The 288,358-nt window shown below is 43.4% G+C and overlaps 4 protein-coding genes and 1 long non-coding RNA gene across 19 annotated transcripts; 3 read left to right on the top strand and 2 right to left on the bottom strand.

Annotated features, from left to right (window-relative positions):
- Nucleotides 1-20,064: 20,064 nt before the first annotated feature.
- On the top strand, nucleotides 20,065-64,595 carry LOC115163498 (uncharacterized). Its single transcript, XR_003869755.1, has 3 exons — nucleotides 20,065-20,251; nucleotides 56,679-56,730; nucleotides 64,585-64,595. It is a non-coding gene; the product is annotated as an uncharacterized LOC115163498 (long non-coding RNA).
- Nucleotides 64,596-90,234: 25,639 nt separating this feature from the next.
- LOC115163496 (Down syndrome cell adhesion molecule homolog) lies at nucleotides 90,235-228,051 on the bottom strand. Of its 3 annotated transcripts, none has more exons than XM_029715425.1 (33): nucleotides 227,133-228,051; nucleotides 208,876-209,193; nucleotides 208,625-208,771; nucleotides 124,418-124,564; nucleotides 123,934-124,212; nucleotides 123,444-123,719; nucleotides 122,333-122,629; nucleotides 120,862-121,134; nucleotides 119,240-119,518; nucleotides 118,844-118,963; nucleotides 116,246-116,425; nucleotides 106,860-107,056; nucleotides 106,507-106,603; nucleotides 106,165-106,293; nucleotides 105,832-105,999; nucleotides 105,316-105,386; nucleotides 104,972-105,215; nucleotides 104,471-104,617; nucleotides 103,417-103,572; nucleotides 103,042-103,172; nucleotides 102,718-102,871; nucleotides 102,431-102,548; nucleotides 101,833-101,996; nucleotides 101,543-101,641; nucleotides 100,115-100,303; nucleotides 99,004-99,294; nucleotides 98,642-98,818; nucleotides 98,103-98,133; nucleotides 97,441-97,553; nucleotides 97,180-97,329; nucleotides 95,778-96,071; nucleotides 95,372-95,674; nucleotides 90,235-91,468 (listed from the first exon to the last, which is right to left on the bottom strand). In XM_029715425.1, the coding sequence occupies exons 1-33, from the start codon at nucleotides 227,173-227,175 to the stop codon at nucleotides 91,068-91,070; spliced, it is 6,183 nt and encodes a 2,060-aa protein (XP_029571285.1). In that variant the 5' UTR covers nucleotides 227,176-228,051; the 3' UTR covers nucleotides 90,235-91,067. The 3 variants fall into 3 exon arrangements, with proteins under 3 accessions (XP_029571285.1, XP_029571286.1, XP_029571287.1); XM_029715426.1 differs by having other exon boundaries at nucleotides 95,871-96,071; XM_029715427.1 differs by lacking the exons at nucleotides 208,625-208,771; nucleotides 208,876-209,193; nucleotides 227,133-228,051 and adding an exon at nucleotides 124,912-124,937.
- A 25,130-nt stretch (nucleotides 228,052-253,181) lies between these two features.
- Nucleotides 253,182-262,773, top strand: LOC115163493 (beta-secretase 2). Of its 2 annotated transcripts, none has more exons than XM_029715414.1 (9): nucleotides 253,182-253,735; nucleotides 257,886-257,974; nucleotides 258,229-258,442; nucleotides 259,026-259,157; nucleotides 259,699-259,833; nucleotides 260,226-260,327; nucleotides 260,607-260,756; nucleotides 260,895-261,063; nucleotides 261,263-262,773. In XM_029715414.1, exons 1-9 carry the CDS (start codon nucleotides 253,445-253,447, stop codon nucleotides 261,505-261,507), a joined length of 1,527 nt encoding a protein of 508 aa, XP_029571274.1. In that variant the 5' UTR covers nucleotides 253,182-253,444; the 3' UTR covers nucleotides 261,508-262,773. The 2 variants fall into 2 exon arrangements, with proteins under 2 accessions (XP_029571274.1, XP_029571275.1); XM_029715415.1 differs by lacking the exon at nucleotides 253,182-253,735 and adding an exon at nucleotides 257,721-257,744.
- Nucleotides 262,774-263,328: 555 nt separating this feature from the next.
- Nucleotides 263,329-275,494, bottom strand: LOC115163494 (serine-protein kinase ATM). Of its 9 annotated transcripts, XM_029715419.1 has the most exons (11): nucleotides 275,211-275,494; nucleotides 273,542-273,659; nucleotides 273,258-273,453; nucleotides 272,447-273,074; nucleotides 267,398-267,513; nucleotides 267,170-267,296; nucleotides 266,796-266,979; nucleotides 266,506-266,662; nucleotides 266,019-266,203; nucleotides 265,672-265,805; nucleotides 263,329-263,794 (listed from the first exon to the last, which is right to left on the bottom strand). In XM_029715419.1, exons 4-7 carry the CDS (start codon nucleotides 272,765-272,767, stop codon nucleotides 266,833-266,835), a joined length of 711 nt encoding a protein of 236 aa, XP_029571279.1. In that variant the 5' UTR covers nucleotides 272,768-273,074; nucleotides 273,258-273,453; nucleotides 273,542-273,659; nucleotides 275,211-275,494; the 3' UTR covers nucleotides 263,329-263,794; nucleotides 265,672-265,805; nucleotides 266,019-266,203; nucleotides 266,506-266,662; nucleotides 266,796-266,832. The 9 variants fall into 9 exon arrangements, with proteins under 9 accessions (XP_029571279.1, XP_029571277.1, XP_029571276.1 ...); XM_029715417.1 differs by having other exon boundaries at nucleotides 265,672-265,837; nucleotides 272,447-273,453; XM_029715416.1 differs by having other exon boundaries at nucleotides 272,447-273,453.
- Nucleotides 275,495-275,571: 77 nt separating this feature from the next.
- Nucleotides 275,572-286,979, top strand: LOC115163488 (protein NPAT). 4 transcript variants are annotated; one of them, XM_029715408.1, is made up of 18 exons: nucleotides 275,572-275,742; nucleotides 275,980-276,098; nucleotides 276,231-276,291; nucleotides 276,396-276,474; nucleotides 276,584-276,624; nucleotides 277,017-277,235; nucleotides 277,408-277,483; nucleotides 279,702-279,825; nucleotides 279,918-280,009; nucleotides 280,141-280,222; nucleotides 280,344-280,440; nucleotides 280,809-280,928; nucleotides 281,047-281,188; nucleotides 281,237-282,597; nucleotides 284,342-284,454; nucleotides 284,579-284,669; nucleotides 284,767-286,079; nucleotides 286,275-286,979. In XM_029715408.1, the coding sequence occupies exons 1-18, from the start codon at nucleotides 275,706-275,708 to the stop codon at nucleotides 286,353-286,355; spliced, it is 4,248 nt and encodes a 1,415-aa protein (XP_029571268.1). In that variant the 5' UTR covers nucleotides 275,572-275,705; the 3' UTR covers nucleotides 286,356-286,979. The 4 variants fall into 4 exon arrangements, with proteins under 4 accessions (XP_029571268.1, XP_029571267.1, XP_029571266.1 ...); XM_029715407.1 differs by having other exon boundaries at nucleotides 279,714-279,825; nucleotides 281,047-282,597; XM_029715406.1 differs by having other exon boundaries at nucleotides 281,047-282,597.
- Nucleotides 286,980-288,358: the final 1,379 nt, after the last annotated feature.

Below are 288,358 nucleotides of genomic sequence, written 5' to 3'. Positions count from 1 at the left end.
AGAAAGCACAAAGCCTAGGTACTGTGTGACATTAGTGTGTAAAGATTTTCTCTACACTGCCTATTCATCAATGTACCATGGCTCTCCGAAGTCTACGAAACTACACATCCCAGTGTGTATTTACTACTAGTGAATCCTCGAGACTATCAGTAAGCTATTGAGCAGTTCCTTCTGCTTAACTCAAACACACAAATCAATGACAGTGTAGTGACAAAAATATTCATGACTGGTGACAGGAAGGATTATTGCCATAGCACCTTCATTTGTTGTCACAACTTGTCAGTCTCCTACTATTTCATTTTTAAACCACTTGACAAGCAACATCCTGCAGCCCTTATTTGACAAACATTCTGAAAAAATTCCATAAGAACAGTATTTGCCTGAACTGGAAATACAATTGTTCGATTTGATATCTTTCAGTAATAAACAATATTAGTTTATATGTACAGTCGCATACTGTAGAAATTGTCTCCCTCTCTGTATGTAGAACATGCATTTACATTACGGATCTAGCTTACCTTCAGGGAGAACCAAACCAACTCCTCTAATCCATTTACAAAATATTAGTGACCAGCTGAACAATATTGGCAATCGATATGCACATGCAGCAGCTGCTTTCCTGGGTTGCACATAAAATGTACAAATACATTACAAAGTAAAGAACAGTTATAGACAAGGACATTAAATAAAACACATTTAAATAAAATAAAACATTACAAAAATTATAAGAAATAAAAATAAAATAAGAGTTGCACTAACCAGAGAGAGTTGATGGTCCCGGGATGGTATGTTGGTGGTTGGAGATATCCCTCCAGTGGTGTGGAGGCTGTGCTTTGGCAAAGTGGGTGGGGTTATATCCTACCTGTTTGGCCCTGTCCGGGGGTTTCATCGGATGAGGCCACAGTGTCTCCTGACCCCTCCTGTCTCAGCCTCCAGTATTTATGCTGCAGTAGTTTATGTGTCAGGGGGCTAGGGTCAGTCTGTCACATCTGGAGTATTTCTCTTGTCTTTTCCGGTGTCCTGTGTGAATTTAAATATGCTCTCTCTAATTCTCTCTTTCTCTTTCTTTCTCTCTCTCGGGAGCCCTAGGACCATGCCTCAGGACTACCTGGCTTGATGACTCCTTGCTGTCCCCAGTTCACCTGGCCGTGCTGCTGCTCCAGTTCCAACTGCTCTGCCTGCAGCTATGGAACCCTGACCTGTTCGCCGGATGTGCTACCTGTCCCAGACCTGCTGTCCCAGACCTGCTGGAACCCTGACCTATTCACCGGATGTGCTACCTGTCCCAGACCTGCTGTTTTCAACTCTCTAGAGACAGCAGGAGCGGTAGAGATACTCTCAAAGATCGGCTATGAAAAAGCCAACTGACACTTACTCTTGTGTTACTGACTTGTTGCACCCTCGACAACTACTATGATTATTATTATTTGACCATGCTGGTCATTTATGAACATTTGAACATCTAGGCCATGTGCTGTTATAATCTCCACCCGGCACAGCCAGAAGAGGACTGGCCACCCCTCATAGCCTGGTTCCTTTCTAGGTTTCTTCCTAGGTTTTGGCCTTTCTAGGGAGTTCTAGAGTTTCCTAGCCACTGTGCTTCTACACCTGCATTGCTTGCTGTTTGGGGTTTTAGGCTGGGTTTCTGTACAGCACTTTGAGATATCAGCTGATGTAAGAAGGGCTATATAAATACATTTTATTTTATTTGATCAATTGCTGTCAAAGTCAGTTTGACATTGTTGGTGTAGCTATTGGTTACAATACACCTCCCCTATGCTATGCAGACCATCATCAAGGATAAGCCTAAGTGTGAAGCTGCTGGGGAGGGGCTGGGGTCATCCCATCTCTAGCCATTAGCAGACAGAAAGAGAGCTAGAAAGCAGTATCCCTGGGTGAATCCCATTCCACAGTTAATCATCGGCCTCAATTATTCATACATAGTTAAATAGACAATTTGCATGCATTAGACATGATTCCAGGGATGAGTACCTTAGATTAGGCTTCTCCCTTTAGCATTACCTCTGGCTCCTATGCTAGGTCTCAGCCCTGGTTCTGAAGACATGCAACCCTATAGTCCTTCTTCCACAGATGAGCAAACAGAGCTATTGATGACAAGGCTGAGTAATGGGGCAAGGAAGACATGATTGACTCCCAAATTTGCCGTTCCTTTTACAGTACCCATTGGAGCCATCGATTACCACGGTCTCTGTGTTGCTCCTTTCACCGTCTGAGGTCTCATCTGGGCTAAGTAGACTAACCTTGTTGCTAGGATGTATATATTCTCTCTCCCCTTTCTTAGCGAAGACAATTGCCAGGGCAACAGGGAATGAGAAATGGCTAATGGCTATTGATAGACCGTCAGTAATGCAACCTCTGCTCGCCAAGGCTTTTTAACTCCTGGTCGGGGTCTTACCTCAGTATATTCACATCTCATAAAAAACAGCTTAAAGTCATCTTCAGAAACAGTTTTCAATAAAGTAATTTGTATAGTAGATCAATCCAAGGTATTCTGGTTGTGCAGTAATTAAGCATTGACCCATCTTTCCCTTTGATCTCACTATGCTGACTGGGAGATGGCAGTCATTGCTTCTCTCTTTCAGCACTGCATGGGCTTTGTGTTCAGCTGTACCAGAACTAGAGGTAGGAGGATGAGATAGGTAGATAGTCTGTGGTTTCTTCTGTCCATCTCTGTCCTTCTCTCTCTGGTCATAACTTGATAGCACACCTCCATAGTTCCTTTGCCTGGACTGTCCACTTCAATGTGTACATTTCACACCATGACCCTTTATGGAGGACATTAAAAGCAAACATTGGAGCCATTCCCTAGGAAACAGTGGAGGAGCAGACTTGCTCTAGTCTAATCTTTCCCTCTCTCTCCTGCTCCCTCTCTCCTGCTTGGTAACCTTAAAGGTGCCCTCCAGAGGAAGTTTCCACCCCCATTTCGAAGTAATTCCTGTCCTAGAACGGTTGCACCTCCGAAGAATGACACAGACTCATACATATTCACAAATTGGGGGTGTGAACGTTGTTGTGAATTCCATGTGTAGTGGAGAGACGCAACAACAAATAGGGCACTGACAGCTGTCAATGTAGCTAGCATGCTAACCTTATCTAGCTACAGTAGCTGTTGTCTGTTGTTGCTGTTTTACATATTATTCAAAAGATTAGTGAGCTGGCTATGGCTGCTTCTGGAGCTGGATTTGTCATAAGCATTTAGGGGAAACTTCGTCACAGATTAAATCAAAAGCCTATCTTTGACTTCGCCATCTATTGTTATTTCCAAAGTTTTGGCATCTTCCATAAATTGTGGCCGCGAATCCGCCATAGTAATAGTTCGAAATAATAAGATCAAGCTCTGGTAATATGGATAACTATTGAACGATTTGGCTTAGATGTGTTATTCTACATTGTAAGGGACAAGGTGCAACTTTTGGTAGGATGCTGGTAGGCTATTCGGCTGCGGTACAGCAAAGCCAAGTCAGCCGTGCTCATGGTTCCCACATGGAAAGTGAAATGATAGGCTACAATGACTTTGCTCATGATACACACCGCTCAAGTGATATGTAACAACACCCTAAGCGCATTGGACAAAACCCCAATACAAATGTAACAACAGCAGAGCAATATAGATAAACAAGTTCCTTGAATGTTCTTTCACAGGAGACTTCTCATTATAGGATAGACACTTTTGAAATAATGCTTTCTAGCTGCACCAATCAAAGCAGTGGCGCGTGTAGCGATCCAAAACGTTTGTGGTCAAAACCATTAATCTTGGGGTGACGGGGAGCAGGGATGCAAAATGGAATTATACAATTCATAAAATATAATTTTAATACAGACTAGCTAAAAAGTATGAACAAATTATCCAATGGATTATGATAATTACCTGGTAAAAAAGTGAAGGTGCAAAAACATGTTTGCATCCCCTATTTTAATCTGCCCCAGGGCTCAGACGCACAAGTGGACGTTGAAAGGCTGTTTGGCTCAGCTCAGTCGCGACTCGCGAAGATGAAGAACTTTGCAGGTGTTTCTGATTAATAAACAATTCCATGCTGGTGGGTGGAACATTCAAATAAAACCCAGCCCTGAAAAGAAACGTAGTGGGAAAAGTATTTGCACGTCATGTCATAAGGGGAACACACAACATTGACAGGGATTTCCACAAAGTTCCCACTTCGGATTTCCCACTACAAGCCCAAATATATACATACTAAAGCAATGACTTATTGACTTAAATCGTTGTGCAACATCATGGGTAAGCTCTGGGCATCGTCTTTCAGCTGGATTTTCGCCGTGTGATACTTTAAAGCTGCCTGGAGACAACAGTGGTGGGTGTTTGTTTACGTCTAAAGGGAACACTGTCTGTTTACAGTCAGAAAATAATGTTGGTGCTAGGGATGATTTATGCAGATGTTATCAGTGCTGTTGGAGTATGCATAATGCATTTCATTTAGAGGGAGAACTGTAGGGGAGAGTGTTTACTGGAAACCATATACAAAATGCATCATGTGACCAAATATTTAGGAAGATGCCATCATTTCATGGAGTCTGTGAAGGAAGAAAACACATGGAAAAAGTGATAAGCAAGTCAGGTCCAAAAAACAGATTTTCCCAAAGTCAAATAAATGTATTGTGTTCTAGGTTTCATGATACTTGTATCTAAACCAAAGTAGATCATTTTAAGATTGTTTTATACATCCCTTGGGGTCTCTGTAAGCTACAATATGAGGTCCGAAACGTAGCGTTAAAGTGCATCCTTGTAGCTGTGTGGACTAATATAGTTAAAATGTTTGCCTTGAGGTAAGTTGAGCCAATGGCCACAATACCCCACACAAATGATGATGACATTTTGTCAGTTTTATGCATAGTATTTTTGCAATGTGTCATGCATATGAACTCAAGATAGTGCATTTTTATTGTTACAAAGCACACACAATCATGTCCTATGTATACAGTGTCTTTGGAAAGTATTCAGACTCCTTGACTTTTTCCACATTTTGTTACGTTACAGCCTTATTCTAAAATGTATTAAATATATATTTTTTCAGCAATCTACACACAATACCCCATAATGGCAAAGTGAAAACAGGTTGAAGTTTTTACCTTATGTACATAAGTATTCAGACCCTTTGCTATGAGACTCGAAATTGAGCTCAGGTGCATCCTGTTTCCATTGATCACATTTGAGATGTTTCTACAACTTGATTGGAGTCCATTTGTGGTAAATTCAATTGATTGGACATGATTTGGAAAAGCACACACCTGTCTATATAAGGTCCCACAGTTGACAGTAGAAGTCAGAGCAAAAACCAAGCAGGATTGTGTCGAGGCACAGATCTAGGGAAGGGTACCAATAAATGTCTGCAGCATTGAAGGTCCCCAAGAACACAGTGGCCTCCATCATTCTTAAATGGAAGAAGTCTGGAACCACCATGACACTTCCTAGAGCTGGACGCCCGGCCAAACTGAGCAATCGGGGGAGAAGGGTCTTAATCAGGGAGGTGACCAAGAACCCAATGGTCACTCTGACAGAGCTCTAGTGTTCCTCTGTGGAGTTGGGAGATCTCTGCAGCACTCCACCAATCAGGCCTTTATAGCAGAGTGACCAGACGGAAGCCACTCCTCAGTAAAGGTCTGATCTCTGGTCTGATGAAACCAAGATTGAACTCTTTGGCCTAAATACCAAACGTCACGTTTGGAGAAAGAAACAATGTAATCAATTTTAGAATAAATGTGGAAAAAGTCAAGGGGTCTGAATCTTTCCGAATGCACTGTACAAACATAAAACAAGCAGGGGTCTAGCCCCCCTTAAGCCTCTTGAGAGAGCAGCCAAGGAAGTCAGAGAAAAGAAGAAATCCATTCAAGCAGCAGGAAGGGATGAAAAAATAAGACTGAATGACACTGAAGTGGTACATTGTCAAAAAAGAAAACAAATATCTACCAGTGCGAAAGAGAGGCTATGATAGAGTTGCAGAGGCACATAATATCTTATATGATCATGATTATATGATGATGATGAATCTGAGCATGCTAAATACATCAAGAATTTCATAGACTACTTTCATGGGCATAGTAGCCTCAAATGCAGAGAACTTGCCTACAAATTGGCACATCGAAACAACATCCCTGTCACAGACAACTGGTCAAGAAATAGAAGGGTAAGTGATATTGAACAGAGATACAGTATCTATAGCTGAATGTAGGCATACATTTAAAATATACAAAATACCAAACCCCCATCCCATGAATTCAACTTTGACCTAGCAGCACCATCACCCACTGTCACAGGACACCATCACCCATTTACCCTGTCCCTATGCTCAATTTACCCCATACCCGGGGTAAGTTGTGCAATGAGACCACTTTTTGGGACAAGCTATGTTTTCAAAACTGCTATGTTTAGATCCATTCTGATTATTTCTAGGGATACACAACAACCTGAAATATATGTAGATATCTTTGTTGTAAAGAATACTAAATTTCCCTTGACGTAGTGATGCTGAATGTAAAAAAAAATCTCTATTTACCTACATGTTTTCTGCTTTGCCTTTCACAATATTAAACAGCATTCTTCTACTGGCTTTCTTTGACACATTTTGTTGAATGATAGATGCGCATCAATAAAAAAAAGTGTATATATTTTGTATTAAAATAAAGAAAATGATATGTGCCTAATTTGCATAAACACACCAGGTGTATTTTAATATATGAATACATTAAAATAAAGGAGTGGAACAGAGCTGCAAACACCAAACACTTACTCTGTCTACCCTACCTGCACTCACCTGCTCTGTCTAGACCCCATCCTTGTCACGTTCTCTTGCGTAATTCAACAAGTGTGTCAATAGCAGGACACCCTCGGATTAAAAATCAACAGCTTGGCTCTAGATTACACCTATGTTAACATACTTTACATTGTTTGCGAGATCAAACATAAAATCACTATCATCCGAGCGATCATTTTTGGAAATTGCTTTCATTTCAGAGCAACTAATTTGTGAACATTTCAACTGTATTAAATTATTACTTTTTTTAATTCCCCAAAAAATTAACACTCATCAAAATAAAGTTATCTTTCTTCTCTTTCTTGTGATGTAAGTGTTGAGATGATGCGTTAAATACCCAACGAAGCTTTAGCGTTCTTATAGATTCAACGGAAAGACAATGTATTTCATTGAGTCTGATTAATCAAGCTGTAGTACACAATTAATTGGTACGGTGCATTCGGAAAGTATTCAGACCCCTTGACTTTTTCCACATTTAGTTACGTTACAGCCTTATTCTAAAATTGATTAAATCATTTTTTCCCCTCATCAATCTACACACAATACCCCATAATGACAAAGCAAAAACAGGTTTTTAGACATTTTTGCCAAAGAGTTCAATCTTGGTTTCATCCGAGCAAAGAATACTGTTTCTCATGGTCTGAGAGTCTATAGGTGCCTTTTGGCAAACTCCAAGCGGGCTGTCATGTGCCTTTTACTGAGGAGTGGCTTCGTCTGGCTACCATAAAGACCTGATTGGTAGAGTGCTGCTTGTTCTTCTGGGAGGTTCTCCCATCTCCACAGAGGAACTCTAGAGCTCTGTCAGAGTGACCACTGGGTACTTGGTCACCTCCCTGATCAAGGCCCTTCTCCCCCGATTGCTCAGTTTGGCCGGGCGTCCAGCTCTGGGAAGAGTCTTGATGGTTCCAAACTTCTTCCATTTAAGAATGATGGAGGCCACTGTGTTCTTGGGGACCTTCAATGCTGCAGAAATGTTTTGGTACCCTTCTGCAGATCTGTGCCTCGACACAATCCTGTCTCGGAGTTCTACGGACAATTCCTTCAACCTCATGGCTTGGCTTTTGCTCTGACATGCACTATCAACTGTGGGACCTTATATAGACAGGTGTGTGCCTTTCCAAATCATGTCCAATCAATTGAATTAACCATAGGTGGACTCCAATCAAGTTGTAGCAACATCTCAAGGATGATCAATGGAAACAGGATGCACCTGAGCTCAATTTCGAGTCTCATAGCAAAGGGTCTGAATACTTATGTAAATAAGGTAAAAACTTAAACCTGTTTTCACTTTGCCATTATGGGGTATTGTGTGTAGATTGCTGAAAAAAAATATTTAATACATTTTAGAATAAGGCTGTAACGTAACAAAATGTGGAAAAAGTCAATACTTTCTGAAGGCACTGTACTTGTGTAAATGTTCCTTACAAGCCAGAATGTTGAATACGATTACATTTAAACTTTCTCTACCGGTTGTCTTTGCGATTTGTCCTTCTGCTGCTCGAACATTTTCACAACATTTCCACAGATTAGTGTTATTAACCCAACTTTCAGTACGCTGGTCTGTATATTGGTTTGTACTTCCAGTTTTTATTTTCAATACTGATCCAATTTGCATGTGACAAATAGTTGCACAATATGGCCTAACCAAACCACAGACCGAATGGTAAACACTTCCAGCTTCTTGCAAGGTCGATGTGCTTCTGTCGACTATGTTTGGTTACATTAGGCAATTTTTTGCATATTGTGCACCACGTGCAATGAGTCAAGAGATTAAAAATACAAGGGAATATTTCTGGACACATCAGTCTATATGCAACTGCTGACAGTGCAGACAGGCTTGGCACGGCTCCACTTCAATACAACTGGAATTGATCAAGAACACAGGAGGGAAGACAAATTGAATTACATTAAAGCCACCCTACATTTCCTTCAATGAGCTTTGAGGTAATGGGAGCGGATGCACCCTTCCACTCAGAGCGCCAAGGAACAGTTGTTTAGCCAATCATTGTGCAGATTCTGATGAAGAGGATTCTCCAGAGAAGGGACTTGGCTAAAAAATGCTTGGGCTTCACTAAACAACCGGGGTCTATCTGAGTGAACAACAGTGAGGAACATGACTAGCAATTAGGAGACACAACAGGCGAGGATGAAGGGAGGCAGAGGAAAAGCGTGCAGCAGAGACAGCAGAGACAGCCCACAGAGCCTTAAAATAGCTCTGGACCCAGCAGGGCCCAGGGATGGCTGTCGGGCTTTCCCTGTGTGAGATTTCATTATGCGGCTGTCTAGGGCTCACTGGCAGTGGCCATGCTCACAGGATTAAATTAAGATTCCTGTCATAGTCATGAAAACACAAAAAATGTCCCAAGGCTCTTTTGACACATTGTTTATTTGGAAAGTAAACAGAGAGGCACACCATTGTTGGATGCCGGGTCTCTGTATGCAGGGCTGTACACAGAGAGGAGAGAGGTGATGTAGGGAGGGTAAAGATTAAGAAGGAAGGAAGGAAAATTATGTGGATATATTGAAGCAACATCAGTCATGAAGTTAAAGCTTGGTCACAAATGGGTCTTCAAAATGAACAATGACCCCAAGCATACTTCCAAAGTTGTGGCAAAATGGCTTAAGGGCAACAAAGTCAAGGTATTGGAGTGGCCATCACAAAGCCCTGACCTCAATCCTATAGAACATTTGTGGGCAGAACTGAAAAAGTGTGTGCGAGCAAGGAGGCGCAGGACACAGGGATGAGTGCAAACAAAAACGTGTTTACTCAAAATCATAATAAAACTTCTTCCATAGCAAAAATACAGGGTTTGGAGAAACACCTCCAACAACCACAAAACAGGAAACAATCACGGACAAGACAAACAGGGAAGCCAGAGGGTTAAATAATGAACATAATCAGGGAATCATAAACCGGTGTGTATAATTAAGACAAAAGCAAACGAACAGGGAAACATAGATCGGTGGTAACTAGTAAGCCGGTGACGTCGACCACCGAACGCTGCCCGAACAAGGAGAGGGGCCGACTTCGGCGGAAGTCGTGACAAGGAAATACAGTCAAGATGTTGACAAGGTTATAAATAATCATTTTTAATTGAAATAATAATGGCGTCCTTCAAACTTTGCTTTCGTCAAAGAATCCTCCATTTGCAGCAATTACAGCCTTGCAGACCTTTGGCATTCTAGTTGCCAATTTGTTGAGGTAATCTGAAGAGATTTCAGCCCATGCTTCCTGAAGCACCTCCCACAAGTTGGATTGGCTTGATGGGCACTTCTTACGTACCATACGGTCAAGCTGCTCCCACAACAGCTCAATAGGGTTGAGATCCGGTGACTGTGCTGGCCACTCCATTATCGACAGAATACCAGCTGACTGCTTCTTCCCTAAATAGCTATTGCATAGTTTGGAGCTGTGCTTTGGGTCATTGTCCTGTTGTAGGAGGAAATTGGCTCCAATTAAGTGTCATCCACAGGGTATGGCATGGCTTTGCAAAATGGAGTGATAGCCTTCCTTCTTCAAGATCCCTTTTACCCTGTACAAATCTCCCACTTTACCACCACCAAAGCACCCCCAGACCATCACATTGCCTCCACCATGCTTGACAGATGGCGTCAAGCACTCCTCCAGGATCTTTAATTTTTTATGCGTCTCACGATTGTTCTTCTTTGTGATCCGAACACCTCAAACTTAGATTAGTCTGTCCATAACACCTTTTTACCAATCTTCCTCTGTCCAGTGTCCGTGTTTTTTTCCCCATCTTAGTCTTTTCTTTGTATTGGCCAGTCTGAGATATGGCTTTGTATTTGCAACTCTGCCTAGAAGGCCAGCATCTCAGAGTCGCCTCTTCACTGTTGACATTGAGACTGGTGTTTTTTGCGGTTACTATTGAATGAATCTGCCAGTTGAGGACTTGTGAGGCGTCTGTTTCTCAAATTAGACACTCTAATGTACTTGTCCTCTTGCTCAGTTGTGCACCGGGGCCTCCCAGTCCTCTTTCTATTCTGGTTAGAGACAGTTTGCGCTGTTCTGTGAAGGGAGTAGTACACAGCATTGTACGAGATCTGCCTAGTGTTTCATTTCCTTAAAGTGGCCAGAGATTCCTAATCTATGTCTATAGGCAGCAGCCTCTGATGTGCTGGAGATGGCTGTTTAACAGTCAGTGGTGTAGTCTAGAATACAATACAGTATATACATATAAAATGGGTGATGCAATATGTAAACACAATTTAAAAGTGACTAAGATACTGTAGAATAGTGTGGAGTGCAGTTTATACATATGAGATGAGTAATGCTAGATATGGAACACTATTAAAGTGGCCAGTGATCCATTTCTAAAAGTGGCCAGTGATTCCTAATCTATGTCTATAGGCAGCCGCCCCTGATGTGCTAGTGATGGCTGTTTAGCAGTCTGACGGCCTTGAGATAGAAGCTGTTTTTCAGTCTCTCGGTCCCAGCTTTGATTCACCTGTACTGACCTCGCCTTCTGGATGATAACGAGGTGAACAGGCAGTGGAACGGGTGGTTGATGTCCTTGATGATCTGTTTTGCCTTCCTAAGGCATCGGGTGCTGTAGGTGTCCAGGAGGGTGAGAGGTTTGCCCCCGGTAATGTGTTGGGCAGACTGCACGACCCTCTGGAGAGCTTTGTGGTTTTGGGCGTTGCAGTTGCCGTACCAGGTGGTGATACAGCCCGACAGGATGCGCTCAATTGTGCATCTGTAAAAGTTTGGGAGGGTTTTAGGTGTTAAGCCACATTTCTTTAGCCTCCTGAGGTTGAAGAGGCGCTGTTGCGCCTTCTTCACCACACTGTCTGTGTGGGTGGACCATTTCAGTTTGTCAGTGATGTGTATGCCAAGGAACTTGAAGCTTTCCACCTTCTCCACTGCGGTCCCATCGATATGGATGGGGGCTGCTCCCTCTGCTGTTTCCTGAAGTCCATGATCATCCCCTTAGTTTTGTTGACGTTGAGTGAGAGGTTATTTTCCTGGCTCCACACTCCCAGAGCCCTAACCTCCTTCCTGTAGGCTGAATAACTACACTGTTCGTATTCTTCCATATTCCCAGTCTTCTTGCCCTTGTTAAATGTGGTGGTTCGCTCTTTCAGTTTTGCGAGAATACTCCCATCTATCCACGGTTTCTGGTCGGGTGGGTTTTAATAGTCACAGTGGTTACAACATTTCCTATGCACTTTCTGATAACCTTATTCACCGTATCGTTATATGTGTCAATATTATTTTCTGAAGCTACTCTAAACATATCCCAGTCCGCGTGATCAAAACAATCTTGAAGCGTGGATTCAGATTGGTCAGACCAGCGTTGAATAGTCCTCACCACGGATGCAACCTGTTTCAGTTTCTGCCTATAGGAGGGGAGGAGCAAGATGGAATCGTGGTTCGATTTGCCGAATGGAGGGCGGGGGGGTGCCTTATATGCATTCTGGAAAGTAGTTTAGCTATGGTCGAGGGTTTTAGCAGTGTGAGTACAGCAAGGGGGCTAAGCTGCCTGCCATCCAGGACCTCTACACCAGGCGGTGTCAGAGGAAGGCCCTAAAAATTGTCAAAGACCCCAGCCACCCCAGTCATAGACTGTTCTCTCTACTACCGCATGGCAAGCGGTACCGGAGTGCCAAGTCTAGGACAAAAAGGCTTCGCAACAGTTCTTACCCCCAAGCCATAAGACTCCTGAACAGGTAATCAAATGGCTACCCGGACTATTTGCATTGTGTGCCCCCCCAACCCCTCTTTTTACACTGCTGCTACTCTGTTTATCATATATGAACAGTCACTTTAACTATACATGCATGTACATATGTACATACTACCTCAATTGGCCTGACCAACCAGTGCCCCCGCTCATTGGCTAACCGGGCTGTCTGCATTGTGTCCCACCACCCACCAACCCCTCTTTACGCTACTGCTACTCTCTGTTCATCATATATGCATAGTCACTTTAACCATATCTACATGTACATACTACCTCAATCAGCCTGACTAACCGGTGTCTGTATGTAGCCTCGCTACTTTTATAGCCTCACTACTGTTTTTCACTGTCTTTTTACTGTTGTTTTTATTTCTTTACTTACCTATTGTTCACCTAATACCTTTTTTGCACTATTGGTTAGAGCCTGTAAGTAAGCATTTCACTGTAAGGTCTACACATGTTGTATTCGGCGCACGTGACAAATAAACTTTGACTTGATTGGATTTTATTTGAATCAATATGTTGATAGAATTTCAGGAGCCTTTTCCTCAAATTTGCTTTGTTAAAATCCACAGCTATAATAAATGCAGCCTCAGGATATGTGGTTTCCAGTTTGCATAAAGTCCAGTGAAGTTCTTTGAGGGCTGTCGTGAAATCCGCTTGGGGGGGATACAGACTGCTATATCCCTCCAAGCGGATTGCTATCCACAAATGCAATTCCCTATCCACAAACAAACACCTTTTGATTTGTATTTGTAAATCGGTATAATGCATTAGAATTTTTTTATAACTGCAGGTATACAGGTAATTTCCAAGGGCCTTAAGTAAAAGGACTGCCATGAAGACAAAAAGTCATCACGCGTTGAAAACGATTTGGAGTCGTAGATAAAACGTGTCATGCGTAGAAAAAAAGTTGTTATGCGTTGAAAGCGATTTGTAGTCGTAGAAAAAAAGCTGATCCCAAAAAGTTGATCCCATTGATTCTGTTGACCCGGATCACTGGTTGCTGCGGAAAAGGAGGCCCTGGCCCCCGTGCAAAGGGGGTGAGTGTAACCGGTGTGAAATGGCTAGCTAGTTAGCGATGCGCGCTAATAGCGTTTCAATCGGTGACGTCACTCGCTGTGAGACCTTGAAGTAGTTGTTTCCCTTGCTCTGCAAGGGGCGTGGATTTTGTGGAGCGATGGGTAACAATGCTTTGAGGGTGACTGTTGTCCATGTGTGCAGAGGGTCCCAGGTTGGGGCAAGGGGAGGGACGGAAGAAATACTGTTACAAACTCTGATCCCATATCCTACACCTCCTCTCTACCTTTTGCATGCCTTTCCTGGGGAAATGGTTAAAGGCCTCAGGAATATTTATGTCTCTTTAATGCTCATCGTCTGTGCAACATGAGACAGTGGATGGATTATAATCATTTACAATGTATGACATATCCTTCACATTTAGTGGTGCTATCACACTGGCCAGCTAATCCAACTATTTGGGTGATGAACGGGTGTAGACTGCAATAGTGTTGCAAATATAGAGTAATCTAGGGCTAGGGTTTTGATTATTTATATTGGACATACTATGGTTACACATATGGTTAACATACTATAATTTCTGCAGCCTTGAAAGTCAGGCATCAACATGGCCGAACGAGAGGCTGCCAGCGATTTATAGAAATCGTTTACTATGAGTTCAAATCTTTTTTCTACCCGTGAGAACGTCTTGTCTTTTTCTTGTCGTCAAATCCCTGCCAAATGTCCGGTGACCTAAGCACTTCCAAATATGGAGTTGCAGGTTTGCCATATCTGTCGTGTTTGCACATATCTCTCCTATGTGCAAATCTTTATGGCACTCATTTTACCTCTACGGGATCGGTGTCCTCACTGCGGGACGGTTGAGCTAACATAGGCTAATGTGATTAGCATGAGGTTGTAAGTAACAAAACAAAAAATCCCAGGACATAGACATATCTGATATGGGCAGAAAGCTTAGATGATTGTTAATCTAATGGCACTGTCCAATTTACAGTAGCTATTACAGTAAAATAATACCATGCTATTGTTTGAGGAGAGTGTACAATTATGAACTTGAAAATGTATTAATAAACCAATTAGGCACATTTTGGCAGTCTTGATACAACATTTTGAACAGCTATGCATTGGTTCATTGGATCAGTCTAAAACTTTGCATATACACTGCTGCCATCTACTGGCCAAAATCTAAATTGTGCCTGTGCTGTAATAATACATGATGGCCTTTTTCTTGCATTTCAAAGATGATGGTACAAAAAAAAGGTTTTTGTATTATCTTTTACCAGATCTAATGTGTTATATTCTCCTACATTAATATCACATTTCCACAAACGTCAAAGTGTTCCCTTTCAAATGGTATCAAGAATATGCATGTCCTTGCTTCAGGTCCTAAGCTACAGGCAGTTAGATTTGAGTATGTCATTTTAGGTGAAAATTTAAAAAAGGGTTGGATCCTTAAGAGGTTTTAAGGCCCTTGGAAATGACCTACGTCTGCAGTTAAAAAAATTCTAATGCAATATCGATTTACAAATACAAATCAAAAAGTGTTTGTTTGTGGATAGTGAATTGCATTTGTGGATAGCGGTTTACATTTGTGGAAAGTGATTTACATTTGTGGAAAATGATTTACATTTGTGGAATAGTGATTTACATGTAGAAAGGGATTTATATTTGTGAATTGTTTATTTACATTTGTGGAAAGGGATTTACATTTGTGGAAAGTGACTTACTTTTGTGGATTGGGGATTTACATTTGTGAATACATTTGGCATGATATTGATCCCATAGTGGAGATACATTTTCATGATAAACTAATCTAAATGAATTAATTACAAGAAGATAACCTTAGTGGTTATTTTTGGTTAGTCAAAGCCAAGTATTTGTCTGTAAGAAAATCCAAGAGCATTCCCCTAATGATGCCACTGATTAAACAATATTCTTTGTCAATAACTACATATGTAGGATCTTAATTTGATCACCCTGTTGCAGGAGACATTTTCTGCAATCCAGGAGATGTAAAACGTGTAGTGTATTTGAATTGTAAAAAGGTTTCTGAAGTTTGTCATTTCTACTTGAAATTTCAGACTTGATATTTGCTTATGAAAAATGTATCAGCCCTTACAAAAATGTACATTGAATATAATCCATGTAATAATTCACATTTCCTGTTGCTGCAGGATTATTTACCTGCTGTAGCAAACTGGCTAAAATTCTAATAAAATCAAATTGTATTTGTTACATGCTTAGTAAACAACAGGTGTAGACTAACAGTGAAATGTTAACTTACGAGCCATTCCCAACAATACATTGAGAAAAATAACATACAAAATAACGATAACTTGGCTATATACACTATATACTGTAACTATTTAGCAGACTTTTGGCTTGAGGGTAGAGGCTGTTCAGGGTCATGTTGGTTTCACACTTGGTGCATCGGATTGAATAGTCTATAACTGATCCCACTTCTGCATAAAGTTTGAAAGACATTCAAGTCACACTTATAATGAAATTACTTGTGCCAAAAATAGGGTCTGAAGTGCTAAACTGCTCTCACCAAATCTCATTCTCTTATCGTTACTGATTTATTGTGGGAATTTAGCACTATTTGAATGATAAATTCTTACACCTTGCATATTAAATATCATGTGCTGCTAAAACAATGTTTTCACATTGTAGTAACATTAGCACATAATAGCAGGGCCACACAATTGGGCTTTTGTACATACATAACCTTTAAAATCATATTTTCCCTATATCCTTGTTTCACAAGTTTTCTTTCCCATCATTCTTTGTGTAGTTTATCTTGTAATTTAAATAGATGGGCTGCTTGGATATTTAGATCCCTAAAGGGGTTGGAAAAGACCCAGACCGCATGCCATATTTATTGAATACATAAAAGAGGCTGCTACCACAGAAGCAGTGCTCTACATCAGCTGTCAGCATGCAGAGTATGGCTCACTACAACACAATACAGTGGTGTTGTTATCATCCTCGGTGCTACACTGTGCATGTGTAGTAATAGTATTATTACAGTAGTGTTTAGTTTACAGACAGGTAAGCTAGGACCAATTATGATAGTAATAAAAACAGTATGTGGGTGTTGTTCATGCCACTGTTTTCTGCAGTATTTCAACTTGGCTCATACATGCATGAGGCTGGTTAGACCAGGAGGTTGTATTATTTAATAACATCCCACACAGTCAAAAAAGGCATGCAATTACATTTTAGTCATATAGCAGGCACTCTTATTTAGTGCAACTTACAGGAGCAATTAGGGTTAAGTGCCTTGCTCAAGGACATATTGAGAAATATTTTGACCTAATTGGCTCTGGGATTTAAACCAGCAACCTTTCGGTTACTGGCGCAAAGCTCTTAACCTCTAGGCTACCTGCCGCCTGTCTCAGCTCTTGTCTTTGTTCCTCTGCTCCTCCTCTCTTCTGCAGTGTAAGGTGAGCTCTTTCTACTGGAGATAAAAGGAGAAGCTGTCTATTTATGGTCTAACTGCTTCCTCTGGATCGTGTATTAAAGAGGAGATTGATTCTGAACCGTGTGTGAGCCAGGAGCGCCAGAGTTGGGACCAATGCTTTTATCTTACCTGGGAATGAGAGGAGCAGTGCTCACACACACACACAGCGCCCGCATGCGCAGCACCCCACATGCACTCACACATACATACACATAGTTACACACCTCTGAAATAGACATTCTATGCAATCCACTGAGGGATGAGCAATGCCCAGAACTAACTAAGGAAATACAATGCTATCCCTTAAAATACACTATGGTCACACTTCACGCTTACAAACACTAAGGTGAGATATGAAGGATAAGTATGCAAAGTTATTAATGAAGAGCTAAGCCTCACACATTATCACCATAAACTCTTTGTGGGGTACAGGACCTTAGGCACCTTTGAGAACTGGGGTTCCTCATTAGGACATGGTGAATATGAATGTCCTTTGGCTTCTCTTCTCATGTATGATAATAAGGGAGATATGCTGTATGGTAGATGCACATTACATATGGGTCTCACTGGATGATATTTATAGACACTTCCTCTAGATGAGGTGATGCCCTCATCAGAAGGACACAGACGAGAGGCCTAGGCTACATTTGTAATCATTCTCCCTTCCATCTGTCATCACTCTTCAGGGACTTCACTGGCACTCTGATGACAGTCCCAGCCTTAGGATGCTACAGTAGCTATAGGAGGACGGGCTCATTGTAGTGGCTGGAATGGAATTAATGGAACTGAGTCAAACACATGGTTTCAATTATATGTTTGACGAGTTTGATACTGTTTCATTTATTTCATTCCAGCCATTATAATGAGCCCATCCTCCCACCAGCCTCCTCTGCCATACACCCCTAAAGTGAAAACCAACTATAAAGGCGCTGAGAATATCGCTCATCCACAATTCCTGCTTGTCCATAATGATTTCTGTTAAAGAAAAAGAGATGAAGAGATGAGTGAATGGGAGCACGTTACATGTGGGTGAAATCTTTCCTTCCCTATTGAGTGAACGGAAAACCATCGCTTCATTTGTGTCCAGTATGTTCAGAGTAAAAATGTACAGCTTGGAAGCAAATTCTAATGAGCTATCCTCAGTTCCATTTAATAGACTTTGTGGGGGTTATAAATGGATAGAGAGAATAAGAGCCAGAGAGTAATAGAGTGGATATTATATTTTTATGCCAATAGACCTATATGCATTGGCATGGAATGACATTGAGGACTAGCCTACTAATAAACGTAATGATATGACAAATAATATCAGAATTTTTCAGGCCCTTAGGAGAATTGTTTTGGGAAACATCACTCTGAAGAGATTGTCAAACAGTTGATAGACCTAGTTATAATATGCATTACCACATCCTTATAACACCAAGTAAACTGTCCTAAAGAAAGATCACTTTAAACACAACTGTCTATCTGACCACCAATTCAATCTAAACCCTGTGACTGGAGATTCGGCAAAGGAATTCTAATTGGTTCAGAACAAAAAAGGCAAATACAATTTCATGTCTGAGTTCACCGAGGAGATTCTGTGAAGCCATAAAACACCCACGCATGGTGAGACCATGCGGAACTTTGTATAAATTACTCTCATTAACTCGCTGGTGCAAAGACATTCAAGTGTTCAACCTCTCAACACAACCTATTGTACTGTTAAAATCTAAGTAAAAGTATAAATTACTAGCCTACATATGTGTCAAGATAGTCAGATACACTACATGACCAAAAGTATGTGGACACCTGCTCGTCGAACATCTCATTCCAAAATCATGGGCATTAATATGGAGTTGGTCCCACCTTTGCTGCTATACCAGCCTCCACTCTGTTGGGAAGGATTTACACTAGATGTTGTAACATTGCTGCGGGGACTTGCTTCCATTCAGCCACAAGAACATTAGTGAGGTCGGGCACTGATGTTGGGCCTGGCTCGCAGTCAGCATTCCAATTCACCCAAAAGGTGTCGATGGGGTTGAGGTCAGGGCTCTGTGCAGGGTCAGTCAATCTCGACAAACCATTTCTGTATGGACTTCGCTTTGTGCACAGGAGCATTGTCATGCTGAAACAGGAAAGGGTCTTCCCCAAACTGTTGCCACAAAGTTGGAAGCACAAAATTGTCTAGAATGTCATTGTATGGTATAGCGTTATAATTTCCCTTCACTGGAACTAAGGGGCCTAGCCTGAACCATGAAAAACAGCCCCAGAGCATTATTCCCCCTCCGCCAAACTATACAGTTGACACTATGTATTGGGGCAGGTAGCGTTCTCCTTGCATCCGCCAAACTCAGATTTGTCTTTTGGATTGCCAGATGGTGAAGCGTGATTCATCACTCCAGAGAATGCATTTCAACTGCTCCAGAGTCCAATGGCGGCGAACTTTACACCACTCCAGCTGACGCTTGGTATTGCATATGGTGATCTTAGGCTTGTGTGCTGCTGCTCTGCCACGGAAACCCATTTCATTAAGCTCCCGACAAACAGTTATTGTGCTGAAGCTGCATCCAAAGGTAGTTTGGAACTTGGTAGTGTGTTTTTTTAAGCACTATGCATACGCTTCAGCACGCGGCAGTCCGGTTCTGTGAGCTTGTGTGGCCTACCACTTCGTTGTTGCTCCTAGAAGTTTCCACTTCACAATAACAGCACTTACAGTTGACCTGAGGGCAGATCTTGAAGAACTGAGTTGTTGAAAAGGAGGCATCCTATTTACTGCCAATGTTTGTCTATGGAAATTGCAGAGCTGTGTGCTCGATTTTTATACAACTGTGCGCAACGAGTATGGCTAAAATAGCCGAGTTGACTAATTTGAAGCGGTTTTCACATACTTTTGGTGATGTGGTGTACATTGTGGGCCCCTCGCTCTGCATAAGATAAGATGCACAGTGATAGAATAATGACATCGCAAATTCATAAAATGCCTCCCCCTGTTTTAATTCATGACCTAACGCTTGTCAGAAAGAAAAGAACCACTGTTTTTGGAATATGATGAAAAAAGCTTACACAGTCTATGAATATTTTAAAGAGTTGGGTGTTGACATGTGAGACAAATTTGCCGACGGCATTCCTATTGGTTTAGTGGGAACGTGATGACACAGGAGTTCGGCATAATACTTTAAAAAGGTTCTCTGTCGGTGGTGAGCCACTGTGAAAAAGACGACCGTTAACTCCTGATAGGCGAACTCAAGCGTTGGAAACCGAGAGCAACCTCGAGATTACTACTGAACACCATGAGTGAGGTAGGATACTTTTATTTTTTATGAAAAAATTGAGAATGGAGAAGTATTTACACACGGGCGCAGCTCTTGTATGAATAGCCTAGTTCTGAATAAATGGCGATACTCATCTTTCAATAATTCTCATGCTCCATAACCGACGGATTGCTACTAGCTACCAAATGATGTGATTTATTTACCTTGAATTCGATGTGATGTATTTACCTTTAATCCAGTGATGCTGCGAACAGACATGTTTCACGTTTGCAGTTGGATGCTGCAGCATCAAAGTGCCGCGCCGCAACGCTCCGTTTGTTTGGAACTCCGCGGGCGCATCTATACTGTACTACCCTCAACTCATCCCACCTGCGGTTTAGAAAGGTTTAAACGGGTTTACGGGTGGACTAAACAATGTAAGCCTACCCTTCATTCATGGGCACTGAGTTGCAATATGACCACGAAACTCTTGTTTATGCCTTTACAATATATAAGTTCGAAGCCTACTTGTTTTTCGATTACATGTGACATATAAACTGGAACTGTACCAATTGGAACAGGTTTTAATAAGTAATTGTTGCATGGACAGGTGAATTCCGGGTGCCTAGAGTATAGTAATTCACTTCCAATCTTAGGCTAATGAGTGTATTGAGAATATCACAGATCAATATGTCTTATGAAGATGAACTTTTATTTAGATACAATGTCAAGGATCCCTCACCATGAATTGCAATGGCCAATATACTATAGCCATCTGTAAACATTTCTTAACGATTTCCTTGAGGAACATATAACTTGATGACTGCCATGAATATGTTTCTTATCATTCATTCGACAACGAATGATGTTTTCATCTCAATTCATATAAACTACTGTACCACTGGCAGTCTATAGGTTAGGTGATTGGTGAGATTGGTTACTGGCTACTATACCCTCAATATAGCTGTAACCAGCACGGTCCTAGGCAACAAGAGCACAACCAACCTCACAGGGGTTTACAGCTTGGAATGGAAAACTGCTGTTAGGTTTTCCCACAGCTAACTGGCCTCTGATCCTTAGTCACAGATGTTCCAGGCTTGATTCCTTTCAAAGTGGTTGGACGGGGATATTAATAGCATTTTTTTGCTGCCAGAGCAAGAACATTCTATCCAGCAGGGTCTCTCTCAAAAGTTCATTATTGAATATTCACACATTGGTGGAGGTCACACATTCCTTTTGCAGCTATGGTGTTAATAGCGTGCCTTTATGTGACAATGTAATAAACTTTAGTGTTAATCGAGTTTCATAATGCCATAAACTTTGGCACTGTGTCACATTACAATTTTGAAGGTCCAATGCAGCCGTTTTTATCTCAATATCAAATGATTTCCGGGTAACAGTTAAGTACCTTACTGTTTTCAATAAAAATGGTCAATAGTGCTGAGCATTAGTGCTTTCTGAGGTCAGTTCAGTTTCTAATATGCAAAAAGTATTAAGGTTTTTTATTTCTGTTTAATTTTTTTTAACCTTAAAGGCATTATGAAATATAGATTTTTTTTAAAGTAAGCATTCAATTGTCAAAACATTGAAAATATTCCATTGTCTTTGTTAGGTCCACATTGGGTAGACATCAATAGAAAAATAGGAAATTACAATGAAATAATTAAATATTTCAGTTGTGTATATTACTAAATCTCATCTCTGCTCAGGCAGTAGCAGTCTGCCAGTCAAACCAAACGTTATCTACAGTATGTGCTCCACATCTTTAGTCATTCTATTTAGCCAGCCTGCCTAAGTAGCCTATGTTGCAGAGCTGTCTGACAAAATAATTTGACTAGTTCTTCAAAGTAGATATGGCATACTTTCACGAACTGTCTCTGTCCCTCTCGTTGTTGTGTTGTGTACATTCCGCTCTCATGCGGTGTGTGTGTGTCTAACGTAACTAGCAGGCGTAAAAGTGTATCCGTCCACAGTCTCCACCCTAACAATGGGAGTTGTTGTCCCAAAGGCGGGAAGGCAAGCGACAAGTTTATATCCAAAATAAGCCCATAGAAACACATTGGGTTTATTTTGGACACACTTTGGTGAGAATGAACGCTTTCGCTTTGCCTCTTCCTCTCTGATCCATCTCTGTCCGAGACTGAAAACTGGCGCAATGGATTATGGGATTGTAGTTAATTACCACTTTTCTGAGCTGAACTAGTTTGAATATTTGTTTAATGAATACAACTCCCTTCAACCCAGACTCCCACATGGTTCTTGACTTGATTTCTGTAATGATGATCTGAAACTGCATGCTGGGCTCACAAAAAAAATGGAATTCAAGTAATTTAACCGACGTAGGTCAATTAGTTGTTTAATAACAGAAGAAAAACTAAAATGTCAGTTAATCTCTCTGCACTAATGGTAAAAAATAAACAAAAATAACTTCTTAGCAAGAGCAATTTCTCAAGCAAGAATTTTGCTAGGGCTGTCTGGGAGTGGTCTGAACAGGGAGATGAAAACTGAAAACTAGCTGTTATTGGCAGAGAGGTTTGGAACTCTCTTTCTTATTGGTCTATTAACTAATTTACTCCTTGGTGATGTCAAAACTCCATCCCACCAAAACAGGCTGAAAGCAGCTCTTACACTAAAAGGTAATTATCATAATTTTCACAATTTCACAGTATTATTCTAATCTCATAGTCTGTAAATATATATAAAATACAGGGAAATCACGTTTTTGAATGCACTGGCCTTTAAGTAATTTGACTGACAGCTTGCAATACACATATTTGGGGGCAAAAGTATTCTGAATTGTCACCATATTGTCTGTGAAGTCAAAGATGTTCAGCTTTCAATTCTGCTGAGAAGTCAGTCACACTTGTGGAAAGAGCGAAAGATTAATGAAGGCTTTTCTGCCACCCAGGAAATTAACAGGCTTAGTGCTCTTACTGTGACATTCTGTCTTCAGAGCATGAGTGACAAGTTAGCAGACAAACCACTTGAGTTTACTCACACATTTAGGCTGGTACACTATATATTCAAAAATATGTGGACACCCCTTCAAATTAGTGGATTCGGCTATTTCAGCCACACCCGTTGCCGACAGGTGTATAAAATCGAGCACACTGCCATGCAATCTCCATAGACAAACATTGTCTGTAGAATGGCCTTACAGAAGAGCTCAGTGACTTTCAACGTGGCAGCGTCATAGGATGCCACCTTTCCAACAAGTCAGTTTGTCAAATTTCTGCCCTGCTAGAGCTGCCCTGGTCAACTGCAAGTGCTGTTATTGTGAAGTGGAAATGTCTAGGAGCAACAAGGGCTCAGCTGCAAAGTGGTAGGCCACACAAGCTCACAGAACGGGACAGCGAATGCTGAAGTGCGTAGCGCATAAAAAATATTCTGTCCTTGGTTGCAACACTCACTACTGAGTTCCAAGCTGCCTCTGGAAGCAACGTCAGCACAAGAACTGTTTGTCAGGAGCTTCATGAAATGGGTTTTCATGGCAGAGCAGCCGCACACAAGCCTAAGATCACCATGCACGATGCTAAGCATCGACTGGAGTGGTGTTAAGCTCGCCGCCATTGGACTCTGGAGCAGTGGAAATGCATTCTCTGGAGTGATGAATCATGCTTCACCATCTGGCAACCCGACGGACGAATCCAGGTTTGGCGGATGCCAGGAGAACGCTACCTGCCCCAATGCATAGTGTGAACTATAGTGCGGAATAATGGTCTGGGGCTGTGTTCCATTGAAGGGAACTAAGGGGCATGAATTGGAACGCCGACTGCAAGCCAGGCCTAATCGCCCAACATCAGTGCCCGACCTCACTAAAGCTCTTGTGGCTGAATGGAAGCAAGTCCCTGCAGCCATGTTCCAACATTTAGTGGAAAGCCTTCCCAGAAGAGTGGAAGTTGTTATAGCAGCAAAGGGAGGGCCAACTCCATATTAATGCCCATGATTTTGGAATGAGATGTTCAACGAGCAGGTTTCCACTTATTTTTGGTCATGTAGTGTAGCACACAGACTCTGAGGTAGACTGAAGCGAGGATGACACTGTCATTTTGTGCTGAAAATACCATCTGAGTTGTGAAAGAAACCTGCTGGGCATGTGTGCATGTGCGCGCGCCTGTGTCCGCCCGTGTGTGTGTGTGCCCGCGTGTGTGTGTGTTGAGGTTGCCTGAGAGCACTGCGGTCCCTGAGGATCTGCATCAGCAGCAGACTGTTAACCTCGCGAGACACTGTGGATCCTCTCTTAAGACAAGGCTAAGGGAGGCTTCCAGCCTAACAGTGCCCTGGGACAGGAAGCTGCTCCAAGTTAACGCGAGAACCAACAGAGGTTATTCAAATGCATATTTATCTACAGTCTGGTGCTCTTCATTTCTCATTTCTTATTGTTAGTGTTACATGCCTCAGACTGAGACGTGGTCAGCAGATGATAAACCTGGATTAGGGTAAAATGATGAGACGGAGAAACGTTAGTACTGTTCAGTAGTAGGCAGTCTCCAAGATTTATTCAAATATTGTTCATCTTTTTTTGTTGTCAAAATCAATTATCCATTACAACTCTATTGTAGTATCACATCTGCGCATTTCATATTCTAGTATCAAAAATAAAAGACCTAAGGGAAAGGTACAATAACGATCACGATACATTTACGCATTCAGAATGCACTCCCAGGACTTCTACTTCAACACCCAATGTTGTTTTTGTTCCAAATAATCCATAGTTATATCCAAATAGCTGCGTTTTGTTTTTGCGTTCAAGACACTATCCGAAGGGTGACGCGCCGGCGCATATCGTGACAAAAAATTCAAAATATTCCATTACCGTACTTCGAAGCATGTCAAACGCTGTTTAAAATACATTTTTATGCGATTTTTCTCGTAAAATAGAGATAATATTCCGACCGGGAGACCTTGTTTTCGTTCAAACACTGAAAATAGAAAATGGAGTCTTCACATGCACGCGCGCACCCGTGTCATTGTTCTCAGAACGACCACTTTCCAAAAGCCCTACTGTTTTTCGCCCAGGGACTGCAGAGTCATCATTCAACGTTCTGGCGCCTTCTGAGAGCCTATGGGAGCCTTAGAAAATGTCACGTTACAGCAGAGATCCTCTATTTTCGATAAAGAGGCTATAGAAGAACAAGAAATGGTCAGACAGGGCACTTCCTGTATGGAATCTTCTCAGGTTTTGGCCTGCCATATGAGTTCTGTTATACTCACAGACACCATTCAAACAGTTTTAGAAACTCTAGGGTGTTTTCTATCCAAGTCAAATACTTATATGCATATTCTAGTTTCTGGGCAGGAGTAATAACCAGATTAAATCGGGTACGTTTTTTATCCGGCCGTGAAAATACTGCCCCCTATCCTAAACAGGTTAAGAAGTAAACAGCGGCTGTTGCGGATTTCCGAGTCTTGATGGCTTGCAGTGATGACGCAAAAAATGAATGCATTCAGTTGTACAATTGACTAGGTATCCATCCCCCTTACCCTGTCCCTTTCTTGTTTTAATGTGCGAGAGAAGCGCTACACCTGGTGGAGTGAGGCTGTATGACACAGAATTATTTGCATTATGTGTGCTGTACGTTACGTCATGAGACGTCACAATTTAACGACCAGCGTCAGAGGGGTCCGCTTTTTCAACTTTTCTCCAATACTATCGGGCCATTACCATGTCAATCAACGCTTGAATAGAAAAGTAGTTCACGCCCCAGTTTTTGATGCCAACACAGTCGCTACAGTCCCATTAGTTTTCATTGCAGCCTCGTTTTTACCGCGGTTGAGCAAATTTGTACAGAATGGGTTAGTCAACAGTAGCCTAAATTTGGTTAGCATCAAGCTAGCAAACTGTCAAATGCTATTTTTGGTTAAAACTCCCTTCAATTGCCTGCAAACATCACCAAACCCATAGACTATGTAGTTGACCATGTTACCTCAATATTTTGAGTCATATTGCACTTTTGCACATTACATACTTGAATTAACAGGGTAAAATGATGAAACATTAGTAGTGTTCAGTAGTAGGCATTCAGTAGTAGGCAAGTCCTCACGATCTCACTAACGCTCCCCATTGGCATCACAGCTCCCCCTAGCGGCAATAATCATATACATTACTTTAAATGCAAATATCTGGGAGGCCTAGAAAATGATACAAGGGATTTTTCCCATAAAATAACAAACAAAATAAACAATTAAAAATATGACCATACATATTTGTGTGTCACATTAGCTTGGCCTCAAAAGGTAGATTGGGAAAGGAAAGGAATTTGCAATGGAATTTGCCTCATTGTGTTTAGGCTACAGTTGTTTATCCAGCGTTGTTCACCACAATGAAAATGAAATGTATATATTACACAACAGGAATTATAACAGGTGTTGAATTATTGAACACTTGCCAGCCCTGACCTAAGGGAAATTTAACGTCCCTTGTAAGATATGCAAGGCAAACTGAGCCTCCCATATGCAGCTGATTCAGAGAAGTGTAATTTTGGTGAGGATACGTCCAGTGCGGTTGGCGGACAGAATTCAAAAGAGGTTTTTCTGTTTAGTTTATGTGTTTTGTCAGGCCCATGCAGAGCAGAGTTGTTCTCAATCAAAGTCGGCTGCCTCTCCCCCACCAAGCTTGACATGAAGCCAGTAATTGAAGCACAGTAGCCAGCACGTTCTGGCTTGAATACCCTAGCTCTGGTCAGCAATGCAGCATTCTGCTCTCTCCCCCTCCTCTCTTCCTCTCCCATCGTCCACACGTACTTCCTCTCAGCACATTGTAGAAGTGCACAACTCTGGGCTATTATTTTGACAGCGAATGAAAGGCTGTCAGAAAATATATTTCTTAGCCAGGCTTTTAGTCTAATGAATCTACTTTTCAGGGATTAAACATTCAGCTGAATAACCTGAATGTCAAAAGCTTCAGGCTAATGAAATAATGAAAAGACAAGCTGGACTGAAAACTAGCATTCTTGGGAAATGCAGATACTCTCAGTCTTTCCATGAACTAAAGCAGGGCTCTCAAACTCGGTTCCTGGAGAGCTACCCTCCTGTAGGTTTTCAATCCAACCCCAGTTGTAACTAATCTGATTCAGTTTATCAACCGGCTAATTATTAGCATCAGTTACGCTAGGTTAGGGTTGGAGCGAAAACCTACAGGATGGTAGCTCTTCAGGAACAGGGTTGATATCCTGACCTAGAGTAGAGACTATGTGTATTGTAAGTTACTGACACTAAAACCCTTTATGGCTGTGTTGTTTGATGTACAGTTCTCCACTCCACGTCCCAAAGCCTTAGACAGAGGTTTGTGTAGCCGTATGCTGGATTTTGAGGATGGCCCTGCATCTTGTGCACCACATAGCCCCACTCAAGCAATTGGCCAATCAATCATACCTGTACATCCTATAAGACCTGTTTCCTGGCCTCTGAAAGTATTTTGCTGTCTGTTGTGGCCCCTGTTTTATGATGAAGATGGATACCACCTTCTCCTCGGTGTGTAATGAGAAAGCTCTTTTAGAAAAATCAAACATTAGTCCAGGGAAGATAAACTCTGCACTAGACACATTTTCTGTCCGTTTTTAATCGCATTAAGACATCAATGCACACTTGCCTGTAATCCAATATTATTGCAACATACATGTACAGTAGCACCATGAAGCATCTTACTGTCAAATCAGCAGTGTCAGTGGTCATGGATTTTATCCTTCTACATGCAGGGTTCCAACTCATTTCATATTCGGAACACAACGTTCAAATGAACTGTAGGATTGTAGGATATTCTTGGATCTTATTCATCTTACCTCAGCACCCCCACGCCACATCTTATTAAGTATATACTTATTAAGATCGAAGAGGTCTTGTATCACAGTGTTGTAACCTAATGCACCAACACAGACGTGTTAGATAATGAAGTCAGTGGATGTGCAGGAATTGGGTGTGGTCTTATGTGTTTTTTTTCTCACCATAAATTTTTACGACCTGCAACACATTTGAACAAGTCAGCCCAGCTGTAGAGTGGATAGGGCTGCTAATTACGTGACGTGAAATTAGCATAAGCTCAGCCCAGATACATCCTGCCAGGTCATTACCACATGTTCCAGCTCCTTGGAGAATTAGAGTTCTTAATATCTAAAGAAAGCTACCAATTATTTGGACGACTGCAGTGAGAGACCATATGCTGTGTTCCACCAATTTGCATTTGCCTCTCCTTATTTCCTATTTTAGAGTAAATCCAGGAGAGCTTGGATGTTCATTCAATGAAAAAGCTGTTTAAATCCACTTTAAGGGACTATTGGAATTTGACACTTGTCTTGAATAACCCCAAAACATTTAAACTGGGATGACAGAGGTGTCGTTCGATATTCACTACACCTAAATCTGCAGACAATATTTCCAGGCTAGGACTGAATTTAAGAGACCTTAGCTGGAAGACATGGTGGGTTTAACAGAATTTCTTGGCTTTGCTGGAACAACAAGTGAATCACTTATATAGGTCCATCTGGAAAAGCATCCTCCTTTGCTGCAGATACAGGTTGCATGATGGCAGACATGTCAGATAGTATTTTTTTCAGCGAGGAGAAAATGTATTTCACTCAGTTGATGAACTCATCTATACTGAACAAAAATATAAATGCAACATGCAACAATTTCAAAGATTTTACAGAGTTACAGTTCATATAAGAAATCAGTCAATTTAAATAAATTCATTAGGCCATAATCTATTGATTTCGCATGACTGGGCAGGGGTGCAGCCATGGGTAGGCCTGAGTGGGCCTTGGAGGGCATTTTGAAAAAGTAATTCTAATTGGCTTGGCCTAGCTCCCTAGTGGGTGGGCCTGGCTGCCAAGTGTGTGGGCCTATGCCCTCCAAAGCCCACCCATGGCTGCAACCCTACCCTGTCATGTGAAATCCATAGATTAGGGCCTAATTGATTTATTTAAATGGACTGATTTCCTTATATATGAACAGTAACTTTGAAATTGGGTTGCGTTTATAAGGACTGAATACTTATTGACTCAAGACATTTCAGCTTTAAATGTTTGATTATTTGTAAAAATAAAACAAAACACAATTCCACTTTGATATTATGGGTTATTGTGTGAAGGCCAGTGACAATCTCAATTTAATCCATTTTAAATTCAAGCTGTAACACAACAAAATGTGTGAAAAGTCAGGGGGTGTGAATACTTTCTGGAGGCATGGATGGAATCACAGAGGAGCCATTGAGTATTTAATCTGATTTTGACAGCTCCCCAATAATTGCCATCCTGATTTCAGACAGTGCTTTTCTGTCCTCCTCTCCCCTCTAATTCTGTGCTGACATCTTCACACATCATCGCACTCCCATTCCCCAGATTGGATTGCTTTATTCTACTCAAGAGGCCTTGCAGTTGCTCCGGAAGCATCCGGGCGGACTAGCACCAATCAGATTGGACACATGAGCTACTGTAGGTCCACTGTTTTATTATCTTGCAGTTTGCAATTGGTTACTTCCCTGCTTCAGTTTGATGTATTGTTATTAATAACAGGGTTGGGGGGTAATAATATTACTGTACTGAATGGATCTGTTTGGTTCAGTTTGGGTAGAGATGTTCAGCTGTGATCAGTAAAGCTTTTATTTTGTGTGTGGAAAAGGGAATTTGAGAATAATAATTAGCATTCATCTACCTATATTACCAGTAGTTGAGTTAAGACAGAGTACAGGGAAATCAGATTTGGCACAGAGATAAGATTTAAAGGCACTTTTTCCGATATTCTGTGAACACTTTTCATCCTAGTTCAAGGGTTTGCACTGTAATCGATTCAACTAGGAGACTGCCACTGCTGGTAGCCGAAGGCTTTACCAAGGTTTCAGAAGTCAGTTATTTAATCTTCAAAGCACAGGCTGTATTTTAGGGTATAAATCTGCATATATGGACTAGGCCAGAGCCAAAGGATAAGCAGCACATCCCAATCTCTCCAGATTGGTTGCCTTTGAGAGACTGGAGGGCGGTCACTTCTCCCTACTCTACAATATTAAGCTGCTTCAGGGGATACTTATGTTGCTGGCCTGGATTAGGGAACTTTGGTGGATTGTGTAGAATAGATGCTCTGCTGTTGTATTGTGTGGCCTCCCACATTGCCAGACTGATACTGGGTAAAACAGGCAGGCTGGGCAAGCTGAGGGATCTTCCTTCTCTAATGACACACAGGGGTTAAATAGGCTTAGTCTCTCCAAATGGCAAGTCTCCTCTGTCGGGATAAAGTGCAACCTCACAAGAGTAAATTATCCCCCTGACCATGAATTTATGGGGTAGCTAAGCATAGATTTGTGTGTATTGTTGTGAGTTGTTAGATACTACTGCACTGTTGGAGCTAGGAACTCAAGCATTTGGCTTCACCCGCAATAACATCTGCTAAATATGTGTATGTGACCAATAACATTTGATTTGATTTGAGGAGTGGCTTCCGTCTGGCCGCTCTACCATAAAGGCCTGATTGGTGGAGTGCTGCAGAGATGGTTATCCTTCTGGAAGGCTCTCCCATCTCCACAGAGGAACTCTGGAGCTCTGTCAGAGTGACCATCGGGTTCCTGGTCACCACCCCGACTAAGGCCCTTCTCCCCCAATTTCTCAGTTTGGCCAGGCGGCCAGCTCTAGGAAGACTCTTGGTGGTTCCAAACTTCTTCCATTTAAGAATGATGGAGGCCACTGTGTTCTTGGGGACCTTCAATGCTGCAGACATTTTTTTGGTACCCTTCCCCAGATCTGTGCCTCGACACAATCCTGTCTCAGAGCTCTACAGACAGTTGCTTCGACCTCATGGCTTGGTTTTTGCTCTGACATGCACTGTTAACTGTGGGACCTTATATAGACAGATGTGTGCCTTTCTAAATCATGTCCAATCAATTGAATTTACCACAGGTGGACTCCAATCAAGTTGTAGAAAGTCAAGGATGATCAATGGAAACAGGATGAACCTAAGCTCAATTTTGAGTCTCACAGCAAAGAGTCTGAATACTTACATAAGTAAGGTATTTCAGTTTTTTTTATAATACATTTGCAAAAATGTCTAAAAACCTGTTTTGCTTTGTCATTATGGGGTATTGCGTTTAGATTGATGAGGGAACAAAATGATTTAATACATTTTAAAATTAGTCTGTAACATAACAAAATGTGGATAAAGTGAACGGGTCTGAATACCTTCCGAACGCACTGTATATCAACTATATAGACCTTTATTAACAGGCTATGAAGATCTACAGTAACTGGCTATTTGCTCCAATTTGCTCCAATTAGAAGATCTGTGTTCAACACTCACCAACATACTGTGCTTTAAGAGGTTTTAAGTATCTCCAGGAAAATAAAAAGTCCTTGTAATGTGTGTGGTATTTGTTTGATTACTATCGTGCCGCCAATAAATGTTTCCAACTCTGCTCACAGTTTTATAATAGGCCTCTGCACTGCATCTATCAGAGGCAACGCCTATTGGTAAATTAAATCAATAAAACAAATTGATGTCTTATTAAGCCTGTTGCTTAGGAGAAATGCATTGGAAGGCAATAACACCATTTTGTCCATTGGCTGATGGGTGAGACTCAGTCAGCAAGTAGAATATGCCAAGTATGTGAATGTGTCTTTCATTGTAATGGCTTTTCTATGGGGGTAAATATTTATCAGAACACTGAATGGGAATAGCTAAAATTAGCATCCGTGTGGGGGGACTTTGATACTTTCTGTATTGTAACTACATGAATCATGAAACAATGGATCTGGCTGTTATTACAATGTTATGGTGTTCCAGTCTGGTGTTTTATCCAGACATTAGGTTTCCACAACTTCCCTCTTATAAAAATGTGAGTGCTTTATGTGTGACATTAGTTAGTGTGAAACCTAAATCAACTCAGATGTGAGGAATAACAGATTTGAAAGGTTTTGACAACAATCGATTGCTTGACTAGTGGGTATCCCATCTGATAATATGAAACATTGCGGCATGAAAACCACCATCATAGAATTCCACAGAATCATTTATTCTGTTTCAGCTGTGTCAGCAACACTCCATTACCCTCCCCGTGTATGCGAGTCCCTCACCTCACGAGATGAGTGGGTGGGTGGCGATGGGGGGGGGGGGCTGAATTAGCACAGTGACAGTTTTTTGCCATACACAACATATTTTTCCTCCCAGAAAATCATTACAGCAGTACACGCCGCGGATTTGGGGCAGAAAACATCACATCGGGGATTGCAGGGGTCTCCAGACCAATCTAATATGTAATGGAGACAAACATCATCAGGGAACACCATAATATACAGTTCTGTAGAAGCTCTTGTCTGCATTTAAACCATACATTACAGAATAATTTTAAAAACATTTTCTGTTTGAGCATGATTGGGAATAGTCAATTATGAATATACATACAGTATGTTCCCATTGAATGTTCATATACTGGTATCAGAAGTTTGATTTTCATCAAGCACAGATCAAGACTTTCTCTTTGCTTCACATGCCGTGCAGGGTTTTTTTAATCTGATTTTCCAAACAGCAGAGGCAGAACAACAACACTTGGCCAGCATCCTTTGCAATTCTCCAGTGCTCATTGCAATAACGTGAATTTAATGTAACCCAAATGTGTCAATTTTCCCTTAATATTTTCAAGAGATTGGAAAATGTCCTAGTATGGCTTTGGTATTTTTAGGGAAAGGGATTGAAGCTAGCTTAATAGTTCTTATGGGAAACGTGTCATTTTAAGTTTTGTTGAGTCTCTTGTATCCATTTTACGGACGATACTCAACACTGAATTCACAATGATGAATGATGTGTCTGAGAGGATTTGTGTATTTGAAATGAAGTTGCATATTGGAAAGTAAAGCGGTTTGCTTTTTGTGGATGGGGAGTATTTGGTATTTTATTAAGATCCCCATTAGCTGTTGCAAAGTAGTCCTGGGGTCCAGGAAGAGTAGCGGGCTAACTTAATCTGACAACGGGCTAACTTAATCTGACATCAGAGAGGTGGAACTTCATTGGGTTGTGTGTTTCTTATTGGCCTAAAAAGCGTCTACCAAGTTATTTTAAAACTAGTGTAAAGTCAGAGACATAATCTTAAATAGTGTTTTATTAATTCTATTCTGAGTGTGAGTTGACAACCAGCTTCATTTAAAGACACTGGTAAATGGTGTAACGGGATGGTGTGGTAAATTATCTGAGCTCGACTGGTAATGACTCTAATGAGGGAGCACAGCCTGAGCTCCAGACCGACCTTCCCCTCAGAAGATTTAGTTCCTTCGCTAAATCTAGTGGCAATTTGCCACCAATATCAGGGTAGCACAGAAATTAGGGTATAGAGCTGGAAAATGCAGCACAGGCAAGGGTGAATGTTGGTGTCTACTACTACGCCTGTGGAATATGAGATGCACTCGTGCTGTTTTTCTTGAGGATCATCGGCCTCTCATCTCCGCTAAAAATAACTGTAGGCAAGGTCACTGAGGTGAAACAGAATGTTGCGTCAGACGTCTCCAAACGGTCACTAGTACAGTCTCAGCCGGCCTGGTTGGGTGACTAGAGCTGTTGTGTTATTGATGACATTTTCAACTCCCATTACTGGCTAAATGGAGCAACACTGGTGTGCTCATTTCTAAACTCACTCAAGTGGAAGAGAAATCTGCTGCCTGGACTGAAATGATGTCTTTCTGGATGAATTAGCGATAGACGAAGATTGAGTAAAGACACAGGCTGCGATGTGGTTGGAGATTTGAGGCGTTTCCCGTGGTGTTGGTCCAGGGGACTGCCTGACAGGTGGCCATAAATCATCTCTTCTGCTGACAGTCAACATCTGTCATTCAAACTCTCTCAACTCATAATTAATTTGGGAGTTACCTGTCTCTTGGATGCGCACAGAAGAGATCCCTGTAGTGATTTTGATTGCATCAGACTTGTTACGACTTTGAACTCCCAAGATTAGTATTCTGTGGCCAATTCTACTCAAAGTGTGCATTTGGAGAAAATACTTTCACAAACCGTATCTTGGGAGCGTAATACTCACAATATGGAGATAAGTGAATTCTTCCAAAAAGTAGAATGACTCACTCCACCGCTTAGATTAACAGAAGTGAAATTAGAGTCTCAGAAGTAATGTTATGATTTGCGTCAGGGAAATCCAAGGACATTAGATCCTTAGAACAGCTTCGTCGCTTGTCTTTGGCAAGTTCCACTCTAACCTTTCCTGCAAGCCCACTCGGATTATCAGACCGTCTGAGCCAGGAGCCTGATAAAGTCCTCTCTGGATGTCACAGAAATGGGACAAAACTTTTGAGGCATTATTTTATAGGTGGTTACATAGTCATATGAGATAATGGTACTGTAACGGTTGGAGTGAATACCAATGCAAGCTGTATACCTTGGGAAAATACAGACTTATCATTAGTCAAAGGAAGTGATGGGAGTGAGACATTTTACATTTTCTTAGTACAGCTCAACACTCTTTAATGGGGCGGCGGGTAGCCTAGTGGTTAGAGCATTGGGCCAGTAACCGAAAGATTGCTGGATTGAATCCCTGAGCTGACAAGGTAAAAATCTGGCTGAGCTCTGTACTCAGAATATTGAACAATGTGCTTTCGCCGTAAAGCTATTTTGAAATCTGACACAGCGGTTGCATTAAGGAGAAGTGTATCTATAATTCTTTCAATAACTGTTGTAAAGTTTATCAATGTTTATGATGAGTATTTTTGTAAATTGATGTGCTCATTCACTGGAAGTTTTGGGAGGCAATACATTTTCTGAACATCACTCGCCAATGTAAAATGGGGTTTTTGTATATAAATATGAACTTTATTGAACAAAAAATACATGTATTGTGTAACATTGAGTCCTGGGAGTGTCATCTGATGAAGATCGTCAAAGGTTAGTGATTCATTTTAGCTGTATTTCTGTTTTTTGTGATGCCTCTCCTTGCTTGGAAAATGGCTGTGTGGTTTCCTTGTGAAGTTGATGTCCTAACATAATCTAATATTATGCTTTCACCGTAAAGCCTTTTTGAAATCTGACAATGTGGTTGGATTAACGAGAAGTTTATCTTTAAAATGGTGTAAAATAGTTGATTGTTTGAGAAAATTGAATTATGATATTTTTGTTGTTTTGTATTTCGTGCCCTGCTATTCCATTGGCTGTTGGCTAGGGGTCCGTTCCGCTTGCGGAACTCCTGTCCATAACAGGTTTTAACTGACTTGCCTAGGTACATTTTTTTTGACTAACTGTCACTTCCTCATGTGCATTATAAAGCCCCTCAGTGATTGTTTTCTGTCAGAACGCTGTACATACAAAGTAGTTGATCAAACAGCCATTACCTGTCTAGATCTATAACCAGTCATTGTATGGAAAGTTGAATACACATGATTGGTTTTGTTATCTTGTTATGGATAGGGGGCAGTATTTTCACGGCCGGATAAAAAACGTACCCGATTTAATATGGTTATTACTCCTGCCCAGAAACTAGAATATGCATATAATTATTAGCTTTGGATAGAAAACACTCCAAAGTTTCTAAAACTGTTTGAATGGTGTCTGTGAGTATAACAGAACTCAAATGGCAGGCCAAAACCTGAGAAGATTCTGTACAGGAAGTACCCTGTCTGACCATTTCTTGGCCTTCTTTGCCATCTCTATCCAAAACAGGGGATCTCTGCTGTAACGTGACATTTTCTAACGCTCCCATAGGCTCTCAGAAGGCGCCAGAACGTTGAATGATGACTTTGCAGGCCATGGCTGAAAAACAGTAGCGCATTTGGTAAGTGGTCGTTCTGAGAACAATGAGACTGGTGCGCGCGTGCACGAGACGACTCCATGTTTACATTTTCAGTCTTTGAACGAAAACAACGACTCCCGGTCGGAATATTATCGTTTTTTTACAAGAAAAATCGCATAAAAATTGATTTTAAACAGCGTTTGACATGCTTCGAAGTACGGTAATGGAATATTTTGAAATTTTTTGTCACGATACACACCGGGCACGTCACCCTTCATTACCCTTCGGATAGTGTCTTGAACGCACAACAAAACGCCGCTATTTGGATATAACTATGGATTATTTGGAACCAAAACAACATTGGGTGATGAAGCCCTGGGAGTGCATTCTGACGAAGAACAGCAAAGGTAATCCAATTTTTCTTATAGTAAATCTGAGTTTGGTGAGTAGCAATCTTGGTGGGTGTCAAAATAGCTAGCCATGATGGCCGGGCTATCTACTCAGAATATTGCAAAATGTGCTTTAACCGTAAAGCTATTTTAAAATCGGACACCGCGATTGCATAAAGGAGTTCTGTATCTATAATTCTTAAAATAATTGTTATGTTTTTTGTGAACGTTTATCGTGAGTAATTTAGTAAATTCACCGGAAGTGTTCGGTGGGAATGCTAGTTCTGAACGTCACATGCTAATGTAAAAAGCTGTTTTTTGATATAAATATGAACTTGATTGAACAAAACATGCATGTATTGTATAACATAATGTTCTATGAGTGTCATCTGATGAAGATCATCAAAGGTTAGTGCTGCATTTAGCTGTGGTTTTGTTTTTTGTGACATTATATGCTAGCTTGAAAAATGGGTGTCTGATTATTTCTGGCTGGGTACTCTGCTGACATAATCTAATGTTTTGCTTTCGCTGTAAAGCCTTTTTGAAATCGGACAGTGTGGTTAGATAAAGGAGAGTATTGTCTTTAAAATGGTGTAAAATAGTCATATGTTTGAAAAATTGAAGTTTTCGGATTTTCGAGGAGTTTGTATTTCGCGCCACGCCCATCATTGGATATTGGAGCAGGTGTTCCGCTAGCAGAACGTCTAGATGTAAGAGGTTATAGTGGCCCAAACAAACCTCTATGGTTTACAAGGTTTGCCCTCATGGCTTGTTTCAAGTGCCCTGCTGAACTCAACTTCTTATTCCACAGTAGTTGCCTCTCTGAGTTTGTACAGTAGGCTTCAATGGGAATTTAATTGAGTTCTCTACTCATCCAGCTCAGGATTATGAGGTGACTGTGTCTCTCGGGGAGACCCACAGTGAACTGGCATTGTGGTGCCAGGACAACAACTTCTCTCTCAACATCAGCAAAACAAGGGAGTTGATTGTTCACTTCAGGAAGCAGAGGAGGGAACATGCCCCAATACACATTTTTTATTTTTTATTTCACCTTTATTTAACCAGGTAAGCTACTTGAGAACAAGTTCTCATTTACAACTGCGAAATCAACGGGACTACAGTAGAAAGAATCAGCAGTTTTAAGTTCCTCAGCGTCCACATCACCGAGGACTTGATATGGACCAACAACACCACCACTCTTGTCAAGAGGGTGCAACAGCATCTCTACTTCCTTAAGCATAAATCATAGTCCACAGATGCTGACACGCGATAGTCCGGCTTCCGATTGTGACATAGCTACGTGGCTCTGAGACCACCATCCGCGGGGAATGCACAGCCCGAACCGCACCTTCCCACAATTCCGTATCAACTTGTCTCCGGCACACGTCCTCTATTAATTGGAATGTGTTGACTGTTGGAGATATTGTGTGAGCTGCGATGAGAATTTGAAAAGTATGACTGCCAAAGGTCCAATATTCTACAACAATGCTGTGCATACACGTTCAAGTTTGGTACTCTGATAGACCTTTAAGGCGGCTGAAGAAATTCGGCATTCCACCACTGCACCATCGAGAGTGTCCTGACCGGTTGCATCACGGCCTGGTATGGGAATTTCTCTGTCCACAACCGCAAGGCACTCCAGCGGGTGGTGAAGACGGCTCAGTACATCACTGGGACCGTGCTCCCACCCATCCAGGACATCCGCTCAAAATGGTGCCTGAGGAAGGCCCGCAGCATCATCAAGGACCCCACACGCCCCAGTCATGAGCTGTTCACTCCCTTACTGCCGTGCAGACAGTATCAGAGCATGAGATCTGATACCAACAGGCTCAGAAACAGTTTATATCTACAAGCCATCAGACTGCTGAACACTTGAACTGGACTGACCACCTGCTCGGATTCTCTGCACCTTAGTACACATGCACTCACTTACACACACACACCCACACAGCTATACACTCAACCACACACACACACACACACACACACACACACACACACACACACACACACATATACATTCATGCTACACAACTGCTGCTACCAGACTCTTATTATTATTGCTAAATACTGCACAATTTAAACACTGCCCCCCCAATCCCCCTTACCCAATACACGTGTAAATATTGGAATATAAATTGTGTCTTCCTGTATTATGCTTATGCTAAAATATTTATTATATTCTACTGAGCCATTTACTTTATGTTCGTATTATTATCTTTTCTTATTTCTTATTGTTGTTGCATTGTCGAGAAGGACAAGTATTTTTCTAAAAATTTTCTTCGTTTTTTTTCTTCTTTTAATATTAATACATTTTTTATTGTGATTTATCAGGGGGTGGTGCAGCACCCTCAGCACCCCTACTTCCCGTGGCTATGTGTATCCTGTACATACGACTAATAAAACATAAAACTTGAAACAAATTCTTCACTTCTCTTATTCCTGAACAAGAGGGAGTGGAAGCGATCGAGCCTTGTCTTTCTTCTGCTTGAATATTCTGTGGCCTAGTTCTGAATCTCCTCTCTAAATTCTTAATGGACATTGAGTGCTGCATGGAACTCTTTCAGACCACTCAAGCTGCCAAAATCCTTAAAATAGCACTACAAACAGCTGTGTGGGATTATTTTTTTATTTGAGTAATTCCACCTTTGCCACTAGATTTGCTGTGCATTTGGTCAGAAGATGTGCCATTTTCTGCCCACGGTTTATGCTCCCATTTTCTGCCCAAACGCTGAGGTTTTGTATTTGCTAGCATTATACAGTAGGTATTATTAGTATAACCACAATAGTATGACAAATAGTTATCTTGGTCCCAGACATGACAAATAGTAACAACAACAAAACAACATATTTCAAGGAATGCAAGAGTTTGAGAAGGATAAACATTTGCTGGAATGTAACCATTTGCTGTATATTCATGAGATCATCTTCCTCTAGCATTTTCAGTTCAGGGAGAGGGCTATCTTCTCCCCTGGGGACACTATGTGGGATGCTTCCGGTCCAGCCATCCTCAAGGGGCAGCACATGTTGGGAGAACAGATTCATAATTTCACCAAATTACGGGCCTAAATTGAACACCTTGCTCTTTTCTGCTAATTTGCAAGCTACTCTCCTGCCTAGTGGCCCACAAAAACAGGCAGAGCGGTTACGATAAGGGATGAGGGAAGAGTCACATGGACCCTCTGCGGCTGTGGCCGGCATGAGTTTGGCGGTGATGACGTGTGACAGACTGTCTATCGGTCCGCCTCTAAACGAGTGCTTCTCTGGGACTGAAAGCGACCCGAAGTGGTGGGTGTTAGCTGAGCCAGTAACAGTGACCAGAGACAAAACATCCATAAAACATCCATCTCTTCATAATGCCAACCGTGTTTCTGCACCAGGCGTTACAGATTAGCAACTAAAAGGGGTTCGCCATGGAAAAAAGGCTATTGATTTTCACATCTAATAAGCCCAGGAGGCTTCCAGGTCATCTATGTTGTCATACTATAGTGGTAAACATGGGGATGGATGGGGGGAATGTCCTCATTGTCTCTATCTGAACAGCATCTCTAAAGGATAGGATAGTTTATCAGGCACGGTTTGCATTGAAAAAGTAGAACCAAGCATTGCAGGTCTTGAAAATGGTCATCTTACTCTGACACACCTGACCTAGAAAAATAGTCCCATTCGATGCAATCACGGCATGCTAATGTGACGCGCACAAATGCATGGTCACATTGGTGTTTATGTATTGTTTCTTTGTATTGGGAAAGAATGCTTTTAAATGTCAGTCCTCCAAGGTTTTGCCATTGCGAGGCATTTATACTACTGTTGGCCAGTTGGGGGCAGTGAGAAGTGTTCGCTTCGCACTGGGACTATATGCGATCCTGCACCTGTGTGTTCTCATAATTGAGAGAACCTTTGAAAGAGAAGCCACGTTCTCCTGTTCAAATCAAATTGTATTTGTCACATGTGCCTAATACAACAGGTGTAGACCTTACAGTGAAATGCTTACTTATAAACCCTTAACCAACCATGCAATTTTAAGAAAATACCCCCCAAATAAGTAAGAGATAAGAAAAACTAATAATTAAAGTGCAGCAGTGAATAACAATAGCGGGGGTATATACAGGGGATACTGGTACAGAGTCAAGGTGTCAATGTGCAGGGGCACCGGTGAGAGAACAGAGAGAACAGTCTATGACTAGGGTGGATGGAGTCTTTGACAATTTGACAATCTTCCTCTGACACCACCTTGTATAGGGGTCCTGGATGGCAGGAAGCTTGACCCGGTGATGTACTGGGCCGGTTGCACTACCCTCTGTAGTGCCTTGCGGTCGGAGGCCGAGCAGTTGCCATACCAGGCAGTGATGCAACCCGTCAGGATGCTCTTGATGGTGCAGCTGTAAAACCTTTTGAGCATCTGAGGACCCATGCCAAATCTTTTCAGATTTAATCATTTATCCTGTGTTACAGGTCAGTAAAGTGCAAAAATACACTGAATACCACAATATAGTTTTGTAACTTGCCTTTTGAATTGATTGTAATGGTTTTGAACAACATAGTAATTGTATAACTTCGTACTAGACAGAAAACGCCTGTCGAGTGTAAAATGAAATGATGACGGTGCATTCCTTTGATCTAGAAAAAAACTAAGACACTATAGAAAATGTAATATTGTAGCTGTGATGGTTAAGAAATGTGTAATTGTTGCACAGTAAATGTTAGAAAAGCTGCAAGCTTAGAGCTAGCTCCGGTTAGCTATTAGCTTGCTCCGAATAGCTTTTGACTAGCTCCGGTTAGCTGTTTGCTAGCTCCGGTCAGTTGGTTGCTAGCTTTGGTTAGCGCTATGCTAGCTTGTTCAATCATTTTACAATAATTAGCATTAATGCAGTTGCAATAGTCTTGTCTTTCTATTAACCCTTCTTACACTGGGTGAATGTATTTTTAGCATGGGTATAAAGTAACTTCTAATGAGTTATTTTACATTTACATTTTAGTCATTTAGCAGACGCTCTTATTCAGAGCGACTTACAGTAGTGAATGCATACATTTCAATTAATTTAATCCATTTAAATTTTTTTTTTTTTTTTTTTTCCCGTACTGGCCCCCCGAGTACGTATGTTTCCTTGTTCATATAGCTAAGTACAGTTTTTTCATTCACAAACAAACAGAAGAGGCAAGGGGTTTGTGTATTGAGAGTGTGTATATATGTCAGAAATTACCAGTCTTTAAAGGCTTTCATGTTTTAGAGTCTCCTATGGGGCTATACTGGGCAACAGTCTTCTACATAATTATAACCTTAGCAGGTGAATTAAAGTTAAGAGTAAATGTTTTTTGGGTATAAATGTAAATAATTTGAGGATGTGAATTGGATTGGAACATAATATTTTGTATGTGTAAATTGATGTATGTTTGATATGTGTATGAATTAATATGTCAGGGATTTATGAGACAGATGATTAAATACATTTTAAAGAAAAACAAAAGAAAACATTGAAATGCAATGAAAAGACAGAAAAATACAATTTGCACTGCAGAGAATGTTGAATAAAATAATTGAGAGAACCTTTGAAAGAGAAGCCACTTTCTCCTATTTCATTATTTATCCTGTGCTACAGTAACTATTATCTGCTGCACCAGTCCCAAAACTGGGACCTGTAACACTAAGTCCAAGCAAACCCATTCCATGGGCTCCACTTTCAGAGTCCAGCCTCCAAAGTGACACTTTTGTCTGTTTTGCCAGGACTTCAACCAGCCATGTAGCTCCTAAGGTAAATCAGCTGGCTAATGGCACCCTCAACTCCACTGTGATCAGGGGGGACTCCCTCACATATTTCCCAGACCAGTGGTTGCATACTCTCTGTAGCACTGCAATGCTCTGCTCCCTTGTGTGATCACGCAACATATACAGTCATCATCATCCAGGGGGAAACCATTCCCACTGAGATTGGAGCTATTGAAAGAAATGTACAAAAAAGTAATCTCACCAATTTCAAGGCTCATTAAGCTGTGTAACAAACGCGAGTTTGAAGAAATAATTTGAAGAAGAGCGTTAATATGTTTTTTCTCCCCCTGCACGTGGTAATTGGCATTAGTAAGAAGGAAAACAAATCATTTTTTTGGAGGGATAGCTACCTTCGTAGTCATGGCTTTCCTGACCATGTAGAGGTGAAGAGTACTCACCAATTATGTTTCTGTAGAAATTGTGCATCACAATTCACAAACATATTAAATCAGTATGAAATAGTAAAGGGATGAGGTCTGAGTGTGTGTGTTTGCTTATGTGTTTTTCCCTTATGAGGGGTTTGCTAAGGTCAGCACATAATTTCTGCACCAACATTGTGCAACCCCCTTCAGTTTAAAGTAGGAAGGACAAATATTACACTGTTTTATACAGTGTATGCAAGTCTATGCTCTTTGTTTGAAAGTGTGAGCATCACTGGTGGAGGTAGCTTCCGAAGCCAGTCAAAGAGGTTGTCTGTGTGTGCACGTGTCTCTGTGTGCACGTGTGTACAGATGCCGTATCTTAATTTGATCCCGTGTGGCTCAGTTGGTAGAGCATGGTGTTTGCAACGCCAGTTGGTAGAGCATGGTGTTTGCAATGCCAGGGTTGTGGGTTTGATTCCCACGGGGGACCAGTACGGGGAAAAAATGAATGAAATGTATGCATTCACCACTGTAAGTCGCTCTGGATAAGAGCGTCTGCTAAATGACTAAAATGTAAATCAACCTGTTGTTGCCGGAATTTTCATGCACAACAGCAGCAAATTTGTAGTGTATTCAAGGTTTAAAAAGGCTTCTAAAGTTTGTCATTTCCATTTCAACATTTCAGACTTGATTTGCCCTAACTAAAAATGTATCAACCCTGACTAAAAATGTCCATTAATTTAAATCCAGATAACAATTCACATTTCCTGTTGCTGTAGGATACTTTTTCTGCTGTGTGAAACTGGGTCAAATTAAGATATGGCATGTATATGTGTGTGGGTGGGTGTAAGAGAGAGAAGTGGGATACACTTGATGTGGACTGACAGAACTGTTCACTTCCGAAAGCCGCAGAAGTCTTGACTGCCATGAAATAGAAAACCCAGAGAACACAGTTGAGCAGCGCTCCGCCCAGGATGCCGGCAGACCGCGCCTCGGCTGAGCCTCGGCAATCAATGTCAAACAGCTGATATTTATGACAAGCAAATCTGCCACTTCCCTTTCTCCTTAAGTGAGACATTGTCTTGCTGTCCCGCTCTACTACTCCTGAAAGAAGAAAACCATCTCCAGCCTGACTTTTTGATAATAGGAGATATTATATATACATCCTTCAATTCCCCCCCCCCCACACACACACACTCCGCTCAAGCTTTATTCTTTGATCAGAGAATGAAACGGCATAATAATCCATTAGCATGAAGCAACACTGCGTTGAATAGAGATGCTTCTTAAGAGAGACATTCAATAAAAAGACTTGGCCCCATTTGTAATGATAATAGTATTTCATTATGCTCTCATTTTCTCCTCAATGTACAGTGTTTGCGCTGTGGAGTTTGTTTTAAAACTCAGCTTCATATTGGAGGTACATCTTCAACATGTGCTGAATGATTCCAGAACACTGATAATTGGTTTTCTCTCTATTGTATTCATCACAGTCCGCCTTCAGTTCTTTCCTCTCTGTGTTGTAGTTTGTTATCCTATCGGTATGTAAGAGGCCTCTCTACCATGAAATTAATGAACACTGATTACATTGTAATAATTTGTTCTACACAGCTCAAGTCCCAGTCAGAGCATAGAGTTCTGCCTCTCTGGTTACGTGCAAGAGCACAAAACAGAGAAACTAAAAACCATTGTGAGGAACTATTGACCTATTACTGACATGATGATGTTCCCCACCATGCCTGGTAGGCATGATGACAGCATGGTTTATGTAACAGCCTCTCTCACAAAGAGAGATGATCAAATCAGGAACTTCCCCAATGTGCAGCCCTCTCGTTTCACAGCCAACACAGGGAGTAGCATACTATGATGATTGCTGAAATGTTAGGTAGGAGGATCAAGTGTCTGGAGGATTAAACCTTCTTTCTACAGCTACATTTTGTATGTCTTTTTTCAAACTGTAGCCAGACCTATCTCTAAACCAGCATACTGGCATTTTCATAACTGTCCACTTCAGTCGGTAGTCTCAACTTCCCAACCACTGTGTCTGTATTGGCCAACTGAGGCTACTGTCCAGCTGATGTTAGCCAGGTGGAGAGGCATGGTGGAGGTGGGACCTAAGGCAAGACTATAATTAATGGTGATGAAGGAGTGTAACCGGTAATGGGTCTAGACACCATTCCTCACCGGCTATTATGAACCCAGTCAGAGCCATCCTCCTCTACCACCACACCATCAGGTAACAGCAGAGTGACAGCATGAATAGGTTCTATGGGATTCCCAGACCTAGTCCAGCTGAGAGAAGGTAGACCTTTTAGAATCTGCAACATGTACAATACCGCAGAGGAGATTTTGACTAAAGAGGAAAATAGAAGGCAACCTCTCAGCAGAAATCAGGGTGAAATCATGTAAAAAGATTCTCTGTGTAAAGCTTCACCCTGACTGCCCTCCAAAGAGCCCAGCACAGTCGGAGGAAAAAAACATACTGACATTTTTCTCATCTTGTGTACATTAATTCCTGTATCTGCCTTTTGCCTGACTAGGGAATCGTTTCCTTGTGTGTGTGTGTGTGTGTGTGTGTGTGTGTGTGTGTTTATTTCCTTGAAGTCACCTAATTGACAGCCTAGAGGCATGAATACTGCTGCATCCACCATGGAATTTGCAACGTGTGTGTGAGTGTGCACGCTCATATTTGTGTATGTGTTTGTGTATGGACGTGTGTCTGTGTGCAGGCAAGTGTAACGGCCTAGTGTTTTTGTGAGTATATAACTCTAAATGCCTAATGAAAGGCGCACTGCGTATCCCTCTCTTCCCTGTTATTGCAATGTAATTAGTGTTGCTTTGCACTTGATGGGTTTCTCCCAATATCGCTCTCCCCCATATCTCTAAACTGCTGCACAGCCTCCCAACACTACTTATTGTACATTGTTGTTGTGCGTGTGTGAGTGTGTGTGTGTTTTTTTGTGTGTGTGTGTGACTTTATACTGAGGATATCCCTGCCCCCGTGTATGTTTTTGGAGTGTGTGTGTGCATGCGGGCGTGCATACTTTTGTATATCTGCAGACTGAGGATAGCCCTTTCCCAATCAGTAATCACACTCACGGAGCCACTGTTATTGCAATTTACACTTGGCTCAGCCTCAGCCCTAATGGTATTTCCTCTCCCCTGTCTTTCATTAGTCTCTCATCACCTCTGGAGTGATCTGAAGCCTTGTGTTTCACCACTAACAATACTCCTTCCTGTGTCGTCCGAGGATGCTTAACTGCAATATTTATCCCTACGTTTAAAGGAGGTACGCTGTGCTGCTCCACAGTCTTGGTTAAGAAACCACAGTGGCTAGTGTTCATGCAATGTTGCTGAAATGTCATATAAACCAAAGGGTATTTATGAATGAGTTGCCTTTAGGTTAACCATCTTTGAATGCCTTTGCAGCTTGTGCATAGATTACCCCAAAGTTCTTGCAACGATGCTGCAATGTTGCTGCAATCTCAGCGCTCCAATAACACAGATACAGGCTCGGTTGTGGTTGAGATGAAGGGCTGCCTCCTGCCGCCAGCTTCTGTGCCTTTTGGTATGTTTTTTGTGTGTGTGGTTTTTGCGTGGGCGCCCGTGCAGTGCTCTGTCCTCTCTCTCCTAATCAGAGTGGTGCTGATGCTAGCAATGGGAGCCACGTTTGCATAGCCTAGCGTAGCACTCTCTCAGGGCTCGCAGGCATACAGACAGGGCAGGCAGGCATCAGTTCATTTTATGGGCATTACATGGCCCTGATGCGGAGACGCGGCTCTTCCCTTTGAACTGGGATTAGCAGCCATCGAGAACAAAACAGCCTCCCTATCTACTGGGGATTGTTTGGAGCTGCAGGGAGGATGGCAGGAGGGCAGGAAGACCCTCTCCACTGTGACTTCATAAGAAACATGAGGTGGATTATGATATGAACTGTTTTGAGACAGGAGTTGCAGCTCCTCGTATTGTGACAAGGTAATGAGAGATTGTGTCCCGGGTGAGAGCTGGGAAGTGTTTTGACAGGTAAACAACAGCAGTGATTTTCCATTTGCATATCTCACAGCCGGTAGAATTATAAGGTCTTATAAAATCCTAAATTGCATAAGAGATTTTTCTTGAATTTAGACTGCTTCCGCATAAGGCTGGGTTGTTAGGCTTGTAAAGACGTTTCAATCCCCCCATCCCACCGACTCCCCCCTCCCCTCTTCAGCATCAAAGCACTGTACATACTGTTTGAAATTCATTGAAAGCATTCTATTAATAATGCAGGAAGAGATGTGCAGAAGGAGGACATGTGCCTTCTCGGTTATTAAAGCATGGAAGCCTCTCTGACATGACCAAATGGTGTGCAAAAGGGAATAGGTTATGGGGGTGAAAGCACTGTTGAGAATAGCTCTATGGGGGAATCCCTAGGGTCCAGAATACAAGGTAGCTACATAAATTAAACAATTTCCTCCTGTGTTTGTGTTGCTGTGTAAACTCCCCATCCAATAGCATTTCCTCTGATTTGATTGGAATTGGAAAGAAAAAGCCTCATGAAATGTTTCATGGATACACACATGGATGTTTCATGGGACATAAAGAATCATAAAATATAAAGAACGATCCATCCAGATTTGACTGGTCTTTGCAGTACCAAGCTTTAAAACCTGCCCAGTGCAAATATCAGTCAGTGGCTAACTTAAGACCGTTATTGGCTCAGATTCTGGATCATCGGTTGAAAACCCTGCAGAGAGAGGAGGGAAGCATAGATACTGCAGTCCCACCCAATTGAGGACTCCCTCTCTCCCTTTTCCTCTCTCTTTCCCAGACACGAGTAGGCGCTCAGAGAGTTGATTCTGGCCATCCATCTTCTCCTTGCCATGTTTGTCTGAGCTAGTCTTGGAAATGCAGGAGGTATCGATCCCCCTCTCTTCCACTCTTCATCTCCCTCTACTTATGTTCATGAGGAGAAATTCATCAGACAGCCCTGATCATTAGCCATAGGGAAACATGAGCTGAGAACCTCAGTGTCTCCCAGCCAGCCAGCCTGATATATGGTGAGGAGGAAGGTGACTTTGCAAGATCTGAAACACCTTTATGACGCCATTGGGTAGCTAATAGTGATTTTTTTTGCTACTGTAGGTAGCGTTAGATAGCACTAGTCGGCTGTACCTGCGCCAAAACTCTGGTATTTTTCATCTTATAAGTTGTTCTCCATCTTATTTTTAAATAGTGAGCCAACATGTTTTCAGCACTTTTATTTCCATGACTGATCAAAACTTGTTTTCTCATGCTCTCTCTTGTCCCTCTGCAGCAGACATACAGTTGAAATCGGAAGTTTACATACACTTAGGTTGGAGTCATTAAAACAAATTTTTCAAACACCACCAATTTCTTGTTAACAAACTATAGTTTTGGCAAGTTGGTTAGGACATCTACTTTGTGCATGACACAAGTAATTTTTCCAACAATTGTTTACAGACAGATTATTTCACTTATAATTCACTGTATCACAATTCCAGTGGGTCAGAAGTTTACATACACTAAGTTGACTGTGCCTTTAACCTGTCTGGGCTAGGGGGCAGTATTTTCACGGCCGGATGAAAAACATACCCAATTTAAACAGGTTACTACTCTGGCCCAGAAACTAGAATATGCATATTATTAGTAGATTTGGATAGAAAACACTCTGAAGTTTCTAAAACTGTTTGAATGGTGTCTGTGAGTATAACAGAACTCATATGGCAGACAAAAAGTTGAGAAAAAGTCAACCAGGAAGTGGAGGATCTGAGAATTGTAGTTCTTCTTTCTAGTCTCTTTCGAAACTACAGTATCTGTGGGGTTACGTTGCACTTCCTAAGGCTTCCATTGGCTGTCAAAAGCCTTCAGAAAGTTGTTTCAGCCTTCTCCTGTTACTGGGCAGATAATAGGAGCTCAGTTACTGAGTGGACTGCCTGTGGACAAAGGGATTGGATATGCGCGGTCACGCGATTGCGCCGTTCCTTCTTTTTCTCCTTGAATGAATACGCACGCTATTGTCCGGTTGGAATATTATCGCAATTTTACGTTAACAATACCATAAAGATTGATTTTAAACAGCGTTTGACATGCTTCTAAGTACGGTAATGGAACATTTTGACTTTTCGTCTCTGGTTCCGCGCTCGCGCGTTATGCCTTTGGATAGTGCTCTGAACGCATGAACAAAACAGAGGTATTTTGACATAAATATGTATTATTTTGAACAAAAACAACATTTCTTGTGGAAGTAGCAGTCCTGGGAGTGCATTCTGACGAAGATCAGCAAAGGTAAGAGAATATTTCTAATACTAATTCTGAGTTTAGGTTGCCCCAAACTTGGCGGATGTCTGTATAGCTCGCTGTGATGGCTGAGCTATGTACTCAGAATATTGAAAAATGTGCTTTCTCCGTAAAGCTATTTTAAAATCTGACAAAGCGGTTCCATCCAGGAGTAGTCTATCTATAATTCTTTAAATAATTGTTATATATTTTGTCAACATTTATGATGAGTATTTTTGTAAATTGATGTGCACATTGACCAGAGGTTTTGGTGGAAATACATTTTCTGAACATCACGTGCCAATGTAAAATGCTGTTTTTGGATATAAATATGAACTTTATCGAACAAAACATAGATGTATTGTGTAACATAATGTCCTAGGAGTGTCATCTGATGAAGATCGTCAAAGGTTAGTGCTTCATTTAGCTGTGTTTTGGGTTTTATTGACATATGTCCTTGCTTGGAAAATGGCTGTGTGATTATTTTTGTCTATGTACTCTCCTAACATAATCTAATGTTTTGCTTTCGCTGTAAAGCCTTTTTGAAATCGGACAATGTGGTTACATCAAGGAGAAGTGTATCTTCAAAATGGTGTAAAATAGTTGTATGTTTGAGAAAGTTGAATTATGACATTTTGTTGATTTTGAATTTGCCGCCCTGATATTTCACTGGCTGTATTTCACAGACGCTAGCGTCCCACGTAGCCCATAGAAGTTAAACAGCTTAGAAAATTCTAGAAAATGATGTCATGGCTTTAGAAGCTTCTGTTAGCCTAAATTACATCATTTGAGTCAATTAGAGGTGTACCTGTGGATGTATTTCAAGGCCTACCTTCAAACTCACTGCCTCTTTACTTGACATCATGGGAAAATGAAAAGAAATCAGCCAAGACCTCAGACAAAAAAGTCTGGTTCATCCGTGGGAGCAATTTCCAAATGCCTGAAGGTACCAAGTTCATCTGTACAAACAAAAGTACAAACACCATGGGACCACACAGCCGTCATACCGCTCAGGAAGGAGACGCGTTCTGTCTCCTAGAGATGAACGTACTTTGGTGCGAAAACTGCAAATCAATCCCAGAACAACAGCAAAGGACCTTGTGAAGATGCTGGAGGAAACAGGTATAAAAGTATCTGTATCCACAGTAAAACGAGTCCTATATCGACATAACCTGAAAGGCCACTAAGCAAGGAAGAAGCCACTGCTCCAAAACCGCCATAAAAAAGCCAGACTACGGTTTGCAACTGCACATGGGGACAAAGATCATACATTTTGGAGAAATGTCCTCTGGTCTGATGAAACAAAAATAGAACTGTTTGGCCATAATGACCATCGTTATGTTTGGAGGGAAAAGGGGGAGGCTTGCAAGCCGAAGAACACCATCTCAACCGTGAAGCACGAGGGTGGCAGCATCATGTTGTGTGGGTGCTTTGCTGCATTAGAGGCTGGTGCACTTCACAAAATAAGTGGCATCATGAGGCAGGAAAATTATGTGGATATATTGAAGCATCATCTCAAGACATCAGTCAGGAAGTTAAAGCTTGGTCGCAAATGGCTCTTCCAATTGGACAATGACCCCAAGCATACTTCCAAAGTTGTGGCAAAATGGCTTAAGGATAACAAAGTCAAGGTATTGGAGTGGCCATCACAACGCCCTGACCTCAATCCTATAGAAAATTTGTGGGCAGAACTGAAAAATCGTGTGCGAGCAAGGAGGTCTACAAACCTGACGCAGTTACACCAGCTCTGTCAGGAGGAATGGGCCACAATTCACCCAACTTATTGTGGGAAGCTTATGGAAGGCTACCCAAAACATTTGACCCAAGTTAAACAATTTAAAGGCAATGCTACCAAATACTAATTGAGTGTATGTCAACTTCTGACCCACTGGGAATGTGATGAAAGAAATAAAAGCTGAAAAAAAAAAATTAGCTCTACTATTATTCCTACATTTCACATTCTTAAAATAAAGTGGTGATCCTAATTAACCAAAGACAGGGAATTTTGTACTAGGATTAAATGTCAGGAATTGTGAAAAACTAAGTTTAAATGTATTTGGCTAAGGTGTATGTAAACGTCGACTTCAACTGTATATTGTGCAATATGTTTGGAACATTAAATCGCAATAAAATTGCAGTATCGAATTGCAATACAAACAGAATTGTGAGAATCGCAATGCATATCGTATCGGCACCTAAGTATCGTGATCGTGAGGTCCCTGGCAATTCCCAGCCCTAGTGGATAATGCATCAGAGAAACCATTTGAAATATGTAATGTTGTAATAATGCAGGGACTCATATAATACATTGTAGGCCTAGCTCTTATTTGTCTTTTAATATTTCAGGTGGAGTAATACAATTGTGGTCGACCATGAGCAATGGCACATTGGGCAGGAAGTCCTACGTTAATTTTGTTTAGAGTTGTTGTGGTCCTTATTTGAAAGTTATATAAAGGGAAGTGTCTCCATGGTAGGTGCTTATACGTTATGTACATATTGAATGAAAGGTGTGGTAATGTTTGTGGCAGTGACAGAGTATTGGAATTTGGTTTCTTCATGCTCCTCGGCATTGAATCCCACTAGCAATTATTTGTTTTGGCTCTGAAGATAAATGAAGACACCAACACAGTCCTGGAGATGCTAATGTTGAATTAGCATGGAGTAGGAAACAACAGGATCATCTGATGTAATCAGCTTTTATTGCTGCATTTAAAACTTCTTTGGGATTGGTGTCCCTACCACGGGATGGTTGAGCTAACGTAGGCTAATGTGATTAGCATGAGGTTGTAAGTAACAAGAACATTTCCCAGGACATAGACATATCCGATATTGGCAGAAAGCTTAAATTCTTGTTAATCTAACTGCACTGTCCAATTTACAGTAGCTATTACATTGAAAGAATACCATGCTATTGTTTGAGGAGAGTGCACAATTTTGAACATGAAATTAGGCACATTTATTTGTGCAGTCTTTATACAACATTTATACAACATTTTGAACAGAGATTTAATGGTTCATTGGATCAGTCTAAAACTTTTCACATAGACTTATGTCATCTAGTGACCAAAATTGAAATTGCACCTGGGCTGGAATAATACATTATGGCCTTTCTCTTGCATTTCAAAGATGATGGTACAAAAAATAAATACAAAAGAACAGTTTTTTTTTTCTTTGAATGATCTTTTACCAGATCTATTGTGTTATATTCTCCTACATTCCTTTCACATTTCCACAAACGTCAAAGTGTTTCTTTTCAAATGGTACCAAGACTATGCATATCCTTGCTTCAGGGCCTGAGCTACAGGCAGTTAGATTTGGGTATGTCATTTTAGGCAAAAAAAAAATTAAAAGGGGTGGAGCCTTAAGACTTTTTTAAACATCCTTCATTGTGGTAAATGAGCCTTGGTATAGGAACATTATCTTTTTGAGAGGTCTATACCGTCAGTCCCTTGATGCTCAACCTTTTATTGACATAAATTGGGAAAAGGTCCCAAACCGTATAAAGGTCCCTTACTCACACTGAATGGGGTTGGTTAGATACATAGCTAGTGTAGTATATTGCTAGCTTGAGATACACTCATACATAGTACCATCTGTCACTTTCCATTACACTATTTATTTCCATTGAAATTCTTTGAAATGTCTCACCAGAACATGCCTGCTGCTGTGAACAACCCTAATGCCTTACAGTTCGTAAGAGGCTTAAGCTCCAACCTTTCACCCTGGTCCTCTGCAGCAGTCTTTTTGCTCCTTTGTCATTCCTTGTGATATCCCTTCTCTCACTCGCACCGCTGCCTCATATTAAAAGGATGAGTATAATATGAATCTAAGAATAGCCGCCTTAATCTCTCCATTGTGAAAGAGAGTGTCACTCCTGTACTCCTCTCTAATGTAATATCTGCTTTTACCGTGCCTGGGTCTTTTAGTGTGCAGATGTAGGATCTTAATTTGATCACCCTGTTGCAGGAGAACTTAACTACAATGCAGGAAATTTAAAACGAAATTTAAAATGTAAAGCTTCTGAAGTTTGTAATTTCCACTTTGAAATTTCAGACTTGATTTTCCCTTATGAAAAATGTATTAACCCCAACTAAAATGTCCATGAATTATAATCGAAAACAGAAAGGAAAACGCTGCACACTGCTGCTCATGCTCCCGTTTTCCTTTCTGTTTTCCATGAGTTTGCCTACACACTCCAGCACTTGTGGAAAGTACCTGGATATGCATATGTTCTCCAGCTTTTGTACATTAATGATAATCCACATAATCATTTACATTTCCTGTTGCTGCAGGATTATTTTCCTATTGTAGCAAATGGTCTCAAATGAAGATCCTACATCTGTAGTGCTATCTGGACAGTACCTGCATTCACAAGTTCAAACAGCACATTGTGTCTAAACCCGGTGCATCTCATTCGTAGTGGAGCCTCTGAGTGTTCACTGTTCTGCTCAAATACCCGTAGTCAACAAACTTACCCAGAAAGCTCTCGCTACCCAAATCAGAGCAGGTGAAGATACCTTTTACACACCCGCTCCTGTATTTCTCCAGAGCATGGAGCTTATTTGCAAGATAATGTAATGAAAGGTAGAGCTTTTGGAATGGAAAGTGGTTAAAATCAGTAGCATCCATCAGAATGTAGGCGAGATGAGATGGGCTGTAATTTCAGACTGTAGGTGACTCATACCGTTATGTTGCATCAGATAATGAAAGACATTAATTATAGTGTACCCATGATATTTCAAAGAACTGTGATGGTAGAGTCTCTGTGGTATCGATGAGGCTGTTTTTCCATATCCACTACCATAGCTCAGTATCCCCACTGCATCTCCTCACTATCTCCGGTGTTGCTCTGTGGCAATGTCAAACATTGGTAAATGACTGGGCCTGGGGGATCAGATCTCCCTCCTCAGGCCTCTCTCCACCCCTGTCACAAGAGTTGCAAAGGGATGGTATATTACTTGGAAACTTTCTAAGTTTACCAGTAAACTACAAAAATGTTGGTGTCTTTCATGGATTTTATGTAATCTATCACAAGACATCTATTGGCCCTTTTGGGTACTTCCGATTTGTACAATGTCTGTAATTATCTCTGGCCCTCTGTGTGGCCTTATCACATGTAAAATATACTGCTCAAAAAAATAAAGGGAACACTTAAACAACACATCCTAGATCTGAATGAAAGAAATAATCTTATTAAATACTTTTTTCTTTACATAGTTGAATGTGCTGACAACAAAATCACACCAAAATAATCTATGGAAATCCAATTTATCAACCCATGGAGGTCTGGATTTGGAGTCTCACTCAAAATTAAAGTGGAAAACCACACTACAGGCTGATCCAACTTTGATGTAATGTCCTTAAAACAAGTCAAAATGAGGCTCAGTAGTGTGTGTGGCCTCCACGTGCCTGTATGACCTCCCTACAATGCCTGGGCATGCTCCTGATGAGGTGGCAGATGGTCTCCTGAGGGATCTCCTCCCAGACCTGGACTAAAGCATCCGCCAACTCCTGGACAGTCTGTGGTGCAACGTGGCGTTGGTGGATGGAGCGAGACATGATGTCCCAGATGTGCTCAATTGGATTCAGATCTGGGGAACGGGCAGGCCAGTCCATAGCATCAATGCCTTCCTCTTGCAGGAACTGCTGACACACTCCAGCCACATGAGGTCTAGCATTGTCTTGCATTAGGAGGAACCCAGGGCCAACCGCACCAGCATATGGTCTCACAAGGGGTCTGAGGATCTCATCTCTGTACCTACTGGCAGTCAGGCTACCTCTGGCGAGCACATGGAGGGCTGTGCGGCCCCCTAAAGAAATGCCACCCCACACCATGACTGATCCACCGCCAAACCGGTCATGCTGGAGGATGTTGCAGGCAGCAGAACGTTCTCCACGGCGTCTCCAGACTCTGTCACGTCTGTCACATGTACTCAGTGTGAACCTGCTTTCATCTGTGAAGATCACAGGGCGCCAGTGGCGAATTTGCCAATCTTGGTGTTCTCTGGCAAATGCCAAACGTCCTGCACGGTGTTGGGCTGTAAGCACAACCCCCACCTGTGGACGTCAGGCCCTCATACCACCCTCATGGAGTCTGTTTCTGACCGTTTGAGCAGACACATGCACATTTGTGGCCTGCTGGAGGTCATTTTGCAGGGCTCTGGCAGTGCTTCTCCTGCTCCTCCTTGCACAAAGGCGGAGGTAGCGGTCCTGCTGCTGGGTTGTTGCCCTCCTACGGCCTCCTCCACGTCTCCTGATGTACTGGCCTGTCTCCTGGTAGCGCCTCCATGCTCTGGACACTACGCTGACAGACACAGCAAACCTTCTTGCCACAGATCGCATTGATGTGCCATCCTGGATGAGCTGCACTGCCTGAGCCACTTGTGTGGGTTGTAGACTCCGTCTCATGCTACCACTAGAGTGAAAGCACCGCCAGCATTCAAAAGTGACCAAAACATCAGCCAGGAAGCATAGGAACTGAGAAGTGGTCTGTGGTCCCCACCTGCAGAACCACTCCTTTATTGGGGGCGTCTTGCTAATTGCCTAAAATTTCCACCTGTTGTCTATTCCATTTGCAGAACAGCATGTGAAATGTATTGTCAATCAGTGTTGCTTCCTAAGTGGACAGTTTGATTTCACAGAAGTGTGATTGACTTGGAGTTACATTGTGTTGTTTAAGTGTTCCCTTTATTTTTTTGAGCAGTGTATATGAAACAATTAAATGATTTTCAACAAAAACAATTGAATGAGAAAGCAGAAAAAATATCCTAAATACAAAACATAAACTTAGTGAATACCATTGTTGTTTAATATGATGGTTTCAGCATGAAATAACCTTAATATTTTTTCAGTATTTTTCTATGTCAGTATGTATTTGTTTTCAGTGTTTTGGTGTCAAACTAGTGGCAGTTGTGAAAAAAGTCAATAGTTGGAAGAGTTCCAGAGTTAATTGAAAGTAATACCTGGCCTCCTGAGTGGCGCAGCGGTCTAAGGGACTGCATCTCAGTGCTAGAGGTGTCACTACAGACCCTGGTTTGAGTCCAGGCTGTCCCACAACCAGCGGTTCCTGGTAGTCCCATAGGGTGGTTCACAATTGGCCCAGCATTGTCCGGATTAGGGGAGTGTTTGGCAGGGGGGGCTTTACTTGGCTCATCGCGCTCTAGTGACTCCTTGTGGCGGGCCGGGCGCCTGCAGGCTGACTTCGGTCATCGGTTGAACGGTGTTTCCTCCAACACGTTGGTGCAGCTGGCTACGGGTGTTAAGAAGCGTGGTTTGGCGAGAAATGTTTCGGGGGACGCATGACTCGACCTTCGCCGAACACATTGGGGGAGTTGCATTAATAAGACAAGATCGTAATCTTGAAATTGGGGAGAAAAAAAGGGACACATTTTTTTGGGAATAATATTTAATGGCATTATTGGTCTGTCTACTAGAAACTCATGGACAATATGGACACAGAAAATTAATACTATATATGAATATTTTTTTTGAAAGTCATTCAAGTATAAATTACCAATATGGTAGATTGCCATAGATTTTCTGTTAATTACCAAAATTACTGAAGTAACCAGTAACTTTGGTAAACTACCGGTAGCTATGCAACCCTAACCGTCACTGTCCCCATCCCCATAGATCCCGCAGGCCGCTTCTGCCTTATTCATACAGTCACTGGAAGGGCCAGGCCACTCGCTATACTAGAGCACGCTAGCTAGTACACCAGATTAGGGCATCAGCCCCTTCTGGTTGTCAAAGCGCTCAAGAGGACACAATCTTATTGACAAGTGTGCACAACAGCTCCTGGAGTCAGACCCTCCAAGGCTTGGCCTGTGTCTAAAACCCAGAGGATCATGGGAAATGTCACATTTTCCTACTGGAGTCTAGAGGGGGTTTGCCTTGAATAACGCTTCTGAAAAACACTATTAATACAGATTGAAAGTCCTAAACCTAATATTTTTTGTGTCCATTGTGTTTTTTACAGCGACAAGGATCTGGTGCAGCGGGCGGAAACAGCAAAACATCTGGAGGACAAGGTAAACAAAACATAATTTTTAAGTAATTAGAAGTCTTTCAAAGCCTTGCAATATGGGACTGAGGACATCCTATATGTCCTTGTAGTGCCTTTAACCCGTTATGTATTTAGCTTTTTGTTATTACAAATTTGTCAACAACAGGGACTAAGTGCCCTATGAAAAACACTGCTGTTCTGCGTTATGTGCAATAAAAGAAGGCAGAGTATGGTAAGCATTTTAAAACAGGGATTTTTGTGTCCTGCAAAAAAAGAGAGCAGCTGGCCATAGCCAGAGCAACATGCTGAGAGAGGGAGGGAGAGAGGGGGGGGGGGGGGGGTGGACCATAACTGACACACTGGCCCCTGGCATCTTAAACGAGCTTTAAAAGGCCCACTTCTTGCCCCTATCTCTCTTCCTGGTGATGTCACGCAGTTGACGGTGATGAGGGATGAAGGACGAACGTGGACAGGAACAGAAGTAGACAGGAACAGACCGTCACAGAGGGGGTTTAAACTCCAGTGTTAAAGCAGACTTGACATGTAGAAGATTCTATTCAAAAAGTATTCATACCCCTTGACTTATTCCACGTTTTGTTGTGTTTAGGGCTGACCCCATTTAGTCGACTGGTCAATTGTTTGGTCGATAGGCTGTTTTGGTCGGCCGAGACTTCTTTAGTCCAGCAGTAGCAAACATTTTTTTATAATCATGGTGTACAAGTCTGATTCGCACCTGTCTGAGTGGACTAAAAGTGAGGAGAGAGGAAACCCCAACTTAATTAGGTCTATAATCAACAGCCTAACTTTTATACATCATCCATATATATCTACAGAAATAAGACAGATCCTGCTTCTGCTGTGTCTTTGAGTGTTTGTTTCTGTGAGTACCACTGTTTCTGTGAGTACCACTGTTTCTGTGAGTACCAAGCCTCACGCAACCACAACATGTCGGCTAAACAATTTCACAAATTTGGCTATTCTTTATCTTTGCTATGCTATAATAAAGGCTTTACACTTTTTTAAAATTAAAACAGCCTCTCTGGTATTACTTATAATTTATTTTGTATTCTTTACACTTTTCCAAATTGTCAGAAAAATAATTGTAATAATAATAATAATAATAACCCTACTTTTTCTTGATCTCCTTGTTATTGTTATTAATACTATTATTATTACAATCATCATTATAATAATAAGTAAGTCATGTCGTTACCAATAGTAGGCATAGTATAGCAGCCTTGTATAACCACCATCGAGTTGTAGGCCTGAGAGCACCCTGTTTAGTCTTAATACCGTAACTTACTTAGGCATATATTTCAGTACTTATATAGGCTACTGTATCAATCAATCATTCATTTGTTCATGTCATCAAACATCATATGAGTCATTTGTGATTTGGAATGCAATCAAGCATTATAGTTTTAAAATTAAAGCAAAGCGACCCTTGAATAATTAGCATAAACAATAAATTAACCGTTCCAATTTCGCCAACTGTGTTCACGAATGAATGTGACTGTTTTTCGTTTTTCTTTTTGTAATGGTTTTACAACAACCAAAAAACATTACAACAAGACTCTATGGTTTGCTTATAATGTATTTAGTGTTGTTTACATTGCTCCAAATTGTCAGAAAAATTGTATTGTAATCTAACAGCACCTGTTTGGCACACATAATATGCACGCAGCATTTGCTCCTTGCCTTCTTTTTCTTGATCTCCAGTATTTTCCACAACTAGTCAGATTTATTCCACACATCTGACTTCCTCTTTACCTCCTGAGCAAACAGTAAATATTCCCCTGTTTCAAGTTTATTTGTCACATCCTCTGCATCCATTTTGCTGTCATATGTGATAGCGATGTTCCAAGTTTTTTTTATAAACAATTTATTGATGTGATTATGATATTCTATAGGTTAGGCCCTATTGGTTACGTACATGCGATGCATACATGTGTCATGTAAAGAGAGCAAGGGTTGAGGGAATAGGGAATGATTTTCCTTAACAAATGAAGGATTTCAGTAACAGACCATTGCCATATATGGATCTATGCCATTCACTTTGACCTGGACTGTTTTTACAGCATGAGTGACGTGTGAACATTTGTACATTTGTACAGTGAGTTTATTTGCCCAGTTATATAATTTGTAGTCAGCAATAGGGGAGTGATTGCTTCCTACAAGAGCACAAAACATGTGCATTTCTAGACGTATTTGAAAGCGAGACAGGTAAATAGCTTTTTTTTGTCTTAAAGGTGCAGTTTTATGTCCAATAGGCAGAGGGTAGCATAATTTGTCTGCTAATGGGAAGGGAATAATGATGATTTTTATTTTGTAATGGGTTTCTTGCATCGAACAACACAACAACATTTTCAGTCACCTTCTTGTCTGAAGGACAAGTGGATAAACAGGTTAGTGTCAAGCACTGCATGTTTTTTTGAAAAGTCTCATGGAATGTAAGCCTACATTGAACACCACACATCGGCTGCTACTGTAGGCTGAATTATAAAATATTATGGGATGCATATTCTCCATAGTTTTTTATGGTAGGCCACTCTGGTAGGCCAACGTTATGATCAAATAGCCACTGTAGCCTACTTGGCCACTGTTAAAACTGTAACTTAAAGCAGGTACAGCCTCAGTGTTCACAGTAAACATGCGCCTGAAGCTGTACATCATTTTTGCAATAACTACCTCATGAAGCTGGTTGAGAGAATGCCAAGAGTGTGCAAAGCTGTCATCAAGGCAATTGGTGGCTACTTTGAAGAATCTAAAATCTAAAATATATTTTGATTTGTTTAACACTTTTTTTTGGTTATTACATGATTCCATATGTGTTATTTCATAGTTTTAATGTCTGCGCTACAATGTAGAAAATAGTAAAAAAAAACAAAAAATGTAATTGAATGAGTAAGTGTGTCCACACTTTTGACTGGTACTGTAAGTATTCACACCCCTGAGTCAATACTTTGTAGAAGCACCTTTGGCAGCAATTACAGCTGTGAGTCTTTCTGGGTAAGTCTCAACCTCTGTCAAATTGGTTCTTTTCACGTCTTGCCATAGATTTTCAAGTAGATTTAAGTCAAAACTGTAACTCGGCCACTCAGGAACATGCATTGTCTTCTTGGTAAGCATCTCCAATGTAGATTTGGCTTTGTGTTTTTGGTTATTGTCCTGCTGAAACGTGAATTCATCTCCTAGTGTGTGGTGGAAAGCAGACTGAACCAGGCTTTTCTTTAGGATTATGCCTTTGCTTAACTTTTTTTTATATCCAGAAAAACTCCCCAGTCCTTAATGATTACAAGCATACCCATAACATGATGCAACCACCATTATGCTTGAAAATATGGAGAGTGGTACTCAGTAATGTGTTGTATTGGATTTGCCCCAAACATAACACTTTGTATACAGGACAAAAAGTTTAGGTACCTTACAGATAATTGTATGTGTGGGGTACAGAGATGAGGTAGTCATTACAAATACTGTTAAATACTATTATTGAACACAGAGTCCATGCAATTTATTATGTGACTTGTTTTTTACTCCCAAACTTATTTAGGCTTGCCATAACAATGGGGTTGAATGCTTATTGACTTAAGTCATTTCAGCTTTTAATTTTTAATGAATTATTAAACATTTTGAAAAACATAATTCCACTTTGACATTATGAGGTTATGTGTGTAGGCCAGTGACAAACAAAACTCAATTTAATACATTTGAAATTCAGTCTGTAATACAACAAAATGTGGGAAAAGTCAAGGGGTGTGAATACTTTCTGAAGGCACTGTACACTGTGTATTTCAACAAAAATTCAATATTCCTCTTCCTAGTCTATCTTTAACAAAACACAGGATATCTGCAACACACTATTCAACTTTAAAGTCCTGACTCTAGAAAATAAATTACCCTTAGAATTCTTGTGAACCCAAAGCTCAGATGACTGTCTGTTTGAACCAGAGAGATATACAGTTGAAGTCGGAAGTTTACATACACCTTAGCCAAATACATTTAAACTCAGTTTTTTACAATTCCTGACATTTAATCCTAATAAAAATTCCTAGTTTTAGGTCAGTTAGGATCATCACTTTATTTTAAGAATGTGAAATGTCAGAAAAATAGTAAAGAGAATTATTTCTTTCAGCTTTTATTTCTTTCATCACATTCCCAGTGGGTCAGGCGTTTACATACTATACATACACTCAATTAGTATTTGGTAGCATTGCCTTTAAATTGTTTAACTTGGTTGGGTCAAACGTTTCGGGTAGCCTTCCACAAGCTTCCCACAATAAGTTGGGTGAATTTTGGCCCATTCCTCCTGACAGAGCTGGTGTAACTGAGTCAGGTTTGTAGGCCTCCTTGCTCGCAAACACCTTTTCAGATCTGTCCATAGATTTTCTATGCGATTGAGGTCAGGGCTCTGTTATGGCCACTCCAATACCTTGACTTTGTTGTCCTTAAGCCATTTTGCCACAACTTTGGAAGTACGCTTGGGGTCATTGTCCAATTGGAAGAGCCATTTGCGACCAAGCTTTAACTTCCTGACTGTTGTCTTGAGATGTTGCTTCAATATATCCACATAATTTTCCTGCCTCATGATGCCATCTATTTTGTGAAGTGCACCAGTTCCTCCTGCAGCAAAGCACCCCCACAACATGATGCTGCCACTCCCGTGCTTCATGGTGGTGATGGTGTTAATTCGGCTTGCAAGCCTCCCCCTTTTTCCTCCAAACATAACGATGGTCATTATGGCCAAACAGTTCTATTTTTGTTTCATCAGACCAGAGGACATTTCTCCAAAAAGTATGATCTTTGTCCCCATGTGCAGTTGCAAACCGTAGTCTGGCTTTTTTTATGGCAGTTTTGTAGCAGTGGCTTCTTCCTTGCTGAGCGGCCTTTCAGGTTATGTTGATATAGGACTCGTTTTACTGTGGATACAGATACTTTTATACCTGTTTCCTCCAACATCTTCACAAGGTCCTTTGCTGTTGTTCTGGGATTGATTTGCAGTTTTCGCACCAAAGTATGTTCATCTCTAGGAGACAGAATGCGTCTCCTTCCTGAGCGGTATGACGGCTGCGTTGTCCCATGGTGTTTATACTTGCGTACTATTGTTTGTACAGATGAACGTAGTACCTTCAGGCATTTGGAAATTGCTCCCAAGGATGAACACATTTTTTTTATGAGGTATTGGCTGATTTCTTTTCATTTTCCCATGATGTCAAGCAAAGAGGCAGTGAGTTTGAGGGTAGGCCTTGAAATACATCCACAGGTACACCTCCAATTGACTGAAATGATTAGCCTATTAGTCAATTAGCCTATCGGAAGCTTCTAAAGCATGACATAATTTTCTAGAATTTTCCAAGCTGTTTAAAGGCACAGTCAACTTAGTGTATGTGAACTTCTGACCCACTGGAATTGTCATACAGTGAATTATAATTGAAATACTCTGTCTGTAAACAATTGTTGGAAAAATGATGTGTGTCATGCACAAAGTAGATGTCCTAACCGACTTGCCAAAACTATAGTTTGTTAACAAGAAATTTGTGGAGTGGTTGAAAAACGAGTTTTAATGACTCCAACCTAAGTGTATGTAAACTCTGACTTCAACGGTAGAGGTATTGTCTGTCTCAGTCCAATCCTCGGGGAAATGTCTTTAGCTGGGAAAACAAATGTATCCTTCTGCAAGGGATTTTATGCGAACCCTGAAACATGCATTTCTGACTTCTCTAAGTTTTATGTCCTACTAATCACAAGTGAAGCATTGTCAGCCGGACATGCTCCCAAGTGGCACAGCGGTCTAAGGCACTGCATCTCAGTGCAAGAGGCGTCACTGGTCACCACAGTCCCTGGTTTGAATCTAGGCTGTATCACATCCGGCCTTGATTGGAGACCCAAAGGGCGGCGCACAATTGGCAAAGCGTCGTTCGGGTTTGACCAGAGTAGGCTGTCATTGTAGGTCTTCCCTGTGGCTCAGTTGGTAGAGCATGGTGTTTGCAAATGCCAGCATGGTGTGTGCAATGCCAGGGTTGTGGGTTCGATTCCCACGGGGGGGTCAGTACAAAAAAAAAAAATGCATGAAATGAAATGTATGCACTCACTACTGTAAGTCACTCTGGATAAGAGCGTCTACTAAAATGTATGTAAAAATTGTAAATAAGAATTTGTTCTTAACTGACTTGCCTGGTTAAATAATTTAAAAAAATTCTAATTAGATCCTGATTGAGGATGATATCATAGGGAATAAGCTTTCCCTATTTCATCAGATAAGAATGTGATTAACAGATGACCGAAGATATTTGTGTTCGCTAAGTTCACTGGTGAAGTCTTCAAACTGACGGCAGGTATTTATGGTGATACTGTTAAGAAATGATGACTGATCTACCAGTAGAATGCAGATCTATTACATGGTTACTTGATGTAACCTTTATTTATATGGAGAAGTCTCATTTGAACAATGTCTCTTTTGCAAGGTAGCCCTGCTTCACAAAAAATACAAAGTACTGTACATAACAAGGAATTATTGACATAATTATAACAAACAAAGGTGAGAGCATGAGAAATACAAAAATAAAATGATAAAAAACACATACCAGGTCATGAATGGTGAAGTGACAGTGTAGATAAACGGGGGTGACATGAACTTATCAATTCAACCTACTTCAGTGGTCCAATGATCCATGGTGGTATGTAAAGAGAAACACTGCTATAAAACAATGTCATACATTTTTCAACACTAGCAATTAGTGAAATCCAAATCACCTCCGGCTCTTGATGGAGAAGAAAAAGAGAGTTACTAAATGAGTACCGCCCCGTAGCACTCACTTCTGTCATCATGAAGTACTTTGAGAGACTAGGCAATCATATCACCTCCACCTTACCGGACACGCTAGACCCACTTCAGTTTGCATACCACCCCAACAGGTCCACAGACGATGCAATCGCCATCACACTGCACACTGCCCTATCCCATCTGGACAATAGGAATACCTAAGGCACTATGTAAGAATGCTGTTCATTGACTACAGCTCAGCATTCAACACCATAGTACCCTCCAAGCTCATCATCAAGCTGGAGGCCCTGGGTCTCAACCCCGCCCTGTGCAATTGGATCCTGGACTTTCTTACGGGCCGCCCCCAGGTGGTGAAGGTAGGAAACAACATCTCCACTTCGCTGACACTCAACACTGGGGCCCCATAAGGGTGCGAGCTCAGCCCCCTGTTCACCCACGACTGCGTGGCCATGCATGCCTCCAACTCAATGATCAAGTTTGCAGACGACACAACAGTAGTGGGCTTGACTACCAACAATGACGAGACAGCCCACAGGGAGAAGGTGAGGGCACTCAGAGTGTGGAGTCAGGAAAACAACCTCTCACTCAACGCCAACAAAACAAAAGAGATGATCGTGGACTTCAGGAAACAGCAGAGGGAGCACCCCCTATCCACATCGAAGGGACAGCAGTGGAGAAGGTGGAAAGTTTTAAGTTTCTCGGCATACACATCACAGACAAACTGAAATGGTCCATCGACACAGACAGTGTGGTGAAGAAGGCGCAACAGCGCCTCTTCAATCTCAAGAGGCTGAAGAAATTTGGCTTGGCCCCTAAGACCCTGACAAACTTTTACAGATGCACAATCGAGAGCATCCTGTCGGGCTGTATCACAGACTAGTACGGCAACTGCACCGCCCTCAACTGCACCGCCCGCAAGGCTCTCTAGAGGGTGGTGCAGTCTGCACAACGCATCACCGGGGGCAAACTACCTGCCCTTCATGACACCTACACCACCCGATGTTACAGGAAGGCCAAAAAGATCATCAAGGACAACAACCACCCGAGCCACTGCCTGTTCACACCGCTACCATCCAGAAGGCAAGGTCAGTACAGATGCATCAAAGCTGGGAACGAGAGACTGAAAAACATCTTCTATCTCAACGCCTTCAGACTGCTAAACAGCAATCACTAACTCAGAGAGGCTGCTGCCTACATTGAGACCCAATCACTGGCCACTTTAATGAATGGATCACTAGTCACTTTAAACAATGCCACTTTAAATAATGCCACTTTAATAATGTTTACATATCTTACATTACTCATATCAAATGTATATTCTGTATTTTATACCATTTATTGCACCTTGCCTATGCCGCTCGGCCATCGCTCATCCATATTTTTATATGTACATATTCTCATTCACCCCTTTAGATTTGTGTGTATTAGGGGTAGTTGTTGGGGAATTGTTAGATTACTTGTTAGATATTACTGCACTGTCGGAACTAGAAGCACAAGCATTTCGCTACACTCACAATAACATCTGCTAATCATGTGTATGTGACCAATAAAATTTGATTTGATTTGAGTTGGTACAGTATACAGGCAACCAATGATATTGTGCTTCACGATCAGGCCTGCTCTCTTTGTTCACTTAATTAAAACACACACACACACACACACACACACACACACACACACACACACATACGCAGGCTGTTACGGATACAGGTATCCTGTGTGTGTATCCTGTGTGTGTATTTTCTTTTCTTCTCCCCTATTCACAGGTGTCGCCAATCAGTCACCAATCAGTCGGCAATCAGAAGACACTTGCTCCTTTTCCCTTACCCAATCACATCCTCTTTCCCTTGGTTTAAAAACCCAGTCAGTTGTTTTCTCTGGAGCTCAATCTCTCTGTGTCTCAATCTCTCGCTATCCCGCTCTCTTTGGATTGAGCGCTCGTTTGGTTTTTGTTGCTACATGACACATTTGTCTGGAATTATGTGAGTATGTAATTGTTGTGCTTCATGACTGTTTGTTTGTTGGTGGGAAAAATGGGTACCAAGACAAGTCGCCCATGGGCATACACTACCCGTATGTAAACTTTGTCTAAATACCCTAGTTAGAACTGGGTGGACTACCCACTGTATTTTTGGTTAGTTAGCTAGCTGTTCTTAAAGCAGACTAGTCTAGCTTAGGGGTGTTTTTGGATATTTATTTATTTCCTTGGATCCAGCTCGGCCCCTCTTCCCGCCCCCCTTTACCGTGTTTTTACCAAATAAACCTATAGTGTTTGATGGTAGATTTAAGTTGTCTGTGGTTTTTGTTCTCACTGTTCCTTTTCACTGTTATTTGCATGAGTTATGTTACGGGTCTCGTTTCCATCCCCCCCTAGACTGCAGGGCCAAAAGGATTCGTAACACAGGAACATATGCACACAAGACTGAAATGCCTTTGTTGTCTGACCTTGACAATTTAATGCTTGGAAGGCAGGGGAAAAATGCTTCCACAGCATCCTGAGCCCCACTCAATACATACACAGAGCTCTTAGGCTGCAGGGAGGGAGTCCAACGGTGCTATTGACTCTCCCCAACTTCACATACCTAGCCAATAGAGGAAAGCCTTTCAAAACCAACAGATCTGTATTCATTGGTACACCCTGTTCATTCTGTACTCTGGATTTCTGAAGAGCATCTTAGTCAAAGCCAAGGCTCTTTGCATGATTACCGTCTCATCACAGAGATGGAATTACTATCAGCAGGATCCCATTAAATTAGATTTTCTCGATACGGAGGGAAATGGAACATGTATCTGGAGGAAGTAGATTAATCATAGATCTTTTTAAAAAACCTTTTTTACAAAGAACGTAACCAAAAAAAGATTCCCCCTGTCTTACAAAAACTAATACGGGTCCAGTCCAAACTTTCATGATTTTTGAGTATATGTCCGTTCATACTACAAGTGCCACCGTAGCTGTCCCTTAACATGTCATGAGTGTGTGCATGACAGCACAGAGCCACCTGAAAGGAACACTTTAGGGCCACCCAAACAGGAGCATCAGCCAGGGGTTTGGAGATGTGAAGTCACCACATCTACACTAATGATAGCAACATGCACTGAGAGAGATAGTCAGAATAGGCTTCTGCAATATGATCACTCAATCACATAAATTGCTCGTTCACATAACCACAATATTCATATGGCAATATTCATATATCTACCTAAAACATTTAAGGTTAATCTGTAATGAGTTTGGACAGAGTGGTTGATTGAATCCCAGCTGTCATACATTGAGGCCATAAGTTCCCTGGCTGTATGAAGTCCTACTCACCAAAGAGACTGTCCCTCTCATAGAAACAGCTGGGGGTGCTGATGGAGAGATGGCATGGTTATATCATGTATAAAAGAGCATTTCAATGTATGATCTGAAAGTACATGACATTTCATTTGTGTGCAGTGATAATTGGTAAAAAAAAAAATAGGTGGGTAAACTCTAATCGCCTGGTTGCGGTGAAAAAAAGTAACGCTCCTTATACTTTCAATGCATTTTTTTCCACAAAAGGTGGGTAAACTGCATTTATCCTCCACTACACCACCGGATGTGAGGAAACAACTCCATTCAACCTTTTATATGGATTAATACATTACATTACATACTGTACTGTAGTTCAGAGTTTATAGTTCAGATTTTATAACAGTTCAGAATGTGCGAGGTATCCCCAAATGGAGAACTATGCAGATGAATATTTTTATTTAAATGAGGCACAGCATAATCTCCAACTCCCTCATCTTTGAGATCAAAGTCATCATGTACTATACTTAGCTATGGACTAGCTCTCAATGTGAGGCCTGATGACCCATTTTCTTATGCTCTCATAATTAGCACTACTACACTCAATTATACCCAGAATATATTCACCTTGTTCTGTTAAATATCACCAATATTTAAGGAAAGTCCAAATTGATATTTAAATAAACCCATTATTACACACAGCAGGATCCAATACAAATGATCTGCTCCCAGAACATATTTGTAGTACAAGTACATATTGAAGTTCACTTTACTTGTCACTATGACATGTTTATTTTGTATACTTCATTCCTGAAGTAAGACAAAAAGTAGCCTCTGTTTAAAAATAAAACCCCACAAAAGGCAAGCAGTCAACGAGGCACCAACCTATTGATTCTACCTCATGCTTTGGTAAAAAAAATAGGTGGCTGGGGAGATGCAGAGGTAGAGCTAGGGTCAGTGGTATTTACCTGACCTTCACACACACACACACACACACACACATTAAAGAGGAGTGAGAGATGGCCAACTGGTTCGCTTTGAGGCTGTCTTTTCCTTTCCAAGTTAGGGTCCTATGGGAATGAGAGTAGAAAGACCACACACATACCTGTCAAATTGTTATTCTATTGTATTAGGAGCAAGGCTTTTGTGAAGGTAACATGAGTAGGTAATAATGACGTGCATTTTATTGCCTGTACATTGATCACATATCGTACAGATAATGGGACCTGAGGTCATTGCCACAATCGTGTTTTTGTCCTTTCTTTTTTATGAAGGACCTTTTCAGATTCTATGACTTTGGAAAATACTACTACTAGTTTTATAGCAAAAATCCATCCAGCTCCGTTTTGTCACAGTACAGTATGTTGAAGTCGGCCAAGGAACCCATGCATTGAGACAGGGTGAATCAATTCACTGTGGCATGATGTCATATAGTCTTTGATAACAGTTGTATCCAGCTGCCATAAACATATACTGTAAAAAAAAAAGTAAAAATCCTGCAGCAAAAGTATTCTAAAGACTATTCAGAGTGTCACCCTGACACCAGGCATTACATTCACATAAGAGCAAGGACATGGCTGCTGAAAGTGCTGCCAAGAGAAATAACTTAGATAATCTGTCCTGTATGGAGAAAAGATGACTCCTAAAGCTACCCCAGGGAACATGATTCATCATTGTCATTCAGGCCACCAACATTTTTTTTCAGCTTGATGAAGAATCTCAAAAAAAACTACCATGCAAGAACCTCAACTCTTTATTAAAACATTTTGAATGTAGACATTTATAGTTTAGATAATTACATTGTAGTAAGATATCAAATTTAGCCCATCAGCTTTGAGTCCTGAAAGTCAAAATGAAGGCGTTGTGGTTGGAAACACCTCTCTGTCCTTTGCAGCACAAAGCTTATGAATACATCTCATTGTCGATACCGGGTAGGGTAGAGTTCAATAGCTAATGCTGGGAGAAGAATACAGAGCACATTAGTGCTTAGGAAAATTCAATACCAATTAACGCAGGGGTTAAAGCCAGTGACAACGTTAGGCCTGGGCTTCAGCCCTGGATGTTTTTGGTCCAGCCCCAAACCGTTTGATTTTTTTATTACATATTTTATTTCAGACTGTACGTCTGATATGAGTTTCCATAACCCCACATCACTTGCGCTATGCAGTATTTTTGTAATTTTTATTGACACGTTTTGATGACAAAATAAAAAATACAATATACTGCGCTAGGCAGTAGCAGGCACTGCAAGAAGCCCTTGGAGTGATGCACCTTTGCCTGCTGTGATTGGTTGAGATTTCACAACGCAATGGACCGCTCAAGTCCCTTGACCCCACCTTTACAGTGCCGGTTAGATGTCAAGTCATCACAGAGTTTCTAAACCCAGACATCCGGGAACGCTTACAAAACAGACCAAACATGGTCTGAGAAGTCAATGATGCAAGTGACAAATTCTTCCTTAGTTGTTAATTTTCTCAAAATGTAAAGGCACAACGTAGATTCGAGCCAATGTCTAAAACAGTTGAACATGTTACTACTCCAACCTCGTAAAAGTGACAAACTAACACGTTTTAATTTTAATTGACTTGACGGCCTGCACATGCACAGTTATGCACGAGACGACCGTTAGACTTCATAAAGTGTTTACGCTCATGAGTTTAACTAGCCAACGTCACCATGACACCGCCTACAAATGTAATCTGGGATTTATATTGGAGAAGCAGTTTCTGCCTATCTTCATACTGTACTGTCTTTGAAGTCATCACTCAGCAAAACGCCTGTCACTCAGTCAGAGCCTGCAGCATAGCACATAGCAATTATGGATATTCAGAACTTCTTCTGCAAGAGAGGCAAAAAAATCAAGCAGGTTGAGCACAAGCAGGCAATAGTGAATGAGGTGGAGACTGCAGAACAGCCAGAAAGTCAACATGCAGCAGCAGCAGCAACAGAGTTAGTCTCCGGTTTGTGCAGGTTAGCGTTAGTTAACTAGCTAGCTAGTCTAACCTTAGCATAAGGATTGGCTAATGCTAATAAACTGGCATTAGCGCTCAGCATCCATAAGCTATTGGTTATCAGCCAGAGTTATTTAACAGTATAATTAGTGAATGGGCAAGCGAAGGTTGATATAAGTCATGATATTAGGAAAAGTGTTTATTTCCAGCGGGTGTATTTCATGGGTTTAATTTATGTAGCTGGCTTGGCTGGCTAGTCACTTCAGTAGCTACTGGTTGGCTAGCTAGCTGAGACCAAAGAGATGAGAGAACTTTTTACTGACTGAAGCATATATCTTCTGACAGTGACACAGTGCACCCCTGTGGACTGAAGCTGAACTTTACTGCAACTAGATATTTAACCCTGTTTAAAATGGGCAATGTTGAGGAGGTAGAAGTGACGAAATGGAATTAATCATAGAGGTCTTATAACCTAATCCATTCTACAGGTAGCATGATTGGCTCATGTCTGTTATTCCATAAAGGCTATGTAATCTAAGTGAAACTCACTTAGATAATATCTTTGATGATACAGTGGTAGCAATACATGGTTATAACATTTACTGAAAAGACAGAAATGCCAACAGGGGCCGTGTTGCGGTCTATATAAAGAACCACATTCCTGTAAAGCTTAGAGACAATCTAATGTTAAATACTGTTAAAGTAATATGGCTACAGGTTCATCTGCCTCACCTAAAGCCCATTCTTGTGAGAAGCTGCTATAGACCACCAAGTGCTAACAGTCAGTATCTGAATAATATGTGTGAAATGCTTGATAATGTATGTGATATCAACAGAGAAGTATATTTTCTGGGTGATTTAAATATTGACTGGTTCTCATCAAGCTGCCCACTCAAGAAAAAAATTAAAACTGTAACCAGTGCCTGCTACCTGGTTCAGGTTGTCAGTCTAACTATCAGGGTAGTTACAAACAGCACAGGAATTAAATCAACATGTATTGATCACATCTTTACTAATGCTGTAGAAATGTGCTTTAAAGCAGTATCCAAATCCATAGGATGTAGTGATCACAATATAATAGCCATATTATCAAGGTTCCAAAGGCTGGGTCTAATATAGTGTATAAGAGGTCTTTATCTAATACCATCCTTAAATATTTTAAATTGATGCTCAAAAACCTATAGAATCATATTTATAGTTGTTCAAGGCTCAAACTCTAATGATTCCATTCGACAAAACCACCCCCACCATAACTGTCGAATTTACAGTTCCAGCTGCCATTACGCCCTTTCCAAATAACCTATATTTTTGCAGTGAATTACTTGTAAACTTTATACTTTTCATAAGTTTCAATAGGCCTACAGTGTTGTTGGATGGTTGCTTGGACAGTTGCTAAGGCTGTATTTGGCTGTTATTTTTTGCTAATGTTAGCATCAAAGATACAGCAGGCTTCAATCATGAGAGACTAGGATTCCATAGTGAATTGCCTGTTAATTTCATAATAAATGGTGTATTCTTATATACTAACAGCATAGTAACTGGTTAAAGTGGTGGAATTGGCCTTATGTATCATGATCAAGGTAAGACCCAAGTGCAGACTGTGTGAAGTAACAATGCTTATTGTAACCACAGGGGCAGGCAAACGACAGGTCAATGCAGGCAGGGGTCGATAATCCAGAGCAGAGGCCAAGGTACAGGACGGCAGGCAGGCTCAGGGTCAGGTCAGGCAGAGGTCGGTAATCCAAAGGTGGAGCAAAGGTACAGGACGGCAGGCAGGCTCAGGGTCAGAGACAGGCAGTGGTCAGGCGGGCGGGTACAGGGTCAGGAAAGGCAAAGGTCAAAAACCAGCAGGATGAGAAGAAGAGAGACTATGGAAAAACAGGAGCTGAGACAAAACATTGGTAGGCTTGAACAAACAAGACGAACTGGCAACAGACAAACAGAGAACACAGGTATGAATACACAGGGGACAATGGGGGAAGATGGGTGACACCTGGAGGGGGTGGAGACAAGCACAAGGACAGGTGAAACAGATCAGGGCGTAACATTATGTGTCCTCAATTGTTATGTAATCTTAAAGTCTGTCATGTTTGGAGTTGTGTGGCTCTGTTATGGACACGTACATTTTTCTTTACAGTTGAGTTGCCCTGGTCGTGTCAGTATACAGTAACTTCAAAACTAACTAATGACATGTTGCACCTTTACCTTGCTACCTTGCAGATGAGACAAATAGGCGTACAGATGAAAACAGCAGACCAGTGGAGCATTTAGAACAGCAGCAGCCAGGGGCAACTGGTAGGGAAGAGGATGATTTAGGTGACCAACACCCTCTTCCCTCTCCCATGGCTGCTGCATTTGGAGATGTTTTTGAGATGACTACATCAAGATAGCTAGCTAATAGGAAGTTAGCTATCGGATTACATTTAATTCACAAAGCCAAACAGTGTGTAAAGTTAGTTAGCTAGCTAGCAGCTCAGTTGAGTGAGCCTACAAAGTGGCCTACTCTAGCCAACGAGCTAGATAATAATACTATTTGGACTCATCAGACCAAAGAACATATTTCCACCGGTCTAATGTCCATTGCTCGTGTTTCTTGGCCCAAGGAAGTCTCTTCTTATTATTAGTGTCCTTTCGTAGTGATTTCTTTGCAGCAATTCGACCACGAAGGCCTGATTCACGCAGTCTCCTCTGAACAGTTGATGTTGAGATGTGTCTGTTACTTGAACTCTGTGAAGCATTTATTTTGGCTGCAATCTGAGGTGCAGTTAACTCTAATGAACTTATCCTCTGCAGCAGAGGTAACTCCCGGTCTTCCTTTCCTGTGGCGGTCCTCATGAGAGCCAGTTTCATCATAGCGCTTGATGGTTTTTGCGACTGCACTTGAAGAAACGCTCAAAGTTCTAGAAATGTTCGGCATTGACTAACCTTCATGTCTTAAAGTAATGATGGACTGTCATGTCTATTTGCTTATTTGAGCTGTTATTGCCATAATATGGACTTGGTATAGTACCAAATAGGACTGTCTTCTAAATACCACCCCTACCACAACACAACTAATTGGCTCAAACGTATTAGGTGTGACGTGGTAAGGTTGGACCCAGGTGACGAGAAGAGACCAGACGAGGAATCAGTGGTTGAGGGTAAACATAATACTTTACTGAGATACAGTAGCCGCAGGATCACAGTACATTTGAAAAAACACAGTCTCAAACTCATTCAGAAAACGAAAACACATGGTAAACAATTCAAGCTTCTGCAAAGGACCACAGAAAACACACCTCTTTTAACAGGGACACAATCATGACATAATAAGACACACCTGAGTCCAATAAAAGTCTCTAGGGCGGTCTCTGCTGCACTCTGGTGCCAGGAGGAACCATGACAGTACCCCACCCCTCTAGGAGCGTCTCCAGCTGCGGAGCCATGATGACCACCACGTAGTTGTTTGAAGTCTCTAACAAGACCCGGATCCAGGATGTCCCGGGCATGCCCCCATGCCCGCTCCTCGGGACTGTAGCCTTCCCAGTCTACCAGGTACTGCAGGGTCGAGCCTCCAACAGACTCCGGACCGTTTAGGCCGTGCGGCCATCCACAAGTTGAGGGGACGGAAGAGCAGGTGTGGGGGGAGAGAATGGACTGGTCCTTACCAGCTTGAGATGGGAGACATGAAAGGACAGACAGACCCTCATGGACCTGGGAAGCTGGAGACGATAGGTGACCAGGTTGATGCGACTCAGGATCTTGAATGGTTCTATGTAGCGTGGAGCGAGCTTCCGCGACTCCACCTTTAAGGGAAGATCACAGGTGGACAGCCACACTCGTTGACCTGGTCAGAGGAGTTGAAGAGGTCTTCGGTGCCGGTTTGCCTGGTGTTGGTGTCAGGCAAAGGAGCAGAGCAAGGAGGATCTCGCTCTGATCCAGGTGCGGCGACATCGTCAAATGAACGCCTCGGCTGATGGCACCCCCGCTTCGGCCTCTTGTTCAGGAATTGGGCTGGAGGGCGAACCCGAACTGGCACTCGAACGGCAACAGTCCAGTGGACGAGTTCGGCAGTGTGTTATGAGCATATTCTGCCCAGATGAGGAACTTGCTCCAGTTACTGGCCTGAGTGGAGACAAAACAGTGGAGCAACTTCTCCAGCTCCTGGTTGGCCCGTTCAGTTTACCCATTCGACTGTGGGTGGAACCCCAAGGAGAGACTCACCAACGCCCCCAACAGGGAGCAGAAGGCCTTAAAATACCGTGCAACAAACTGTGGCCCACGATCTGAGACAATGTCTTGGAGAAGTCAAAAGACATGGGTAATCATGCGATCAGCGGTCTCCTTCACTGAGAACAATGAGGAGAACGAGGAGGACTGTAGCTCGAACACTAGAGAGCAGTGAGGAACCCCTTGCATCCTCCCGAGTGGTTGTCATACCGCTCTGGGGTTGGGATATTGGGTTCCCGGTGCAGATTCCCTGGAGGAACTACGGCGATGCCTGTAGCACTGGTTGATGAGACTTGGGCATTGACTCCTCCTGGGTTGGGTTTGGACTGTGGCTGGAGGAAGTCGGTAAGTGCCCAGAGGGTCTCTGATATTTGGGAGAGTTGTTCTTGCTGCCGCCCCAGCAGTGCTCCTTGGTGGGTTACAACATTCCTGATCTGGGGGATCTCTGCTGGGTCGATGTTGGAGGCAGAAGCTTGCTGTGACGTGGTAAGGTTGGACCCAGGTGCAGAGAAGAGACCAGACAAGGAATCAGTGGTTAAGGATAAACATCATTCTTTACTGAGATACGGTAGCCACAGCATCACAGTACACTTGAAAAAACAACAAACACTAAGTCTCAAACTCACTCAGGAAACGAACGCACACGGTAAACAATTTAAGCTTCTGCAAAGGACCACAGAAAACACAATCATGACATAATAAGTTACACCTGAGTCCAATAAAAGTCTCTAGGGTGGTCTCTGCCGCCCTCTGGTGCCAGGAGGAACCATGGCATTAGAAAGGAAAGAAATTCCACAAATTAACTTTTAACAAGGCACACCTGTTAATTGAAATGCATTCCAGACTACCTCATGAAGCTGGTTAACCTCTAGAGGACCTCTTCGAGATAAAATCCCGTTAACGGGATTGGTTGGACAACAACCAGTGAGCTAGCACGGCGCGAAATTCAAAAAAAAGTATTATACGGCATTTTAAAGATACTCTACTCGTTAATCCAATCACATTGTCCGATTTCAAAAAGGCTTTACGGTGAAAGCAAAACATTAGATTATTTTAGGATAGCACATTAGCAACAAAAAAAAGCAATTTTTCAAGCACGGATAGCCGTCACAAAACCAGATATACAGCTAAAATTAAGCACTAACCTTTGACAATCTTCATCAGATGACACTCCTAGGACATCATGCTAGACAATACATGCATTTTTTGTTTGATCAAGTTCATATTTATATCCAAAAACCCAATTTTTACATTGGCGCGTGACGTTCAGAAAATGTTTTCTCCCCATAACTCCGGTGAATAGGCACATACATTTACAGAAGAACTCATAAACGTTGACAAAATTTATAAAAATTATTTAAAGAATTAGAGATAATCTACTCCTTTATGCAACCACTTTGTCAGATTTCAAAATAACTTTACGGAAAAAGCACATTGTTCAATATTCTGAGTACAGAACTTAGCCTTCAATGCTAAGCTATACAGTTAGCCTACAACCACGGTGTCGACAAATCTCAAAAAATATGATCGAAATATTTTCTTACCTTTGCTGATCTTCGGCGGAATGCACTCGGAAGGGCACCCACTTCCACAAGAAATGTTCATTTGTTCTGCAAAGTCCATCATTTATGTCCAAATACGTCTGTTTTGTTGACCCATCCAGAACACTTTACAATGCCATGTGGCGTGGACGCAAATCCATAGACGAAATGGTCAAAAGTTCCATTACCGTTTGTAGAAACACGTCAAACGATGTTTACAATCAATCCTTTAGGGTATTTTTTAACGTAAAATTGCGATAATTTTACAACCGGGCAATAGGTATTCATCCCAGAAGAAAAATAAAAAACAACGAAAACATGTGCATGCGCGTCATAAGACACCTGTCCTCAGACTGAAACCAGTTCCTAAAGATTGTTGACAGCCAATGGAAGAGTTAGGAGGTGCAACGTAAATCCTATGTCACTGTAGTTTTTCAAGGGATTCAAAAGAAAAACTACATTTCTAATTTCTCCCACTTCCTGATTCAATTTTTCTCAGGTTTTTTGCCTGCCATATGAGTTCTGTTACACTCACAGACACCATTCAAAAGGTTTTAGAAACTTCAGAGTGTTTTCTATCCAAATCTACTAATAATATGCATATTCTATTTTCTGGGCCAGAGTAGTAACCTGTTTAAATTGGGTACGTTTTCATCCGGCTGTGAAAATACTGCCCCCTAGCCCCAACAGGTTTTAAGAGAATGCCAAGAGTGTGCAAAGCTGTCATCAAGGCAAAGGGTGGCTACTTTGAAGAATCTAAAATATAAAAAATATATTTTAATTTGTTTAACACTTTTTTGGTTTCTACATGATTCGATATTCGTTATTTCATAGTTTTGATGTCTTCACTATTATTTTAGCGCTACACACCTGATTCAAATAATCAAAGCTTGATGATGAGTTGTGTGCTAGGGCAAAAACCAAAACGTGCACCAAGGGGGGGCCCCAGGACCGAGTTTGGGAAACCCTACTTTAGATCAACAGTTTACTTGGTCATTAAAATACATACAGATGAAATATATATATCTCTTATCATGAGAATCTGTGAGAAGTGTGATTCAGTGTGTATCCTGTATAATGTATTGCAATGTGTATTCAGAGGGCCTCCCAGTCGGAGGAACCCAGAGTAGTAGTGGAGTACTCTGTGGAGACCAGTGAGTCACAAGCCTCATTTCCTCTTCCTCCAGATGCATCCAAGAAGTCCCAGGAAGTCCCAGCAGAGGACTTTGACATCGACATGGACGCCCCGGAGACTGAGAAGGCGGCCGTCGCCATTCAATCGCAGTTCCGGAAGTTCCAGACTAAGAAGAAGACTGACGACAAGTCATAGTGGCCACAGGGTTTCCCTGTAGCTGTGGAGACCTGGCAGGGGTGGCTTGGTGTGGTGGCGTTTGCATGTATACATATTCATACCGTACGAACTCAAGAGGTGGGGTGAGGGGAGAAAGCAAGGCAGAAGCCTGTCGATCACTGACATGTCTGTGAAACTCCATACGTAACCTATTATTTCATTGCTGTATCAATAAATGGCAAAGTTCTGAAGATTGGTTTTCTGTCCCGCCATTTTGTCCATTCATGGTGTGTAGCTTGTGTAATGTGTTAGAATGTATTTTGTATTTCAGCTTTTTACCTCCACCATCCCTTCTGTATTTATCAGGTTCTCTCTATGTAGAATAGAAGACAATTTCACCACATTATAATATAAATGCAATTTTCTTATCCTCATGGCACCCTCTGGCTATGATCTACTGTGTAACAATGTACATTGAATTTAAATAAACATTCTGCGTGGACAAGTGCATATGTCAATATAGCAATTTGAAAGCGAGTAAATGACCTGTAGATATATATCAAGCATGCCATGTTGTTATTGTAAGCTACTAGGCTATCTATGATGGGGACTTGGTCATAACCCTGTGGAACTCTAAAAAGAGAAGGAGGATGAGGAGCACCACTCTCCTACGCTGTCTTCCCTCTTCCTCAGTGTCACCATCCCCATGAACAATTCTCCTTCTTCGATTCTGTCCTCCTCCTTCTGACTTGTGGTTGTTAGAGCTCTCCTTACTTACAAATCGCTTCATTCGTAACTATCTAGGAGTTTTTCCCCTTTACACTGTGATTAATATCTTATTGGCTATTGAATGTTTTAGAAGGGTCATCGCTACGCTGCCTTCTAAATCCCAATAACTTAGCAAGTTAGATACAGTGTGTCAGGTCCAGAATTATTGGATCCCTTGATAAAGATGAGCAAAATAAAGTACTGAGCTACAGTATATTGTATGCTCAAAGAGAAAGAGATTTTGTTTAACAAGTAATACAAATAATTCTTAAAAAGATAGGAGTCAAAATGATTGACAACCCTGATTTCAATACCTCACCTTGAGAGGATAACGGCACTGAGCCTTTTTCTAAAATGTTTGATGAGATTGGAGAACACATTGGGAGAGATCTTAGACTATTCCTCCATACAGAATCTTTCCAGATCCTTGATATCCTTCATCTGCACTTATGGACTGCCCTCTTCATTTCAAACCACAGGTTTTCAATGGGGTTCAAGTCCAGAGACTGAGCAATGCAGAATTTAGATTTTGTGGTCAATTTACCATTTCTTTGTGGATTTTGTTGTGTCCTTGGGATTATTTTCTTGCTGGAAGATCCACTTGCAACCTGCTTTTTGGCAAAAATGTCCTGGTACTGGGTAAAGTTCATGATGCTGTTGACCTTAACAAAGGCCCCAGGACTAGTGGAAGCAAATTAGCCCCATAACATCAAAGATCCCCCGCCATATTGTAAATAGGTACTGTATGGGGTTCTTTTCTGCTTATGCATCCTTATTTCGAGGCCAAACTCACCACTGTTGGGCGTGACCAAAGAGCTCTATTTTCATGTTATCCAACAGATGTAAAAGCCTGCAGTGGCACTTAGATTGGAACCGGTGCTATGGTCAGATGACATGAAAACAGAGCTCTTTGGCCATGCACACCAGTGATGGGTTTGGCTTCTAAATAAGGATTCATAATCAGAAAAGAACCCCATACCTACTGTCAAATATGGTAGTGGATCTCTGATGTTATGGGGCTATTTAGATTTTATTTTTGTTTGACCATTTTAATTTAAAAAAATCATAGTAAGGTACTAACCCTAAGGTACTTGAGATAAAAACAGCTGAATTGGAATTTAAATATATGCTAGTAGTATCTCAAAGTACCTTTTTTTATGGGTAACAATTAAGTACCTTACTATAATTGTTTTCAATTAAAATGGTCAAAAATAAACAAAAAAGCAATTTCACAAAAAATAATTTTGCAAGGACTATATGGGAGAGGTCTGAGTGGGGGGCCTAATTGGACGAGCCTAATGGGAAGGATATGTAAAAATATATATATATATAATAATAATAACCTAGCTGTTATTGGTAGAGAGGAGGGCAAACTCTCTTTGTTATAGGTCGATAAACTTATACCGCCGGGAGATGTCGCCAGGTGGTCCAAAACCCCACCCATGCAAAACAAGCAGAAATTTCAGGCAGTCTTTTCAAACAGCTATTACACTAATTTTACTGTATTATTACAACCTCATAGTGTGGAAATATATATAAAAAACATGAAAATCACATTTTTGATTGCATTGCCCCTTTAAGAGTATTTGTACCAGATATTTTTCTCTGGGATAATGAAGTGACCTGAGGTGGCCAGTGAGGTGCCTGAGCCTCTTAGACTACAGCATAATTATAGGGATTAGCAGGCCTCTGGGAGCAGCTCAATTGCACTTTATCAAGGCCAGTAGGGACCTTTGAACTGCATCTCATTGAGCCTTCCTAGTGACTGACTCGATAGCCAAGTAAACTTGAGGATTGAACTGCTATTTGGCCCATTTCCTTGATATGTAAAGACATCTAGGGCCATATTGGCAGCAAAGAGGGAAGGCCCTCGATTTTAGTCACACACAATGCAAATGTACAGTATAACATTTCCCTCATCAAGATGCTTTCCAGATATTGAAACAGTGAAAATGTCAGTTTGTCAGTGATTTACTGTAAGAGTAAAGCCACTGTCAATGCAGTTTTTCAATAAAAAGTAACAGGAACAATGGCCTTCAGAGCTCTTGTGAAGGTCATTCCTCACATGAGAAAACACATCATTCACTCGAGCTCCCCCTACAGCACAGTGCCACTTGCTGAGTTTAATACTTCTCCTGAGACGTGAGTAAAAAAGTGTCCTCTAGGTGTTTGTGTGTGTGCGTGCGTGTGCATGCGTGTGTGTGTCTTCCAACATAGCCCAGACAGTAATATTTCCCCTCTGACTTTAGCCCTGTTTATACCTGGTGCTAACATGCGTCCTTTGTCCACATTCTGATTTGCCCACTTTGCGTTTACACATGGTATTAAAATGTGTGTCTTGTCCGTCCACTGTGTCCACATTGTGACCAGATTTAATGGTCCACCCACTGTATGTAAATATGTATTCATTTATTTTAAGAGACAGATTGATGCCATAAGTGGGATAATTATGATTTAAATGGCTTCGCTGTCCAGACTTGTAAGATAATTCATAGTCATTTAGAGGTACTTATATTTGTCCTGTTACACACTTCTACAAGTAATGGAAATGAGTTTCTTGCATATCCCAACTCCCCCTGAGACACCTGCAGGGAGTTGGTCACAGCCAAGGTCACCATTGTCCAGCGTCCCTAGAGCAATTGGGGTTTGCCTTGCTCAAGGGCACAGCGCCAGATTCTTCGCCTTGTCGGCTCAGGGAATCGAACCAACAACCTTTTGGTTACTGGCCCAACGCTCTAACCTAGAGGCTACCTGCCGCCTGACTACCTCCGGAGGTGGTCAGGAACATCTGATCACAATCAGATCACAATGTCTTTTAATCCTCTAAACCTGTCCAGAAATGTCTGCACAATCAAAATACGGACAAGGCTTTGAGACAAGTATCTGGAACAGCAATCCTCTCCTCCCTGGTGGGATGATGGTGTAGGGAGAGAGTGGAGACTGACAGGTCTGGGATGAGGATTGGGCCTCAGACTCCTCCCCGGAGAGACCCAGGCTGGCACCCTCCTCTCACCTATAAATTGGAGATAGATTGAAGCACCATGGGGCCGGTAGGCTGGCACAGGCTTCACAACCCAGACATTATAGTTGGACGCAGGCCCTAAAATCAGCAGCATCTCTCAGATGAAGAAGCTTAATATCATTCCACAATTTTGAGGAAAAAACAACACCTGTTTTGATAAACATAGAGTATAATGGAATTGTGGTGTTACACATAGACATGTACTGTATGATGTGTTAGGGGGACACTTTCACACATAATATACTGAATATTTTAACAGAGGGAGAGCCCATCTGAATTCAGTGATGATATGTCTACTCTATTTGATAGAAAAACCTTCAAGAACATATGTTTTTGTCATAGATTATATGTCTATGGTTGTCATGGCGGTGAAATACAATATATCCTCCATTGAGGAATAATATCACTCATGGATGAGTGTACTCCATGAAAAATATTTCCCCTGTACTGTACTTCCATTTTAAAGCAACAGCAAGGTACAATATATGTACACTACCATTCATTCTATTCTAGTCTGGACATATACACAAATTAATTTCACAGTATAAGGTTACTGATAATAATTAATCATCCATATTGTCATGGTGTAACGGTCGTCGTATATAGTGGACCAAGGCGCAGCGGGTTGAGTGCTCATATGAACTTTTATTACAACACTTAACGAAACAAGAACCCGAACAAACAGTATTGCATGCTAACACAGCAGTGCAAAAACAACTTCCCACAAAACCCATTACAAAAACACCCCTCTATATAGGACCTTCAATCAGAGGCAACGAGGAACAGCTGCCTCCAACTGAAGGTCCATCCAATAACCCTAAACATAGAACTAAGAAGACTAGACCAGAACATAGAAATATACTAACACAGAACATAACCAAAAACCCCGGAACACTCTAAACAAACACCCCTCTACCTAAACACATAGCCCAACAAACCCCGAAACACTCTAAACAAATACCCCCTGCCACGTCCTGACCAAACTATAATAACAAATAACCCCTTTACTGGTCAGGACGTGACACATGGGAACTGACAGTTCAGTGATTGTGCCTCACATCACTGCACCAACCCACTTCTTCTATATATATTTCAAGAAAATAAAAGCAAATAATGTGCAGATGACTTCCTGAGTTCCTGTCAAGCGTATTGTTCTATAATGAGAGCTTATGTTACAATCTCCAGACAGCAGTGATCCACGCACTTCCAGCATCTCTTGATTTGCTGGTTAGTGCTTATGGTTAGTGCTTAGGCGTTTCCTCTGTTGAGAAACTGTACAGGTTTAGACAGCACAGAAAAAGGAGCCAGATTGTAGCTATAGCCTGCTGTAGATTTAATTTATTATATGTTATATTTCCAGCTACTACAGTATAATAATAGTTCCAATTATATGTATTGAATTCACTAGAAAATAATATTTGTGAAAATATGTTTTTGATTGTGTTGCGTGGTTCATCGCTCAAGATATAGCTCCATGTTATACTAAGGGGAATATTCCATATAGGGACTTTGATTGAACTTCAGCACTACTAATCAAAGGAAGTTTACCTTCACTGATCCTCATAGACAGGACCACATCCAGTCCTCTCAGATTTGTGTACACCGAAAGGGGTAGGAGCCAGTGGACGATGTTAGGGTTAGGGTTGGGGCTAGGGTTACGGATGAACCAGGATGTGGACATGTAGCTAGTGTTAGGGTTAGCGCTAGAGGCCATAATAGAATCAGCCAGGATTCAGTTTTCAATCTGGCCTGTCAGAGAGCTCCAATAAATTGGAACTAAAGATGGACTATCACAACGTCAATGCTCCCCTTGCTCTTCTAAAACCACTTTCATTGCACATGAAAATATTTCATTGGGGCGTTAGGGGTAATGGAGGGCATACAGTATAACCGACCCTTATCTCCAATGAAACTTTGAGCCAGGTGTTCAGTGGTGATTTGAATAGACTCATCTGGTCTCTGGGACCAATGAAGGAAACCTGGTCATCCCTGATGTAAGATGCAGGTCGTTAGGTCTTTTTATGTGCCCATTGGGGTGGGGGAAACTGATTGGGGTGACGTAGTGCATTGCAAGTCTGAGCCTGAGTGCTTGACAATGGTTGTCCTTTTAGTTACTTGGCCTGAAATCAATGTGACCTGTGGCCAGGGAATTCCTCTGTGATGGAGGTACACGTATCACTGAACAAACAGTGCCTTTGTCTTCTACCAGGTATGAAGTACAAACACATTAAGTTACCTTCAGATAAACCTTCACACCACAGGTATTACTATCTGTGTGGAGAATGATGCTGAATATTATCAACTTTGCAATTAGAGCAGGATGAAAGTTCTCCAAACAGGTTATTTAAACAGAATAATATTGGATTAATAGAATACTAATGCCACTGTGGGCAAATTAGTTAACCAGTGAACTTGTCAATTAATTTGATTAAACCTCATGAAAATGGACCTATTCATTTCAAAGTGTATAAATTAATTTCAAGGTCAAACATTAATAAACTACTGTATGTCTCAGTGTTTCTGAAAGGCCAGTGATCCCCATTATAACACAACCTCATTCAACCCTCTGTGTTTCCATACAGGGTTACTGTAACTCTCTTTTCTTCTCTGTCTTTCACCACCTTGAACAATGGCCTAGATATGATTGGAGCAGCCAGGTTGCTCCAGTAGCCTCAGCAATTCTGGGCCACCCCCTGAACTACTGAGTATTTATAACCAATAATGGGTCACAACTATTCACAGGTGCCACCATCCCATTATAGACATAGTTCTCAGGTGTGTTCATCCTGACTTTTTTTGATTGATTTTACAGTTTTGCTCCTCCTATCCTTTTGGAATTCCTGCATGCATTGATGTGTATTTCCAATTAGAAACAAGAACTGTATCTTAAAGATTAGAAGTTATAGAAGATATAGACACTATACTGATTTCTACACCATGGATTTCCGTTGTGTGAAAAAAGCATGTATTGTGGTATTTTGTGGTCATTACAATGGGGTAAAAATCACCTACGCATATTTCAGGTATGTAATCTCTCCAAATTGCCACAATTTTCTCCGTAGGGGGTTAGCAAATAGAGAAAAAGGACAACTCTCACAGCAGGCCTGACTGTCTCAAGGTTGAACATCTACATGTACTGTATATAACAACACCTTTGTTGTTCATCCTGGTGGTAACAACTGTATTTAGTAATAATGTGAACATGAAGATGTGTTGTTACTGTAACATAATGCTCATGTTAAACATTCAACAGCAACCTGATCATCTCTAATGGTTCTAACTTCTATGGCCTCGCTCAAGTAAAGGCACCATTTTACCACATAAAACACACATAAGTGTAATGAATGCCCTCTTTTTCATTGTCAAAATGCTAAATATATACTGAACAAAAATATTAACGCAACATGTAATGTGTTTGTGTTTCATGAGCTGAAATAAAAGATCCCAGAAATGTTCCAATGCCCAAAAAGCTTATTTCTCTAAAATGTTGTGCACAAATTTGTTTACATCCCTGTTATTAAGCATTTCTCCTTTGCTAAGATAATCCATCCACCTGACAGGTGTGGCATATCAAGAAGCTGATTAAACAGCATGATCATTACATAGGTGCACCTTGTGCTGGGGACAATAAAAGGCCACTAAAATGTGCAGTTTTGTCACACAACACAATGCCACAGATGTCTCAAGTTTTGAAGGAATGTGCAATACACATGCTGACCGCAGGGTTTTCCACCAGAGCTGTTGCTAGAGAATTTAATGTTAATTTCTCTACCACAAGTCGCCTCCAACGTCGTTTGAGAGAATTTGGCAGTGCGTCCAACCAGCCTCACAACCACAGTCCACGCGTAACCACGCCAGCTCAGGACCTCCACATTTGGCTTCTTCAGCTGCGGGATCGTCTGAGACCAGCCACCCGGACTGCTGATGAAACCGAGGAGTATTTCTGTCTGCCATAAAGCCCTTTTGTGGAGAAAAAAATCATTCTGATTGGCTGGACCTGGCTCCCCACTGGGTGGGCCTGTTTCCCAAGTGGGTGGGCCTATGTCCTCCCAGGTTCACCCATGGCTGTGCCCCTGCCCAGTTTTGTGACATCCATAGATTAGGGCCTAATGTATTTGTTTACATTTACTGATTTCCTTAAATGAACTGTAACTCAGTATAATGGTTGAAATTGTTGCATGTTGCATTTATATTTTTGTTCAGTATATTTCAGAGTTAAGGAAAATTGGGGAAAATCCCCAAGAGCATAGAAAGTGTTTGGAAGTACTGCCGTAGAGGTCAGAGAGTGTTAAGCTTCCTTAATGTTCGTGTAGAATCATCATCCCTGGGGTGATCAGCAGCAGGCAGGCAACCTAAAATTGTTTGACCAACTCCAGGCAGACTGGCCTACTTACATGTTTTACCCCAGACACTCATTGACTTTGGTTGACAAGGACTGTATAATAATCACTAGGATGTCCTATATACAGAGAAGTACTGACGTGACCCAAAACATGCCTTTAATCTACATGCACCCACTTTCAACTATCAGTGAATAGGAACCACAAATAACATTGTAAATCTTGCAGAATAGAGGCACTACTTGCAGTACAGAAGAACATCTTACATGTGATAATGAGGTACTAACAGAGATACTTATCAATATCTTATAGTACCTCATTATCAGTATCTTATAGTACAGTATAAGTCTCTTACAGTACCTCAGATGCTGATAATGAGGTACTGTAAGAGACTTATAATGTACTATAAGATACTGATAATGAGGTACTATAAGATGCTGATAATGAGGTACTATAAGATATTGATAATGAGGTACTATACTATAATTATAATGAGGTGAACATGAGGTACTATAAGGTCTGAGGTAGGTTGTGAAGGGTCCTATTGACATCCCCCACCACCACTACACATGACCACATATATGTTTAATTTGCAGTCCCTCATGTACAGTCGTGGCCAAAAGTTTTGAGAATGACACAAATATGAATTTTCACAAAGTCTGCTGCCTCAGTTTGTATGATGGCAATTTGCACATACTCCACAATGTTATGAAGAGTGATCAGATGAATTGCAATTAATTGCAAAGTCCCTCTTTGCCATGCAAATTAACTGAATCCCCCAAAAACATTTACACTGCATTTCAGCCCTGCCACAAAAGGACCAGCTGACATCATGTCAGTGATTCTCTTGTTAACACAGGTGTGAGTGTTGACGAGGACAAGGCTGGAGATCACTCTGTCATGCTGATTGAGTTCGAATAACAGACTAGAAGCTTCAAAAGGAGGGTGGTGCTTGGAATCATTATTCTTCCGCTGTCAATCATGGTTACCTGCAAGGAAACATGTGCCGTCATCATTGCTTTGAACAAAAAGGGCTTCACAGGCAAGGATATTGCTGCCAGTAAGATTGCACCTAAATCAACCATTTATCGGATCATCAAGAACTTCAAAGAGAGCGGTTCAATTGTTGTGAAGAAGGCTTCAGGGCGCCCAAGAAAGTCCAGCAAGCGCCAGGACCGTCTCCTAAAGTTGATTCTGCTGTGGGATCGGGGCACCACCAGTACAGACAAGTACAGAGCTTGCTCAGGAATGGCAGCAGGCAGGTGTGAGTGCATCTGCACGCACAGTGAGGCGAAGACTTTTGGAGGATGGCCTGGTGTCAAGAAGGGCAGCAAAGAAGTCACTTCTCTCTAGGAAAAATATCAGGGACAGACTGATATTCTGCAAAAGGTACAGGGATTGGACTGCTGAGGACTGGGGTAAAGTCATTTTCTCTGTTGAATCCCCTTTCCAATTGTTTGGGGCATCCGGAAAAAAGCTTGTCCGGAGAAGACAAGGTGAGCGCTACCATCAGTCCTGTGTCATGCCAACAGTAAAACATCCTGAGACCATTCATGTGTGGGGTTGCTTCTCAGCCAAGGGAGTGGCTCACTCACAATTTTGCCAAAGAACCATAAATCAAGAATGGTACCAACACATCCTCCGAGAGCAACTTCTCCCAACCATCCAGGAACAGTTTGGTGACGAACAATGCCTTTTCCAGCATGATGAAGCACCTTGCCATAAGGCAAAAGTGATAACTAAGTGGCTTGGGGAACAAAACATCGATATTTTGGGTCCATGGCCAGGAAACTCCCCAGACCTTAATCCCATTGAGAACTTGTGGTCAATCCTCAAGAGGCGGGTGGACAAATGAAAACACACAAATTCTGACAAACTCCAATCATTGATTATGCAAGAATGGGCTGTCATCAGTCAGGACGTGGCCCAGAAGTTAATTGACAGCATGCCAGGGCGGATTGCAGAGGTCTTGAAAAAGAAGGGTCAACACTGCAAATATTGACTCTTTGCATCAACTTCATGTCATTGTCAATAAAAGCCTTTGACACTCATGAAATGCTTGTAATTCCATAGTAACATCTGATAAAAATATCTAAAGACACTGAAGCAGCAAACTTTGTGAAAATTAATATTTGTGTCATTCTCAAAACTTTTGACCACGACTGTACTGTGTAGCCTCCATACTGTATGGATAGTAATGAAAAGGAACTAATTAAGAGGAATCGAGAAAGCCGCCTGTCCGTCAGGACCTGTCTATCCTAGACCAATCAATATCTCACAATCTAGGAGCTGCATATTCCTCTAGCCGATCAAATGGGAGAATTCTGTCTGGCTGATTTAAGAGAGCAGTTAATAAACGTTTCGCATGCCCTGGAGGGTGGCGTGTAAATCTCAGACCACCGCTATGGTTCATTTGGTTTCTAAGCCTACTTCAGAGGAAGTTGGGATGGGGGCAAGGAGGGATGAGGAGATGAATACAGTTATGTGGCATAAGGTGATAAATCCACCCCCTCTCCAGGAGGACGCCAACCCAACCAAGTCTCCCACCTAGTCCAGTCTGATGATAGAGGAAGCTCATGAGAGACCAGAAGCACCCAGCAGCGCAGCTCAGACCCTTCAGTTAGGACAAGGACAAGACAGCTTCAGGATCCATAGAGCGAGAAGAGAGAAGGAGACAGTGTCAGAAGGATAATGGGGGAAGACTGGTCTTGTGAGGAGGACAAGGGCTGACAGATAAAAGTAGCACAGGGTTACCTCCAGGGAGATGCCCAGTATTTCATGAGCTCCAAATTGCCCACATCTGATGCCTGTTCTTCTGGCACCTCATTATGAGGCTTACGGCTGAGTGGTGGTCTATTCCAAACCTGCCTAAACTGACACTGCAGTACAATCCCCTCAGAGCCTCCCTAACCAATAGAACCATCCTCAGGACATTATCTCTGACCTCTAGTCGAATCAGCTCACACACACACAACTTTAGAATTCCAGCCCATCTCAGATAGAGTGGGAAAAGCCATGAAACCTTCTTCTACTGTACATTCACGCCCTGTGAGGCTTTATGGTCCTTGTACACTGTGCTACAAAACTGTCTTATCATTTCCGAACCCCAACAACACTTACTGAATGAGCTCATCAGCTTATACTGTAAGTAACACCATTTTCACATTTGGATGCAGGCTATGACTTAACAAAAAGGTGTGAATCTCTCCTGATTGACACTGTGAGGCATTCACGTCTTGTTTCCCCAGGGGAAGGTCGTCGTCGTGTCTGTATCTAAAATCTGATTAAATTTGGAGCTTCTCTCTACGCTGTGCGCATTGGGAGGTAGAATAATGGCCTCCGGTCAGAGGAACAAATACTTAATGTATGAGAGTGAAATCAGCAAATTACATTCACTACTGTACATGGCACCTACTTATCATATATATATATATATATATATGTGTCAGTGATATATGCTCATATTGTCCTGTGTGGCTCAGTTGGTAGAGCATGGTGCTTGCAACGCCAGGGTTGTGGGTTTGATTCCCATGGGGCACCAAAACGGAAAATGTATACATTCACTACTGTAAGTGGCTCTGGATAAGAGTGTCTGCTAAATGACAAAAATGTTAAATATTGTTGCTGTCTGATGAAAACCCCATTACCCTAAACAAAAACTTTTTAGTAAAAATATATTTTTTCTCCATAATTTCCATTTAATGAACTTACAATTATAAAACATCCGAAGCTATTTTGAACAAATTATTTTGGTACTAGAGTCATGAAATATTGAGAGTACATTGAGGGGAGTTGCTGCTTTCGATAAATGAAAATAAAAAATTTAAATTGGCCAAAAATGTGTTACAAGGTTTTCATCAGACAGTGACGATGGGTAGAATAAATGAGTTATAACCACACTTTCCATGGAAAGACAGGAAAAGTTACATCATGTTAGTATGTACAGTATATATGTGATGTCAAGCCAATTAGGAATATGTCTACATGTACTGTAGATGTCTGAAGCACAATAAAAGGCTCCAATGTTTTTCAAAACACAACAAGTGCCTACTTCTGTCATTACGTAAGCCCCATAGCTGTGATGTGACTCCTTAGGCTCAGTAGAGTAGATCATCAGATCTCCAGTGCTGCATTATAGATGCTGTGTCTACATGCAGACCCATTTGGACAGCAGACAAACCCAATAGCCCCACCTCCGTAGTCTTTCTAACTTTCCAGAGACGTAGTAGATTCATTAAGATGTCACTACCACTCCCTGCAGTGGCATAGCGCTGTGTGTGTGTGTGTGTGTGTGTGTGCGTGCGTGCGTGCGTGCGTGTGCATGTGCGTGTGTGTGTGTGTGGTGCCCCATATTCTGTTATAGGGATCAGTGTGTGACAATGTAAACCTGATCTGGGACCCAATGTCGTTGTGGGGATGAATAATTTATTGGGTTCTGTGCGGTAGAGTCTAGCGACGCTCCAAACGGCTGGATAGACTGCAGCGTGTTCCTGTGCTGCCCTTGAAGCTTCCCATAAGAATGTCACAATGTGTTTAAGTACTGTACAGCCCTCTCTAAAGCAAAACCAATTCCTCCTCATTTATTGTCACAGAGGTGCTGTGTTGAGTGACTACACAGTGCACTCTGTTGGCGGTGACAACTCCAGGCCAACCCAGTGAGAGCCATTCGAAGTCATATCAAAAGAGCGCAACACTCAGTTAGGTACAACCAGTGCTAAAGGACTCGAAACATAGACTAAGACACAGGAAGTCTCATCTTTCATTAGTTTGTCATCTCACTGAAATAAGTATAAGGTCTTGTCAATACCCTTCACTACAGTGTTAAAATTAGATCTGGGCTTTCAGGTGATGAATGCATTGGATTTGTCCACATACCAATAAGTTGTCACTACTGTAGATAAATCATACTTATTTAAGCAGAGAGCCCTCTGCACTAAATGTGAAGGGGTCACTGGACTCAGATACCCCTGAGATCTGATAGGGAGCAGTGATGTCTATACCCTGCCTGCCCTCTACTTGCTATTATAATGTAAGACATCCGATCCAGGTGACCTGTTCAGAATAATTTACCATGTATACACCCAGACCAATTATTGCAGTTACCTGGACTAACATGTACCCCTGCACATTGACTCGGTAGCGGTACCTCTTGTATATAGCCTTGTTATTGTTATTCTATTTTATTACTATTTTTCCTTTACTTTATTTAGTACATTTCTCGCGCATACTTTTTGTTTACGCTGCATTGTTGGTTAAGGGCTCGTAAGTATACATTTCACGGTAAGGTCTACACCTGTTGTAATCGGTGCATGTGACAAATAAAATTAGGTTTGATTTTGATTTGATGATTTGATTAAGCGATCTGTGTGCTGGGCTCTGAGAGGGTAGATATGGAGGAACAGAGAGAAGAAACAGTAGTATCTCAAATCAAACCCACGTGTGCAAACATGACTAAGGACTTTATTAACCAAATCATTTCCCCTGTAATATCCACAAATAAAAGTGATCTCTTTTATATATATTCACATTGTATAATTTTCATAGTGTGACAAAATTCTCTTTTGGATTTCCCAGCCATTCCTATAATTGTCATAGATCAGTCCCCATGCAGTCATTGGAAAGGTTGAAGAACGTAGTAACAATCTATCTGAGGAGATTGAGTAGACAGCATGGACAGACAGGTTCAGCTTTAATGGAGTTCTTTTCCTTGGCTCCTCTCGTTGTTGAAAAACGGCCAGATACCTAATCATCGATTTGATCACACTGCGACATACAAAATAAATAAATGAAGAAAGCAACATCCTCCTGCAGAGTCCTCCTCCTCTTCTTCTTGTTTTTAGACATTTCTATATTTTTATATATAATAATAATGACTGTAATTATCCTTGATATAAATTCAATAGTATTTTTCTCTGTCAAATTTAAATACATTATTTGGCAATCTTCATATGGTGTTTAGAATAAAATAATACTCAAAATAGAAAATAAAACTGAGAAATGAGAGAGCCAGAAGTGGAAAGAAGGGAGAAAGAACAAAAGAAAGGAATACTTGGAGTCAGAAATATACAACTTCAGTTGTTGTTGAAAAGTGTCCATCATCATCATTGTTCCATGCCAGCTCTCTGTGTAGAGCTGCAGTACAGTATACAGTCCAAGTCCTGGAGTGTGTAACGTAACTCCTTGTGTTATACCAGTGTGTAGGACTTTGCGTAGGGGTTGTTGCTCTGTTTTAAGTGTCCTCTGGAGTCTAGCAGGGACTCCTGTGAGCTGCTGAGCTTGGCGGCCTGTGCCTGGGCCAGATCTCCGGTGGCCTCACGGCCAGTGGGCTCACGCTGGGGCAGTGTGGAGGCAGTCCCTGGCTGCCACTGCTGCACCTCCCTGGACGTGGGCACCTCCATGGGTGTGGGCTCCAGGAGCGGGGGCCGTTTCAGGGTGCGGCTCTTCTGGGGCTCCAGACACGCCTGGCCCAACGCCCCTGCCTCCCCTCCTCCGTTACCACCGTTGGACCCCCGGCCTCCCGACACAGAGCCACGGTTTAACAGGAAGTCCATGCGTAGGTACGGGGGCAGGTGCACCAGCTCTCCACCTGAGGGATGAGACCAGAAAGGGGGTTAGAGGGGTACCCAGACAGAAAGGTTAGAGGGCTACCCAGTCAGGAAGGTTAGAGGGGTACCCAGTCAGGAAGGTTAGAGGGCTACCCAGTCAGGAAGGTTAGAGGGCTACCCAGTCAGGAAGGTTAGAGGGGTACCCAGACAGGAAGGTTAGAGGGCTACCCAGTCAGGAAGGTTAGAGGGCTACCCAGACAGGAAGGTTAGAGGGCTACCCAGACAGAAAGGTTAGAGGGCTACCCAGTCAGGAAGGTTAGAGGGCTACCCAGTCAGGAAGGTTAGAGGGGTACCCAGTCAGGAAGGTTAGAGGGCTACCCAGTCAGGAAGGTTAGAGGGCTACCCAGTCAGGAAGGTTAGAGGGCTACCCAGTCAGGAAGGTTAGAGGGCTATCCAGTCAGGAAGGTTAGAGGGCTACCCAGTCAGGAAGGTTAGAGGGCTACCCAGTCAGGAAGGTTAGAGGGGTACCCAGTCAGGAAGGTTAGAGGGGTACCCAGACAGAAAGGTTAGAGGGCTACCCAGTCAGGAAGGTTAGAGGGGTACCCAGTCAGGAAGGTTAGAGGGGTACCCAGTCAGGAAGGTTAGAGGGGTACCCAGTCAGGAAGGTTAGAGGGGTACCCAGTCAGGAAGGTTAGTGGGGTACCCAGTCAGGAAGGTTAGAGGGGTAACCAGTCAGGAAGGTTAGTGGGGTAACCAATCAGGAAGGTTAGAGGGGTACCCAGTCAGGAAGAATAGCGGGGTAACCAATCAGGAAGGTTAGAGGGGTACACTCAATACACTGAGCTGGGAGGAAAATTCTCAATGTCAGCATTACTTGGTTACTTTCAATTCCATAGGGGTCTTTTCATATGGTATGTACTTTCTGTCAGGATATATGGTATATGATAGGAAATCATATGAGTGGAGGAAATATGATTTCAGTTTGGATAATGTAATCTAATCTATCATATTGAGTCGGGAGGATACAGATTCTATAATGATTTCAGGACGATATCATTTCACATGGCTTGGTGACGGGATTACTTATCCTATGATATTGTTGCATTAACCTGTCCGATTCATATTCAAATCACCTTTCCATTTCTTCAGGACTATCACATCGAACAGCCCTACACTGCCCATTCTCAAACTCTCCTCATCTGTACTTGGGGTTAACCGAAGCAGAAAGGTGCTTCAAATCTCATTCAGAGACAGATTCTTTGCTGTCCAGGACCAGAACAAACCAAGCATGTGACGTAACCCAAGCGTACATTTAGTTAATGACACCGCAGCACTTTAAAAGACTTCTCAACACAGTATTCCCCCACGCAGACAGTGAGTCACTGGACACGGTTGAGTGGATGACACCATCACTTCTGCTGTAAATGTATCTCAGCCACTGAATAAATTACATATTTAATTTAGGAAATTAGATAATCACAAAGACGTGTCCAGTAGCCAGAGATGTATGAGTCGTACTGAAGATTTTACACTTGATTAGGAGTGGTGGGGAGACGTGTACTGTTCTAATGGATGTCTTCAATATTAATCTTTCACAGGCCACAGAGATCAGCAGGCTTCAGTGACTGGCCTTTTCAATGCCAAATCACTATCCCCCACCACACAGAGGAGGACCGGCCCATCTATGTAGATTGTATTCTACATGTGACCTTAGTGACTTAATCCCAGAGTTCACAGGGAGCATGAATAATTTACTGTGTATCTAATAGGCTTTATTAAAACCTGTAAATGGCAACCATTTTAAAGCTTTTCTTTGGGAGCTCATTGGGAATGTATTTAGCTGAAATCCATCAGGCTGTAAATTGCAGGGCATGGGTAATGGCACAACTTGTATCAGCTACACAACAAGTCTCTATGCGGGGGGGGGGGGGGGGGCACCACACAGAGGCACCTTGGCTTGTTTAAAGGCCCATCACATTTTGACTACTCAACACAAGAAACAGTGTTGCAGTAAATGTTTATGAGCTGAGAACCTCAAGATCATCCTCTATAATTGGCTCCCTACAGTAATTGCACAGGACAGACTGTTTATGAGCGGTCACACAGATCGTTGCCCAATGTTTCCATCCAGCTTGCCCAAATGACTATTGTCACACACACACACACACACACACACACACACACACACACACACACACACACACACACACACACACACACACACACACACAAAGAAGTGGGCTTGCCAGGTTGACCTACTAACCCCAGGTTGACCTACTGTATCAGTATCAGGTGTGTGTGATTGTGATTGACACGTGTCAGAGTAACAGGAGAGAGGCCCTCCTCCGTATCCCTGTGGGAATGACAGATGAGGTCACAGTGTCAACTCAGGGCAAAGGTACATTACTACAGAAGGGGGGGGGGGAGCAGGGGGCAGTGGGCCACTGTCAGTCAGTCAAACAGACAGACACTATTGTATGCCATCGTTGACATTTTATATTGAAAATTGCCTTTTTTTTCTTTAGGATTCTGATCATACTGACTCTCACTGGGAAAAAACACACAAAAAATGAACTGTGTTCAAACTAACATGGGTGAATTCCACAGTGTGTGCCACAACAGAGCTGGCTGATGGTATACCAGACTGGTAACAACGGTCTTCAACAGGGACTTACTGTAGAAACCTCTAAAGCTTGTCTATGTGTCGCTGGTGTCGCCCAGCTCCCGCTGGATGAAAGTGAAACCAGGGTTAGCACGACGCTACATCAGGCTCTGCGTTTGAAAGACCGATATCACGCTGAATGTCTCCATTGTGGCAGTAAAGTGCTGTTTTGCATTGACAGACAATAGCTTTAGATTGGCTTGACAGATAGCCTCTACTTGCCCTCAGCTGACAGTTTAAGCCTCCCGCTGGCTGATGACTGTGGGCAGCTGGCTTGTGTACGCACCATGAAAACATAATGAGGAACGGAAACTCAAGACCCAGCTCAGATAGCCAAAACCTGTCTACCTCGTCTCGCTCACCCCAGCCCAGTCCCTACCTCCAGACACCATCAACAACTAGCTAGTCTACATACCCCCAGCCCAGAATGACAACTAGGCAGGCCAGGACTCACTAAACGCACAATACATTCTGTCTCTGTGTGTGTGTATTTTTTACAAAAAGTATTTGAAAATAGGAATTTCCTCATATCTATGTATTTCAACCCAGTCTGTTTGGTCTGTCCACAAACTGCACTAGACAGTGTAACCAATAGGAATGGGAGGTGAGAAGAAGCAAGTCATATGAGGCCAACCCGGGAGAGGACAGTGTCAGAAAGACGGATAGCCTGACAGACGGACGTACGGACAGCTCCTCCATGTGCAGACATTTCTGCAGAGAGCTAAAGCTGAATACAGCACTGTGAGGGGTATTACTGGGTTTTAATGGTGTTTGTACTTCATCGAGCATTAACAGCATGCCAGAGGTGTTACCTGAGGAAGAGTATCTCATGATCATTATTTTGCAATAGGCATTTTGTAAAATGCTGCGTTAAATGAAAGCTATGAAACTTAACTTTGAACAGGCCCAGAGAGCTGTGGATGTTACAGTTGTAATGCTGTGGCCCAAGGCCTAATTGGAGCAGAACTGAACTATCTATAGCAGTGTTTTCCAACTCCGGTCCTCCAGTACCCCCTACAGTACACATTTTTGTTGTAGCCCCAGACGAAAACACCTGATTCAACTTGTCAAGCTCTTGATGATTAGTAGAATCAGGAGTGCTTGTCGAGGGCCACAAGAGCAATATGTACTGTTGGGGGAGGACCGGAGTTGGAAAACACTGATCTAGACTAATGAGGAAAATAATACATAATCATTTCCAGGTTTGAACTGTACTGTGTGTGTGTGTGTTTGCAGTGTATGTCTGTGTATGTTCTGTATATGAGTGCTACCTTCTCCTTACCCGGTCTGTGGGCCTTTGGTGCGGCCATGTTCATGACCCGGCTGATGTCCTGAGGCTTGGGCGGGGAGGCGGTGAACCTGCAGATGCCTGACTCAGAAGGCGTGCTAGATGCTAGGCTGTCTGTGTACTCGTTGGTGCCGGCCGTCATTTGCTCTGAGGAGGTGTCGGAGATGAAGCACTCTGTGATAGTGAACTTGGCGTGCCGCAGGTGCTCCTCCATCTTGGCGTGCTCATAGGCCCGGGCTAGCTCTTCGTACGTAGACGACGCGCTCTCCGTCGACACCATGCTGCTCCGCGCGCGGTCTGGGTAGTCACACACAAATACACACAGAGACACAACATCCATTATAGTGTATGAATGCAGCTGAAATTTCCTAAGATATATAGGAAATATCTTAAAACATACCGTGAGCACTCTGACCCTTCCACGTACAGTAGTAGTGGTCTCCCCTTTGCTGCAGACTAATGTTGTATGTGAGACATAGGGTCAGTCCAGTACCTGTGTCCTGCGATGGGCTGACGCTGTAGCTGTCGCTCTCCTTGTCCACAGAGCCGGTGGCGCGCGGTGTGGGCAGTCTCCAGTCTGTGCTCAGGGTGTGGGAGGAGGTGGGTGGTTGTGGCCGGTTCAGAGTCCACTGGCTGGCATAGCGGTTCCTGCTGGCTGCAGGGCCTGCTTTGGCAGTGCGGCGTGCTGTGGGGTCTGGGGATGAAAGGGCCAAGATCTTTACTGGTGAGAGGCCTAGGCAGTGTCAGAAATGGCACCCTATCCCCTATGTAGTGCACTACTATGTAGTGCACTACTATTGACCAGTGTCCATATAGAATAGGGTGCCACTGGACATACCACTGAAGAGCTACTAGAAAGTAAATTGCATACTGTATATTGAGTCTTAATTGTCTGTGTATCAAATTACACAAACATCTGTTGATCAATAAAAATTACAGTATCATGCTAACCTTTCACAGTTGATATAATATTCCCCAAAGACAAAAATAGTATTATATTCGGTCTGACCCAGACATTTAACCTACTGTGCTATGCATCAATGGCACCAAATCAGAATGTCCCTTTAGAACGGCCATGATTAGATCCGGCCTGGAGAAGCCAGAGAAGAATAGCAGTGGTAATAGTAGTAGGTAGTAGTCATTCCATCAGCGGGTTGGAAACTGGCACAGCAGGCAGTGTTTGCCCAACACTCTGGATAGATGTGGCTGAGTCAGCAGATAAGGTTCAGGCCCACTGTGCTTCCTGGTCAGCTTCAATGAGGCCAATCAGGTGAGCGGTCAGGTGGAGCCAGAGGCCTCTCCACTCTTCATCAGCTCAACTCTACTGAAGTTCAGCAGTAAGAGCCTCCATAGGCCACTGTCTAGCCACTACCTTGGCTCACACTGCTCTGGGCTGTGGGCTCTGTAAGTGGATCTGAGGGTTGAAACTATGATAAGCTGAAGATTCTAGTTTGCTTAGAATGGATTTGGGATCAGGGTATGTGGATACCTGGAGGTTTATTGTTAGAGCTATTGTTTATTTTAAAAACTCTGAAGTCTAAACACTGATTGGAGGACTGGGGTACAGTTACATGCACATGAGAGAGAAATATGTACAATGATGCTTGGATTGAATGCAACTATATAAAAAAATATTAATCTTGACAAAGAGCATTCTCTTATTTCACATAACTACAACCAAATAAACACTGAATTGCCCCTATTCTTTCAGGGGACGACATTAGGCTAGTAGCTTACTGTACATCAGAGTAAAGGTGGTGAGGGGTGGGATATAGAGGTGATTAAATAGGTAAGGCTCTTACTGGTTCCAGGCCGGGCGTCAGAGACGTCCACCAGTGGGCCGGTGGCCTGCGACAGGGACTGGTAATGGACTGTGTGCGTGACCGTGGACGACTTCTGTTTGGACGTCTCCCCAAAGTCATTATCAGTCAGCAGCACCGTCGACCTGTCGTCTGACAGACAGAAAACAGGAAGGAAGACAATGAGTTCTTGGAAAAGATTATCAAATATAACATGCAAGGGATAAGCATACTGTAAACTGGCGGGGAAGACAGGGGTCTCACCAATAATCTCCATAGTATCTCTCTCCTCGATGAGCAGCTGGGCTCGGGGGATATCGATGTGCATTCTCATGGTCTGCTGCTTGTTGGATGTGTCTGGTGTCCGTGTGTTTTTACTAGGAGATAGTATTCAGTCATAGTTTTAAAGTAACTGTCCAGTGAAAATATCAGTTTTAAAAACTCATATTTTGATAACTCATACCTAAATAATGTTGTTGACTCATCTTATGAGACGTACAGTATTTGTGGCCTAAGCATAAATTGGAGAAAAAAACACTTCAAAAACCCTACCTTAAACTTGAGTCTCAAACAGACTTTTAAAAAGACTATTTCCTCATAGAGTATATCATACTCCTGAGAAGGATGAGCTGGCCAATCAGCAGCGGTCTAGAGGAGGATGAACTGGCCAATCAGCAATCTATTTGTATTAATATTTTTAACGGCTGGTATACGCCCACAACATTCTGTTGTCGGGGAACGCACACACCATTCCAACACAGAAAAGTTGTTTTTTTTTAAACTGAATAAAAGAACGTTGGAAGGGAAACTATTTCACTCATATTGTAAGTAATTATAGGTAATATTTCATAGAAATACACTGGACAGCTAGTTTAAAGTATTTTATGGTTCCTATCTAAAGTTAACATGTATTCCACTTCACGTACCTCATCAGCATTTCTGCCAGGCTTTTTGCATCTGTAAAGTCAGCATATAGTAAATTAGTAACAACGCAGAGTTGTGGTTGACAGAAGCTAATTTCCTAGATGTGGAAAACTAGAACATTAGAGTGGGGCAAATTAAAAGTGGAACACTAGATCTGATCAGACCGTTCTACGCTGTTAGCTAAACTGATAGCCTCTTAGCCTCTTGGGGCGGCAGGTAGCCTAGTGGTTATGAGCTTTGGGCCAGTAACCAAAAGGTTGCTAGATCAAATCCCTGAGCTGACAAGGTAAAAATGTGTTGTTCTGCCCCTGAACAAGGCAGTTAACCCACTGTTCCTAGGCCGTCATTGTAAATAACAATTTGTTCTTAACTCACTTGCCTAGTTAAATAAAACAATTTAAAAGTCACAATTCTACTGGTTCTGCTCAGGTTAATTGATCCTTACTCTCTTGAGCATAAAGCATACAGCTCTAAAAAGTGCTTGTGTGTTATTAAGTGCCTTGTTTCTATTGTGTGTGCTTGTGTGTGTGTTCTGACTTACCGCGTAGCCTCTTGAGCCTCTGCTCCCTCCTCCTCCTCTTCAGTACCATCAGGAGGATGAAGACCATGACAGCAGCCACCAGGATACAGGTGATGGTCACCATCATCTTCAGCCCCTCGTTGCCTGACATGTTGTCTGTGATGGGGTCCACTGTCTTCAACAAAGGAGGGATGGTGCCTGCGGAGGGAGGAACCAGATAAGCTTGGGGAACCTACCATCCTGAGTATCATTTAAGGATGCACCACCAGGGTTGAGGCTTCGTAGTCAAATATGTCTCTTTGGAAGGCCTTCTTTGGTATATGAAATTACCCTGGTTCAGGAAAAAAATGTATCATCCTAGAAGACCACTGAACTGAACTCACTTCCATCGGCGTTGAGCGTGGCGAACATGATCTTCTTCTCGGCGGAGCCGGCGCTGTTGACCACTTTCATCTGCAGTTCGTACCAGGTGGCCTCCGCCAGGTCATACAGGATGTAGCTCTTGGTTAGCGAGGTGCGCTGAGCCGTGGTCCACGTTGCCGTGTCCATCGGATGGTACTCCAGGGTGAACGAGGTGATTGGGCAGCCACCATTGTTCCACCCAATTAGATTGAGCCTGACCCGGGTGGAGTTGATGCTGGCAAACAGCTCATGTTCTTTGGCAAACTGGGGCTCTGGAAAGAAGAGGGGTGACGAGACCAGATGTAGACTTCTAAGGATGCCTGTAACATTTTATTTATGAACCAGATCAGCACATAATAATTGAGCTAGTTTGAGGAATTGCTTGATAAAATTTTGGATATGACTGTTGAGTTAGAGTCCGTTCTAAGGGGACAGTGGTGGTGGAGATGCTATAGAGCATGGATGGGCAACATTGAAGGGGGTGGGGGCCACAAAAAAGTTGCTTGCAGGTCTGCGTACCCACATGTGCATACACACACCCCAGCCCACCGCCACCACGTTGTGAGCAAAACATTTTAGCAGATTTGTTTTATGTTTTAGAGTTAATTTCGTGCAATTCTACACATTTTGCCATTGGGCGTAGCGAAAATGTTGCAGTTTTATAGCTAATTTCATGCAATTCCACTCTTTTTGCCATGGGGTGGAGAGGAAAATTAGCCGTTTTACATTTTACTATAGGGTGGAGAGAAGTGTTTGCAGTTTTTAATGTGATATCTGAGTGAGACTGACTAACTAAATCAATGGGGGCCCCTCGGCTGGTAATTCGACCATGATTACTAAGTTTAGATAGCTGGCCGCTAGACTAATTTAATTGACTAATCTAGAAATGTTTAGCTGACATGGGCTAATTGAGTGACTGTCAGTGACTGACATAAGACAAAAACTACTGATGCACAACCAAATTTCAAAATTGCACTTTGTGTATTCTACTATTCTAACTTGCAACAGTAAGTTTAGAACCCGACTGAGTAAAAAATTAAAAATAAACTTGATCCGAGGGCCAGTTGCCCATCCTTGATAAAAAAACTCCACCTTTTCCGTGGGTCTTCGCTTCAATGATCTCACTGATGCGTCCGGGGCCCACTCCGTTCTGAGCAGTCAGGGTGAACTTGTACCAGGTGCCACACTTCAGGTTCTCCAGACGGTACGAGCGCTCGCTAGGGCTGATGGGAAAGCTGCCCCACTGCTCACTGTTGTCCTCTGAGTACTGCAGGATGTAGCCTACATAAAGAGAAAAAGACAGAGACAGAGCATAACTGTAAAATCTCTCCCAACATACTCCAAGTTAATCTAATAACTACATTACCCAGATAATCACTCACAGTGCTCGCACAGCAAAGTGGAACCTTGTAGTATTTGCACTTCCCTTCCAACAGATTGTTCAGTGTTAGACATCGGCTAAATACCTATAAACATGCCATTGAGATTGATTAACATTAAATGTAACATAAGGCAGGACAACAGCACCTGATCATAGCCACTATTTACTCGGACAAGAGGAAAATAAGACACTGTATTGGCTAAACAAGATCATTTGACTCATGACATGAAAACAAATACCATAGGAAATCATCCTGGATATCCCTTAAAATCTCTTTTAAAAAGCCTGAGAGGCCTGAAGCCTGTTGTGTTCCAGTGATGACCAGCTATGATAAATCACCAGTGCTACTCCTTCTGTGATTGGGCTTTCTTCTTGACTGAGTGGTTTAATCTTCCACTTTAACCCACCTAATCTTCTTTGTTCCTTTTGAATCTATTCCCTCTCCACTGTTTTAGCACCCCACTCAGCGCAATTACTAGGCCTGTCTAAGATAATGAGAAGAGGAGGGCCTTGTAAGATGATTTTGTTCACCCAATGTCCTAATAGGATACTAGCCGTGTTACTAAAGTGTAATTTGTGTGTCTTAGTAGTTACCAGTGACTTGTTGAGGTGTTGTTGGTTTGCCCAAATGGAGTTCTACTTTATCTCTTGTTGAAATGTCATTAGTTAGTGTTTCTGAATGGAGGTCTACTTTATCTCTTGTTGAAATGTCATTAGTTAGTGTTTCTGAATGGAGGTCTACTTTATCTCTTGTTGAAATGTCATTAGTTAGTGTTTCTGAATGGAGGTCTACTTTATCTCTTGTTGAAATGTCATTAGTTAGTGTTTCTGAATGGAGGTCTACTTTATCTCTTGTTGAAATGTCATTAGTTAATGTTTCTGAATGGAGGTCTACTTTATCTCTTGTTGAAATGTCATTAGTTAGTGTGTTTGAATGGAGGTCTACTTTATCTCTTGTTGAAATGTCATTAGTTAATGTTTCTGAATGGAGGTCTACTTTCTCTCTTCTTGAAATGTCATTAGTTAGTGTGTGTGAATGGGAATATTTGTCTTGTTGAAGTGTCACTGGGGTGTCGGAAAGGAGGTCTATGCCTTGTAGAGGTGTCTCTGGTGTGTCCAAATGGCCTAATGTCACTCACCTCTGATGGAGCTTCCTCCGTTGTCCCCAGGTATCCAGGACAGAGTGATTGACGTGGTAGTTGTCTTGGTAACTGTGAGGCGTGGTTGGTCTGGAGGAACTGTAGAACAAAAGGAATGATGTTTAGAACAAGATCCATGACCACAAAGCATCTGTGCTACATCAAACTAGCCACAAAGTGTCCTCAGAAGACCTACTGCTAACCTACATAGAAAGGGCTTTGAAGTGTTAGTACCAATTAGTATTGGACAGTTTTGGACAATTATCCTTTTGCATCTCTCTCTGTCTTACCTTGAACCTGTAGGTTCAGCGTGATTTCATCAGAGCCCCAGTTGTTGCTGGCCACACAGCTGTAGTTCCCAGAGTCCTCTGCTTTCACCGTCCGGATGATGAAACTAGCGTTGCTATGGACACTGTGGCGTCCGTCAATCAGAACAGGAGCAGGGGTACCATTGCTGTTGAGAGGTAGAGTTGACCAGATGATGTTCAGTACAGTATGTGATCAGAGTAAAAACATGATAAAAATGTTGACATTCTTGCGTTGTGTTGAATCATGTGACAGATGGGTGTTGACCATAGAGATGTATAGAGATCATTACTTGGAAATAACCTGGTTTTGCATGGTTTGCCTAGTTCGTAAACAGCTTAAAGCTATATGACTGCCATAGAGTGGCCACAATAAATGAACGACACACAATATTTGCTTCAAGACTCCAGCCCTGCAGGTGGCGGTAAGTCACCAATATTAGCTTTGCACTTTTTTAAAACATCAAAATAAGAAAAAAATGAAATACTTAAAAATGTAGATAGCCTCAATGGCTGTCACAGACGCCATAATGGCACAGATACAACGTTACGATCTCTATACATCTCTAAGGCCTTGACTTACTTTCCCTTCAGCCACTTGATGGTGGGGGGTGGATCTCCGACCGCCTTGCAGGGCAGGACGATGTCCCTCATCCAGGGTGTAGTCACTGTTCCGTTGAACGTCAGGATCCTGGCCGGAGCTATGGGGGTTACATACATGCACCACTGTGACTGTACCATTCTATTCCTATGGAAAACAATGATGAATAAAAACAGAATGCAAGCAATATCACCAACACTATACTGCAATCAATAATACTTCAGCCAGATTAGTTTTGATTGTTACACTGTTACACAGGCAGCCTGTACCTTTGGCCCGAGGTTCCACTGTGATGGTCTCACTGCTGTTGCCTCGCCCAGCGGCTGTCACGGCAACCACCCAGATGCTGTACTTCCTGTTGCGGGCCAGGTTTGGCACTCTGTAGAAATACACATCAGGAGAAGCCTCAAACTCACTCATCACCTGGAGAGAGGGACGGAGAAAGGGAAGGGGGTTACATGTCTGTGCATTTAACAGGGGAGTAATCTTCAAGAGTTCTCTCTCCGTACAGGACTTTCAAATACAGCCCAGAATGGCAGGACTGGAGGCGGCGTTATAATGAGAGCTGTGTTAATGATAATAGAGCTCCGTACCGTGGGGTGGTTGGAGCAGAAGACAATGTACTTCCTGATAATGCCGTTGAGTTTGAGAGGAGGGAGCCAGGACACAAACACCACGGAGCTGGTGGAGGCTGCGGCCTTAACCCCCGCTGGAGGCCCAGGGACTAGTGGGAGGAAGGAGAATAAAGATTATGTTAAACATACATATATACTGCAAGTATTAATAGAAACATTTGGGCTCATATTGCCTTAATCAAACCCATTGCAGACAGTGCTTTATTACTGATATCTGATTTGACGTATGCATGCATAGCTTGAACTTTTGCAGGAATCATGCTTTGATGTCAATGTGAAAGCAATGATCCACATCTATCTCAAGTGTATCTCAAGCCAGGATTTGTATCTCACTGTCTTCCTTGGTCCGGGTGAAGATCTGCTCGCTGCGCACCCCGTCCCCTGCCCGGGTGAAGGCCAGAACCTGGATGCTGTAGTTGGTGTATTTCTCCAGACCATCCAGTTCCAGAGATGGGTAGGAGGTGGTCACGTTCCTGATCTCTCCCAACTCTGACAATGTCACACAATGGTTACACAACAGTTTATCACTCACTCTCACACCCTGTCAAATCAAGTCTATGTTCCAGTGTGATAGAATTAAAAGAACTACAGTGACCACAATAACACAATAAGCCTGTAACATGGTCCCTGTAAGACCACACTGCAAACTACCATACAAGACGATTCCCATACACAGTAAGCTACTGTGATTTTTGACCGAGGTAGTATCTGTGATATGGTAATGACTGACTACTGGCAGTAGTGCTCTGTCTGCTGCGTCTCCTTTGTCCTTGACTGAGTGTCCTTGTAGACTGAGCTGAAGCAGTGACATACTGCATCCTGTGAATTATTGATGGAGGCCCGGCAGGCTGCAGGCTGGATCCCATCCACAGGGCCTGAGCAGGAGCATGGTGTTAGCTCTGGGTGCTGCCCACTCTGGCCCTGTGATACCTTCCTCCATATAACCCACCTCACTAGAATGAAGCTACTAGACAACTAGATTATATACAGAACAGGATGTGTCTATGTGTCTATTGAGATATAATACTCATTGGATAGTTGATTTATAAGTAAAGCTAGAAGTGTAATTTGTAACTAATTTGACCAACACTGGCAGAATGAAATTAAGGAGAAAATGGCAATGTTGCTGAAATATTGCAAATATTCAACAAGGCAAACCCATGATCTAGTGTTGCCTGTTGAGAAAACTAAAAACTAAACTACTACTACTAATAAAAACGAAACTAGTGGCGCAAATCTGCCAAGTACATGACATGCTACATAGCACAATTAATATGGAAAATTAGAGACTGGGCTAAAACCATTAGGATCATAGTGCTCACACCACCAGTGGTCCACTAAGTGCCTGCTAGCTGGTGTGTTCTGAGCGTGTGTTAATAAACCCTACCTCCATCTGCCAGGTTGGCCCAGTAGATGACTCGGTAGCCCTGCAGGTTTCCATTCAGGGCCTCTTTGGGCAGGGTCAACCAGGACAGAGAGATGACTTCTGGAGACTTGGCCATGGCCAGGACATTCTCAGGGGGACGCGAGGGGACTGTTAAGGGACCGGAGGGGAAAGAAAGTTAGGACAAATGTACAGACAATGGTCAAACTAGGCTGAATTAACTCCCCCTACTGGCTTCTAACTGTATTGCTGATTTCAAATCTTTCGGTTTGAGGTAATTCAGCAATCATCCAGAAGATGGTAGTCTACCTACGGCAGTGAATTTTCACACTGTGCAACATTTTCATGCTACCAAGAGGTAAACTAAACCAAATATGGCCCTGAAAACTCACACCCATGAATGCAGGCACACACACACACACACACACACACACACACACACACACACACACACACACACAACTCTACCCTACCCCACCCCTTAACCCCCTGATCCATACTAACCATCCTCCAGTGTTTTGGTGATGACCTCCTGAGAGGAGGGCCCGGTGCCAGCACGGTTAGCCGCCTGCACCACCACCCCGTACTCAGTGAACTTCCTCAGGTTGTCCAGGGTGATGCTCTCGCTGCTGTCCCCTGTGGTGTCCATGCTGATGATGTTAAACTGGAAGCTGCCTCCAGAGCTGTACTCTCTGTAACCCACCTGGTAGCCCCGGATCACCCCGTTCTGAAGGTGCTTGTGGGGGGCCTGAGGAGGAGGAGGAGGAGGGATGGATCAGACTGTACATACTGTAGACACAGATAGACACAGGAAAATATCTCTGTTTAACTCCATGAAGACACAGTACCTTCCAGGTGACTTTGATGCTTTGTGGAGAGGTGGCCTCCAGTTGTACTTCCTGTGGAGGGCCATCGGGGGCTGTAGAACAGATGTGTAATATTAACACAAAATACTCTTATGAGAGATTCAGTTGAATGAGGCAGAGATGACAGCAGACGATACTTTTTTCTGGTTGGTGTATGGCGAATGAATTAAGTAGACTAGACCCAGCTGCTATCGCATTGGTGCATATGGGAGAGCCACCCCTTAAGTAGACCAGAACTGTGAAAACATTTTTCATGGCCTTTTTGAATCATTCAGACATGAATTATATTTAGGAAATATTTCACTAGATGGCGCTGCAGCACATGAAATCCGTTTGCTCTGTTATGAACGAGAGATGGACCTTTACTGTATTCAAGGGAATATTACAATACAAATAAATACATATCCATGGCTAAAATCTGAAGACAAACAGACTCTTGTTTGGAACATAACTACATGATGTTTTGACCCGGTGAAGGAGAGATCTGCGTGGGCTGACCTGCTTCGTCAGTGGTGATAGTGAGCTCGTTGCTGGTGTCGCTCTTGCCGATGTCGTTCTTGGCGAAAATGCGGATGTTGTAGGTGGAGGAGGGGTGCAGGTCTATAATGGTGGCCTGGTTCAGCTGGGGGGACACGTCTTTTGTTATCTGGGCTGAATTCCACGAGGCTGGGGGGGGGGCAAACACAATGAACCTATTAGCATCTCTGTATGACATGACAACCAACAACAAACAAGTTAGCTGATGCAGAAACAGATTTAGTTGTAATTATGTCATATGCAATTTCATATGGATGTATCATGTTATTCCATAGGCCTATATGCCAGCCCTACCTGATTTGTTCTTGCACTCAATGTCATATCCTGTGATAGGGCTGTTTCCGTCGAAGCCCATGGTCCAGCGGAGGGCGATTGTCCGGTCTCTGACCTCTCGGATCTCCACCTCGGGAGGGTCTGGAGGTTCTAAACGCGTTTAACACCACACACACACAGATTAGATAGAGAGGTTTACCTGTCCACTTAGTTGTCCTGAGAAGGAGAAACAAACTGCAGGCTGAAGTTAACTAGGGCCCAGAGATATTGGCTCATGTAGTCAGGAACAACTTACAGTAGCAACAAAAAGGTTCCACTATGAAGAAACAGTTTAAGAAGCTGGAGCTGAAGCCAGGGGTTTACCTTGCACTGTTAACTGAATGATCCCTCTGTCTTCACCATAGGAGTTGATTGCATGGCAGGAGAAGAATCCAGAATCTTCCCGAACAGTGGGCAAAATCTGAGGAGAGGTCAATGTAGTTTTTAACCAGGAAGCATCACCATAATGCACCATCATAGTTCAGTATTCAACTGATCATAACCTCTGGTTATTTTATAGGCTACACAAAATGTCCAGCATCAATCACTGCAAGTACAAAGGCTACTATAATTATTCATGCGATATTGAGAGTGTACTATACTAATACCAGCTCAGTACAAACACAACTATATACATCACCCCCTTTTGAGGTGGAGGCCCCAAGCCCCCAGCGCACCTTCAGAGTGGAGATGACCTCGTCAGCCACCTCTTTGACCACGACGGTGTAGCGGCTGGTCTCTGGGTTGATGATGCGTTCCTCCTTCTCCCAGCGCACCATGATGGGCTTTTCCCCGTGGGCCGTGCAGCTCATCTCCTTCTGCTGGCCCACCGTGGCCATGGTGGTGTTGGGGTACGACGTGATCATGGCCGGGACTGAGAGAGAGGGGGAGAGGAAAGAAAGGGAGAGATTGACGCAGAGGTTGTAACTTTTATTTAACTCAACAGAGGCTCATACATTCTCCTTTAACAATTCACTATAAGTTCACAGACTGGCCTCTGCCACCCTAAAGCCTAAGGGGGGACTCATTCCCAACATCACGGGTGAGAATAGTCAACTATGGAGAGGATTGAACTCCTATTTAGATCGCCCTGGTTCCCACAATACATTGAACACTAATGGTTCAAAAACAGGCCTTCAGGTAAGCAGTCTTGTCTCTGCTACAGCATCTTTGATACAGACAGACAGCAACTGCTTACGTGTTGTTCCTGAGGCAGAGCGTCTCAGACAGAGACAGAGACAGGGTGCTACAGAGCAGAGGAAAGCTGTGACTAGTCTGAACTCCCCACGGTGTGTGTAGAGCTCATCTGGCGTTACGGCACTACGACACACCACACTCATTAGCAGTGTGTGTGTGTGTGTGGGTGTGTGTGTGTGTGTATTTGGGGAAATACCCCAGTCCAGCTATAAACTGCTGCAGGTGTCTTCTACTACTGTACAGATACACAACACAGACCTATACTGTCTCACATAGGTTTGTGTATATCACAGTTACATTGATGTGTTTAACAAGATCATCCATACAGTACATCCTACCGGCTAAGACAATGGGATACGTCTGGGGGCTGGTGCTGTAGCCTGTGTCTGTGTCTCTGTCTGTCTGTGTGTCTGTGTCTGTGTGTGTGTGTCTGTGTCTGTGTCTGTGTGTGTGTGTATGTGTGTCTGTGTGTGTGTGTATGTGTGTCTGTGTGTGTGTGTGTGTGTGTGTGTGTGTGTGTGTGTGTGTGTGTGTGTGTGTGTGTGTGTGTGTGTGTGTGTGTTATAGGAGCTGTTTCTCCAGGAGCTAAGTGGGTAGTACGAGCAGAGAGGACTCGTGGCACGTCTCAGAAACACTGTCTGAGAGCATGTTCCCCTGCAGCAGTGTAACTGTGATCTCTCTCCTCTCTCTCTCCTATCCCACCAGGGCGGCTATGATTTAATGATGAGAGCCCACTTTGATTATTCATACACAGCAGACAAGACTACTCCTCTGGCCCCACTGCTGTCTCACTACCTCTCCACACACACACACACACACACACACACACACTCAGAGCCTCGACCTCTCCGCTGTCTTCTACACACACAGTCGCACACCAACACAAGAAGGCAACACTCATACACAGAACACACACACAAATTCAGAAAAACAGAGAAACACATGCAGCAAAAACAAACCACACATAATCCCAGGTGACACACTCAGAGGGGTGTGTGTGTAGGAGGGGGTGTGGCTCCGCTAGCTGACAGCCCGTCTCTGACATGATTGAATGTGTCAGACTAAGGTCTGCCAACGTTTAAGCCTCATCTCTTATTCACTCTCAAGCTACGCCAAAGAACGCTGATTTATTTAGCGTGACAACTATGAATTTTAAGTGAGGCACATTCAAAAATCCTCCTCAGCCCTTCTCTAAATGTTATTGCTCCTTAACAGGGGTAGTTTCTACATCTGAGGCAGCAGGCAGCGCCGTGGCGGGCGGCAGGAGACCTGCCTGATGTTCTCCTACTCCTGCCCCCGCGAGACCGAGGGCATGCCTTGATGAGCGCTCCGCCTTTGAGGAGAGGAGGGAAGAGGGGGAGCCGGAGGAGGGGAGAAAAAAAACGCAGAAAATAAGAAGAATCCTAGTTCTGACATGCCTTTCAAACAACACAGGCAAACGATCTGCTATTGTTATCACACGCGTAGCTCTGGCATATAACCCAGCTCCATCACTGTGTGATCAGCACAGGTCCACATGATCAAATTACAGGGAAATGTCTGTCTGCTGTGGCTGTCTGTTAAAGCTACGGAGACTGCCTCCTCTGTGCTGTCACGGTGTCATACTCAGTTTGCTGTGACACTCCCAGTACTGCTACAGTAAAGGCCTCAGGTGTCAAAGATGACCGAGAACAAACAGGCAGCTCAAGGTGTTCTCCATCTTAAACCATCCTCACAACAACCTGAGACTTGTTAAAGAAGGTTGGGGGACAACAAAAGGCTGCTCTCAACCAGACTTCTCTCTCCTCGCTACATTCACCACACAGCCCTCAGTAGCCCCCCAGGCTACCAGTATTCTTTTTGATGGCCCATAATTGCTTGGTTGATGTATATTTTTTAATATCCAGCGATGTTACAGAGCCTGGTAATAAAGCGCAGTAGGGAGAGAAAGAGAGAAGGGGAGAGAGAGAGAGCGAGAGCGAGTGAGAGGGAGAGCGAGACAGAGAGAGGGAGGAGGTTTCTATTCCTATCTGTCTGTCAGGTCACAGTCAGGGCTGGCTGTGTGTCACTAGGCAAAGGGAGACTGAGGGGGAGGTTGCCATATTGGATGGACTACAACTGACTAAGAAAACAATCATCCAGTAGCATTTTTAAAAGGTTTGAATTGCAAAAACTGCCGGTCTTGAAATTGTGCATGATGAACAGAACATTATAGAGTTCAATTTTGGTAAAGGGAAAAACATTGGTATATCAAATAAAATGAAAACATCTTACTGTAGGATTTTGAGGAAAATGTATTATCTGCACAGCAGGAGAAAAATCCTTGTATCTTTTTGATCTGTACCCCTTCTCTGTAGAAGAGAGGGACTGAAAATGAGGTAGAACACCACATGCAAATAGCTGCTCCCCTGTGCCCTTACTTAGTCTGTCTCTAATTTAAGTACTGACGGGTTTAAATTAAGCAGAAGCGCACTGAAGAGCTTCATCTGCCGGTGACACACACATGCATGCACAAATGTGCCCACACACACACAGGATAGTTAGGAGAGGGAGGGCAGGCAGGCAGCAGTGCATACTGAAACACTAATGGTCTTCCTTTTCAATCCACTCAAGCGAATAAGTACACTTTTACAGAAAGCATCTTGAGTCTGAGTGCACAGTTCAGGGGTTATAAGGCATGAAATGTGATATTAGGATGAGTGACAAGAGTACAGCTGTACCATCATGTAATGATAGCTTCCAACCCCTCAGTAGCATGATGGATACCACTAACAAAAGCCCCAAAGACATCACAACTCTGGGATTTTTGGATAATCAGAATTTCCCCTCTCCAAGATGTCGATCATCATTGAATTAAAATAGTCTTGAGAGATTTGAGTAAAAATAAACAGGAAATGAGAGTTGGCTATAGAAGAGAACGAGCAGGAATCTATAAAGTAGGGAATCTATACAGCTCACTACACAGAGACACGCTCACAGTAGGTCCCCTTTACAATTAGTGTTACTGTAACGCCCCTTTCTATAACAGCCCTAAATCTCCCTCCGTCTTCCTGATGAAGCTTTTGAAGGTTTACTGAATCTGGTGATCAGGAGCAGCTCTCCACCTAACTCCTCCATCCTGACCTACAGTACAGTACAATGTAGCCAGCTCACACATACACACACACTTACAGTAGGCTAGGAAAGACTTTGAGACTGATACATTAAAAGCAAATCTCTTGCTCTCCCCACCTCCCCCTGTACATTCCCAATGATATTGTGTGTCCTGGGGCGTGCTGGTCTCAGTGTCGTGGTGGAGGCTGATCTGGGGCTGAGGCTGGGCTGACGGTGCTGTGTGAGGATAATACGCTTCAACCCTCATTTCATCATCTCCTCTCCTCGCCGGGCATCGTGGGAAAGTAGGCCACCACGCCACGCAATGCCTCACTGGGCAATACCCCCCATAAACACACACACACATTTAAATGCATATAGCCTACAATACACCCACACACGCATATTTACAATACATACACACACACTCCTCAGGCCGGCCAAGCATTCTTCTCACAGGCCATACAGCACAGGGATGCCTGGTTGTGTGGAGCAACTTTAATGCCCTGTTCTCCTGCACAATTACTCTCTCACACTCACTCACCACCACACTGCCACAGAATGCTGAGATGACAACAGGAGACAAATACCTCCTGGGAAAAGAAGGTAGAGAGGAGAGAAAGAGACTTTCTTGTGTCTGGAAGCGTCTTGCTGTTGTTGGGCCTGGCTACAGTGTACAGCCAACTGTCTGTCAGTGATAAGTAGGCATTAATCAACTGCATAGCTACTGTTTATGGCATGCTGACCAATGACCTGTGTGGTAATGTGAAAAAAGTAATGGTGCCTGGGCCCAGCCAATTGCTGATTGGCTGTGTAAATGTGCTGTCTCTAGGAGGGCTGAGAGTCAGTGTCACCACAGGTCTAGCCGCTGCATGGCAACCATGGCCTCCAGTGAGCTAATGTACTGGTGGAAACACTGAGTGCTACATAAGCACTTCCATGTTAGCCTCATTAACTATGACAAGCTCATACTGTACAGTACACTGGGTGGAGTAGGCCAAGGCATCGTAGCCATGCTAGCTAGCATACAGCCACTGACTGTTGCATCTGTGAACAATGGCGCCGGAGGGGAGGGCTGCCGTCTTATCGGCTTTTAACCAACCATGGTATTTTGTTAGTTTTTTTGCGTTGTTCGTAACTTGTTTTGTACATAATGTTGTTGCTACCGTCTCTTATGACCGAAAAGAGCTTCTGGACATCAGAACTACGATTGCTCACCTCAAACAGGACAAAGAGTTATTTTTCAATGAGTAGGACGGGAGGGACATACTACTACAGACACCCGACCAGGCCCAGTTCCCCGTGATTCGCTGTAGAAGGAAACAGAGATTTTGTGGAAAAAGATCAGGGTGCCTTGCGAGGATCAGGCGACAAGTGGCTAATCTGCCCTTGCCTTCCGTCCTGCTAGCTAATGTTCAATCGCTGGAAAATAAATGGGACGAGCTGAAAGCACGATATCCTACCAATGGGACATTAAAAACTGTAATATCTTATGTTACACCGAGTTGTGGTTGAACGACGACATTAAGAACATACAGCTGACGGGTTATACACTCTGCAGGACAGAACAGCAGCCTCTGGTAAGACACGGGGCGGGGGCCTATGCATATATGTGAACAACAGCTGGTGCATGATATCTAAGGAAGTCTCAAGGTTTTGCTCGCCTGAGGTAGAGTATCTCATGATAAGCTGTAGACCACACTATCTACCTAGAGAGTTTTCATCTGTACTTTTCGTAGCTGTCTACATACCACCACAGACCGATGCTCGCACTAAAACCGCGCTCAATGAGCTGTATACCGCCATAAGCAAACAGAGGCGGCGCTCCTAGTGGCCGGGGACTTTAATGCAGGGAAATTTAAATCAGTTTTACCTCATTTCTATCAGCATGTTAAATGTGCAACCAGAGGAAAAGAAAATCTAGACCACCTTCACTCCACACACAGAGACGGTACAAAGCTCTCCCTCACCCTCCATTTGGCAAATCTGACCATAATTATATCCTCCTGATTCCTGCTTACAAGAAAAAATGTAAACAGGAAGCACCAGTGACTCGGTATATAAAAAAGTGGTCAGATGAAGCAGATGCTAAACTACAGGACTGTTTTGCTAGCGCAGACTGGAATATGTTCCGGGATTCTTCCGATGGCATTGAGGAGTACACCACATCAGTCACTGGCTTTAACAATAAGTGCATCGAGGACGTCATCCCCACAGTGACTGTACGTACATACCCCAACCAGAAGCCATGGATTACAGGCAACATTCGCACTGAGCTAAAGGGTAGAGTTACCGCTTTCAAGGAGCGAGACTCTAACCCGGAAGCTTATAACAATTCCCGCTATGCCCTCCGACGAACCATCAAACAGGCAAAGCGTCAATAAAGGACTAAGAACGAATCGTACTATACCGATGCTCGTCATTCACAAGGCCGCAGGGCCAGACGGATTAATAGGACGTGTACTCCGAGCATGCACTGACCAACTGGCAAGTGTCTTCACTGACATTTTCAACCTCTCCCTGTCTGAGTCTGTAATACCAACATGTTTCAAGCAGACCACCATAGTATCTGTGCCCAAGAACACTAAGGTAACCTGCCTAAATGACTACCGACCCATAGCACTCACGTCTGTAGCCAAGAAGAGCTTTGAAAGGCTGGTCATGGCTCACATTAACACCATTATCTCAGAAACCCTAGACCCACTCCAATTTGCATACTGCCCCAACAGATCCACAGATGATGCAATCTCTATTGCACTCCACACTGCCTTTTCCCACCTGGACAAAAGGAACACCTATGTGAGAATGCTGTTCATTGACGACAGCTCAGCGTTCAACACCATAGTGCCCTCAAAGCTCATCACTAAGCTAAGGACCCTGGGACTAAACACCTCCCTCTGCAACTGGATCCTGGACTTCCTGACGGGCCGCCCCCAGGTGGTAAGGGTAGGTAACAGCACATCTGCCACGCTGATCCTCAACACGAGGGCCCCTCAAGGGTGCGTGCTCAGCCTCCTGTACTCCCTGTTCACTCATGACTGCACGGCCAGGCATGACTCCAACACCCTCATTAAGTTTGCTGATGACACAACAGTGGTAGGCCTGATCACCGACAATGATGAGACAGCCTATAGGGAGGAGGTCAGAGACCTGACCGTGTGGTGCAAGGACAACAATCTCTCCCTCAACTTGATCAAGACAAAGAAGATGATTATGGACTACAGGAAAAGGAGGACCGAGCACGCCACCATTCTCATCAACGGGGCTATAGTGGAGGAGGTTGAAAGCTTCAAGTTCCTTGGTGTCCACATCACCAACAAACTAACATTGTCCAAACACACCAAGACAGTCGTGAAGAGGGCATGACAAAACCTATTCCCCCTCAGGAGACTGAAAAGATTTGGCATGGGTCCTCAGATCCTCAAAAGGTTTTACAGCTGCACCATTGAGAGCATCCTGCCGGGTTGCATCACTGCCTGGTTTCGTGTCAGAGGAAGGCCCTAAAAATTGTCAACAACTCCATCCACCCTAGTCATAGACTGTTCTCTCTGCTACCGCATGGCAAGCGGTACTGGAACACCAAGTCTAGGTCCAAGAGGTTCCTAAATAGCTTCTACCCCCAAGCCATAAGACTCCTGAACAGCTAATCAAATGGCTACCCAGACTATTTGCATTCCCCCCACCCCCTCTGGAACGCTGCTGCTACTCTCTGTTATTTTCTATGCATAGTCACTTTAATAACTCTACCTACATGTACATATTACCTCAATTACCTCAACAAAGGTGCCCCCATACATTGACATTGACTCTGTACCGGTACCCCCTGTATATAGCCCCGCTATTGTTATTTACTGCTGCTCTTTAATTTGCTCTTCTTATCTCTTACTTTTTTTTGTTGGCATTTTCTTAAAACGGCATTGGCTTGTAAGTAAGCATTTCACTGTAAAGTCTACACCTGTTGTATTCGGCGCACGACAAATACCATTTGATTTGATCTTCTCAGTGTCTTAGCCACACCATGATCAGAGACTCTGTCTAAATAGATTGTTCATGCTTGTTTGCACAAATCAGAGTAAGTATATGAAATGCAAAGGCATGAGATGGAACCTAAAAGGCTGTGTGTATTGATGATGTTTACATGTGTATGTATGGTTACTGATGTGTGAGAGAGGGTGTATGAGAGGGGTGTATTTATTTACATTATGTGAATCTGAATGGATGCATGTTAGAGATAGTGTGTGCGCATGTGTGTGTGTAAATGTGGGATTGTGTGTACTGTAGGAGCACACGTTTGACCATCTTTGCGTGTGTGTGTGTCTGTCTATGTGTGTTTGTGTGTGTTTGCATTATTATGTAGCAGTCAATGCCAGGAGGGAGCTGCATTTGGCTCTGACAGAGAGAGCAGCTTAGCAGGGGGGCTCCTGCAACAGCTTGATAAGAACAGCAACAGAAAATAAGCTCTCCTCACATCTGAGCACCATCAAATGAGAATACTTCCCCCACGCAGCGAAGCCAGACTGGCAGTGCCAGGAGACTGGTGACCAGGTCATTAACATACTCCACATGCTGCAGCCACACCAGTCAACACAGCAGAGAGAGACATCACAAACTGTCTGGACTCCAATACAAAACCATGTCCTGTCCTTGTTTCAGTATGTCATGACTCATCACTCAGACTGTATCTGTTTCAACTGTGTGATGATTCAATGTACAGTTACTACAGTAGCCTATAGGCCATCTGAGCAACCCTAAGGTCCATTGTTCAATGACTAAACCTTTGGAATGACACAGTGTCTAATGAGTGACCTTATGTCACTGAACTGTATCCCAGTTCCTCTCCAAGTCCCACTGACGTTACAGTAATGATGATTAGCCCATGGCCCAGGCCTTGGTTCTGTCTCAGGCTGGTTTTGTAGCCAGAAAGGGATTAGTGATGCTACACTTAGTTACATTTTGCTGCTGCAGGTACTGATTAAAATAGACCTGGCAAGGCAGGCCCTCTCCCTCTTGTCATTCACACATCATGTCTACAAGGCTATAGGAAAACACTGTAATACAAATCAATACGCAGCCAGGGACAGGGCTGATACCAGTAGATAACATATTGGGTGTTACAAGACATGTCTGTGACTTCAGGGAAATACAGATAGAGAGATGGCATACTGGTGACCTTATGAAGGTGCTATATGTCATTTGAAATGTGATGCAGGCAATGTAGGATAAGTAGGGCAACAGTATCATTATCATACACAGACACAGACACAGACACAGACACAGACACAGACACAGACACAGACACAGACAGACAGACAGACAGACAGACAGACAGACAGACAGACAGACAGACAGACAGACAGACAGACAGACAGACAGACAGACAGACAGACAGACAGACAGAGAAAGCAGGCCAGAGAAAAAGAGAGCACAGTGGTGTAGTGGTGTTGTGCTCTCCCTCTCTTTTCCACATGGCAGACTCTGCTTGAATGAAGAGTTGTGAGTGTAATGGAGGGGACATAAGTCCTTAGCTGCTCAACAGAAAAACACCCGGTTATACACACCCCCCCCCCCCCCCCCCCCCAGTGACTATACTGTGGGGTCAACTTTTTACCCTTATATTCCCCTCCTTTCCTCTGACCCAAACTCACAGACCTGATACAGTTAAATAAAGGTTCAATAAAAATAAATAAAATAAAAAATACACACTTGTCATTTGATGCTTCACCCAACAATACCAAACAGAGTTAGTCTAACAAGGAAGTCAAAAAGAAACGTTACAGTAGTTTTGGAGTCTTACTTTTGACGGTGAGGTACATGGACTTGCTGACGTCAGCTCCCACATCGTTGCTGACCTTACACAGGTAGTAGCCGCTGTCCTCCTCCAGCACGTGTTTGATGAGCAGAGAGCCGTTGACCAGCAGCTGGATACGGGAGCCAGAGTTCAGGGCGATGGGCTGGAACTGGGGAACCCCGTTACCTGGGGTGGAGACAAGGAGGGACGGGGACATGAGTCATGGATGAAACACATTTCAAATGCATTTATCACCTTTCAAAAATCACCATCAGAAATATTTTGAATGTATTTTTAAAGGATGTGTAAGTCTACAATATCCTCTAATCCTTAATCGGAACCATTGTATTTATGCCATAAGCAACATAAGCTTAAGAGCACATGGGGGTGGTGTTCTACAATTTCCCCTAACTAATTTAAACCCAAAGCTACTGCTGTTTTTGTTTTTAATGCTCATGTTTTGGGTGCAGACTATTGACAGATGCGCATCCTTATTTGACTTGTACAGTGTGTGTAACGCTTCAGTGACAAAGCTTTAGGGATTTAAGGACAGTAAACATGCATCTTAACGCTGCCCCTAAACCTCAGCAGCTGCTGTGGGGAATGTAGCCACTAGAAGTAGGTAATCATTAAAGAGATGGTGCCCATGTTCAACACCAGAGCAGATTGTAAAGGAAGAAAACAACAAGACTGCAATGAGGCCTTGAAACAAGGAATCAGCCAATGAAATGCAGTGCAGTTTCCTTTACACAGCAAAGTACTTTTATTTTCCTTTGTTTTTACATGTGAGGATTTATTTTTCCACTGACTCTCAGGATTTGATGCCTGTAAGTCATGTTTGGTATTTTTCATGTGAACAACATGAACATGTGAACTTGTAAGCATGTACATTTACAAATCTACACATCAGACGGAAAAATGTATTGTACATATATTTTGGGGTAAATACAACCTAATCCCCAAAGCATTGATTTTGTCTTGGTGAAACACAAAGATTAGTATTAGTGTGTACATGCTTTTGTAGGTCAAATATTCTTCAAAGATCTCTCTGGTGGTGAGGTATACTTCCGCATACCAGCATACAGCATTATACTTTTCACATATCAGAGGACAAGTATATTTTCTATAATCATCTATGTTTCCGTTGGAGGTAATGTTGGACAGTCTCATTCAAAAAAGTCAAAATGACTAGGAAATGTCTAATGTAGGAAATGTCTAATGCTGAAAATATTCAGGTCAATGAGCTGTCTGGGCATGGAAATCCACTCAGAGCTGTAAGTGGTCTATCTATGTTACAGTAATAGCAACACATCCAGGCTCGCTCATAGAGTATTAAACATATGTCTGAACTGGGCCAGATATCAGCATGCGCTAAAGTTGGCGTGTAAAGATAAGGACATTTAGTGAGCTGTGGGTTTTGGTCCTTAATTAAAAATGCAGTCAAGTGCTTCTGGTTAGCGAGGGGTCAAGTGGCAGTACTATTCCCACTCTGCTGCCTTGTAGACGAGAAGAGAGAGGCAGAAAGCGAAAGAGAGAGAGAGAGAAAGAAAGAGAGAGACACAGAGAGAGAAACCGAGAGACAGAGAGAGAGCAAGAGAGAGAGAGAGAGAGAGAGAGAGAGACAGAGAGAGAGACAGAGAGAGAGAGAGACAGAGAGAGAGAGAGACAGAGAGAGAGAGAGATAGACAGAGAGAGAGACAGAGAGATAGACAGAGAGAGAGAGAAAGACAGAGAGAGAGATAGAGAGAGAGAGACAGAGAAAGACGTGCTCTTGAATGATGGATTTTGCATATCCAGAGAGAGCTAGCAGTTATGATAATACCAGCTGACCTTTCCTTATTCCCTTTTCTATCTCTCTGTGGCTCTGGTCTGCTCTGCTAACACCTGACTGAGAGAAAAAAAAGCATCTCCAGTGCCATAACATACAGCAACACAGATACTTGCACTTACAAATTAGAGGTACATCTCAGATAAAGGCGCCGGCCGAGAATTCACTATGCCATCGCCGTGGTGAAGGACCAAGGTTCTGTCAGGCGTTATTAATCAGACAGGGGGTCTAAGATATTGAGGAGCGTCTCTCTCACATCAAACCCAATCTCTTCTCGGTCCCAGGGAGCCCAAGTCACAAACAAATCCCATCAAAGCCTGGCTGCTGAGTCTGACCCTGACCCACACTTTTGATGCCCCTCACATTGCCCCCCACGCCACACCATTGGTTGGATTAGTTGTCTCTCCATTGGGAGAAGATTTCACCCGTTATGGACGAAACAGCAAACACCTGGGTACCCTCTTCAGTTATCCTGGTCAAGTGCTGTGCCACTTTATTTACCTGCTCTCTCACACCTCACTGGTAGCTCCCCCACCACACAACCCACAGTGGCTGTACACCTGTGACCCGTGAAAGTGTATGTGTACACCTGCAGTTGTTGAACCACATCATACATGGGCTGTGGATGAAACCATATGCGTTCAACTACAACTACAGTTACTCTATCCAAAACAGCTGCTGTTACATCCCTAAACAATGTCCTTTAATACGTTTGTATAACCATTGAATTAATGCTACCGACAGTCTTCTGATGCTTGATTTACGTATCTGTTTACCTTTGGAGTGCTTCCATACGAGGGTGGGGCGTGGATAACCCTCAGCAGAGCAGTTGAGGGTCACAGTTTTGCCATAGATCCCATCCTGGTCTGTGGGCTGCACCACAAACTGGGGAGGAACTGGAAGAGCAGGGGGAACCACACACAGACTGACTTACTAGTACTTCTGAGACAGAAAGACAGTATGAGAGATTGACAAAAAGAGTGCAGTGGAGAGAAATATACAGTATAAAGACAGATGCGAAGCAACGGAGAGAGAAGCAGAGAAACAAACAGAAACAGAGAGAGAAAGAAAGAAAGACAGTACGATTCAGGGAGCGAGAGGAGGGAGCCTAAGAGAGATACATCTAGAAGCAGTGACGGAGACAGAGGAACAAGGTGCTAGCCTCCTCTCACCCCGGACAATGAGCTGACTCTGGTGCTCAACGGCTGCAGCCTCGTTGCGTGCAATGCAGGTGTAGTTTCCGTTGTGGTCTGGGGACAGGTTGGAGATCCGCAGTGAGCTGGTGAACTCTATGTTGTCGATGGTGACCCCCAGACTGGCAGGGATTGGCCGCCCGTCCTTCTGCCATGTGATGTCCAGGGGCTGGTCACCTGACATTACCACGCAGGGGATGAAGACACGCTGGCCAATGGAGAACCGCTGGAATGCAAAGGGCTGGATGTACGGTGGAACTGGAAGGGAAGAGGGGGAGAGGTGACCACAACCACATTAGGCTGAGAGACAATACACTATACCGGTCCAATCTCCTGTGTGTCATACTTCAATCTTCTATCAATCCCTTTGGTCATTGGAAATCGTTGTATAGACTCTGAACTCAAAAGGACTGAGAGTGAATCATCACATAATTCCACCTTAGTCATTCCTCCAGTCTAGCCGAACATTCTGTACTCTGAGTCAGAGCAAACAGTACCAAGCACAGGTGTACTATTCCAGAAACACTTGAAGGGGGTGATTCTGTATTTTGGCGACTCATGCCATGTCAGTCTGTCTAGAAAGAGAAGATCAAAGAAAACCTAACGACCCTCAAGTAGGGAAAAACCACCATGTTAAACAAATTATTGGAGAATCAGGCCCCATGCTAGACTAGATAATGACATAGATGTGAGATCCTCCTCAGTAAGTCCACTGTTGCACCTTCTCAGGGGACTCTCCAGCCATCTCGCAAGTCAGCCGTATTTCAGAATCAACAAGTTAAAATAACATTGAAATAAGCAGCACTTCAGCGCTGATTTAATTCACAACAAAGTAGGGATAATGGACTCCTGGGATCTCACCAGCCGCTTTCAGAATTTGAAGCATGAGCAGAGCAAATGAACTAAGGTACTTGTAGCAGGGAAGTGTTGCTTTATATCACGTGGTCCCCCTTTTCCCCCGCCCCACCAGCCTCATCTTATGGAAATGTCTTAAGCAGTGGCTGCATCCTTCATGACATGGATATGAGGCGTGGGGAATCCCTCGTTAACGTTACCATTACGTATTCTTGGGCCTCTGGTAATCAAGCTCAATCACCACTGTACGTGCAGTCATACTAATGACCCTAGCTTAGTCTCACATCCCATAGCAGTGCAGTCGTAGCAGTGGTGAATGTGTTACTGTAGCTTATGGTACACAATGTGATGTGAAGGCCAATGGGAGTATGACCTGCGAGGTCACTTCCTATCTCTGCCTACAGCTTTGCCATGTTCTACTGTCCACACTCTCATACCTCTTTAAATGCTTATGTATCACATGGAGATGTGTGAAACTTACTCCTCAGCCTGCAGTGTCCCCACTTGCGCCAGTGAATAGCTAGCTTTTCTTGTGGTGCCGACTGGTAAGAAACTTCAGGAGGGTGGTCGTGTGTGCTAGCATGGCAGAGGTCAGGAGTTTGCGCCAGGTGTGGGCCAAATCGAGAGGAAGAGGAACTCGCTAAGCAAGCAGCGTGACGTCCTTTACACTTACCCAAGTGTGGTATGCTAGTGTGTTTACTGTGTACTGTCACAGTACATGAGTCAGGGAGACGGGCTCTTCCTACCTTTGACACTGAGATGGACGCTCTGATTGGTCTCTTGGTGAGGTTTGACCAATACCCTGCAATTGTACTCTCCCTGGTCCAGCTCCTGCACGTTAGACAGCTTCAGAGTGCCGTTGTTCTCGAAGGCCCGCTGCCTGTGGTTGAAGGGGAGCAGGTGGGAGTTCTTATACCACTTGATGGAATAATACGGGTAGCCAATAACGCGACAGTGGACGTACGCGTCCCGCCCTGCGATGGCCGTGATGTTTTTCATTGGACGGATGCTGGCAGCCCCTAAAAATACAGAGAGGGAGAGAGAGCTCTCTATAAACACATTTATGGGTGAGGGGATTGTGACATGACAGTCAGCAGCATCAAGCCGTATGTACTGACAGCACACCCAAATGTGTTAGTTTTTACCACAGGACCTCATGGTAGACTCTGAAGAGAGGGCTGTGAAATCAGGACCATATTAGACAAGGACAAGGTAGGGTTGGCTGACAGCTGAAAGACAGAACACTTTAGTGGACAATATTCACTGTATGAGTTCACTGAATTACAAATCCAAGAGCCACTTGAAACTAATTGTCTCATCTGAATAAATAATCTATACATTCAGCAACAACATAATAAGTAAAAACTAACCAAGGACACAAGAGAGCGAGAACTATATTCCCTTTTGCAGTCTAAAGATAAAACCACCACCAGCCTAGAAACACGTAGTACAAAGTTAACCTATGTGACGCTCAACAGTTGTACCTACAGGATACACCACACTGGGCTGAAAACCTGCCCGTCAGTAAGGCCTACAAAGTAAATAATAATACATTGGTCAACTGTGTTCAAACATCTACACATGGAACAGCAGTGCAAATCAGCTGAAGGGAATCATCTCAGCAACAGCGATCTGTGTAGAGGATCAGATTACTATTAAAGACAGGAAGAGAGGTAATATGTCCAACAAATAAGACAATCAATAGAACAGATATGTTATGGATGGATCATTCACACAATACACATAAACACACACTAACAAAACATGGGTGGTTGTGACCTGGCATTGTCATTGACAGCATGAGGGACTGACATGCAGACAGGCCAACAAGATATGGGTGACTAGAAGCAGTGTTAGAAAAAGGAAAAGACCTGGAGTATCACAATCACACAAAGAGCATCACACAAAGAGCATAGAGGGACGATGTGATGAGAGATTCACACAGGGATAAATAAACACTGAAAGAAATTAGGGGAAACTAAACAATGGAGTCCAAAAGCTGCAACTGAGGAATAAAGGGAGCAAAGAGAAAGAAAGAAAGACAAAATAAATCTGAAAATGAGTAAAAAGTAAAAAGGTTAGGAATCTGTAGGTACTTTACAAAGGAGGGAGAATACAACAAAAACCTAAAAGAAACAGGCATTGAATTTGGAAACCAAACAAACATGAGTTAGGTGTATGATTTTGTTGTTTTGGAGGAGCTGATCTGACAAGCACCTCTTACGTTTATTCGAGCCTGGTGGTAGACCGCCCCGGCCGAGTTCCTGCAGGTGCAGCGATACACCCCTCCGTCCACCTCCTTGGTGTGAGTGATGTTCAGCTGGCTGACCACGTGGCCCTCATTGGTCTCGTAGTGGCCAGGGTGGTGGTGGTTGTCCTTGATGACCGGGTCGTCGTCCAGGTTCCAGGTGCAGGAGGGAGGGGGAGTGCCTTTGACGTTACACACCAGGAAGACCGGTTCGTTGGGGTTGACCACCTTCTCACTGAAGGAGAACAGAATCTTTGGAGTGCCGTCTGAAAGGGGAGAGAGAAGGAGACCATGGGTAATGGTTAATAGGACTGAACAAAAGCAACAATAGAATATCTATCATCTGTTACTCAAAGCTGTACACCTACCTATTTTAGAGTGGCCTGCTGTTGCTATCTGCTAACCCTGGTATGTTCTACATCATTATAGATGATCAATATCCTCTTTATACAGTTCCGTGGCCACGCGAGACAGTTGCCCAAGCAACCAGGCTCAGGTAAGCAGTTTAAAGCTGACTGGGATAGTAGCCCTAATGACAGTGGCTGCTCTGCAGCAGCACAACACAACGCATTAACACAGGCCTTGCATCGATCCAGGCCCAAAATCCCTTTGTGCTAAGTCACTGCTGGTGCTACTAAACATACATGGAGACCAAACATACACACAACCAGGGGTGAAACGTTCACTGGGTACGGGGGGGGGACATGTCCCCCCCACATTCTGAAATTGCATTTTTGTCCCCCCCAGTTTTATCATTGGAATGTGACACAAAGCAAGGCAATGGTGTGCTTTAGGACTATGCAGACACCTCAGAGCGGTCGGGTAGGCTGTGTTTATCTGACTGGATAAAAAATATAATAATAATTATGTCCCCCCACTTCTAAAACAAAAGTTGCACCCCTGCACACAACATAAAACCGTGAACGCTCATGCTACAGTCAAATGCCAAGCGGTACAGTACACATGAAAAAAAACACATGGTAATATATTCTAACCACTGTCTTGTTACAACACCACCAATATACCCAATAACTGCCATAGCAACATTGATCTTTATAAGAAACCGCTACTGTATCTCACCCTCCAAGATGACCGGAACAAAATCCTGAGCGGACATTTTGTTCTTCCTGGCGAAACATTGGTAGGCCCCTCCGTCGCTCTTGGCCATGCCCTCCATGATCAGGTTCTCCCTGCTGATGCCTGTGATCCGCACGTTGTTGCCGGGGTAGATGATCTCTCCGTTACGGTACCAGGACAGCTCGTACTCATCAGAGCCACTGACACTGCAATGCAAGGACACCTTACTACCCACGCTGCCCTTCACCTTTCGTGGGCTGACCACCGCCTTCAGGGGCTCTGGACACCAGAGAAAACACAGAACACACATCAAAAACCACAAACCAAATGATGTGACATTGTTATACCGTGAAATAAATATTTTGTTGTGTGAACATTATCAAAGAAATAGATAAACAAAGTGACAGGGCTATAGCAGCTAACACAGAGACATCATTGCACCCAGGCTGTGATAGCTCCTGATGTGTGAGTGTGATGTGGTGTTTGGACTCACGTTTGACCAGCAGCCGGCCCACCACCTCAGCGTTGCCATAGCTGTTCCACACCTCACACACGTAGGTGCCAGAGTCGGTGGGCTGGGCGCTCTCTATCAGCAAGCCCGTGACACTCTGGCGGAAACGTGTGTCGGGCTCCAGGGGGCTGTTGTCCTTCAGCCAGCGGTACTTGGGCATGGGATGGCCCGACGCCTTACAGGGCAGCTCTACCCGATGGGACGCCATGACCTCCCGACGGTCAAAGCCATCCAGAATCCCCGGCTCTGAGTTAGTGGGATCTTATGAGAGATAAGAGAGTGAAGATGTTATGATAAGAATAGAGTTCACTATTAGAAGAGATAGTGTTACGATAGCATTGTGGACATTGCAATATATGAAGATGCAGAAGTTTCTGATGTATTACTGCAACATGGTGTACTGTACAGAAATATAGATGTTTCTGGGGTACCGTTATTTAAGGTATTTAGGGCACCATAGACTGACCTGACACAAAAAGCCGGGCGCTGTTGCTTTGCCTGGTCTCGCCAGTGTAGCGATGCCGTGTGGTACAGCGGTAGTTATACAGTCCATCCTCATTCTGGACATCCAGAATATACAAGGCTCCTGTGGTTGTGATGAGAACTCTAGGTCCTAGAAGAGAAAAAGAGAGCGGAGGGGTTATTCACATAAAAGAATACAGGAGGTCGTCTGGCCAATCAGCTCAATAGGAAGCTATCCATCCAGTTAGAAAATACACCTGGTCCTGCATAATCCATGGCATTCACAAACATGAATGATCTAATATATACAGTATACACTGCTTTTGGAAAGTATTCAGACCCCTTCACTTTTTCTACATTTTGTTACATTACAGCCTTTTTTTTAAATGGATTAAATTAAAAAATATCTCAATCTACACACAATACCCCATAATGACAAAGCGAAAACAGGTTTCCAGAAATTTTTCCAAATGTATTAAAAATAAATAACAGAAATACCTTATTTACATATGTATTCAGACCCTTTGCTATGAGATCAGGTGCATCCTGCTTCCACTGATCATCCTTGAGATGTTTCTACAACTTGATTGGAGTCCACCTGTGGTAAATTCAACTGATTGGACATGATTTGGAAAGGCACACACCTGTCCATATAAGGTCCCACAGTTGACAGTGCATGTCAGAGCAAAAACCAAGGCATGAGGTCAAAGGAATTGTCCGTAGAGCTCCGAGACAGGATTGTGTTGAGGCACAGATCAAGGGAAGGGTACCAAACAATGCAGCATTGAATGTCCCCAAGAACACAGTAGCCTGCATCATTCTTAAATGGAAGAAGTTCGGAACCACCAAGACTCTTCCTTGAGGTGGCCGCCCGGCCAAACTGAGCAATCGGGGGAGAAGGGGCTTGGTCAGGGAGGTGACCAAGAACCCAATGGTCACTCTGAAAAAGCTCCAGACTTCCTTCCCTATTCCTGGAGAGCTACAGTCCTGTAGGTTTTCACTCCATCCCTCATCTAGCACACCTGATTGTAATAATTAGCTGGTTGAAAAGCTGAATCAGGTTGGTTACAACTGGGGTTGGAGAGAAAACCTACAGGAGCGTAGCTCTCCAGGAACAGGGTTGGATAGCCCTGCTCTATGGAGATGGGAGAACCTTCCAGAAGGACAACCATCTCTGCAGCACTCCACCAATCAGGCCTTTATGGTACAGTGGCCAGACGGAAGCCACTCCTCAGTAAAAGGCACATGGAGTTTGCCAAAAGGAACCTAAAGATTCTCTGGTTTGATGAAACCAAGATTTTACTCTTTGGCCTGAATGCCAAGCGTCACATCTGGAGGAAACATGGTACCATCCCTACTGTGAAGCATTGTGGTGGCAGCATCAGGCTGAGGGAATGTTTTTCAGTGGCAGGGACTGGGAGACTAGTCAGGATCGAGGGAGCAAAGTACAGAGAGATCCTTGATGAAAACATGCTCTAGAGCGCTCAGGACCTCAGACTGGGTGCCAACTGTAAAGTTTGGTGGAGCAGGAATAAGGGTCTGGGGCTGTTTTTTATAGTTTGGGCTAAGCCCCTTAGTTCTAATGATGGGAAATCTAGGGATAGCCCCCTTTTTTTCAATTTTTGCCTAAATTACATACCCAAATCTAACTGCCTGTAGCTCAGGCCCTGAAGCAAGGATATGCATATTATTGGTACCATTTGAAAGGAAACACTTTGCAGTTTGTGGAAATGTGAATTGAATGTAGGAGAATATAACACAATAGATCTGGTAGAAGAAAATACAGAGAAAAAACCAACTGTTTTTTTCTTCTACCACCATCTTTGAAATGCGACAGAAAGGACCCAGTTCCAGCCATCACTTTGGTTGTAATTCCTATGGTGTCCACAAGATGGCAGCAGTGTGTGTACAAGGTTTCAGACAGATAACTTGAAGTATGAGCGAACTATATGACATTTAGTGTGAAGTCACCCAGGTACATTTGGGCAAATCGTGAATCATTTGCATTCATATTACATTTTTCTGTAAGAATATCGTCAAATCTGTATACTTGGACTTTGATTTAGCTTTTCCGGTATTAGTATATTATATGTTATATATTATAAGTTCAACATTTGCAAAACAACCAGTTTTCATAACTTCATAACTCTGAATATTCTTATAATTTTTGTCCAAAAGGAAAAGGCATGCTGTCGTACAAGGTTAGTAGCTACATTTTACGACAGATACAGGGTCTCATTGGCTATCTAGCTAGCTTTGTTTGACCCCAATTGGTGCTTATTTGACAAAGTTAGAGTCGTTCAAGTGAAGACCGCCCTCGTCATCGGCATGCCATAAAGGCGCCTCGCTCTGATCAAACATGGTGTCCTATAGGATATACTACACCCCTAATGATATAGTGAAGTCTGATTACATTCTAGGATTTCTGAGGAATATATAGAAACATGATTTGACTGGTTGAAACAACGTTTAGGGTTAGATTTTCACAGATTCCTTTCTTTGCAAATTGAACGAGTGGAAATACAAAATCGATCGTGCATGCTATATGGACCTTTTTAGGATATGAAAAAGCATTTTATCTAACAAAACAGCACTTCATGTTATCTCTGGGACCATTTGGATGATAAATCAGAGCAAGTTTTCAGAATGTAAGCACACATTTCACCTTCAGAGGTAAATTTATCAAACCTATCGCGGTGAAAAAAGTGTTTTGTTGTAAGGAGCTCTCCTCAAACAATAGCATGGCATTTTTTCGCAGTAATAGCTACTGTAAATTGGACAGTGCAGTTATATTAACAAGAATTTAAGCTTTCAGCCGATATCAGACACTTATATGTACCGACATTTGTTGTTTCTCTAAAATCTGCGATCGTGACACAAGGCGCTGCATGATTTACAACTGTCCCATGGACGGGACGCCTATCCCTAAGAAGTTTTAACGCTACAGCATACAATGACATTCTAACCGATTCTGTGCTTCCAACCTTAACCTTGAGGCAACAGTTTGGAAAAGGCCCTTTCCTGTTTCAGCATGACAATGGCCACGTACAAAAAGCGAGGTCCATACAGAAATTGTTTGTCGAGATCGGTGTGGAAGAACTTCACTGGCCTGCACAGAGCACTGACCCCAACCCCATCAAACACCTTTGGGATGAATTGGAATGCCGACTGCGAGCCAGGCCTAATCGCCCAAACATCAGTGCCGACCTCACTAATGAGCTTGTGGCTGAATGGAAGCAAGTCCCTGCAGCAATGTTCCAGCATCTAGTGGAAAGCCTTCCAGAAGAGTTGGAGGCTGTTATAGCAGCAAAGGGGGGCCCAACTCCATATTAATGCCCATGATTTTGGAATGAGATGTTCCACGAGCAGCTGTCCACATGCTTTTGGTCATGTAGTGCGTATTTACCTGAAATAACCTTTACATTTGACCTCTGCCCTCCCTAGCTCCAGTAATCTATCTGGTCTGAACCTCTGCTTCAGTAACCAAATCCTCTTTGGGTGTCACTAGCAGTTCAGTCTGTGCAGTAATATTGTGTTAATTCTGGGGATCAAACCCGACTGAGTGGGGTTGTCAACATCCATAAGGAATGATACCTTCCTCTTGCAACCATATGCATACGTTATCCCCAGGAGAGCAGATTGATGTCAAAACTGATCGAAAAAGCAATTTACAAGAGATTGTCTTCACTGTGCTTTGGCGAGCATGCTAAGACAGAGACAGCTTAGTGAGCATTTAGGTCCCAAGGTACACCAGCCAGGGGCAGCTTCAGTTAAAACCAGCTATTGTAGCAGGGCTGTGCCTTGTCTCTGACAACGAGGAGGATGTCTTTAGATAAAGCCTGATCAAAATAGACTGTAAAACGTCATGCTTACAGGCCCCACGTGGCCTGAAATGTACAGAGAATCAATGACAAGTCAAGCATAGGAACAGTATGTGTTTTTTTCACAAAGTTATCAATTGGTAAAATATACAAAAAGACTGGATAAACCTACATTTAATATGGGCATATTTAATCATTAATTCAATATCTATTGTTTATATAAATAAATAATTACAAATACAGTGCCTTCAGAAAGTATTCAGACCCCTTGAGTTTTTCCACATTTTGTTATATTTCAGCTTTTTTATCAAATGGATTAAATAAGAAAAAATCCTCATCAATCTACAGACAATACACCGTAATGACAAAGCGAAAACAGGTTTTTAGACATTTCTGCAAATTTATAAAACATAAAAAACAGATACCTTTTTTACATAAGTATTCAGACCCTTTGCTATGAGACTCAAAATTGAGCTCAGGTGCATCCTGTTTCCATTGATCATCCTTGAGATGTTTCTACAACTTAATTGGAGTCCAACAGTGGTAAATTCAACTGATTGGACATGATTTGGAAAGGCACACACCTGTCTATATAAGGTCCCACAGATGACAGTGCATGTCAAAGCAAAAACCAAGGAATGAGGTCGAAGGAATTGTCCGTAGAGCTCTGAGGCAGGATTGTGTCGAGGCATGGATCTAGGGAAGGGTACCAAAACATGTCTGCAGCATTGAAGGTCCCCAAGAACACAGTGGCCTCCATCATACTTACAGCTGAAGTCGGAAGTTTCCATACACTTAAGTTGGAGTCATTAAAACTCATTTTTCAACCACTCCACAAATTTCTTGTTAACAAATTATAGTTTTGGCAAGTTGGTTAGGACATCTACTTTGTGCATGACACAAGTCATTTTTCCAACAATTGTTTACAGACAGATTATTTCACTGTATCACAATTCCAGTGGGTCAGAAGTTTACATACACTAAGTTGACTGTGCCTTTAAACAGCTTGGAAAATTCCAGAAAATTATGTTGTGGCTTTCGAAGCTTCTGATAGGTTAATTGACATCATTTGAGTCAATTGGAGGTGTACCTGTGGATGAATTTCAAGGCCTACCTGCGTCTTTGCTTGACATCATGGGAAAATCAAAAGAAATCAGCCAATATCTCAGAAAACAAATTGTAGACCTCCACAAGTCTGGTTCATCCTTGGGAGCAATTTCCAAAAGCCTGAAGGTACCACGTTCATCTGTACAAACAATAGTTCGCAAGTATAAACACCATGGGACCACGCAGCCGTCATACCACTCAGGAAGGAGCCGCGTTCTGTCTCCTTGAGATGAACGTACTTTGGTGTGAAAAGTGCAAATCAATCCCAGAACAACAGGTAGGCCAGTTGAGAACAAGTTCTCATTTACAACTGCAACCTGGCCAAGATAAAGCAAAGCAGTGCGACACAAACAACAGCACAGAAGTAATTACAATTTAGCAATTAACACTGGAGTGATAGATGTGCAGAAGATGAATGTGCAAGCAGAGATAAGCCCCGCCTTATCTCAGCTCACTGGTCACCATACTTCGCCACTACGGCCTATGGTGACCAGTGAGCTGAGATAAGGCGGGGATTTACCTAGCAAAGACTTATAGATGACCTGGAACCAGTGGGGTTGGCGACGAATATGAAGCGAGGGCCGGCCAACGAGAGCATACAGGTTACAGTGGTGGGTAGTATATGGGGCTTTGGTGACAAAACGGATGGCACTGTGATAGACTGCATCCAATTTGCTGAGTAGAGTGTTGGAGGCTATTTTGTAAATGACATCGCCGAAGTCAAGGATCGGTAGGATAGTCAGTTTTAAGAGGGTATGTTTGGCGGCATGAGTGAAGGATGCTTTGTTGCGAAATAGGAAGCCGAAGCTAGATTTAATTTTTGATTGGAGATGCTTAATGTGAGTCTGGAAGGAGAGTTTACAGTCTAACCAGACACCTAGGTATTTGTAGTTGTCCACATATTCTAAGTCAGAACCGTCCAGAGTAGTGATGCTGGGCAAGTGCGGGCACCGATCGGTTGAAGAGCATGCACTTAGTTTTACTTGCATTTCAGAGCAGTTGGAGGCAAGGGAATGAGAGTTGTATGGCATTGAAGCTCGTCTGGAGGTTAGTTGACACAGTGTCCAAAGAAGGGCCAGAAGTATACAGAATGGTGTCGTCTGCGTATAGGTGGATCAGAGAATCACCAGCAGCAAGAGCGACATCATTGATGTATACAGAGAAAAGAGTCGGCCCGAGAATTGAACCCTGTGGCACCCCCATAGAGACTGCCAGAGGTCCGGACAACAGGCCCTCCGATTTGACACACTGAACTCTGTCTGAGAAGTAATTGGTGAACCAGGTGAGGCTGTCATTTGAGAAACCAAGGCTGTTGAGTCTGCCGATAAGAATGTGGTGATTGACAGAGTCGAAAGCCTTGGCCAGGTCGATGAATATGGCTGCACAGTATTGTCTCTTATCGATGGCGGTTATGATATCGTTTAGGACCTTGAGCGTGGCTGAGGCACACCCAAGACCAGCTCGGAAACCAGATTGCATAGCGGAGAAAGTACGGTGGGTTTTGAAATGGTCGGTGATCTGTTTGTTAACTTGGCTTTTGAAGACCTTAGAAAGGCAGGGTAGGATAGATATAGGTCTGTAACAATTTGGGTCTAGAGTGTCTCCCCCTTTGAAGAGGGGGATGACCGCGGCAGCTTTCCAATCTTTGGGGATCTCAGACGATTCGAAAGAGAGGTTGAACAGGCTAGTAATAGGGGTTGCAACAATTGCGGCGGATAATTTTATAAAGAGAGGGTCCAGATTGTCTAGCCCAGCTAATTTGTAGGGGTCCAGATTTTGCAACTCTTTCAGAACATCAGCAATCTGGATTTGGGTGAAGGAGAAATGGGGGAGGCCTGGGCAAGTTGCTGTGGGGGGTGCAGAGCTGTTGACCTAGGGTAGGGTAGCCAGGTGGAAAGCATGGCCAGCCGTAGAAAAATGCTTATTGAAATTCTCAATTATCGTGGATTTATCGGTGGTGACAGTGTTTCCTAGCCTCAGTGCAGTGGGCAGCTGGGAGGAGGTGCTCTTATTCTCTATGGACTTTACAGTGTCCCAGAACCTTTTGGAATTTGTGCTACAGGATGCAAATTTCTGTTTGAAAAAGCTAGCCTTTGCTTTCCTAGCTGCCTGTGTATATTGGTTCCTAACTTCCCTGAAAAGTCGCATATCACGGGGGCTATTCGATGCTAATGCGCTACGCCACAGGATGTTTTTGTGCTGGTCAAGGGCATTCAGGTCTGGAGTGAACCAAGGGCTATATCTGTTCCTGGTTCTACATGTTTTGAATGGGGCATGCTCATTTAAGATGGTGAGGAAAGCACTTTTAAAGAATAACCAGGCATCCTCTACTGACGGAATGAGGTCAATATCCTTCCAGGATACCCGGGCCAGGTCGATTGGAAAGGCCTGCTCCCTGAAGTGTTTTAGGGAGCGTTTGACAGTGATGGGGGGTGGTTGTTTGACCGCAGACCCATTACGGACGCAGGCAATGAGGCAGTGATCGCTGAGATCCTGGTTGAAGAGATCAGAGGTATATTTAGAGGGCAGGTTGGTCAGGATGATATCTATGAGGGTGCCCGTGTTTACGGATTTGGGGTTATACCTGGTACAGTAGGTTCATTGATAATTTGTGTGAGATTGAGGGGATCTAGCTTAGATTGTAGGACGGCCCGGGGTGTTAAGCATGTCCCAGTTTAGGTCACCTAACAGTACAAGCCTTGTGAAGATGCTGGATGAAACAGGTACCAAAGTATCTATATCCACAGTAAAACGAGTCCGATATCAACATAACCTGAAAGGCCGCTCAGCAAGGAAGAAGCCACTGCTCCAAAACCGCCATAAAAAAGCCAGACTACGGTTTGTAATCGCTGCCAAAGGTGCTTCAACAAAGTACTGATTAAAGGGCTTGAATACTTATGTAAATGTGATATTTCAGTTTTTTATTTGTAATGCATTTGCAAACATTTCAAAAAATCTGTTTTTGCTTTGTCATTATGGGATATTCTGTGTAAATTGATGAGGATTTTTTTTTTTTTAATACATTTTAGAATAAGGCTGTAATGTAACAAAATGTGGAAAAAGTCAAGGGGTCTGAATACTTTCCAATGCACTGTAAATCCACTTCTGAAAGGTAGTGAAAATAATAAGAGAGAGGAGAGGGAGAAAGAGTCTGCAGCTATTGTAAAGTTGACCTAGTTAGAATAGACACCAGAGTCCATGGATTTGATATCCTGAAGGAGCTTCTAGCTCCTGGTTTAAATGCAATTGTGTGAGACGGGCAACCAGCAGTGAGATCCGTAGAGGGAGGGAGAGAGGGAGGTATGTGTGTGTGCATGTCCTTATCATTGCCAGGCATTTCTTTAAAGTTTGAAGAGAACAGATACATCAATAATAACCCCTGCAGGAAAATTATATCTCTTTCGTATTGATATTCATAAATTATATGTATGATTTACTTCTTCAATATTCAATATTGATTGCACAATACTGTGCAATCAAAGTGAAAATACAAAATGTTGTGATTTGTATCAGAGTATTTGATATCACCAACATAGGCCAAAAGCAATTATGTCTAAAAAGCCTTTATTTTTTCCCTTTAGAGTTCTCCATTTTGATTCTGTCTTTGGTACCCTGCAATCTCAGAGTGGAATCCATCTTGAGCGAGACAAAATGGTTTTTCTCTCTTGCCGCTGAGCTGCCTGTGTTCTGCAGCAATTTTCTCCCCAAGCACCTCCATGCTCATCCAGTGTCTTTTAAGCTGTCAGACCTCTGTTATTGTGTTATGACAGACTGAAGAGCAGGGAGAGGGGATGCTAGAGAGAAGACAGGGGCTCAGCAGACTGCAGCAGAAAATCAAAATGAAAGAAAATCTATTGTCTTTCTCTCTCCTATCTCGCTCTTTTTTCTATTAGTCTCTCCTTGCCTCGGACTCCTTCTCCACCATCTGGCTTTTGATTTCACAGCGCTCAGAGATATTCTGTCCCTGTTCTTCTATCAATGTTAGTCTGTAACAGATCCTCCAGACATACAGTACTACCATACACAGAGTACTCTTATACACCCCCCCCCCCCCCCTTCAAAACAGTTCTTGACACAAACCGGTGGCACCTACTACCATACCCCGTTCAAAGGCACTTCACCCTCTGAATGGCACACATACACAATCCATGTCTCAATTGTCTCAAGGCTTAAAAATCCTTCTTTAACCTGTCTCCTCCCCTTCATCTACACTGATTGAAGTGGAGTTGACATCAATAAGGGGTAATAGCTTTCACCTGGAGTCACCTGGTCAGTCTATGTCATGAAAAGAGGAGGTGTCCTTAATGCTTTGCACACTCAGTGTATATGCATGTATACATTAAGCTTCTGAACCTGAGGCGAAGTCATTGAAACAGGCAGCCTGATGTTTGTGATGAAGGCAAACAGCCCAACCCGGCTCAGCCCAGCCCAGCCCAGCTTCACACGTTCCCTTCCCTTCCCAGCCCAGCCCAGCTTCACACGTTCCCTTCCCTTCCCAGCCCAGCCCAGCTTCACACGTTCCCTTCCCTTCCCAGCCCAGCCCAGCTTCACACGTTCCCTTCCCTTCCCAGCCCAGCCCAGCTTCACACGTTCCCTTCCCTTCCCAGCCCAGCCCAGCTTCACACGTTCCCTTCCCTTCCCAGCCCAGCCCAGCTTCACACGTTCCCTTCCCTTCCCAGCCCACCCCAGCTTCACACGTTCCCTTCCATGCCCAGCCCAGCTCATCCCAGCTTCACACGTTTCCTTCCCAGCCCAGCCCTGCTCAGCCCAGCGCCACACATTCCCAGCCCAGCCCAGCCCAGTCCAGCTGAGCTCAGCTTCACATGTTCCCTTTCCTTCCCAGCCCAGCCCAGCCAAGCTTCACACATTCCCTTCCCAGCCCAGCCCAGTTTCAAACGTTCCCTTCCCAGCCCAGCCCTACCCAGCTCCACACGTTCCCTTTCCAGCCCAGCCCTGCCCAGCCCAGCCCAGCCCAGCTTCACACGTTCCCTTCCCTTCCCAGCCCAGCCCAGCTTCACACGTTCCCTTCCCAGCCCAGCCCTGCCCAGCTCCACACGTTCCCTTCCCTTCCCAGCCCAGCCCAGCCCAGCTCCACACGTTCCCTTTCCAGCCCAGCCCTGCCCAGCCCAGCCCAGCCCAGCTTCACACCTTCCCTTCCCAGCCCAGCCCAGCCCAGCTTCACACGTTCCCTTCCCTTCCCAGCCCAGCCCAGCTTCACACGTTCCCTTCCCTTCCCAGCCCAGCCCAGCTTCACACGTTCCCTTCCCTTCCCAGCCCAGCCCAGCTTCACACCTTCCCTTCCCAGCCCAGCCCAGCTTCACACGTTCCCTTCCCAGCCCAGCCCTGCCCAGCTCCACACGTTCCCTTCCCAGCCCAGCTCAGCTCAGCCCAACTTCACACATTCCATTCCCAGCCCAACCCTGCCCAGCCCAGCCCAGCTCCACACGTTCCATCCCAGCCCAGCTCAGCCCAGCCCAGCTCCACAAGTTCCCTTCCCAGCCCTTCCCAGCCCAGCTCAGCCCAGCTTCACACGTTCCCTTCCCAGTCCAGCCCAGCTCAGCCCAGCCCAGCTTCACACGTTCCCTTCCAAGCCTAGCCCAGCTCAGCTCCACATGTTCCCTTCCCAGCCCAGCCCTGTCCAGCCCAGCTCAGCCCAGCCCAGCCCAGCCCAGCTTCATACGTTCCCTTCCCAGCCCAACCCAGCCCAGCTCCACACATTCCCTTCCCAGCCCAGCCCAGCCCAGCCCTGTCCAGACCAGCCCAGCCCAGCCCAGCTTCATACGTTCCCTTCCCAGCCCAACCCAGCCCAGCTCCACACATTCCCTTCCCAGCCCAGCTCAGTTCAACACGTTCCCTTCCCAGCCCAGCTCAGTTCCACACGTTCCCTTCCCAGCCCAGCTCAGTTCCACACGTTCCCTTCCCAGCCCAGCCCTGCCCAGCTCCACACGTTCCCTTCCCAGCCCAGCTCAGCTCATCCCAGCTTCACACGTTCCGTTCCCAGCCCAGCTCAGCCCAGCTTCACACGTTTCCTTCCCAGCCCAGCTCAGCTCAGCCCAACTTCACACGTTTCCTTCCCAGCCCAGCCCTACTTCACTACATTCCTAAAGAAAATAATGTAATTTTTACTCCATGCATTTTCCCTGACACATAAAAGTACTTGTTACATTTTGAATGCTTAGCATCACAGGGAAATGGTCCAATTCACCTACTTATCAAGAGAACATCCCTGGTCATCCCTACTGCCTCTGATCTGACGGACTCACTAAAGACAAATGCTTTATTTGTAAATGATGTCTGAATGTTGGAGTGTGCACCTGGCTAAATGAATAAAAAACAAGAAAATTGTGCCGTCCGGTTGGCTTAATATAAGGAATAAAAAATGATTTATACTATTACTTTTGATACTTTAGCAATTACATTTACTTTTGATACTGAAGTATATTTAAAACCAAATACTTTTAGACTTTTATTCAAGTAGTATTTTACTTGTTGAAAAATCTATGGGAAATAGGTGTGGTATTATATGGACATTGTACGGACAGAGATCTTGGCTCTGCCTGCTCCTCCACACTCTCTCCTTGTCCTCCTGGACAGGGTGTTCTGTTCTGACGGCATGTTCTGAGTCTAATTGGTGGCTGCTCTGAGGTCAGCGGTGCACTGCGTCGTGCTGGGGATCTGATCTGATCTCTAATCTGGTTTGATTGAGGTCAGATCACTGGGCTTCTGACCTCACCATGCAGGGACAGGAGCCAGGGAGCTCCTCTCCTCCTCAGCCTGTAACGCTGCAAGGTGGCTGCATGGACACCCGGCTGGCTGACCACATGGCTCCATCATGGTTGTCATAGTGTACGTAGGCTACCTTCACCAACAGCCCTGTCCTCACACCCTGGACAATATAAAACACACCAAGCCCTCTCTCTGGACCTTCCTCTCCTTCAGCCACCTCTCAGTCCCTCTTTTCACTTTCTCCTCCTTCCCACCTCTCTCGGTCCTCTCTCGTTCCTCTCTCGGTCCTCTCTCAGTCCTCTCTCCCTATTCATCTACATGTACTGTATGTGAGCTGATTAGTGTCATTTGAGTTTAGAGGGGGTTGCTAGCCAGCCTGTAGAGGTGAGGGGGAACCCTGTACCTGCAGGGTCAATGAAATAATCCTATCTGTTCTGGTACACAGAGCCCAGCCCACTAGACAGCTGGCCTAGACACACCACACCGACCCACGGGTAGAGTAGGGTAGGGTAGGGACGCGGCGCACTGTGGAGCGTCAATAATGAATGTGTGTGTAAGGGCGACGAAGCGTGTCACTATTTCCCCTTTTCTCCTTTGTGCTACATCAAAACACCCCTTAAGGCCACATAGTAACTCCTTTGATCCATCACTCAACCCTAACCCCCTCAAAGATCAAAGAACTGTAAAATCAAGAAGTGATTTTAGAGGAATTATTTGATGGCTTGTTGTGATTGGCCTGTAAAGAAAGCGTCCTCCATTTTGCAGTGAGTGACTGGTGTTATTTACCTCTCCTCAGTAAATTAAAGATGCCTTTTCATTCATCATAAATCATTCAGCTGGGTTGAATCAATCCATGCAAAAAATGCCCAGCTGCCATGAGATGAACTATGCATATTTAAACACAAATCTTACACGTGAAATATGTCATTTGAATAAATCATATGGAGTTAACCTTTATCCAAATACCTTTAGTTTAGATTAAAGCACTGGTTTGAACCTGTGATTCAGGACTATATCTGAAGGATTTTATCTGAAATAGCATACAGTGTAGAATGTATATACAGTACTTTACGGAATAAAATCTCTCAAAGTACCAAACAAAAGCATGTGCTATAGAAGATCTGATTTGCTAGTACCAATTAAGGCTCGATTATAAAATGATCCAAAACATTTCCGTGAGCACTATTAGCACATATCCCAGTAGACTCTTGAAGAGGTTGACCTCCCAGCCTTGCTCTCTACATGTTGAAAGACAGACGGCAATTAAAAGCCTAGTTTGGATTGTGAAGGAGCCTATAAAAAAAATGCAGGTAGCCACTAACAAATATGAACAGTGTACAGTAGTTGAGTATAGAATGACCTGTACAGTACTTTAGCACAACCAACAACGGTTTTCCTAAATTAACTTATTTTATACAACAATAATTGATTAATCAAAAGGTTAAATGCAGCTTGTTAGTATTTCAAACGCCTTCCTCAAGTTGTGATGTAAACGAGCCTTTAACCCTTCTAAGTAATACAAGGCCTATACAGGAGATTATTGGACTATACTAGACTCATCAAAAACACCAACAGAGCTCCAGCCTGCATAACCTCTGGGACCTGAGTTTTTCAGTACTTTGGATCCTATAAACACACAGCCTTAGGGCTCAGACAGACCAATAGTGTTTGATGGCCAAGAGTACTTAGCACCTCTGAATATAATTTGCAAACTGAGTGCGCACCAATTTTACATGTAGAAACGCATGAAACATTTGGGCAGTTTGACGTCTACAGCAGGTGGTCCCTGAAACAGCACGCTGAACAATCGTCAGACGAATGGTAGATCCACATTCGGTGCGATGTGTGCAAGCCTTTAGTCTGAGACTGGCTGGGCACAGAGACGGCGGGCAGGCAGGGAGCTACTGTATTGTACTTGCATGTATAATTAATCCACCTTCCCTCCATGTGCTCTCCGCATACCTGGTGCCATTGTGGAGGTGTTCTCCCGCCGTGCCATTCCACGACCACGCACCAACCAACCGCTCTCATCTCCACACGATACTGCATAATGAGGGAGTACTATTCTGTCTCTCTGACTCCTGGCCTGATGAAAGGTATTCAAAGTTCTCTTTTCTTTCTTTCTTCCCTCTGCTCTGACAACAACAGAGGCTCCATTCTGCTTCCACGCAACCAGAAGCCAAGGTCAGTACAGTGCAGAGAGCGACTGGCTGGCCACCCTTAGATGTACTCTACTACAGCTGGCTCCTTGTATGAGCCCCTCTAGCCAACAATGAGAAAAGGTTCCTGGATTAGCAGTGGTTGTTGCTGTGGACTGCGCATGGTGGGGAGGCGACTATAGATCTATAGTGGGATTTTAGCTGTGAGGTGGGATTTTTGTATGTGGGGGTAATCTTTTTCATGGCAGTTAAATATCCCTGAGAGATGCCTGATGGGCTGGCTAATGCTAGCTGCAGCACAAACAGACAGCACACTGCAAGCAAAACCAATCAACTGGGAGGACAAAGGCCTGTGCTTGCTCTAGCCAGAGACAACAACATTCACACTTCTGTCCGTCAAATTATTACCTCTAGTCTGCAGTGTCTTTGTATCTGAGAGACACATTCTGTGTAGGCTACAAGAGAGAGGACAGCCAATGGCTACAAGAGAGAGGACAGCCAATGGCTACAAGAGAGAGGACAGCCAATGGCTACGAGAGAGAGGACAGCCAATGGCTACAAGAGAGAGGACAGCCAATGGCTACAAGAGAGAGGACAGCCAATGGCTACAAGAGAGAGGACAGCCAATGGCTACAAGAGAGAGGACAGCCAATGGCTACAAGAGAGAGGACAGCCAATGGCTACAAGAGAGAGGACAGCCAATGGCTACAAGAGAGAGGACAGCCAATGCCACAGGAACCCCTGTACGTGTTACATTAAACCAGCTAACTAACACCACAGCTGGAAACACTTCCACTGACACTAAATGTATATTTGACGATGTAGAATATCCACATATTGTAAAATTAGTCATTCAATTTAGCACTATTTTCACCAACCAACTGTTCTGTGAGTTTATACAGGCTCTAGGCTAAATAATGTGCCATGAGTAGACCGCCATCATAACCTCATTATTGCAGCAGCTTAACAACAGCAATTCACACATTTCCATCAAACAACACTAATTTGTGAATTTACTTCCCTCTCCATGCAGTCACCAACAAGAGACAAACAACAGTATTCTCCACTGAGCTATTGGCAACACCAAACCCACATCTATTAAACCGCTGAAATTGCTTATGGTAATTAAAGTTATTTTAAAGCTAGGTTTAAGCTCTCTATTTCATAAAACTAAAGTGAGGCTGGAATTAAATTGAACCTGCCATAGAAATGTTCATCCTGCAGCGTCATGTCGTTTTAATGTCATATGTTGAACAATGTTGAACATCCTTTTACTGTCTGTCTATAATGCTAAACTGTTATGGACTACTGAGTTCCTCCAAGCTCTCTCTCAATTCAATTTCAATTTAAGGGGCTTTATTGGCATGGGGAACATATGTTTCCAAAAGAATGAAGACATTTCAAATGTCATATTATGTCTATATACAGTGTTGTAGTTATGTGCAAATAGTTAAAGTACAAAAGGGAAAATAGATAAACATAAATATATGTTGTATTTACAATGGTGTTTGTTCTTCACTTGTTCCCCTTCTCTTGTGGCAACAGGTCACAAATCTTGCTGCTGTGATTGCACACTGTGATATTTCACCTAATAGATATGGGAGTTTATCAAAATTGGATTTGTTTTCAAATTCTTTTTGTGTCTGTGTAATCTGAGGGAAATATGTGTCTCTAATATGGTCATACATTTGGCAGGAGGTTAGGAAGTGCAGCTCATTTTTCACCTCATTTTGTGGGCAGTGTGCACAGCCTGTCTTCTCTTGAGAGCCAGCTCTGCCTTCGGCGGCCTTTCTCAATAGCAAGGCTATGCTCACTGAGTCAGTATATAGTCAGACTTCCTTCATTTTGGGTCAGGTATTCTACCACTGTGTATTCTGTTTAGGGCCAAATAGCATTCTAATTTATAGCATTAGGTATCGGCCTAATTCTGCTCTGCATGCATTATTTTGTGTTTTACGTTGTATACTGGATATTTTTGCAGAATTCTGCATGCAGTGACTCAATTTGGTGTTAGTCTCATTTTGTGAATTCTTGGTTGGTGAGCGGACCTCACAACCATAAAGGGCAATGGATTCTATAACGGATTCAAGTATTTTTAGCCAGATCCTAATTGGTATGTCGAATTTTATGTTCCTTTTGATGGCATAGAAGGCACTTCTTGCCTTGTCTCTCAGATCGCTTACAGATTTGTGGAAGTTACCTGTGGCGCTGATATTTAGGTCGAGGTATGTATAGAATTTTTTGTGTGCTCTAGGGCAACGGTGTCTAGATGGAATTTGTATTCGTTGTCCTGGCAACTAGACCTTTTTTGGAACACTATTATTTTTGTCTTACTGAGATTTACTGTCAGGGCCCAGGTCTGACAGAATCTGTGCAGAAGTTCTAGGTGCTGCTGTATGCCCTCCTTGGTTGGGGACAGAAGAATCAGATCATCAGCAAACAGTAGACATTTGACTTCAGAATCTAGTAGGGTGATGCCGGGTGCTACAGACTGTTCTAGTGCCCTCGCCAATTCGTTGAAATACACACTACCGTTCAAAAGTTTGGGGTCACTTAGAAATGTCCTTGTTTTTGAAAGAAAAGCACATTTTTTGTCAAATAAAAAAACATCAAATTGATCAGAAATACAGTGTAGACATTGTTAATGTTGTAAATTACTATTGTAGCTGGAAACGGCAGATTTTTTATGAAATATCTAGAGGCCCATTCAGCAACCATCACTCCTCTGTTCCAATGGCACGTTGTGTTAGCTATTCCAAGTTTATAATTTTAAAAGGCTAATTGATCATTAGAAAACCCTTTTGCAATTATGTTAGCACAGCTGAAAACTGTTGTTCTGATTAAAAAAGCAATAAATATGGCCTTCTTTAGACTAGTTGAGTATCTGGAGCATCAGCATTTGTGGGTTCGATTGCAGGCTCAAAATGGCCAGAAACAAAGCACTTTCTTCTGAATCTCGTCAGTCTATTCTTGTTCTGAGAAATGAAGGCTATCCCATGTGAGAAATTGCCAAGAAACTGAAGATTTCGTACAACGGTGTGTTCTACTCCCTTCACAGAACAGCACAAACTTGCTCTAGCCAGAATAGAAAGAGGAGTGGGAGTGCACAACTGAGCAAGAGGACAAGTACATTAGAGTGTCTAGTTTGAGAATCAGATGCCTCACAAGTCCTCAACTGGCAGCCTCATTATATAGTACCCGCAAAACACCAGTCTCAACGTCAACAGTGAAGAGGCAACTCCGGGATGCTGGCCTTCTAGGCAGAGCTCCTCTGTCCAGTGTCTGTGTTCTTTTTCCCACTTTAATCTTTTCTTTTTATTGGCCAGTCTGAGATATGGCTTTTTCTTTGCAACTCTGCCTAGAAGGACAACATCCCGGAGTCGCCTCTTCACTGTTGATGTTGAGACTGGTGTTTTGCGGGTACTATTTAATGAAGCTGCCAGTTGAGGACTTGTGAGACTTGTGTCTGTCGTACGATAATTTGGTAAAAAGCCAATTTTACATTTGCTTAGTACATTGTTTTCGCTGAGGAAATGTACGAGTCTGCTGTTAATGATGCAGAGGATTTTCCGAGGGTTGCTGTTGATGCATATCCCCTGGTAGTTATTGGGGTCAAATTTGTCTCCACTTTTGTGGATTGGGGTAATCTGTCCTTGGTTCCAAATATTGGGGAAGATGCAAGAGCTGAGGATGATGTTAAAGAGTTTAAGTATAGCCAATTGGAATTTGTGGTCTGTATATTTGATCCCGTGTGGCTCAGTTGGTAGAGCATGGTGTTTGCAACACCAGGGTTGTGGGTTTGTTTCCCACGGGGGACCAGTATGGAGAATAAAATGTATGCATTCACTACTGTAAGTCGCTCTGGATAAGAGCATCTGCTAAATGACTAAAATGTAAATCATTTCATTTAGGATACCATAAACCCCACAGGCCTTTTTGAGTTGGAGGGTTTGTATTTTGTCCTGTAGTTCATTCAATGTAATTGGAGAATCCAGTGGGTCCTGGTAGTCTTTAATAGTTTATTCTAAGATTTGTAAACTCAGCAAAAAAAGAAACGTCCCTTTTTCAGGACCCTGTCTTTCAAAGAGTATTCGTAAAAATCCAAATAACCTTACATATCTTAATTGTAAAGGGTTTAAACACTGTTTCCCATGCTTGTTCAATGAACCATAAACAATTAATGAACATGCACCTGTGGAACGGTTGTTAAGACACTAACAGCTTACAGACGGTAAGAAATTAAGGTCACAGTTATGAAGACTTAGGACACTAAAGAGGCCTTTCTACTTGACAACAAAAGAAAGATGCCCAGGGTCCCTGCTCATCTACGTGAACGTGCCTTAGGCATGCTGCAAGGAGGAATGAGGACTGCAGATGTGGCCAGGGCAATAAATTGCAATGTCTGTACTGTGAGACGCCTAAGACAGCTATAAAGGAGACAGGACGGACAGCTGATCGTCTTCGCAGTGGCAGACCACGTGTAACGACACCTGCACAGGATTGGTACATCCGAACATCACACCTGCAGGACAGGTACATGATGGTAACAACAACTGCCCGAGTTACACCAGGAACGCACAATCGCTCCATCAGTGCTCAGACTGTCCGCAATAGGCTGAGAGAGGCTGGAATGAGGGCTTGTAGGCCTGTTTTAATGCAGGTCCTCACCAGACATCACCGGCAACAACGTCGCCTATGGGCACAAACCCACCATCGTTGGACCAGACAGAACTGGCAAAAAGTGCTCTTCACTGACGAGTCGCGGTTTTGGCTCACCAGGGGTGATGGTCGGATTCGCATTTATCGTCGAAGGAATGAGCGTTACACCGAGGCCTGTACTTGGAGCGGGATCGATTTGGAGGTGGAGGGTCCATCATGGTCTGTTGCGGTATGTCACAGCATCAACGGACTGAGCTGTGCGTTACAGGAAAGACATCCTCCTCCCTCATGTGGTACCCTTCCTGCAGGCTCATCCTGACATGACCCTCCAGCATGACCATGCCACCAGCCATACTGCTCGTTTTGTACGTGATTTCCTGCAAGACAGGAATGTCAGTGTTCTGCCATGGCCAGTGAAGAGCCCGGATCTCAATCCCATTGAGCACGTCTGGGACCTGTTGGATTGGAGGGTGAGGGCCAGGGCCATTCCTCCCAGAAATGTCCGGGAACTTGCAGGTGCCTTGGTGGAAGAGTGGGGTAACATCTCACAGCAAGAACTGGCAAATCTGGTGCAGTCCATGAGGAGGAGATGCACTGCAGTACTTAATGTAGCTGGTGGCCACACCAGATACTGACTGTTACTTTTGATTTGGACCCCCCTTTGTTCAGGGACACATTATTCAATTTTTGTTAGTCATGTCTGTGGAACTTGTTCAGTTTATGTGTCAGTTGTTGAATCTTGTTATGTTCTTCCAAATATTTACACATGTTAAGTTAAAATAAACACAGTTGACAGTGAGAGGACGTTTCTTTTTTTGCTGAGTTTATTTGATCATGTATATGAGCTGATTTCTGACATGCTGTTCCTTCTTTTTCCGCAGTGTATTTCTTTATTGTTTTAGTGATTCACCATAGTGAAGACGTAGGCTCTGTTTTTTGGTTGAATAGGTCTCTCAATTTCTTTCTTAGGTTTTTGCATTCTTCATCAAACCATTTGTCATTGTTGTTCAAATTTTTGGATTTGATAGGGAAGCCGAGAGGTAAAATAAACTGTTTAGGTTTTCTACTGCCAAGTTTAAACTTTCACTAGTACAGTCAAACCTTTTGTCCAGGAAATTGTCTATAAGGGATTGAATTTGTTGTTGCCTAATTGTTTTTTGGTAGATTTCCACACAATTTTCCTTCCATCGCTAGAATTTCTTAATATCATTCAGTTCCTTTGGCTTTGACGCCTCATGATTGACCAAAGATAGGTCTGTTCAAGTAGAGTGTGATTTTGCTGTGATTTAATAGGGGTGTCAGTTGGCTGACTGAACACTCTAAGAGACTCTGGGTTGAGGTCAGTGATAAAGTAGTCTACAGTTCTACTGCCAAGAGATGAGCTATAGGTGTACCTACCATAGGTGTCCCCTCGAAGCCTACCATTAACTATGTACATACCCAGCATCCGACTGAGCTACAGGAGTTGTGACCCGTTTCTGTTGGTTATGTTGTCGTAGTTGTGTCTAGGGGGGTAAATGGGGGAGGGAATGCTGTCACCTCCAGATAGGTGTTTGTCTCCCTGTGTGCTGAGGGTGTTGGGTTCTTGTCCAGTTCTGGCATTTAGGTTGCCACAGACTAGTACCTGGAAATGGTTTATCTCCCTCTCTAGGATGGAGAAGCTGTCATTGTTAAAGTATGGGCATCCTATTGGGGGGTTATAGGTAGCACACAAGGACATTTTTCTCTTTTGAGATTTCCTTATTCATTTATAGCCATATGTAAAATGTTGCTGTTTTGACTAATTTCATAGAGTGAGTTATGTCTGCTCTATATCAAATTAGCACTATCTCTCCCCAAGACAAAGGGTCATAAAGTGGCCCTTCACACCTCGGTGTGATACCATGTGGCCTCACTGGACTACAAAAGGACTCTCCCCCTCACGTCTCCCCCTCACTCGCTTAGCCTCTTATCCTGCTGAACCTCTCAAGCTGGACCTCTCAAGCTGGATCTCTATCGAGGAGGGAGAAGAACCTCCATGTTCAGTAGGCAAACCACAGGGCCTGGACCTTCGCCTTTAATGGCAAGAACTAGTGAAATAATAAGTTAGGGGAAAAGTACCTTTTAGGGAATAGTACCTGTAAACCCACTGGCTCCAGGTCATCTATAAGTCTTTGCTAGGTAAAGCCCCGCCTTATCTCAGCTCACTGGTCTCCATAGCAACACCCACCCTTAGCACGCGCTCCAGCAGGTGTATTTCACTGGTGATCCCCAAAGCCAACACCTCCTTTGGCAGCCTTTCCTTCCAGTTCCCTGCTGCCAATGACTGGAACGAATTGCAAAAATCACTGAAGCTGGAGACTTATATCTCCCTCACTAACTTTAAGCATCAGCTGTCAGAGCAGCTTACCGATCACCGTACCTGTACACAGCCCATCTGTAAATAGCACACCCAACTACCTCATCCCCATATTGTTATTTATTTTTTTGCTCTTTTGCACCCCAGTATCTCTACTTGCACATCCATCACTCCAGTGTTAATGCTAAATTGTAATTATTTCGCCACTACGGCCTATTTATTGCCTTACCTCCCCAACCTTACTACATTTGCACACACCGTACATAGATGTTTCTATTGTGTATTTTACTGTACGTTTGTTAATCCATGTGTAACTCTGTATTGTTGTTTTTGTCGCATTGCTTTGCTTTATCTTGGCCAGGTCACAGTTGTAAATGAGAACTTGTTCTCAACTGGCCTACCTGGTTAATTAAATAAAGGTGAAATATATATATATTTTTAAATCCAATACAGAAATTAGGACGGAAGAGCTCATGCACTAAACAGTCTCAGAAGGAAACTTACTCTTTAAAGAGTTAGTGTGGCCTAAACGGTACATTTAAGCTAACATTCTTCAATGAAATAAGGAAAAGACAATTTAGACCACAGCTTCTGCAACTGTCACGACTTCCGCCGAAGTCGGTCCCTCTCCTTGTTCGGGCGGCGGTCGGCGTCACCGGCCTTCTGGCCATCGCCGATCCACTTTTCATTTTCCATTTGTTTTGTCTTTGTCTTACACACCTGGTTTCAATCCCCCAATTACTTGTTCATTACTTAACCCTCTGTTCCCCCATGTTTGTTTGTGAGTAATTGTTTGTATGTAAGACGGTCCGTTATGTGGGCACGCATTATTGTATTATATTTGTCCATTTTGAGTAAATTACGTTTATTTACTCACATCTGCTGTCCTGCGCCTGACTCCTCTACACAAGCTACACACAGACCACATTACAGAATTACTCACCTTGAATGGAGTCAGCAGGAGCAGACGCCCTCCATGTGGCGATAGAGGAGCGCGTCCAGCAGCACGCGACCATATTTCAACATCAGGGTACCGCCATGGATCGCGTGCTGTAGACGATGGATCGTTGGGAGAGAGGAGGTCGTCCAGCGCCTCCACCAGCCCCACTACAGCAGGCCCCACTATCCACCCCTCCTTCATCCGGTCCCAGCGGAATTCGGCTTGCGCTCCCAAGGGAGTATGATGGGACGGCTGCCGGATGCCAGGGGTTCCTCCTCCAGCTTGCTCTACCTGGCGACCGTCCACCCGGCTCCTTCAGGACATTAGAGCGTGTCCGCCCTCGTCTCCTGCCTCTCAGGCAAAGCCCTGGAGTGGGCGAACGCCGTATGGAGTGAAGGAGACGCGGCGTTGGACCATTACGCAGAGTTCACCCGCCGCTTTCGGGCAGTTTTCGACCACCCGCCTGAGGGTCGAGCGGCGGATGAACGTCTGTTCCACCTGAGGCAGGGGACGAGGAGCGTGCACGATTTCGCTTTGGGCTTCCGGACCCTGGCCGCCAGCATGGGATGGAACGACAGGGCCCTGATCGATCACTACCGGTGCAGTCTATGCGAGGACGTCCATCGGGAGTTGGCCTACCGAGAAACCACCCTCACGTTGGACCAGCTGGTGGACGTGTCCATCCGGCTGGACAACCTGCTGGCTTCCCGCGGACGTCCGGATCAGGGCCTGTCAGGTCCAGCAAATCCGCTCTGACACCCATGGAGCTGGGAGGTGCTGCACTTAGGGTGACCGGAGGAGGGGCCATTCCCTGCACCATCTGTGGCCGCAGAGGGCACACTGCTGGTCGGTGCTGGGGGGGTTCCTCAGGGAGTCGAGGCAGCAGGCAGGGCACTATCATGTCACCCCAGGTGAGTCGGCACCAGGCTCACCCAGAGCCCCCTGTTGCTCACATGTATGTGTTAATTAAATTTCCTGAGTTTTCCCTGCATTCCCAGCATAAGGCGCTCGTTGATTCAGGTGCAGCTGGGAATTTTATTGACCGTTCATTTGCTCATAGTTTAGGGATCCCCCTTGTTCCTGTAGATATGCCCTTCCCTGTGCACACCCTAGATAGTCGACCATTAGGGTCAGGGCTGATTAGGGAGGCCACCGCTCCACTAAGCATGGTTACGCAGGAGGGTTACAAGGAGAGAATCAGTCTCTTCCTTATTGATTCTCCTGCGTTTCCCGTGATGCTGGGCCTACCCTGGTTGGCCTGTCATGACCGCACTATTTCCTGGCAACAGAGGGCTCTCAAGGGGTGGTCACGAGAGTGCTCAGGGAGGTGTATGGGAGTTTCCATCGGTGCGACTACGGTGGAAAGTCCAGACCAGGTCTCCACCGTGCGCATCCCCTATGCTGATTTGGCTCTCACCTTCTGTAAGAAGAAGGCGACTCAATTACCACCCCATCGACGGGGGGATTGTGCGATAAATCTCCTGGTAGACAAATTGTGCGATAAATCTCCTGGTTCCCAGGAGTCACGTGTATCCTCTGTCACAGGAGGAGACTGCGGCTATGGAAACATATGTCTCCGAATCCCTGGGGCAGGGATACATTCGGCCCTCCACTTCACCTGCCTCCTCAAGTTTCTTTTTTGTGAAGAAGAAGGATGGAGGTCTGCGCCCACGTATTGACTATCGGGGTATCAATCAGATTACAGTGAGGTACAGCTACCCACTGCCTCTCATTGCCAGTGCAATCGAGTCAATGCACGGGCACGCCTCTTCACAAAATTGGATCTCAGGAGCACTTACAACCTGGTGCATATCCGGGAGGGGGACGAGTGGAAGACGGCATTTAGTACCACCTCAGGGCACTATGAGTACCTCGTCATGCCGTATGGGTTGATGAATGCTCCATCAGTCTTCCAGGCCTTTGTTGACGAGATTTTCCGGGACCTGCATGGGCAGGGTGTAGTGGTGTATATCGACAACATTCTGATATACTCCGCTACACGCGCCAAGCATGTGTCCCTGGTGCGCAGGGTGCTTGGTGGACTGTTGGAGCATGACCTGTACGTCAAGGTTGAGAAATGTCTGTTCTTCCAACAATCCGTCTCCTTCCTAGGGTATCGCATTTCCACTTCAGGGGTGGAGATGGAGAGTGACCGCATTTCAGCCGTGCGTAATTGGCCGACTCCCACCATGGTAAAGGAAGTGCAGCGGTTTCTAGGATTTGCCAAGTACTACCAGAGGTTTATCCAGGGTTTTGGTCAGGTAGCGGCTCCCATTACCTCACTGCTGAAGGGGGGACCGGTGCGACTGCAGTGGTCGGCTGAGGCGGACAGGGCTTTTGGTCACCTGAAGGCTCTGTTTACCTCGGCTCCCGTGCTGGCTCATCCAGATCCCTCTTTGGCGTTCATAGTGGAGGTGGACGCGTCCGAGGCTGGGATAGGAGCCGTGCTCTCTCAGCGCTCAGGCACGCCACCAAAGCTCTGCCCCAGTGCTTTCTTTTCGAAGAAGCTCAGCCCTGCGGAGCGAAACTATGATGTGGGGGACTGGGGGCTGTTGTCAAGGCTCTGAAGGCGTGGAGACATTGGTTTGAGGGGGCTAAACACCCTTTCCTCATCTGGACTGACCACCGCAATCTGGAGTATATCCGGGCGGCGAGGAGACTGAACCCTCGCCAGGCAAGGTGGGCCATAATCTTTACCCGTTTTGTTTTCACTCTGTCCTACAGACCAGGTTCCCAGAACGCTAAGGCAGACGCACTGTCCCGGATGTATGACACAGAGGAGCGGTCCATGGATCACACTCCCATACTTCCGGCCTCTTGCCTGGTGGCCCCGGTGGTGTGGGAGCTGGACGCGGACATCGAGCGGGTGTTACGCACAGATCCCACTCCCCCTCAGTGTCCAGCTGGGTGCCTGTACGTTCCGTTTGCTGTCCGCGACCGTCTGATCTATTGGGCCCACACATCACCCTCCTCTGGTCATCCTGGCATCGGTCGGACGGTGCGTTGCCTTAGTGGGAAGTACTGGTGGTCCACCTTGGCCAAGGACGTGAGGGTTTATGTTTCCTCTTGCTCGGTGTGCGCCCAGTGCAAGGCTCCCAGGCACCTGCCCAGAGGGAAGTTACAACCCCTACCCGTTCCACAACGACCGTGGTCGCACCTGTCGGTTGACTTCCTGACGGATCTTCCTCCCTCACAGGGCAACACCACGTTCCTGGTCGTTGTGGATCGGTTTTCTAAGTCCTGCCATCTCCTCCCTTTGCCCGGTCTCCCTACAGCCCTACAGACTGCGGAGGCCCTGTTCACTCACGTCTTCCGGCACTATGGGGTGCCTGAGGACATAGTCTCTGATCGGGGTCCCCAGTTCACGTCCAGGGTCTGGAGAACGTTCATGGAATGTCCGAGGGTCTCGGTCAGCCTCACCCCGAGAGTAACGGGCAGGTGGAGAGAGTAAACCAGGATGTGGGTAGGTTTCTGCGGTCATATTGCCAGGACCGGCCAGGGGAGTGGGCGGCATTCATCCCCTGGGCAGAGATGGCTCAAAACTCACTCCGTCACTCCTCCACTAACCTCTCTCCATTCCAGTGCATACTGGGGTATCAGCCGGTTCTGGCACCTCGGCATCAGAGCCAGATCGAAGCTCCTGCGGTGGACGAATGGTTTAAGTGCTCGGAGGAGACCTGGGATGCCGCCCATGTGCACCTGCAACGGGCCGTGAGGCAGCAGAAGGCGAGCGCCGACCGCCACCGCAGTGGGATTGGGTCTGGCTCTCGACCCGAAACCTGCCCCTCCGCACGCCCTGCCGGAAGCTGGGTCCGCAGTTTGTGGGGCCATTCAAAGTCCTGAGGAAACTGAACGAGGTACAGGTTACAGCTTCCCCCAGATTACCGTATTAATCCCTCGTTCCATGTGTCTCTCCTCAGGCCGGTGGTGGCTGGTCCACTCCAGGAGTCTGAGGTGCGGGAGGTTCCTCCGCCCCCTCTGGACATCGAGGGGGCCCCGGCGTATGCTGTTCGAGCCATCCTGGACTCAAGGCGTTGGGCGAGGGGCCTTCAGTACCTCGTGGAGTGGGAGGGGGTACGGTCTGGAGGAGAGATGCTGGGTGCCGGTGGAGGATGTCTTGGACCCTTCGTTGCTGCGGGATTTCCACCATCTCCACCCGGATCACCTTGCGCTTCGTCCTCTGGGTCGTCCCCAAGGTCGGTGTCGGCACACTGCTGGAGCCGCGCATCAAGGGGGGGTCCCTCTCCTTTTTCGGGCGGCGTTCGGCGGTCGACGTCACCGACCTTCTAGCCATCGCCGATCCACTTTTCATTTTCCATTTGTTTTGTCTTTGTCTTACACATTACAGCAACTCAAAGGAAGAGCCAGTAGGCAGAGTAACCTGGGACACAACCCAAAGGAGCAGCCCACGAGGGACCATCCAAACTCAGAGCAAAGGAGCAAGAAACCACCACCAAGAAACCCCTCAATTCAGGACAAAGGAGGACACACCGCCATCTTTCCTTTGTTCTCTTCCATGTGGCCTGGCCAGAGCCAAGGACAGCAGTCTGAGCATCACGTCTTTAATATTCAGATATCTTGAGGTCTCCTTCTTGTCTTTCATTCTATTCCCTACCTTTTCATGATTACTCTTATTTTGTTTGTAAATATTTAGATTAGCATTATTAAATGTTGATTGTATGAATAACTTATGTTTGTCTTGTTATTCTGGAAAAGAACTCCAATAGATTCTTAAAGAATTCCTACCTTCAGATTAATCAATGTATTACTATTATTCAAATTTTGTCTTATTGAGTTATTGTAAATAACTCATATGTCAGGTCTACTTCGAAGAGCAATTTTGTCCAAGAAAGGACGAGTGGCCTGTTAATAATTTCATAGTAATAAGCGTACACACTACCTTACAATGCAGTGTCTTTGTTGACAAATTACTGACCACACACATAACTGGAAGCACCTGTGAAGGGAGTCTAATTGGTAAGAAAAGTGGGTTTGTATCAGAATCAAAACCATCCTGTGATTTTATTTGACAATGGGAAAAAGCTCCTCCTATGTACTGTAAATACTGAAGTGCAGTTCCATTGAATTGAGCCGTATGTCTATTACCCCCTAGCCTGTCCTCCTACAGTATTTCTGTCTGAGTGAGTAGAGTTCTGGACTTAAGGACATTAGTATACGTGTTGTCTACATCAGCCTCCCAGAGATGCAGCTGAATGATAGGCCTAACCATGAGACTCGACACTGAATCTGAAGCTCTGGCTTTTAATAGGGTCTGTTCTTAGTAATTATGCTGACAATTTGATCAGTGCAGGCTAAGTATCTTCATCTGAAGGAGATGGGGGGAAATTAACGCTGATGTAATAAGTACCATTTGTCACTATTAAGACAGAGGTGTTGACAGCTACTGATGTTGTCAGGGCAACTGTTGCCTCTCCCTCACTTCCAGCAAGCACCCCATCCCCCTCAAATAATCAAGTCAAATACTGTACTGTGCAGTACACACACGCATGCACACACACGCAAAATAACCATTATTCCTCAGGGCGCTGTGTTCCAAGCAGTCCCCCATCATGATTGAGAGCTGCTGCATGCTGACTTGAGCTGCCCTGCTTCAACACTGAGGGGTGCAGTCAGTGCTACACATTGGCCTGGTTAGTATCGGCTTGGAAAATAGTTTGCATGAAACAAAGCACGAAGCCCACATGAAAAACATGAATTAGTGGTAATAAATCTGTCAATCGATAACAGCACAGAGAAAAAAAGCCATCAAAAGTATTGACAATGCCTTTCATAAATGATGCATGGTTTGTCAGGTCAGTGAATCAAATATTAATTGTCACATGCGCCACATACAACAGGTGTAGACCTTGAAATGTTTACGAGCACTTAACCCAAAAAAGGAAAGGGTAACACAATAAAATAACCAGGGAATGTACAAGGAGAGATTGTTGTCCTGGTACCACACTGCCAGGTCCATGACCTCCTCACTACAGGCTGTCTCATCGTCGTCGATGATCAGGCCTACCACCGTCGTCTCGTCAGCAAACTTAATGATGGTGTTGGAGTTGTGCAAGGCCACGCAGTTGTGGGTGATGGGTGAACAGGGAGTACGGGAGGGGACTAAGCATGTTAAGGGTCAGTGTGGTGGATGTGTTGTTGTCTACCCTCAACGCCTGGGGGCAGCCTATCAGGAAGTCCAGGATCCAGTTGCAGAGGGAGGTGTTCAGTCCCAGGGTCCTTAGCTTAGTGATGAGCTTGGAGGGCACTATGGTGTTGAATGCTGAGCTTTTGTCCAGATGGGAAAGGGCAGTGTGGAGTGCAATATAGATTGTGTCATCTTTGGATCTGTTGGGGCGGTATGCAAATTGGAGTGAGTCCAGGGTGTCTGGGTGTCTGGATTAGTATCCCGCTCCTTGAAAGCGGCAGCTATAGCCTTTAGCTCAGTGCGGTTATTGCCTGTAATCCATGGCTTCTGGTTGGGTTATGTAAATACGGTCACTGTGGGGACGACGTTGTTGATGTACTTATTAATGAAGCCGGTGACTGATGTGGTAAACTCAATGCCATCGGATGAATCCCTGAACATATTCCAGTCTGTGCTAGCGAAACAGTCCTGTAGCTTAATATCCGCTTCATCAGACCACTTCCATAATGAGTACTTCTGGTACTTCCTGTTTGAGTTTTTGCTTGTAAGCAAGGGAGAGCTTTTTATGCGTCTCTGTGTGTGGAGTAAAGGTGATCTAGTCGCACAGGTGACATTCTGGTAGAAATGAGGTAAAACGTTTTCAGTTCCTGCATTACAATCACCGGCAACTAGGAGTGCCGCCTCTGGGTGAGCATTTTCTTGTTTGCGTATGGCCATATACAGCTTGTTGGTAAATAGTATGGTCTACAGCTTCTCATGAGTTATTCTAACTCAGGCGAGCAGAACATAGAGACTTCCTTAATATTAGAGACCAGCTTTTTAAAGAAAGAGACACACCACCCCCCTTGAGTTCACCCGACGTTGCCGTTCTGTCCTGCCGATGTATAGAAAAAACAGCTTGATTTATATTTTCCATGTACTTGTTGAGCCACGACTCGGAGAAAGGTTGATCTGAAGAATTTGAATGGAGCTTGTCCAGGTTATTCTCCAGAGATTGCACATTCACGAATAGAACGGTAGAGGCAGTATATCCACTCGCTGACATAGTCTCGTCAGGTATCCTACACAATCATACTTCAATACTGAAGTATGATTGTGATATTGTTGTGTTAGAATACTGAGGACAACTTCTGTATCTTGACTAGATTACACCTAAATAGCACACATTGCTTGTCCCACTTTTGACACATTTAGCCAACAGCAAAAAAATATACATGTATCTACCCCCTAAAAATGAATAAATAAAAACTATCATATCTATTATCTAATACTGAACAACAAAATGTCAATTTCCCAATATAACCCAAGTGCCCTTTCAGACAATGACTCCAATTAAGCATCCAGAACGAGAAAGAGCGAGAGAGCAAAAGAGAGAGTGAACGAAAGAGGGAGAGGCAGAGGATGCAGCAGAGCTACAGTAATCAGATGACACATATGGCTTTGTAAGGCTGAGCTCGTTAAACACTACCTGCAGCCAGGGGCCCGGGGCACGTCCATCTTAGGGCTCTGTCTCTGTCTGAGGCTTCGTCCCAAATGAGCCCTTGTCAAAAGTAGTACTCAATATATAGGGAATAGCGTACCATTTGGGATGGAGCCCGACACTGCCCCTCCTGCAGTATCCCCTGTTCTGTCATTCCTCACAACACCGTACCGATACGGTCATAATCCCCAGCTTTTTCTCTTTTGTGTGTGAGATTTGACTGGGATGTGAGCATTTTTTGACAGGAATACTCAGAAAGATTTCCAGAAAACACATGACATCAAAACCTCAAATCAATTAAATACACCAAATGTGGGTTTTCAAAACACCTTAGCATGCTGATTCCATACATTTTACGCACACACGTCTAGCACCCCCCCGCCCTTGGGGAACCCCACTCCTACATCCCACCGCCCTGCCCCTGCCTCTCCTTTCCAGCTGACTGCCCTTATTCCATCCAGACCACTCACAGGGATAATTAATGTGGCCCGCCTCGCCTGCTCTACACTAAAATATCTATGACGATGCCTCTGTTTCAGGGAAGGAAAATGGGGGTTGGAAAAAAGCCCTGTCATGTTGTGTTGGGGTGACATGAAAGCCAGTGGCATGTGACATTAACCAAAGGTCACATGTGGACACATTCAGCAGCCATGCAGGCAGAACGCCTCTCTGGGTTACAGTATGAAACCGTCATAAGAGGATATTGAAAGCTCAACGGAGAGGGGCCCTATTGGGTGTTTTCACATTTGCCTTTCAGACAATTTTTGTGAACTCAGATATGTGGCCTGAGTTTGGTTCGCTTGAATTCCGGTTCCCTTTTTTAGGGCAATGTGAATGCGAAGATCCCCAGATTCACTTGTCATTTTTCCCTCACCACACACTAGACTACTGCAACACTGTCTCCCTTGCCATAAACCGTCCTATTGGTGCCACAAAAGAGAGAAGAGGATGATCTGCAGGTTCGGGCAAAAAAAATGGTGCAGTTTTTGGATATTGATTAGTGATTGTCAAGGGCGGACAGAAATTCCAAAATGCGTGGAGGTTTTAGCTCAGATTATTTGTTTGCAATATGTGATCTATAGGCTAAGTGATCTTCATAAGCTGTTTATTGATTTTGAGGTTTGAATAGTGTGAGAAAACAATATATTTGGTGAAAATCACAACATGGGGTACAAAATCTATTCTAGCTCTTAAAGGGGCAGTAGCCTACCGTGTACAATTTTCAATTACAGCATTATTTATTGTGCAGTTATTCTTTTGCTATTTATTCTGTTACCAATCAAATGTACATGTTAACCCCACCTCTTTAAGGAATACCTAGGATAGGATAAAGTAATCCTTCTAACCCCCCCCCCTTAAAAGATTTAGATGCACTATTGTAAAGTGGTTGTTCCACTGGATATCATAAGGTGAATGCACCAATTTGTAAGTCGCTAAATGACTTAAATGTAAATGTAAATATTTTAACTAAACGCAATTAGCTTCCAAAATATAAGTAGGTATATCTAGCTGTCCGATAACACAATCTGATTGAATGGCTTGTCCTGCACTTTGTAAAAACCCAGAGTGCATGTTGGAAAAAGATCTTGGTTACTTTCTAAACATAGCAATGTGAATGCAAAGAGGACTCAGTCCACAAAATAGGTGAAGTGAACTGGTAGAGCCTGCTAGAGCTGCCCTGGTCAAAGTGCTGTTATTGTGAAGTGGAAATGTCTAGGAGCAACAGCGGGTTAGATGCGAAGTGGTAGGCGAAACAAGCTCACCGAATGGGACGGCCGAGTGCTGAAGGGCGTAGCGCGTAAAAATCGTCTGTCCTTGGTTGCAATACTCACTACTGAGTTCCAAACTGCCTCTGGAAGTAACGTCAGCACAAGAACTGTTCATCGGGAGCTTCATGAAATGTGTTTCCATGGCCGAGCAGCCGCACACAAGGCTAATATCACCATGCGCAATGCCAAGCGTCGGCTGGAGTGGTGTAAAGCTCGCCACCAATGGACTCTGGAGCAGTGGAAACGAGTTCTCTGGAGTGATGAATCACGCTTCACCATCTGGCAGTCCGACAGACGAATCTGGGTTTGGCAGATGTCAGGAGTCCCCTCCTGCCCCAATGCATAGTGCCAACTGTAAAGTTTGGTGTAGGAGGAATAATGGTCTGGGGCTGTTTTTCATGGTTCGAGCTAGGCCCCTTAGTTCCAATGAAGGGAAATCTTAATGCTACAGTACAGCATACAATGACATTCTAGGCGATTCTGTGCTTCCAACTTTGTGGCAACAGTTTGGGGAAGGTCCTTTCCTGTTTCAGCATGACAATGCCCCCGTGTACAAAGCGAGGTCCATGCAGAAATGGTTTGTCAAGATCGGTGTGGAAGAACCCTAATGTCAACCCAAACGTCAACCCCATCGAACACCTTTGGGATGAATTGGAACGCCAACTGCAAGCCAGGCCTAATCACCCAACATTAGTGCCCCACCTCAGTGAGGATTTTCTCTAAAGAAAAGGTGAGAAGCTGAGGGTCAAATCTCTGTCCTATAATGAGATGGCATGGCTTCCCCCCCTCCCACCCACACATACACACCTGACAAGCTGTGATGTATGATCGTCATTGTGTGTGTGTGTGTGTGTGTGTGTGTGTGTGTGTGTGTGTGTGTGTGTGTGTGTGTGTGTGTGTGCGTCTATGGCTCAGTCAGCAATTCGGCAGTGAGTGGTGTTTGTTCACCTGATGTCACACCTGGGGAAGGCGACTCCAACTCTACCAGGCAACCCCTGGCCCTATCCGCACAGAGACGGGCAGAAAATACAGCCAGACAATTCCTATCCACATAAAGACAGGGAGACATCTACAGCCAAATCAAATGCAAAGCATTTTGTCGCACTCTCCCAGTGTGTCTTTCTCTCTCTTTCTCACTCTGCCTCTCGATCTTTCCCCCCTCTCTCTCCCTCCCCTCCCCGTCTTTGTATGTGTGGATGTCTCTCTCTCTCCATTTCTCTCTCTATCTCTCTCCACACACTGCATTCAATGTTCATAATCTCCACTCAAGACAGCAATCCTCCTCTCTCTCTCCTCTATCTACCCTTTAGAGTACCATTGCAGGTCTGGCACTCAGTATGCGATGATGTGGCCGTGTGGCTGAACAATGGCTCATTTTAACCTCAATTTCCCCTGAAATGAATGGCCGCCCAACCCTGCGCACGCTGCATGCCTTTTAATTGGCCCGAGTTAGATTCAAGCCATTAAACCACTGATGTCTACACATCTCCACGGCACCCATTGGCCTTTTTTCCCCTGCTGGCAGAACATAAATGTCTTATCTCTGGGCTCCAACCGAGCACCAAGCACGCGCCAAGAATATTCAGCATTCAGCAGCCTTTCTCTGTTGTCTCTGTTTCAGGCATCACACAACAACACACCCTAGGCTTTTATCCTACAAACACTCCTCTCAAACCATCCAGGCATCCTTATGCTGCGATGACTTCTGGTAATATGTCTAGTACTTTACTTGCTATTTGATATTTGTCGTATAGCTACTACTGATTAGAGATGCTGTTGAATCACCTGACAAAATGTTTTATCTGCTGGCTACACTACAATATTTCAGTTTCAGTATTAGATTTTTTTCTAATTATGATAATTTAACACAGTATAATATATTTATATGGCTTACCTGTTTCCAGAATAATTCCAAGGTATGCATGGAAGAGAAAAGAAGGGGAGAAATGGGTTAATTTAATACACCAGAAATTAACCTATAATAAATAGCTGTTATGTGATTGTGTAGTCAGCACTAATCAACAACAGCATTAACTACAACTACTTGCTTCTTGTGAACTGTTAGTCACACAGAATGTAAATAAAGTAAAATGTATAAATGGTATGTTCTGTCTAGATGTATTTGAAGATATCATATCTGGAGGCAGGTTCACAATACGTTGCATAGAGGACAGAAAATGAATAGGTAGCCTAACAGCCCTGAGATGATCTAGTACACAGTAATTTTCAGAAGCAGACATAGCAATTATCAGTCTGGGTGTCATCCTGGTTAATCAATGTCGGACTGTATTATCAGGTGAAAATTAAAGGCGTGTTTGATCAGAAAAAAAGACAAGACAACAATTGCAGCAACCCTTAGATTTCTACCCAGCAGCACAGAGACAACATGGTAATGGAGAGATGAATCTTCAGTTCTGCGACCCCTTTGAAATAGGGGTCGCAGAATATCCCAAACCCCCAGAGGATGTTGTAAGAGATGAAAGAGGGAGTGCTCTGTCCGCATGCTCCCTCCCTCTCTCCCTCCCTCTCTCCCTTCCTCTCTCCAGCAGAAGAAAAAGGAGAGAATGCTCAAGCAGCCCTCTCTCCAACCATTTTACACTCCTCTCTTTGATCTGCTACAGCATGCCGTCGTCACGGAAACCACGGATAAACCCCGGGAACGTCTTTGTATTAGAAAGTGCATTCTTCCCCGAATCTAACTTGTATGCATTCATTTCTCTTTCTCTCTCTTATAAAAACTCTGCTCTTGCCTGAGAGGGTTTTCCTCCTCGTTTAGCTCGTTAGAGCTTGGCGGTAGCCAGCAGGATCAATTACTGGGAATATGCCCTCCCGTCTCGGTATCATTACCCAGCAAAAACTATATTAGCTCAGTCTGAGGGGGAAAACAGACGAGGAGTCATTATTATTAGTCTGTATGTTGCTTCTGGAGCATCGTCTGCTGCTAGCTTGTCTCTCTGGCCTCAACACATACACACTGCCTTTGTTCCTAAACTTCAAACGCTACACAGTTTTTACTTACTTGATGCCAATGACACAACCAACACAACTTAAGGAGGAGGTTAGAGATATATTGAATATGTTGAGACAGAACAAAATGAGTATGGATGCTACTTTACATTTGCTCCAATAAGTGAATTATTTTGTTTGTAATCATTCTTGTCAGCAAAGGTCAATATGTCACTGTGAGAAATGATGTCTCAATTTGTCACAACGTGAAAGTCTACGGCTGCCGTCTCCTTATCTCCCTGTGTTTTTACATTTTATGCACAGATCTAGGATATGTTTATCCTCCCCAAATCCTAAACTTAACCATTGTACAGGGAAATGCAAAACCAACCTTAAATTGGTGTCTTAGGTGCAACCTCTCTCTGTTTACAGTATCTCTGGTGATTCCTCATCATCACATATTCAGTGGCCAAACTAGAGGAGGCATGCTACAGGGAGTAACACATCCTCATCACCAGATGTCTGAGGAAACCAGCCGCTCTCCCCTTCCTCCCTCTCTCCCCCTTTCTTCTCTCCCTCTCCCCCTCTCTCTCCCCTCCCCCTCTGTCCCTCTTCCCTCCCTCTGTCCCTCTCCTCCTCCTCCCTCCCTTGCCCCCCCCCCCCCACCTCCCTCTTCTGTGAGCTGTATTCAGTAATGTGAGATTATGATACAAATTAGAACTCCTTAATCTGTTATGGAAGCCACTTGATATGGCATCATGTCTTCTGCCACGGCATGAATAACCCAGCAGATTTCACTAGGAAGACTCTTTGAGCAGATTTGACATGAGAAGAAAATCCTCTCAGCAAAACCCAACATGATTTAATCTATGGGATGATGGTGATTGGCTGTGGAATGTCCATTCATAAATTAGTGTTTTCATTCTACAAGCAGGAGGCATCCTCCAGAGCTCTGGGCCTCCACAGTTGGCCTATTTATTTACGGGATGATCCTCATATCAGAACTAGTGACTGCATGAACAATGCCCAGCTGTTGTGTAAATTGTCAAAGTACTGCATGACAACAAACATAAAGCCAACAACTGAAGTGGTGGGGTGTGAATAAGATCTCCCTTTATCATTTAGCTCAACAGAATGATCACTCAATAAATAAAATCAACCAATTACTCACATGTATTTTATAAAGCCATTTAAATGATGTCGATAAGAGCATTAAGTGTAGGTTCTAATATCATACATATCTGACATACAGTATATAAATCCTGATGACTTGAGAAGGGTTGCAAAGGGAGGGTATAAAACTGACTAATGTGCTCCAGACTAATGTTTTCTATTGTCCACAGGGTTGGGGAGTAACAGTAACTGTAATCCGTTACCAGCAAAAATATTGTAATCAGATTACAGATATTTTTGAAAAACGACTTAATAATTTATAGGATAACTTTTAAATTCAGAAAGGATGTTTGTGGGAAAAAATCGGACACTTGTCTGTTTTCTCAATGACATTCAAATTAGCATTGAAAAAAAGCGCAAGTTCAAGTTTGTTCCACCTGGGTGAGTCTGACCACAAGTCAGAGACCACTATGATAACACACCAAATGTGATTGACGGATTGCGGGAAAAGAGCAGGAATAGGCTTTTGTAGGCTACAGTCCAAGCTATGTGGGGTGGCAGGTAGTGGTAAGAGAATTGGGCCAGTAACCGGAAGGTTGCTAGATCGAATCCCTGAGCTGACAAGGTAAAAATCTGTCGTTCTGCCCCTGAACAAGGCAGTTAAACGACTGTTTCTAGGCTGTTAGTGTAAATAAGAATTTGTTCTTAACTGACTTCCCTAGTTAAATAGAGGAGAAAAAAAATGTCTTCCAAAGATGATCCAATTGAGTAAACACTTGGAGTTAAGTATGATAGCTGTGGTATAGTCTGCGGCGATACGGATATCACTTATTATTGATAACGTGTTGATGTGAATCCCACTCCTGCTCTCTAATTTAGCTATTTGTGTCATACGGACTGTGGTTGTTGTGGATGGCTGTTCACAAATCTACATTTGTATTTGAACCAAATAATGGTTGAATTCAAGCAGTTTAAGCTGCCTATCAATCATGGTTTTTGAAACCAGTGGACAGCCAGTGAAAAATGCACTCTTGCAACAGCTGCATAGTGCGGATCCAAGCCTATGGAATAAAAGTGGGGCTTTTATTGCTCAAACGAATACATTATGATTAAAAAAATGCACACATGCTCAAACTTTTGATAGACTTAAAGGGGCAATCTGTAGTTGCTACACCCATTTTTGGACTTATAAATTATACACTGCTCAAAAAAATAAAGGGAACACTTAAACAACACATCCTAGATCTGAATGAAAGAAATAATCTTATGAAATACTTTTTTCTTTACATAGTTGAATGTGCTGACAACAAAATCACACAAAAATAATCAATGGAAATCCAATTTATCAACCCATGGAGGTCTGGATTTGGAGTCACACTCAAAATGAAAGTGGAAAAGCACACTACAGGCTGATCCAACTTTGATGTAATGTCCTTAAAACAAGTCAAAATGAGGCTCAGTAGTGTGTGTGGCCTCCACGTGCCTGTATGACCTCCCTACAACACCTGGGCATGCTCCTGATGAGGTGGCGGATGGTCTCCTGAGGGATCTCCTCCCAGACCTGGACTAAAGCATCCGCCAACTCCTGGACAGTCTGTGGTGCAACGTGGCGTTGGTGGATGGAGCGAGACATGATGTCCCAGATGTGCTCAATTGGATTCAGGTCTGGGGAACGGGCGGGCCAGTCCATAGCATCAATGCCTTCCTCTTGCAAGAACTGCTGACACACTCCAGCCACATGAGGTCTAGCATTGTCTTGCATTAGGAGGAACCCAGGGCCAACCGCACCAGCATATGGTCTCACAAGGGGTCTGAGGATCTCATCTCGGTACCTAATGGCAGTCAGGCTACCTCTGGCGAGCACATGGAGGGCTGTGCGGCCCCCCAAAGAAATGCCACCCCACACCATGACTGATCCACCGCCAAACCGGTCATGCTGGAGGATGTTGCAGGCAGCAGGACGTTCTCCACGGCGTCTCCAGACTCTGTCACGTCTGTCACGTGCTCAGTGTGAACCTGCTTTCATCTGTGAAGAGCGCAGGGTGCCAGTGGCGAATTTGCCAATCTTGGTGTTCTCTGGCAAATGCCAAACGTCCTGCACGGTGTTGGGCTGTAAGCTCAACCCCCACCTGTGGACGTCGGGCCCTCATACCACCCTCATGGAGACTGTTTCTGACCGTTTGAGCAGACACATGCACATTTGTGGCCTGCTGGAGGTCATTTTGCAGGGCTCTGGCAGTTCTCCTCCTGCTCCTCCTTGCACAAAGGCAGAGGTAGCGGTCCTGCTGCTGGGTTGTTGCCCTCCTACGGCCTCCTCCACGTCTCCTGATGTACTGGCCTGTCTCCTGGTAGCGCCTCCATGCTCTGGACACTACGCTGACAGACACAGCAAACCTTCTTGCCACAGCTCGCATTGATGTGCCATCCTGGATGAGCTGCACTACCTGAGCCACTTGTGTGGGTTGTAGACTCCGTCTCATGCTACCACTAGAGTGAAAGCACCGCCAGCATTCAAAAGTGACCAAAACATCAGCCAGGAGGCATAGGAACTGAGAAGTGGTCTGTGGTACCACCTGCTGAACCACTCCTTTATTGGGGGTGTCTTGCTTATTGCCTATAATTTCCACCTGTTGTCTATTCCATTTGCACAACAGCATGTGAAATGTATTGTCAATCAGTGTTGCTTCCTAAGTGGACAGTTTGATTTCACAGAAGTGTGATTGACTTGGAGTTACATTGTGTTGTTTAAGTGTTCCCTTTATTTTTTTGAGCAGTATATATATATACATACCACCACAGACCGATGCTGGCACTAACACCGCACTAAATGAGCTGTATTATGCTATAAGCAAACTGGAAAACGCTCATCTAGAGGCGGCGCTACTAGTAGCCGGGGACTTTAATGCAGGGAAATTTAAATCCGTTTTACCAAATTTCTATCAGCATGCCAGAGGGAAAACAACTCTAGACCACCTTCACTCCACACTCAGAAACGCGTACAAGCTCTCCCTCGCCCTCACTCACCGTCTATTTGGCAAATCTGACCATAATTCTATCCTCCTTATACCTGCTTACAAGCAAAAATTAAAGCAGGAAGCACCAGTGACTCGGTATATAAAAAAGTGGTCAAATGAAGCAGATGCTAAGCTACAGCACTGTTTTGCTAGCACAGACCAGAATATGTTCCGGGATTCTTCCGATGTCATTGAGGAGTACACCACATAAGTCATTGGCTTCATCAATAAGTGCATCGATGACGTCATCCCTACAGTGACCGTACGTACATACCCCAACCAGAAGCCATGGATTACAGGCAACATCCGCACTGAGCTAAAGGCTAGAGCTGCCGCTTTCAAGGAGCGGGACACTACACCGGAAGCTGATAAGAAATCCCGCTATGCCTCCGACAAACTATCAAACAGGCAAAGAGTCAATACAGGACTAAGATCGAATCATACTACACCATCTCCGACGCAGGGCTTGCAAACCATTACAGACTACAAAGGGAAGCACAGCCGAGAGCTACCCAGTGACACGAGCCTACCAGACGAGCTAAACTATTTCTATGCTCGCTTCGAAGCAAATAACACGGATGACTGTGTGATCACGCTCTCCGCAGCCGATGTTAGTAAGACCTTTAAACAGGTCAACATTCACAAGGCCGCAGGGCCAGACGGATTACCAGGACGTGTACAGCGAGCATGCGCTGACCAACTGGCAAGTGTCTTCACTGACATGTTCAACCTCTCCCTGTCCGAGTCTGTAATACCAACATGTTTTAAGCAGATCACCATAGTCCCTGTGCCCAAGAACACTAAGGTAATCTGCCTAAATGACTACCGACCCGTAGCACTCACGTCTGTAGCCATGAAGTGCTTTGAAAGGCTGGTCATGGATCACATCAACACCATTATCCCAGAAACCCTAGACCCACTCCAATTTGCATACCACCCTAAAAGATCCACAGATGGCGCAATCTCTATTGCACTCCACACTGCTCTTTCCCACCTGGGCAAAAGGAACCCCTATGTGAGAATGCTATTCATTGACTACAGCTCAGCGTTCAACACCATAGTGCCCTCAAAGCTCATCAATAAGCTAAGGACTGTGGGACTAAACACCTCCCTCTGCAACTGGATCCTAGACTTCCTGATGGGCCGCCCCCAGGTGGTAAGGGTAGGTAACAACACATCCACCACGCTGATCCTCAACACAGGGGCCCCTCAGGGTTGCGTGCTCAGTCCCCTTCTGTACTCCCTGTTCACTCATGACTGCATGGCCAGGCACAACTCCAACACCATCATACGTTTGCCAATGACACAACAGTGGTAGGCCTGATCACCGACAATGACGAGACAGCCTATAGGGAGGAGGTCAGAGACCTGGCCGTGTGGTGCCAGGACAACAACCTCTCCCTCAACGTGATCAAGACAAAGGAGATGATTGTGGACTACAGGAAAAGGAGGACCAAGCACGTCCCCATTCTCATTGACGGGGCTGTAGTGGAGCAGGTTGAGATCTTCAAGTTTCTTGGTGTCCACATCACCAACAAACTAACATGGTCCAAGCACACCAAGACAGTCGTGAAGAGGGCATGACAAAACCTATTCCCCCTCAGTTGACGGAAAAGATTTGGCATGGGTCCTCAGATCCTCAAAAGGTTATACAGCTGCACCATCGAGAGCATCCTGACTTGTTGCATCACTGCCTGGTATGGCAACTGCTCGGCCTCCGTGCGCAAGGCACTACAAAGGGTAGTGCGTATGGCCCAGTACCTCACTGGGGCCAAGCTTCCTGCCATCCAGGACCTCTATACCAGGCGGTGTCAGAGGAAGGCCCTAAAAATTATCAAAGACTCCAGTCACCCTAGTCATAGACTGTTCTCTCTGCTACCGCACGGCAAGCGGTGCCGGAGCGCCAAATCTAGGTCTAAGAGGCTTCTAAACAGCTTCTACCCCCAAGCCATAAGACTCCTGAACATCTAATTAAATGGCCACCCAGACTATTTGCATTGCCCCCCCCCTTGACGCCGCTGCTATTCTCTGTTATTATCTATGCATAGTCACTTTAATAACTCTACCTACTTGTACATAGTACATATTACCTCAACTAATCGGTGCCCCCGCACGTTGACTCTGTACCGGTACCCCCTGTATATAGTCTCGCAATTGTTATTTTACTGCTGCTGTTTAATTCCTTTTATTTCTTATTCATATTTTTTTTTAACTGCATTGTTGGTTAGTGGCCTGTAAGTAAGTATTTCACTGTAAGGTCTACACCTGTTGTATTCTGTGCATGTGACTTTTACAATTTGATTTGATTTGATATACATACACTACCGGTCAAAAGTTTTAGAACACCTTCCCATTCAAGGGTTTTTCTTTAATTTTACTATTTTCCACACTGTAGAATTATAGTGAAGACATCACAACTATGAAATAACACATATGGAATCATGTAGTAACCAAAAAAGTGTTAAACATATCAAAATATATTTTTGATTCTTTAAATAGCAACTCTTTGCCTCTTTGCACACTCTTGGAATTGTTTTGGTTACTACATGATTCCATATGTGTTATTTCATAGTTGTGATGTCTTCACAATAATCTTACAATGTAGAAAATAGTAAAAATAAAGAAAAATCCTTGAATGAGTAGTTGTGTCCAAACCTGACTGGTCCTGTAAATATTTACAAAAATATATATGGGGGATTGCAAATTATGCAGACAGGTTACATTGATGGTAGCTACAATCTATCTGCAATATTAAAGCTGATCTACCCCCCCCCCCCCCCACACACACACACACACAAATACTAAATTACTCAAATCTGACTTACTTTCTATATGCACTCTTTTTTTCTGAATGCCCGCACACAGTTTTACACGTGACCCATATCAGAATTTTTTACATTCACATTGATTTCTCCTCTGAAGTATCACACAGATGCAATGCTCATTTCCTGTCACTGTAATTTAACATTTTGGGGTGGTTACCATAACGGCAGGTCATGTGCAAAAACCCACTTGAACAAATGAATCTGATCGGAGCATCCGGACATGGGTCGGATATGGAGGATCAGGTTTGTATCAGGATTTAGATCCACATATGGAGGTGGTATAAAATATGAAAAGATCAGATTCCTGTTTGCACATTAAGGAAAAGAACAGATAGATACAGTGTGTATCAGATATGTAAATAATTGGCCAAATAGTTGAATTGGGCTGCCTGTGTAAACACAGCCCTAGGGACTTTATTTAACATTTTGTGGAGGGGGCCAAAGCCCATGTGGCAGAAAGAAAGACTTGCCTGGAATCTTAATAATAATAACAATAATAATTAGGTGGGTGCTTACATTTTGTCCTATTTCACACATGTACAAGTGTATATTATAAGGATGTGAATTGGAAATTAGATTTTTGCATATCCCACTCCCCTTCAGGCACCCTCAGAGAGTGGGGTTACAGCCAGGGATCAACCAATATTGACTGCGACCCTGGAGCAATTAGGGTTAAGTGTCTTGCTCAAGGGCACATCGACAGATTTTTTTGCCAAGTCGGCTCGAACCAGGGACTGTGGTGTCGCCTACTTACACTGAGATGCAGTGCCTTAGACAGCTGCGCCACTCGGGAGCCCCCACCCAAAGGTTATGTGTTGTACACCACTGGCTTGTCTGACAGTTTCAGTGAAGGAAAAGTGCTTGGACAGTGTCTGAGTAACAGTGCTAAACTTCATGGCTATGGTGACTAAGAGGGGACCTGCCTCTCTCCTGTCTGTAACTATGATGGAAATTGATGTAACGCAACCATATGTAGACCGGTTGTTATGATGTCATCATTGTATTATCTTATCATTGGACTGAGTAGCCACCAACATTTTTCATGCTCCACTCCTATAGCTACTTGGCCTAGATAGTCTTTCTCTTTTTTATTCTCTACAGCTATTACTAGTATTCCCTGTTACATACACCTTAAAGAGGTTCTGAAAACACAACTTAGGCAGACCGTATGTCATACATAAATCCACACTTTGTTCTAGCCACAATTTCACACAATTTCACACACACACGCACGCACGCACGCACGCACGCACACACACACACACACACACACACACACACACACACACACACACACACAATTAGTCCATTCTCATGGAGGCAGCCACTCACTTAACAATTCTAATGGGGTGATTCCAGTGTTAAGATCCCATTTAACAACCGAGAAGCGTCATGTGGCTACCGCCACAAAGATAGATTGTCACCACAGAGACAGAAAGAGACACTTCAGGATTTGCATAGAGCTTAATTTGATCTACTTGAGATTACGACTTCCTCCACTCAATGTAATTAAACTCAGATGTGACTAATTAAGTTGACGGTAGTGAATCTGAGCGCTGCTCAGTCTGATGTTGACGTGGGAAGCAGCAGACGACTGTTAATATTGTCACCGACACTTGATTACTGAACACACAGGGACTGATGATAGTCAAGTTAGTGAATTGAGGAGACCTTCACATGGACGATCACATGTGAATTTGATGTTCTAGAGAAGAGAAGTGCTCATGTACAATATTGACATCTGACCGTTCTTCTGATTGCCTCTGTATTATATAACCATATCTTATTTATAAAGTAAAGATATGTAATCCATACGGTTCAAATCGCAACTCAGATTCCAACATACACACGGATAGCCAATATGACCCTTGCACAAGCCATCCAGCAGCCTCATACTGGCAAAGGGCAACAGTCCAACCCTGCCAGTTCAGCAGGCCACCCTGGGTCAGTCATAACACAGGGTTAAGGTGTGAGATCCATTCCCTGTGATCTAACTCTATTACTGTCTGTCCAAATGTGCCGTTAATCACATAAACAATTAGTGGGCCATGTAAACTGGCCTTAATTGAACCTGGGGTAATTGTCGATGAAAGACAATAAAACAGCATTAAAGACTGCTGACTGTTTCATAGAGACGACAGAACGCCGGTAACCACGCACGCACGCACGCACGCACGCACGCACGCACGCACGCACGCACACACACACACACACACACACACACACACACACACACACACAGGACCGAGGCATAAAAGCACAAAACATTTTACATCACCCTCCGGTCAAGACAGGTATATAAATATGATCTCATACAAACCACAGTCATGTTGTTGTTGTTGGGGAAGCTTTTTTTCACTCAAATTGCCATCGTCACTTGCTCTCATTTGTGTTTGGTGGCTCCATTCAAGTGCATAATTGGCAATCTGGGCTGGCCCTGGAGGCTTGATTCATGGCTCCGGATGGGGCTTTTATGGCACCACTACAGACATACAGGAGTTTAAACAGCATTGTAGCGTTGAGGAACAGATGCTCACACACAGCAGGGCAACAGGTCTGGAGCCGTTGGCAACAGCTGTAAGTCTAGTACAGGGATCTTCAGTCCTGTGGGTTTTCTCTCCAACCGTGTTCATGGAGTGCTAGCGTCCTGTGGGTTTTCTCTCCAACCCTGTTCATGGAGTGCTACCGTCCTGTGGGTTTTCTCTCCAACCCTGTTCATGGAGTGCTAGCGTCCTGTGGGTTTTCTCTACAACCCTGTTCATGGAGTGCTAGCGTCCTGTGGGTTTTCTCTCCAACCCTGTTCCTGGAGAGCTACCGTCCTGTGGGTTTTCTCTCCAAACCTGTTCCTGGAGAGCTACTGTCCTGTGGGTTTTCTCTCCAACCCTGTTCATGGAGTGCTAGCGTCCTGTGGGTTTTCTCTACAACCCTGTTCCTGGAGAGCTAGCGTCCTGTGGGTTTTCTTTCCAACCCTGTTCCTGGAGAGCTACTGTCCTGTGGGTTTTCTCTCCAACCCTGTTCCTGGAGAGCTACTGTCCTGTGGGTTTTCTCTCCAACCGTGTTCATGGAGTGCTAGCGTCCTGTGGGTTTTCTCTCCAACCCTGTTCATGGAGTGCTACCGTCCTGTGGGTTTTCTCTCCAACCCTGTTCATGGAGTGCTAGCGTCCTGTGGGTTTTCTCTACAACCCTGTTCATGGAGTGCTAGCGTCCTGTGGGTTTTCTCTCCAACCCTGTTCCTGGAGAGCTACCGTCCTGTGGGTTTTCTCTCCAAACCTGTTCCTGGAGAGCTACTGTCCTGTGGGTTTTCTCTCCAACCCTGTTCATGGAGTGCTAGCGTCCTGTGGGTTTTCTCTACAACCCTGTTCCTGGAGAGCTAGCGTCCTGTGGGTTTTCTTTCCAACCCTGTTCCTGGAGAGCTACTGTCCTGTGGGTTTTCTCTCCAACCCTGTTCCTGGAGAGCTACTGTCCTGTGGGTTTTCTCTCCAACCCTGTTCATGGAGATCTACCGTCCTGTGGGTTTTCTCTCCAACCCTGTTCATGGAGAGCTACCGTCCTGTGGGTTTTCTCTCCAACCCTGTTCATGGAGTGCTACCGTCCTGTGGGTTTTCTCTACAACCCTGTTCCTGGTGAGCTACTGTCCTGTGGGTTTTCTTTCCAACCCTGTTCATGGAGTGCTAGCGTCCTGTGGGTTTTCTTTCCAACCCTGTTCATGGAGTGCTAGCATCCTGTGGGTTTTCTCTACAACCCTGTTCATGGAGTGCTAGCGTCCTGTGGGTTTTCTCTACAACCCTGTTCATGGAGTGCTAGCGTCCTGTGGGTTTTCTCTCCAACCCTGTTCCTGGAGAGCTACCGTCCTGTGGGTTTTCTCTCCAACCCTGTTCCTGGAGAGCTACCGTCCTGTGGGTTTTCTCTACAACCCTGTTCCTGGAGAGCTACTGTCCTGTGGGTTTTCTTTCTAACCCTGTTCATGGAGTGCTAGCGTCCTGTGGGTTTTCTTTCCAACCCTGTTCATGGAGTGCTAGCGTCCTGTGGGTTTTCTCTCCAACCCTGTTCCTGGAGAGCTACTGTCCTGTGGGTTTTCTCTCCAACCCTGTTCATGGAGTGCTAGCGTCCTGTGGGTTTTCTCTACAACCCTGTTCATGGAGTGCTAGCGTCCTGTGGGTTTTCTCTCCAACCCTGTTCCTGGAGAGCTACCGTCCTGTGGGTTTTCTCTCCAACCCTGTTCATGGAGAGCTACCGTCCTGTGGGTTTTCTTTCCAACCCTGTTCCTGGAGAGCTACTGTCCTGTGGGTTTTCTCTCCAACCCTGTTCATGGAGTGCTAGCGTCCTGTGGGTTTTCTTTCCAACCCTGTTCATGGAGTGCTAGCGTCCTGTGGGTTTTCTTTCCAACCCTGTTCATGGAGTGCTAGCGTCCTGTGGGTTTTCTCTCCAACCCTGTTCATGGAGTGCTAGCGTCCTGTGGGTTTTCTTTCCAACCCTGTTCATGGAGTGCTAGCGTCCTGTGGGTTTTCTTTCCAACCCTGTTCCTGGAGAGCTACCGTCCTGTGGGTTTTCTCTCCAACCCTGTTCATGGAGTGCTAGCGTCCTGTGGGTTTTCTCTACAACCCTGTTCATGGAGTGCTAGCGTCCTGTGGGTTTTCTCTCCAACCCTGTTCCTTGAGAGCTACCGTCCTGTGGGTTTTCTCTCCAACCCTGTTCCTGGAGAGCTACTGTCCTGTGGGTTTTCTCTACAACCCTGTTCATGGAGTGCTAGCGTCCTGTGGGTTTTCTCTACAACCCTGTTCCAGGAGAGCTACAGTCCTGTAGGTTTTCAATAACAGTAATTACATTCAACTCATTGAGTATGAATTGAGCAGAATGGAGCCGAAAGCAACAGTGCCAGGAACGTTTACCTTTAATTTCATTTTCATCTCCGATTGTAATCACAATTTCCTAAGTCCAGGGTAATTAGCCATTAACAAGAGTGTTATTGGATGTCTATAGACATATACAGGTGGTGAAAGTCTCCCTCCCTCCCTCTCCTCTCTCTCTGCCCTCTCTCTCTCTCCACTCACAAAAGTTCCATAAGAATAATGTCTATATACAGTGTTGTAATGATTTGCAAATAGTTAAAGTAAAAAAGGGATAATAAATAAACACTTCACTGGTTGCCCTTCTCTTGTGGCAACAGATCACAAATCTTGCTGCTGTGATGGCACACTGATATTTCACCCAATAGATATGGGAGTTTATCAAAATTGGATTTGTTTTCAAATTCTTTGTGGGTCTGTGTAATCTGAGGGAATGTGTCTCTAATATGGTTATACATTTGGCAGGAGGTTGGAAGTGCAGCTCAGTTTCCACCTCATTTTATGAGCAGTGTGCACATAGTCTGTCTTCTCTTGAGAGCCAGGTCTGCCTTCGGCGGCCTTTCTCAATAGCAAGGCCATGCTCACTGAGTCTGTATATAGTCAAAGACTTCCTTAATTTTGGGTCAGGTATTCTGCCACGGTGTACTCTCTGTTTAGGGCCAAATAGCATTCTAGTTTGCTCAGTTTTTTTGTAAATTATTTCCAATGTGTCAAGTAATTATCTTTATGTTTTCTCAAATATTTGGCTGTGTCTAGTTGTGTTGCTGTCCTGGGGCTCTGTGGGATCTGTTTGTGTTTGTGAACAGAGCCCTAGGACCAGCTTGCTTAGGGGGCTCTTCTCTCTGCCTCTGCTCTCCATTCCCCCTCGCTCCATCTTCCTCCCTCCCGCTTCCCCTCTGTCTTTCTCTCTCTGTCCTCCAGTAGACACACTCATCTCATTAGGTGTGACTGGGGAGGGAAGGTGAGATGGTTACTGTGACAACGGCAGGGAGTCACAGGCGGTGCGGGGTGATGTAGAGCAGAGCGGTGACAGGAGCAGAGAGCAGCGGTGTACACCTCTCTCAGCTCTAAGAGGCCTATCACAGACATGCCAGATGGGGGGACTGGGGGACCGGAGATCCACCCTGTTCACCCAGGAAGAAAAACCCAGACAAAGACGTCATCATCCTCTCCTGGATAACTGCAGTCGGAGGCTGCAGAGAGGCTGTCACAATAACCAGTGTCACACTAACCAGCTCTGCTGCTGTCTCCCTAAGACGCTACAGACAGTGTGTTTGTAGTGCTGCTACTGTACAATAGCTGACATATGAGATTATGTCTCTATTTTTCTTCTACATTATATATGTGGTAACTAGGCTAACATTTGGGTACAAAAAGCACCGCACATCACCTTGTGGTGTAACTAAGTTCTTAACATTATCTATTTTACAGCAGCTTATTTATAATGCAGATTGCTGTAGGTAGACTCCAATGAAAACAATCTGTTTGAAGAACAGAACACTAAGCAGAACACTCAGCCACACTCAAGTGGATATCTCATTGAATGTGTCAGTCAGACAGAGTGAGTGTGACTCTGTTTCCACTGTGCCAGGAAATGAAGCCCAGTACTGAGGGGCAGGGATAACTTTAGATCTGGTTGAGTGACAGCCTAGTAAACCCAATTGGAAGCATGCCACCCTTCCCATCAGAGGTACCCACTGTGTTCCACCACAGGAAAGCCAATGTATTTAATGTAAAGTATGTGCAGTACAGGTCCAGCCCAGCAATAACAAACAGAGGAAGACAACACAGATACAACCCTTCTATTGTGAAATGTAAGATTTTACTGTACATACTGTAGGGTATCAGGTCAGGTGGCCAAGTGGGGAAGGGAGGCGGTGTTGATGCTTCTGGGCTGTGACACGGAGAAGTGCCACCCCTGTGACCCAGAGAGAGGTCAGCAGACGCCCGTGGTGAAGCAGAGGGGGAGAGAAAACAGCCTGGTGGGGTATCTGAAGTGTGGAAGCTGCCCCCTGTGGTGTGGATGACCTTCGCACTGTGTCAGCACTATAAGGCTCTGGCAGGTCCAGCTGAGAGGTGCCAAACTGCTCCGGCAATCTCCCTCACAACATAAACACACATTTACTATAAAGACACACACAAACTTACACACATTACTCAGCTCCAGGCTGATTATGGGAAAAGAGAGTAAAAAAACGGGAGAAAATATCTAAGCTGAGAACATACTGTATGCAAATAACCAAAAGCGCAAGCATCAAGATGCACAGCAATCATAAGACAGAGAGACAGTAACAAGGAAGGGTGTATGGGGTGAGGCAGGCTCTCTAGCTCAAGGGGAGAACTAAATAGCATTTGAAAGCTTTTGCTGAAAATGTCCTTTTCAACACTAATTACCATCACAGAGCTAGACAGTAGGCAGAGCAAGGGAGCGGGAGAAAAGGAGAAGAGAGAGAGTATGAGAGGGAAAAGGGGAGGATAGAGAGAGAGCAAGAGAGAAGGGGAGTAGAGAGAGAGGGGGAGAAGGGGAGGGTAGAGAGAGAGAGAGAGAGAGAGAGAGAGAGAGAGAGAGAGAGAGAAGGGGAGGAGAGAGAGAGAGGCAGAAGCGGAGGGGAGAGAAAGAGAGAAAAGGGACAGGGCGAGGGAGTGTGCGTGCATAAGTGGAGCAGAGTATATGTAAGTCATCAGCTTGTCTGACACGCTAGTTCTCCCTTCAAGTCACCTTCTGCAGAGCAGGCACTTTCAAACACAGGGGAGAAACCTGGCCCTGGCCCCGGCCCATCCAGGGCAGGCCGGTCGTAGGGTAACGGGGTCAAAGAGAATGAACGAGCTACAGTCACATAATGTAGGCTGCAGGTCCTCCAATGTAACCACAGCTGGGCCAGACCAAATTGCCAGACGTTGGACTGCGCCCCCCAACCCAGATTGAACGGGAGGTAATCTGATTATGAACCAGCTGTCACAGATGGCCTTTGACATATTTTATCGGTCTCCTCCTTGTATGTGTACATACGTTCAGGACAAACGCTCAGGCAACGTTGTCCTAAGGCCAGAGCACTCAGACATCAGGCTTAATTACATGGACTGTAATTAACATTCTTTACTGGCTTGTAACAGAGGGGCAGCACCTGGTCAATGGGGACGAATGGCCTCTTTGAAGACAGTTATGGCCCATCTCATCCATTTCAATATAACCCTACACACACATGCACAAACACACCCCCACAAACATACACACTACAAGCTGCCACCCTTGTTAGAGCGCCAGCCATATCCAATGCCGCCGTCAATCAGCTGTGGATTAGAATGTGGTGACGTCAGGGGCGGGGGTTTCCTCGCTGTGGTGACGGTGACAGCCCCACAGAAAGACTGGCGGTGATGAAACAGCCTGGGCGTCACACAGACACAGGAGAATAAGCCATCAGCTGGAAACCAGTTTGCTCCAGTACACTCATCGTAGGAGGAACAAAACAGACTACATTATGCAGAGAGATGGAGACAGAGAAAAGAGAGAGAGACATGAAAATGGTATCCCTCCGATCACATCCACACTCCACAGCAGAAATCAGAGGGAAAATACGACTCTTTCATCATCTGAGACCCGTTTGCAGAGGGAATAGCTCTCTTTGTCATAGAGGGACGTTTGTGTGTGTGTGTGTGTGTGTGTGTGTGTGTGTGTGTGTGTGTGTGTGTGTGTGTGTGTGTGTGTGTGTGTGTGTACCCACAAACAGCATGGCATTTGGTAACTTGCTTCTTGGCGATGACAAGTGACAAGTTAACAGAGTAGTCAGCAGAGGGTAGGCTACGCAGGGGGAGAAGGTTGGGTAAGGGGGGAGGGGGACTTTACTAAACGCTCTCATCTGTTCATGCCCTCCGGCGCTACAGTACTCTTTTATGTAGATGAATCTGTAACAGGGCCTTCCATTTAGCTGTGATATATAAATACATTATAATAATGGAGAGCTAGCGCTACAGTGCGACGGCGTGGAACACAATGTCAACAGTCGCCTCGGGGCACATTATTTTACGGTGTAGCAATCGGAAGATGAAAACGCAGCTTAACACGGCCTCCCGCCTCCTCCCCCCTTCAGTGTTAATTACTGGCCTCCCAAGGGACTTCCTGCCACCCCGAGAGACTCAGCTTCTTGGTTGGGATCTTTGAGTAAACAAACGGATGCTTAATTGAACGCCTCTTTTCTCAGCCAGAACTAATTTGCCTTCCCTTTTGTTATCAATTGGCACATCGAACACTGTAGAGGAGCCATATGACCAGGAAGAGAGACCGGAAAGATCCAGGCCTAATATCTTACCCAGAGCCCTACATACATGTAGGATATTCTGTAATGTTGGTTTTTATCCTAGTGTTCTCTTGTTGTTCCATTTTCTCTCAAGATAACTAAATGGGGTCGTAACCTCTGAATTACCTGGAATCAGCTCAAGGCTAAGCTTGATCTATTATTGCTGCTGGTTGCCTGTACACATTCTGTAGATCATGACTTATAAAATATATCCAATCTCGCTGTTTGGTATAGTAATTGGATATGGTTCATGTGTTGAATCCTAGTCCCTCTAAATTGCAGTACATTCAAATGAAGAGGTTTTTAAATTAAAGAAAAGGGAAAATTGGACAGCTTCCACCCCACTCCTCCATACTTCCTTCAGATAAACAAATATATTATGATGCTTTAGGCACAATACACCGTGTGCTAGGATTAGGCTAGACTACTATTGAAGTACCAGTCAAACCATACTACTTTAGTATAAAGACCAAAAAGCTGTATGGAGATGGGCATTTATTCGCAGATAAAGCCCCTTTCCCTCCAATCTAAATTAGCCGAGCACATAGCCTACTGTTAACCAGGGGATAGCTCTGTGGGGCTAGCATTAGCTAACACTAGCTAGTGTTAGCGCGTAACTTCTATTGTAATATCTGAGTCGTGTGTCCACTGTTCTGATCGCTGATACAATTGAGTAGAGGGCCCAGGCCTTGTAGATAATAGGAGTCTATTTTTAGAGCACCAGTATATTAAAAAAGAGAGGGGATAGAGAAAAAATCGAATTGACAAATTTGTAACATTGAAGTACTGAAGGAAGAACGAAAACGTTATGAGCAACCAAGCAACTAATAAGCTTGAACCTCAGCACTCTGCGTAATGCGACAGCTCATTACAGCCACATTAGGCATTAAAAGCCTTGCTTACCCAGGTTTATTGATGCAAATCAGCCTGGAAAAGATACCCTGGTGCCAAAAAAGGAGAAAGAACCGGATCGACAGGGAACCGAAATTGTTGTAAGTACAGGCTCGGTGGCAGGTTGATCGATTTACAAACTGTCTCTGGCGGTAGGTCTATCCAAATGAGGATGTGATGCTGACAATATGGAGAACGTTTTTCCTCCACAATCAAATGGCTTGGCTTCCATCTTTGATACACTGTAGCTTTGAGAACACTATGGCTATAAAGGGGATACCAGCTCTAATTCTCCCAACAAGTGAGTTGTTGTTGATGTTGTTGTTGTTATTAGACGATTTAGAGATGATTGCCAACAGACGCTGGTGGTAGAAAGCAGATTCTGTTTCAAGACCCACACACACGGGTCAGACTATTAGGCCCTAATGTTCCCCTATTCATTTATTCATTTTCTTGTGGGATGCTAATTCCTCCCGTCTCCATATGCTCCCAGGATTACCACATGGCAGTACATTCTGTGTGGATGAGGCCTGGCTGGGGTAATTACTGTAGAGGCCTGTCACTGTGTGTCTGTCTGACTGACGGCCTGACTGTCTGACTGAAGGCCAAAACATCCATCTCTAACTGACTGACTAGCTGTGGTGGTCCCTAGGACTGAGGTCAGGGTGAGGTGGGCCCACCCGAGTCAGTGTCTCACCAAACTTATGGAGAAACATAAATGAAATACAGAAAAGTTCAGTTTGGGTTAACAGTTAATGCAAAGTAAAAGAGGCTCATCTTCACTCTCAGTTTGCCTTTAATGATGGATAGGAAGTCAATTCACATGAAGTACTAAAAACATTGTGTGTCAGACAGACAGACACTGTCCATAATAATCTCTGGGAGTCTTCTAAAACAACATGTTTGTAGGGCATATATATTGTCTCTCTCAGGCACCAGTTACTTGAAACAAGGCGGTTGTGAACATGTAAACAGTATGTACTGTGTGTATGTCTGCCCTCATGTTAAATTATTATTCAACATTTCCTACACTCCCATATACAGAAGGCTATGTCCTGTGAATACCACCTACCTTGTTACGTGTACATTGTGTGCTAAAGTGATAAGATATGATCAAGATAGCAGTTACACCCAGCACACAGTCTATACAGACAGAGAAAAAGGTGGTCTCCATTTTGTTTCTCTCCCAAGGACACAGTAAGGGAAGATGATACTCGAGTAGAATTGCTCTTCACTCCATTTTATTCACTAGGAGATATCTTCCTCCATCACTCAGCCACACACACAGCCTCAGCACCACACAACCTGCCTGTTTCAGCCTGGCACATCCAATGTCCACACGTGTCAGGTGGGTAGGACAAGGGACAGTCCATTTAGGGTGGGAAGAGGGGTTTGTAGTAGCATCACAGAGGAAGGCTGGTTATTTTTTAATGGGCCAATGGTATAACCTGATAAAGGGCAGCGATCCATCTGTGCTCCACAGTCAACTCTGACTCGGTTTCCTAGGAGACACCACCCGCGGGAGAGCTAGGGAGGGAGACCTTGAGGGGGAATATTCTCTTCTGGTTTTCGCCTGTCTGATAACCAGAAGGAGGGAGGGAGGGAGGGAGGGAGGGAGGGAGGGAGGGAGGGAGGGAGGGATGCACCAGCCGTTTCACAGGGGTTAACTATAATCAGACATGACAAACACCCTCCCCAGGAAAAGAAGGACATGTAGGGAGAGTGACACACACACACATCACTACAAACTACCATCAAGAGACCCTTTGTGAAATACGTAGCAAAATTCCCAAATGACATACTTCATTTTCAAGTAATAATTTTCTTTGCTACCAGAAAAAGGCAAATGGATGACAGACAAAAACCTACTGATGCAAATGGCTAGGAAATACATCCATGATATGAAAATCATATACTGTCATTTCTAATAACATCCTACATTAATAATATCATATCATCATCCATCCTACAGTACAGATTTTTTTAACATACAGTACCTTTGGAAAGTATTCAGACCACTTGACTTTTTACACATTTTGTTACATTACAGCCTTATTATAAAATGTATTCAAAAACAATATACAGAATCCTTAGCAATCTACACACAATTCCCCATAATGACAAAGTGAAAACACGTTTTAATACATTTTTGCAAATGTATTAAAAATAAAAAACAGAAATACCTTAATTTATGTAAGTAATTGAGCTCAGGTGCATCCTGTTTGCATTGATCATCCTTGAGATGTTTCTACAACTTGATTGTAGTCCAACTGTGGTAAATTCAATTGATTGGACATGATTTAGAAAGGTACACAGGTGTCTATATAAGGTCCCGCAGTTGACAGTGCATATCAGAGCAAAAACCAAGCCATGAGGTTGAAGGAATTGTCCGTAGTGCTCCGAGACAGGATAGTGACGAGGCACAGATCTGGGGAAGGGTACCAAAACATTTCTGCAGCATTGAAGGTCCCCAAGAACACAGTGGCCTCTATCATTCTTAAATGGAAGAAGTTTGGAACCAGCAACACTCTTCCTAGAGCTGGCTGCCCGGCCAAACTGAGCAATTGGGGGAGAAGGGTGTTGGTCAGGGAGGTGACCAAGAACCCGATGGTCCTACAGATTCTCAGACCATGAGAAAGTAGATTCTCTGGTCTGATGAAACCAAGACTGAACTCTTTGGCCTGAATGCCAAGCATCACGTCTGGAAGAAACCTGGCACCATCCCTACGGTGAAGCATGGTGGTGGCAGCATCATGCTGTGCGGATGTTTTTCAGCAGCAGGGACTGGGAAACTAGTCAAAATTGGGGCAAAGATGAATGGAGCAAAGTACAGAGTGATCCTTGATGAAAACCTGCTCCAAAGCACTCAGGAACTCAGACTTGGGCAAAGGTTTTACCTTCCAACAGGACAACAACTCTAAGAACACAGCAAAGATAACATAGGAGTGGCTTTGGGACCAGTCTATGAATGTCCTTGAGTGGCCGAGCCAGAGCCTGGACTTGAACCTGATGGAACATCTCTGGAGAGACCTGGAAATAGAAGGCCAGAATCCCGGAGTCGCCTCTTCACTGTTAAAGTTGAGACTCGTGTTTTGCAGGTACTATATAACGAAGCTGCCAGTTGAGGACTTGTGAGGCGTCTGTTTCTCAAACTAGACACTCTAATGTACTTGTCCTCTTGCTCAGTTGTGCACCAGGGCCTCCCACTCCTCTTTCTATTCTGGTTAGAGCCAGTCTGCGCTGTTCTGTGAAGGGACTAGTACACAGCGTTGTATGAGTTCTTCAATTTCTTAGCAATTTCTCGCATGGAATAGCCTTCATTTCTCTGAACAAGAATAGACTGATGAGTTTCAGAAGAAAGTTCTTTGTTTCTAGCCATTTTGAGCCTGTAATCGAACACACAAATGCTGATGCTCCAGATACTCAACTAGTCTAAAGAAGTTTTATTGCTTCTTTAACCTGTTTGGTATAGGGGGCAGTATTGAGAATTTTGGAAAAAATATGTTCCCATTTTTAACTGCCTCCTACACCAACTCAGAAGCTAGAATATGCATATTATTGTTCAGGTTTGGATAGAAAACACTCTGAATTTTCTAAAACTGTTTGAATGGTGTCTGTGAGTATAACAGAACTCCTATGGCAGGCAAAAACCTGACAAGGTTTCAAGCAGGAAGTACCCTGTCTGACAAGGAGTCGTGCGTCTTACCTCTTTTTATTGAAAAGTAAGGATCTTAGCTGTAACGTGACAATTCCCAGGGCTCCAATAGGCTCTCAGAGCCCGCGAAATAACTGAAGGTTTACGAGGGAACCTCAGGTTGAAACATATTATCGCCTTTTGTAAGTGGATGCTCGGAGGACCTTTCAATGATGCGCGTGCATGAGTCGCTTCTGAGGAGAAATTTTATTCGGCTGTTTAGGCTCAATGCATACTCCCGGTCGGAATATTATCACTTCTCTACGACATAAATGGCATAAAAATTGGTTTTAAACAGCGGTTGACATGCTTCGAAGTACGGTAATGGAATATTTAGACATTTTTGACACGCCAATGCGCCATGCGCGACACCGCGAAAAAGCATTCTAGAACTCACGAACAAAACGTCGCTGTTTGGATATAACGATGGATTATTTGGGACCAAACCAACATTTGTTATTGAAGTAGAAGTCCTGGCAGTGTATTCTGATGAAGAACAAGCAAGGTAAGAACATCTTTCTTATAGGAAATGTGATTTTGGTGGATGCTGACCTGGGTGGGTATCTAAATAGCTAGCCCTGTAATGCCGGGCTATGTACTTAGATTATTGCAAAATGTGCTTCATCCGAAAAGCTATTTTAAAATCGGACATATCGAGTGCATAGAGGGGTAATGTATCTATAATTCTTAAAATAATTGTTATGCTTTTTGTGAACGTTTATCGTGAGTAATTTAGCAAACTGTTAGTAAATTCACCGGAAGTTTGCGGTGGTTATGCTTTTTCTGAACGTCACATGCTAATGTAAAAAGCTGGTTTTTGATATAAATATGAACTTGATTGAACAGACATGCATGTATTGTATAACACAATGTCCTAGGTGTGTCATCTGATGAAGATTATAAAAGGTTAGTGCTGCATTTAGCTGTGGTTTGGGTTTATGTGACATGATATGCTAGCTTGAAAAATGGGTGTCTGATTTTTTCTGGCTGGGTACTCTGCTAACATAATCTAATGTTTTGCTTTTGTTGTAAAGCCTTTTTGAAATCGGACAGTGGGGTTAGATTAACGAGATTCTTGTCTTTAAATAGCTGTGAAATAGTCATATGTTTGAGAAATTGAAGTTATAGCATTTCTAACGATTCAAAAATCGCGCCACTGGATTTCAGTGGCTGTTACGTAGGTGGGACGAGTTCGTCCCACATGTACCAGAGAGGTTAATCAGAACAATAGTTTTCAGCTGTGCTAACATAATTTCAAGGGTTTTCTAATGATCAATTAGCCTTTTAAAATGATCAACATGGATTAGCTAACACAATGTGCCATTGGAACACAGGAGTGATAATGGGACTCTGTACGCCTATGTAGATATTCCATTAAAACCTGTTGAGGCCAGGGGGCAGGATCTTATCCCGGTATTGGGATTCATTGTCATGTGACCATGGCGGGGAATTCAAAACTGCAAGAGTAATCATTTCAAATAATCAAATAATCAACTATTTTCCTCCATTTGAAAGATATATCTCCTAAATCTAACCACGCTGTCCGATTTTCAGAGGCTTTACGGAGAATGCATAAAGTTAGGTTATGTGAGGAGAGTACATTGACAATAGCTGCGTGTAATGTTTAGCCAATTCAAAGAAGGGCATCAACAGACAGAAAACTAGCTAGAATTATGCACTTACCTTTGACAATCTGCATCAGATGACACTCATAGGACATTATGTTAGACAATACATGCATTTTTAGTTCCATCAAGTTCATATTTATATCCAAAAACAGCATTTACAGTCGCGGTGAAATTCAGAATTTTTTTCGGCTCGAATGCTCCCAGTGAATCCAGCATTACAAATCACGGAATTACTATTCGAAAACATTGGTAAATTATAATATTGTCATTCAAAGAATAATATATTATCATCTCGTAATTGCTACCGAATGGCCAGATCTCAAAATAACTTTACTGGGAAATCACATTTTGCTATAAACTGGGTACTATGCTAACAACATAAGCTAAGCTATAAGCTAAGCTAAGCTAAACCGTTAGCATTAGCATCATCTAATATCGATAATAACATTCTAAATATCCCCTTACCTTTGATTATCTCCATCAGAAGGCGCTGCCAGCGATCCCAGGTCCAGAACAAATGTGGTTTCTTTTGACAAAGTTCATAATTTATGTCCAAATAGTTAGCGTTCAGTAGGCTCCCACAAAATGAGGTGGGCAGTGTAAAGTCACGCCGAAAAGCTAAAAAAAACCTAGTAAATAATCTATTTATGTTTGTTCAAACATGTCAAACGTTGTTTAGCATTAATCTTTTGGTCCATTTTTAACGTGAAACATCAGTAAACATCAGTAATATTTTCACACAACCTATCAAGTGTCTAGAATAAACGATTATGACAAAGACACTCTTCTCAGATTCATGCGCAGGCGCAAAAAATGAAGTGATGACGTGTCAACTTGTAAGCTTTCTAATTCGGTCTGTATTCATGACAGATGCTTCCAACAACTTTCTAAAGATCGTTGACATCTAGTGGAAGCAGTAGGAGTTGCGAACTGAATCCTTTCTCACTGTGGTATCTTTAAAACAATGACACTAAATAGTACAGTCACAAAATTCTCATTTTTTTAAATCTATTTTTCACAGGTTTTTACCTGCAATATGAGTTTTATTATACTTACAGACACCATTCAAACTGTTTTAGAAAATTCAGAGTGTTTTCTATCCGAATGTGTTAATAATATGCATATCCTAGCTTCTGAGTTGGTGTAGGAGGCAGTTAAAAATGGGCACATATTTTTTTCAAAATTCTCAATACTGCCCCCGTGGCCCGTAGAGGTTAAAACTTTTGAACGGTAGTGTATATAAGCTCAGCAAAAAAAGAAATGTTCCTTTTTCAGGACCCTGTCTTTCAAAGATAATTCATAAAAATCCAAAAGGGTAAAGGGTTTAAACACTGTTTCCCATGCTTGTTCAATGAACCATAAACAATTAATGAACATGCCCCTGTGGAACGGTCGTTAAGACACTAACAGCTTACAGACAGTTAAGGTCACAGCTATGAAAACTTAGGACACTAAAGAGGCCTTTATACTGACTCTGAAAAACACCAAAAGAAAGATGCCCAGGATCCCTGCTCATCTGCGTGAACATGCCTTAGGCATGCTGCAAGGAGGCATGAGGACTGCAGATGTGGCCAGGGCAATAAATTGCAATGTCCGTACTGTGAGATGCCTAAGACAGCGCTACAGGGAGACAGGACGGACAGCTGATTGTCCTCGCAGTGGCAGACCACATGTAACAACACCTGCACAGGATCGGTACATCCGAACATCACACCTACGGGACAGGTACAAGATGCCAACAACAACTGCCCAAGTTACACCAGGAACACACAATCCCTCCATCAGTGCTCAGACTGTCCGCAATAGGCTGAGAGAGGATGGACTGAGGGCTTGTAGGCCTGTTGTAAGGCAGGTCCTCACCAGACATCACCGGCAACAACGTCGTCTATGGGCACAAACCCACCGGATAACATCTCACAGCAAGAACTGGCAAATCTGGTGCAGTCCATAAGGAGGGGATGCACTGCAGTACTAAATGCAGCTGGTGGCCACACTAGATACTGACTGTTATTTTTGATTTTGAGCCCCCCTTTGTTCAGGGACACATTATTACATTTCTGTTAGTCACATATCTGTGGAACTTGTTCAGTTTATGTCTCAGTTGTTGAATCTTGTTATGTTCATACAATTATTTACACGTAAAGTTTGCTGAAAATAAACGCAGTTGACAGTGAGAGGACGTTTCTTTACATACAGCACCAGTCAAAAGTTTGGACACACCTACTCATTCAAGGGTTTTTCTTTATTTTTACTATTTTCTACATTGTAGAATAATAGTGAAGACATCAAAACTATGAAATAATACATTTGGAATCATGTAGTAACCAAAAAAGTGTTAAACAAATCAAAATATATTTTATTTTTGAGATTCTTCAAAGTAGCAACCCTTTGCTTTGATGGCAGCTTTGCACACTCCTGGCATTCTCTTAACCAGCTTCATGAGGTAGTCACCTGTAATGCATTTCCATTAAGAGGTGTGTCTTGTTAAAATGTAATTTGCGGAATTTCTTTCCTTATTAATGCATTTGAGTCAATCAGTTGTGTTGTGACAAGGTGGGGTGGTATACAGAAGAAGGCCCAATTTAGTATAAAACCAAGTCCATATTATGGCAAGAACAGCTCAAATAAGCAAAGAGAAACAACAGTTCATCATTACTTTACGACATGAAAGTCAGTCAATCTGGAAAATTTCCAGAACTTTCAATGTTTCTTCAAGTACAGTCGCAAAAACCATTATGTGCTATGATGAAAATGGCTCTCATGAGGACCGCCACAGGAGTGGAAGACCCAGAGTTACCTCTGCTGTAGAGGATAAATTCATTAGAGTTACCTGCCTCAGAAATTGCAGCCAAAATAAATACAGATTTCAAGTAACAGACACATTTCAACATCAACTGTTCAGAGGAGACTGTGTGAATCAGGTCTTCGCGGTCGAATTGCTGCAAAGAAACAACTACTAAAGGACACCAATAAGAAGAAGAGACTTGCTTGGGCCAAGAAACACGCACAATGGACATTAGACTGGGGGAATTCTGTCCTTTGGTCTGATGAGTGTGGTGGCTATTTTCCGCATTACCAAATGAGGAGTTACAAACACACCAGTCCGAGTTAAACTACATCTTTAATACTTAAGATACTTTTGCAAAAGTTCTTGACCCCCAATAATGCACTCTCTCGAATGAATCATTTAATGAGGTGATTACAGAATGGCTACAGGGATCTTTTATAGCAATGATACACCCCCTTCAACGTACATTGACAAACCACAGATACTTAGTAACAGTTCACAAAGGTTACGTTTTGTATGACAGATATCAATAAAACACATCAGACAGTAACTGCTATGTCAACAGGATTAATGGTATAGCCCAGTATCTGGTCTCCTTAGAACCGTCCCTCCCTGGTACGGTATTGAACAGAACTATTTCATCCAATGGCATATATCAATTGTCAACTCTAGATACTCCCATCTCAAGCAAACCCCCTCTTGACCCCACTCCTGGACAGGCTCACTGGGGGGAGTGAGCCTCTAGGCCATATATTATCACAGGATAAGTGTGAGATCTAAGAGAGGACATACAAGGGTCCATTTACTGCCATAATCCTCCCCACAATAAAGAAAAGGAGGGAGTGGCTTGCTCACAGACATTGTGGAGACAAGTCATTGGTTCCCCATTAATCACGCATCCCTTCACATGGTTTAAGAAATAGGTAAAGACACATTCCCATGACGACAAGTCTGACCTCTCCCCTCTCTGGGCCCCAAGTGTCTGAGCCCCAGCGAAGGTAGACATGCAACTGAAAAGACACCAGAGTCCTATGGACACTTTCTAATGACAAGTACCTCAAATAAGCATATTATACTAATAAAACATCTTAATTTCCTATGTTACCCAACTAATTCTGATTTGTCCACGACATGAGTCCAAATTTGAGATTTTTGGTTCCAACCACCGTGTCTTTGTGAGACGCAGAGTAGCTGATCGGATGATTTCTGCATTTGTGATTCCCACCGTGAAGCACGGAGGAAGAGGTGTGATGGTGTGGGGGTGCTTTGCTGGTGACACTGCCTGCGATTTATTTAGAATTCAAGGCACACTTAACCAACATGGCAACCACAGTATTCTGCAGCGATACGCCATCCCATCTGGTTTGTGCTTAGTGGGACTATCATTTGTTTTTCAACAGGACAATGACGCAACACACCTCCAGGCTGTGTAAAGGCTATTTGAACAAGAAGAAGAGTGATGGACTGCTGCATCAGATGACCTGGCCTCCACAATCACCTGACCTCAACCCAATTGAGATGGTTTGGTATGAGTTGGACCGCAGAGTGAAGGAAAAGCAGCTAACAAGTGCTCAGTATATGTGGGATCTCCTTCAAGACTGTTGGAAAAGCATTCCAGGTGAAGCTGGTTGAGAGAATGCCAAGAGTGTGCAAAGCTGTAATCAAGGCAAAGGGTGGCTACTTTGAAGAATCTAAAATACAAAATATATTTTGATTTCTTTAACACTTTTTGGTTACTCAATGATTACATATGTGTTATTTCATAGTTTTGATGTCTTCATTATTATTCTACAATGTGGAAAATTGTAAAAATAAATAAAAAACCTTGAATAAGTAGGTGTGTCCAAACTTTTTACTGGCACTGTGTGTATATATATATATATATTAGTCACATGAAATGTGCTGTTTTACATAGTAGTACAGCGCCCCTGGAGCAAATTAGGGTTGAGTGTGTTCCTCAAGGGCACATCAACAGATTTTCACCTTGCTGGCTCAGTTATTCGAACCTGCGACCAGTTACTGGCCCATCGCTGTAACCACTTTGCTACCTGCCACCCCGTACATGTAGGTGTGGGCCGCCATGCATGTCAAACACATGCAACATGATGCGTCCCTTCCTTCCCTCCATACAGACAGACACACCGCAGCCCTCCCCTCCCTCTGAAGCAGCGTGACAAACACTGTGTAATAGAACGGCCTAATCCATAGTCCTCCTCGCTAGCTGCTATTTGTATTCTGCTGATAAGAGACTGGCTGTCCTGGTTAGCTGCCTGCTCCCTGCCTTCCTGTCTGGCCCCAGAGCAGAGCAGAGCAGAGCAGCAGCCAAGGCTGTTCTGTTCCCAGGCTTCCACTACACTACAGCAACACCACAGCAGCCTCGCCCTGCCTCCCCCAATTAAAAGGTGTAACCTTCCACAATCCATCTGCCAGAGGCCCGAGCTCAAATGCTGAGGAAAGGAGAGGAGAAAATAACCATCATTACCAGCAGCTAGCTGGAGCTTTCTGTACTGGGAGCCTGATCACCTGCCTCATCCACACACACTGCTTTACGCAATCGTTTTCCTTTCAATTCTCTCACATGCACACACACTCTAACTTTCCTTCTTCTCATGCACACAAATACACACACATGCATCCACATCAGCATTCATGCACAGTTGTACACAACAGGCATCTACTGTAAATAGGCTATGAATGCATATACTATACATATCAAGCCTTTTGTGTTACAGAGCATATCATTGAACAGTGGGGGATATTGAGAACTAGTCACCCTAGCAACAGACTGCAGTTCACTTTGATTTAACCTTCTTGATTCCAATGTTTACTGTACACTTTTCACTACATGATTACTGATTACATTACGTGTGCAGTCCAACTATACGGTCACACCCTGATCTGTTTCACCTGTCCGTGTGCTTGTCTCCACCCCCCTCCAGGTGTCACCCATCTTCCTTATTATCCCCTGTGTATTTATACCTGTGTTCTCTGTTTGTCTGTTGCCAGTTAGTTTTGTTCATTCATACCTACCAGCGGTTTTCCCTGGTCCTGCCTGTTTTCCTGCTCCTGTTTTCTAATCCTTCCCAGTTTTGACCGTTCTGGCTGCCCTGACCTTGAGATTGCCTGCCGTTTTGTACCTTACCCCACCGTTCTGGATTATTGACCCCTGCCTGCCCTGACCCTGAGACTTCCTGCCATTCTGGAACCTTTATACCTTCTCTGGATCATTGACCCCTGCCTGCCTTGGCCTGTCGTTTGCCTGCCCCTGTTGGTAGGAATAAACTTTTGTTTCTTCAATGCTGTCTTCATCTGGGTCTTACCTCAAACGTGTTATATACTGTATGACATTGCCATAATGGAACTCTGGTAGAACATTGGTTTGGGGCTAAAGTGGTATCAACTAATCCAACACAGCAGCACACCAGTCAGTCTCATCAATCCTACTAAGAACCCAACCCTGAATTGGCTAATCCAAGATGATGCCTCTCATCCAAGGAGTAATGCAAAACATCTGGAATTGACCATCTAAAACACATACTGTACTAAACACACTGTTTTGATTGATACAGTAGACACGTGTCAAATATAATAATCCTGTATTATCCTGTATTAACAAGAATCACAGCAACAACAAAATGCTGTTTAAAAACTTTGTATAGATTATAATATTAACAATAATGGTAACATGTTTTCTTATTTTACAGCTGTATTACAGATGCATTATATTGGATCAGTGGCACTGTTCCAAGTCTTGAGAGCAAGGCCCCATTAAAAAAAAGAAAGTAAAAAACGTGTTTTCATTCCAACTGTTCTAATATAAATCATATCAAATAATAATACCTTTTTTTATTCTAAATACAAGATTCTATAGAAGTAACTTCTACAACCAAATACATTTGATTTTGTGCATTTAAGTTTGTCATATGAAATCTATTAAGCAAAGGATGATGTCTTTGATAAATACTTAAAATCACTTATACTGGTATGTCTGCTTTTTTTTGCTCTCTTTTCTGCATTAACACCTTTGCTACAACATAAATGAATCAATCCAGTAGTCCATTTCTGCAGGTGTCAACTCTGTCCTTTTCAGAGTGCATAACGGAACAAATCATCAATTATCAACAAAAACCTCCAGCCAGCACAGAGCCTCTAATTCTCCTTCTGTTTCCACTACGAGGTGTGATAGTGGCGAAAGCTCTTTTTTCTTTACTGCAGGAGACCTTCTCAAAGAGCATAGCAACAGACCTGTCTTCCCTGTAAAAATAGGATGGGCTTGCATGAAGCAGTCTCAATGCTGGGGGTACAATACACACTTCACTTCATTGATTATGCAGCCCAGCCCTTGAGAGCACAGCTTTACAAGCAATTTCTTCTTGTATCCTTCTCCTATTTTCACTCTCAGATTTGGAGCCATTTACCTCGCAGTGGCATAAATATTTCAACCTGCCAGGATGCTGAAATTCCCTTTTTTTTTACATACATTACTATTGTATCACACTGGTAATGAAATGTTAATGTTATTTGTGCCTGACAGACAGAAACTGGCCAAAGACAGGGATGGCAGCCATGTTGTAAATACAGGATGTGTATGTGGAAGTCCCCCCAAAAAGAATAAAATTAAAATCAGGGGCACATTTGATTTCTCACTCTATTCTATGGTTACTTTTCTTGCAGTCCTCTGGTATGAGTGGTCTTGGTAAGTGGAATATGTAGCATGCTTCTCTACATATTGGACTAGCTTTCAGTAACTGTCCATTAAACCCAAGCACACAGAGCACACACTGAGCTTGGAATACATGGCAGAAGAGTCTGAGCCAGTGGTGATTTTAGCATGTAAAACCTGATGGGGTAAACTCATTGGTGTTCTTTAGTAGGTTTAGATGCATGCCAGCAAAGCCACTACAAAACACAACTTTAAACAATACATTCATTGCACTATAACCGTGACACACAATGCCCACAAACTGTTAGGGTCTACATAAAGCTGTCCCAACAGCAGAGCTTTCTTTTCAGCACCATGGAGTGAATCCTAACCACTGCTACACCTGGCTTTCAGGTGAGCCTTGTCTCGAGGCAAACCAGTTAATTCAGCCTCATTTACTGCCTTTTCAAAAAATATAGCTAACATGGCTGACTTGCTTAAACAAATGATGACGAGCGGATAAGAGGCAATCCGTAATTTCGATTAAGACATCAATGAGCGAGCTAGGATGGACTTAGTTAATATAACTATTTGTTCAGCACTTTTGAAATGAACAGCGAATTCAGAATATGGGTTGTTCTTACAGTATTCTCCCTGTACACCAAGTCAGAACCATAGGATAAATAAAAGGCGCATATAAGCAGAAAATGAAAGCTCTTACAATATTTGATGATTACGTAACACTAAAACAGGCTATAGGCTGCATGTGCACCACCAAGGCAGAACAGTCGGCTACGTTATGAGGGGGAAAGGGACTAAATTATTAGGGTGAGGCACATGGGCTACAAACAGCTTACAACACAACATACACTTAGTATCATTTTCTTAGCTACAGTATACATATCTCCCTGGCATATTACATAATTTATGCAGCAGCATAATATACATTTTTGGAGTAGCTACCCTTTGCCTTAATGACAGCTTTGCACACTCTTGGCATTCTCTCAACCAGCTTCATGAGGTAGTCACCTGGAAGCATTTCAATTAACAGGTGTGCCTTGCTAAAAGTTAATTTGTGGAATTTCTTTCCTTATTAATGTGTTTGAGCCAATCAGTTGTGTTGTGACAAGGTAGGGGTGCTATACAGAAGATAGCCCTATTTGGTAAAAGAACGAGTCCATATTATGGCAAGAACAGCTCAAATAAACAAAGAGGAACGATAGTCCATCATTACTTTAAGACATGAAGGTCAGTCAATCCAGAAAATGTCAAGAACTTTTAACGTTTCTTCAAGTGCAGTCGCAAAAACCATTAAGCGCTATGATGAAACTGTCATGGGGACCACCACGGGAGTGGAAGACCCAGAGTTACCTCTGCTGCAGAGGATAGGTTCATTAGAGTTACCAGCCTCAGAAATTGCAGCCCAAATAAATGCTTCACAGAGTTCTAGTAACAGACACATCTCAACATCAACTGTTCAGAGGAGACTGTGTGAATCAGGTCTTCATGGTCAAATTGCTGCAAAGAAACTACTACTAAAGGACACCAATAAGAAGAAGAGACTTGCTTGGGCAAAGAAACACGCGCAATGGACATTAGACCGGTGGAAATCTGTCCTTTGGTCTCCAAATTTGAGATGTTTGGTTCCAACCGCTGTGTCTTTGTGAGACGCAGAGTAGGTGAACGGATGATCTCCACATGTGTGGTTCCCACCGTGAAGCATGGAGGAGGAGATGTGATAGTGTTGGGGTGCTTTCCTGGTGACACTGACAGTGATTTATATAGAATTAAAGGCATACTTAACCAGCATGGCTACCACAACATTCTGCAGCGATACGCCATCCCATCTGGTTTGCGCTTAGTGGGACAATCATTTGATGTCAACAGGACAATGACCCAAAACACACCTCCAGGCTGTGCAACAAGTGCTCAGCATATGTGGGAACTCCTTCAAGACTGTTGGAAAAGCATTCCAGGTGAAGCTGGTTGAGAGAATGCCAAGAGTGTGCAAAGCTGTCATCAAGGCAAAGGGTGGCTACTTTGAAGAATCTCAAATATAATATAAAATATATTTTGATTTCTTTAACACTTTTTTGGTTGCTAAATTATTCAATATGTGTTATTTCATAGTTTTGATGTCTTCACTATTATTCTAGCATGTAGAAAATAGTCAAAATAAAGAAAAAACCCTTGAATGAGTAGGTGTGTCCAAACTTTTGACTGGTACTGTATGTAGTACCGTGTGGCTCAGTGGGTAGAGCATGGTGTTTGCAACGACAGGGTTGTGGGTTTGATTCCCACGGGGGACCAGTACGTGGAAAAAAATGTATGTAATGTATGCATTCACTACTGTAAGTTGCTCTGGATAAGAGCGTCTGCTAAAAAATTACTAAAATGTGTGTTTGAAATGTTATTTTCAGCATTTCACCAACTTCCCTATAATTGTCCTAAAACGGCGTCTGCTCATTAACATTTCCATCCACTTATATTTAAATGTAATTTTAAAGAACTCAGATTATGGGCTAGCCTGGTTTATGCAAAGGACCATGCGCATGCGTGCATCAGTTTCATTTCTTTGTCCTCCCAATGATATTCATGCAAAATCCCAAAGTGCCATATCTTTGCTCACAGCTGGCAAGTGTAACTAAAGGATTATGCAAGCAGCTTCATCAAGCAAATAGATTTCTCCCACAGAAGAACTGATAGTTATGCAGCCTATATCTGTCTGCCAGGCACTCACAATAGATGTTTCAAATGATCCCTTTTACTTGTTTTAGTAGTGCATTTCAGAGGGAAAGTGGGAGAGAGAGAAAGAGGTGAGAGAGGGATAGAGTCAGGGAGAGGGTAAAAATAGGAAAATGGTAAACATACACTGAGTGTACAAAACACTAGAAACTCTTTCCATGAGTTGAAGGCTATGATCCCTTATTGATGTATCCTGTTAAATCCACTTCAATCAGTGTAGATGAAGTGGAGGAGATAGGTTAAAGAATGATTTTTAAGTCTTGAGACATGGATTGTGTATGTGTGCTATTCAGAGGGTGAATGGGCAAGACAAAAGTTGTGCCTTTGAACAGGGTATAGTAGTAGGTGCCAGGTGCACCAGTTTGAGTGTGTCAAGAACTGCAACACTGCTGGGTTTTCCACGCTCAACAGTTTCCTGTGTGTATCAAGAATGGTCCACCACCCAAAGGACATCCAGCTAACTTGACACAACTGTGGGAAGCAGTGGATTCAACATGGCCAGCATCCCTGTGGAACGCTTTCAGCACCTTGTTCATGTCCCAAAGAATTGAGGTTGTTCTGAGGGCAAAAGGGGGTGCAACTCAATATTAGGAAGGTGTTCTTTATGTTTATACACTCAGTGTATATACAGTGCATTCAGAAAGTATTCAGACCCCTTGACCTTTTCCACATTTTGTTACATTACAGACTTATTCTAAAATGGATTAAAAAAATAAAAAATCTCATCTACACACAATACCCCATACTGACAAAGCAAAAACAGGTTTATAGAACAAAATAGAGTATTCAGACCCTTTTCTATGAGACTCGAAATTCAGCTCAGGTGCATCCTGTTTCCATTGAGCATCCATGAGATGTTTCTACAACTTGACTGGAGTCCACCTGTGGTAACTTCAATTGACTGGACATGATTTGGAAAGGCACACACCTGTCTACGTAAGGTCCCACAGTGCATGTCAGAGCAAAAACCAAGCCATGAGATCGAATGACATTGTCCGTGGAGCTCCGAGACAGGATTGTGTCAAATCAAATCAAATGTATTTGTCACATGCGTCGAATACTACAGGTGTAGACCTTACAGTGAAATGCTTACTTACAACAATGTAGTTTTAAGAAAAAATAAGTAAATAGATAAGTGAAAAAGAAAAAAGAACAGTAACAAATAATTAAATAGCAGCAGCAAAATAACAATAGTGAGGCTATATACAGGGGGTACCGGTACAGAGTCAATGTGCTGGGGCACCGGTTAGTTAAGGTAATTGAGGTAATATGCACATGTAGGTAGAGTTAAAGTGACTATTCATAGATAATAAACAGAGAGTAGCAGCAGCGTAAAAGGGGGGAGGGGGGGCTATGCAAATGGTCTGGGTAGCCATTTGATTAGCTGTTCAGGAGTCTTTTGGCTTGGGGGTAGAAGCTGTTAAGAAGTCTTTTGGACCTAGAGTTGGCGCGACAGTACCGCTTGCCATGCGGTAGCAGAGAGAACAGTCTATGACCTGGGTGACTGGAGTCCTTGACAATTCTTAGGACCTTCCTCTGACACCGCCTGGTATAGAGGTTCTGGATGGCAGGAAACTTGGCCCCAGTGATGTACTGGGCCGTACGTACTACTCTCTGTAGTGCCTTGCGGTCGGAGGCCAAGCAGTTGCCATACCAGGCAGTGATGCAACCAGTCAGGATGCTCTCGATGGTGCAGCTGTCAAACTTTTTGAGGATCTGAGGCACAGATCTGAGGAAGGGTACTAAAAAATGTCTGCAGCATTGAAGTTCCCCAAGAACACAGTGGCCTCCATACTTCTTAAAGGAAGAAGTTTGGAACCACCAAGACTCTTCCTAGAGCTGGACGCCCGGTCTAACTGAGCAATTGGGGAAGAAGGGGCTTGGTCAGGGAGATGACCAAGAACCCGATGGTCACTTTGAGAGAGCTCCAGAGCTGTTAGTCCTGTAATTTGTTGACTGGATTAGGCCTTAAATTAACATAATTTTGTCTCTAGCTGATGGTTCCAGAAGGACAACCATCTCTGCAGCACTCCACCAATCAGGCCTTTATGGTAGAGTGGCCAGATGGAAACCACTCCTCAGTAAAAGGCACATGACAGCCTGCTTGGAGTTTGCCAAAAGGCACCTAAAGAAACTAGATTCTCTGGTCTGATGAAATCAAGATTGAACACTTTGGCCTGATTGCCCAGTGTCACACCTGGAGGAAATCTGGCACCATCCCTACGGTGAAGCATGGTGGTGGCAGCATCATGCTGTGGAGATGTTTTTCAGCGGCAGGGACTGAGAGACTAGTCAGGATCGAAGGAAAGATGAACGGAGCAAAGTACAGAGAGATCCTGGATAAAAACTTGCTCCAGAGTGCACAGGACCTCAGACTAGGGTGAAGGTTCACCTTCCAACAGGACAACAACCCTAAGCACACAGCAAAGACAATGCTTACTGAAAAATAAAATACATTTAAGAATAATAACAGGCTTTCTATATAATAATTAGTCATATAAAATAACAATAACAATAAAATAAACATGAGATTTCAAAAAATATTAGGCAAGTCTTTCAATCTCTCAATAAATGTACATTTGTCAAAAATATGATTTAGGCCGTGGGGACTTTGATTGATGGTTTGCAGGTAAACACCAGGTGTCCAGTTAAGACCAGACCCTTGCTTTTATACTGTACAGAATGTCTGTATCAAAACAGAAAAAGGGGTAGGAAGTAACATATGACCACTGTGCCTAGTATCAAATGCAAGCTATTCTAAACCTCTCTTCTACAGAGGTGTCTGACTGTTTACCATACAGTACATGGATACTTCAGTCAGTATCCCTCTAGGGAGGACTATTAATTACTATTGATCTGGAAGAGAAAGTTGGGATAGGTCCAACACAGTGACAGGACAATATCTGACTTGAAATACTGAGGAAACTGGTGACCCCAAAGTCCCCTTTGATTCAAAGCCGAAAAGTTGAGAACCCTCCCAGGCCTTTTTGCTGAGTGAGCATGCGACACCGCCCCAATTTCAGTTAATTATTCCTGTAAGAAAACAAGAGCTCTCTCTCCTTTCTCATTTGGGTAGGAAATAGAAATCCTGTAAAAACAGTATGAGAGTGTCTTGGCAATGGCAGTTACTGTACATCCCTACAAGCAGCTATTTACATTACAAATACAACAGTCCTTTGCAGTAGGCAATAATGTATAATCAAATAGAATGGGAGAAGAGAAGGCATTACTTTATTGCCAGAAAAGGTAAACATAGTACACTATCTTTTTATGATTGTGGTCAGAGACTGCTAAATGCTACACATGCAGGTTCATAAAGCTCCAATTGTAGAGACTCCAGAAGGAATATATCCTTGAGAATGTTTTTTTTTTTAAATTTGATTGGTAGATGAACCATTTGAGAGAGCTGGAGAATTTTGCTTTGAGAAACAGACAACAATTACACTTGCCCTAGGAGGCCAGGGGAACATGACCAGGTTTCCATGGTAACAAGTACAGCAGAACTTAACAGGAAAATCAATTCAGATGTAGCTTTTTTATTTATTTCATTTCACTAAGGCTACAAAGCATGCTTTTGATCTAAAACCCTATTTAACATTTTTTCTACCGTCATACTTAATTACAATGATTGAGGCACTGAACATTTTTCAAACATCATTAAAAAAAACTGTTCTTCAAATATGTGTAAGCACAACAGCTATATCAAACCCTGAAAAATGAAATGTGAACGTAGTGCTTTAAAATACATGGATATGTCCTGGTACATGCAGCGGAAATCATCCTCTTGGACCGCAAAAACATCTCTCCCTCTCACTCTTGCTTCTTCCCTCCCTCCTTCCCTCGCTCCCTCCCTCTCCTCCTTGCTCCATCAGAGGGGCAGCAGCAGCTGTATGCAGGTGATAAGACTGTGCAGCAGCAGGAGCTGCTCTGATTGGCTGGCTGAACTCCTACACGGATGTGAAGATTGCAGGCTGCGTCTGTCAAAAGGTCAGTCTCCACAGCCGCCACCTTGTGTCGTCACAGTCAACAACACTATGAAAGGCTCCATAATACCAAAGGAAGACAGGGACAGATAATTGCTTTCCCTTTCACTGCGGTATGCACAAAATGGAAAATGTCAAGAGTGCACCTACCAAGCCCAAGGCAAACGTATGTGCATCTCAAAATAAATCGCATCCCTAATTTACGAGCCTCACTTTTGTTATTTCAGGTATGCTGAATCAGGTTTGTTACATTAGTACATGGCTGGAACAAAATCCTGCACACCCAGTTAGCTATCCAGGCCACCCCTGTTCTAGACCATAAGCATCATAGTGACAGCCAGGAGAGAGCTACACCTCCACCCTGCTGCCACCAGAAACACTCAAACAACATATCCTAGACCAACCCCTAGACCCTACCATGCTACCCAACACCCTAAACCATATCACCATGCTAACACTAATTGCTATTCTCTCCTAAGAAACTGTCTGACGGTCCGTCCGTCCTGGATGGATGGATGGATGGATGGATAGATAACAATGCACACAAACCCACCACACACCGCAGGTCTGATACTCACATTCAAGGGAGACATACTGTAGTGTATGCTGAAGGGGGAAGGAGGGGTCAAAGACATGCCACTGGTGCTCTTTGTCCATGTTCCTAGGGTTAGTGTTAAGGAAGAAGGGAGCGGGGGAAGAAGAAGAAGAAGTTGGCCATATAGGGCTGTAGAAAAGGGGCCAATGAATGTTGATGTTTCATCCATCAAAACAGAGATGGAAGGTCACCTTAAAATGATAATACTGTCTGGGAGCAGTGGTGAGGAGCACTGGACCACTGTAGACACACTGCATAATAACACTAATAACATATTTGTATGAAATATTTTTTTAAATTGCATGATTCAAGCTCAGCTTTGTTTGAATACAATAATGATCTCCACTAACAACACCAAAACTGCAATGCCATTTGTTGTCTGAGATTAGTTCTTTGTCGCACAAGAAGCAGTTTCACTCCACTTGATTAGTTTACTTCAGTGTCTTCAATGTCTTGACTATTTCCAATCATGGTTAATGCTCCAAGTATGTGCAGAACAGCTCACGGCTTTAGTGTGAAAGTTTAATGGACTAAATGCGATTTACTGTATTTTTCTAGATTGACCACCCTGAGAGGAAGATGCATTCATCTCAGATTGAAAGGATGAAGGAGAGAAAATAAAATCCCATTGGTCAGTCAGTGGGTGCTTTAGTTTCTTTAAGTGCCTTTTTCAAGGCTTTTAAGATGGGATCAGACACTGTTGCATTCTGGGAGGTTGATTGAACATCAATTGGCCTCTCTTCTCTGTGTTTATCCTGTGTTTCAGACCATATGACAGACGCCAACCACAACCCTCGCCACCTGCCACCAACACACCCCGACCAGGGGACGCCTGCCCCACTGCACCATGGGTAAAGACAACCCCAAATCTCAGAGTGGTTTATAAACAGAAATTAATTGGTTGTTTTGCCCGTAATTATCTCACGCCGTGCTTATTACTAATCTGTTTCTTGGCCAGCTGCCATGATGTAGGCTGGCCTGGGTCCAGTCCAGTAGTACAGCAGTGTAATAATCCATAAGCACTGGAAAGGCCCATTCCAGTTCCGACGACTGATACCAAACTGCAATATACAATAAACCCATCACTGCTTATTAAAGATTAAACCATACTTAGTACCCATGACTCCACAGATCACCACCTAATCATTTTCATCCTAAGCGGCCTATTGGCTGCCATATTGCTCTTATTTATCAGTAAACTGTGATGTAAGAACGCCTGCTCAGAGCTCTAACTGTGATGTAAGAACGCTTGCTCAGAGCTCTGACTGTGATGTAAGAATGCCTGCTCAAAGCTCTAACTGTGATGTAAGAACACCTGCTCAGAGCTCTGACTGTGATGTAAGAATGCCTGCTCAAAGCTCTGACTGTGATGTAAGAACACCTGCTCAGAGCTCTGACTGTGTTGTAAGAACGCCTGCTCAGAGCTCTGACTGTGTTGTAAGAACGCCTGCTCAGAGCTCTAACTGTGATGTAAGAACGCCTGCTCAGAGCTCTGACTGTGATGTAAGAACGCCTGCTCAGAGCTCTGACTGTGATGTAAGAACACCTGCTCAGAGCTCTGACTGTGATGTAAGAACACCTGCTCAGAGCTCTGACTGTGATGTAAGAACGCCTGCTCAAAGCTCTGACTGTGATGTAAGAACGCCTGCTCAGAGCTCTGACTGTGATGTAAGAACGCCTGCTCAAAGCTCTGACTGTGATGTAAGAACGCCTGCTCAGAGCTCTGACTGTGATGTAAGAACACCTGCTCAGAGCTCTAACTGTGTGATGTAAGAACGCCTGCTCAGAGCTCTAACTGTGATGTAAGAACGCCTGCTCAGAGCTCTGACTGTGATGTAAGAACGCCTGCTCAGAGCTCTAACTGTGATGTAAGAACGCCTGCTCAGAGCTCTAACTGTGATGTAAGAACACCTGCTCAGAGCTCTAACTGTGATGTAAGAACGCCTGCTCAGAGCTCTGACTGTGATGTAAGAACGCCTGCTCAAAGCTCTGACTGTGATGTAAGAACGCCTGCTCAGAGCTCTAACTGTGATGTAAGAACGCCTGCTCAGAGCTCTGACTGTGATGTAAGAACGCCTGCTCAGAGCTCTGACTGTGATGTAAGAACGCCTGCTCAGAGCTCTGACTGTGATGTAAGAACACCTGCTCAGAGCTCTGACTGTGATGTAAGAACACCTGCTCAAAGCTCTGACTGTGATGTAAGAACGCCTGCTCAGAGCTCTAACTGTGATGTAAGAACACCTGCTCAGAGCTCTAACTGTGATGTAAGAACGCCTGCTCAGAGCTCTAACTGTGTGATGTAAGAACGCCTGCTCAGAGCTCTAACTGTGTGATGTAAGAACGCCTGCTCAGAGCTCTAACTGTGATGTAAGAACGCCTGCTCAGAGCTCTGACTGTGATGTAAGAACGCCTGCTCAGAGCTATAACTGTGATCAACAGTTGTTGTTTTCTATAGCTCTGCTAGGCTGGGTAACAGGCAGGCATTGTATCAGCAGGAAATCTGGTGCTCGGCCTCCTCAATAGAAAATTGCTATAATACTGCAGTAATACTACAGTAATGTATCAGCAGGAAATCTGGTGCTCGGCCTCCTCAATAGAAAATTGCTATAATACTGCGGTAATACTACAGTAATGTATCAGCAGGAAATCTGGTGCTCGGCCTCCTCAATAGAAAATTGCTATAATACTGCAGTAATACTACAGTAATGTATCAGCAGGAAATCTGGTGCTCTGCCTCCTCAATATAAAATTGCTATAATACTGCAGTAATACTACAGTAATGTATCAGCAGGAAATCTGGTGCTCGGCCTCCTCAATAGAAAATTGCTATACTATTGTAATACTGCAGTAATACCCTGACTACTTAATTTATACTGTACATCCCTACTAAAAGAGGTGAGTGCACCTCATACAATTTATGTTTTACTCATGTTGTACAATGTAAAAATACACAAACAATTCTATCCCTCCCTCCATGGTTGGTGTCACTTCAAATTGAAGTCACTGAATTCATGAAGTGATCTGAATTTTTTATTTAAAAAATGTATCAACTGAAATTAGTAGCTTCTCCTGTCCAGTTTATTCAGAAGTCATGAAAATAGTTGCCCTTTTCTCAATTATTGAATTGGAAATGTAGCTTAATTTCTGAATTGACCGACTTCAATTTGAATTGACCCCAACACTGCCTCCCTCCCTCTGTCCCACATCACAGAACAGCTGAGGACTTCAAATATCAGACAGCAATAGCAAAGACAGTTGGTTACTCGTTTACTCCAACAAGCCGTCTTGACATATGAATAAAATAGAAGAACAAAATGTCTTCTATGGTTCATATTGAGGGCTGAGTTGTGTGAACAATATGTTTTTAACATGAAATGAAAACCCAGCAGTGCGGTTCTCAAGGGTTTATATGGCCATATAACAAAAATATCACTGTGTTGATGTACATTTAGATCAACAAGCCACCCCAGACCATCTCCTCTGCTCACTCTACTCACATAGAAAAGGGTCCATTCCCCCACATCCCAATTCCACAAACTCCCCTTCAAACAGCATTCATGCTGCAAATGCACAAATGCATCCTTCAGCTCATGTTCCCATAATTCTCTGTGGCAGCCGCGTGATTAATGCACACAAGTATTGATAGTTCTGGATTGTATCCTTCTCCACACACGCACACACTCACAGACGTGCACACACTCCCAATACCCCAACTCCCCAAGCTTTCTAGCAGCTGTGCATGAGTAGACTATGAACTGGGATCTAGAAAAGATGAGGGTCAGCATTTCAGGTGCTGCTGCTCTGGGTGGAGCAGGAGTAAAATTATGTGCTGTGTTGTTTCATAAGGCTTTACTGCAGGGTGGGAGGAATAGCACACGCAGGCATACACACATACACACACACACACACACACACACACACACACACACACTAGCCCAGGGATGCCTCGTAATCGTTCTGTGGTTAGATAGAGATCATGCTCTCCCTCTTTCTGAGAAAGAGAGAGAGAGAGATAACAATGCGGCCCATGCAATGCAGTGTGGACGCCTATGTTTACCAAGGAAAGCTTCAGCCTCGCCCACTCTCTTCTCCATTGTCTTCTTCCCCCTCGGCACACCAACAGAACCAGTAAGAGCTTCTTTCTGCCCTCTTTTCAAGGTTGGCCTGACTTTGGGTTGGTTCCGGGGTAATTTAGCTGTCCTGTCTCTGCCTGTCTGTAGGTGCCCTCTGTCAATCCCAGCGAAAAATAGGGAGGCGTCATGAAGCTGACTAGATAAATCCCTGCTGTGTGATGATAGCTTCCTTCCTTCCCTACTCTAGCTCCTGTAAGGCCATCCCAGACATTATGGAGATTAGCTGGTTAAGACACTGATGCTATTAGCAGGCAAACCTCTTGATAAGCTTTGATTAGCACTACTCAAGTACCTTGAATGAGGGTGAGTGGCATCAGGAGCAGGATGAGAGATTGCCGTGGCATTTAAACAGTTAGTGTAAAGTACACAGTTGCGAAGCAGCCCGCATAAATGTGACTGAAAAATGTTTCCAGGGGCTCTGGTAATGCTCAGAACATTAGATGGTACATTTGCATAAACCAAATAGAAAACAGTGTTTTGCAGCCAGCAGGAAATTGACTCGGGCCTTCTGCCAAGTGTTACGCAATGGAGGATGGCAGGCTGGCAGTCAAGGCCAGTAAATGATGAACAGGAAGAAGACTCACTGATCATCCAGGATAGAGACTTTATGACTGCATCAGTAGAATCGTAAGGCCCTTTTCTCTGGCCACTACGACCCTTAAAGAAGGTCAAATCCAGAATATTATACAGTACATATGACTGCATTTAATACCATTATGGTATTGTACCAACATTAAGAAATAGGAAAGCTGCTCAGTATACAATGCATTCACAAATACATGTAATAACAAATGCCTTTCAACAACATTCCATATAAGTGAGGAAGGGAAAGTGGTGATGAGAAGGCGAGAGAGGAGGAGAGAGTAGAGAGGACAGGGAGAAAGAGAGGATAGAGAAGGAGATGGAGAAAGAGGAGAGAGAATGAGAGGGAGAAAGAGAGAGGAGCAAGGAGAGGGAAAAAGAGAGGAGGAGAGGGAGAAGAAGAGGAGAGAGAAGGAAAGGGAGAAAGAGAGGAGAGAGGAGGAGGGAGAGGCTTACAGTCATCCTTCCCCTCCAGCATTGCAGTAAGCCTGTGCCTTAATGCTTGAGAAAAGCTTTCCTTGCACCATCTCCAGCTTAATCTTCAGCTTGAAAAGATGAAAGGCACGTGTGTTTGTTCTAATGAGAAAGCACTATCTCCAGGCATCAGAGGACCAGCCTCTACTTTTCCTCCCAGCAACAGTAGACAGACACTGGCCGTCATGCTCATACACAGGCCTTGTACCTGTCTGTTGGTCTGTCTGTCTTGGGCAATGGGATATACCAGGCTACAAACTTGGTGCAAAACGGTCAAATGCAGCAGCACTATGGAAACATCCTGACACTTAAATGAACATTTAAATATGTGCAACTGTTGCGAACGCCAGCAAACTACATGTGTAAGATACTGTATACACAGTACGCCATTCGCTCAAGACAAAGTCCCACCTCACATGGATGAATACAAGTTTCCTAGTAGGTGCAGAGTGTAGCATCATTGGAGGAGACTGAAACCCAGAGGACCAATGCAGGGCCATGCAGAGACGTGCTCTGAATGAGACAGGTTCACTGTGCAGCAAACCCCACCTCTACTTCATCCAGCAAAACAAAGAGTAAGAGTGTGAGACAGAAGAGAGGAAGAATAAGTTATTGTATAACCATAGGACTGGAATACAAACCTGTATGCCCACATGTTGTATGCATCCCTTAGAGAGCTAGTTTTGATAAACCTTTCTCTCATAAAGGCCCCCTCATTAAATTGGATCACATGTGAAAGGTGAGAGACAAAGGCAAAGCAGATGCGGAAGACAAAAAGATGTGCCATGCAGCCCATCCCATATTCAACAACCCCACCACTTGATGCAGCCGCGCTGCAAGCTCCACTCCTCTGTTTTTTTCTCTTTCATCTCCCTATTAGCTCTGTCAATTGTTTATCAAAAGCAGAGTGGAGCCGAGCGGCTGCCGTGAATTTGAAAAGCTGCACAGTGAGGTACATTTTAAAATGCATGACAGGTTAATGGTAAGTTAGTGGCAACATTAGGGCTTGTGAGTTGCGGTGCTCATTCACACTGAAAACAGGGCCACTTCAAATGACTACTAAGCAGTCCTTATTTTAAGAGGTAATTCATATTGTAATTAACTTTTCAATCACAGTTGATTAATTAAAACCAGCCCTAGTCTGTAATTATACATATCCTTTCCCCTGACATGAATCACTGGAAATTCAAAGGCTTCAGATGAGACGCAATGCAAACCGTCGCTTGTACATATTAAAATATGATTTTTAAGATAAATAGGATAACACTTCGTTCTAAGGTGTCTACTTTAAATGGATTATATGAAACATGAATCCATAAAATACATACAGTACCAGTCAAAAACCTTAGATGAATCATTTAGCACAGCAGTTGGATAGCTTTATTTTGTGTCAACTGAGACCAAGTCTTCTTTCATTAAAAATGTAGAGTGCGGGGTTGGCAACCCTCAGAGAAGAATAGGTTGGGTCAATCTGCTTTATTTCCAGGCCTGGTTGATAACCTTATGCTAACATATATACAAACATATACACATTGTCACGACTTCTGCCGAAGTTGGCTCCTCTCCTTGTTCGGGCGACGTTCGGCAGGTCGACTTCGCCGGCTTTCTAGCCATCGACGCTCCATTTTTCATTTATCCATTTGTTTTGTCTTGTTCCCTGCACACCTGGTTTACATTCCCAATCACACTACATGTATTTATTCCTCTGTTCCCCCTCATGTCTTTGTGTGAAATTGTTTTGTATTATGTGTTAATTGTGACACGCTAGACTGGTGTTCGTTTATTCCGTGTTTATTCCATGTTTTATCACAAGGTATGTTTATTTGTTTGAACATAATTATTGTGACTATTTGCGCTTTTTGCACTTTTGGCAATTGGCTGGAGGTTTCGACGCATTGGTGTCAGTCTGTTGGTTTCTCCTGCCTAAATAAAGTGTGCGCCTGTTCACAACTCTCTGCTCTCCTGCACCTGACTCCGCTCCCAGTACGCACACCATTGACAGAATTTCACACCAACCATGGAGTCAGCAGGAGCAGGTACCCCGGTCAGAGGAGTTGAGGAGCACGTCCAGGAACACTCGGCAATGCTACATCATCTCGGTGCCATGATGGATCGCGCTGTCCAGACCATGGACCGCTGGGAGAGACCAGCGCAACCGGGGTTACCTCTACCAGTCCCGTCCGGATCCAGTTCCAGTGGGATGCGTCTCTCCCTTCCCAGGGAGTATGATGGAACAGCAGCACAGTGCCAGGGGTTCCTCTTACAACTGGACCTATACCTGGCCACCGTTCACCCAGCTCCCTCGGGAAGGGAGAGAGTGTCCGCCCTCGTCTCATGCCTCTCGGGGAGAGCTCTGGAGTGGGCAAACGCCGTATGGGGAGAAGGAGACGCGGCGTTGGACCACTTCGAGGAGTTCACCCGCCGCTTCGTGGGAACGGCTCTTCCATTTGAGGCAGGGGACGAGGAGTGCACAGGAGTTCGCACTGGAATTCCGGACCTTGGCCGCCGGAGCAGGCTGGAACGACAGGGCCCTCATCGACCACTACCGATGCAGCCTGCGCGAGGACGTCCGACAGGAGTTGGCCTGCAGAGATGCCACCATCACTTTTGACCAACTGGTGGATCTGTCCATCCAGTTGGATAACCTGCTGGTCACCCGCAGACGTCCAGAGGGGGCTCTGTCGGTTCCATCTTCCAGCAACTCCGCTCCGGTGCCCATGGAGCTGGGAGGGGCTGCGCATAGGGAGGCTGGAGGAGGGGACTTCACGTGCACCATCTGTGGTCGCAGAGGGCACACTACCGGTCGGTGCCGGGTTGGTCCCTCTGGGAGTCGAGGCAGCAGGCAGGGCACTCTGGCGTCACCCCAGGTGAGTCTGCACCACTCTCATCCAGACTTCTCTGTTGTCCACCTGTTTGTACCTGTTTGTTTTCCTGAGTTTTCCCTGCATTCCCAGCATAAGGCGCTCGTCGATTCAGGCGCAGCTGGGAATTTTATTAACAGAGCGTTCTCCCTTAGTTTAGGGATCCCCATTATTCCTGTGGTTAGACCTTCCCGGGACACACTCTGGATAGTCGACCATTAGGGTCCGGGCTAATCAGGGAAGCGACCATCTCCTGGCCATGGAGACGCAGGGTGGTCACGAGGAGAGAATCAGTCTCTTCCTCATTGACTCTCCTGCATTTCCCGTGGTACTAGGCCTTCCCTGGTTGGCTCATCATAACCCCATCATTTCCTGGCAACAGAGGGCTCTCACGGGGTGGTCGCGAGAGTGCTCTGGGAGGTGTGTAGGGGTTTCCGTTGGTGCTACCATGGTGGAAAGTCCAGACCAGGTCTCCACCATGCGCATCCCCCCAGAATATGCTGATTTGGCTCTCGCCTTCTGTAAAAAGAAGGCGACTCAATTACCGCCCCATTGACAGGGGAATTGTGCGATAAATCTCCTGGTAGACGCTACACTTCCCAGGAGTCACGTGCATCCCCTGTCGCAAGCGGAGACGGCGGCTATGGAGACATATGTCTCCGAATCCCTGCGTCAGGGGTACATTCGGTCCTTCACTTCACCCGCCTCCTCGAGTTTCTTTTTTTGTGAAGAAGAAGGATGGAGGTCTGCGCCCGTGCATTGACTATCGAGGTCTCAATCAAATCACGATGAGGTACAGTTACCCGCTACCTCTTATCGCCACGGCGATTGAGTCAATGCACGGGGCCCGCTTCTTCACTAAACTGGATCTCAGGAGTGCGTACAACCTGGTGCGTATCCGGGAGGGAGACGAGTGGAAGACGGCATTTAGTACCACCTCAGGGCATTATGAGTACCTTGTCATGCCGTACGGGTTGATGAATGCTCCATCAGTCTTCCAATCCTTTGTAGAGGAGATTTTCAGGGACCTGCACGGGCAGGGTGTAGTGGTGAATATCGATGACATTCTGATATACTCCGCTAGACACGCGCCGAACATGTGTCCTTGGTGCGCAAGGTACTTGGACAACTGTTGGAGCATGACCTGTACGTCAAGGCTGAGAAATGCCGGTTCTTTCAGCAGGCCGTCTCCTTCCTAGGGTATCGCATTTCCACATCAGGGGTGGAGATGGAGAGTGACCGCATTGCAGCCGTGCATAATTGGCCAACTCCCACCACGGTAAAGGAGGTGCAGCGATTTTTAGGGTTTGCCAATTACTACCGGAGATTTATCCGGGGTTTTGGCCAGGTGGCCGCTCCCATTACCTCACTGCTGAAGGGGGGTCCTGTACGTCTGCAGTGGTCGGTTGAGGCAGACAGGGCTTTTGGGCACCTAAGAGCTCTGTTTACCTCAGCTCCCGTGCTGGCCCATCCGGATCCCTCTTTGGCTTTCATAGTGGAGGTTGACGCGTCCGAGGCTGGGATAGGAGCCGTGCTCTTTCAGCGCTCGGGCACGCCACCGAAGCTCCGCCCCTGTGCTTTCTTCTCAAAGAAGCTCAGCCTGGCGGAGCGTAACTATGATGTGGGGGACCGGGAGCTGTTGGCTGTGGTTAAGGCTTTGAAGGCGTGGAGACATTGGCTTGAGGGGGCTAAACACCCTTTCCTCATCTGGACTGACCACCGCAACCTGGAGTACATCCGGGCAGCGAGGAGACTGAATTCTCGTCAGGCAAGGTGGGCCATGTTCTTTACCCATTTTGTGTTTACCCTGTCCTACAGAACAGGATCCCAGAATGTGAAGGCAGACGCACTGTCCCGGCTATATGACACAGAGGAGCGGCCCATGGATCAAACTCCCATTCTCCCGGCCTCCTGCCTGGTAGCGCCGGTCGTGTGGGAGCTGGATGCGGACATTGAGCAGGCGTTATGTACAGAGCCCACTCCACTCCAGTGTCCCGTCGGGCATCAGTACGTTCCGTTTGCTGTCCGTGACCGTCTGATCTATTGGGCCCACACATCACCCTCCTCTGGTCATCCGGGGATCGGTCGGACGGTGCGCTGTCTGACTGGGAAGTACTGGTGGCCCACCTTGGCTAGGGACGTAAGGGTTTATGTTTCCTCCTGCTCGGTGTGCGTCCAGTGTAAGGCTCCTAGACACCTGCCCAGAGGTAAGCTACATCCCTTACCCATTCCACAACGGCCTTGGTCACACCTGTCGGTGGATTTTCTGACGGATCTTCCTCCCTCACAGGGAAACACCACGATCCTGGTCGTTGTGGATCATTTCTCTAAGTCCTGTCATCTACTCCCTCTGCCTGGTCTCCCTACGGCCCTACAAACTGCGGAGGCCCTGTTTACACATGTCTTTCGGCACTACAGGGTGCCTGAGGATATAGTGTCTGATCGAGGTCTCCAGTTCAATTCAAGAGTCTGGAGGGCGTTCATGGAACGTCTGGGGGTCTCGATCAGCCTTACCTCAGGTTTCCACCCCGAGAGTAATGGGCAGGTGGAAAGAGTGAACCAGGATGTGGGCAGGTTTCTGCGGTCCTATTGCCAGGACCGGCCGGGGGAGTGGGCGGCGTTCATGCCCTGGGCAGAGATGGCGCAGAACTCGCTCCGCCACTCCTCCACTAACCTCTCCCCCTTTCAGTGTGTATTGGGGTACCAGCCGGTTCTGGCACCGTGGCATCAGAGTCAGACCGAGGCTCCTGCGGTGGACGATTGGTTCAGGCGCGCGGAGGACACATGGGAAGCCGCCCATGGTCACCTCCAGCAGGCTGCACTGCGCCAAAAGACCAGAGCGGACCGTCACCGCAGTCTGGCTCTCGACCCGAAACCTGCCCCTCCGCCTGCCCTGCCGGAAGCTGGGCCCACGGTTTGTGGGGCCATTTAATGTCCTGAGGAGAGTGAACGAGGTATGTTACAGATTATAGCTTCCCCCGATTACCATATTAACCCCTCGTTCCATGTGTCTCTCCTCAGGCCGGTGGTGGTTGGTCCGCTCCAGGAATCTGAGGTGCGGGAGGTTCCTCCGCCCCCTCTGAACATCGAGGGGGCGCCGGCGTACTCCATCCGTTCCATCCTGGATTCGAGGCGTCGGGCGAGGGGCCTTCATTACCTCGTGGAGGTGGAGGGGTACGGTCCGGAGGAGAGGTGCTGGGTTCCGGTGGCGGATGTGTTGGACCCTGAAATGCTGCGGGAGTTCCACCGTCGCCGGCCGGATCGCCCTGCGCCTCGCCCTCCGGGTCGTCCCCGAGGCCGGTGTCGACGCGCCGCTGGAGCCGCGCGTCAAGGGGGGGGTACTGTCACGACTTCTGCCGAAGTCGGCTCCTCTCCTTGTTCGGGCGGCGTTCGGCGGTCGACGTCGCCGGCTTTCTAGCCATCGCCGCTCCATTTTTCATTTATCCATTTGTTTTGTCTTGTTCCCTGGACACCTGGTTTTCATTCCCCAATCACACTACATGTATTTATTCCTCTGTTCCCCCTCATGTCTTTGTGTGAAATTGTTTTGTGTTACGTGTCAATTTTGATGCGCTAGACTGGTGTTCGTTTATTCCGCGTTTTATCACAAGGTATGTTTATTTGTTTGAACATAATTATTGTGACTATTTGCGCATTTTGCACTTTTGCCAATTAGCTGGAGGTTTCGACGCAATGGCGTCCGTCTGTTGGTTTCTCCTGCCTAAATTAAGTGTGCGCCTGTTCACAACTCTCTGCTCTCCTGCACCTGACTCCGCTCCCAGTACGCACACCATTGACACACATACACAACCTGGGATCAAACCCCTGGAAAAGAAATAAAACACACACCTTTTAATGCCCATTGTAACCCCTGCTCACGCCGTAAACATACCCTCTCCATAACAGTGTAAGGTGCATTTGCTCATGCATCAGAACATCATAAATTATTTAGCAGGGAAAGAGCACTGATTCTGACTATGCTGCTGGTGCTTCTGACAGGCCTCGTGTGGAATAAACAGGGACAATCCCATCTAGATTGTTTGTAATGCATGTAAAAGCACTCCTAAGAACTGGGTGATGATAAAACACATCAAGGCTCCTACACATTATTCACCTTTACAATACCCTGGCTGTTGTGCAGTAAAAGTTGAACAAATTAAAATAAAGGTTCCATAGGACTACAATACTGCATGACCTAAATTCACTTAAAAAAACACTAGCCATTACACATCTGCCCTATGTTATATAGTTAAGCACATCATTTAAACGAGAGAAGTCAAAATTCCACTTCCCATGCTACTCTACTTTTCAAGGCTATGAATGTGACACAGTAAAAAGTGATAACTTCTAGGTTTCACAGAGGCTAGCATCTTTTTCACTCGTCTGAATCTGCAAAACTCATGTGCAGTCATTATAGATCATATAATATCTCCTTACAGCAGCAGAAACAGTAATGCCCTCGACTAGCAACCAGTACGCACAGACATGGATCACAGAAGGGATCTTTATGCTTGAGCAGACACATTTAAAATGTTACTAAAACATGTCCCACAATTCTCCCTCTGTCAAATAGCTTGAGGTGCGTGCTTGTCTATATTTTTTCTAAATGCACCATATGAAGCAAAATTGCCCAGAGGGTGGGCATCAATCGAACGTTTAATGTACAATATCAACCTGTGCAATGAATGATTCCAATCGAGGGGGTCGGGGGTGGGTTAAAATGACAGACAGACATTAGCCTTGCTATTAATGTTGGAGGACAGGATTCCATGGAGCTCCAGTAATGGCTGACTAAGAACACAAGCAGGTAAGTCACAGAGAGACAGAACAGTGGCCCAAGTACAAAGAGCAAACCAGGGAAGGTTTCACATGTATAAACCTTTGGATCCATAGCACTGTCTGTGTAAACAAATCTTGTAATCTTCTGAACTTGTAATCCAATAGCTGATTTGAAGAGTCCAAGCAAGGAATTCAACAAAATACTGACCAAGATATAAGAATATTGTCTTACCTGAGGATAGTGAGACTGTGTCTTTCTCCCACGATACGACAGTGACGTAAGCCTCCACGGAGGCTGGGATAATGCACTTGAAGACCGCTACATTGCCTCTCATGGCTTTCTGGTCCTCCACCCGAACCGTGTAGGGTTCCCGAAATACTGAGGATAGCAAGAGGGGTGGCATTTGGCAAAAGCAAATGAAATACATACAAGCAGAAATTAAGGAATGAAAACAACAGTTACTATTTAAAAGAAACACTTACCGGCCTTAATGTGGACATCTTGACTTCTTATTTTCCCTGAAGGATTTTCAGCTGTGCAATAGTAGGTATTGTCATGGATAAGCTTACTAAAGCTGGAGGGGAGGAAGTTAAAGATCTGGAGAGTGCCATTGGGGTGCACGTGGCGGATCCCGGGCACATCGTAGATCTCCTCTTCAGTGGCCAGGTACCAGCGCAGCGAGGCGGGGGGCACCCCTGCAGCGGGACAGGGCACCAGGGTCCCTGTGGTGCTGGCAAACACTACCTCTTGCAAAGATGCATTGACAAAATATAAGCTGGAACGTAGATCTTCACTAAAAACTGTAAGAGAGGAGAACAAAGAGAACAAAAAAATTAGATGGCATGACAACTGACTTGAATGGGTATACTACAGGCGCAGGATCTTAATTTGATCACACTTTGTTGCTGCAAATTTTCCTGCTGAGAAAATGCAGATCAGCTTAATGATTTACATAAATTCACTGAAAACCCACACTAACACACGGTTATATTAACAGTATTACACTTTTCATGTAGCCTCATTTTAGCCAGCTATTAGCCTAACTACCGATCAAGCAACATTATGGACAAAAATGTCAAATCCTGTTGCTGCAGGATTCTTTTTCTGCGACAATACTGGTCAAATGAAGATCCAATATACAGTACAAATCAAAAGTTTGGACACACCTACTCATTCAAGGGTTTTTCAAGGGACTATTTTCCACATTGTAGAATAACAGTGAAGATATCAAAACCATGAAATAACACCTATGGAATAATGTAGTAAACAAAAAAGGAATAATGTAGTAAACAAAAAAGTGTTAAACAAAACTAAATCTATTTTATATTTGAGATTCTTCAAAGTAGCTTGATGACAGCTTTGCACAATCTTGGCATTCTCTCAACCTGCTTCATGAGGAATGCTTTTCCAACAGTCTTGAAGGAGTTCCCACATATGCTGAGCACTTGTTGGCTGCTTTTTCTTCACTCTGCAGTCCAAATAATCCTAAACCATCTCAATTGGGTTGAGGTCGGGTGATTGTGGAGGCCAGGTTATCTGATGCAGCACTTCATTATTCTCCTTCTTGGTCAAATAGCCCTTATACAGCCTGGAAGTGTGTTTTGGGTCATTGTCCTGTTGAAAAGCAAATGATAGTCCCACTAAGCGCAAACCAGATGGGATGGCGTATCGCTGCAGAATGCTGTGGTAGCCATGCTGGTTAAGTGTGCCTTGAATTCTAAATAAATCACAGACAGTGTCACCAGCAAAGCACCACCACACCATCACACATCCTCCTCCATGCTTCATGGTGGGAACCACACATGCAGAGATCATACGTTCACCTACTCTGCGTCTCACAAAGACGGTGGTTGGAACCAAAAATCTCAAATTTGGACTCATCAGACCAAAGGACAGATTTCCACCGGTCTATTGTCCATCGCACGTGTTTCTTGGCCCAAGCAAGTCTCTTCTTCTTATTAGTGTCCTTTCGTAGTGGTTTCTATGCAGTAATTCAACCATGAAGACCTGATTCACGCAGTCTCCTCTGAATAGTTGATGTTGAGATGTGTCTGTTACTTGAACTCTGTGAAGCATTTATTTTGGCTGCAATCTGAGGTGCAGTTAACTCTACTGAACTTGTGCTCTGCAGCAGAGGTAACTCTGGGTCTTCCTTTCCTGTGGTGGTCCTCAAGAAAGCCAGTTTCATCATAGCGCATGATGGTGTTTGCGACTGCACTTGAAGAAACATTCAAAGTTCTTAAAAGTTTCCGGATTGACTGACCTTCATGTCTTAAAGTAATGATGGACTGTCATTTTTCTTTGCTTATTTGAGCTGTTCTTGCCATAATATGGACTTGGTCTTTTACCAAATAGGAATATCTTCTGTATACCACCCCTACCTTGTCAAAACACAACTGGTTGGCTCAAATGCATTAATAAGAAAATAAATTCCGCAAATTAACTTTTAACAAGGCACACCTGTTAATTGAAATGCATTCCAGGTGACTACCTCATGAAGCTGGTTGAGAGAATGCCAAGAGTGTGCAAAGCTGTCATCAAGGCAAAGGGTGGCTACTTTGAAGAATATAAAATATATTTTGATTTGTTTAACACTTTTTTGGTTACTACATGATTCCATATGTGTTATTTCATAGTTTGGATGTCTTCACTATTATTCCACAATGTAGAAAATAGTAAGAATAAATAAAAACCCTCGAATGAGTAGGTGTGTCCAAAGTTTTGACTGGTATTATATGTATGTTTACTTGTAAATACATCAGGACAGTAGTTATTTACTTGGCCATGATGAAACCAATAAATGCTTTTGTTATGGACCTGATGTTTACAGTGTCTTTAATATGGACCTTTTTAGTCATCATCTAATCCTTGATACCGCTTAAATCACATTCATTACATAAAAGTAAAATAATAGGCCTTGAAGTGAGGTCATTTGCTCATACTCAACATTGAACATATATGCTGCTTTGGTTGAGCAGGGGAGCAACAAGGGGGAAAGAGTGTTCATGATGTAAAAGTGTGTGTCGTTACGCAGCTCCCTTGGAAGGGAGAGAAACACGAAGTGGGACCAATTAGCATCAGATGGCTCAGTGCTAATTTCTAGGGGGTTGATTACTGAGTGGTGTTTAAACTAGGTGTACAAAACATTATGAACACCTGCTCTTTCCATGACATATTGATGTCACTTGTTAAATCCACGTCAATCAATGTAGATGAAGGGGAGGAGACAGGTTAAATAAGTATTTTTAAGCCTTGAGAAAATTGAGGCATGAATTGTGTATGTGTACCATTCAGAGGGTGAATGGGTAAGACAAAATAATAATAATAATTGCCAAGATTTAAGTGCCTAAATATTGTATGGTAGTATGTGCCTGAGATGCTGGGATTTTCACACTTAACAGTTTCCCATGTGTTTCAAGAATGGTCCACCACCCAAAAACATCCAGCCAACTTGATACAACTGTGGGAAGCATTGGAGTCAACATGGGCCAGCATCCCTGTGGAACGCTTTCGACACCTTGTTGAGTCCATGCCCCAACGGATTGAGGCTGTTCTGAGGGAAAATATTGGTGCAACTCAATATTAGGAAGGTGTTCTTAATGTTTTGTACACTCAGTGTATAACTTCTCCTGGCTGAGCATGATCCTGTGCCTGCCTGCTGCCTAGCCTACCTCTGACTCTTTGTCTGGTGTCAGAGTCAGTGCCTAGCAGTAAATGGCTTACCAGTGACAGCTAGCTAGGCCTCCCTGGGAATAAAACATTTTAGCACTTCATACATTTCTAACAAGGTTTCAAATCGAAGTGGTTTCCACCCTCTCTATGCTCCAGCGGCTTTGACCCGCAAAGAGATACATACAACCATCCGTGCACACACGCACACACAAATACAAAATAAAAACGAATAATTACAACAACAACAAAAAACGTCCATATTGCTCTACTCAGCGGTTTCTGATGTGAAAGTTTATGCTCAGTCCAGAGGTATGTTGGCATCAATGGTAGCCACTCTGACTTATCAGTTGAACCCATTTACTGTAGTGGGCGTTAAAGAAAACACACTCCTGTATAACCAGTGGCCATCCAGAATTGTATTTCTAAGGGGACACTATGAGTCAGTCAGACAGTGTTGTCTATGGCAGAGAGTCGGCCTGAGAGAATCCCTGGCTGTGACTGAGATCATTCCTTAATGGGTGATGGAGGCGCTAGCTGAGCATTAGCCTCCTCAGACTGATCAATCTGTCAATGGCAGCCATACACACATAGGACAGACGATAGGGGTGACTCATGATGCACACCCACACATGATTTCACAGACACTTAAGGGTATCCTGAGTCTAGCTGCATTACGCCCATGACTTCCAACAGAAGGCTTCTCTTTCTCTGTCTCTCTCTCTGTCTCTCTCTCTCTCTCTCTCTCTCTCTCTCTCTCATGGCACTAGCATCTGCAACATACTGTAGCTGCAGAAAGGTTTGAATTGTGTCTATGAATGACCTAGGCTTATCCATTGAAGCCCATCATGATTTGCCCAATAATAAATAAATAACATTGATTGTGAAAAAAGCAGTTCTATCAAGGTTGTGCCTGTTTAAATCTTTTAAAATGGAGTGAAAATCGTATTGCTCTGTATGGGTCTGGAGCTGCATTAAAGACTCAATTGTAAAATAATACATCAAAATCTTAGCAAATTGTAATTCATTCCTTTTTCAGCTGGGGCTAAACATAGAACCCTTCTTTGTGGCCTATTGATAATACAGCCTCTACCTGTAGGTGTGCTAATATTAATGAAAAATCCTCTTTGAAATCATCAACGTGTATTTATTTATTTTTATTTAACCTTTATTTAACCATTGAGACCCAGAGTCTTTTTTTCAAGGGAGTGTATAGGTAGGTGTCTTAAATAATGAATGAATAATTGGTGATGTTGTTCATATTTTAGAAACATTAAAATCCGTATTGCATTGATAAAAACGTAAGATATGTTGAATATAATATTTGACGCCTTTCTAAAATTCTCTGTCACTGAAACATTTCTGTGTTACAGATCTTTGGTGGTTTATCAAGAGCAATCAGAGCCAATGACTGAGAATGAACACAGATGCAGCACACATTACATTTCTAAAACTAGTGGCACAAGAAGTCCTTTCCAGTCATTTCAAACAGAAAAAAAACTGATGAATACAATTCCCAAACAAAAAGCCTTCTCTGAAATTTGACTTGAATACCTTGTTAATTTACACTGGGAGTACATCATTTTTCATGAGCTGAACCATAAAGACTAAAGAAGTGACACTGTTCAATAATGCAATATATGCATCCATAATTAACCAATCTTTTTTTCTATCAGCAAAGCTGGAGGGAGAAGAAAAAAGACAAGGCCACTTCATCGCCACCATCTTTTTCATTGAGAAGGGGGAGGATTCTAGTTGGGAATATAAATCCATAAAAACATATCCCCAAACAGATTTCTATTTTCTTAGATTAGCAAATGTTGTAGATGTTGGAGAGCCCAGAGATGGGAATCTAACCATGAAAACAAACTGTTTAAAAATGTTTATGCCAGAGGCACATGATGCCTTGCGTGAGGACCACATATATGACCAAAAGTATGTGGACACCTGCTCGTCGAACATCTCATGACAAAATCATGGGCATTAATGTGGAGTTGGTCCCCCCTTTGTTGCTATAAGAGCCTCCAGTCTTCTGGGAAGGCTTTCTACTAAATGTTGGAACATTGCTGCAGGGACTTGCTTCCATTCAGCCACAAGAGCATTAGTGAGGTCGGGCACTGATGTTGGGCGATTAGGCCTAGCTCGCAGTCAGCGTTCCAATTCATCCCAAAGGTTTTCAATGTGGTTGAGGTCAGGGCTCTGTGCAGGCCAGTGAAGTTCTTCCACACCGATCTCGACAAACCATTTCTCTATGGACCTCGCTTTGTGCACAGGGGCATTGTCATGCTGAGACAAGAAAAGGCCTTCCCCAAACTGTTGCCACAAAGTTGGAAGCACAGAATCGTCTAGAATATCATTGTACGCTTTAGCGTTAAGATTTCCCTTCACTGGAACTAAGGGACCTAGCCCGAACCATGAAAAACAGCCCCAGACCATTATTCCTCCTCCAACAAACGTAACAGTTGGCACTATGCATTCGGGCAGGTAGTGTTCTCCTGGCATCCGCCAAACCCAGATTCGTCCTTCGGACTGCCAGATGGTGAAGCGTGATTCATCACTCCAGAGAACGTGTTTCCACTGCTCCAGAGTCCAATGGTGGCGGCTTTACACCACTCCAGCCAACACTTGGCATTGCGCATGGTGATCTTAGGCTTGTGTGCGGCTGCTCGGCAATGGAAACCCATTTCATGAAGCTCCCAACTAGCAGTTCTTGTGCTGACATCCAGAGGCAGTTTGGAACTCGGTAGTGAGTGTTGCAAGCAAGGACAGACGATTTTTACGTGCTACAGGCTTCAGCTCTCGGCGGTCCAGTTCTGTGAGCTTGTGTGGCCTACCACTTTGCGGCTGAGCCATTGTTGCTCCTAGATGTTTCCACTTCACAATAACAGCACTTACAGTTGACCGGGGCAGCTCTAGCAGGGCAGAAATTTGACGAACTGATCTGTTAGAAAAGTGGCATCCTATGACGGTGCCACGTTGAAAGTCACTGAGCTCTTCAGTAAGGCCAATCTACTGTCAATGTTTGTCTATGGAGATTGCATGGCCGTGTGCTCAATTTTTTACACCTGTCAGCAATGGGTGTGGCTGAAATAGCCGAATCCACTAATTTGAAGGGGTGTCGACATACTAGATATACTATTTAAAAGTAACTACTGTACAGTAGCTACATGCACCTGGGAATATTATCAGTATACCATTACTGTGAATGCATGTTTAATTCCGAAGCAACTGAGCAGAGCAGTGCCTGAAATAATTGATGTATATGTACAGAGAATGATAGCTTAATCATTCCATTAAATGTGTGGTATCAGCACTAGATTGGTAAAACAAAACAATAATGCTAATATGAAAACATCTGTAATGAAAAACATCAATGAGCAGTAATTCCGAAAGTGTAACACTTGAGAGCAACAACAATTTGCAATCTATTATCCTTTTACTTCAGTATTGAAATTACGTCAATTAACATCAATATTCCATAGCACCAGATGGCTCCTCTCTCATTTTAATATGAAAATAACTCTCAATCACGCTGACATTATGCAACTGCCTTGTGATTTTTGGATGGAATGCTTAGCATGATTATTATCTGCGCACAAAACAGGCCCATATATTAACATATAGGTGCAGTGTGAAAAAACAATGTTTTCACAACACAGTTGTCATGAATATGATTATGAATATAAATATGAATATTCAAATTTGTTGAGTTAAGATGATCAATCAAAGGCAGTAGAATTCATCAGTTGACAGACAGGTGTAATCAGCCATCACAGAGGGCTTTCAGGACTATGGAGGCGCTTCATTTAATTCAACGTGCAATCAATGCTTATGGAACAAACACTAACAACATGTATGCATGCTTAAACCCCTTACTGCCTCCCTCTAATGAATACAGCCACATGTACAGTTTATGTACTGCATTTGCTTGGATGTTTACGGTTTAAATTGTAATCATCCATTGGTGCTATTCCATATTTTGCCCATCATTTTATCATGAGCTCATCTGACAGACATCGAGAGCAGAAAAAGACAGAAAAAATAGGGAGATCCAGAGAGAGTTGGATGGTGGACTAATCAGTTGGGTCCAAGTATTTTATAGGGCACCCATGTCACGCCTGGTGAGCCAGTGGCCCATCGTCGGGCTCTCAGTTGGCATGGGCACACGGGGCAGAGCAGGGCATGGACACACGAGGCAGGGTGAGGCGGGGCGGGCAGCTGCTGCACTGTGACAGGCTCTGTCAACCAGGAACGCTGGGTAATTAAAGCAGCCCTCTGTGCTGTGCCTGGGGGGTGGCCTGGGATCAGGAGCAGAGACAGGAGATGGGGAAGAAAAAGAAAGAGGTAGGGGGCAATGAGGGGGGTTATCCAATGTGAGTAAGCATTCTCCTCTTTCTGCCCAGGGGCTACACACAGGGCTTGTACAGGAACTTGCTAAATGACAGTCTCCCAATTTGCTTTCATGAATATTAACCAGGACATGACAGAAGAAAGGGGCTGCTGTCTGCTCTGCTCTGCTCTGCTCTGCTCACTGGTGATATGCAAAGACAGATCCATCGTCTGATGTCAGAGGAGTAGGATATGGTAAAGTGGAGCCCCACGGTGCACCTCTCTAGATCTACTTTTATTTTCATGTGTTAAATGGGTGAGAGTGGATGTCTCATTAATAGAGAAGGAGGCAGCAGCAGCAGCATATCTCAGTAGGGAGAATGTCAGCGCTCCAGACGTTGATGTCTAAATCATGCTGCTGATGAACCAACGGGAGGGAGAGAATCTGATGGGGGATTACAGTATACTGTATACCAAACTATAGCAACTCCCTCTGCTGCTACTACAGCTGAATAAAAAGTACCAGGGTAAAAATAATACTATTTTGTGGTGCAATATGAACACTAAAGTGTGGAGAAAGAGTTTCTTTGAGGCATTAACCGAGCAAACAATTTGCATATTCAATCAAATAGATGGGAGAAAACAATTGTATTCTTATGAGAATACCAAATTCTTAAAATGACTCAATGATTGTCCTCCTCAGTGCCCGGACTTGTCAAGGCTGATTCAAACTGCAAGCCACACTGATAAGGGAATACTAAGGTTTCTTTCCAAATTTCTCAAGAAATTGGTAGTGCAGCATTTTCATATTGGGTCAACTTTCCACAAACAAATTAACATAAATTAAAACAACATGGTGTATTTATGGCAAGCTGAAGCTAATCCCCTTGACAAAGCCTGTAAGCGTCAGAGTGAGGAGCATGGGGGAGTCAATGCATGTAGACTAAACTTAACCACTGCTTAAACCTACAGAGATAATGCCAAGATGTTAGACCATCTTCATTTAATGATATAGTAGACCAACACTGAGTAGCAACCTTTTAGATGAGGAGGGCGTAGTCACACTGGACTGTATGAATAAAGAAAGAGCAGTGAACATTTTGAGTATAGTATGCTGAATCCTTCTTATATCCTTTGTCGGATTCCTTTGTACAAGAAATGCTACTGTACTGAACAACCAGTTAAAGACAGCATGAATATGGTGGCCCAGAGGGCGATTGTGTATGGTGTGCAGCACGAATTTTGCGATTTCTAATGGTCACACCCATATTGATCAGGCCACACCTCGCCACAGCCACCAAACGGGATCAAACATACCGCAAAGGCTGTTAAAAAACGCAACGGTAAACCAAACTGAACACACCCCAGGTCAAGAGGACATGGGGTCAACAGTATTTTGACAGACAACCCTGCTTAGCTTCCTCACACAGAGTTCAAATAATGAAGTATATTACATACTGTTGATTGCGTAGCTTGAGGGTTCTTTAGATGGTGGATGGATGACTATCTATGTAGACAAACACTGGAAGGAGATTGATTACTCTTCTGCAGAATTAATGATGAACTGACCACAGGTGCAGGGGCATCAATGATGTTGTCCTGCATATACTCATCACTGCCAACCTGCATGCTCGCTATGGGAACAGCATCTTCCAGAGTGGTGGCAAATGTAGACATACTGCAGTGTAGAGGTGAAATTATAGAGAAAACTAAAATAGGCGAACAGGTGAAAAGGTCAACAAAATCAACTGAAAATGCCCAGGTGATCATAAATCATGTAGCCAATGTAAAATATGTTGCAAACGCCCCATTTATTGTTAGACGGTGATGTAACACCAGCTGAGAAACCAACAGAAGTGATCACATCTTGTTGTTACTTCCATTGATCCACATTCCACTGTTGTTAAACAGAAGTCAGTAATGAACAGCTGGCGTTGTGAAGTGTGTCAGTGCTAATGTCACAACAGCTGGCTCCTGTCATCTTATTAGCTGCCCCATAACCAGGCCCCTTTAAATATGCTATGTGCCACACTCACTTAAATACTCCAGACCTATTTGACAATCATTATAGATGTATTATATTAAACATTTATCACATCCAAACCCGTAAAGCAAACATGTTTATTTAACACTAAGGAGCACAGCATGTGTTCCCTGAAGAATCCCCCAGCCAACCTGCCCCCTCCTCTCTTCTCCGTCAATCCCCTGCTTGCTTTATTATCCTCCTTCCTCACTACACACCATCCCTCCAAAAAATACATGTTCTAGGGTTGTCTCTTTCTCCTGTGTGTTCGCTGTGTGACAGGGGACGTTAGCTCTGTAAAGCCAGCCAGCCAAGCAGACACAAATGTATTCAGAGCATTTAGTACTCCGGATTAATCAAATTATAATGTAATCATCTGATCAAACAGCAATTAGCATAATCACTTCTGGGGAAAAGCTGATATAGAGAGGGAAAGCAACACATAATAAAGCTCAGGCTAGCAACACTAATGAGACATTTACCAGCAGTCACAAAGTTACTGATTCCTGGGGACACAGATTCTTTAAATAGGAACCACCTCTTTTTAGAAGTGCAACTGTGCATATCAAAACATCAAATTGGTGACTGATCCAAATTCATTGGAATGCAGGCTCATTCATACACTGTGGTTTGTGTCTCTTTCTCTGTATTCTGAGAACAGATATGAAGTTAGCATATTGTGAACACAAACAGTATTTGCATCTTATAGTGTAGAAAACCCCCCACTATGTAACATACCAAGGTAGAGGAAAGTGAAACCATAACAGTGATCCTAGCCTTTGATCGTTAAACCACTCTGGTCTATTCCAGCAGCACACATTAATGTGAAAGGTGACTCTAGGGTTAGCAGAAATATTCATAGTTGAGCATATGGCATATAGAAATAAGCACAAAGGCATGCAGTCTCTCACACCAGAATGATCATAGGATGCAAAAGCATCAATCTGACTCCTCTGGGTCCAGCAGGCACATTCACACACCTAGACACACACATCTTTCCTCAACCCAGCAAATGACAGCACTTTTAAAATGGACAGCTAATAATAGCAGGCATTAAATTGGTCTTACATCTTACCGTCTGTGCCAGGTTTAAAAATAAAGCAGTGTCGAGAAACCAAGCTGGACTTATTTGTCTTTCCTTCACTGTCTATCCACACCTGCCTCTGTCCTGCCTCTGTTACCCCGCAGCCTACTTTACTATTGGTACTATGCATAAAAGGCCTCTGAAGACTCTGATTGTAAAATACCTCAGGAAACATAACTTGGTGCATTCAAAGAATGACTGATTGAGCAGTTTGGCTATCATAAGGACATAGGAGACAGTACAAGAGATGAAACACTAGAAGGAGGTAAAAGAGTGGCAGTCAATAAGACAAAGAGAAGCAGATGAAATGTGAGGAAAATACTAAGCTCAAAGGGATCCAGGGACAAACCGTGAGAGTCACCAAGGTGATCCATCCATACCAGAGCAAACACGTGCACTCGGCATATAGGGATCACATGGGTGTGTAGTTCAAAGCATGGGCATTTAGGTACCAGATTAAGTAAGCACTTCACTGTTAATCTACACCTGTTGTTTACGAAGTATGTGACAAATACAATTTGATTTGGTTAGCCACAGTTACATTACATCATACTTGGGCTCTATACACACACACACACACACACATACACACACACACACACACACACACACACACACACACAGTAGTCCTAATCCAACATACAGTATGTGCATTAGACATAGGTAGAATGTTAGTGCATATATTTATGAAGTGGGTGTTCTCTAAAAACTGCTTTAGCCACTTTTCTAGGTGCTCAGCCTTTTAAAATAACATGACACAAAACAAGACGACATAAAATAACACGACATAAAACAACACGACAAAAAATAACACGACATAAAATAACACGACATAAAATAACACGACACAAAACAACACGACATAAAATAACACGACATAAAATAACACGACATAAAATAACACGACACAAAACAACATGACAAAAAATAACACGACATAAAATAACACGACACAAAACAACACGACATAAAATAACACGACACAAAACAACACGACATAAAACAACACGACATAAAATAACACGACACAAAACAACACGACATAAAATAACACGACACAAAACAACACGACATAAAATAACACGACATAAAACAACACGACATAAAATAACACGACACAAAACAACATGACAAAAAATAACACGACACAAAACAACATGACAAAAAATAACACGACATAAAACAACACGACATAAAATAACACGACATAAAACAACACGACATAAAATAACACGACATAAAACAACACGACATAAAATAACACGACATAAAACAACACGACATAAAATAACACGACACAAAACAACACGACATAAAATAACACGACACAAAACAACACGACATAAAATAACACGACACAAAACAACACGACATAAAACAACACGACATAAAACAACACGACATAAAACAACACGACACAAAACAACACGACATAAAATAACACGACACAAAACAACACAACATAAAATAACACGACACAAAACAACACGACATAAAATAACACGACATAAAACAACACGACATAAAATAACACGAAACAAAACAACACGACATAAAACAACACGACATAAAATAACATGACATGTCTTTGCCAGATGCACCCCCTCTCTACATGGTTGATCAAACATATACATCTGTGTGAGTTCTTTTTCCCCCGTCGATGCTAAACGGTATAGTTAACATTTTAATGTGAAAGCCATTTACATGGTGATAATGCAATTATATTGTTCTGATTCAGTAGAATCCATAAGGCTACACAGTCTGATTTGTAATTAGATTTTACATTCAGTGAAACATACCACCACCACTGTGAGTCTCCCATGCCCCATTACTAATTAGACTGCAAAACGGCTGCTGAACATCTTTAGTAGGCATCTTCATTATGGAGTCAGTATGTGTGAACTGGGAGATCCATTATTACACATCAGGGTCTCCATTATCAGACATTACCATTAGCAACCGTTCCTCAGGAATGACAACAACAACGCTACCACACATACTTTTCACCAGCAATCACCCTCTCAAAGGGGAACTACTCTAAGGAATAATTGACCTTAAACAAGTACTGTATCTATCAATACATACATTGAGGGCCTCCCGAGTGGTGCAGCGGCCTAAGGCTCTGCATTGCAGTGTTTAAGGCATCACTACAGACCCGGGTTCGTTCCCAGGCTGTGTCACAACCGGCTGTGATCGGGAGTAACATAGCGCGGCGCACAACTGACCCAGCCTCATCCGGGTTAGGGGAGAGTTTGGCCGGGGGGGCTTTACTTGGCTCATCGCGCTCTAGTGACTCCTTGTGGTGGGCCGGGCGCCTGCAGGCTGACTCCGGTCGTCAGTTGAACGGTGTTTCCTCCGACACATTGGTGCGGCTGGCTTTCGGGTTCAGCGGGCGGTTGTTAAGAAGCGCGTTTTGGCGGATCATGTTTCGGAGGACACATGACTCAACCTTTTCCTCTCCGAGCCCGTTGGGGAGTTGGAGCGATGAGACAAGATTGTAATATGATATCATGAAATTGGGGAGTAAAAGGCGGTAAAATGCAACAACAACAAAAAATATAATAATAACACACAGTGAGACTATATATTTTATTGCCTTACTATACACGTTTTCATAGCTAGGTCACATGTGCTGCTCGGATACCAAGTTGACGAAGGTCAGAAAGTATCTTTGTGGACCTGAATGACAAAACATTTAGGAGTTAGATGTGCTCAAAGTTAACATGTTTTGCAAACCCATCCTACCATGAGACATCCATGTCTTAATCAATGGAAAAGATAAACGGTTGAGCTTGCCATCATTTAAAAGCTTACAAACAGGGTTGTTAAAAAAAATCACATTTTTAGTTTTTTTGTTTTTTAAATTGAAATCTACTTTTTTTACTTTATCATCAATGATCAAAAATATTGTAAACTCAGATTTTTTAATTTTCGCATATTTTGTAGCTCAAACTCTATTTCACCTCATCTGAGCTGTTTGTGTTGTACCCGCCATCGTTGAGACACAGCATACTCTTGACAATGAGTGTCATGTTTTGGCTGATAACATTTATTTCAAGAAATGTTTTAATAGTTTGATAACCCTGTTTGTAAGCTTTTAAATGACATAAAACCCAATCGTTTATCTTTTCCAGTGACAAAGACATGGATGTCCCATGGTAGGGTGGGGTATGAAAAACAGGTCAACTTTGAACTCATCTATCTACTAAATGTTCTGTCATTCAGATCCAAAAAGTTGCTTTCGGACCACTTCTACCATGGGCAAATATGTATAGAAGGTTTCGTTAAAATCAAAAGGGGTGCGTTCAAAAAGTGATTGAAATCAAATGGAACGACTCTGTTCCCTAACTGGAAACAGGTTTAAACAAATATTACTGATTTAGATTTAGATCTAGTCCACTAAGTCCTCCTCAATTGCCTGCATGAGGCCACTGCTACCAAAAGACGGTAAGTCTTAAAGATCTTTAAATAGATATGGAGGATTCAAAGGCATACGTCTTACAAGAGGAGCACCTCACTATACAGGAACAGATGGATCTGTAATCAGTGCGCTGCCTTAATTGCCCCCAGTAGATTAACTCCACTGAAACACAGGTTCCTCCTCTCTGCCAAGTTTAGTCAAATCAAGCTGCCCCCAGTCTCCATTGCATTTCCTTCTCAGGTTCCTAATGTGTTGTCATGCTAACTTGGCAGACTAAGTGATGTTGGGGGGGGGGGGGGGTTGCTGAGAAGTATTTTTATCTGTAATAAATCCCTTTTGTGGGGATAAACTAATTCTGATTGGCTGGGCCTGGCTTCCCAGTGGGTGGGCTTGGCTGCCAGGCCCACCCATGGCTGCACCCCTGCCCAGTCGTGAAATCCATAGATTAGGGCCCAATTTATTTATTTCAATTGACTGATTTCCTTATATGAACTGTAACTTAGTAAAATTGTTGAAATTGTTGCGTTAAAATGTTTGTTTAGTTTATATATATATAGAGTCATCTCTCGACAACGACAAAGACGGGCATGTTTATTGAGATAGAAATGTGTACATGAGAAGTGTGCGTGACCTATTGACCTTAGTGTAAATGTTAATTTATTGTAAACAAAATAGATGTAGGCCATCTCAAACGACCTTGCTCAGGTCTGTCTCTCAATCACTGTGCTGGAATCTACAGGTTGCACCTCAGTCACTCTGTCGAGTCATGCCATTGTTATGAACGTTCTCAAGCCGCCCTCTGCCATAGTGGTGCCCAAGAAGTTGTGATAAGCCCAGTCACTGTGAATGGAGGCCAATGACTCTTTAGTCTAAATTACAGTATAGTTGGCTGGTAATACATTGACATTGCACATATTTAGTAAGAAACAACTTCGCCATGATATACAGTACATGTTGTAAAATGTACTTTCGATAGATGGCAATGTTGTCATTAGCTAGCAAAGTTTGTCAAAAAATAGCTAACAATGCTAACGTTAGCTAGCTAAAATCCGGTGGTCTCCCCCCAATCTTAGCTAGCTAACATCTAAAGTCAATCTGACAAAGGGTGTTCCTATTAATTATTTGCCTCCTTTTGACATTTCATTGTATTTGCAAGCCACTGTAATGCACTTTTGATTAAATCTTTATCAGCACTTATTGACAATGCATTGAGTAGAACGCTCAGTCGGGCATCAGTCCTAAAACGAATGTTCAAAACAATATTAAGACAAACGTGCACCCCATGAATAAGGGCCCTATGTGAGCTGCCTCTCCTCATCATTTTTACAAACAGAATTGGAGCTTGGATTGGTTTTGCTTTAAGGCATCTTTCAGAGAGCAAAAATAAACATGTTTCCTTAGCCATCTAAAGATAGCTATATCCTACTGTATCTCTTAATTACAATTCAATTTAAATAAAAATGATCAAAGGTAACCCACAGTACACAAAATAAATACATGTTTTAATTTATGTATTATGAATTCATGTTTATAAATGCTTTAATGGTTCAAAATAAAATATGCATAAATGGAGTTAATAATAGCACAATGTCTAAATAGGCCAGAATTTAAATTCTAAGAATGCTTAAAAATATCATACCTGTAGTATTTTGTATTCGGGGGCTAATTACAACAGAGAAAACTAATCTACTGACCCAGTTTCCTCAAAAATTTGATATTTTATCTGTATCTTGTATTGTGCATTTCATGTATAATTTCCTCAATTATCATTATGCCAGAATATGCACAATAAGGGCTCAGGAAGTGGCTGGGCCCTTATCAAGCACTTCCATGGTCACCGCTCAGTATAGCCTTATTTAGCCAAACTCACACTTTCCTGACACCCATAATGGAGGTTTCCATAGAGAAAGGCCAGTGAGCATGTGATAGACCTATAGAATTAGGAATTAGAATACAAATTGAGTATTTAGAACAGTAATTTAATAGGATCTATAGATAAACCTAACTCTAAAAAGGAAACATTTTCTAGAATACAATTTCTCTGTGTAACTACAAGGTCTTTCATTCTGCCATCGTCAGCTCAGCTCAGTCAATACAGACCTCATCATTATCATGATAATCACCATCTTCAGAAAACCAAACACAGAAAACATAATGAAATACAGTGCAGCGAAATATAGCATGACCACAGCTCCAACTACCTTCTATACCCATCGTCCCCAAAGGCATAACATGCAGGACAATAGAACAACACAGAAGGGAGAAGCCATTCCCAAATGGGTGAAGCCATTCCCAAATAATACAATATACATTTTTGCATGTACGGTCTATTCTATTCTTGTATTAGGTTACCAATATGAAGGCTTCTGAGACTATATACGGATCCAGGCTGGCCAGACAGTTGATCTGTCACAGCACAATTATAATGATTAACAATGAATGCTTATTGTTCTTTTATGAGTTTCCACAGAAGCCAGTGTGAGTGAGGGAGATAACATTTTATGTGGAGTACAGATGGAATAGCCTAACATGGATGTCAATAAGCAGCTGACTGAGAATTGCATTACAAGGAAAAAAGGATGATAGTCAAATATGTATAATTTAAGTTTTTGGTTTCTTTTAGGAGGGAGGGGGATTGGAGTGAAACAAGGAACTAGAAATGAACCATTGATTTTCTTGCCAAGTGGGTTGGGTTCAACTTGTCACATCTGCGTTGGTATAAAATGAACGTCCCCCGATGTGCTACAGTGGGTTAATCCCAAACCTCCAATGCCCCTTTTTGCCTGATGCGGTAAATTCAGCGACCCTCTACGACAAAACCACAACCAGAGGTTCTACCCTGTTTACTTACAATATCTGCAACAGCTTTTACATTTTGTAAGAAGATATATTTTCTACCCCTTTCCATACACACCCAGCCTTGTCATAACTCCCTTCCTGGGGAAGAGATCATATCCAATAAATAATGGTTTATTTGATCCTGTGTAAGTAATAAATTGTATCAATTTACTCTTCTCCCCGATCAGCTTCATATTGCAAATTCACAGATTTATGAAAGCATACACACACTACACAAATATACACACACACACCTTTTAACTGAATGCATTGAGAAATTGTCTTTCTATCATCTCTTGGTCTTTTTCAATCTTTGGAGATTGCAAATCAATATGAATTGATCACATGAAAGGAGACAGAATAATTCTGTGTGTAATATTCTATAATATAATTGTTTTTTATTTCTGTTACATGATATATGGCCTGCAAGCTCTTTCAAATCTATTTAACAGCAGTAATCTCAATAAAAAATAAAACATGTGTTTGCAGTGTCTACAGGGGTCCCTTTTCTAGTAAGCCATTTTTCTACATTATCAGGTCCTGGTGGCTTACATTTTCTCTCTCATTGATACACCATTATTGTTCCTTTACAAGTCTTCATTTGTCTACACCCCTGTGCAACGGCTAGAAATGCATTGTTTAATGAAAACTTGCATGCATGTATTCAAAATCAATGTTCTATTTTAATCTAATATCATAAATCTCTAAGGATAGACTTTAATGAATCAATTTAATTCACATAAAATGATAGGCTACATTATCAGCTTTTACATGTGTCTAATATCCTTTCGAATCTGAATACCCTACATTGAATTTTAAAATATACAACTCTAAATAAATACATTGGATGGGGGAGGGGAAAGGGGTTAAACCAAATGTCCAGTATATAAAATACGTCACTCATTATTGAGGCCCATGCTACTTCGGACTGAAATCATAGCCTACCGGTATATACATACAGACATGAAAATATGGATTACATTCGATGTAGTAAATGTAACTGACAACAATTAAGGTTTAAACCTTAAGGTCACGTCTAATTTATCAAACCTCTCTTGAACAAGGCAAGGCAACATCAATTTATTTCCTCAGCAAGCAATGCAATACGCATTTGAAGAATGAAGGCATCATAAGAAGTCCCCTAACTGCCTAAAAACATAATATATGTGATTCTATCAAATACTAACCAATGATGTTGTTTATAGGTAAAACAGATTAAAGCACATTTCACTCCCATTCCTCTCTCCCTAGCACTGTTGGCAACCATACAATGTTATCATGTGTAACACAGGTGACCTCCAACCCCCTAATCTACTTTGCTTTACTCACTGAATTACTGACATAACTAACATTCAAACGTGAAAATTAAACTTACCATTTAAGATGCTCTGGAAAAAGATAACTGCAAATATCCACATGCCCCGCTCCGTTCAAATCCCCCAAAGCTATGCTTTCTCGTCTTCCTCCGCACTCTTTGACCGCTGCCTTCCTATAATTATGTTCTGTGGCAGGTGTAATGTTAAACATTTGCTACTAGCTTGTAGTAACCAGTCCAACTCTCTGCTGATCTGATGTCTTCAACGTCTCCTCCTTGTTTCTCTATAACTCCCTCCCTGGTACTCTCGTAGCCTACTCTTCCTCTCCCCTTTCCGACCCCTCTTTACGCTTGGAGGATATAGTATATGTATCTCTGATTGTCTTGGTTAAAGCTGTGATCGGACTCTGCTCAGCTCTACTCTGGTCCTCCGTGCCTTGCTACTTCCCCTGCTCTTCAAAGGGATGCTCGAGGGGGCTACAGTGCTCGCCTGCAGTCCAGGTGTGATGCTGAGTCAGGGTAGTGGCACGCGGGCAACGATAGGTCCTCAAATAAATGTCTGGGTGTTAAAACGGGGACACCTAAACAATAACAATGTGGAATCCAAAAAACGCATCTTAAATCGAAAACTGAAAAATAGAAGCAGGTTGGGAAACAAAATGTGACAAATAAAATAACTTAAAATAAAGAGTAAACGGTCAGTTCAATAAGAATGAAAACCCAATCCGGATGAGCTGAAGTCAGACCATCTTCACCACCTCTCTCCGTCCAGCAAGAGGCAAGCACGCGCATCTTCCCACTGCCCTTTTAATCGCGTTGGTCCATGCGGTAACCCTCGCTGCCTCATAACCCTCTCCCCTGCCTCTGCAGCCACTTTAATTCCTCATTGCCTTAAAGGAGCAGAGGCGCCAGCCAGTCCTCCTAGGCGCTAGGTGAGAGCATGTACAGCAGGGAGGGTACATTTGCAGTTAAAGAAGGCGCACCTGAAGAGCTGGTTAACAAGGAGAACATTTTACGCACAGTGTTATACAGGCACACAAAGTGCGTGCGTAAGTAAATAAGTGGTACTTTTATTAAAGGCACACTAGGAACATGACGATACACGTGTTTTTTATACAGGAGAGGGACAGTGGACTATGCCTTCAAAATGGTATTGATGCAAAGAGCCCTTGAGTTTTTAAATAATATATTTTGTGGGAAATCATTTTATAAATTGATTTGAAATTAATCATACACTCAAATCTACCATTAGGTCGGTGAAATGCATGTAAAATATGTAATGATATCTTATTGAAACAAATTTTAAAAAGTAATTTGTCCTTTCTTTATTTTTTTACTCTATTTCGGGTTGGCATTACATTTTGGCATTTTGTTGAAGTAGAATTGAATACTAAATGATGTTCTAACATCAGCAAGTATTATGCTATTGTTTTGATTGTGAATTCTAGCTGGATTTGGTGCATTTAACATTGACCTGCCTCTGGTCCTTTCCCCACCCAGCCTCTGCCCAGGAGCAGATCCTGTCTGATAAGCTTCTAAAATCATCAGACCTGCCCAAGAGGCCATTCACTGCAAACAGAGGACCTGTCTGTCAGCATCCTCTGTCTGCAGCCACACATCCATGACTGGCCCCTATCCCTCTCCAGGCATATAGCCTGCTAAATGAAATGTATGTACCGCTGTCCTTGAGCTGTTTTGTGCATTATAGTTCGGTATTATGTCCTGTTTCATGTGGACCCCAGGAAGAGTAGATGCTGCTTTTGCAACAGCTAATGGGGATCCTAATAAAATCCTAACTACTGAAAAATAACCATGAGGAGGATACGTTATGGTGAGGAGGCTATGTTATTAGTTGCTGAATAATTTACTTGAAATCAGGGATTTTAAAAGGATGAGTGTGTGTCAGATTTTCTGTTGGTTGTTTTTATCTCTGTCTCTCAACTTGGTGAGGAGGATGTTGCTGTAGTAGGACGTGTCCTCTTCCTGGTTCTCAGCACGTTCTCTCTCGCAGTCTCTCTCTCTCAACACACTGTTCCAGCATCTCTCGTCAACAGCATTCCTTTTGTTCAGTAAAAGCTACTTACACTGGACAGTTCTCTAGACACAAGAAGAGATTTATTCAAATTAAAATGGTCTAGCTTTCATTTAATTTGGTATACTATTTATAATATATATACAAAAGTATATGGACACCCCTTCAAATTAGTGGATTCAGCTATTTCGCCAACACCCGTTGCTGACGGGTGTATAAAATCGAGCACACAGCCATGCAAACTCCATAGTGAAACAATGGCAGTAGGATGGCCTTACTGAAGAGCTCAGTGACTTTCAACGTGGCACCGTCATAGGATGCAGTCCGACGGATGAATCTGGGTTTGGCAGATGCAAGGAGAACGCTACCTGCCCCAACGCATAGTGCCAACTGTAAAGTTTGGTGAAGGAGGAATAATGGTCTGGGGCTGTTTTTCATGGTTTGGGCTACAGTAGGCCCCTTAGTTCCAGTGAAGGGAAATCTTAACACTACAGCATACAATGACATTCTAGACCAGGGCTGCCCAACCCTCTTCCTGGAGATCTACCGTCCTGTGGGTTTTCAGTCCAACCCTAATTTAACACACCTGATTCTACTAATTAGCTGCTCAACAAGGCCTTAACTAGCTGAATAAGATAAGCTAAATTAGGGTTGGACTGAAAACCTACAAGACAGTAAATCTCCAGGAAGAGGGTTGGGAAACCCTGTTTTAGACGATTCTGCGCTTCCAACTTTTTGGCAACAGTTTGGGGAAGGCCCTTTCCTGTTTCAACATGACAATGGCCCTGTGCACAAAGCAAAGTCCATACAGAAATGGTTTGTCAAGATCGGTGTGGAAGAACTTGCCTGGCCTGCACAGAGCCCTGACCTCAACCCCATCGAACACCTTTGGGATTAATTGGAATACCGACTGCGAGCCAGACCTAATCGGCCAACATCAGTGCCCGACCTCACTAATGCTCTTGTGGCTGAATGGAAGCAAGTCCCCGCAGCAATGTTCCAATGTTCTATCGAGTGGAAGGCCTTCCCAGAAGAGTGGAGGCTGTTATAGCAGCAAAGGGGGGACCAACTCCAAATGAATGCCCATGATTTTGTAATGAGATGTTCGACGAGCAGGTGGCCACATACTTTTGGTCATGTAGTGTATTTTTATCATGAGCACTCCAATAAAGTGAGGTCAGGGATGGACAGGAAGAGGAGTCAGGCCAGTGGGTCAACAAACAACAAACCACTTACATTGGATTTAGAATGGTCTGCTCTAGTATGTAACTATTTGCATGGGTTTGTAAGCTTGTGCATTTGTAGAAGCACAATTGACCCAGCCCCAAGACAGGGGAATGTAAGCTTTGTGAGGCTGGCTGTGCAGTGGTTTTGGCTGTTTACTGGTGCTCATTGCTGTGATGTCCGAGGCAGAGATGGCCTGTGGATGCGCCCTCTGTTTCCTACAGATGATGGGAAGCAATCCTGTTAGAAGACCACCTGAGGGGCTCGTCTTGTCCAGCTACATCTCATTATCAATCAGGTCTGTCCAATGGGCCTGTCATGGCTGCTCTGTATCCTTCCAGCTGAGGGGGATGGACATGGAATTATGGTGCGTTATACATAAAGCATCCAGCGCCATGCCAACAACTAAAAACAGGCTTTATTTTGAACCTGTTAATGATATTGGTTATTAAGCTAGCAATAGTTGTTTTTTTCTGCTACATAGTTCAGACAGGGGAGGGACAGAGCAGAGGAGGGGTCTGGTCGCATGGAAATATTATGGTGCGTTGGACATGACACTACCTTCAGAAAGTATTCATACCCTTTGACTTATTCCACATTTTGTTTTATTACAGCCTGAATTCAAAATTTATTTTTGTTATCACACAATACCCGATAATGACAAAGTGAAAACATGTTTTTAGAAATATTTGCTAATTTATTGAAAATGAAATTAAGAAATCTCTCATTTACATAAGTATTCACACTCCTTTGCTATGACACTCCAAATGGAGCTCATGTGCATCCAATTTCCTTTTATCATCATTGAGACGTCACTACAATGATGATCCACTCGGGCTCCCGAGTGGTGCAGTGTTCTAAGACACTGCATCTCAGTGCAAGAGGCGTCACTGCAGTACCTCGAATCCAGGCTGCATCACATCCGGCCGTGATTGGGAGTCTTATAGGACGGTGCACAATTGGCCCAGTGTTTTCCGGGTTTGGCCGGGGTAGGCCTGTCATTGTAAATAAGAATTTGTTCTTAACTGACTTGCCTAGTTAAATAAAGGTTAACAAAAAAAACTTGATTTGAGTACCCTTGTGGCCAATTGAAATGTTTGGACATGGTTTAGAAAGAAACACACTGGTCTATATAAGGTCCCACAGAGCAGAAACTATACCATGAAGTCCAAGGAACTGTCCTTAGATATCTGAGATAGAATTGTGATGGGGCATAAATCTGGGGAAGGGTTTTAAAAAATGTCTAGTGTTGAAAGTTTCCTTTGTGAAATAGAACAAATATGGAACTTCCCACTGTGCCTAGAATTGGCTGTCTGACGAAATTGGGCAAAAAGGACCTTGGAACTACATAGTTCCTTGGTTGAGATGGGATAATCTGCCAGAAGGACAACAGTCTTTACAGCACTTCACCAATCTTGGCTTTATTGGAGTGTGGTCAGACGAAAGCCACTCCTGAGAAAAAGGCACATGACAGCACGCCTGGAGTTTCCAAAAAGGCACGTGAAAGACTCAGAGCATAAGACAAAATAGTATGTTGTCTGATGAGGCCAAAACAATGAAATGGAGCAAAATACTGGAAAATCCTTGATGAGAACCTGCTTCAGAGTGCAAAGATTTACGTTCCAACAGGACAATGACCCCAAGCATACAGCCAAAGCAACGATGGAATGGCTTCAGAACAAGAATGTGAGTCCTTGAGTGGCCCAGCCAGACTTGAATCCCATTGACATGAAGATTGCTGTTCACCACCGCTCCCCATATAACTTATCAGAGCTTGAGAAAATCTGCAAGGAAGAATATCCCCCAATCCAGATGTGCAAAGGTGATACAGACATAACCAAGACAACTCATAGCTGTAATTGCCGCCCACGGTGCATCTACAAAGTATGACTTAGGTGTGTGAATACTTATGTACAGTTGAAGTCGGAAGTTTACATACATACACTTAGGTTGGAGTCTTGAAAACTCATTTTTCAACCACTCCACAAATTTCTTGTTAACAAACTATAGTTTTGGAAAGTCAGTTAGGACATCTACTTTGTGCATGACACAAGTCATTTTTCCAACAATTGTTTACAGATAGATTATTTCCCTTATAATTTATTGTGTCACAATTCCAGTGGGTCAGAAGTTTACATACACTAAGTTGACTGTGCCTTTAAACAGCTTGGAAAATTTCAGAAAATGATGTCATGGTTTTAGAAGCTTCTGATAGGCTAATTGACGTCATTTGAGTCAATTGGAGGTGTACCTGTGGATGTATTTCAAGGCCTACATTTAAACTCAGTGCCTCTTTGCTTGACATCATGGGAAAATCAAAAGAAATCAGCCAAGACCTCAGAAAAAAAATTGTAGACCTCCACATGTCTGGTTCATCCTTGGAAGCAATTTCCAAACACCTGAAGGTACCACGTTCAACTGTACAAACAATAGTATGCAAGTATAAACACCATAGGACCACGCAGCCGTCATACCGCTCAGGAAGGAGATGCGTTCTGTCTCCTAGAGATGAACGTACTTTGGTGCGAAAAGTGCAAATCAATCCCAGAACAACAGCAAAGGACCTTGTGAAGATGCTGGAGGAAACAGGTACAAAAGTATCTGTATCCAGAGTAAAACAAGTCCTATATCGACACAACCTGAAAGGCCGCTCAGCAAGGAAGAAGCCACTGCTCCAAAACCGCCATAAAAAAGCCAGACTACGGTTTGCAACTCCACATGGGGACAAAGATTGTACTTTTTGGAGAAATGTCCTCTGGTCTGATGAAACAAAAATATACCTGTTTGGCCATAATAACCATTGTTATGTTTAGAGGAAAAAGGGGGAGGCTTGCAAGCCGAAGAACACCATCCCAACCGTGAAGCACGGGGATGGCAGCATCATGTTGTGGGAGTGCTTTGTTGCAGGAGGGTTTCGTGCACTTCACAAAATAAGTGGCATCATGAGAAGGAAAAGTATGTGGCTATATTGAAGCTTGGTCGCAAATGGGTCTTCCAAATCGACAATGACCCCAAGCATACTTCCAAAGTTGTGGCAAAATGGCTTAAGGACAACAAAGTCAAGATATTGGAGTGACCATCACAAAGCCCTGACCTCAATCCCATAAAACATTTGTGGACAGAACTGAAAAAGCATGTACAAGCAGGGAGGCCTACAAACCTGACTCAGTTACACCAGCTCTGTCAGGAGGAATGGGCCACAATTCACCCAACTTATTGTGGGAAGCTTGTGGAATACTACCCAAAATGTTTGACCCAAGTTAAACAATATAAAGGCAATGCTACCAAACACTAATTGAGTGTATGTAAACTTCTGCCCCACTGGGAATGTGATGAAAGAAATACCAGCTGAAATAAATCATTCTCTCTACTATTATTCTGACATTTCACATTCTTAAAATAAAGTGGTGATCCTAACTGACCAAAGACAGGGAATTTTTACTAGGATTAAATGTCAGGAATTGTGAAAAACTGAGTTTAAATGTATTTGGCTAAGGTGTATGTAAACTTACGACTTCAACTGTAAATGAGATATTTCTGTATTACATTTTCAATAAATTTGCACACATTTCTAAAAACATCTTTTCACTTAGTTGTTATGGCATATTGTGTGTAGATGGGTGAGAGAATAAATATATATTTAAGCCATTTTGAATTCAGACTAACACAAAATGTTCAATAAATTAAGGGGTATGTGTCACGGGTGTCGTATGAATTAGACCAAAACGCAGCGGGAATGTGAATACTCATCTTCTTTAATGAAGGAAAACGTAAACACTTAACAAAATAACAAACATCGCCGAGAAACAGTCCTGTCAGGTGCAACAAACACTAAACAGGAAACAACTACCCACAAATCCCATAGAAAAAAACACCCCTCTTAAATAGGACCTTCAATTAGAAGCAACGAGGAGCAGCTGCTTCCAATTGAAGGTCAACCCAAGAAACACCACATAGAAATAGACATACTAGAACTAACATAGAACTAGACCAACAAAGAACATAGCCCAACAAACCCCGAAACACTCTAAACAAACACCCTCTTTTAAATAAGAACATAGCCCAACAAACCCCGAAACACTCTAAACAAACACCCCCTGCCACACCCTGACCAAACTACAATAACAAACAACCTCTTTTACTGGTCAGGACGTGACAGTATGAATACACTGTAAGCAATTCAGCTCCATACTAACTAGAGACTAGACAAGAAACAAAACTGATTATAATTTGAGCATGTTAATGATATCTGTCATCAAGCCAATTATAGAGATCCTTATTAAAAAAACTGGGAATGCTTCATAGTTTGGACATTAAATGCTGCAGATGAATGTACCCCTTTGATAGTGTCACGTCCTGACCATAGAAAGCTTTTATTTTCTATGGTAGAGTAGGTCAGGGCGTGACAGGGGGTTTTGTCTAGTTTATTTATGTCTATGTTGGTTCTAGTTTCTTTTTTCTATGTTGGGGGTTTTGTGTAGTTTATGTATTTCTATGTGGGGTTCTAGTTTCTGTATTTCTATGTTTTATTTTTGGGGATGATTGTCACGTCCTGACCAGCAGATGGAGCTATTGTATTAGTTTTGGGGTCAGGACGTGGCAGTTTTGTGTGTGTGAATGTTTGTTGGTGATTGGGACTTCCAATTGAAGGCAGGTGTGTTGAGTTGCCTTTGATTGGAAGTCCTATATAGGTGTGTGTGTTTTTCTTTGGGGTTGTGGGTAGTTGTTTTTGCACTGCGTTTGTAGAGCCTGTAAAACTGTTGCTGTTGTCATCTTTATTGTTTTGTCAGTGGATACTTTACTCCTTTTTTTGGTAATTAAATATGAGTATTCACATTCTCGCTGCGCCTTGGTCCTCTTCTCTCCAGTACGACATTTTCCGTGACGAGTATGACATTTTTTGTGACAATGATCTCCAATTAGAGGCAGCTGGTCATCGTTGTCTCTAATTGGGGATCATATTTAAGTTGTTGTTTTCCCACTAGGTTTTGTGGGAGATTATTTTTGAGTAAGTGTATGTTGCACCTCTTTGTCACAGTTTGTTGTTTTGTTTATTAGTTTATTTGTATGTCTTGCATAGTTTCAGTTTTAATAAAATGTGGAACGATACACATGCTGCGCCTTTGTCTCCTTCGTACGACAAACGTGACAGATAGCGTAGGGATTATTTAGTTAAAGTATCATCTCAAACATAATGTGTCCCCACAAGTGAGACATTTGTGTAATACTTATGTTATTACATAAATAATAAGGGTTTAATAACAATGCATCATTGTTCTCCTGTCACCGACATGATTAATTTCCAGGCCAACCTCTATGAAGGTACCAATCCTCCATCTGTCAGAAATATGTCTCCTTTCAACCACCTTCTCTTGACAGGAACAGGAAGGGAAGTGGCCAGGAATCTCATGTAAGCCCTTTCTACAGAACGACATTTCCTTGTGAATCTCACAAATGACACATTCTCTAATCTTTATGGTCTAAGGTAACTTCAAGTGAGTCTCTCATAGGTCTTTATAGCCACAATTTAGCAAAGTGCATAGCTAAGTCCAGTGATGACATCTGCACTGCTTGTTGTTGATATTCATGTTACATAAAAGGGAAACAAGGGAGAATAAATAGCTATGAATAAAATAATGTAAAATAGTTATCCAAGGTCAAGGATCTCTTGCAGAGGAAGTACAGTAGGTGACCTTCCACAATATTTTCATATCACCATTATGCTCCTCCTTCACACTTGGTTTCTGTGTGTTTGGTGGCAAATAAATATACCAGATAGCATCAAAGGAGATCTAATAACCTTCAGTGTTCTGCCTATAAAGCTGGTAGGCCTAAATAATAAAGGTACTTCCACATTTTTGTATCCAGGAGGTTTATGTTGATGGACATCTAAAATAAAAAATAAATGATACAATACCAACGCCATGAAATAGATTTTCAGCCATGTCTGATGTATACAGATGTAGGATCTTAATTTACGATGCAGTAAATGTAAAACTGGCAGTGTATTTGAGATATAAAAAGGCTTCTGACTTGATTTTCTCCTACAACAATTCATTATAATCCACTGAAAATGGTACATTTCTTGTTGCTGCAGGATTATTTCCCAGCTGTAGCAAACTGGCCCAAATTAAAATCCTACATCTGTAGGCAGCAGGAGGAAAAGTGCCCTTTTACATTATGGGCTATCATTTCAAGAATAATTACAAACAGTGCATTCGGAAAGTATTCAGACTCCTTGGCTTTTTCCACATTTTGTTACATTACGTCCTTATTCTAAAATGTATCAAATAGTTTTTCTACCCTCATCAATCTACACACAATACCCCATAATGACAAAGCAAAAACAGGTTTTTAGACATTTTTGCTAATTTTCTTAAAAATAAAAACTGAAATATCACATTTACATAAATATTCAGACCCTTTACTCAGTACTTTGTTGAAGCACCTTTGGCAGCAATTACAGCCTCAAGTCTTCTTGGGTATTATGCTACAAGCTTGGCACACCTGTACTGGGGAGTTTCTCCCATTCCTCTCTGCAGATCCTCTCAAACTCTGTCAGATTGGATGGGGAGCGTCACTGCACAGCTATTTTCAGGTCTCTCCAGAGACGCTCGATTGGGTTCAAGTCCAGGCTCTGGCTGGGCCACTCAAGGACATTCAGAGACTTGTCCTGAAGCCACTCCTGCTTTGTCTTGGCTGTGTGGTTAGGGTTGTTGTCCTGTTGGAAGGGGAACTGTCGCCCCAGTCTGAGGTCCTGAGTGCTCTGGAGCAGGTTTTCATCAAGGTTCTCTCTGTACTTTGCTCCGTTCATCTTTGCCTCAATCCTGACTAGTCTCCCAGTTCCTGCCGCTGAAAAACATCCCCACTGCATGATGCTGCCACCACCATGCTTCACTGTAGGGATGGTGCCAGGTTTCCTCCAGACAAGACGCATGGCATTCAGGCCAAAGAGTTCAATCTTGGTTTCACCAGACCAGAGAATCTTTTTCTCATGGTCTGAGAGTCTTTAGGTACTTTTTGGCAAACTCCAAGCGGGCTGTCATGTGCCTTTTACTGAGAAGTGGCTTCAGTTTGGACACTCTACCATAAAGGCCTGATTGGTGAAGTGCTGCAGAGATGGTTGTCCTTCTGGAAGGTTCTCCCATCTCCACAGAGGAACTCTAGAGCTCTGTCAGAGTGACAATCCAGGTTCTTGTCACCTCCCTGACCAAGGCCTTTCTACCCCGGGTTTGGTCGGGCGGACAGCTCTAGGAAGAGCCTTGGTTGTTCCAAACTTATTCCATTTAAAAATGATGGAGCCACTGTGTTCTTGGGGATCTTCAATGCTGCAGATATTTTTTTGTACTCTTCCGCAGATCTGTGCCTCAACACAATCCTGTCTCAGAGCTCTGCGAACAATTCCTTCAACCTCATGGCTTGGTTTTTGCTCTGACATGCACTGTCAACTGTGGGACTTTATATAGACGTGTCTGCCTTTCCAAATCATGTCCAATCAATTGATTTTACCACAGATGGTCTCCAATCAAGTTGTAGAAACATCTCAAGGATGATCAATCAAAACCGGATGCACCTGAGCTCAATTTCGAGTCTCATAGCAAAGGGTCTGAATATTTATGTAAATAAGGTATTACTGTTATTATTTTTCATGAATTTGCTAAAATGTAAAAAAAACCTTGTTTTAACTTTGTCATTATGGGGTATTGTGTGGTTGTGTGATTTTTTATTTATTTAATCAATTTTAGGACAAGGCTAACGTAACAAAATGGGGAAAAAGTCAAGGGTTCTGTGTCACACCCAGAACTGTTTCACCTGTCTTGTACTTGTTTCCACCCCCCACCAGTTGTCTACCATTTTCCCCCATTATCCCCTGTGTACTTATACCTGTGTTTTCTGTTTGTCTGTTGCCAGTTTGTCTGTTGCCAGTTGGTCTTGTTTTGTCAGGTTTACCAGGGTGCTTCCCGTTTCTCCAGTTCTCTAGTTCTTGTTTTCTAAGCCTGCCTGCTGTTCTGTCCCTAATTGACTCTGCCTTGGATTACGAACCTCTGCCTGCCCTCGACTTGACCTTTGCCTGCCCCTTTGTTTATAATAAATATTCTGAGAACCGAACTATCCACCTCCTGTGTCTGCATCTGGTTCATATCCTGAGTCGTGATAGGTCTGAATACTTTCCGAAGGCACTGTACATCTCCATCGTATTTAAAAATATCACACTCAATGGAGGAATTTTGTAAGTAGGTGATACCTACAGTATTGTCATGGGCGTCATAAGGATAGGACCAAGGCGCAGCGGGTAAAGTGCTCATACTTCATTTATTAGATGAAAACACTTCAACAAAATAAACAAACGACGAAAACAGTTCCATAAGGCATCCCAGGCTATACAGAAAATAACCACCCACCAAACACAAGTGAAACAAACCTCAACTAAATATGGCCTCCAATTAGAGGCAACGAAAACCAGCTGCCTCTAATTGGAAGTCCTACCAAAAACCCAACAAAGAAATAGAAAACTAGATTTAAACATAGAAAACATAGAACCTAAACCAAAAACACCGAAACACACAAAATAAACACCCCCTGCCACGCCCTGACCAAACTACAATGACAAATAACCCCTTTCACTGGTCAGGACGTGACAGTACCCCCCCCCCCCCAAAGGTGCAGACCCCGAATGCACCTCAAAAACAAAACCCCACAAAAACAACCCCAAACTTAAAGGGAGGGAAGGGAGGGTGGCCACCGTCAACGACGGTCCCTGTGCTACACCCCCCCTTCCCAATCCTCCCACTACGGAGGTGGCTCTGGCTCTGGGTGTAGCTCCCGTTCACAAGACTCTAGGCTGGGGAGCGTCGCTGGAGGCTCCTGGCTGAAGAGCGTCGCTGGAGGCCCCGGGCTGAAGAGCGTCGCTTGAGGCCCCGGGCTGAAGAGCGTCGCTGGAGGCCCCGGGCTGAAGAGCGTCGCTGGAGGCTCAGGGCTGGGGAGCGTCGCTGGAGCGTCGCTGGAGGCTCAGGGCTGAGGAGCGTCGCTGGAGGCTCCTGACTGGGGAGCGTCGCTGGAGGCCTCCTGCGTGGAGCTGGGATCGGTCTCCCCGGACTGGGGAGACTTACAGGAGACTGGGTGCGCAGAGCAGGCAAGGGGCACACTGGGCCGTGGAGGCGCACCGGCGGTTTGGAACTCAGGGCTGGCACACCCCATCCTGGCTGAGTGGTCACTGTAGCCCGGCATAGGCGGAGCGCTGGCACAGGGCGAACTGGGCTGTGCTGGAGAGTGAGAGCTGCCGTGCGTAGAGCAGGCGCAGGGTAAGCTGGACCGAGGAGATGCACTGGTGGCCAGATGCGCTGCGCCAGCGCACTTCTCCCTGGCTGCCGGCCAACTCTCGCCCGGCAACGCTGCGGAGCCCTTACTGGCCGCACCGGACTGTGCATACGTATGGGCGACACCGTGCGCATTTCTGCGTAGCTCGGTGCTCTCCTCGTCACCCGCTCACGGTAAGCACGGGGTGTTGGCTCAGGACTCCACCCTGACTCTGCCTCTCGGCCTCATGTAGCTCCCTTAATTTCCTCTCCCAGAAACGTCGTTCTGCCTCCCACGTCCATCCTTCTCCTCGGTGCTCCAATCCCCGCTGCTTGGTCCTTGTTTGGTGGGTGGTTCTATCATGGGCGTCGTAAGGATAGGACCAAGGCACAGCGGGTAAAGTGCTCATACTTAATTTATTAGATGAAAACACTTCAACAAAATAAACAAACGACGAAAATAGTTCCACAAGGCATCCCAGGCTATACAGAAAATAACCACCAAACACAAGTGAAACAAACCTCAACTAAATATGGCCTCCAATTAGAGGCAACGACAACCAGCTGTCTCTAATTGGAGGTCCTACCAAAAACTCAACATAGAAATATAAAACTAGATTTAAACATAGAAATAGAAAACATAGAACCTAAATCAAAAACACCAAAACACACAAAACAAACACCTCCTGCCACACCCTGACCAAACTACAATGACAAATAACCCCTTTTACTGGTCTGGACGTGACAAGTATATATCAAATGTTACTGAAACCCTAAATTCTTTATGGAGAGCAGGTGCTTTCATTTATCACTTCAATGCAGTGACAGATGTAAAATCTCTGTGGTTTACTTACATTGTGAAACACAATACCATCATTCACACTCCCAGAGCAAGATCCTTGGACCACTGACTGTTCACAATGTACTAGCTGTTAATGAAGTATGGCTAAGCATAGATGGTTAGTTTTCAGCAAAGCAGTAACCACTCCAATGCAGGTTTATCAGTGTAAATGTACTTCAGATATACTGTATACACACATAATGGAAGGACATCTTACATCACATTTTGAATATGGCATGGGGTTAGGTGGAGGTGGGGTGTAATTTAACCTCCCATCAAGTTGTTCAAATACTGGAAAATGCATCTGATAATGCAGGCTTGCCCTTGCCGTGTGGTCGTGGCAGACAACAACGGAACTAAGAAGAAATATCTCTATATTGAAGGTCATGACTCCCCAGAAATACACACATTGCTTTCACAAAATGGGTTGAATATTTGTGTTGCTGATGTTTCTTCTTTGTCATCATATCCAATCCAAACCATGGTCATGCAACAGTACTATGTACTAAAACAATTTTGTAGTATTTTAAGTTACTTTAAAATGTTCTTATTTTTGGTAAAAAGACATAATGGTGAAGGACTTTTTCTTTATTTTTATTCCTGTCTGCACTTTTTCCATCCAAAACAATGAGAGATCTAATGAACTGTTTGACCTGTCTCCAAGATGCCCCTGCCTGCTGCCTTTATCCAGTCTGCCCGTCCACTTCACCCTCTCTCCCATCATCCTTCCCCTGGCTTTTCCATGGCACTTGTGCTGCAGATGGTGGGTTAGGGGTAATTCCCAGGACAGCATTCTTGTTTTGACAACTCCTCTGAAGCCGGGTGTCTCCTATAACAAAATACAGACTTACCTATCATCAGAAAAATGTCAGGCGGCCCTTTTCCATGTCACCCAAAGGAGGATCAGGTTCCCTCTCACTATGCAACCCATTAGCTCAGAATAGAACTGTCCACAGCACCAGTAAATTATCCCCTTTGTTGACTAAAACAATGATGCTGATAAGTGACAAACTGTGCGTGTGGCTCCAAATATAACAGTGTGTAGAGTTAAGTTGGCTGAGGGAGAATGTTGTGACACTTAAAGACAACACATGATGGTGTTCTGTTATCAACCATATCACTCTCAGAGGAGATAAACACTTGAATCATTCAACATCAACACAGTCTACATGAGGAACTCCAAGTGAGGAGAGAGCTTGTGAGTCTGAGTGCTCAAGATATAGAAATCAGCAGTGGTGTTCTTTGGTCAAGAGAAAAATAACATGCCAACCATTGCAAACAGTATTGCTGGATCAATATAAAAGTATTTTGTGTAAACAAATCACAAATATAGAAAATAGAAATATGATCACCACTGGTGGACTAATAATAATGATGTATTATGTTTACAAACACATGCATTCCATTGTCTTTCTCCCTCTGACTTGTTACCCATTCCCCTTCATCCATAGAGAGCAGTTATCCACCCCCCACCTCTACTCCCCGAGCAATCCAGTACCACTTCACAACACCAACGCCCCACCCTACTACCGCAACTACTGACGGCCTTCCATTGGCTAGCCCCAAGGCATGGAGCAGCATATCTGTAGCCAATCTTGACGTGCTAAACTAGGGCGCTGAGGGGGCTAAAGTGAGAGGAGAGAGGGAGGAAAGGAGCGAGGGAGGAAAGGATAGAGAGGACGAAAAGGGGCTGTTTGGTGAGTTGGTGCTTATAGCTGCATTCCCCTTGCCTCCCTCTCTCCCATTCCTCACTGGAAAAGTGAAATATCAATAAATCATCATTATGCATTTCATCTCCTAAATGAACAACCCTTTTCAACCCATCATGATCATCAGATAATTTCACCACAATGTTATTATAGTGTTATAACAATGGTGTAATAGCATTTTGATATTCTCTTATCAATAATGTGTTTGCCTTTAATCACTCAAAGTCTAAACTAGTCTCTCGGTCTTGACACAGACCATGCATGGAGCAGTGAGCTGCCTGATTGTTAACAAACGCAGAAGCATGCCGGCAATAAGAATGTGGAATTTGACTTCTCAGCTTCACAACTCAATCCAACACAGGGTTGCAGTGTTGCCTAGTAACAATGGCACACAACTGACCTTATCTATGTGGTCATAAAAATGTATGAAGACCCTCTTTCCTCCCCACCTCTATGTTTATTTATCTTCTCCTCTCAGAGCACAATCACCAGCACACAGCCAGGGGGCAAGCACACTCTGCACTCTCTTACCCCGGCCCGGGCAGCAGCGGGGTGGGTGTTTTTGCCTGGAAGCGCCCTTCTTTCATTATAGAAGGGTATCTGAACCAGAAAACAGCCACACAACACATACAGCACTGGTGGGCGGGAGATAGTGGAGATGCAGATTGCATGCCATTAAATAAATAGATAGCAGTAGCACAGAGGGACAGAGCGAACCACAACAGATATTTAAAGATTAATTAACCAAACTTAACCAATTTGCTGTGGAACATAGACCTACAGATAGTCAACCAAATCTGGTAAGTGTATCTGATCTCTCACTCTCTTGGCCACAAAACCCAGTACCATGCCTCTGATTGTCTACTGTACATGACCTTGGAGATATGAACTCATCCTGGGAGCTCTTTGGAGTTACTCTTTCTTCCCCAGGGGCTCCATACTGTACTTTAAACACCGTGCCACGAAAACTACTCTGCTACCAACCACCAGCCGCCCTTCCTGCTGCTACCATAGGAACATCTGTGTTGAGCTGCTGTGAGCATCTGGCGGGCACCATGCTAACACAGATGGTGTATGTGTGTGTGTGTGTGTGTGTGTGTGTGTGTGTGTGTGTGTGTGTGTGTGTGTGTGTGTGTGTGTGTGTGTGTGTGTGTGTGTGTGTGTGTGTAATACTGCAAATGGTGGGTAAGGGTAGTGTCTGCCGTGGGGGCTAAGAGTAGGAGGTGGCAGGGATCCTGACTCCTACAGGGACTGCTTGCTGCTATATCCTACTATGCATCATATGTATCCACAGTAATCCCCATTTTAAGGGTCAATGAGTGACTTTGAGTATAAATAGTTCTGTAGGGCAACAATGGTCAAATCTCTTTGCAACAAGTATGAGGCAGTGTGGTGCCAGGACAACAACCTCTCCCTCAATATGAGCAAGACAAAGGAGCTGATCGTGGACTACAGAAAAAGGCGTGCCGAACAGGCCCCCATTGACATCGACGGGGCTGTAGTGGAGCGGGTTGAGAGTTTCAAGTTCCTTGGTGTCAAATCAAAATCAAATCAAATGTATTTATATAGCCCTTCTTACATCAGCTGATATATCAAAGTGCTGTACAGAAACCATGCCTAAAACCCCAAACAGCAAGCAAGGCAGGTGTAGAAGCACGGTGGCTAGGAAAAACTCCCTAGAAAGGCCTAGGAAGAAACCTAGGAAGAAACCTAGAGAGGAACCAGGCTATGAGGGGTGGCCAGTCCTCTTCTGGCTGTGCCGGGTGGAGATTATAACAGAACATGGCCAAGATGTTCAAATGTTCATAAATGACCAGCATGGTCAAATAATAGTAATCTCAGTGAACAGGTCAGAGTTCCATAGCCGCAGGCAGAACAGTTGAAACTGGAGCTGCAGCACGGCCAGGTGGACTGGGGACAACAAGGAGTCATCATGCCAGGTAGTCCTGAGGCATGGTCCTAGGGCTCAGGTCCTCCGAGAGAAAGAAAGAGAGAATTAGAGAGAGCAAACTTAAATTCACACAGGACACCGGATAAGACAGGAGAAATACTCCAGATATAACAGACTGACCCTAGCCCCCCGACACATAAACTACTGCAGCATAAATACTGGAGGCTGAGACAGGAGGGGTCAGGAGACACTGGGGCCCCATCCGATGTTCACATCCCCAACGAACTATCATGGTCCAAACACACCAAGACAGTCGTGAAGAGGGCACGACAAAACCTTTTCCCCCTCAGGAGACTGAAAAGAATTTGGCTTTTTTTTTTACCTTTATTTAACTAGGCAAGTCAGTTAAGAACAAATGCTTACTTTCAATGGCGGCCTAGGAACAGTGGGTTAACTGCCTTGTTCAGGGGCAGAATGACTGATTTTTACCTTGTCAGCTCAGGGATTCAATCTTGCAACCTTTCAGTTACTAGTCCAACACTCTAACCACTAGGCTACCTGCCGCCCCGGGTCCCCAGATCCTCAAAAAGTTCTACAGCTGCACCATCAAGAGAATCTTGACCGGTTGCATCACCGCCTGGTATGACAACTGCAAGCGGTACCGGAGCACCAAGCCTAGGACCAAAAGGCTCCTTAACAGCTTCTACCCCCAAGCCATAAGACTGCTGAACAATTAATCAAATGGCCACTACCCACTCCATTTGTTTTGTACACTGCTGCTACTCTCTGTTTATTATCTATGTATAGTCACTTCACCCCTATCTACATGTATAAATTACCTCAACTAACCTGTACCCCCACACACTGACTCGGTACCCCCTGTATATAGCCTTGTTATTGTTATTTTATTGTGTTACTTTTTATTATTTTTTAACTTTAGTTTATATGCTAAATATTTAACTCCTCTTGAACTGCACTGTTGGTTAAGGGCTTGTAAGTAAGCATTTCACGGTTAGGTCTACACTTGTATTCGGCGCATGTGACAAATAAAGTTTGATCACAGACTTTCTGATCTACACAAAAATCTGTAGCAGAGTAGGCTAAGAATCTCTGTACAAACAATGCTATTTCCTGCCCAATAAAATGGCCCAGGCAGGCAGGGTGATGATAGAAAATGAGATTTTCAGCAGGAACATGTGGCCAGGTCATTACGCGCCATCTCCTTTAATCCCAGCTTGTCCAGCTCTTTCCTGGCTGTAATTACACAGTATCCAATATCACATGGAAATGCCAACAGATGCACAGCGTCTAAGACGAGCATTATGTACTTAGAGATGTCCCAGTCATTATGCCTGTTGTACAAGTCATGCTGATTACACCATTGTTGTACTCTGGCTAAGGCAATAGGGCAAGGTGGATGGACGGAAGGACAGGCATGCATAACAGGTGGACAACTCAGGGGCCATTATGTGAAGCCATTTCAGAGGATGCGCTGCCTCCATAATGTAAAATATGGTCATAATGAGAGTGAAAAACGGCAACGATGTCTAGTTATTTCACAGATCTCCTCATTGCAGTCTGAGCATGCAATGCACACAACTACTACAGCTAATACTGTATTATACAATCACGATGTGTGCAATCAAAATATCATAGTCTGAGCCAAAAAAGGTCTCATCATATGTTTACATTGTACCAGAATTATAATGTGTTAGGCTGTGAAATCACATCTCATCTAGACGTATGTGTATATATAAACTCTAGAATTTGACATGTATGAAGGGGGGACTTGAAGGAAGAGTTGTTTTTCTTTCTCTGTGTGGTCATCTCTCCGGTCTCTCATCAGACGTAGTGATCAGAGCTCTGTGAGGATTAGGAACCAATGTTCCTCTGAAGAAGCTTTGCACAGCACTGTGAGGCTGTTTACTAATCTGACTAATTTGCTCACAAGTATGTCACAGTGCCTCCAGCTCACATGGGAGAAAGGTAACAGCCAGGAGTGCCCTCTTCTGGTCATTGGTGGAGCAGCATTAAGGGATTCGATTAACGCCCTGGGCCAACTGGGTTTTGACTAGGTGAGATACAGCTTTTGTCAGATTTGACTTTTCGTGGCAGGTTAGGAGAACCTAAGCAGGAGATTAGGAGAATTACAAAGCAGGTTAGGTTAATTATGTTACGGTTGCAATAATAAGTAGGATTCTGTGTTTTCACATGCAAAAGTGATTGGTTTTGATAAAAACGCTTTCTGCCTTCTCAATGAAAATTAGTTTGAAAATTCTAACATACATTTTATGGAAAAGAGATGCACCATACTGCATTGATGACAATATGACAGAGCGACGCAGATTCCGTAAACCATTCCGTTTTAGCTGAGCTCACCTCACTCACCGGCTTTTGGGGCAGCTTAATCGAAACCCCTCAATGTGTGCAAGAAAGAGTTTAAAGATATCTTTGTTCTGATTGGCTGAGTTCATGATGGACAACAGGCCCATTGAGGCCCTGCACAAAGACACGCACAGTCAAAATGATGAATGACCATAAAGCTGCTATGAGTTTATGATAATAATGTCTTTACAGGAAGTTAAGAAGGTGGCACGTCCTGACCAGCAGAGGGTGTAGTTGTGTAGTATTTTGGTCAGGACGTGGCAGAGTATGTCTGTGTATGTGTGTTCTGGGTGTTTTGTTTCTATGTTGGTCTGTGTGGCTCCTGATCAGGGACAGCTGGTTATCGTTGTTCCTGATTGGGAGTCATATATTTAGGAGTATGTTTGTCACTTGGGTTTGTGGGTGGTTGTGCTAACACTGCTAGTCTTTTGTTTGTACATAGCCTGTCGTTAGTAGTTATTGTTTTTCCTGTGGATGCTTTGCTCGTATATATTAAAAAGATGAGTATCCACATTCCGTCTGCAGTTTGGTCCATTCAACACGGCAACACTTGTGACAGAAGGATGAATGCACACCAAGGAAACACAATACCAATATTCCAGCTGAGCCAGAGCAAATTCAGAGTCAATTCTTTCCCCCCAAAAAACAGTAATTCCACAAAAACTGGAATTATAATCAAATAGGAAATACTGTATCAAATTGATACAGTACAGTACAATCACCACTCCTTTGTGATGATAGGAAGTCCTTGAGAGAGATGTGAGAGAAGTCCAGTAAATCCCTATTTCCAGGAAAATTATTAAACAATTTTTTATAGCACAATTACTGAACTATTTTGTTTTCAAACAAACATTGTATTCATTGTTCTCATACCACAGCCATTTTGCTTTGTTATCCCTACTCACATGGCGCCATAAAGTGACAGGTATAATTTTGGTCAATCAACAGAATTTCAACCTGGCATTTAAATCATGGCAGGGATCTACACATGTACACATTTCATTTTTTTAAACCTAGGAACAAAGGCCTAACCTTTCTTTCTGTTTAATTTCATTCCACATTTAATGTGGAGATGTTACAACTCTGATGAATTGTTGACTTGCAGACTTACTCCCTGTTCACCCACGACTGCGTGGCCATGCACGCCTCCAACTCAATCACCTGGAATACATTTCTTGACTTAAAAGGCAGAGGCCAAAGGAAAGCATTGCATACAGTTTAATTACAGGAACATCAGGTATTATATAAATGGTGATATCCATAGTAGGTACCATTTCATTATGTCATGTGAGGCCCTACTGTTTTGCTATGAAGCAGCTTGGTAAAGGCTTTTCCCTGGCGATTAAAACTCTATCAGCTCCGCTGGAGGCTGTGGAACTTCACTGAGGACATGTGACACTGGAACTGTCTTAGCCCAAGTGGAACTCATTGGGGCTGTGGAGGGAGACAGTGCCTGTCTCTGTGCTGCTCTTAGAGAATAAAGTGTGGTGATGTGGTGTGTCGTATTGATCCTCCTGACCAATAGGGTCTCTCTCCCTCCACTTGTGGTGACAGAGACAGACTGGACAGTGTGGCAGTTTGCTGGTCATCCACACCATATTGGTCAAGTGAGTGAGACAGGGCCTAAAGGGAATCCACCTTAATGACACTTTGCAACAGGTAATTGGGTCATTTTTATGCAATTACATTTTACATTTTAGTCATTTAGCAGACGCTCTTATCCAGAGAAACTTACAGTAGTGAGTGGATACATTTCATTTCATACATTTTTTTTTTTGTACTGGCCCCCCGTGGGAATCAAACCCACAACCCTGGCGTTGCACACACCATGCTCTACCAACTGAGCCACAGGGAGGCCACAGGGAGGCATGCAATCATATGGATCAGCAGTTGTTGCCTGAGGTAGGACGAGGAGGGCAAGGGTCAAATCAGAACACGATGCAATAGGACAATAACACCTCTCTGTGCACATGGGTCATTGTGTGGCAAACTTCACCTTTGAAAAATACTAAATAATTTCCATGTCATTCTTCCATTTACAATATATGCTCATGTATGCCTATTTATTTTGTATCTTACAAAAAAGTCCTAAATTAAAAAATCTTTCCTCTAGCTAAAGACTAGCCATACAGCACACAAATCACTTTTAAAGGTCCAATGCTGCCAATTTATCTCAATATCAAATCATTTCCGGGTAACATTTAAGTACCTTTCTGTGATTGTTTTTAATTAAAATGGTACTGTAAAACATTTAAAAATGTTAACCCTAGCAAGGCTGCTGGCCCAGACGGCATCCCTAGCCGCGTCCTCAGAGCACGCGCAGACCAGCTGGCTGGCTGGTGTTTACTGACATATTTAATCGCTCCCTATCCCAGTCTATTGTCCCCATATGCTTCAAGATGGCTACCGCTGCTCCTGTACTTCTGTCATCATGAAGTGCTTTGAGAGGCTAGTCAAGGATCATATCACCGCCACCTTACCGGCCACCCTAGACCCACTTCAGTTTGCATAACGCCTCAACAGGTCGACAGATGAAGCAATCGCCATCACACTGCACGCTGCCCTATCCCATCTGGACAAAAATAATACCTACAGTGCCTTGCAAAAGTATTCATCCCCCTTGGCGTTTTTCCTATTTTGTTGCATTACAACCTGTAATATAAATTTATTTTTATTTGGATTTCATGTAATGGACATACGCAAAATAGTACAAATTGGTGAAGTGAAATGAAAAAAAAATGTAAATGGAAAAGTGGTGTGTGCATGTGTATTCACCCCCTTTGCTATGAAGCCCCTAAATAACATCTGGTGCAACTAATTACCTTCAGAAGTCACATAATTAGTTAAATAAAGTCCACCTGTGTGCAATCTAAGTGTCACATGATCTGTCACATGATCTCAGTATATATACACCTGTTCTGAAAGGCCCCAGAGTCTGCAACATCACTAAGCAAGGGGTACCACAAAGCAAGCGGCACCATGAAGACCAAGGAACTCTCCAAACAGGTCATGGAGAAAGTTGTGGAGAAATACAGATCAGGGTTGGGTTAAAAAAATATTAGAAACTTTGAACATCCCACGGAGCACCATTAAATCCACTATTAAAAACAACAAACCTACCAAGAGAGGGCTGCCCACCAAAACTCATGGACCAGGCAAGGAGTGAATTAATCAGAGAGGCAACAAAGAGACCAATTATAACCCTAAAGGAGCTGCAAAGCTCCACAGCGGAGATTGGAGTATCTGTCCATAGGACCACTTTAAGCCGTGCACTCCACTGGGCTTTACAGAAGAGTGTCCAGAAAAAAGCCATTGCTTAAAGAAAAAAATAAGCAAACACGTTTGGTGTTCACCAAAAGGCATGTGGGAGACTCCCCAAACATATGGAAGAAAGTACTCTGGTCAGATGAGACTAAAATTTAGCTTTTTGGCCATCAAGGAAAATGCTATGTCTGGCGCAAACCCAACACCTCTCATCACCCCGAGAACACCATCCCCACAGTGAAGCATGGTGGTGGCAGCATCATGCTGTGGAGATGTTTTTAATCGTCAGGGACTGAGAAACTGGTCAGAATTGAAGGAAAGATGGATGGCGCTAAATACAGGGAAATACTGAGGGAAACCTGTTTCAGTCTTCCAGAGATTTGAGACTGGGACGGAGGTTCACCTTCCAGCAGGACAATGGGGTGGCAGGTAGCCTAGTGGTTAGAGCATTGGGCCAGTAACCGAAAGGTTGCTAGATTGAATCTCCGAGCTGACAAGGCAAAGATCTGTCGTTCTGCCCCTGAACAAGGCAGTTAACCCACTGTTCCTAGGCTGTCATTGTAAATAAGAATTTGTTCTTAACTGACTTGCCTAGTTATATAATCATTAAATTAAAAAACAGACCCTAAGCATACTACTAAAGCAACACTCGAGTGGTTTAAGGAGAAACATTTAAATGTCTTGGAATGGCCTAGTCAAAGCCCAGACCTCAATCCAATTGAGAATCTGTGGTATGACTTAAAGATTGCTGTACACCAGTGGAACCCATCCAACTTGAAGGAGTTGGAGCAGTTTTGCCTTAAAGAATGGGCAAAAATACCAGTGGCTAGATGTACCAAACTTAAAGAGACATACCCCAAGAGACTTGCAGCTGTAATTGCTGCAAAAGGTGACTCTACAAAGTACTGACTTTGGGGGGGTGAATAGTTATGCATGCTCAAGTTTTCCGTTTTTTTGTCTTATTTATTGTTTGTTTCACAAGAAAAAATATTTTGCATCTTCAGTGGTAGGCATGTTGTGTAAATCAAAATGATACAGACTCCCCAAAAAATCGATTTTAATTCCAGGTTGTAAGGTAACAAAATAGGAAAAATGCCAAGGGGGGTGAATCCTTTCGCAAGCCACTGTATGTAAGAATGCTGTTCATTGACTACAGCTCAGCATTCAACACCATAATACCCTCCAAGCTCATCATCAAGCTGGAGGCCTTGGGTCTCAACTCCTCCCTGTGCAACTGCATCCTGGACTTTCTGACGGACCACCCCCAGGTGGTGAAGGTAGGAAACAACATCTCCACTTCGCTGACCCTCAACACTGGGGTCCCACAAGGGTGTGGGCTCAGCCCTCTCCTGTACGCCCTGTTCACCCACGACTGCGTGGCCATGCACGCCTCCAACTCAATCATCAAGTTTGCAGATGACACAACAGTAGTGGGCTTGATCACCAACAACGACGAGACAGCTTACAGGGAGGAGGTGAGGGCACTCAGAGTGTGGTGTCAGGAAAACAACCTCTCACTCAACGTCAACAAAACAAAGGAGATGATCGTGGACTTCAGGAAACAGCAGAGGGAGCACCCCTTATCCACATCGAAGGGATAGCAGTGGAGAAGGTGGAAAGTTGTAAGTTCTTGGGCGTACACATCACAGACAAACTGAAATGTGTGGACAGTGTGGGGAAGAAGGCGCAACAGCGCCTCTTCAACCTCAGGAGGCTGAAGAAATGTTGGCTTGTCACCAAAAGCCCTGACAAACTTTTACATATGCACAATCGAGAGCATCCTGTCGGGCTGTATCACAGCCTGGTACGGCAACTGCACCGCATTCAACCGCAAGGCTCTCCAGAGGGTGGTGCTGTCTGCACAATGCATCACCGGGGGCAAACTACCTGCCCTCCATGACACCTACAGCACCCGATGTCACAGGAAGGCCAAAAAGATCATCAAGGACAACATCCACCTGAGCCACTGGCTGTTCACACCACTATCATCCAGAAGGCAAGGTCAGTACAGGTGTATCAAAGCTGGGAACGAAAGAGAGAAGCTGTTTCTCAATCTCAAGGCCATCAGACTGCTAAACAGCAATCACTAACTCAGAGAGGCTGCTGCCTACATTGAGATCCAATCACTGGACAATTTAGTGAATGGATCACTAGTCACTTTAAACAATACCGCTCTAAATAATGGCACTTTAATAATGTCTACATATCTTACATTACTCATATCTCATGTACATACTGTATTGAGACCCAATCACTGAACACTTTAATAAATGGATGACTAATCACTTTAAACAAGGACACTCTAAATAAGGCCACTTTAATAATGTCTACATATCTTACATTACTCATATCACATGAATACTCTATTTATACCATCTACTGAACCTTGCCTATGCCGCTTGGCCATCGCTCATCCATATACTTATATGTACATATTCTCATTCACCCCTTTAGACTTGTGTGCATAGGTAGTTGTTAGGGAATTGTTAGATTACTTGTTAGATTTGTGTGTATTAGGTAGTGGTTGGGAATTTTTAGATTACTTGTTAGATATTACTGCACTGTTGGAACTAGAAGCACAAGCATTTCGCTACACTCGCATTAACATCTGCTAACCATGTGTATGACCAATACAATTTGATTTGATTTGGTAAAAAATAACACCAAAAATAGTTTCTTAGCAAATCGCAATTTCTCAAGCAAGAATTTTGCGACAACCAAATGTTCCAGTTTTCAGGGGTTAATGGAAAGAGAGCCTGTAATCTAACTTCCACTTTTGGACGTTAATAATAAGGTGACACTCTCTTAACTCCTCCTCCACATTGACTAGATTGGTGGAACAGTGCAGAAGAGACCTACCCTGGACAGTTTTTCTTCTTCTCCTCAAGACCAGTATGTAAGGGATCTAGTTTTGGGCATTTCTTTTATCCCTACTATGTTAAGTTAGTGTGGGAGTGATCTGAGTAGGGAGGGGGAAACTGAATAATAGCTGTTATTGGCAGAGTTTTGGAATTTTCTTTGTTATTGGTCTATTAACTAATTGAATATATGGTGATGTCACTCCATCCCACCAAAACAGGCAGAAATTTCAGCCCGTCTTTCCAAACAGCTCTTACAGCATTAACATCATGTTCACAATTTTACAGTATTATTCCAAATTCATAGTGTGGAAGTATGTACAAAACACAGGGAAATCACGTTGACAATGATAGCGGCCTCTAGTGGCCAAAAGTCAATTTTATCATGGGCAGCGCCATTGAAGGCTTCCACCATGTTAAAGTAGTCCGAGTCGTCAACTGGGTGGGAATTGCTATGGTTGTAGCCTCATTGGCGCAGCCCATGCTGTCACATACGCTATAACGACACAGATATAAGTCCTCTAACTATCTCTATGGTGCGCCCCATAGGCGCCCTCCAAGCAAATCTTCCCTGACCAAAAAAATAAAAGTTGTGGCACTTCGTCACATCCGTGATATGGAATTCAGGAAGTCATCCATCCAAAATAATAAGTAAGGCAAATAACTTTTGGAGAGAGTAGTAAACTTCTGAATGCGTCTGAATGTGAAAGCCGAGGTTGTTTCTAATGTTTTTCAGCGTCGTCGTCTGAACACGTTCACCATGATTACCTCACTGGAGGTCTCATGATGGCCAAGCTGAAAACTAAGGAGCAAACTTTGAACAAAGAGCTGGACTTTTCCCGAGGTTTGACTTTCCCTGAATAATATTTGCCATGGCTTACCATAACGGTTCGATCCCCCTTAGAGCATTATTTATCATGCTCTGTTTTGGAATGACAAAATGTCTCTATACCATTCCACTTAAAATATTTACAGGTAAATTTAACTCTTCTTTGGATTTGGATTTAACTCCTCTGAAACTAATACAAGCCTCAGGAAATGGACTGTCCCTGGCATCTGATCCAGCTGGAATAGTGAACTTTTTGGACATGGTCAATAACTTACAAGGCGACTCTGGCAGAGGTTACTACATGGAGATGTCACTGGGTACCCCTGGTCAAAAGGTATATCAAAATATGACCTATTGTTTTCAATGTGGAATACATTTCTTGACCTCTACCTCGAATGAAGTAGACATTTTATTTATATATACAAAACAGCTGCTTTTTTTCATGACAGATTGAACAAGTGAAAGCTATGATCCCTTATTTATGTCACTTTTTAAATCCACTTCCATCAGTGTAGGTGAAGGGGAGGAGACAGGTTAAAGAAGGATTTTTAAGCCTTGAGACAATTGAAGCATGGATTGTGTATGTGTGCCAAGGTGAATGGGCAAGACACAAGATTTAAGTGCTTTTGAACGGGGTATGGTAGTAGGTGCCATGCGCACTTTGTGTCAAGAACTGCAACGCTGCTGGGTTTATCATGCTCAACAGTTTCCCGTGTGTATTAAGAATGGTCCACCACCCAAAGGATATCCAGCCAACATGATACAACTGTAGGAAGCATTGGAGTCAACAGGCCAGTATCCCTGTGGAATGCTTTTAACATGTTGTGGAGGTGTTATGGAGGCTGTTCAGAGGGCAAAGGGGGATGCAACTCAATATTAGGAAGGTGCTTGACTTGGACTGAACTAGGTTCCAGTACTCATTTTGGGTGCTGGTATTGTTTATATTTAGGTGCAGGAGCCCCACATTACTTTTGAGCTAGAGGAATAGGAGCACAAGCAGTAGAACATTTGAGGTGCCGGTACTCTGCTCCTGTGAGCTCCAGTCAAGCACTGGAAGGTGTTCCTAATGTTTGGTATTCTCAGTGTAGATATAATAAAGTGTTGTTAATATACTGTAATAGAGCCTACAAATTCAACTACATAATGCAATACATGTTCACATTTAGGCCATGGTATTTAGTAGGCTAACTTATGACCAAGCCTGTCTGTCTGCAAATAGTTATTCCAGCCAGCATGTGATATGGAGAGAGGGTGTGGGGAGGCTGTTAGCCCCTGGGGCGTGGGCAGGAGGGGGTGACGGCGAGAGTGAGACTGCAGCCAGCTCTGAGCCCAGGGCCTGGTTCTGCCATGTAAGCCCCCACGCACATGAGCTCACATGATGCTGCTAGACTCGGGCCTCTGCTTGGGCTCCACTGGCCAGGCAGCTGACCAGGATTATGAGGCACAAAGGCTCAGGGAGAAAGCTGAAATCTGCTCAAACTCTACTAATGGATCTGGAAGAATGTGGCCCATAGTTTCTGTTCTTCTTTTGTTCTAGGTTTTATGTAAATATCTCCCTCTCCATCACCATCTATTTCCCCCTGTCTTCATTTATGCCTGATTTTGCAATTTGGCCCTAATTGCATGCAGTTTTAGGTACCCACACTTCCCAGTCTTTGGAATGTTTACATTATGTTAGTATGTTCTTGATAAAGCCAGTGTGTTCTTAGCTGGAACACTTTTTATTGTTGGACCAAGAGTTGGTTGTTAGCAAGGTACCATGGCTATGGCACAGCCAGACTCTGGTTCCCACAATCTTATCAAGCGTATTTCTGCCTTGTCATTTCCTTGTGCTTATTAGTGGAATGATCACACTGAAGGAATCTGACCTCACTAAAATGAACCTAGCTAAGCAACACTTCTGACTATAATCAGATGAGAGGTAGGGAGGGGAGGGGAGAGAACAAGGGGAGGGGGGCACAATAACACCAATCGTCAAACAGTTCTATCTATGATATAATTAAAGGCCTGGTGTTAAACAAGGCGTTATTCAGATGAACCACTAATTGCCACATCTGTTAGCCCCGTCGCAGCTAGGCCGAGGTGTCGGCTGGAGTGCCTCACATCTGCTAATTGGTACAAACAGGTAGCAGATGCACATCCCCACCACAGAGCCTCTGCTAATTAGCCAGGCAAGGCTCAACCACAGGCGACCAAGCCGCCATGCTGGCTCAGGGAAGGGGAAGAGAAGGGATTTGCCTGGTGGTTCAGCCCAGCCAAGCTAGGGGAGTAAGGAAGAGGATTGAGAGGGTAGGAGGTACAAGGAAATGCCCCTAGTTTTCCCCAACAGGCTGCGTCAGGATGGTCTGTCTGGTTTGGGCCCAGCGTGAGTGGCGTGCTGCCATCTGTGTGGTGGCAGTAGGGTTTCAGATGGCAGAGCCATAGTGGTGGGACTTCGGCCAGTCCAACTAGGGAACACTGATAGGGACGCAACAGAGCTTTGAGGAAGTACAGTGCCTTCAAAAAGTATTCACACCCCTTGACTTTACACATTTTGTTGTTACAACCTGAATATAAAATGGATTAAATTGAGATTTTGTGTCACTAGCCTACATACAATACCCCATAATGTCAAATTGGAATTATGTTTTTAGAAATGTTTACTAATTAATTGAGAATGAAACGCTTAAATGTCTTGAGTCAATAAGCATTCAACCCCTTTGTTATGACAAGCCTAAATAAGTTCAGGAGTAAAAATGTGCTTAATTTGCATGGACTCTGTGTGCAATAAGTGTTTAACATGATTTTTGAGTTACTACCTCATCTCTGTACCCCACACATACAGATAATTGTAAGGTCCCTCAGTCGAGCAGTGAATTTCAAACACAAAGATCAGGGAGGTTTTCCAAAGCCTCGCAAAGAAGGGCACATATTGGTAGATTTAAAAAAAATAATAATAATTTAACGTGATATTAAATATCCCTTTGAGCATGGTGAAGTTATTAATTACACTTTTGATGGTGTATCAATACAGCCAGTCACTACAAAGATACAGGCATCCTTCCTAAATCAGTTGCCGGAGAGGAAGGAAACTGCTCAGGGATTTCATAGTGAGGCCAATGGTGACTTTTTAAAACTGTTAGTTTTTAATGGCTGGGATAGGAGAAAACTGAAGATGGATCAACAACATTGGAGTTACTCCACAATACTAACCTAAATGACAGAGTGAAAAGGAAGCCTGTACAGAATATGCATCCTGTTTGCAGGCACTAAAGTAAAACTGCATGCCAAGGCATGCCATTGCCAAATATACAATGGAGTTAAGTGACCTAGTTACAGTTTTGACAGAGCTTGAAGAATTTTAAAAACAATAATGTGCAAATATTGTACAATCCAGGTGTCCAAAGCTCTTTGCGACTGACCCAGAAAGGCTCACAGCTGTAATCGCTACCAAAGGTAGTGATGGATTGACTCAGGGGTGTGAATACTTTTGTAAATTAATAATTTATGAATTTAATTTTCAATAAATTTGCAAAAAAGTCTGAGCATGTTTTCACTTTGTCATTATTGGCTGTTATGTGTAGATCCTGCTAGGGTTTTTGTATAGCCTATATTGTGAGGGATAGCTAGGCCTATTTACAGTTTTTGTCGGTCATCAATAGTTCCTGCTCATCTGGGGGTTTTTTTCTTCTCAGAACCGGGTCGACAACAAGAATGCAGAATACTCTTGAGTAGCCTATTTAGTGAGAGCAGAATGCTTCATTTGTTTTGTCTGGGTGTCAAGTAAGGTCTTCACTGTAACATTTCTGAATGAGTTACTTCTTATTCTTAGCTTTGACGAAGCCCATGCTTTAGTTGAATGAAAACAAATATCCCGAAAATCACATTTTCCTCGGGCTGCTTTAGGGAAGACGCAGGAAGTGCAATGTCACACCAGCAGACCGCTTTCCTGTGTATTCCCTTCATGTTGCCTCTCCTCCATCAATCCAAAGTGCTTTAAAGGCTAGTTAAGCAGCCTAACACGTTTAAATGGTAAATAAACTCCTTTGTTGCGAGCGGAGCTGTGGAGAGCACAGCCTCTTTAATGATGAGGAATGTTCAGTAATGACCCTTGTGCGTCACCGAGGTGACAGAAGTCGGTTATCTCATTAGTTCCCCTAGTTGAACTGATGCCTGAGACAACATGATCTCAACTGCTGCTTTGTAGCTCACGTTCCGCTCCTGCTCGCACACCGCTGACAAATACCAGGATGGAGGGAGTTTTAAACTGTGGAGCAATGGGCGGGCGTAACGTGGTCATGTTTTTTCAAAAGATACCAGACCAGAGAGATTTTTTTTCCTAATCTTCAGACGTCATGAGCATAGTAAATAACCTGTTCTGCTCAAAGCACGATCGCTGACTGAGTCATTTTGTGTGTTTATGGCGTGTCTTAAGAAGTGTGCGCATAAGTAACACGGATGGTTGAATGACTGATAAAGTACTCACTACTCTTTTGTTTTTCCAGCTGAATATCCTGGTTGATACAGGAAGCAGTAACTTTGCTGTGGCTGCAGCAGCACATCCCTTCATCACACACTTCTTCAACACAGCACTGTGAGTCAGGCTCGGATATTTGCTCTGTGGAATATCTCTATTGGGTCAATGAGAAGGCTACGCATTATATTTGGTGGCCTCATAATATTAGAAAATGCCTTAATTAAGTAATCAGTGTTTCACATCAATCTCATCATTTATACTACAATCTGATCATGTTTTATGTTTGTTTATAATTGGCTCAGGCATTCGTTTGATAAGATTTCCTTTGTCCAAGAGTGCTGGTTAATCTCCCTGACTGTCCCTGTGTTCAGCTCCAGTACGTACAAGTCCACTGGCAGGGGCGTGGCCGTCAAGTACACCCAGGGCAACTGGGAGGGCGAGCTGGGCACCGACCGCGTCCTCATACCCAGCATCGCTGGCACCCTCACCATCAACATCGCCACCATCCTCTCGTCCGACGGATTCTTCCTCCCAGGGGTCAACTGGCAGGGCATCCTGGGTCTGGCCTACCCCCTGCTGGCTCGGGTAAATGGGTGGAGGGGTCCTCATGCCCTCTTGATATGAATGATATCGCCATGTCTGTTTGATTTGGCACAGTGGTGTCCGTAAGCGTGGTGGGGCGTGAAGAGCTGCTGAATGTTATCAAAGATCAAATCAACTCAACCGGAAAAGGTTCACACACATGATACTGTTCAGAATGGAGCTGTGATCTCATCATCACACAGAACCATGGGGCGTAATGTTGGTTAGGCTATTCTGAGCTTACACAATGTATGCCTTATGCAGATTTTGAGGTCAACAACTTGAAATCATTGACATACAGTGACCACTCTGTACTGTGGATCTCAGCTTTGTTCAGGTTCAGATGATTTTCAGAATGTTTGTCATGCATCACATGCATATATCTGGCCCTTGACATATACACCATGTGAAGTCAAGGTATAGAGAGGGGGGATCCTGTTTAGTCAGGGTGATAACTGATAAGACTTTCTCCTGTCATTCTCTGTGCTTACAGCTTCACTATTGACCAATAGGACAGCCAAGACGTTATACTATTTTACACTAAGTTAATGACCAGAGTGTTTTGTTTATGTTTCCTGTTTCTCAGCCTGACTCCTCGGTGGAGCCCTTCTTTAACTCCGTGGTACGACAGACAGGCATCCCAGATGTGTTCTCCCTCCAGATGTGCGGAGCTGGGTTGTCAGCCAGCACCACTGCCGACCCCACGGGGGGAAGTCTTGTGAGTAGTCAGGAGGAGAAAGCTAAAGGCTATGAATGGGAGGAGTGAATGGTGGGGTGGGGGGGGGGGGGACTTCCTTACAAAGGCTGGTTGTTGTAGTGTCAAAGAAGATGATTATTGAGGCTGTTCATCTCACACACAGTTGCTTGGCATAATATTTCTCCCGACGCCCAGACCAGATAAACCTTTCAAGGGTGGATTAGACTGAGCAGCATGGTGCTTCTTAGAAACATGATCGCTAGCAAGTCTCTGCGCCTCTCAATGCGTTTCCCCATTGGACACCCAATCTAGTTAGCGAGTGGCTAATTAAGCTAAGATAGCCCCTTGCCGAGGGCAGGTCTGTCGGTGTTATAAGAGCAGTCACGGTCGAGCCGACCACGTGAGTGAGCGCAGCAGATGGGAGAGATAGTGGGGTGTAATCAGTGTCTGCAATGCCATGCCAAACATTGCCAAGGCATGCCATTGTAGTTTTATTACAGTATTCAGGCTATCATTGTATTCAGTAATTTGTAAAGTGAATGAAAACCCTGTTTTGTTTCAGGTCATGGGAGGTGTTGAACCAACATTGTTTTCGGGGTCCATGTGGTACACCCCTATAAAGGAAGAGTGGTACTATCAGGTGGAAGTATTGAAGCTGGAGGTTGGGGACCAGAATCTAAACCTGGACTGCAAAGAGGTATGAGACAAACTGTCCACTGTTGTTTTCTAAATTGCCCTGGTCTAAATGGTTTGCAAAGTATTTCAATCTGCACAACACGTCAGGTTTGAGGAACCAAGCCTAACCGTAGCCATAAGACTAAGGCTGTTTCTAGTGAGCATTATTTCTGGATGAGCCTGTAGTGCAGGTCTGGAAAGAGGATATAAAGCAACAGTTAATAAAGCATGCCTGAGCTGAGATACAAGAATGTGCTAAATCTGTTTCTGAAGCCTTCCAGGAACCAAGGTGGACATTTCAGCTTTTTGTTTGATCAAGGTCTTCTGAAATGAAATATGCAACTGAAAAAAATATGATGTTTTCCCCTTTCTTTATACATCTTCTTCTCTCTTCATTCTCTCTCCCTCTCCCAGTACAACAAGGATAAAGCCATAGTGGACAGTGGAACCACTCTTCTGCGGCTGCCTGTGAATGTGTTCAGTGCTGTGGTGGAGGCCATCTCAAGAACATCTCTGGTATGTCAGCCGCTGTGCCCATGATCAAATGACAAAGAACTTCTAGGATAACCTGGTTGTCTGAGGACACTTCAGTAACTGTGTAGACTGAGGACACCGCAACTTATTTCCTTTCCATACCATGGCTTATATTTGTTCACCCCTATATGGCAACTCTGTTCTGGTCTACGGATCTGAGAGAAAATGAGTGGTTATCTATGTAAAAGTACACTTTTTTTCACAACTCAGAGTAGTTTTATTGGAGTCTTAACAATCCATCACTGTCTTTCTATGGTCCAGATCCAGGACTTCACCTCAGGGTTCTGGGGTGGCACTAAACTGGCCTGCTGGTTGAAGGGGGAGACGCCGTGGAGGTTCTTCCCCAAACTGTCCATCTACCTGAGAGCCACCAACACCAGCCAATCCTTCAAAATCTCCATCCTCCCTCAGGTGACACAACAAACGTCCCCCATGTTGCTTCCGTGTGTTTGTTGTTTGCTTACTCTAACCAACATCAGCCATCTTGTTACGAGCTTTAGATCTGTTTGCCGACAGCTCTTTTGACATTAGTGTGGCTGCTCCCTGCAGCTGTATATCCAGCCAATCGCAGATGTGGACGGTACGCTGGACTGCTTCCGCTTCGGCATCTCGTCGTCAGCCAACGGCCTGGTGATAGGAGCAACCGTCATGGAGGGCTTCTACGTCATCTTCAACCGGGCAGAGAAGAGGGTGGGCTTCGCTGTCAGTAGATGTGCAGGTGAGTGCTGGAGACTATTATTGGGTCTTAGAAACGGCCTTGGTGTTCCAATATAGTATGGTTATGGCTCTAGCATCAGAAAAAAATTTTTTTTTGGGGGGGGCTAGTAAACGTTTATGCGCCTGGTCAAGTGCTCTTCGTATACCCGTCTCACATTCCACAGTACATTAGCTATTATAACCCTGGTTCCTCTCTCCAGTGAACGGTGGGATAGCCGTGTCAGAGATCTCTGGGCCCTTCTCATCTGCAGACGTGGCATCTGACTGTGCTGCTGGAGGGCTGCTGAAGGAGCCCCTTCTCTGGGTCATCTCCTACGCCCTGGTGGCCGTCTGTGTCGTGGTGCTCCTCATCCTGCTCCTCCTCCTCGTCCTGCCCTGTCGTCACCGAGACCGGTCCGGTGAGATCACTGATGAGTCCTCGCTGGTCCGCCACCGCATCAAATGACTGAGGCGGGCCTCGGGTGGGACGGCGACGGCCACCGGGAGTTCCAATTCTGAGGCAGGGAGAGGGGAGGGGTTGGGGCTGCAGTGACCAATAGGACTGTTCTCTGGACACATCATGGAGACTGCAGTTTGACCAGAGAACGCTTTTCTTAGTTTAGATGTTACCAGTTTTCTTTGCACTCCAGTTTCACAGCAACCTCTGATTTAATTTAGACACATTATTAGACTGAAGGTTGGGTAGCAGAAAGGAATGCTATCTCTATGCCAGCCCAGTCTCTCCTTGCACATATTTCCTGCTGATTCCCCACTGCCTACAACATGGTAGTGAAGTACACTGCTCTCACATGAGACAAGGTCCTAAGAACTCTTAAACAGCAATGTTTCTTTTTACTTTTCAGAAGCCTCAACTCAAAATAGCATATTGTAAATTACTCAAGTTTGTTGAATGTTCCCCATAGGTATCGTTACCATTCTTTCATTACAATTTTACTCTTTGCTGTGTGATGAAAGGAGGAACGTTTTGTAGGAAATGTCCTTTGTCAAGCTGTTTTATTAAGAGTTGGAGTTGACTAAATGTTTTCATTCAAAGTACAACCAGGAGGTCACAGACAATGGAAGATGATACACATAGGTTGATATACTTCCCTTGTCGTTTACAATGCTATCAAGTCACAGCCATCTCATATGGGAACTAGCATGGGTTTGCGACACTGTTTAACTGCAAAAAGTGATCAAAAGTGTCAAATTATGAATCACTCCATCTGTATGAGTGAGAATGAAGCAATCTGTGTTACTAGGATTTTGTAATGATATTGTGTACTTAATATACATATTTGATATTTAAGTCAAAATGAATGATTGTATAATATTTCAAAACCTCACCATTAGTAGACATACAGAAACCTGATTTGTAAGGGCACATTTATATTGGAGTATTTATGTTAAATAATATTTTCTAAATTTTACATTACCCATGATTTCAATAGGGGAGATGTATTGGCCAAAAAAAGTATTGTACTGTATTTTCAAAAAGTTTAATTTTTTTGCAAAGGTGTTTAATTTAAATCTGCACCTGATTTTGTATCAAACTGTTCTCAATTGTTTAAATGTATCAGTGCCAAAATTGTGATTGTATATAATTAAATTTATCAGATTAAAGTAAAGGCTCTCATTCCAGCGTGATAAAACACCCAGCCTCTATTCCAACCTGGATAAAAACAATTCACCATTCACTTGAATATTATGAATAAAGAGTTACACAAGTAGAGAGCACCATGGTGCAGGTTCTGTTTCTATAATCTTGTATTCAAGAGCAACGACCAAGACCACTCTTCAAGCATAGGGGAGACAGTACCTGTAGAGTAAAATCTCCCAGACAGATCTTTGTCAGGGTAGATGACCAAGGGTCGGAATGGGTAAACGTAAAGCGTCCGAAAACCTAACTTCAAAGAGTAACTCGTTTGAACGCCCCTAGCAACACCCTAAGAAAGGTTATTTTATAACTGTAACACTTACTGTTGTACTTGGCTTTCTTGCACTAACATTTGAGCTTGTCTTTTCTTATTAGCAATGATTTTGCTGATAGCTGCTTTATTCAGAAAAGTTTATTTTTGCGGTTTTTAAGTTTAATGCACTGACTGTAAATTGTTCTGGATTAGAACGTCTGCAAATTACCAAACTGTAATGTAAAATGGATACTTACAACACTGAGCTTTATACTGCCCTGCTGGACAGTCTTACCACATCACACCACTGAGACTGGCTGACACTGCGAGCATCGCCACACGCCACCCCACACACACAGCTGGAGGGTGAGTAAAAGGATGGTCGGAAGGGAACAAGTTTTATTCATCAAATTGAAGTGAATGACGTATGCCTAGGTCTTAGGGTAGATGCCGAATGATAAGAGGGGAAAAACAAGTACTTACAGTAGTATCCCAGCAACCAATAGAAGGAGCACACTGATGACAGTGGTCCCTATGTACTTGATGGATGAATTCTTCTACATTCTTTAACATAATCAAAGACCTACTCATTTGTACTACTAAAAAGGCTTTAAACGCAAAACATTTTTGTTGCTCAATTACAATATTACATTAGTCTGACAGGAAAAGGGCAAAATGTATGCATGAAACAACTGTCAAAAAATAGAGGCAGCGCTATCAGGAGGTGCAGGGCCCAGTTCGTGTACAAACTGGGGTAGTTCCTCCACAGAGGGGTTGAGTGGAGGGCCCCCCCTTACCCTCATGGAAACCCTCGTTAGGGGCGTAGGGACCTGACTCCTGGTACTGTGAAGAAGACATACAGTAAACCAGATTAAAAGGTCAAGTGAAATTAAACAGTTTGACCACGTCTGCTACAATGTAATAACTACATTTAACACACTAAAAAAGGCAATTAAACATCTCAGAACAATTCAGGAACGCCACAAAGATTTGACTCTAGGTAGAATTTCCAGTTTGTACGTGAATGTCCTATGCAGAAGACAGTGAGGAACTTACTGGATTAGTGGTCATTTTGTCTTAAGGAAACCTTAGGATAGACAATTATATTACATACTTTTTACAATTCTTGGAAGTCGATGAAACAAAACAATTCAGTCATTCTTAATGTCCACGGTGTAGGAAATATGACACAGAAAACATTCAAAACTGCATAGGCACATTCTATAGGTAAGAACATTTTAATAAAAACACTTACTTGCAAGTCTACCTGTTGAGGTAAGTCTACATCTCCTTTGAGTCCATTCATTCAACACTACACTAAACAAACAGGTGTCAGGTCTGTATGAGTGGTGGACCTACTAGCCACTCATGTGGAACTTTACCGCCCCCATTTAAAACACCTCAGATTGACTTGAGGGAGTAAGCTCTCAATTTGTCTCTCGTACAAGAGCCTTTCCATTTGTGTTGTACTGTAGTTTTGAATAAGCCCTCCAAGAAATATATGAACAAAAATCAATTATCTTTATCTAACATCAGCTATTTATTATCCTATGATACAATGAACCTATACTAGTACAACATTCTCTTAAAAAATTATCAAATAGATTATATATCAGACATTTGATGAAAATAATTCTGAACAACACAAGAAAACTACTCATATAAACGTTGCATTAGAAACCTAATAATTGATTACAGTCTGGTTGAGAGAATGCTAAGACCGTGCAAAGCTGTCATCAAGGCAAAAAAAAGGGTGGCTACTTTGAAGAAACTCAAATATATTTTGATTTGTTTAAAACTTTTGGTTATTATATGATTCCATATGTGTTATTTCATAGTTTTGATGTCTTCACTATTATTCTACAATGTAGAAAATAGTAAAAATAAAGAAAAACCCTTGAATGAGTAGGTGTGTCCAAACATTTGACTGGTACTGTACATCAGAGGAATAGCCAAATGTTTAAGAAAATATTTGTTGTAGGTATAGTAATGATTGTATTGTGTTGTGGAGAGCAGAGTAGGGGCGGCAGGTATACCATGTGACATGGTGTATACATACATTACAGTGCAAATTCTATGCAAAATGGCTGCAAAACATCCTATTGCATAACAAAAATCCCCTTATGTCAGGTGATAAATTAGTGAGGGATCCACAGATGATCAAACCCATTCTCTACCTTGATCTCCATCATAGGAATGACGACATCATATAGGTTCTTTATCGGCATAATGGGCAGGTCAAAGGGGAGGGCTTATACAGAGGAACACAAGGGACAGTAACTTCATACACCAGTAAAAGCCCAAAAGTCATTTATGAAGGTGGTTGTGTTTTTTTAATTTAACCCTTATTTTACTACATAACTGAGAACACATTCTCATTTACAGCAACGACCTGGGGAATAGTTACATGGGAAAGGAGTGGGGATGAATGAGCCAATTGGAAGCAGGGGATGATTAGGTGGCCATGATGGTATGAGAACCAGATTGGGAATTTAGCCAGGACACCAGGGTTAACACCCCTACTCTTACATTCCATGGGATCTTTTAGTGACCACAGAGTCAGGAAAACCAGCACACTACACAGGCTAATGTCCCCAATCACTGCCCTGGGATCTTTTTTTAGACCAGAGGAAAGAGTGTCAGGCAGATAAACTCTATAGTTCACAGGTGCATTTATGTTTTTTTTGCTTCTGTTCCCTATTGAAACATATTAGTCTCACCTCATTGAGAACATCATGGAAACCCACATCCCTGCCACTTTAGCAGACATTTCTGATCTCCGTGCAGGCAGCCTGCTGGTACACGAGAGGCAGAAACTTATAGGATGGGATCCTCTTCACACCTCCCTGAAGCACTAATAGTAAAACAAACTGTAGTTTCTCTCATCTAAATGGGAAGACACATTAATGCTGGGAAGACACATTAATGCTGGGTAGCCTGGGATCCAAACTGATTGTGAAGAGAGATTTCAGTTTGAAATGGAGCCCAGACTAAACAAAAGGTGTAACAAACAATCTTGTATCAATGTAGTGAGTATTGGGTGATGTTAGTGTGATCAGTAACTCACCCTCATGTCATTGTCTGTCTTGATGTCAGCGTTCTCCAACCACAGTGAGGCCAGGCAGAACACCCAGTTGTCGTGCTCCTCGCCCTGCTCCAGACACTGGATGTAGTTCTCTACAGGAAGTTCCTTCTGTAAACCTGCAGGTCGGACAGAGCCCTCTTTTCCAGCTTAAACTCCCACTGCACCTTCTGTGTATACATGGGGAGAGGGAGTTGCAATATCACACACACAGTAGATATTGAGCAGAGAGGACAGTGGAAAATAAAATCTTCACAAAGCCCGGAGGAGGCCACATCTCTCTCATCATCTGTCACCCACACTCAGAAGGCATAGCACATGAGAGAAAAAGAAGAGCAGCGAAAAGAGGGGAGAGAGAAAAGAGAGAGAGAAAGAGGAGTCCGAGAGAAAGGAGAGAACAGGGAACAGTGTAATACCTACTTTGAGCAAATTATTCTGAGAGTACTGGCCATGTGATACAACCATGTCTTACCTGCTGTGAGATGGCAAGTTGGTTGGTCACCTGGGCAGTGAGTACCAACAATGACCTGTAGGTGGCAGTCCAGTGTCGTCACAGAACTACACGGCCATGGGACACAGAGGTCAGTAGGTCACAACAGGGAGAAACTACGGCTCGACAACTCGTCCAACTGGGCCGACATGACAAAACAAGAACAGGTAGAAAAACAATTAACTATTAGAGAGCAAAAATGACGAGTCTCTCCATCGGATGTATGAGAGAGCAGCATATTGTGTGTGTGTGTGTGTGTGTTAACCCCTAACCTGCTCTTGATTGGTGGATAAGTGTGTCAATAATGTCTCAGAGGATGAAGGCCCAGGCTCCCCCAGGCCGTCCTTGACCTCCCTGAGCAGCAGACTGACAAACATGTGGTACATCAGCAGGATGGTGCCTCTCGTAGGCATTGATCATCTCAGATGCCTTCTGACACACCGCCAGCAGGATCCTCTAGATGGAGATCTAGAATCAAAACAGAATCCGGATTCCTTTCCAGATTAAATGTGTGTGTGTGTGTGTTTTTTTTTTAACTGGGCCCAGGAAACCATTCAACTTTGTAAAGCCAAATTCTGTTCCATTGTGTTATAAGAACATTCTACAGCAATTGCAACACAATTATGAGACAAGGACAGCATTTTACCAGTGTCTTGGATAAAATGGCCACCAGGGACTTGTGACTGGCACTGTGACATTTGCTGAGGTAGTCCAGTGTGGCTTTGATAATATTGGAGCTGAAGGAGGGTGGGTTTGGGGCTGGGTCCAGTTCCCTAGAGAGAACATGGAACATATCATCACAGACAATGAAAGGTTGTGAATGCAAGTAAGTGTGGTTGTGGAGTGGTAAGGAGTGATGTGTAATGAACATTACTCTATGCACCTCCTCAGGTCCCCTCTGCCCCCCTTAGTAGCAGCCTCATCATACAGGGTCATCAACAGCTCCACCACTATGTCCGCCAGGTTACTGTGAATCAGGCTGTCGATTTGCTGTGGAAAATCCAACAGTGATACAGAAAGTTAGGTCTGTCAGAGAGACGGACATTAAGACTGCTTTTACAGCTTCTACTGCAGGTTCACTTGGCTGCTGCTGGTTGTAGTTAGCACACCCTGAAAGGGTTGGCATACAAGGCACCAGGGTTGGGGCCAATTCCATTTCAATTCAGCCAATTCAGGGGATGAAGTGAAAAGGACTGGATCCCAATCCTAGTTTATACAGTGCATTCGGAAAGTATTCAGACCCCATTACTTTTTCCACATTTTGTTACGTTACAGCCTTATTCTAAAATGTATTAGTGTTTTCATCTCATCAATCTACACACAATACCCCATAATGATAAAGCAACATTTTTGCAAATGTATTAAAAATGTAAAACTGAAATATGACATTTACATAAGCATTCAGAACCTTTACTCAGTACTTCGTTGAAGCACCTTTGGCAGCAATTACAGCCTCGAGTCTTCTTGGGTATGACGCTAAAATCTTGGCACACCTGTATTTGGGCGGCAGGTAGCCTAGTGGTTCGAGCGTTGGTGACCAAAAGGTTGCAAGATTGAATCCCCGAGCTGACAAGGTAAAAGTGTTGTTCTGCCCCTGAGCTTGGCAATTAGCCCACTGTTCCTAGGCCGTCATTGAAAATAAGAATTTGTACTTAACTGACCTGCCTAGTTAAATAAAGGTAAAATAAAAATGGGAACTTCTCCCAGTTTTCTCTGCAGATCCTCAAGCTCTTTCAGATTGGATGGGGAGTGTCGCTGCACAGCCATTTCCAGGTCTCTCCAAAGATGTTAGATTGGGTTCAAGTCCAGGCTCTGGCTGGGCCACTCAAGGACATTCAGAGACTTGTCCCGAAGCCACTCCTGCTTTGTCTTGGCTGTGCGCTTAAGGTCATTGTCCTGTTGGAAGGTGAACCGTTGCCCCAGTCTGAGGTCCTGAATGCTCTGGAGCAGGTTTTCATCAAGGATCTCTGTACTTTGCTCCGTTCATCTTTCCATCAATCCTGACTAGTCTCCCAGTCCCTGCCACTGAAAAACATCCCCACAGAAGGATGCTGCTACCATCATGTTTTATTCCCCTCACTTTTATTTAACCAGGTAAGCTAGTTGAGAACAAGTTCTCATTTACAACTGCGACCTGGCCAAGATAAAGCAAAGCGACACAACAACAATACAGAGTTACACATGGAATAAACAAGCGTACAGTCAATAACACAATAGAAAAAAAAGAAAGTCTATATACGGTGTGTGCAAATGGTGTGAGGAGGTAAGGCAATAAATAGGCCATAGTAGCGAAGTAATTACAGTTTAGCAAATTAACACTGGAGTGATACATAGCAGATGATGATGTGCAAGTAGAAATACTGGTGTGCAAAAGAGTAGAAAAGTGAATAAAAACAATATGGGAATGAGGTAGGTAGATTGGGTGGGCTATTTACAGATGGGCTATGTACAGTACAGCGATCAGTTAGCTGCTCAGATAGCTGATGTTTAAAGTTAATGAGGGAAATATAAGTCTGCAGCTTCAGTGATTTTTGCAATTCGTTCCAGTCATTGGCAGCAGAGAACTGGAAGGAAAGGCGGCCAAAGAGGTGTTGGCTTTGGGGATGACCAGTGAGATATACCTGCTGGAGCGCGTGCTATGGGTGGATGTTGTTATCGTGACCAGTGAGCTGAGATAAGGCGGAGCTTTACCTAGCAAAGACTTATAGATGACCTGGAGCCAGTGGGTCTGGTGACGAATATGTAACGAGGGCCAGCCGACAAGAGCATACAGGTTGCAGTGGTGGGTGGTATAAGGGGCTTTGGTGAGAAAACGGATGGCACTGTGATAGACTGCATCCAGTTTGCTGAGTAGAGTATTGGAAGCTATTTTGTAAATGACATCGCCGAAGTTGAGGATCGGTAGGATACCCTCGTAAAACGGACTATGTTTGGTGGCGTGATTGAAGGAGGCTTTGTTGCGAAATAGGAAGCCGATTCCAATTTTGGATTGGAGATGTTTAATATGAGTCTGGAAGGAGTGTTTACAGTCTAGCCAGACACCTAGGTATTTGTAGTTGTCCACATATTCTAAGTCAGAACCGTCCAGAGTAGTGATGCTAGTCGGGCGGGCGGGTGAGGGCAGCGAACGGTTGAAAAGCATGCATTTGGTTTTACTAGCATTTAAGAGCAGTTGGAGGCCACGGAAGGAGTGTTGGGATGGTGCCAGGTTTCCTCCAGACGTGACAGTTGGCATTCAGGCCAAAGAGTTCAATCTTGGTTTCATCAGACCAGAGAATCTTGTTTCTCATGGTCTGAGAGTCCTTTAGGTGTCTTTTAGCAAACTCCAAGCGGGCTGTCATGTGCCTTGTACTGAGGAGTGGCTTCCGTCTGGCCACTCGGCCATAATGGCCTGATTGGTGGAACGCTGCAGAAATGGTTGTCCTTCTGGAAGGTTCTCCCATCTCCACAGAGGAACTCTGGAGCTCTGTCAGAGTGACCATCGGGTTCTTGGTCACCTCTGACCAAGGCCCTTCTCCCCCGATTGCTCAGTTTGACTGGGCGGCCAGCGCTAGAAAGAGTATTGTGGTGGTTCCAAACTTCTCCATCATTCATAAATGGAAGGCCACACTGTTCTTGGGGACATTCAATGCTGCAGATTATTTTTTTTACCCTTCCCCAGATCTGTGCCTCGACACAATCCCGTCTCAGAGCTCTACGGACAATTCCTACGACCTCATGGCTTGGTTTTTGCTCTGGAGGCGAAAGAAACACACGCCTGTTTAGGCAAGGTGCTGGCTAGCAGTGTAGAACAGAAAGCCACGCACTCTAGGAGCTCAGATGCAATAATTCACTTACCTAATAACCAACGTTTCGACAGACAAGCTGTGTTCATCAAGCTATAATGACAGACACTCTGGGTCACTAGTTTATATAGTTTCAAAAGACACACACAGGTGTCTGTAAGCATGGCTGGGTGTGGCATGATATCATTGGTTCATTTACAGATAAATTGTTTTCTGTTCTGACATGCACTGTCAACTGTGGGACCTTATACAGTGGGGGGAAAAAAGTATTTGATCCCCTGCTGATTTTGTACATTTACCCACTTACAAAGAAATTATCAGTCTATAATTTTAATGGTAGGTTTATTTCAACAGTGAGAGACAGAATAACAAAACAATCCAAAAAAATGCATGTCAAAAATGTTATAAAATGATTTGCATTTTAATGAGGGAAATAAGTATTTGACCCCTCTGCAAAACATGTACTTGGTGGCAAAACCCTTGTTGGTAATCACAGAGGTCAGACGTTTCTTGTAGTTGGCCACCAGGTTTGCACACATCTCTGGAGGGATTTTGTCCCACTCCTCTTTGCAGATCTTCTCCAAGTCATTAAGGTTTCGAGGCTGACGTTTGGCAACTCCGACCTTCAGCTCCCTCCACAGATTTTCTATGGGATTAAGGTCTGGAGACTGGCTAGGCCACTCCAGGACCTTAATGTGCTTCTTCTTGAGCCACTCCTTTGTTGCCTTGGCTGTGTGTTTTGAGTCATTGTCATGCTGGAATACCCATCCACGACCCATTTTCAATGCCCTGGCTGAGGGAAGGAGGTTCTCAACCAACATTTGACGGTACAAGTCATTAAGGTTTCGAGGCTGACGTTTGGCAACTCCGACCTTCAGCTCCCTCCACAGATTTTCTATGGGATTAAGGTCTGGAGACTGGCTAGGCCACTCCAGGACCTTAATGTGCTTCTTCTTGAGCCACTCCTTTGTTGCCTTGGCTGTGTGTTTTGAGTCATTGTCATGCTGGAATACCCATCCACGACCCATTTTCAATGCCCTGGCTGAGGGAAGGAGGTTCTCACCCAACATTTGACGGTACATGGCTATCGTCCCTTTGATGCGGTGAAGTTGTCCTGTCCCCTTAGCAGAAAAACACCCCCAAAACATAATGTTTCCACCTCCATGTGTGAGAGTGGAGATGGTGTTCTTGGGGTCATAGGCAGCATTCCTCCTCCTCCAAACACGGCGAGTTGAGTTGATGCCAAAGAGCTCCATTTTGGTCTCATCTGACCACAACACTTTCACCCAGTTGTCCTCTGAATCAATCAGATGTTCATTGGCAAACTTCAGACGGGCATGTATATGTATTTTTGAGCAGGGGGACCTTGCGGGCGCTGCAGGATTTCAGTCCTTCACAACGTAGGTCTACAATCTTGTCCCTGACATCCTTGGAGAGCTCTTTGGTCTTGGCCATGGTGGAGAGTTTGGAAACTGATTGATTGCTTCTATGGACAGGTGTCTTTTATACAGGTAACAAGCTGTGGTTAGGAGCACTCACTTTAAGAGTGTGCTCCTAATCTCAGCTCGTTACCTGTATAAAAGACACCTGGGAGCCAGAAATCTTTCTGATTGAGAGGGGGTCAAATACTTATTTCCCTCATTAAAATGCAAATCAATTTATAACATTTTTGACATGCGTTTTTCTGGCTATTTTTGTATTTTTTCCCCCACTGTATATACAGGTTTGTGCCTTTCCAAATCATGTCCAATCATGTCCAATCAATTGAATTTACCACAGGTGGACTCCAATGAAGTTATAGAAACCTTTCAAAGATGATCAATGGAAGCAAGATTGACCTGAGCTCAATTTCGAGTCTCATAGCAAAGAGTCTAAGGTATTTCTGTTTTTTATTTTAAATAAATTTGCAAATCTATTTCTAAAAACCTGTTTATGCTTTGTCATTATGGGGTATTGTGTGTAGATTGATTAGGAATATTTATTGTGTAGATTTATTATAATAAGGCTGTAACGTAACAAAATGTGGAGAAAGTGAAGGGGTCTGAATACTTTCCGAATGCACTGTACATGATAACATCCTTCAGAGTTTCAAGCACATCCAGCTGCAGGCACAGAGACTCCCAGCATCTCTTCCTCACCGGTTTTCCCAGGCAGTTGTAGTCCTTGAGGAGGTCATAGACCCTGTGGGCCTTCTCTCGCTGCTGGGCCACTTGGGTGTCCTGGCCCGACAGGACAAAGTAGGGCAGGATGTTCACCATGATCTTACGGAAGCAGTTGGCCAGCAGCTTCTTCCAGTCATTACCCAGGTGGGTGCCAATGGACTTCACCTGCTCAAAGTCATCCAGGAAGACCAGGTGTGGGATAAGGACCTGATAGGAGGAGCTGGGAGAAAATAAAGAAACAATGAATAAATCAATCTTACTTAGATGCACCATTCCTTCCTTCAGGTGACCTGACATGATTGAATAGGAGAAAGCAATATGGTAGAAACTCTGCTTTTACCTCAATTCACTCCAATTCTGTCAGATCAGTAAATTCACTAAAAGTAATTTTATTGACATACAACTTAAGGGATAAAGTATAATGTAAACTAAGCATGTGCAACTAGCTGTAGAAGAGAGTGGCGTGATTGAGCAGAGTGTAGGGGAAGGACTCCAGGGTATAGCCAGGCTAGCCCAGCCACTCTGCCACCAGGTAATCCAGGTGAGAGCTGACAAACCCCTCCAGTCTCCGGTAGCCCAGAACTCTGGACACACTGCCCAGGATCTACATGGGGTGAGGGACAAACCAGATTAACATTCAGTCTGTCAATATCATAACATACTGATAGTAGTCAGACAGATGCTGCATGTAGTGACGGTGGAAAGGCTGAGTTATCCACCTACACTATAAAGTGCTTTCAGTTTAAGAAACATTAATGCAATACATAATTTATGAGACTGTAAATACGTGTAGCCAAATGATTTGCCCTCAGCTTTTTGATGAGCGGCTCCTCTATGTTGTTCTCCTTGTAGGACTGGAAGAGGGCGAAGAGGGACTGTTTCTCACAGACGGGGCTGCAGCGCAGCACCACTGACACATTCTTCAGCAGCGTGGCCTTGCGGTTAAATGTCTCGTCACTCAGGTATTCAGGAGAGCTGCTCTTCTGTGACACACCAGGGAGAGCAGAGGGATAGTGAGATGGACTGGCCATAAAAATGTCTATCAGAGTAACATGTGAAACACAGGTTTACCTGGAGCCTCATCCCTTTTTAGGCTTTCAGGTAGACGTTCTCAAAGGCTGTCTGCTGGCATTTCAGAGGAAGTATCTTTCTCTTCTCCAAGCTGTCCGGTGTCATCTCCAAGAACAGCCTATGGATGGAAGAGAGAATGCATGGTAGACATGTTAAACATGTAAATATGAACTTTTTAACTTCAGAGACATTAGCCTCTGATGGCACTAAGGCTGGTGAGAGTGTTCCATTGGTGAAATGGCTGAGGACACCATCACTCCCTTCACTTTCACCATGGAGTCAAAGGGCATCTCGTCGAAACTGAAATGCAGGTACATGCTCTCAATCTCGCTCAGGACATCTTTCGTTTTCATTTGAGTTTGGTTTTGAGTCACAGCACTTTAAGCAGAGGGAAAGATTGAAGGTGGCATGAAATCTATGGAGTGGCGCAGTGGTCTAAGACACTGCAGCTCAGTGCAAAATGCGTCACAGCAATACCTGGTTGGAATCCAGGCTGCATCACATCCGGTCGTGATTGGGAGTCCCATAGGGCGGCGCACAATTGGCCCAACATCGTCCGGGGTAGACCGTCATTGTAAATAAGAATTTGTTCTTAACTGACTTGCCAAGTTAAATAAAAAATGTTGACACTAACCAGGTTTTCATCCAAACTTTTTATGCGAGTAAAGTACATGACAGAAAGTGTCACGACTGGCCTGATGGAAATAGCAAATTTGTCAGTCAAAACTTTAATTATGCAAGAAGGTGGAATGTTTTTGTGTCAGTAAAATTAATTATGCGAGAAATGGCAGTGGAAACACCTTTATGCGCCAATATTGATATAATAACCTTCATATCGTAGTAAACTTGGAGTCATGTGAGGAAATGTTGTGTGGTCCTCCCACTACAACTCGGGAAAGCATGCAGTTTATTAGGCCACAGATTAAATAAATGATGAACTTCACAGGGTGGTCAAACAGTGAGAATGCAAAGCGATGATGGATTTAATCAATAAAATAGTAGCCTGGCTACACCTCAGTCCCCTAATAGTGGGATTTGGGTGTTAGGTTCTAAATAAACAGAGTAAAAACTAAACAGAGTAAAAACTAACGGACAACTAGGAAAAGCTCAAACCAAGTTTAATCACCCAATAGGTCAGACAGCTAAACAGACAAAGACATGTTCCCACCAGCAAAAGTATATATACCCCATTTTAGGTAGAGTCTCCTCGTTTTCTCTAAACATTACATCTTTATTGCTAGGCAGGAAATTAAGATGTGGGTAATAAACTGTTCCTTCTCCCTTAATGTGACCTGACTTGACCTCGGCCCCCATTCCTCACTAATCAACAGCTATCCACCCTTATCAGTGACCACAACCATGCGATTGCCTTTCCCTTATTCAATAACATTCCAAGCCCCTGGCTCATATCCAAACTTAATTGACCCCACCATATACATTCCTCCTAGAGATAACCATTAACTTCTGGTGTAGCAAGTATTTCAAATTACAACCCAACAACTGAAAGCAGACTGAGGCCCTTCTCCTTTCCATAGGATAGCTGATGTCTAAAAATAACATGTTCTGCATTCCCCTCTCTCCCTCAGTACCATGAACAAGGATATTTCATAGTTCAAGTTTAGAATTAAGAACCCATCCGGGTAATAAACTGTGTAGGAAGACATACTACCTGAAGACTGCATCCCAGGTGAGCTGCTTGGAGCCTTTCGATGCTCTAGTTCCCGAATGTGATGCAGCTCCTCCACTGTGTCAGGAGATCAGATGAGCCGTCTGAAGCTATAAGCCTCTTTCTGTATACAAGAACATAATGTTTTGTGCACAGATGCAAAAGCCACCACCAGTAATAACAATCATCAAAACAAACTCCAATGACAACACGGATATCTGCTTATATATGTAACGTCGTGGAAGTAACTTGAAATGAGCTAAAAACTGAACGTGGACACTCCCCATTGAAACACAATTTCCCAAAATGCACATCTTCCAAATATGATGGAAATTCCGGGTTACTTGTGCTCGACTTCCCCGCCTTTTCACGAATCGTAGGATGTTGCGTACAAAACACCCTGGATGTTTTGACCAAATGTAACGTTACTTTCTTTATTCGCGATTAATTTATTCTTACTTGATTTTACAGATAATGTAACTTGTACTTGTTGCAGTAATGTTGCTTCCGTCTGACATAGCGCGGCTCGTTTTAGGTAAGTCTGAACTGGGTCCTGTTTGTATTGCTAGCTAACCTAAAGCTACCTAACTATGTGGCAGTAGCAGTAAGCTAGCTAACGTTAGAATACTAACGTTATCTGCAATAACCTGCTGGTGATATTGCATCCAGGGCTGCACTGTAGTAAGCCAACATCAATATGATTTTGACTTTCTCTTACTGTGGCAAGCTAAGCCTCCAATTCTGCTACTCTTGTACACTGTTTTTTTTACAGGATACATGCAACAAGAGGGACTGTGTTCTACAAGCCAGGCATTCATTCGTGAAAGCCCCAATTTGAAGGAGTACGCAGAACACAGCTCAGATGATGCAACTATTCCTGCTTGTGTTTTTGTAAGTTTCTTAGTTCATACTATATATAGCTGTGTTCAACTCTGACTGGAATGACTATATAGTTACAGTGAGTTCGTTAGTGGATTAACGTTACTTAGCTAGGTAGCTAATTCATGTGTACTCCCATTGCAGTCCCTCTTTGGAAAAAACCTGACAACTATTTTGAATGAGTATGTTGCTGTCAAAGCTAAAGGTAAGCGTAACCTCTGACCTCTACCACTTTCAGTAAATGAGTACAGGACTTTCACGTTTATATTTTATTCTTGGTTGTCACACTAACCTGCAATTTCTCCTTAGAGACGATTGAAGAGACTCAGATACCTGTCATGATAACATCATTGTGGAAAAAGCTTGATTTCACACTCAATCAAATCAAGTAAGGACCTATTTTTATCTATAAAACGGCAAAGAAAAACTTGCCAACAGATTGCTGTTTGATGGTGTCACTTTCTGACATCTTCAATTCTACTTATTTCTTTTATTAGGTCGATGCAGAACTCCCCAGCTATTATCCAGAATCAAAGACGTAAGTGCTTTATTAAATATTCTTGCACATTAAATCGTTATGATCTTCGTACTACCTCTGAACTTGGATTTCATTGCCTCTTTGTAATGTTGTGGCTCAAGCCGTCAGGCAGAATGCTGAACTCCATGGCTGTATGACAGAGGTCCCTAATTACATTCAAATTGACCGCAAGAATCCCAAACAGAGTATTTGATAACTATAATTTTAATCCTTCATTACATTGGTATACGATCACATATTCCTCTCTGTTTATGCGTAGGAATACTAATTTCCAGGTGATTTTACAATATTTTGTATGTCAAAGCGATTTGACTTAAAATAAATTCACCCACGGGCTGTCTATTGGAGAAACCTGCTGTATGATATGATTCATAAGCATATTTCCTCTGCAGTCCGCACACGTAATGGGATCGTGAACATGAGGGGGCGACAGAGAGTCTTATCATCAACTCAGTCCCCCAGCTCTGGGTTTCTGTCATCGTCGGCCCCCCCGTCGGCCCAGGGCATCGCCACCCCAGTCTGCTACAGCTCCCAGCAAACCAGACCCTCCCCCATCTGCAGCATACAGCCCCAGATCCAAGATGGAGGACGTCTGCGCATCAATGTGAACCGTAAGTAAACTCATCCATGAGTAGCAGTGTACTGGGGAAGGTTGATACAGTAGGTGTCTATCACATCTCATTTTAACTGGCAATTGCGGTCATCATTATGGACATTAATACCAACTTATAGGAAAGATTGTCAAAGCTTCATTGAATAATGGACACTTGCTTTTTATTACAGGGGAGTCACCTTTGCAAATAACGGTTCCAGACAACCGGTTAACCCCAGGACCATTATCCCCAGGGCGTCGGAAATGGTAAGATAGTCATTCTCATCTATTTGTTTACTTCTTTGTAAGTTCTTCTTACCCATGTGTAGATTGTAGGGATGTACCAATTCAAATTGTCCCCAATTTTTACAATGTTTAAAGATACAAGTGCATCGGACGGTGGACCCCAAACCGATCCAAATGTAGCATGCATCGGTCAGAAAATTGATTCAATCGGCGCTTCACTAAAATGTTTTGCTCATATTACGTTATTTTTCTACCTCTCATCTTTGGTGACAACTGATGCTTCAGTATCGAACTGCATGTGCCTTCAGAAAGTAAGTAGTCGTACCACTTCACTTATTCCACATTTTGTAGTTAAAAATGGAATTCAAAATGGAAATAGATGTTTTTTCTCACCCATCTACAGGCAATACACCATAATGACCAAGTGGAGAAAAAAATGACATTTTTGTACATTTTGTGAAAATGAAATACAGAAATATATAATTTACCTAAGTATTCACACCCCTGACTCAATAGTTTGTAGAAGCACCTTTGGCGGCAATTACACCTTTGAGTCTTCTTGGGTAGGTCTGTATCAGCTTTGCCCATCTGGATTTGGGAATTTTCTCCCATTCTTCCTTGTAGATTTTCTCAAGCTCTGTTAAATTAGATGGGGAGTGGTGGTGAACAGCAATCTTCAAGTCTTTCCACAGGTTTTCAATGGGATTCATGTCTGGGCTTTGGCTGGGCCACTCAAGGACTTAAACATTCTTGTTCTGTAGCCATTCCAGTGTTGCTTGGGGTCATTGTCCTGTTGGAATGTAAATCTTCGCCCCGTCTGTCATTTGCACTCTGAAGCTGGTTCTCATCAAGGATTTGCATGTATTTGGCTCCATTCATTGTTCCCTCTATCCTTACCAGTCTCCCAGTCCCTGCTGCTGAAAACCATTCCCATAGCATAATGGTAGGGATGGTGTTAGACGGGTGATGAGCTGTGCCTGGTTTTCTCCAGACATATTGCTTTGCATTCAGGCCAAAGAGTTTAAGTTTTGTCTCATCAGACCACATCATCTTTTGCCTTATGCTCTGAGTCTTTCACGTGCCTTTTTGCAAACTCCAGGCGTGCTGTCATTTGCCTTTTTACTCAGGCGTGGTTTTGGTTGGGTTCTTGTTCACCTCCCTGACAAAGGTCTTTCTTGCCCGCTTGCTTAGTTTGGTCGGACGGCCAGCTCTAAGCAGAGTCTGGGTAGTTCCATATTTGTTCCATTTCCCAATGATGGAGACCACTGTGCTCTTGGAAACTTGCAACACTTTCGAAATTATTTTATACCCTTCCCATCACAATAATATCTCAGATCTACAGACAGTTCCTTGGACTTCATGGTATAGTTTCTGTTCTGACATGCACTGTCAACTGTGGGACCTTTATATAGACAGGTGTGTTTTTATAAATCATGTCCAAATAATTGAATTGGCAACAAATGGTCTTGGATGCACCTCTGAGCTCAATTTGGAGTGTCATAGCAAAGGGGTATGAATACTTATATTTCTGTATTTCTTTTTCAATAAATTTGCAAAGATTTCTAAAAACATGTTTTCACTTTGTCATTATGGGATATAATGTGTAGATGGGTGAGAGAAACAATCTATTTAATCCATTCTGAATTCAGGCTGTAAAATGTGGAATAAGTCAAGGTTATGAATACTTTCTGAAGGTACTGTAACGGTGTTGACAGTAATTGATCTACAATTCATTTTGCATGCCGAACAACACCAGGCAATATCAGTAGCCCAGTTAAACTGCGCGCTGACCAACGCGAGGTAGGCGGCCTGTTCTTGAACTTCCATATCTGTGTGGCACCTTCAGCATTACAATACTGCAATGGCTTGCGTGATATTAGGCTTTATTAGTTGTCGCAACCTATGTCATTTGCTAGGTTGTTATCTATGGGCTGTTGAAAATGCTGTTTTAGTAAGCTACTGGTACGCAACTCTTATCTGGCTGTATCTGCTGAATGGGGCTTACAATAGATTTTATTTTGAGATGGGAGTGAAATCTAAAGTTGTGCTATATAGTCGTTGCCTGTGTCATAGCTAATTTTGCTAGGTTCAAACCGAATCGCACCGACTCGTTTCAAACTAAAACATATCGTTCCTGTAACATTGGAGCCCATGTATCTAGATGCATATCGAATTGTCTTGAAATGGAAAGATGCATATCCCTAGTAGATTGAGTTATGATGAAGAGTAATCTTCCCAGTGACTCCCCCAGGAGGAGAGGTGGGGGCTCCAGTGGATCCGGTGGGACTGGAAGAGCCAACATGGCGGCCAGTAGCCTAACAGCAGAGCCCCAGAGTGAAGAGGCAGTCACAGAGAATTTCCCTGTGAGTACAAAACAAAGTTAATACTCTGCAGTTGAAACACTGCTAACCCCAGTTGACTGATGTGAATTTATCATTAAATTGTGTTTTTGCAGCAAATGTTGATACAAAATGCAAGAGAGAGGATTCTAAATGACAAGTCCTTACAAGAGAAGCTTGCTGAAAACATCAACAAAATTCTAGCTAGGTAATAATAAAAGTAGATCTTCTTGAGTAACATTTGAACAGTACCGACATCATTACTTATTACATTTGGCTGTTGGGTAGAGTAGATATTATTTCTTACCTGTGCATGTGTTTATTACTCTCTACTTGTAGTGATGTCAGTCCTCAGGCTTTAAAGGCATCATGCAGCACCATGGAGCCTGACCAGTCAATAGATGAAATTCTGGGCCTGCAGGTAATGTCATGTTCTGACAGACTTGCTATACCCCATTTCTCCATTAGAACTCACAGAACATTGTCTGTCTTTAGTGCATAGAGTGTGGATTTGTGCTTTCTACTGACGTTTTACTCTGCAGGGGGAGATTCATATGTCTAATGATGTTATACAAGACATCTTGGAGCAGACAGAGTCCGACCCAGCCTTCCAGGCTCTCTTTGACCTCTTTGATTACGGTAAACATTTTAATCTTCTAACCTGCCTCATAGCCTTCCCTGTAGCTCAGTTGGTAGAGCATGGTGTTTGCAACACCAGGGTTGTGGGTTCGATTCCCACAGGGGGCCAGCACAGAAAAAAATGTATGATATGTATGAAATTGTATGAAATGTATGCATTCACTACTGTAAGTCGCTCTGGATAAGAGCGTCTGCTAAATGACTAAAATGTAAAAATGTAAATGTAAATCTTTGCTGATGATTTAATCTAGATCATGTGCAGGATTTTGTTGCTCCTGACAAATGCATGAAGTGGGTCTGGTGATTGTTTGACTAAGATTTTATAAAATGTCATTATTCCACTAAATCTCTTGATTCTTTGCATTAAGGCAAAAGCAGAACCAGTGAGGATACTGAACAAGGAGCTGGAAACGTGAGCAATACCACCACAGAGAATGGTGAGACTGAGACTAGATGTATTGACGGCTCTCCTGAGACTGAAGACCCAGGTATGGACAAAGTCCTCATGACCTTTTAAATGATGCCTGTTGGAATCATATACTAAACAATATTGATGCTTCATCAGCAATCTCTTTCTGACAATGGGGTTTCTCTTTCATTTCTCAGGCACTGGGCCTGAAAACTCGACATGTGGACAAGAAAATAGAGTAACAAAGTCCAGTCAAGAGCCCAAGAGTAAGAAAACAAGGAAATCTGCACCTCCGGTTTCAAGCACTTCAAAGGCAACTCCTGGACCCAGTAGCAGAGGGTTGAGAAGGGGAGCTATCTCAACAACTCCTGGACCCAGTAGCAGAGGGTTGAGAAGGGGAGCTATCTCAACAACTCCTGGACCCAGTAGCAGAGGGTTGAGAAGGGGAGCTAGCTCAACAACTCCTGGACCCAGTAGCAGAGGGTTGAGAAAGGGAGCTAGCTCAACAACTCCTGGACCCAGTAGCAGAGGGTTGAGAAAGGGAGCTAGCTCAACAACTCCTGGACCCAGTAGCAGAGGGTTGAGAAAGGGAGCTAGCTCAACAACTCCTGGACCCAGTAGCAGAGGGTTGAGAAAGGGAGCTAGCTCAACAACTCCTGGACCTAGTAGCAGAGGGTTGAGAAAGGGAGATATTGCAACTCGACCCTCAGCGTGTATTGATCAACTTACCGCCGCTGCTTCTTCTGCCACAAAGGACTCTGATAGGGTTGACTCAGGCTCCATCTTTAATCCGGATATATCAGGCGTGGATATAGATGAACCTCTGAATACTCCTCCTCTTGACAGTATAGCTCCGCCAGATGTCTTTGAGCCAGTCAGACAGGAGAGTGGAACAAATCGTCCGGCTTCAGCATGCAACACACCTTCATCTGAAACCAGGACGGTCTCTGCTGTGAAAAACATATTAGGCAATGAGAACACAGTGGGGGCTGATGGTAGACAAGTGATGGATAACCAAGCTTCACTTCTTAACTCTTCACCTTCCCTGTCCAATTCCATGCCAATGCTGGATCAGTCAAACAAGGCTCCCATACAGGCCTCTAACCTCCCTCATAGGAATATTGCCCCTCCCAGCAGTGTAGGAATTTCACAACCTCTACCACAGACCATACACTCTATGGCTGTCCCCTCAACAGTTACAACAACTCCTGCTGCCGCAACCTTCATCCCCAACCCTACAGGCAAGGAAGTAGACCCCAGTAAGATTGTGGCCCTGAAGATCATAATCAGCGATGAGCAAGAGGAGCCCTCTAGTGACTCAGCCTTGAACCAGGCTGTGTCCAGCATCACTGGGGATAGGATCCCCACCATCTTCCTCTCCTCCCCCTCCAAGTCACCTGCTAAGGCCCCGGCCCTCAGTGGCGCCCCCATGGCTCAGGAGGAGACTGTGCAGGCGGTGAGCAGCTTACAGAGGACAGAAGTCCTCCAGCCAGCAGAGACCAATCCTCTTGGGAAAGCAGGGGATGTGGCAGCATTGGCAGGGATGTCATCTGCGTTGACACAGCCTGGCTACTACATTCAGCTGCCCTTTGATTCAGCCACATCCACCAACAGCTACATCTTAGTGACAGACACAACAGCCACAGACCCCCAGTCCAACAAGGTGATATTACCCAGTGGTGCCCCACAGGTACAGAGTGTACCCCCTACCTCATATACTCTGGCCACTCCACCCCGCTATTCCCCTGGTAAGACTGCATTTAAATACTTAAAGATATCGCTCCACCGTTTCCTGGTTGCTAAAATTCTAATAGTTCACCTAATTTCAGTTTGTGAAATATATTTTCCTTAACCAAAAATATTGTATTTTCAGCTTTTTGAAGCTGGTGTACAAAACCGGAAATAAAAGACGCAAAAATGAAACTTCGTCTCTTTCGAACGTTAGCCATTTGACCTTCGGTTGATCCGCATGGCAGAGTGGACTCTTTTCCGGCTTACAGCCTGGCCGTCAGTTGCCGAGTCATCTAAGAACGGGAAGCATAGAAATAGTGCACATAAAACAGATATACTACTTGTTAGACTTGCTTTCAATAAGTGACAGATCTATAACACACATTTTTATGTGAATTTGGTTGGGTCGCCCAAAAAGTTACATATTGCATGTCAAATTGGGTGACAAATGAATGCGAAGTGTCACATTTTTTATTACGACGCATACATTTTCTGGCCATTTACCATCCTAAAAATTAGGAATAAGCAAAGGCTTTGATTTCTGGTCAAACAGATAGAAAGGGAGTCTTGGAAAACATCAACTAGAATAGGTCTTATAAGGTATTAGAAATACATCAAAACACAATGTTAAAAAAATTATCCCTGCCAACTTATATCAACACTTTTGTATGTCGTTTTGGAGAAATTGTTCTGCCTTCTGTAAGTTTAAGAAACATTGCCATGTGCCTTGAAATTCCATTACCAAAAACTAGCATCTTTAATTTATTTTCTAATTTCTCTCCCTCTTGAGGGAAGATAATGGAAGTTCAGAAGTAACTTGAAAAGGTAGACCTATGAATTAGTTATGGTGCTTTTACTGATAACACTTTTGTTTATGAATTATTAAGTGATTAAAACGCAAATTTGTGAAAAATCGTTAATGGAATTTCTGCTATTGAATTGGCTACAATGGGAAATCATAGTAGTCACAAACCACACTTTGGTTCACAAGATTGAACAGTACAGTAGAGAATTGTATATAGTTCAGTACAATTAGGAAAAGTAGAATACAGTACACAGTATAGCACACTAGAGTTGAGTACACAAATGTACTGTACTGAGCTCTACTGTGCAGTACTTTGATGTCCAAACTTGTGAAACATAGGCGTTTATGATTGGTTCAAATTTGGTCCGGTCCTGACCAACCAAATTTGGTCTTCTTTGGGGGCCGAGTTCATTAAAATTATAGCCAGTGTGTGGAATAATACCCAAGTATGCAATGTGTACCTATTTAGGATACATCACCATGAATAGAATGATATTCATATCCATAATTATGCATTTCTGTGTAGTACAAATCAGGGATCCATTATGAAATTCCGTTACCTCAATTCTGTTACCTTGTGTAAATCCACTTCACTTACTGTAGTTCAATAACCAAAAGAGATTTTTTCAAAGTCAATAACTGACACCTCATTCTTTCTGCAGACATCGTTGAATTCTTAATTCAGAGCATATATTTAAACATATTAAGGAAAAGTAGACAGATAAAAAAAACAAATTCTGTTACCAAACTTTGCAACTGCACAGATCTTGCCGTACACTTCATTTATAAAAATGTTCTGTGTAAATTGTTAAAAGTAGTATGGTTTGTTAAACTTTAAAATCAATGTTTTTTTGTTTGGCATACATTTACAGTGGAATGACCCAATAGTCATCACTCACTTAATTTGCCATGCTGTTTTGCTGGTGGGAAATGTCTAACCAGTTATATCCTCCCAGGATCTAGACTCATCATATCTTCACCAGTTCAGCCCATGCTGCAAAGCATGGTGGTTCCTGTATCTGTTGTTGGGCAGAACAATGCAACACAGTTCTCAATAGTTCCTAATCAGGTGAGCATTCCTTCTTTTTTTTTTTTTACTGTTTTACACATTTCCATTTAATCCTTTTTCTTGAACGAATAGGCTAATTTAGCTACAATAACATGTGCATCTTGTGATCATTTGTTTGTTTCAGTTGATAGCCATGCCTAGCCCTGCTTCAGCAAAGCCGCCAGCAGCAGTGAATACCAAGCCTGAACTGGCTCCCAGGGACACCACAGTCTCAGGTAAGGAATTGTGTTCAGTCCTCCATAATGCCATTGTCTGTTTACTGTTATCCTGTAATTTTATTCATAAATGTTGTTGCTTGCTTGTGCATTTCAGGAAAAACGGGAGCTTCTGGATTGAATATGGTTACAAAGCAGGTCCACCCGCAATCCTCTGAAAGCACAGGGCAGCAGAAGGTAGCAGTTGGCTCGAGCCCCAGCCATAGGAGGATGCTTCGCTTTGATGGGTCTGCTGGTGAAACTTCCACCTCCAAAGCTCCAGCAACAGCTACTCCTGTATCGCCTGTCCAACAGGTGGAGAAAGAGATGCCTAAATCTGCCTCTGCTATCTTGGGGAGCAGCAGGCCAAAAAGGAGAATAGAGACTGTAAGATGTACAGACAACACTCAAACATCATGGACCGGAACAGAGACGGAGAAATCCTCCACTGTCCAAAAGCAGAAAGAACCTGTGAAAAAGACCCCTTCAAAGAGGGACGCAGATCAAAATGCTAGAGGTCAAAGTGCAAGTACCAGTAGATCTCAGAGTGCTGGTAGCAGTAGGACTGATGTCTCACAGTCAGAGTCCAGGAAGAGATCTCAATCAGCAGACAAGAAGGATGATGGTGGAGCAGGACCTAAGGATGCCCAGAGCTCCAGGTCCTCTTCCTCTGATCACAGACTGAGATCAGGGAGCAGGAAAGAGAAAGACGCATGTAGACAAGCGCCTACTGAGAAATCTCCTGCCAAGGAGCGGGAGGGACGGACAGAGAAAAGGACATCTTCTCAGGACCCCCCTCATGTCACTGCCAATAAGGAGAATGAGCTGGAGGGGGGAATGCGAGAGCAGCAGCCAACACCAGCACCAAGAGCATTCAGCCCGGCCCCAGTGGGCTCACAAATCTCTGTCCCCCTGGCTTGCTCCAGCAAAATCCCCTCCAAGACCAGCCCACTGACCAAGCAGGCAGCTGAAATGCTCCACGACATCCAGGGTCTAAACCTTCCCTCCACCCCTCCTAAGAGGCCAGGCATAGGCTGTCTGGAGCTGCCTCTTCCTCGAACCCCTGGCCGTCTCCAGGAGTCTCTATACTGCCCCAGGACCCCTGCACGTCAGAGGCTGGACAGAGACGGAGAGGGCACCCCCAGGCACCTGGTCCCTCCCACCACCCCGGACCTTCCCTCCTGCAGCCCAGCCAGCGAAGCAGGGAGTGAAAACAGCATCAACATGGCGGCCCACACACTGATGATCCTTTCCCGAGCCGCCATCGCCAGGACAGGCACCCCACTGAAAGACAGCTTGCGCCAGGAGGGGGCTGGAACAGTGACCCCTGTAGCCTTCAAGAGCAAGAAGCGCAAGCAACCTGAGCCCCTGGCCAGCCCGCCAGCAAATAAAGATATCTCAGGTTCATCTGGCAGTAAGAAGAAAGCAAAGGTGAGCAAAACATACAGAATTTTCTATTCAATCTGTGTATCCTAATCTCTTCTGCAGTTCATAATTGAATGTAATCGCATCAACCCAGTTGTAGATATTTGGCATAATCTCCTGCATATTCTCCTGCATTCGTTGCTTGTATAATGAGAAAGCACATTAAAACCACTGCATCTCTTTATGATTTGTACCCCTCAGAAACAGCAGAAACTAATGGATTCCTTCCCCGATGACTTGGATGTCGATAAATTCCTGTCTTCACTGCATTATGATGAGTGATGGGTTGAGTTATAGCAGTTGGACAATGAGATGAGAATCTCCCGAACACTACCTACCTACTCTCCAGGAATTGAACAAGCCATAATTTACTGTCACAGTGCCTATGGTTAACCCATAGGAGTTAGGCACCTGTGGTCTAGTGGAGCATGTCCTCAGCTATTATTTTTTCTTCTATGGTATGTCTGCTTGTAGGGTTTGTCCTACATCCTTTGACTTAACAACTAATTATACATGTGATGTATGTACTATATAGAAATTATTGCAGAAATGCCAAATTGAGAGCACTTTGGTTCCATTCAAGGACTGTAATGTTAAGAATGGTTTCCCAATCTTGTTGTATTAATAATTTCAAGAATTCAACCCTTTCCTTGGTCAATATTTCACTGTGTCTTAACTTTAAATGATCCACCCAACACACTATGGCTGTGGTTAGACAGGCAGCACAATTCTGATCTTTATTTCACTAATTGGTATTTTGACCAGATCAGCTGAGAAAAGATTGGTCAAAAGACCAATTAGTGGAACAAATTTCATAATCGGGCTGCGTGGTGTGTGTAAAATAAATTTGTGCAGATGTTTTCTTTACTAGTGATTTTAAATTAAATCTTGTTTTAGAAAAATCGAGTTCCATTTAATATTGTTTTTGTGCAGGTAAAAACTCACTGGTTTTCAGTCCAAAGCAAAATATCACTATCAGAACACAGTCTGATAACCCAACCTGTGAAATTCACTATAACCAAGTTAATATTGCACCATTTTATTCACTTGAGTTAATTACTACTATATAGTAGGCCTATATCATCTCACTGTGATAGACCGCTGGGCCAGTAGAGATTCTTCTAAGGTACTGCATCTCAGTGCTAGTGGCATCACTACAGACCCTGGTTCGATTCCAGGCTGTATCACAACCGTCCGTGATTGGGAGTCCCATAGGGTGGCGCACAATTGGCCCAGAGTCGTTAGGGTTTGGCCGTGGTAGGCCGTCATTGTAAATAAGAATTTGTTCTTAATGGACTTGCCTAGTTAAATAAAAAACGTAAAAATAAATGAATTATCCAATCTTTATAACAATGCCACACATAGCAGAGGTAAGACAATCAAGCATGTTAAAGGACAATAATATTTTGGCATTTGTTTCATTAGTTCATTGTTGATATAGTCCCAAAATGTTTTGCATGTCAGCAATCAAGTTTTCAAGACATGTAACTTTCAAAATACAGAAGTCTTGCCCGTATGATGCATTGTCTTGGTAAGCAATTTTGGCCTTTTGTTTTAGGTTATTGTCCTACTAAAGGTGAATTTGTCTGTGTCTGTTAGAAAGATTTTCCTCTAGGATTCTGCCTGTGCTTAGCTATATTCTGTTTCTTTTGATCCTAAAAACTAGAGTCCTTACAGATAAGCATACCAATAACATGCTTGAAAAATGTAAGTGGTACTCAGTGATGTTGGATTTGCCCCAAACATACAGCTTTGTGTTAAGTTATTTGCCACATTATTTTGCAGTTATATTGTAGTGCCTTATTGAAAACAGGATGCATGTTTTGGAATATTTTCATTCTGTACAGGCTTCCTTTTCACTCTGTCATTTAGGTTAGCATTGTGGAGTAACTACAATGTTGTTGATCCATCCTCAGTTTTCTCCTATCACAGCCATTCAACTCTGTAACTGTTTCAAAGTCACCATTGGCCTCATGGTGAAATCACTGAGTGGTTTCCTTCCTCTCCGGCAACTGAGTTAGGAAGGACGCCTGTATCTTTGTAGTGACTTGGTGTATTGATACACCATCCAAAGCCTAAGTAACAACTCCAACATGCTCAAAGGTATATTCTATGTCAGCTTCTTTTTTTTCAACGCATCTACCAATATGTGCCCTCTGCGAGGCATTAGAAAACACCTCTGGTCTTTGTGGTTGAATCTGTTTTAGAAATTCACTGCTTGACTGAGGTACCTTGCAGATAATTGTATGTGTGGGGTACAAAAATAATTTTAAACACTATTATTG

The sequence above is a fragment of the Salmo trutta genome, chromosome 26 (assembly GCF_901001165.1).
Source record: "Salmo trutta chromosome 26, fSalTru1.1, whole genome shotgun sequence".
NCBI classification, from domain to species: domain Eukaryota; kingdom Metazoa; phylum Chordata; class Actinopteri; order Salmoniformes; family Salmonidae; genus Salmo; species Salmo trutta.
This window is presented reverse-complemented; position numbering and strand designations above follow the sequence as displayed.

Coding starts and splice junctions, on each gene's coding strand:
- LOC115163493 (XM_029715414.1), top strand. CDS start 253,445: ATGGCTTACCATAACGGTTCGATCCCCCTTAGAGCATTATTTATCATG. Junction 259,834..260,225: donor TAAACCTGGACTGCAAAGAG/GTATGAGACAAA, acceptor TCCCTCTCCCAG/TACAACAAGGATAAAGCCAT. Junction 260,328..260,606: donor CCATCTCAAGAACATCTCTG/GTATGTCAGCCG, acceptor TCTATGGTCCAG/ATCCAGGACTTCACCTCAGG.
- LOC115163494 (XM_029715417.1), bottom strand. CDS start 272,767: ATGTCAGGTCACCTGAAGGAAGGAATGGTGCATCTAAGTAAGATTGAT. Junction 267,514..272,446: donor ACAACTGCCTGGGAAAACCG/GTGAGGAAGAGA, acceptor GATTTTCCACAG/CAAATCGACAGCCTGATTCA. Junction 267,297..267,397: donor GACCTGAGGAGGTGCATAGA/GTAATGTTCATT, acceptor TGTTCTCTCTAG/GGAACTGGACCCAGCCCCAA.
- LOC115163488 (XM_029715406.1), top strand. CDS start 275,706: ATGTTGCTTCCGTCTGACATAGCGCGGCTCGTTTTAG. Junction 279,826..279,917: donor CAGTCACAGAGAATTTCCCT/GTGAGTACAAAA, acceptor GTGTTTTTGCAG/CAAATGTTGATACAAAATGC. Junction 286,080..286,274: donor GCAGTAAGAAGAAAGCAAAG/GTGAGCAAAACA, acceptor TGTACCCCTCAG/AAACAGCAGAAACTAATGGA.
- LOC115163496 (XM_029715425.1), bottom strand. CDS start 227,175: ATGTGGATATTTGCAGTTATCTTTTTCCAGAGCATCTTAAATG. Junction 124,565..208,624: donor CACAGTCTCACTATCCTCAG/GTAAGACAATAT, acceptor TTTCTCTTCTAG/GACCTAGAGTTCTCATCACA. Junction 97,554..98,102: donor CTGGCAGAAATGCTGATGAG/GTACGTGAAGTG, acceptor ACTATCTCCTAG/TAAAAACACACGGACACCAG.